Source organism: Leopardus geoffroyi, chromosome D3 (genome assembly GCF_018350155.1).
Source record: "Leopardus geoffroyi isolate Oge1 chromosome D3, O.geoffroyi_Oge1_pat1.0, whole genome shotgun sequence".
NCBI classification, from domain to species: domain Eukaryota; kingdom Metazoa; phylum Chordata; class Mammalia; order Carnivora; family Felidae; genus Leopardus; species Leopardus geoffroyi.
In genome coordinates this window covers 40,315,084-40,564,026 of record NC_059339.1, presented here as the reverse complement: position 1 = coordinate 40,564,026, position 248,943 = coordinate 40,315,084, and the positions used below count along the sequence as shown (strand labels likewise).

Sequence of the window (248,943 nt, the reverse complement as noted above, 5' to 3'; positions counted from 1 at the left end):
GGGAAGGGCAGAAAGATAGGGAGACAGAATCTGAAGCAGACTCTAGGCTCTTGAGCGGTCAGCACAGAACCCCACGCGGGGCTCAAACCCACGAACTGAGATCATGATCTGAGTCAAAGTCGGATGCTAAACTGACTGAGCCACTCAGGTGTCCCTGCCAGGCACAGTTCTAAGTTTTGGGGGTAACTGGTGGGGGAGCAGAACAAAGGTGCTGCCCTCTTGGAGCTCACATTCACTGATGAGAGGCAGGGTCAGTAAGCCATATCACATAAGTGCTGTGGGACAAAGAACAGAGCAAGTGTCGCAGAGGGCCTCTGAGAAGTGACATTAAGCAGAGATCTGCATGACAAGAAAGAGGTTCCCCTCTTACCACTCACAAGACTCCTTTCAGAACATGCTATAGCAAGAGCATTGGGAGAGCACAGAAGGACAAGGGTGGTATTTGCTGTTTAGTCTAAGTGCGGAATCCTAGGGCTTTGGGCAGTGAAGAAATGTGAGATTTTTAAAAACTTAACCTTGCTGCTGTGTATGGAAAGGAGGGGCAAGGAGCGTCTGGGTGGCTCAGTCAGTTAAGGGTCTGACTCTTGCTCTCAGCTCAGGTCATGATCTCAGGGTCTTGAGTCCAAGCCCTGCGTTGGGCTCCGTGCTTGGTGTGAAGCCTACTTAAAAGAAAAGAAAAAAGAGGACAGGGGAGGGGAGGAGAGGAGAGGAAAGGAGACGAAAGGAAAGAAAGGAGGGGCTAGAGTAGAAACAATAAGGCTTCCAGTTAGGAGACTACCGCTGTCATCCAGGTAAGACACAAGGGCGGCTCAGACTCCCGAAATAGTAGAGGAGGTGGTTGTAAAACACCTCTCCTTGTCTATTTCCTCTCCTTCAACCCTGCCTTGTCGCTGTCTCCCTAATATTATTCTAACTGCCATCAAGTTTTTTAAAAATCAGTTGTTCTTAATATCTTATGTTGACCTGCCTATCCCATTCTGTTTCCTATAGTATCTATAAAGAGAGTTGTGGAATCCGGTAATAGAAGGCACCTAGGTTAGGACCTTGTTCTTTTCTGGTCAATAAATAAATGAAAACTCTATACAGTATCGTTCTCTTTTTTGAGAATCACATAGTGATGGTCTCTTAAGTTGACAGTTGATCTTCTGGCTATCACACTGGGGATGTGTGGATGTTTGTGTATAATCATGCAGTTGAAACTGTGCTGAATGTTTACTACGTACTAAGCATGTTACCCTACTGCCCTTTGAGATAGGGACTGTATTTGTATTACTCCTGTTCTAAAAATGAAGCACTGAGGAGCAGAGAAGTACCTTACCAAGGTTACACAGCTGGTGGGCAATGGGGCTGTTATTTGAGTTCTGGCAGTCTAGTTCCAGAACCTTCCCTCCCAGGAAAATGATTATTGGGAATAACACCATTTAGTTTCTTACCATCATTAAAGAAGATTCAAAACTCTAGGAGGTGGATAAGGTAGGCATTGTTAACCAGTTTTACAGGTGAGAATACTGAGTTACAGAAGTTCCCTGACTTGCTCAACTTGATATAACTGGACAGTGTCTGAGCCAAGACTAGCTTCTAAGCTTTTGGAGTGAGATGGAGTGCTTCTCATGAAACCTACCGTTTCCTAATTAAATAATGCCAGTAGCCTGACCAAAGTTTTTTTCTAATTTGTAAATTTATGTGACTATACTATCATATATATGAAAGCCATTAATATTTTAAAAGTTAAATTATATTTATACATTTAGTGGATTATCTTTCCTAATAAAATAATTGTATAAAATAAATTTTAAAGTTCAGCAATACATATATGAATAAATACTTAAATGATGAATTTCCTTGATTGTAAATGGACTTTTTTTTACACTTCAATGCTTTTGAAAACAAGATGTCTTACAATCACTGTACATATTTAATATTGTTCATCCTGAAAAGTAATTGTGTTGGTTGGTATTGCCTCTCAAAACTGATAGGTCTTAAAAGATAAACAGTGTTTGAAAATCTGACAGGAATAGGGTGTGTAAATATGTCATCTGGGAAATATGAATGAGGATGTAAAAGTCTATCACATACTGAAATTTTGAGAAAAGTTTTCTTGGACAGAAAAGTGCTGAGGATCACAGATGGCACACATCACACTCTTGTCATATGCAATTTTAGAGACTTTAACCATAAGTGTCGCTAGATGGCACTATTATTCTTAGGTAGTGTAGTAACTTATTCCTTAATGAACTTGAAAGTGATAAAGCAGGAGTATAAATATGTAGAGTATTAGTCCCAATAATGCTGTAACATTGTCAAAATTGTTTCTTAAAGAGATAGAATAACAAAGTCTATTGCAGTGAAATTCATATTATTTTGTGAACCCCAAAATCCAGGGAGCGATCTCTCGGACTCCTTTTTACAAAGCTGTATCATGCATTCATTCTTTCCATCAATCATTCATCCACTTACAAACATGTATTGAGTGTACAGAAAAATGCCAAGATCTCAGCAATGCTCTGGTTGTTTTCACACTGAAGAAAAAGGACTTTTGCCGAAAGTAAGATTACGGCCTTTGCTCTCATAAAACCTGACTCCTCCACTTACTGGAGGTGTCATCTTGTGCGAGTCAGTATTATTATTATCACTTCTATTTTTTTTTTTTAACGTTTATTTATTTTTGAGACAGAGAGAGAGAGACAGAGCATGAACGGGGGAGGGTCAGAGAGAGGGAGACACAGAATCTGAAACGGGCTCCAGGCTCTGAGCTGTCAGCACAGAGCCCGACGCGGGGCTCGAACTCACGGACTGTGAAATCATGACCTGAGCCGAAGTCGGCCGCTTAACCGACTGAGCCACCCAGGGGCCCCTTATCACTTCTATTTCAGAGCTGAGAAGTCTGAGGCACAGAGCCAGTGGATGGGTATGAAAATACTTTGTAAAATCATGCTCTGTATATGAATACTATTAGTATGTCAAGAATGTTGCCAGCTATTTCTATTAATTCCCTATAAGATGCTCCATTAAGTCACACAATCTAAGCATATAAAGATCAGCCCCTGCACAAATGACCATGAGACAGCTTCTCAGTGCAGCTGCTCCCTGCCTCTACTTACCTCTTGGAAATACTGTCAGACCCAGAAATGAGGTTGAGAGATCTGAAGTGTTCTGGCAGGATACCAGGAGTATGTTGTGGGGTGTGTATGAGTGGGTGTGTTTAGATAGAAAAAGTTGTTTCCACAAGTCTTGTGGGAAGCCAACCGAATCTTTTACTGGTCCCGCTTGTGCTACAGTTGACGTTGCTCCCAGCGTACAACACTGCCTTTCAGACACCCGTTCTGAACGAACATGATGATGAAGCATATTTCCTCACGGACGACGCTAACTAGCACAGCAAAACTGAATGTGAATACTTTATTCACGTTTTGTAATCATCTGAGTGTAGATTGACAATGGCTCATTTTAGGAGGTTGTGCTCATTGTGCTTTTCTCAAGTTATCTTCTTTTTTAAAAAATTTGTTAATGTTTATTTATTTTTGAGAGAGAGAGAGAGTGGGGGAGGGGCAGAGAGAGAGGGAGACAGAATCTGAAGCAGGCTCCAGGCTCTGAGCTGGCAGCACAGGGCCCAATGTGGGGTTTGACCTGAGTTGAAGGCACATGCTTAACCGACTGAGCCACCCAGGTGCCCCTCAAGTTATCTTCTTAGGTGTGATCTATTTATTCAGTTCTTATTTACCCACTTGGATATTACGTCCCAGTGCTGTGGGCGACATAAACATTCTGGCCCTCCTCGGGCCCTCCTAGAAGTGTCAGACCGCCTAGTACTCTGGATGCAGGTAAGAAAGGTTGGTTCTCTCCCTTTAGAGAACCCCAAACACAGCTGTGCTCTGTGGCTGTGCTGAGGCTACAGCTGATGGCCTAACAGCTCACCAAAGAGGAAAAAGGTGGTTTTTACAAAATGCTTGCTGACAGTGATGTTTGTTTTCCCAGCACTACCATTGTTTCCTTCAGACCTGCAAACAACGGTAGCTAAGAACTCAAGTAAACACGTAAAAGAGAAAAACCTCAATTTTATTATTTATTTATTTTTAATGTTTATTTTATTTTTGAGAGAGAGAGAGACAGAGACAGAGACAGAGTGTGAGTAAGGGAGGGGCAGAGAGAGAGGGAGACACAGAATCTGAAGAGGCTCCAGGCTCTGAGCTATTAGCACAGAGCCCGACAAGGGGCTCAAACTCACAAGCCGTGAAATCGTGACCTGAGCCGAAGTCCTCCAGAGGCTTAACCGACTGAGCCACCCAGGCACCCTGAAAAACCTCGATATTAAAAGTTACATTGAAAATATTCAAGGGGTGCCTGGGTGGCTCACTCGGTTAAGCAACCTACTCTTGATTTCAGCTCAGGTCATGATCTCGGGTCGAGAGACTGAGCCCCAGGCTCCACCCCGCTTCCTCTCTCTCTCTCCCTCTTTCTGTCCCTCCCCTGCTCATGCCCTCTGTCTTTCTCTCTCTCCCTCTCTCAAAATAAATAAGTAAAACTTAAAACAATTAAGAATAAAATATTCAAGATTTCCTGCTTATTTTGGAGATAGATAAATTCAGCATATTCTCTAGTTAGGTTCCTACCAGGTTATAAGCAGTTGAGAGGTGGGTCCACTTGCTGAAAGTCACTGAGAGAGAGAGAGAGAGAGAGAGAGAGAGAGAGAGAGAAGAGTCCCCACTTCTCAGGTCAGAAGATTAAGGCCTCTAATCTCTCAAATCTCCCTGGAGGCCATCATAGCCGTTTGTGGCAGAAGGAGTCTCCTACTCCAGGCTCTCTGAAGCTTCCTCCCCCTCACCCAGTTTATCAGGCAGTAAAACTGGCCACTTTACCCCTTTGTTTTCAAATTGCCCTTGAGCTCAACACCCTCCCTCTCACTTTTCCCCACACAGAGTTTTTACACCTTTGGGGCCCAAACCTTGAAAAGTACATACAAAGAGACAAGAATCTGTAAACAGAGAAGCCAAGAGGGAACAATGCCTACATTCATGGGAATAAAGACAGCAATCTCAGAAAACAATCATAATGGCGAATTTTTCATCAGTGATTCTGAGAAACTTCCCCAGAAAAAAGATTTATGTCTCAGTCTCTCTCCTTACCCTCATTTCAGGTGTTTAAGAGAACCAGGGATTTTTTTTTGTAGCACACTTCTTGAACTATGTCACATTCATGTAACATTTCCCCCCCCCCTACTTTGTTTATGAGTCTGCCTATTTCTTTCCCTATTAAAAGACAGAAAGAGTCTATAGCTCCAACCTCTTCCACAACATCAACCCAAGGAGAGCAGGGGCCCCTCTTTATCTAATTGTCTTTCCATGTAGAATGGGAGATCCATGCATAGTAGTTGAGCAGCTGATCTGAAGCAAACCCACCATGTACTCCCCAGAAAGGGGAGGAAGGAAAACACTTCACCCATCCAAGATGGTCATCTTGGAAAGATGTGCAAATCCAGGCTAGCCCTACAAGTTGACAGGACTGACCAAGAACGGAGTGAAAAAAGTGAAATCGAGGGTAAATGGGTGCGATCAAATTATTACAAAGAAGAAACAGACAAAATCATCTTAAAGAGATGAAACGCAAGCATTTGTACTCCCACCACAATTGTGGGGATGGAAGAGGTTAGTATTTTTGCTTTTCAGTACATATCCATCTTTATATGCATATGATTTTTGTTGTGATTTTTTTTCCCCTTTTTCCACCTGTGTTCCAGATGCCTGTCACCTTCACCATTTTGCTACTTTGCTTGAATATTTCAAAACAGACCTCAATATTGAAATTCTTCCATGGCACACTGTTCTTTTATTTGAAAAGATGTGTTTGAGGGGCGCCTGGGTGGCGCAGTCGGTTAAGCGTCTGACTTCAGCCAGGTCACGATCTCGCGGTCCGTGAGTTCGAGCCCCGTGTCAGGCTCTGGGCTGATGGCTCAGAGCCTGGAGCCTGTTTCCGATTCTGTGTCTCCCTCTCTCTCTGCCCCTCCCCCGTTCATGCTCTGTCTCTCTCTGTCCCAAAAATAAAATAAACGTTGAAAAAAAAAAAAAATGAAAAGATGTGTTTGATTCAGAAAATACACAGAGGTTGCCCTGCTTTCTTTGCATCTGGGCTAAATTGGAAGTAGGCAGCAAAACGGGTAACCTCCTGACTAGCGGAAGTGAGGCTGACCAACAGACAGACTACAGCCTGTGGGGAAGTGGTGGCCAGCGGTCAAATGCGTTTCCCCAGCCTTTATGCTACATTGTGTCATAGAGGCCAGGAATGGCAGGCACATATGGAAATCAGTGGCCTCAGTTGAAAGTAGAGTCCAGATAGAGTTCATACCACATTGAGAAATCATATTCGTATTCATGTTTGTCCTACATCTGTGGGCACACCCACGTGCATTCATGCAAACATAAATGGATCAAATGTCTCTGGAAAGACACATATAAGAAGTTGGTTGCTCTTGCAGGGTAAATGAGTAGCCATGGGCCAGGAATGAGAAGAAGACTTAATTTTACCATAAATACTCTCTTTTTAAAAATTTGGAACTTATGCCTGCATTTCCCATTAAAAATTACAACACTTGATAATCATCAAAACCAGAGAACACATTCTACAAGACTGGGTATATCTAATAGTAGTCCCCTAACACAATTTCTCCCTTTGCATAAGAGGAATAAAATCCTGCTCATTAACTCAGATGGAAGAGGGATTAATGGGGCATGTTTATGCACTATAGTTTGACTACAATGGTGGATGAGTGCCAAAGGTATGTTACCATGTAAGCAAATGGCTCTTGAATACCATGGGCTTGGGGGGCTCCTGGTAATAGTGCTATGGAAAGGATGGTGAGGACTTTGGTATGTGTATTGGTTGAGCCTGGATGATACATTTCTGCTCCGGTTACTGAAAGGCCCATATTCTTGGAAGGACCTGAACTAAGGCTAGAGTAGCAAGGATTGAGAAAATGAATGAATTAGAAGGAGGTACTGAAGAAGCAGGTTATGGAGACCTTCTTTTCTCCCCCTCCTCAGGCAGCCAGGCAGCTGCATATAAGATGTATATAACCCTTTGGTTAGGCCATCTTGCTTCCCTCCTTGCTGCCACCACTAGATGGACACTCACCTAATTTTCTGGAACTTGAATCCAAGGCTTTCTCCAATTCCTTCCAGATTCTCCAGCATGATCCCTTCTCCCTCTTTATAGATGGCCCAGAAAAAAGAGACTGGTGAAAGAACAGAATGCAGATGGTGTATGTGTCATATAGTTTACCTTATCAGGTTACTTACTTAGTTATTCATTTAATAAACATGTATGAGAAACCTACTGTAGCCCATAAGCTGTGTTAGGCTGTAGAGATGCAAGACCACAAACAGTTAACAATCTAGTGGGGAAAATACATTTTTAACAACTGTGTACGAGTGGGATCGTCTGATAAGTGTTAACAGAACCTGCGCTAGGGTAACATAGGAGCATCTACCAGGAGCATCCAAACTAAACTAGGGGTATGGTGATCAAAGAGGTGACGAAGTCTAGACTGGAAAGGCATGTGGGGGTCCTCCAGTGGGCAGTGTGGGAGAGTGGGGATGGGTGTGCGTGCTGTCGCTGGTTGGTGGCAGGTGAGTGGGTGTTGAGAAGAGTGTGGGGCACTTAAGAAAGAGTTCATAGTATGTAAAATGAAAAGTGACCATGGCTCATCAAGAACTACAAACTGCCAGCATGTTGGAAACATAAAATCTGATAGGACAGAAGTGTAAAGGGTAGGAGAAAGGCTTTAAATGTCAAACTAATGCATTTGAATAAATCTGAAGCTGGAGGGTGACAGAACGGCCCTGGGGCAGGGGAATGAGGCAGGGTAAAGACTGGGTAATAGGAGTGGGGCAGAGATGGTAAAGATTAGTTGCCAACAGTAATTCTCAAAAGCCAGTCCCAAATCTCAAAAGCATATGGTGGGGGGGAGGGGCTTGTTAAAAATAGTCTCTTGTTCTGACCCCTCCAACCAGAATCTCTGGAAGAAGAGCCCTGGAATATGCTTGATAGGAAACCTCGGGAAATTCTGAGGGAGAGTGAGTGTAGGAACCTCTGAACTACATCCAGTGTCTTCCGTTCACTGCAGACCCTAGTCGCTGTGGGCTTGCCGTGTACTTTCATTCTTGGTGGGCGCTGGTAATCTGAATATGTGTTATTTCATTTAATGGCTGAGACCTTAAAACACGGTGGTTAAGCACTCCAACAAATTTAACCTCTGGGGAGGAGTGTGGTGTTAACACTTCTATACATGGCACCGTTCACAGACCAATTACGTTGGATTTCCAGATTAATGAGATGACCACAGAGTTGCCAGGCTCTGAAGGAACTGGAGCTTAGACAAGAAAAAAGGAAGTAAAATTTGTAAATTATTTACAAGTTCCAGTATTCTGTTTTTAGTTATGAAGCCAGACTTCACCAAAAAGAGGAAAAGGTAAAAAGAGAGTAACACTCAAACAGGTTGGCAAGAGCTTGCTGGGCCATCACGATCCATATGCCCTTGACCTTCCTGTCTCCTTGGCCCGCTTATCTCACACAGTCCTGGTTTGTAGCAGAGTACCGTCTCGGTTGTGAACATTATCTTTATATGGGCTTCGGTCATTCAGAGGACACACACAGGCTTTCAAGGATTTGAGGGAAACTCCTTGTTGAAATGTTTACGTTATTTCCTCTTTACAGCTGCACTGCAAGCGGCACACATTGCTTCATGCTCTGCAGATAATATTCTGGCTCCTCTCTCCTTGGCTTCGGCACTCATCACTTCCCTCCGAGCCTGCCTGTTGTTTCTTCTCTTTTGTCACATCTGGCCCTCACCCAAGTTCAGCCTGCTTTTCAGTGTGTGTTTACTGGCATTCTTAAGCATTTTGAAAAGCCGTGTAGTGTTTTCACCTTAAAACATTTAGGTTACAGGAGGAATTGAATTAAAGATGATTTTTTTTTCGTTACAATTACTCTTCAGTTAGCACGTCCAGTAACACCGAAAAATTCTGAAACCTGAATAAGTTTTATGAAACTTGAATAGTAGTGTGTTCCCTTTGCTCCCAAATGACATGTGGTCACCAACGGAATGCCAACTTCAGTCCATGTTCTAAGCCAGTGGCATTTAGGGAGGTGCCCCTGGTGCCCCTTGCAACTCTTCCTATCTTCTCACCCCTTCTACACTGGGAAGTCCTCGAGTGCATTCCACAGCCCATTTGAAAGGCTTCCTGAATTTTCCACTCCATCCTCTCCTCACTGGGTCAAATGCTGAGAGTCAGAAGGACTCAAATCAGGCTGCATAAGTTCAAATCTGAGAACTTGTTAGCTTAATAGTTGGACCTATTTTGTTTTGGACAAAATTGCTAACCTCTTTAAGCCTAATTTTGTATTATCTGTGAAATGAAGCTAACATTAGCACCCACTTTAGAGGGATGCTGTGAACGTTGATTATGGTAATTCATGGTAAGCACTTAAGATAATGTCTGGCTCATTGTAAGTATTCAAAACACTTTAGTCACTAATATTTCTCCAAGGTTTATTGATAAATACTCTTATTTATAGCACAGTATTATCGAGAATTATGAAAATCTTTTTTTGGTAAAAATTTGTTGTCAAGAATATGATCACTGTGGGGTGCCTGGGTGGCTCAGTCAGTTAAACATCTGACTCTTGATTTCAGCTCAGGTCATGATCTCACGGTTGGCTCCTGAGATCAAGCCCCATGTTAGACTCTGAGCTGACAGTACGTGGAGACTGCTTGGGACTCTCTCTCTCCCTCACTCTGTGCCCCTCCCCTGCATGCATTCTTTCTCTCTCTCAAAACAAATAAATAAACTTAAAAACAAAAGAATATGATCACTGTGATAAGACTAAAAACATAATCAATGAACCAAATTAACTTTTTCATGCCTTGTGATCTTTATCTAGTCCTACATGTTCCTTGTTTATGCTTCTTATAGCATCTTGAACACATGAACTGGCTAGCATTCCAGGTTGATATGTTTTTACTTTGGGAGTTCTTTTTTTTATTATTATATTTTACTTTTTAATTGAGGTACAATTGACATATAACATTATATTAATTTCGTGTACAACATAATGATTGGATATTTGTATATTGTATATCTCATGAAATGATCACTAAGTCTAATTAACATCTGTCACATTACAAAGTTACACTTTTTTTTATTGTAATGAAGACCTTTAAGATCTAGTTTGTTTTTTTTTAAGATGTTAGTTGTTTTTTTTTTTTTAACGTTTTATTTATTTTTGAGAGAGGGAGAGACAGAGCATGAACAGGGGAGGGTCAGAGAGAGGGAGACACAGAATCCGAAACAGGCTCCAGGCTCTGAGCTGTCAGCACAGAGCCTGACGCGGGGCTTGAACTCAACGGACCGCGAGATCATGACCTGAGTCAAAGTCGGCCGCTCAACCGACTAAGCCACCCAGGTGCCCCAAGATCTACTTTCTTAACAACTTTCAATATGCAACACAGTATCATTAACTATAGTCACATGCTATACATTACATGCCCATAATTTATTTTATAACTGGACGTCTGTAACTTTTGTCTCCCTTCACCCCCCACACCCACCCCCAGATTGATTCTGTAGTGTGACAAAAAACAGACTAAGTCATATTAACCTAAGTAAGAGTTGCCACATATTATCATCACAAGGGAATTTCTAATCTTCTAGTTAAAAAGAAAATGCCACAACAGCAAGTATTTGATAGAAAACATCAAACTGTCTGATTCTATGTATCCCAAGTCATTCAGTGAGGAAATGTTCCTTGACTTTGTTTTAAAGTAATAAAATGCACATGATAACAATTCATAGAATAAACAAGGATGGAAAAAGAAAAGTTTCCTACCCCAGCCTCCTCTCCACTCCCCAGAGGAACCCAAGACTGACAATTATTTATCTATCCAAAAGTTTCATAATGCTTATACTGGCATGTATTCTAGAAGCTCTGTACATCAGTTTGGCCTAAGAGTTCTGCCAAATTCTGCGATTTGGTTTCAACTGTGGCCTGTGGAAGACTGAAGAGTTAAATGCCAACTCATAGAGAACCCCGGCATTCTCAGACTTGTACACAACCAATTATCAAATTGGGGAGGGTGAGGTTGGGGAAGGGGGTGGGGAAGGGAGTAGTTGTCTGCAATTTATCAGCCTCAAGCCAAATCTGGTTTTTCTTTTGTTTTGTAAATAAGGTTTATTTTTTTTTTTAATATTTTTTTAAAATATTTATTTTATATATTTTTGAGAGACAGAGCATGAGCAGGGGAGGAACAGAGAGAGAGGGTGGCACAGAATCCTAAGCAGGCTCCAGGCTCTGAGCTGTCAGCACAGAACCAGACGCAGGGCTCAAACCACAGACTGTGAGATCATGACCTGAGCCGAACTTAGCTTAACGGACTGAGCCAACCCAGGCGCCCTGTGTAAATAAAGTTTTATTGAGATCCACCACACCTATACCTTTATATAATTGTCTTTGGCTGCTTTCACGATAGGTGGCAGGCTTGAGTAGTTGCAACAGAAGCTTGCCTACAAAGCCAAAAGTATTTCATTTCCAGCCTTTTATGAAAAAGGTTTGCCATTTCAGATTAGGCTATTATCATGGCTAATCAGCATAAAACACCCATGATCCAAACAAGGCAAGTCAGTGGTTGCTAATATCTGAACAATCACTTTTAAACATAGGAGGCATTCTAGGTATAATTTGGATGGAAATATCTCCCCAAGTGTTTTATGTTGAAATTCTTTCAGTTAAAGTGTGTATTTACCATTGTAATAATAATAATAATAATAATAATAGTGTAATAATTAATGTTGTAAAAGTTAAGTTTGTGAACAAAAGTCATCATTAGGAATTTTCTGTTTTTCTTTTCTTTTTTTCAAATGTTTATTATTTTTGAAAGAGAGACAGAGAGCAAGCAGGGAAGGGGCAGAGTGAGGAGGACAGAGGATCTGAAGTGGGCTCTTTGCTGACAGAAGACAGCCTGATGTGGGCTCGAACTCATGAAGCGGGAGATCATGACCCGAGCCGAAGTCAGACACTTAACTGACTAAGCCACCCAGGTACGCCAAGATTTTTCAACTAATTAAATAAATAAGTCAATAGATTAACAGTCAGTGCAAATAATTAAGGCAGAGTTTGAGAACTTTAGGAAAGGATAGAAAGTAAGTCCTTTTTGGGTCCACAAATGTTTATAAAAAATAAGTATAAATTTTAAGGACAATAATCAAGATTAGAGAGTATCAAAATTCTAGTATCTGCAAACTTGTTTGGTGAAGTGAGTGAATAAGATAACTCTTAAGAATTTTGATTAAGGGGCACCTCGGTGGCTCAGTCTGTTGAGTGCCCGACTCTGGCTCAGGTCATGATCTCACAACTCGTGGGTTTGAGCCCCGCATCAGACTCTGTGCTGACTGCTTGCTCAGAGCCTGGAGCCTGCTTCAGATTCTGTGTCTCCTTCTCTCTCTGCCCCTCCCCTGCTCACACTTTGTCTCTGTTTCTCAAAAATAAATAATTGTAAAAAAAAAAAAAAAAAAACAGGAGAAAGAATTTTGATTATTTATTATTTAATTCCAATTAGGCCATGATTATTACAAGAAAAAATCTATTCGAGAATTCTTCACATCTTGTAAAGATGAATTAAATGCAGAATGGCAGCTTTGTTATCACTTCAGATTTTCCAAAGAAGGAAAACTCCAATATCACGTGTAATAATAACCTGACATATTTAGACATAATAAAGATTATGTAGAGATATAGAGAAAAAGGAGGTACCCCAAACACATTTTGTTCTCACTCTTGTAACTTCAAAAGGGCGGGCACCATGGATGAACTTTGAGGACATGATGCTAAGTGAAATAAGCCAATCACAAAAGGGCAAATACTGTATGATTCTACTTTTATGAAGTATCTAGAGTAGTTAAATTCATAGACATGGAAAGTGGAATGAATGGTGGTCACCAGGGACTGTGGGCAAAGAAGAACGGGAAGTTATTGTTTAATGGGTAGAGAAGTTCAGTTTTGCAAGATGATAAAAATTCTGGAATGGATGGTGGTGGTGGTCGCACAACAATGTGAATATACTCACTATCACTGAACTATACACTTACACATGGTTATACGTAGTAAATTTTATGTCGTGTGTATTTTACCACAATTTAAAAAAAAGGTTTGATGAGAGTACAGTTCTTTATAAGAGACAATTCTTTATAGTTTTGAGTCTATCAAACTCAAAACTTTAAACAGAATGTTGTTGAATTGACCCCTATCGACTGCTAATCATTTTTGTCTCTGGCCATACCACTCTGAACGTGACTGATCTCGTCTGATTTTCAATAATTGAAGTAAAAAGATTCTGGAGAGTTGCCCACTCTATAAATCTTAGGTACAAATTTCCTTCTAGAAAACATGCTACTGAAAAACTACTTCCTAAATTGTATTATGCTACACACACACACACACACACACACACACACACATCAAGATGTTATTAAAGGAGCTGGTTGAAAAAGAACACCTAATTTACCTGTTACAAATGTGCAGTACCATGACCACAGTTGCTGCTGACCCACTGATCAAGAGTCGCATGTTCTTCCCAAGGAGCCAGCCAGGTGCCCCATTATATTTGAATTTTTAAATAAAAATTCAGACTTATTCTTGTAGTAACCCAGACATTCATTCTGTGATGGTATAATCTGTTTCAGTCTTAGTTTTAACTGTATATTGATTTTAACAGCCAGCCATTTGGAATTCAGCCAAACTATGAAGTTGGTGTTGAAGTACCTATAAAAGCATATGTATTTTTTAAATGTACATGAATGAGATCAAAGTATACATGCTATATTTAATGTTTAATGAGTAATATATCTTGGATAACCTTACATATTGGGATATACCACCCACAAGTATTTATCTAAGAGAAATAAAGGCATATGTCCTTACCAGACTTACACACTAATACTCACAGCAAGCAGCTCCAGGTTTAATAGCCTCAAACTGGAAATGACCCAAATGACTATCAACAGGTGAATGGCTAAACAAATCATATCTATAAGTGGAATACTAATCACCAATAAAAGACATCATCTACAAATATACAGTACTATACAATGGAATACTAATCAGCGACTTAAAAAAAGAATGAACTATTGATACATGCAGCAACATAGATAAATCTCAAAATATTTACGCTGAGTTAAAGATGCCAGACAACCAAAGAGTATATACTGTATAATCCCATTTATATAAAATTATAAAACTGCAAACTAATTGATAGGGATGAAAAAACTGCTGGTTGCCTGGGGACTGAGGATTGGGAAGAGAACAAGGGAGAGAGAAATTACAGGGACACAAGAAAACTTTGGAGGTGATAGATACATTATTTTCACGTGGCCATGGTTTATACTCTATCAAAACTGATCAAATTGTTTAAATCTGTTTGCTTTATTGTATGTCATACATACTATATCACACATACATACATACTATATTTCCATAAAGCTATTCAAAACCAAACAGGGCACCTGGGTGGCTCAGTTGTTAAGCATCTGACTTTGGCTCAGATCATCATCTCACCGTTCCTTAGTTCAAGTCCCAAATCAGGTGATCTTGAGCCCTGAATTGGGTGAGCCCCACTTCTCTCTCTCTCTGTCTCTCTGTCTCTCTCTCTCAATACAACAACAAACCCAAAACAAAACAAAAAGGTTTTAGGAGTTGGTAGTGTGTTTACTCACACATTCCACAAATTCGATTTTACCAAACTCTTCTTTAGTAAGAATTTTTAAGTCTATTGATGAAATTAGCCCTTCTCAGGAATATGTATGGCAAATATTTCCCCAATTTTGTTTCTTGTTTTTTAAAAACCGTATTTATGTGATTTTTAGCTAAACTGAAATTTCTTACATTTTTATCAAATTAAATGCATGTCTTTTAGGTTTTTGGCTTGCGGTAGCATAATCTGCTTAGAAAGAAGTTGCTCTTCAAAATTATGTATTTAAAATGTTCCCACATTTTATTTGCTTTATATTTTACATTAAATTCTGCCTTGAATTATTTTTGGAATAAGGCAGGAACTGAAACTTATTTTTCCCCCTAAATGGTTAACCAATTAAACTGACACAATTTATTGAATAATTACTCTTGTTCCATGGATTTTTGTCATCTAAAAATACTTCTGTATCTTTGGTTCTATTTCTGGACTCTTTAATCAACTCCACTGGTCAGTTATTGAAGTTTTATAATAGATGCTCATATCTGGTAGGACTAGTCTCCCTCAATTTTCTTCTTTATTTAGCTTTTTGGGTTTTTTGCATATTTTTTCCTTGTTGTTTCCTTTTTTTATTATTATTTATTTATTTATTTATTTATTTTGAGAGCAAGAGATTTATTTATTTTGAGAGGGAGAGAGAGTGCGAGCCAGGAAGTAGCAGAGAGAGAGAGGGAGAGAGAGAGAATCCCAAGCAGGCTCCACACTGTCAGTGCAGATCCTGACCCTGGGGCTGGAACCCACCTACCGTGAGATCATGACCTGAGTCGAAATCAAGAGTCATCCGGACACCCAACCAACTGAGCCACCCAGGTGTCCCCACTGGCTATTCTTATATATTTATTTTACAAGGATGAATTGGAAATGAGTTTCCAAGAGTTAATGTCTCCTACTAATACTGTCTTTATCTTCATCCTCTTTGCATTTGCATTTTTTCATGTATGTCAATAATATAAAATTTGATCCATAAAGATTAATTAATTGACATTTAATTTTTTTAGCATTTATTTATTTTTGAGAGACAGAGAGAGACAGAGCATGAGCGGGGGAGGGACAGAGAGAGAAGGAGACAGAATCTGAAGCAGGCTCCAGGCTCCGAGCCATTGGCACAGGGCCTGAGTGGGGCTCCAACTCATGAACCTCAAGATCATGACCTGAGTTGAAGTCAGACGTTTAACTGACTGAGCCACCCAGAAGCCCTGATCCATAAAGATTTATGACAGTTATATCTTTATTCTTTTACCATCATAAAATTCCCCTCTTTATCTTTTTTCAAATTTCTTTCGTTAAATTCATCCTTGACTGATTATGATGCCAGCTCTCTTTTTTTGGTTTTCATTTCCCTGGGATGCATTGATCTATCTTTCCCTTTCAATATTTCTGAACAACTTTGTTTCTCTTTTTAAAGTTTATTTATTTTCGAGAGATAGAGAGTGTATGTGGGGAAGGGGCAGATAGAGAGGGGGACAGAGGATCCAAAGCACGTTCTGTGCCTTCAGTGCAGAGCCTGATGCGGGGGCTGCAACTCATGAGACCAGGACCTGAGCTGAAGCCAGATGCTTAACCATCTGAGCTATCCAGTGCCTCTGAACAACTTTGTTTCTAACTCTTTAGCATTTAATTGCTTTTAACTGAATCTGATTCCTTTTTTTCCTAATATGTATTTAATACTTTCATACTTATTCATATGCCATATATTTAATATTAATTGTCATGTACATTTTGTATTTCCAACACACCCTTTATTTTACTTCATGATATCTGTTTCTTTTATTTTTTTTAATCTTTTTTTTTTATTTTTTTTAACATTTATTTATTTTTGAGACAGAGAGAGACAGAGCATGAACGGGGGAGGGGCAGAGAGAGGTAGACACAGAATCCGAAATGGGCTCCAGGCTCTGAGCCGTCAGCACAGAGTCCGACGCGGGGCTCGAACCCACGGACTGTGAGGTCATGACCTGAGCCAAAGTCAGACGCCTAACTGAGCCACCCAGGCGCCCCTTTTCTTTTGTTTTAAAGTGTACTCAACCTTGGTAACTTGAAAGGCTTATTGTCCACTGGTAGGTCTTTTTTTTTAAAGATCTTATTTTTTTAAGTAATCTCTACACCCAACATGGGGCTCAAACTCACAACCCAAGCTCAAGAGTCACATGCTCTACACTGAGTCAGCCAGGCAGTTTTAGGTCTTCTAATAGTTACCTTTTATGAACTTATATAATTGACTAAATCCCTATTTTTTTTTTTATTTTTTTTAACGTTTATTTATTTTTGAGACAGAGAGAGAGAGCGCATGAACAGGGGAGGGGCAGAGAGAGAGGGAGACACAGAATCTGAAACAGGCTCCAGGCTCTGAGCTGGCAGCACAGAGCCCGACGCGGGACTCGAACTCACGGACCGCGAGATCATGACCTGAGCCGAAGTCAGCTGCTTAACCGACTGAGCCACCCAGGCGCCCCTAAATCCCTATTTTTTAGTGATAAAATGGAGACACTATCTATTGACTCTGAAATAGAAAGGATGAAAAATTACCATACTTAGACTTCCTTTCATATCTCCCTTTCTGTTAATTTTTGCTAGTTATATATCACAGAGCCAGATATGGGACTCGATCTCATGATTCTGAGATCATGACCTGAGCCAAAATCAAGAATTGGACACTTAACTGACTGAGCAACCCAGGGTCCCCTGCAGTTGTTTTTTTTTTTTGCTTCATTTTTTTTCTTCTATGGCGTTTGTTTTTTTTTTTTTTTTTTGTCTCCTTTAAAAAAAAATTTTTTTTTGTTTATTTTGAGAGACAGAGAGAGAGAGCAAGCAGGGGAGGGGCAGAGAGAGAGGGAGAGAATGAGTGCTGACAGTGAGGGATTAGAACCCATGATCTGTGAGATCATGACCTGAGCTGAAACCAAGAGTCGGATGCTCAACCGACTGAGCCACCTAGGCGCCCCATCTTCTATGGTATCTTTTAATATGATTTCTATTCCATTTATTGTAGTCTCTGATTATGGATACCAGCCATCCTGTTGTCAGACTATTATTATTTACTCTGTATCTAGCTTCTTCCCTAAGATTGTTAAAATATCTCTTTTTCCCCTGCATTCTCTGTGATTACTGCAGACCTTTCCTTCATGTTATTAATTTAGTTTTCAGCTATGTGTGTTCCATTCCTTGCTGTCTCGAATCAATTTTTTAAGTAATTCATTGTTTTGGAGTTTGTTGTTTATGTATTTATTTGTTTGTGTTTGTGGGTTTTTTTGTTTTTTGTTTGTTTGGGTTTTTGTTTTTGTTTTTGTTTTTTTTTTTACTTAGCATTGTGTATTAGGTATCTCCAGAAAAAGATACCCAGCAGGATATATATATCTAAGCACAAGGTATATCTACATTGATATCTATCTATATCTATATCTATATCTATATCTATATCTATATCTGTCATCTATATCTGTTTCATCTATATCTATCCTATTGGTTAGGAGAGACAGAGAGTTGTAAGGAATTGGCTAAAATGATTATGGAGGCTGAAAAACCCCAAGATTTGCAGGCTGCAATTTGGAGACCCAGGAGATTTGGTGTGTGGTTCTAGTCCAAGTCTGAAGGCCTGAGAACCAGGACAATTGATAGCCTAAGTTCCAGTCAGAAAGCTGGCAGGCTCCAATACCAATGAGAGCCAATGTTTCAGTTTGAGTTGAAAGGCCAGAAAAGAACAATGTGCCAAAAGAAGTCAGGCAGGAAGACTTCCTCTTACTCAGCCTTTTTTGTTCTATTCAGGTGTTCAGTTGATTGGGTGAGGCTTACCCATATCGGAGAGAGCAATCTGCTTTACTCAGTCTATAGATTCAAATTTTGATCTCATTCAGAGACAACTCATAGAAACACTCACTGTAATGTTTGACCAAATGACTGGGCATTTTGGAGCCCTGTGAAGTTGACACCTAAAATTATCACACATTGCAATCTTAGCCTTCTATTGCCTTAGCTCATCTTTGATTTCTTGTTGCATTGAATTTATATATTAATTTTGTTTCATAGAATGCAAAGCATTTGCTGTTTTTCTTTATGTTTTTAGATATGTTTCTTCCCAGATATATTTTACTCATTTGTTCCTGCTCTTTTTCTGTCATAGTGTATTTGCCTTGTCTTCATATAATCCTCCTCTCCATCTTACTATTTAACATGGGGGGACCCTATCCAGATTTCCTATTTTCACAGATAGGGTGTGGATGAATTCTTATTTACAATCTTTTTCACATTGATCTGAGGCCTGTTTGTCTTCCTGTTAGAAATTCTGAGGCTGAGTCTTTTGTGTTTTCTCTCTCATTGTCCGAGGGCAGGTTGAAGGGAACATCTATCAGCTAGCATTAGACTCGTCTGTAGAAGAGAAAATTCAAAGTAACAGTGTCTTCAATCAGAAAGAGGTTTGATCCTCTCTCACTTAGAAGTCTACCAACCGTCACAGTTAATATAATACTCTGCAGTGTTAGGGTCACAAACTCAAGTTCACCATGTGGTCTCAGGTCACTCTAGCTCTACCCATCACATCTGCTTTTTGGCCAGTAAGAGAGAAGAGGAAATGGGAATGCCCACTCCATTTAAGTACCTTCCCATAAGTTGGACACAACGCCTCAAGCTTAACACCTATGAGTGCCTCACTATGGGGTAGCTTAGAAATATCTCTTTTGGGGGACACAAGGGTGGCTCAGTTGGTTAAGCAATCTATTCTTGATTTCAGCTCAGGTCATGATCTCATGGTTTGTGGGATTGAGCCCCAGAGCCCCCTGTTGGACTTTGTGCTGACAGAGCCTGCTTGGGATTCTCTCTCTCTCTCTCTCTCTCTCTCTGCCCCTCACGTGTGTGCTCTTTCTCTCTCTCTCTCAAAATAAATAAACTTAAAAAATATATATATATCTTTTTTTTTTCTGAGTGTCTGTGCTCAGTACAATTGTGGTGTTTTTGTTTGTTTGTTTTTGTTTTTAAGTAAAGAAGAAGGGAAGAAGAGACAGGGTACAACTATTGGTGTCTACAGGGATGGGGATTGGGGCGGGAGGAGAGGAGGAGCTTCAGCTGAGGCCACGGGCTCTCATGTTGGTGGACCTGGTCATTGCTCTTTTTGCTGTATTTGGGTTAAAACTCCTGTCCTACAATTCATCCCACTTTATCGGTAGAGTATATTTACTCTCAGATTCTAGCTGCTCTCCAGTTAAAAGTAGAACAGTGAAGCCTTTGCTTCTGATTAAGGAAAAACGTAGGCATTTATTTCCTCTGCTTCACCTCTGCTTCACCTGCTAATTGCCCCTCCTTGGCAGCCACACCACTCCCCTACCAATGGAGGAAAGAAAAGATAAACGAAGCCTGTGGGGTTTGACAGCGAGCACTAGTGAACAAAGGGTTTCAAATGAAGGTTTCTGTGCATTTCTTTTTTGTTCACTTCATTTAATTTTAGGGGAGACTCTGTGATCTAGCTTCATCAGTCTTCTATCCTAACCTGAAGTCATCTTCAAATATATCTAGATGGAGACAAGACATGTAGTTGTAAATTGGGTGGATGATTTTATCAGAATAAGAAAACTCATCTCTTGAATGGCTCCCATGTCCCCGTAATGGATACTGTAGTAATCCAGGATGACATGCAATGACTCTTACTGACCTGAAGATACACAATTATATTTTTCTTAGAAAACTAATTACCAGATTATTTATAAAAGTAAAATTTTACCAAGAAGTAATAATATTCTTCTTCAGGTGCTATTGGTTATTTTTCAGCTCTCAACTCTGTTGGTTATGGTAACCCAAAAAGGATTTTGATTTATAAAGACATTTTACGACACTTTATTTATTTATCTATTTATTTATTTTATAACACTTTAAAATGGACTTTCAGGGAAGCCTCCAAAACTATCTTACTGATGGATTTTATTTTACCATATACATCTTTTGTATTTTTCTCCTTAGACAGCTGTCTCTTAAAAATTCAGACTGGGCTGTAGGGCACCTGGGTGGCTGAGTCTGTTCAGCGTCAGACTTCAGCTCAGGTCATGAACTCACAGTTCGTGGGTTTGAATCCCACATCAGGCTCTGTGCTGACAGTTCAGAGCCTGGAGCCTGCTTTGGATTCTGTGTCTCCCTCTCTCTCTGCTCCTCCCCAGCTTGTGTTCTCTCTCTCAAAAATAACTAAATAAACTTAAAAAAATAATAATAAATAAAATTCAGATTGGTCTATAATGACAGTCTGGCTCATTTAAAAGGCCTGATTAGAGTGAATAATAATGATAAATATAATAGTTGTAACTAACATTTATTGAGCTCTTACCAATAATATCTTTGCTTAAACATAATTTGGTGCTACTCGGAGTAGAAATACTGTATTTGTTTCCAAATTAGATTCCTACACTTTAGTGGGAAAACTTCCCTCCTTTGCCCTCCTTATTTTAATGGGACACTTACATTGTAAACAGCATCCCACCCCTCATTATAATACTGGCCTACGTGCCCAGAAAGCTGTTATATATTGCTAACTCACTTTTCTGCTCATGTCCCTAAAAGGAAGACAAAATTGCAGCTTTCCTGTTGTGTGCCTCTATTTCTATCACCTCAGCTAACTTTGGGTCACTCAGCTGTACCATAACATGCTTGGTGACTGTGGCAATTTGATTTTTTTTTTTAATTTTTTTAAAAGTTTATTTATTTATTTTGAGAGAGACAGAGACAGCACTAGTCGGGAGGGGCAGAGAGAGAGGGGGACTTTTTTTTTTTTTTTTAGTTTATTTATTTATTTATTTTGAGATAGTGATTTTTTTTTACAAACGCTATACAGTAGCTTTGCTTTTTTAGGGGAGGGTGGGGGGTGCTTTCATTTTATTTCCATCTTGGATAGGCAGAGATTTTTCTTTTCTTTTTTTTCCAGAAAATGGAAATCCCAGGAGAATGTATTGCTGATTCTGGTTTTCATTTGAATGCCCACCCAGGTCATGAGAGATGAATTGTAGTCTTTGTTCTGCCCCAAGCTCAGAAATCCCAACTTACAGGAAATTGGATAGAAACAGAACTGTTTGCAAGAACAGCAGCCATTAACGTGAGCTCTGCAATGATCAAACCTTCATCTGGGGAGACTTCACACCTCTGTGAAAGCAGAAACAAGAATGGAACTAGCTTAGCCTCTCACCTCCTGATTCCCATTTCTAGAGCAGAATATCATATTGTGTCAGTCTGAGGTTTTACTCTTAATCGTTAGGATTCTCTGATTTTCTTTTACCATTCTCAGAATGTGTGTATTTGCTGTTGAACAATATCAAAAAATATTTATAAAGAGTAGTTTAAAGGGTGTGGTGCAGAGGGGAAACCATCGATTTTAAATAAATATCAATTGTCACTTTTTTAATGTTTACTTATTTATTTTGAGAGGCAGAGAGAAAGTATGCACACAAGTCGGGGAGGGGCGGGAGGATGGGAGAGAGAGAATCCCAAGCAGGGTCCATGTTCAGTGTGGAGTCTGATGCGGGGCTCGATCTCACGACTGTGAAATCATGACCTGAGCTGAAATCAAGAGCCAGATGCTTAACGGGCTGAGCCACTCAGGCACCCCTCGATTGTCATTTTTGCTTCACCATTTTGGACTTATACTGAAGACTGATTTTATAGTTATCCACCAGATCAGTGGTAAATTTGATCTTCACCTTTTACTACAACACTACGGGAAGTTTGTGATCAGTTGCTTTCTAAGCTTTTCTGTTCCAATCCTAGCTCTCTGACCCTAAGTATCTGGAGACAGGGTCACTGTCTACAGGAGGCACAGCTGTCTTTGCCACTGCCATCTCCAGCCTCCTGAAAGTTATTTCTTAACTTCCTTCCACACAGTTGAAAGGGTGTTGGAGTTGGAGTTTTCTCAATCCCCGTGTCCCGTATCCCCAGAGGGGATCTGCTCTGGGTAGGTGAGATCATACAAGGTCGGCTGATGGTCAGATACCAAAACTCTGTGCTGTGCTGTATTCATTTGGGCGCTCCCCCACCCCCAACACATTGGTCTCACACCAGACACTCCCTTTGGAGTGGGGCCAATTTCAGCATCCTCTAAGTCAGTGCTTTGGGACTCCAAACTACTCCCAAACTTGAAACAAAATCCATTTAAAGACCTGCTTTCTCTCTAGTCTTTATGCTCAGACTCTACAATTTTACCACAGTTATTCTTTTTTTTTTTTTTAAGTTTATTTATTTATTTTGAGGGAGAGAGAGAGAGAGAGAGCACAAGCAGGGGAAGAACAGAGAGAGGGGGAGAGAGCAAGAACCCCAAGCATGCATTGCACTGTCAGCTCACAGCCTGATGGGGGGCTAGAACTTATAAACTGTGAGATCTTGACCTGAGCCGAAATCCAGAGATGGATGCTTAACCAACTGAGCCACCTAGGCAGCCCTTACCCCAGTTATTCCTTTTTTTTTTTTTTTTTTAATGTTTATTTATGTTTGAGAGACAGAGAAAGACAGAGTTCGAGTGGGTGAAGGCAGAGAGGGAGGGAGACACAGAATCCAAAGCAGTCTCCAGACTCCAAGCTGTCAGCACAGAGCCTGACATGGGGCTCAAACTCACGAACTGTGAGATCATGACCTGAGCCGAAGTCGGACGCTTACCCACTGAGCCACCCAGGCACCCCACCCTAGTTATTCTTAATTGTTAAATAAGGAACAATAATCTTTCAATATACGTATTCTTAGATGTTATACCCACATTTGGGGGAAGGTAGAGGTAGGCATTGATTCTGAGTAAAAGCAGCAAGCCATACAACAGGTATGAAAAATAGAACTTAAGACTAAAAACAAAAAATAAATGTCCCTCTGTAAATTCTTTTCCTCCTTCCGCATTGTTTTCTCTGATCTCTAGAGCGTGTCAAAGTTCAAGCACAAAACGACAACAAAAGAGGCCTAGAAAAATTCTCTTTTTAAAAGAGATGTATTCAGTGTAAGATCTTTCACATAATAATTTTTAAAAAGAACACAGTGAACAAGAAAGATAAATTAAAAGATAATACGATTTTTTAAAAAAACAGAATAGATTAAAGCCCCGTTGGCCCCTCTACATTATCCAGCTCGACATCCCATATCGTCAGCTCTGCTTTTTGTTTTGTTTTGTTTTTAATAATGAAGGCTTACAACTAACCTTTGGTTATAGAGGTCAAAATAGGGGTTACCTTTGGGGGACACTGACAGGAAGGATCCAGGAGAGCTTGCTGGGCACTTGAGTTGGGTGACGGCTACAAGGTGTGTGTGTGAAAATTCATCAAGCTGAGCACTTACAACTTGGGCCCACTAATAAATGTAAGTTACATCTTCCTAACAAAGAACTTAAAAATCTGTGAAGATTTGGGATGCCTTGGTGGCTCAGTTGGTTAAGCATCCGACTTCTGCTCAGGTCACGATCTCAAAGTTCCTGAGTTTGAGTCCCTTGTTGGGCTCTGTGCTGACAGTGCAGATTTGACCTAAACTATGCTTATTAAGAGGCCCAAAGAGCATTTCTTGAGTCACATGCTGTGTTTGGTGGCTACAATGGGGGACTCACATACTGTACTATATGTTGCAAGTATATCCAGGTGCCAGTGAATCAGGTGGGTATCTGCCCTCACGGTTTGGAGGAGATTGTTTATTTCAATGCATTTAGGCTAGCTACTTCAAACGTTAAAAAAAAAAATTTTTTTTAAGTTTATTTATTTTGAGAGAGAGGGAGAGGGAGAATCCCAAGCAGTCTCTGCACTATTAGGGCAGAGCCCGATGTGGAGCTCGAACTCACGGACTGTGAGATCATGACCTGAGCCGAAAACATGAGTCAGATGCTTAACCAACTGAGTCACCGAGGCACCCCTACTTCAAACTTATTAAATGGAAAACATTTAATAATTATGAGGCCTTTGTTTAATACATGTGAAGTACAGTATTTTTCAAGAAATGGTAGTTTAACAATGAGATCTAGGGGCGCCTGGGTGGCTCAGTCAATTAAAATCCAACTGGCTCAGGTCATGATCTCACGGCTCGTGAGTTCGAGCCCCGTGTCAGGCTCTGTTGACAGCTCAGAGCCTGGAGCCTGCTTCAGATTCTGTCTCCATCTCTCTCTGCTCCTCCCCTGCTCATACTCTGTCTCTCCCAAAAATAAACATCAAAAAAATTAAAAAAAACAAAAAAACAATGAGATCTAAATTGATTGAAATTTCAGGTGCATTTGGAGCAGTTTCCCAGAGACTACGCATCAAAGTAGCAAAGTGCAATGATCAGTCACGTGACCAGGGGCCAGCAGACTTGACTTCTCCTCCTGATTTTGTCACCTGAACATCAAGTCACCTGAACATTCTGGGCCTCACTTTTCTTATTTATGAGGTAAGAAGTCACAACTTTAAAATTATGAGACTATAAAAGTTTGAATTTTGTAAATTCTTTGAATGGATGAATTGGGCAGTTGCCTGTCCTTAAAGGAGAGGTGATTTTTTTTTTTTTTAAGTTTATTTATTGGTTTTGAGGGAAAGAGAGCAAACATGAGCAGGGGAGGAGCAGAGAGAGAGGGAGAGAGAAGATCCCAAGTAGGCTCCATGCTGTCTGAGCAGAACCTGATGTGGGGCTTGAACCTACAAACCATGAGATCATGACCTGAGCCAAAATTAGAAGTCTGACACTTAACTGACTGAGCCACCCAGATGCCCCGGGAGAGGTAATTTTTTAATAAAATAAGAAATTACATGGAAACAAATTCAAACAGTATAGAAAGACATAAAATGACCTCTCCCTCTCCACCAAATATAATTAGTGTGAATTACTACTTATCTTTTAAGAAATATTTATGCAAATATGTATGTAGACTTTAAAATGTTTACACAAATGACTTCATAGTAAATACTATCTATAGTTTGCCTTCTTTTCACTAAATAACATACTTTGGAGATCTTTCACATGAAACATGCAAATTTACCTCACTCTTCAACATTGTGCATCATAATTTATTTAATCAGTCTCCTACTAATGGATGTTTGGGTTATTTCCAGAATTTTGTCATTACAATTAATACTGTAATAAAAAGCCCTCTATGTATATGAATAGGCATACTTTTACAAATATATACAAATATATGCTAAAATAATTTCACTAGTAGAATTACTGGGTCAAATGATGAATGCCTTTTTTTTAAGTCCATACCCAACATGGGACTCCAACTCATGACCCCCCGGGATCAATATTCTCAGGCTCTACCGACTGAGGCAGCTAGGGGTCTTGATGAGTGCATTTTAAATTTTGGTAGACTGTGTCAAATTACTTTTCCAAAAGGTTTACCAATTTATCCTCCAACCAACCATATTAGAGTACCTACTTCCTCCCACCCTTGCCAACACTGGGCATTGCCAATCTTTTACTTTTTTGGTTAATTATACATAAAAATATGGTAAGAGTTAGATTTTAAGATCAGAATTAAATGATATAAGATTACCAATCTTAATGCACTTCCTTATATTTAGCTTAACAGAGAGGTCCCTTTCATCTTTTAAGTGTTTGGTGTTTTGCATTTATCAGCCCGTCAATTTATTCTATGATAACTTTGGAGGTTTAACAATTAACCAGATTTGCTTAGGCTGCTAAAGACTATCAAGATACATCTTACATTTGCAGTGCGTTTCAGTCCCTCATTTAGTTTCAGGAAAAAAAAAAAAAAAGTCCTAATGGGCACATCTTCTGCAACTTAACTCATAGAGATGAAAACACAATGTACACTTCACTGGCTACATTGTGCCCTGAGACTTGAACAGTGAGTGATCAGGCAGCTCCCAGAACAATCAGGTTAAAAGGGAAAACAGGTTATGCTTTGCAGAACACACTTGAGTTTTCTCAGGTTAACTCAGGTATGTTTTCTCTCTGATCTCGGAGGGTTCATCCTAACAACTACCTGCTAATCCTTCAAGAAGAGCAAAGTGCAATACCCTATCTTGATATTGCTTCGGGCAGAAATATAATTGTTGGATATCAACCATGTTATTTTGCATCTGGTTTCCCAGACTTCCTTGAACACAGCTGGTAGGAACATGTCTATTTACAGAGAGGAAAAATGACACTCAGTAATAATTAGTGATGGATTCAAAGTCATTAGTTTGGGCACACCTGAAATACAATTTCAGACTTGAAAACCTTCACTGCTTGAAAAATTATCACACACAATTAACTTTCACTACTCCCACAAGAAATCCTAATAATCTCCAGGAGTTTTTATAACTTTCCTTTGAGCTACAAAAATAAGCATCTATCTGCCATGAGCAAATCTCTAGAGTTGACTGATAAATATTATTTGTCATTTAAGCCCCCTAAAAAGTATCTGAGAATATATTTGCCACAGGCCTGGGTTTTTACATAACCACAAAGAAACCTGGGAACAAAGAGAAGAGGTAGAGAAGGAAGGAAGGAGAAGAGAGGAAGACAAGAAAGGAAAAGAAGGAGGTGGTGAGGGTGAAGCTGGAATCCAAGGTCAGCTGGGTCAATGGGGGAGGGGTAGAATTATTTCCCAATTTGTATTGGTCCAGCCTAATTTATTCCATCAGTTACACAAGATGACATGTGTCAGTTTAAAAGGTTCTCTCAGTATAATTAGATCTGCAAAATGGAATTCATATTACCACCAAACATTGGGAGAGAACACTGATAACACATGTTAAAAATATGAGAGAGAGATATTTGTGTCAGGAAACGTAGAGCAGATGTACTTTGCCCATTCTCCCACTAAGTACAACCCCGAGCCCTGGATGTTGTCTATAAAACATATATAAGAAAACTCTCAGAAGTGCAGAGAGGAAGGCAGACCAGTTAGGGACCTCAAGACACAAGGAACAATAGATGGTGAGTTCCCTGGGTTTGCTTTCTTGCCAAGATGTGGAGCTGAGGAGCCACCAACCCAGAAATGCCAACAGGCACAGACAAAACAACAAAAACAACAATAAAAGCAGATTCTCTCCAGTCAGAGGGCCAGGTAAGGAGCCACATAGTCAAACACTATAAAGCATGTACTGTGTTCATGGATTGGATCCTCAACATAGCACAAATGTTAGTTCTTCCCAAACTGGTATATAGGTTTAACACAATTCTTACCAAATAGTAGCACAATTCCTGTAGATATAGACAAGATTAGCCTAAAATTTATAAGACAAGGCAAAGGAACTAGAATTGCTGAAACAAATTTGAAAAAAAAAGAACAAAGCAGAAGGAATCAGTTTACCCAAACTCTATCAAAACTCAAATAGATCAAGAAATAAAGTACACAGGTGCATGGGTGGCTTAGTCATGAGCCTGGTGGCAGCCAGCTCTTGATTTCGGCTCACTCAGTCATGATCTCACAGTTTATGAGATTGAGCCCCACATTGGGCTCTGCGCTGACAGTGTGGAGCCTGCTTGGGATTCTCTCTCTCCCTCTCTTTCTGCCCCTCTCCCACCATACTGTCTCTTTTTTTAACATCTATTTCTTTTTGAGAGACAGAGAAAGACAGAGCACAAGTCGGGGAGGGGCAGAGAGAAAGACACAGAATCAGAAGCAGGCTCCAGGCTCTGTGGCCTCTGAGCTGTCAGCACAGAGCTGGACACAGGGCTCAAAACCCACAAACCATGAGATCATGGGCTGAGCCCAAGTTAGACGCTTAACCAACTGAGTCACACAGGCACCCCATAAACACTTTTATAAAAAAGACATAAAGTACAGCATATTCATACAATAGAATACTATGTAGCAATGAATGAATGAACAACAGATACAGGCATGAAATGAACAAATATATACAACTTTGGGTAAAAGAAGCCAGTCACAAAAGACTATGTGTTTTTAAATTTCATTTATATAAATGTTGAATTTTTAAAAATTTGAATAAATTTGAGTAAATGAATCACTGCTCATATCTTTATAGATAAACATCAATAAATACATTAGGTAATGTAAAGTAAAAATGGGTGTCGCTAATATCTTACTGAATAAGCTAATTTCTTACGAAGATAAATTAGAGAATGGTATATAGTGTGATAAACGTAGAACTGAAAAGAATGTATTCACTCCTCTTTTGAATTTATTCCTTTCTGGATACTAATTCCACAAATTTATCTTCTATCTGGTGTTTAATTAGGAAAGATTTTTCCCAGTAGGTTTATAGATTATGTTTTGAGAATACTCTTCATATGAATTGAATAGTTAGTTAAAAAAAAAAAAAAAAAAAAGGGGCGCCTGGGTGGCTCGGTCGGTTAAGCGTCCGGCTTCAGCTCAGGTCATGATCTCACAGTTCGTGAGTTCGAGTCCCGCGTCGGGCTCTGTGCTGACAGCTCAGAGCCCGGAGCCTGTTTCAGATTCTGTGTCTCCCTCTCTATGCCCTTCCCCACTCACACTCTGTCTCCCTCTGTCTCAAAAATAAATAAACATTAAAAAAAAAAAAAAAAAAAAAGACAAAACAAAAAAACAGAGAATGCTTTGAGATTTTGTTAAATTAAGAATTTCAGATATCTATGGGTTTTTCTTACCCAATAAGGTGTTTTATTTTTTTTTAAAGTAATTTCTATACCCAATGTGGAGCTTGAACTCATGATCCAGAGATCAAGAGTCACATGCTCTACTGACTGACTCAGCCAGGTCCCCCCCCACCCCCGACTGATAAGGGATTTTATTTCATTTTTTTAATGTTTATTTGTTTACTTTGAGAAAGAGAGAGGAAGAGAAAGAATCCCAGGGGCTCCATGCTGACAGCACGAAACCCAACAATGTGGGGCTTGAGCCCTTGGATGGTGAGATCATGACCTAAGCCAAAATCAAGAGCTGGACGCTTAACTGATTGAGCCACCCGGGAGCCACCCCCCTCCAAGGGTTTTAAAATAAATTCATGCTTCAGGCACTTCTCTTATCTAACAGTATTGGCTATTCTCGGAAGTTATTAGGACAACTCTACTCTAAAACTTTTGATTTTTATACTATAGTGTGCAATGTATTTTATTTAACCCAATAAAATATAATTAATTGATTTAGAGTTTAGAAGAGTAAGTATAAGAATTTAAGTCATATACCTATGGGCATATTTTAGTTTTCTGCCCTTCCCATGAGTAAACAACTGCATTTATCCATTCATGGCTGACAAAACCCATTTGTTGGTACTGTACTATCAAAGTTACTTTTGCAAATGCAAAATCTGGCAGCATTTTAATGTCGAATTATCACATGTACTTGAATAAATCTTTAGAGAGAGAATTGCCAATTTTGAAGGGTTACTGAAGGTACTAAAATATTCACCAGACAAGAGGTCTGCCAAGCACTTCAAAAGTCCAACTGCTTCCTCAAATTACACACTAGACGTAGGAGATTTGAGGAATGTTAACAAAATGAAAATATTAGTTGCTCAGATACTTTGAAATATGAACTGCTGAAATTGGAAGTAGCTATAGCTTTGTCCAAGGTCAAAGGTCGATGAGAAAATGTCTTTCTAGACAGAATTAGCAAAATTCTGAAATCTGTTCAACGAATGATCACAATTACTACAAAGCTGGCCAGACTTTTGATTAGGGGATTGGAAAACAGAGAAACAGGTAAAGATTCTTAAGTGGTCTAATTTATGAAGACTGGACTTCTGGATTACTCACTCATTCAAGAAACAAAGCTGAAGAGTCTATTCTAGCTGCTGATCCCACCATCTCCATGAAAGCAGCCCCTCAGCAGATAGTGGTGTTTCATTTGTTATTGTGGTTGTTGTTGTTTAAATCTGGAACAAATCTACCTGCCCAGCATGTTTTCCCACTGTCCATGATGTGACTTCTGCCAGTCTTGCCAACCCAAACTTGCCTCCCCGTGAATGTTCCCCAACCTCACATCATGCCCCACCTTTTTAAAACTCCTTGTCCTAGATCATTCGTTCTCACTCTTGGCTAAAAATTAAAATCATGTGAAAAGTTGTTTAAACATTTACTACCTAGGCACCCCCCTCAGAGATTCAAATTTAACTGCTCTGGGGTAAGGCCCAAGAGCCAGAAGTTTCCCAGGTGATTCTGAAGTGCAGCCAGGGTAGAAAGCCATGGCCTTAGAAGCTCACCTCCTCGGCGGAAGCTTTTCCCCTGCCCCGCCTCCCCCTGCGATCCACCTACCATATTTTTACTCAATATTCCACCAGCAGCACACCATCACTTCACCTCTGAGTCATTTCTCGACTTCCCCAGGAAGAAAATCCTCTCTCTCCTTTGTGCCTCATTATGCACTCTGCAGAGTTCCCTCCCAGCACCTGGTGTGAGTTAATGATCTTTTTCCACTGACTGATCTCTGCTTCCACTGGACTGTGAGTTTATGGGGGTGAGGTTCATCTATGTATCCCTGGTGTCAATAAGCGTTTCCGGGAAAAATGAGGGACAGATAAACAGCTTTAAGAACTCCATCTTCGCTGGTTTTAACCTCCAGAATCCCTTGGGGGAATATTTCCAAAGACCCATAAATTCTCCACATGCTCCATTGCAGACCTGGCAGGAGAGATAGGTGAGAGTGGAGAAGTTGGAGGGAATGTCCATGGCTGTGAAAATCCTTTAGGCCCAACTGTTGGGACACATTCCCTTAGGGTTTTTGCGGTCCACTTTGGTATTCTGAAAGTATCAATAACAGTAATGGCTATGCGCCGGGCATTCTTCTAAGATCTTGTTTTCCCCCAATGTTATTGAGGTATAATTGACAAACAAAAAATTATATATTCTTAACATGTACAATTGTGATAGTTTGATATATGTATATGTGGTGAAGTAATTACCACAATCAAGTCAACTAATATATCTATCACCTTATATAATTACCTTTTTGTTTTGTGGTGAGAACATATAAGATCTACTCTTTTAGCAAATTTCAAGTATATAGTACAGTATTATTAACTAGAGGCATTGAGCTGTACATCAGATCTCCAGAACTTGTTGATCTCGCATACCTGAAACTTTGTGTTCTTTAACCAACATCTCTCAATTTCCTCCCCTCCCCAGCCCCTGGCGACCACCGTTCTCTCTGGTTCCATGAGTTCAACTGTTTTCGATTCCACACATAACAGATCATGCAGTATTTGTCTCTCTGTGTCTGGCTTATTTCACTTAGTGTAAGTTCTTCAGGTTTATCCACGATAACTCAAATGACAGAATTTCCTCTTTTTAAAGGTTGAATAATATTCCTCTGTGTGTGTGGGGGGGGGTGTTTATTCATTTCTCTGTTGATGGAAATTTAGATTGTTCCCACATTTAAGCTCTTGTAAGTAGTTCTGCAATGAATGTGGGAATGCTAATCCTGATTTCCTTTCTTTTGGGTATGTGCCCAGAAATGGGATTGTTGGATGTTATGGTAGTTCTATTTTTAACTTTTTTGTTTGTTTGTTTGTTTTAAGTAATCTCTATACTCAACATGGGGCTCGAACCTGTGACCCTGAGATCAAGAGTTAAACACTTGGGGCGCCTGGGTGGCGCAGTCGGTTGAGCGTCCGACTTCAGCCAGGTCACGATCTCGTGGTCCGTGAGTTCGAGCCCCGCATTGGGCTCTGGGCTGATGGCTCGGAGCGTTTCTGATTCTGTGTCTCCCTGTCTCTCTGCCCCTCCCCCGTTCATGCTCTGTCTCTCTCTGTCCCAAAAATAAATAAACGTTGAAAAAAAAAAATTATAAAGAGTTAAACACTCTTCCAACTGAGCCTACCACACACCTCCTATTTTTAACTTTTTGAGGAATTTTCATACTGTTTTCCAGAGCAAATGTGCCATTTTGTATTCCCACCAACTGCGTACAAGGGTTCCAGTCTCTCCACATCCTCACCAATACTTGTCTTTTGTCAAATAACCATTCTCGCTGGCGTGAGGTGATATCCCATTGTGGTTTTGATTTGCATCTCCCTGATGGTTAGTGATGTCAAGCATTTCTTCATATACTCATCGGCCATTTGTACATCTTCTTTTAAGAAATAGCTATTCAGGTTGGTCATCCATTTTTAAGTTGGGTTGTTGCTAATAATATCTTTATATTACAGTTAAAGAAATTGACACTAAAACCTTACTGATTTTACTTCATATCTGCAACAACCTTCTAAGACAGTGAAGCTCAGAGGCTAAACTTACTCAAGGTCATAAGGTTAGAAAGCGAAATTAAATTCAGTTCTGCTACTTATCTCTTTAGATGGTTGAAAAGCACTGCCCTATGGATTTTAATAACCTCTTATGCCCATTAAATGCAAGTAATAGAAAATCATAATTGAAGCACCTGGGAGGCTCAGTTGGTTAAGCGTCAGACTTTTGATTTCGCTCAGGTCATGGTCTCACAGTTCGTGGGTTTGAACCCCGTGTGGAGCTCTGTATAGAGCCTGCTTGGGATTCTTTCTCTCTGCCCCTCCCCCAGCTCTCTCTCTTTCTTAAAATAAATAAACATTTTAAAAAGTTTTTAAAAATAATAGAAAATCATAAATCAGATCCATTTAAACAATGAGGAAATGTATTATAACAAATCTTTTTTGCCATTTTAAGATTTTATATTATTATTTATTTTTTAAAGTTTATTCATCCATTCTGAGAGAGAGAGTGGGGGAGGGGCAGAAAGCAAGGGAGAGAGAGAAAACCCAAAGCGGGCTCTGCACTATCAGCTCAGAGCCCTATGTGGGGCTCAAACACACGAACCACGAGGTCATGACCTGAGCTGAAATCAAGAGTCAGACACTCAACTAACAGCCACCCAGGTGCCCCTATGACATGAAATCTTGAGGTTGGGTAGCCATAGGTATGATCTTTTTTTTTTAATTTTTAAAAAATGTTTTATTTATTTTTGAGAGAGAGAGTGTGTGTGTGTGAGTAGGGGGGGGTGGCAGACATAGAACCTGAAGCAGGCTCTAGGCTCTGAGCTGTTAGCACAGAGCCCGATGCGGGGCTCGAACCCGTGAACTGTGAGATCATGACCTGAGCTGAAGTCAGACACTCAACTGACTGAGCCACTCAGGCACCACTAGCCATAGGTATTGTCTTAACTGCTGCTCCAGCTTCCTTCTCTTTCTCTGCTCTTTCCTCTACGATGCATGGGCCTCACCCTGAGGTCGGGTACTCTCGCTGGATGGTCACTGAAATCTTGGGACTCACACTAAGACACGCAATAGGCTTTCTCCTAACCAATCATTTCCAAGGGAATGGGATCACCAAGAGCTACTGGAGGAGTAGACTGGGTGGTGGAAAGCCAACAGCTGCCTCCTTCATCCCTTATATTTACAGAGCATGTCTGAGTTTTCAGAATTGTTTCACGGTAGTTATTGCTTTTGATCTTCACAGCAATCTATGTTAAATGTAAGTTGTGGGTTGTCCTCAGGGGTGGTTTTACGCGCAGGAAAGAATTAATATTCAATACGTTAAAATACAAGTCTCATAATCTAATCTTTCCTCGGGCTTTTAAATCTAGCTTACAAATTCTATTTTTACAACTCTAACAAGTTTGGCAATGACTTTAAGAAGGCCTTCGATTAAAGCAGTCTGTTTATTAATTTTTTTTTAGAAAAAGAGAGAGGCATGAGCAAGGGAGAGTGGCAGATGGAGAGAGAGAGAAAGAGAGAGAGAGAGAGAGAGAGAGAGAGAGAGAGAGAATCCTAAGCAGGCTCCATGCTCAGTGCAGAGTCCAAAGTGGGGCTCAATCCCTGGATCCTGGGATCACAATCTGAGCCAAAATCAAGAGTTGCTCAACCAACTGAGCCACTCAGGCGCCCCCAAATTGTCCTAAGAATAAATAGTTCTTATAAATCTGATGTGTTAAATAAAACTTATAACATATTGAATGTGAATTTCTCTTAATTCACTTCTAGAGCTATACTTTATCATATCCAAATCAATTATGTATTTGCACATTTTAAATTGGATTTACAAGGCAGTTATTCTAATACTTCAGCTGTCTTAAAACATGACAAGTATATAAAACACCAAATATGTACACATTCCTTAAAACAAAAATATGAATACATGAATTTGGTTCCCTCAAATCATCTTAGGGATGCAAGCCACTTCCCATACAATCTGCGATTTTCCCATGTAATTATTGCTTGAGGTTTTGCATAATCACCGAATATTTAAGCCAGGATACCGACTAAATTCTTATTTGTGAGGGACTGAATTGTATTTGCAGTTGCTATATCAATTACCCCTTAATTTCAGAAGAGCATGGCTTAAATGGCCCAAAACAAAGACTCTGATTCTTGCCTTGGAGGAGTCTTGCCCCTCCCACACCACTTAATTAGGTTTTGCATTTCTTTGGTTTTTAAGGTATATAACTGTAATGTCCTTGACTCTCTAAAGAACTTTGAAATTGCTTGATTGTTACATTCTTTTTTATTCTCAGGACCTCCTAACTCTTTGGTGGTATTAAAATATCATTCATTTGAATTCTGTATTTGTCTGACTATTGGTTTACAACTTCCAAGGTAATTCAGCTGACCTGTTTTATGCTAGACAAGCACAGGAAATCCTGTGGTTGGGTTCTCAATTTAGGGGGTATTCTTTCTTAAAGCAAGCTTTCTATGGTTTAGGACTCTCTAACCAGGAGATTAGAGAACAGTTATGCCCAACTCACACGGCTAGCCAATGAAGGGATTAGAACCCCACCAAAGTGGAAGGAAAATCACATGAAGGGGCGCCTGGGTGGCTCGGTCGGTTCAGTGTTCGACTCTTGATTTTAGCTTAGGTCATGATCTCACAGTTTGTGGGATGCAGCCTCACCTCAGGCCTCTGTGTGGAGACTGCTTAGGATTCTCTCTCCCTCTCTCTGCCCTTCCACCACCCCTTCTCTTAAAAAAATCACTTTAAACTGAAAACATCTGAACAACCAGCAGCCACAGAAGGAAACAGTATCTAAACTTAACCAAAGCCTCCTGAAACTACAGCTGCCTTTGACACTCTCTGAGGGAGTTTCCTGTTTGGGAGAAGACTGATCTTTAGCACCAGGAAGTGCAAATTCAGCTCCATTAGCATCAAAAAGACTAATAGAATTTTTTATACTTTCCCATTGAAACCAAAATTCACCCCTTTTATGTTAAATTAGGCTATAGACCTTTACCTCTTGGCTATCTGGTACTCATCACGAGCACCCTCATGTGCACATGTAAATAAACCCTGTCTTTTCTCCTGTTAATCTGTCTATTATCAGTTAATTCTCAGGCCCATGACCATTTGAATTTAAGGCAGAGGAAAAGTTTCCTCCCGACGGTTTTGGTAATGAGGATGGGATGGTCGGGACTCCCTGTGTATCTGGGAGACTGCAGCTGAGATCCCAGGACCTCTGACCAAGCTAACCGAGATAACGTTCTTAGCAATCAAACTCCCAGATCTCTGCTCAAGGTACAATTCATCGAGGGTGATAAGAGATTTTCCTTGTGTTTTCTAAAAGGGATTTTCCAAACTTTAGATTTATATGAGAAAAGTTTTTGGTTAGAACAGGCATACCTTGTTTTATTGCCATTGGCTTTATTGGGCTTCACAGATATTATGTGTTTTTTTTTTTTTAAGTCTATTTATTTATTTTGAGAGAGAGAGAGACAGGGAGAGAGAGAGAGAGAGTGCAAGCCTGAGAATGGGGGAGGGGCAAAGAGATGGGGGAGAGAGAGAATCCTAAGCAGGCTCCGACCTCTGTGGTGAGTCCAATGCTGGCCTCAGTCTCACAACTGTGAGATCATGACCTGAGCCAAAATCAAGAGTTGGAATGCTTAACTGATTGAGCCACCCAGATATTGTCACAAGATATTGTTTTTTTAAAAAATAGAAGGTTTGTGGCAACGCTCCATTGTACAAGTCCATTGATGCCATTTATGACTCTGTGTCATATTTTGGTAATTTTTGCAATACTTTAAACTTTTTCATTATTATATTTGGATTGCTGCAATATCATGATAAGACTTTAATAGATGAGGAGTTACCTCTTATAGATGAGCAAAGAAAAGTGGTTTCTTGAGTTGGAATCTACTCCTGGTGAAGATGCTGGGAAGATTGTTAAAATGACAAGAAAGAATTTAGAATATTCCATAACAACTTCGTTGCTAAAGCAGTGGCAAGGGTTTGAGAGAACTAACTCCAATTTTTAAAGCTCTACCACAGGTAAAATGCTGTCAAACAACATTGTGTGCTACAGAGAAATAGCTCATGAAAGGAAGAGTCAATCAATGCAGCAAACTTCACTCTTAAGAAGTTGCCACAGCCACCCCAACCTTCAACAGCCATCACCCTGATCAGTTAGCTGCCACAATATGGAGGCAAGACCTGACACCAGCAAAAAGATCATGACTCGCTGAAAATATATATATTAAATTACATATATATAATGCTATTATATACTTAGTGCAATCAGGGACACCTGAGTGGCTCAGTTGGTTGAGTGTCCAACTCTTGATTTTGGCTCAGGCCACGATCCCAGGGTCATGGGATCAAGCCCTGTGTTGGGCTCCATGCTGAGCGTGGAGCCTGCTTAAGATTCTCTCTATCCCTCTGCCCCTCTCCCATAACTTTTACATGTACTAGGAAGCCAAAAAACTCATTTGACTTACTCTATTTTGATATTCACTTTTATTCTGGTGGTCTGGAACCAAATCTGCAATATCACCAAGGTATGCCTACAGATTTTGGGGTATTTTTGGGTATTTTTTACTCTTATTTTATTTTATTTTATTTTATTTTATTTTTAGTGTTTATTTATTTATTTTGAGAGAGAGTGCAAGCAGGGGAGAGGGAGAGAAAGACAGAGACAGAGACACAGAGACAGAGAGAATCCCAAGCAGGATCTACATTGCCAGTGCACAGCCCAACTAGGGGCTCAGTCTCATGAACTGTGAGATTGTGACTTAAACCAAAATCAAGAATTGAATGCTTAACCAACTGAGCCACTCAGGCACCCTGAGGCTCTTATTTTAGATAGCCATTTGTCCTGTTCCTTTGTCTCTGTCTTTTGTATTGTTGTCTGTCATAAATCAGTGTAGAACACAGGCATATGTCTTATAAGTCTATGGTTTGAGCTTCACAGACCACTTCGTTTACAATTCTCACTAGACTGGTGATAAGCTTTGCTGTGGGTCACCAATAAACCTGGGTGAGGTTCTTCCGATTTGATTTTATGTCCTGAGAGCTTGGCTTGAATCCAGAGAGAGGATTCTCTTTGGTTTTCCACCTGCTGGGCAGCACAGGTATTTGAGTCTGTGCTCAGAGGCAACCAACCATCATGTTAGGGGCTGACATATGAGGTCCACAAGCAACACTTTCCTACCAACTGTTGCCAGCATTCAGGAGGTTTGTTGAAGTTTAAGTCCTACAGGATCCCAGCCCATAAGGACCCTTGTTGTCTCCCCATTGCCTTTGAGTGTTGAGAATTCCCTCTCAGTATCATGGATTAGTGGGTCTGTGACTGGAGGTGTCTCATATTTGTAGGAAGTTGAAGTCACAAATACCTAAACACCATTCTTACTGCTTATGGCAATGAGAATTCTTGCTATTTTTCTCCTTGGTTATCTTTGGATACGCGAGCTGCATATTCTGTGCCTTCTTGGGGCATGTGTCTTATGTCCATATATAAGCCATAAAAACATTGATTTAAGTCATGTTTCAAAGGAGTATACTCTCAGAAGTTGAGTTAGAGTCCCAGGCTTCTTTGCTTAAGATATACTTCTTGGGCTGAAAGTTTTTTCTGACTTTTTTTGGAGACCTCTCCATTCTCCCAACTTGCCTTTCATGAGAATTTCTCAGTTGACTGAAACCCTCCACCTTCTCCAACCCCTTCTCTAATGTGCTCCACTGCTGTGGTGCTGATCATCTTTTTCCTTTCTTATTGGTGTGGTTTTACTAAGGATCATTTGGAACTTCAGTGGCCCCTTTGGGAAACTTAAGATCTCCCTAAATTAGTTCCTCTAAGATCTCTCCCTTTTTATTATCTCCACTCCTTCTTCCTCCTTTTGCTAATATTGATCTTCCCTTCAACCCCTTTGACATGTCCCCCTTCAGACTCTTACCTCCTCTGGTAAGACTTTATTAAAACTGCACGAAATGCTTTAAAATTTTTATCCCAGTGAATAATAGAACTCCTTAATTCTTTCATATGAAAATGTTTTCATCAGTTTTCCCCACACCTGCTGTATTATAGAACTATAGAATAACTGAATGATGATGCATCTGACAACATTAAAAAAAAAGTGTTCTCTGTGTCCTCTTAGGTGTGATTTTCCTTTAGACAGTGTCTTGTCTGCTTGGACTGCCATAACAAAATACCACAGACTAGGTGTCTTAAACAACATCAGTTTAGTTCTCATAACCCTGGAGGATGGAAGTCCAAGAATAAGGCTTGTTTAGTTTCTGGTAAAAGCGCTTTTCTTGGCTTATAGATGGTCTTTTTGCTGTGTCCTCACATGACCTTTCCATAGTGCATGCATGTCATGGGGGGAGTCTCCTTCTCTTTTTATAAAGTCAGTAAGTCACCATGGGCAGCCCACCCTCATGACTTCTTCTACCCCTATGACCTTCTAAAGACCCCACCTCCAAATACTATCACAATTAGGGATTCGGGTGTCAACATATGAATTTTGAGGGGGGACATGAGTATTCAGTCCATAACAAAGAGGCTGCATGACAGAGTGACAGAGTACTGGACAGGGGGTCTAAGATCCAGATTTTTAGAGCTAGATCTGTTACTGAATAACTTTGTCCATGAACAAGTCACAGCTTTTTTGGATCTTAATTTATCCATGAGAAAATGGGGGAATTGAGAAGATCGGTTCCAGAATTTCCTCTAGCTTTGAACTTCTGCCAGTTTTCTTCATTCAGGCCCTTGATAATCACATACATTTAGGTGATATTTTGCCTTATTATCTTCAGATATCTTTTTAGAGAATAAAAAAATCACAGAACTGTTTCAAGAGTGTAGGTGGGTAGTATGCACCATGAGGAGTTGAAAAGTAGAAGAGAAAAACTGGACAGGCAGTGGCTTTGCAAAGGATCCATCTAAGAGATGACATGTCACCAAGTGGGCCAGGCATAATGCCAGGACAGTGGAGCTGGATGAGCACATTGAGAGCTATACCTGGATCAAGAGTGCTGTCACCAGATACACTGGGACTAGAAAAAGGAGAGTCCCAATGGGTACCTTATTTATTTAGTACCTGTGTTATCTCAGCTGTCTTTTTCATTTATTGCTTATTTTCTTTTTAAATCTCTCCCAGAATCCTCCCCCGCACTGTAATCTCTATGAGAAAAATTGTTGGCACAGAACAGGTACCCAATAAATATATATTAAATAAATAAAAGATGTCAGGGTCTCAATAGAAGTGACATTCACACATTTTTTGGAAAGTAATCACTATAAGAGACACATTTTTTCCCACATAGACCCAGTTCTTTGTTTTTCCCTTCCCTTCCTTCCTTCCTTCCTTTTTTTTTTTTTTTTTTTTAAGAGAGAGAGCAAGAGTTGGGGAGAGGCAGAGAGGGGCAGAGGGAGAAGGAGAGAGAATCTCAAGCAGGCTCCACACTCAGCGTGGAGACCGACACAGGACTCGGTCCCTCGACCCTGAGTTCATGACCTGAGCCAAAATCAAGAGTCAACTGTTCAACCGACTAAGCACCCAGGTACCCCGTTTCCTTCCTATTTGTCTAACTAAAGCAAAAATTTCATAAAACAAATCTTGCTTTTGCTAGATACAATTCATTCTGGCATTTTAATCTTCTGTTTCCTTTTTTAAAACCTGGCCCCGACCAACTATACTAATTTAGCCACCTCATAGGGAGGGATGGGGTGGGTCCGCATTGGTGGGTGTGATAGAGTCACCTGAGCTGGGAATGGATGGCCCAGGCTGTGACAGTTCAGTGGCACTAGGTACTTCCCTACCCTCCTTTGTTCTGGTTCTGTGCTCTGCAGGGAGACTTCCTCATAATTTTGTCTTTAGGGAATGAATGTGCCAATCAGCAAACATGAATATCTGTCCTACTGATATTTCTATCAATTAATTGGTATTCTATTTTAATAAATCAATTGATTTAATTGATATTCTGTTTTATACTAGATACTACACTATCTCTTGTGAATTTGATTAGTGTGAATAAGAATCTGAGAAACTGTTCACCTTTGGATGTCTTTGACAATGTCGTAATTCTACAAAGAACGGACCCCAGACCAGACAGAGGCCAGCCAGTTCTGTGATGCTGTAGGGAGACTAGTCCTTTGGGAAAGTCTAATGCTAACAGCAGTTTATAAAGACAACAAAGATCTTTCTGGATGCTAGCACTGTCTGTATTGTGAAATCCTTTGTAAACCTGGTAAGCCTCTCTCTGTTTACCCAAATAAGAATGTTTCATAGAGATGACAGACTTAAAGTTTGTTTTACAAAATTTACTTACAGCACTTGTCTTTTAAGGCTAATAATTGCAGAATCATTTTGAGCTAATTCATATATAGCACACATTTGCATCATATGGTCCTTGCCCTTGGGAACTAAATAATAAATACAACTCAGGGCCAGCTAAATAAACCCAAACAAATATACTCATATACACATGTGCTTATTGAACAATGTGTTGCATTTAGATAGGGCTTTGCATTGTCAGGTATGTGCAGACTCACCTATTCCTTGAGGAAGTTAGGAAAGGTGATGTTATAACTGTGAGACTCTGACAGCTTAGTCTACTCAAAACTTTTGTCCTTGGGTCGGTGACCCTGCTCAGTAATCGGCAGAATAAGGCTTTAATTTCTAGCCTCTTCACCAACAGATCATCTCTCTATGGTTTTCACAGTTGAATATGGTGATCCTCTTTTTGAGGGTCCCCAATCTTTATGATGCCTGGTATGCTCATGAACTTGTCCCAATACCTGCAGACCTGTTCCTTAGCCTCCCCATCCTTCCAACCATGTGCCTCGTGTGGTCCACACGGAAAGAAAGAAATATGGCTAAGTCATCAGAACGTAAGAGGAACTGCTTACACCTCTCAACTCTTGAAACTATCCTCTTGGCTTCCATAGTCAAAGGAAGCTTTCTGATCCAAAGAGTTACCTAGATCAAATATCTAGAGGGAATTTTTTAGAATTTATTATTTTTAAAAGATTTTATTTTTTTTTTTAATTTTTTTAATGTTTATTTATTTTTGAAGAAGGGAGAGACAGAGCATGAGTGGGGGAAGAGCAGAGAGAGAGGGAGACAGAATCGGAAGCAGGGTCCAGGCTCCAAGCTGTCAACAGAGCCCGACACAGGGCTTGAACTCACGAACTGCGAGATCATGACCTGAGGTGAAGTCAGATGTTTAACCGACTGAGCTACCCAGGCACCCCAAAAGACTTTATTTTTAAATGCTTATTTATTTATTTTGAAAGAGAGAGCATGAGCAGGGAGGGGCAGAGAAGGAATCCTAAGCAGATCTGCGCTGACAGTGCAGAACCCAATGTGGGGCTCAAACTCACAAACCATGAGATTATGACCAGAGCCGAAATCAAGAGTTGGATGCTTAACCAACTGAGCCACCCAGCTTCCTCTAAGATTTTATTTTCAAGTAATCTCTAGACCCAACGTGGCGCCCAAACTTACAACACCAAGATCAAGAGTAGCGTGCGCTACCAACTGAGTCAGCCAGCCGCCCTCTAGAGGGAACTTTAAATTGTTTGTTTATTTTGAGAGAGAGAGTCACCATTAGAGAGAGTGCATGAGAGTGGGCCAGGGGCAGAGAGAGAGGGAGATAGAGAATCCCAAGCAGTCTCCATGCTGTCAGCACAGAGCCTGACACAGGGCTTGATCTCATGAACTGTGAGATCATGACGCTTAACCAACTGAGCCACCTAGGCACACCCCCTCTAAAGGGAACTTCAAAATCAGACTTGATAAAGCAACAAAAGGAGTTAATCAGGAATGAATGCACACCAAGGAATAAGTACAATCCACAGCTTATCTTAAACTTAATATAAACATGCAACACACTATAATACAGAGTAAGTTTCTTGTGCCAACTTCCAGTTTGTCTCCACTGAAACTAATTTGGGAGGGTTGTCTTTGTTCTATTACAGTTCAAGTATACTTTTTCCTTTTATTTTTCTTTTGTAGTCAAGGTTCTGTTGACCTATTTCTGTGTGGCTGTCTGGGAAAAACACACTGTATTTTCCTTTACTCTCATATACAATAATTCTGACTTCAGAGGTGTGGGTTTTCCCATACTGACCAATTCTCTGACACCAGCTGGGTGTCCTACAATTCAACTGAATTCAGGCAGTAAATGACTTAGCACAGACTCTAGGGGTTAAGGGCTCAGTCCCACAAAACTGCCCTCAATTCAGACACCAGTTGCTAGTCGTAGGTCTTCAAGTTACTCACAACTTCGATCTGACTTGGCTACAAATTAGAGGTTTTCATGACACCATCCTTGGGTTCAATAATTTGCGTGAATGGCTCAAAGAACACAGGAAAATAGTTTACCTACTACTGTCAATTTATTATAAAGGATATTTTAAAGGATTCAAATGACTAGCCAGATGAAGGGGTATATAGGGCAAGATCTGGAAGGCGACTCTGAGAACAGAAGCTTCTATACCCTTAGAGTTGGGGTGTATCACCCTCCAAGCATATAGATGCATTCACCAACCTGGAAGCTCTCCCACCACCATATTTTTGGTGTTTTCATGGAGGCTTCCTCACATAGGCATGATCTATCATTAACTCAATCTCCAGCCCTACCCCCTCTTCCCAGAGGATGGGGGTGGTGCTAAAAGTTCCAAGCTTCTAATCTTGACTAGGTCTTTCTGGTGACCAGCCCCTTTCCTGAAGCCACCCAGGAGCCCATCAAGAATTGTCTCATTAGAACAAAAGACATTCCCATCACCCAGGAAATTCCAAGGGATTTAGGAGCCAGTGTCAGGAACCAGGGTTAAAGACCAAACACTGGGACAAAAGACGCTCCCAGTGTTCTTATCACATAGGAAATTACCATGGTTTAGGAGCCCTGTGTCAGGAACTGTGTCCTACTGTCCCCTCTTGAAAGATGGTTTCCTATGTCACCAATTCTCCATCTCTGTTTACAATTGCTCAAAGTGTAGATTTTAAGATGGAGTTTCAGAAACTACTCTGGAGATGACTTTGTAGAATGCCTGCCTTCTTTACTATCTGCCCAGGAATAACCTAGTCTCTATTTTCTGCCCAGTTGGCTCTTGGCCTCTCTCTGAGCTCCCTCAGCCACCTCTGAGATCCTTCCCACACTATAACAGGACAGAGGTTTCTAGAGTCTTCTCAATGTGAGAAAGATGTCTATCTAGGGCCCAAGCTGTAAATGGCTTTCTCCGCTATTCAGCCTGAAGCGCCTCATTCTTTCCTTGCACTCACTCCTGGGGCCCTTTTTGCTAAAATAAAGAGAGGGGCATATATACTCTCTGGCCATGAGTCTCATATACATGGCATCCCAATCTTCTTTCTTGGGCCCCTGTCTGGACCAAAAGTGGGCTACAGAGTAGGCAACCCATGCATTTCCTGTCAAGGTCTTACAAGGAATCACTCTGGGCAGGACTCCATTGGTGGATGTTGCATGTGATAACTCACATTTTGCTCGGTGAATTGAGGGTCTCAGGGGAGGTGGTTTTGAGAGGAACTGACAGAGGCTGTGCTCTGTGTGGGAGATGCCCTGCTGCAGTCAGGTCAGCCTGAGGGGATGCTGAGAGATAGTGGCCAGATTCAAAGTGCAATTGGAGGTTGGACAACTATGCAAAGCACAGTGGTAGAGAGGGGCAGAGGGAGAGAGGGAATCTTAAGCAGGCTCCACACTGAGCAGGGCTCGATCCCATGACCCTGGGATCATGACCTAGGCCGAAATCAAGAATCAGACACTCAACCAACTGAACCACCAGGTGCCTCTAAATATTTTTTTTTTTTTTTTTAAAGCCACCTGAGGCACCTAACTGGCCCCACATTGGAAGTGGAGCCAACTTAAAAAAAAAAAAAAAAAAAAAAGCCTCTTAGATCCAACCACATGATTCATTATTTGTGGCCAGAAAATTCCTATTAAGAAAGAAGAATCTTCTGTTTGGAATGATTAAAAAAAAAAAGAAACAGGTTCTGAAATGGATAGTGATGACGGTTGTACAACATCGTGAATGTACCCAATGCCACTGAATTGCATGCTACTGAAATATAGTTAAAGTGGTAGCATTTCATGTGTGTATTTTACAACAGTTGAAACAAATTTTTTTTTAAGGCAGAACCCCAAGACAGGGCAGAGGACTTCGAACTCTCTTTGGTCTCTTTGAGCCCGTAGAAACACTTAGTAGGTATTGGTAACAGTATATATAGTAAGCATCTGGTCTTTGGAGGCACACAGGCCTCGCCTCCAGGAGGTCGTACCCACACTAGCTGTGGGAGGGAGCAACCTCCCTGGGTCTCAATTTCTCATAGTTAAGAAAGATAGAAACTAACAAGTAGAGCTTTTGCTAAGATTAAATAAAATAACATAAGTGTGGGATTTAGAATATACCAACTTAGTTCCACCTAACCCCTAGAGCTATTTATTTATTTATATTTTAAGCAGGCTTCCACACCCAATGTTGGGCTCGAGATCAAGAGTCGCATGCTCTACTGACTGAGCCAGCCAGGCACCCCTAACCCCCAGAGCTTTTTAAAACTGTGTTCAGACTCTACTCCAACTGGACACCCACGACCATTGATAGGGCCTAAAAAATGATGGCCCCTAGTGTTGTAAGCAGACATTCGCATCAATTAATTTAGTGCTTCAGTGTTTTAGATACTTTCTACCATTATCTACATTTCATCTGTCCTGATAAAGAAGCTTGCCCCTCCTATACCTCCACACCTGCTGGCATATGACAACACAATTGATTGTCTTATATTAGTGCTGTGGGTGTTGAATTTTCAGATTTAATTGTTATCTTATCTTTGCCAGTTTGGTGATAATATCCTGGGGGGAAGGAAGGGTAATCAGCTTTGCAGGAGAAGCAGGATAAATTGGGATCTGCCCTGCTTCAGAGTAATCACAGTGGACCACTCACTCAGAGTAGCTCAGCACGTCAATACTTTGGAGTCACCAGTTTCCCTGTGTTACCCGGGAATGCAAAGGGTACTTCCATCTCTCCATATCCTTCTTGTGATTTAAAATTTCTCAGATTTTTAAAAAGGATCCATCCCTGATGATAACAATTTATATTTTCCCCATATAAAATGGCCAAATTCTCTAAACCTGTACTCTTCCAGAGTTATTAACTCATCCCTTTAGGAATCTTGTAGGTTAGGTGGCACAGTTATAACCACTTAACTAATGGCTTCTAGAGAGAACAGGAACTGCCTAGAATAGAAGGTTGATCTACTGATTTGACAGATATATACTGAGCACTGTTCAACATTATCCTCATTTTATAGAGGTGAAAATGAGGTACGGAGAGGTTAAGTCACTGTGTTTGGATGCACAGGTAGCAGGTGGCAGAGCCAACGGGTGCTGGAGGCCATGTGCTTGTTACCACCCAGACTCACTGGGTGCCCAGGTGCTGTGCCCAGCTGGGACTACCAGGAAGACAGCAGAAAAGGCCCTGACTCTAGCTGCAGAAATGCACCGAATCCCCACTGCTATAAGAGAGAGACTGTTCCTCACCTGCTCACATGTCCCAGAAGAAAAACATCAGACAGTTAAGTGTTTTGTTTTGTTTGTTTAATTTTTTTTTTTCAACGTTTATTTATTTTTGGGACAGAGAGAGACAGAGCATGAACGGGGGAGGGTCAGAGAGAGAGGGAGACACAGAATCAGAAACAGGCTCCAGGCTCTGAGCCATCAGCCCAGAGCCCGACGCGGGGCTCGAACTCACGAACCGCGAGATCTTGACCTGGCTGAAGTCGGACGCTTAACCGACTGCGCCACCCGGGCGCCCCAGTTAAGTGTTTAATATAACTGAATAATGGGGCTTTTGACTAAACACCACTCTAAAGAATGATACTCCACTCCAGTAAAGAGTATGCAAAATAGAATTTTAAAATAAGGAGGCAGAGTGGCTATATCCGAATGATCCTGTCCCCAAGACTGAAGCAAGGTGGAGAAAAAGAGACTGTGACTGCTTATTTAATAGTTTCTAGAAAGCAGTATCTGGTTACCACTTCCCCTAGCTGTCTTGGTCGATGGATTCCTGCACAAAGGAGAAAGAGAGAAGGTCATCAAATCCAAATAACTTCAAACCAACTCCCAAAGCAAAGCCTGGCAAATAACCCGCTGCCTGAATCTGAGCGAGCTCTGCGTCAGGGAAAGGAGCTCAGCTGGGCGCCGCCCACCAGCTGCCTGAGATAGCCAATAGAAACGCAGCACGCCCAGTGATATTTGCATTGCGGATAAACAATGAATAATGGAGTTTTTTTTTTTTTTAATGAGTATGTCCGTGTTATCAATTCAAATGTAACTGGGCGTTCTGTATTTTATCTGGCAACCCTACTCCAAAAACTAAAAGAAAAACAAAAAAAAGTGTACATAGTATAGTTTCCCTTAGATGCCTTAGCTTTCCTGCCTCCTTACACCACAGAGCTGAACTTCTTTCTCTAAAGAAAAACATTGTATGTGAAACCATGTAAGGAATTCAATGTGTCTGATAGAATTCAAGGCAGCGTACCAGGGTGTAAAGGGAATTTTATTATTGTTCTTCCCTAGTGAAAGAAACAATTAAAAGTTGTGTAGACTGGGGTGCCTGGGTGGCTCAGTCGGTTAAGCATCCCACATCATCTCAGGTCGTGATCTCATGGTTCTGTGGGTTGGAGCTCCCCATCTGGCTCTGTGCTGACAGCTCAAAGCATAGAGCCTGTTTCGGATTCTGTCTCCCTCTCTCTCTGCCCCTCCCCTGCTTGTTCTCTCTCTCTCTCCCTTAATAATAAACACTAGGGGAGAAAAGTGTTGTGTAAACTACTGGGCTGAGAATGTGGAGAAACGGGTTCTAGCTGCGTACCTAGTCCAGCATCCCCGTTTTGTCCTTCCCTCTCCCCAGCCCCTTTCACCCCTCCTCAAAACTCCGATCCTGGAAAGCACAGAGTTTTCTTCCCTTGGCAGAGGGTGCCCACTTAGTGGTAAAGGCTGGAGGAAGACAGGTGGAGAAGCGAGGATTTGTGTATGTTTGTGTGACTGCAGGCTGAGAACAAACTGTAACTTCGTATTTAAAAGCACACATTTATTGGGGCGCCTGGACCGCTCAGTCAGTTAAGCGGCAGACTCTTGGTTTCAGCTCAGGTCATGGTCTGTGCTGACAGGGCTGAGTGTGCTTGGGATTCTCTCTCTCTCTGCCCTTCCCCCACTCATCTCTGCCTCTCTCAAAATAAATAAATAAACTTAAAAAAAAAAAAGCACACACTTATTTAATTAACATAGTGAGATATTTTAGCTATTATATCCATACTATGTGTGCCTGCTTTTATAGTCAGAAGTGAAAATGATACATATCTGTCCTTCAAGAGAGAGGTAGAAAGAAACGGGTGTTAGCCTAGTTCTGCCATAGTTCCCAGCGGTGGATTGTTTCTGAGGGTCACATTCTTCACGTGTGACAAGGCAGAGCTGGAATGACAGCTCTAAGGTCTCTTCCTGTTCTAGAACTTTTTGACATGACAATTCCTCAATGGGCCTTTGTAGGCTTCAGGAATTTTGTACCTTAGAAAAGGGAATTCATATCCCTGGTAGGCTGGTTTCAGCTGAGAGACAAAATAGCTCCAGCTTTTCTACTGAATACCATCATAAAATGAAAAAGACTGAACTTTAGGCACATACACAAAAATCCATGTGCAATAATAGTGACATTCATTCTCTTGCACCAGTAAAACTTGCCAAAGGAATAGTTGTTCAAAGCCTGTCGCCTCCAGGCCCTAGCGGGCCACCCTCCTTCTAAAAGAAAATTAACCCCTTTGTGTCATGACACAAGCATATTCACACTCCAAGTGGGAAACAATGAGACACTATAATCATAAAATTTCCGTGCCTAACTGTCTAAGCAGGTTCAGAGTGGTATGATATTACTTCTTTTGGGGGCCATTTCCCAGGTGCAAAAAGACTTCCACAGTCATTGTGCTTACTTGTTTATGATTATTAGTAATGACAGCATTCCCCAGGCTTCCATAAAAATAGTACTTAACATCTCCAACCCGAGACTGTCCATTGGGCAGTAGTAATTCTTCCCTTACCCACATTTATATTTTGTATCTTGATTATTTAACTCTAAATATTAACAAGTTCTATTATTAGTAGATGGCTGAAATTGGTAGGAATCCTATAATTCCTGTACTATGTGTAAAGGAAAACAGAATGGCTAGGTATTTAAATATGGCCAGGCATAGACAAATTCAGTTGAATTTATATACAAAGTTTTAGAGAATCTAAACTTAAAACTTCAAAAAAAATTTTTTTAATGTTTATTAATTTTTTTAGGGTATGCATATATTTATTTTGACCAAGTTTTCCAGATTACATTGCATCATGGAGGCACCAGTGTATATTTCTGCTAATTTGTTCATGGGGGTTCCCATATCCTCACTTTTTTGTGAACATTGGTATTTCCTTAATGTTTTTAATTTTAAAAATTTTTTAAAATTTACATCCAAATTAGTTAGCATATAGTGCAACAATGATTTCAGGAGTAGATTCCTTAGTGCCCCTTACCCATTTAGCCCATCCCCCTCCCAAAATCCCTCCAGCAACCCTCAGTTTGTTCTGCGTATTTATGAGTCTCTTATGTTTTGTCCCCCTCTCTGTTTTTATATTATTTTCGTTTCCCTTCCCTTATGTTCATCTGTTTTGTCTTAATATGAGTGAAATCATATGATTTTTGTCTTTCTCTGACTAATTTCAGTTAGCATAATACCCTCCAGTTCCATCCACATAGTTGCAAATGGAAGATTTCATTCTTTTTGATTGCCAAGTAATACTCCATTGTGTGTACATATATCTTCTTTATCCATTCATCCATCGCTGGATATTTGGGCTCTTTCCATACTTTGGCTATTGTTGATAGTGCTGCTATAAACATGGGGGTGCATGTGTCCCTTCGAAACAGCACACCTGTATCCCATGGATAAATGCCTAGTAGTGCAATTGCTGGGTTGTAGGATAGTTCTATTTTTAGTTTTTTGAGGAACCTCCATACTGTTTTCCAGAGTGGCTGCACCAGCTTGCATTCCCATATTAATTATTTTTTGAGAGAGAGAGAGAGACAGAGAGACAGAGAGACAGAGTGCAAGTGGGGGAGGGCAGAGAAAGAGGGGGAGACACAGAATCTGAAGTGGGCTATAGGTTGTGAGCTTTCAGCACAGAGCCTGTGGTGGAACTCATACCCACAAGCCATGAGATCATGACCTGAGCCGAAGTTGCTTAACCGACTGAGTTACCCATATGCCTTTAAAAAAAATTTGTTTAATGTTTATTTATTTTTGAGACAGAGAGAGAAAGAGAATGGGGAGGAGCAAGAGAGGGAGACACAGTATCCAAAGCAGGCTCCAGGCTCTGAGCTGTCAGCACAGAGGCTGTCTCAGGGCTGAGCATGGAGCCTGCTTAAGATTCTCTTTCTGTTTCCCTCTACTCCCTCTCCAACTTGCATGTGCCCTCTTTCTTAAAAAAAAAAAAAAAAAAAAAAAAAAAAAAGGAAAGAAATATAATGTGGGGCATATATATCATTTTAAACTTTCTGGGGCGCCTGGGTGGCGCAGTCGGTTAAGCATCCGACTTCAGCCAGGTCACGATCTCGCGGTCTGGGAGTTCGAGCCCTGCGTCAGGCTCTGGGCTGATGGCTCAGAGCCTGGAGCCTGTTTCCGATTCTGTGTCTCCCTCTCTCTCTGCCCCTCCCCCGTTCATGCTCTGTCTCTCTCTGTCCCAAAAATAAATAAACGTTGAAAAAAAAAATTTTTTTTTTTAAATAAATAAACTTTCTAGTAGCCACATTAAAAAAAGTAAAAAGAAACAGGTGAAATTAATTTTAATAACATATTTTACTTATTCAATATATCCAAATACTATCATTTCAGTATGTAATCAATATAAAAATAGATATTTTACATCCTTTTTTTTCATACTGAGTTTTTGAAATTCTGTGTATATTTTATAGTTACAACATATCCCACTTTGGATGTGCCATATTTCAAGTGCTTAGCAGCATATGTGGTTGCTGGCTGCCATACTGGATGGTGCAGATGTGGAGACTAACTTATCTGCTCCAGTGCTGCTATGGCAGAGATTAATAATCACCTCCTAACACTCATTTTTCCCTTTTAGTTTAATAACAGAACCACAGTTTTTAGGTTCTATATGTTAGCCTTCCCTGCTGTTCAGTGTGCCCATGTAACCAAGAGCTGAGGCCAACCACAGGTAAGCATCAGTATCTAGTACAGCCAAGATGTCTCCTTATCTGAAAAAGGCACATGTTCTTTGTTAATACTACCAGTGCTTAATATCTGGCTTAGGAGAAACATTTTTTTTTTCTTTTAGAGAGAGTAAATAATGTATAGACTCATCAAATCACTGTGTTATACTCATGAAACTAATGTAACACTGTGTATCAACTATACTTCAATTGGAAAAAAAAAAAGGCAGAGTTTGCTCAGTTCTCTCTTCTGGAGCTCTGGGAGTGTTTTCGGCCTTCTCACATCTATTGGAATGAGCCTTGGAATGCCATCATGGAGCTATCATAGCCCTGGGCTGCTGCTGGCTTCTGGACTGCTATGTGAGAGAGAAAAAGACTTCTGCCTTGTTTAAATTATTGATATTTTGAACTTTTTCTGAGCCTAATCTTAACCAATGTACTTCCAGAAGATGGATTTTGCCTATAACAAAATTAGTCACAACCAGTAGCAGGAAGCCTTGGGAAATACTTTGTGGCAAAGTCCTCTCCGACGTCTTATCTTACTCTGGTCAGTCCTCTAGAAATGTTCTAAGTTCTACATGCACAAAGACCCTTTGACTCACCAAATAACCCTGAGAAGGGAGCTCTCTCATAGGTGGTTAACAGCCTCATTGGGAGAGAAACAATCTGACTGGATCTCAGTTGCCCCAAACTACCTACTGCCTCGTGCTCCAAGAGGTGGGAAACTGTCAGTTATACAGACTAGAGGTTCAGACTACATTTCTGCTTTAAGATTTAAAGTTGAAACATAAAAGTATCCTTTCCCAGCTCACAAGGGTCAAGTAGAACACATGATGCACAAGGCTGCATCTGCTATCACATTCATAATGAAAAGGGTTTTATTGAATCCTTCAGAACATGTGTCTTTGAATACAAAAATGCTTGATAGGCAATTCAGACCAAATAAAAAGGGATATGAAGTGCATTGAGCATGGCAGTGTGAATGAGCCTGGAAGAACCCCTGGGATCACCTGAGCCATAAACTTTTGTGACCAGAAACCCTCCTTTTGTGAGAGGTGCTGCACCCAGACTTTATTTCCCAGAGACCAATGGCTTCCTTCCCTGGCCAAGGGCCTAACACCAGGACAAGGCAGGCACTGAATGGCAGGTGGTGACCATTAAGAGACCCACCTTACGGTGTTGGGGGGGGGGGGCCTGGGTGGCTCAGTCAGTTAAGTGTCTGACTTTGGCTCAGGTCATGATCTCGTGGTTCATGAATTCGAGTCTTTGAGCCCTACTTCTGACTCTCTGCTGTCAGCACAGAGCCTGCTTCGGATCCTCTGTCCACCTTGCTTTCTGTCCCTCCCCCACTTGCTCTTTGTGTCTCTCAAAATAAATAAATAAACTTAAAAAAAGGGAGAGAGTGAGAGACCCACCTTACAAAACTGAAGAAAAAATTACTAAAATTTAAAAAATATGGGGCGCCTGGGTGGCTTGGTTAAGCGTCCAACTTCAGCTCAAGTCATGACCTCAGGGTCTGTGAGTTCAAGCCCTGCATTGGGCCCTGTGCTGACGGCTCAGAGCCTAGAGCCTGCTTCAGATTCTGTGTCTCCCTCTCTCTCTGCCCCTCCCCTCCTCACTCTCTCTCTCTCTCTCTCAAAAATAAACATTAAAAAAAAATTTTTTTAAATAAATAATACATTTACCTCAACCACTTTGGGAAAAGCTCTGACAGTTTCTTTATAAACTAAGCATACACCTACCCTATGACCCAGCAATTCCAGTCCCAGGTCCTTGCTCAAGAGAACTGAAAACACATATCCACACAATTGTACAGGAACAGTTATAGCAGCTTTCTTCACAATAACCCCAAACTGAAAATAGCTAGGCATCCATTAACATGGGACTGGCTAAACAAGCTGTAGTCTACTCATGCAATGCAATTCCATTGGGCAATAGAAAGTGATGAATTACTGAAATAGTCAACAGTACGGATGAAACTCAAAACAATTAGGCACAATGAAAGCAGCCTTACACAAGAGTTCATGCTGTATGATTACATTTATATGAAATTGTAGAACAGTCCAAACTAATCTATCGTGGAGAAAAATAGACAATCCAAGAAAAGAAATGAAGGAACCAATTCCATTGACATTAGCATCAAAAAGAATAAAATAGGTATGAATCAACTTAGCCAAGGAGGCAAAAGACCCTGAAAACTACAAAACAGTGCGGAAGGAAATCAAGGGACAAAAAGGTTACTGTTTCCTTGAAGTGTTACAAGTTCTTCTATATGTTAAACCCAAATATACCTTTTGACTATTTCACCCTGCGTTCCCTAGAACAATCCACAGCAAGCTGCTGTCTTCTCCACATTCCAAATATCTGAAAGCAGCTGACAAATATGTGAAAGTGGCTCCTATATATCTCTTTGTATCATTTCCTAAGGACTTGATATTTTCTATAGGACATGGTTTGACAATACCTTGATATCCTGGTTGCACTCCAGTTTACAACAGTTTTGCTGTGCTGTTGTTTTTAATGATGTCTACGAAGGAGCACAAGACCCCAGATAATAGCTAGGATGTGATAAACTAGGATTATTTAGCTTAATCTAGGAATGTCATCAAACATTTAGATCATGCTTTTGAGTCTGCAGTCTGGCCAGTTCTTTTCTCTCCTGTATTCGTGAAATAGACACTGTTTAACCTAAATGCATTGTTTTCTAGTTAAAATTCTTCTTACAGTGTTTTTAATGTTTATTTCAAAAAATTTTTTTAATGTTTATTTATTTTTTGAGAGAGAGACAGAGTGCGAGCAGGGGAGGGGCAGAGAGAGAGGAAGACACAAAATCTAAAGCAGATCCAGGCTCTGAACTGTCAGCACAGAGCCCGATGTGGGGCTTGAACTCACAGACCATGAGATCATGACCTGAGCTGAAGTCGGAGACTTAACTGACTGAGCCACCCAGGCATCCCTCTTCTTATAGTTTTAATTCATGTTCTAGCCCTGAAATCGTGGACCTTGCTGTTATCTGTCATATAAGCTATCCCTCCCAGGTTTTCAACACCAACTTATTAAATAAGCATGCCTGATAGCTCTTTACCAAAGTAAACATTAAAATATAAAACAAGAATCCCCAAGGTATATCATCAGAAACACTTATCTCCAATTTGACACTAATCAGTTAATAATTTCTGGGTGCAGTTGTTTAATCAGCTGAAATAATATAGAAGGTCATTGGCTGAGCATAAATAATCCTGAAAAAAAAAAAAACCCACTTAACACCATTTAAAACAGAAAAAAAATCCATTAAATATTGAAAATAATCTTTTATTGGAATGAATCTTAAAAAAAAAAAAGCAAACGTCTTGCAAATGAATTCATTTTACTTGCAAGTTAACAAAATTTCAGTTATGATGGCAATAGTGCATCAGTTCTGAGAACAAAAAAGAATGGCTCAAGTCTTGTTAAGAGAGGAGGGAGATCTTCTGACAAAACTATGACAGCAAGGTGTGGTCATCTTCATTTCATTTTTGGCATTCAGATTATCATCATAAAGACAGTCATTTCTGCAAAAATATTAGAAGGCTTGATTCATTGTCTTGACATCCTTACTTTTCCTTTTATAGTCAAGTAATTCATTTCTGTGGTCCTTTGAGGGCTTCGTGAATCTTTTCTTCCTCAATTAAGTCTGACTCTTCCAGATCTCTTTTTTTTTTATTTTCTATTTTGGATTTCCTCCAAACAATTCTCTGAAAGACTTCTTGAAGTCCAGCATCTTTTGCAAGATTTATAATTTCACTTCACAATTGATTTGAATCCCTTCAAATAAGATAGCTATTTAAATGGATTCTGGATCCAGCTCATCCAGGTTGAAATCCTACCTGACCAAGAGCCTCAATTCTATAAAATGAATTAATAATATTCACCTTAAGGGGCTTTAATAGTATTAAGTGAGTACATATGGGTAATGCACATAAAACAGTGCCTGGCACATAGTAAGCATTTAATATTATAGTGCCTATTTTTAGTAATGTATTATACAAGAAAATCAGCAAGCCATCAACAGACAAAGGAGTTGGTGATTTGGGTTGGGACAGATGCTAGTATAAAGTGACGTTATGAGCTAAATTATGTCCCCTGGAATTCTTATGTGGAGTCCTAACCTCCAGTACCTTAGATAGTGACTATCTGAAGATAGGGTAATGCCTCCTGCAAGTTTAAAAGAAGCCATCAGAGTGGGCTATGATCCAATATGACTGGTGCCTAATGAGAAGATGAGATTTAAAAAAAATTTTTTAAACGTTTATTTATTTTTGAGACAGAGAGAGACAGAGCATGAACGGGGGAGGGTCAGAGAGAGGGAGACACTGAATCTGAAACAGGCTCCAGGCTCTGAGCTGTCAGCACAGAGCCCAACGCGGGGCTCGAACTCACAGACCGCGAGATCATGACCTGAGCCGAAGTCGGCCGCTTAACTGACTGAGCCACCCAGGCACCCCAGGAAGATGAGATTTTTTAAAAATGTTTATTTATTTATTTTGAGAGAGAGCATGAATAGGAGAGGGGCAGAGACAGAGAGTGAGAAAGAATTCCAAGCAGGCTCCATGCTGTCAGCACAGATCCCAATGAGGGACTTGAACTCACAAACCTTGAGATCATGACCTGTGCCGAAATCCAGAGTCAGATGCTTAACCAACTGAGCTACCCAGGCACCCCAGAAGAGGAGATTAGGGCACAGACACACAGAGGAAAAACCATGGGAAGACACAGGGAGAAGAGGGCCATCTACAAGCCAAGGAAAAGGGCCTCAGGAGAAACCAACGCTGTTGATACCTTGACCTTGGACTTCAGCCTCCAGAGCTGTGAGAAAATAAATTTCTCTTGTTTAAGTCCCCCAGTCTGTGATATTTTGTTATTGCCATCCTAGCAAACTAACCCAAGTGAGGAAAGATATTTGAGTGTGACTATCTCACATCAAAAAGTCATTAGTTTTTTTTTAAAGTTCATTTCTAAGTATTTCTGTTACGATCATTTTATTTCTTTGCACCTTTGAGACTTAAGTCTTATGTAGTGAAAACTGGAACACAGCGGATCCTGGAATCAGCAGTCCACATTTCCTGTACACAAGGATGTCATGAGAGACTCCTGGCAAATGTCTTGCTCAAATAAGTCATTTCTGACTACAGTATTTTCCTGTTCCTCCAGTCAAGTGCTACAAAATGGAAACAAGGTTGGTTGGCCTGAGCTCAGATTTCAGGGAACTCAAGAGAGTGCCTAGCAGTCACCACTTTTCTTTAATAAATACGCACAAAGCCCCTTTAATCATTCATTGGAGTTTCGCTGAAGCTCAGCATTAAACTTCACCAGTGCACAGATCCATAAGTCGCTTTTCCTGTTGGGCTGGAAAATCTGGAACTCATTTGCCCATCTCCGGTCTTTTGCCGGCTCTCTGTTTCCCCGATTCCTCCCGGTCGGATTGCCCTGTGATCACATCTGCAACTTCTTTCAGGACTCTGGGGTGTCATTTATCTAAGCCGACAACCCTGCTCTCATGTTAAGCAGCTAGATGCTCTTTTCTGCATCTGTCTTGGATTGAAGACCATTCTGTCTGGGACAGAAGACAAAAGCTTTATCGTTTGTGTGGTTTCATGACATATATGCATTTTTTTCATTTACATTGATCATCTGTCCTCTTTGTCTTTCCTGGTTCTATCAGTGCAAAATATTATACACTGTCACGAATATCCTTTATGCTGCAAAATTTCATTAAGTAGATATCAGTTGAATGCAAGATATACTATCCAGTGCTGCAGTGATTCCCCGGCTGACTATAAGATCCATTGATATGCTATAATAATTTGTATTATTGTAAGTATACTTAGGAATTTCAAATATAGTCCTATTTTTTTCTCTACTCCTGTGAGTCTTGAACTAATCTTGAATCTTTGGCATATATTACAAACAATGTTCTTAAAAAGATAAGTATCAGAAGTAATAAATGTCATGTGATAAATCAGGGGCCCCTGGGTAGCTCAGTTCATCGAGCATCTGACATAGGCTCAGGTCATGATCTCAGTTTGTGAGTTCGAGCCCCACATCAGGCTTGCCGCTGTCAGCGCAAAGCCTGCTTGGGATCTTCTGTTCCCCTCTCTCTCTTCCCCTCCCCCACTCCCACTCCCACTCTCACTCTCAAAAATAAATAAAAGATTTTTAAAAATTAAAAAAATAAGTGTCATGTGCTAAATCATACCATGCTGTCCTCCATTAAATAGTGCCACTTTAGAGGCCCTTGGGTGGCTCAATCAGTTGAGCATCTGGCTCTTGATATTGTTAGGCTCTGCCCTAACAGCACAGAGCTTGTTTGGGATTCTCTCTCTCCCTCTCTCTCTCTCTCTCTCTCTGTGCTCCTCCCCTGTGTGCACACATTCTCTCTCTCAAAATACATAAAATAAACTTTAAAAAAAAAAAAAGGATTGCATTAAAAAAAAAAAATGGTGCCACTTTAGGAAAGTATATACTTCTTCCCCTCCATGATTTTACTGGTATTATCTAGACCCCATTCAGCGGCTCATGTATCAGATCCCCTAGACACTAGAGAAGGTCCGCAAAACCATCCACATTGGCACCTTCTAGGATGAAGCCAACTGGAAGCCTGTACTGCCCACCTGAGCCCCATTACCTCAGGGGACAGAGTCCTGTCACCAGCACTTACGCTTTCAGCTCTCGTAAGTCGGGCTTTCACTACCGGTCAACACTTATCCTAACATTTCCACTGACGGACGTGGCAGTACTTCCTAAGGGGCCTGCACAGACAACCCAAGAAACCCATCTCCTCCTGAAAGGAAGAAGTTATGCATGCCCTTCAGGAAATTGTCCTTTTGGCTGTGGTGCCTCAAGTCACTGTAGGAAAGCAGGAGTGAGAAAGAAGGCTGATGGGAGAGAGGCCCCATCCTTGCTTAAACTTGAGCGGATTCATTGCTTTTTTAATATATTTGGCTTCCTTCTAAGATTTTGTTTCAAGAAAGCCTTCAAGGTGGTTTGTAGTTCTAAGTATATCTGGAGGCTGCACACATCTACTCCTTACTTAAGGTTGCTAGGTTTAGCAAATAAAAATACATGATACCCAATTAAATTCAAATTTCAGATAAACAACAGAATAGTTTTTGTATAATCATGTCTCACATATTGCATAGGACACACTCATACTGAAGAATGATCAGTTGCTTATCTGAAATTCAAATTTAACTGAGTGCCCTGTATCATACCTGCCAGTTCAGTCCTATTCTTAGTAAACTAACAGTCCTTCCTCTCACTCCAGATGCTGACAATGTGGCAGGCTGACCACCTCAAAGTATGTCTTGTCTAATAGATCCCTTTTGGTGATGCCCCTAAGTCTTTAGCTGCAACCCTTTCCTATTCAGATCTCAGCCTGTTGATCCCTGTCCCTCAGGCCCAGCATACTCCACTCCCAGCTGAACTCTTGAGGACAGTCTGGCTTCAGGCCCCACTGACCCAGCTCACTTTGACATGGATAATCAGAATGACTGACTCCATTTTAGGCCTGCCAGTCAGGGAAGATGTTCACCTGTGTGGATCACTGGAAATGTGTATATATCAACACTTCCATTTCTCAGTTGGGAAACAAACCCCAAAACTTCATAGGTTTCCACCATGAAGTCTTGACTGAGATTGGTGATCTACAGCTGGTTGGTGTTAGGGGTTGGAGGAAACAAGGGGCTGGTAAAACGCTATGTGAGTTGCCTTTGGTTGAGAGAATGGGAAGAAGGGAATGTGTTCTGCCATAGCTGTGAAATGAATGGAAGGATCTAGAATGTGGCTTGAAGAAGAATATTGTCTCAGATACCAAGGACATTTGACAGGGTGCTTAGAATGACAGAAAGAGCAAGGAGAATCAGAGTCAAGAGTCTAAACGTTATTCTAGGATCTGCTTGATGAAATTCTGAGGCAGGTATGTAACCTCTCTGAGCTTTCTCTCACATGTAACAGGATGCTTGTGCCTGTCTTGCTGGGTTTTGTGGGAACTAAATAAAACACCACCTAAAGTTGTCTTCCTTCCCATTTCCTTCTATTCTTTCCTAAATTATTTTCTCTGCTCTAAACAAAACAAAACAAAATAAAAGGATTATGGTTCGGAGAGTATAAAGTGAAGAGGTCAAAAAAGAAAAGAAATATCTAGAAATATTAACATTAAAGAAAATTATACAACTATTTTGGAAAATATTCCAATTAAGCAGGAGAATATGAAGAGATTCTGTTTAAAGATAGAACACACACATTTATAGCTTCTCCTTCCAGAAACACAACTGAAAGTATGGCAAAAGGACAAACAAAAGCCGTAAACGCTCAGAACAAAGAGAATAACAGAGAAGACAATAGCCACAAAATACTGGGAGGCAGAAAGCAGAAGAAAAAGTGAACTGACTTTGCCCTCCATAAGAGGAAGCCTGATTTTCCATGGATAGCACTAGACAATGAGAGAAATGGCCACACCAGTCCAATACAGGAGATAATGAAGACAAGAGGGTCACATCTCAAGCCTCCTCCCCCAAACCTTCAGTGGGATGAATACCCTACCCCACCTTGTCAGAGGACCAAACTTGCTTCCTGAATCCTAGCTGTCAGGCATAAACCTCCCAAGCAGGTAACAATTACAGAGAAAATACCTAAAAAAATTCTGAAGCAAAGGGGCACCTGGGTGGCTCAGTTGGTTGAGCGTCCAACTTCTTCTGCTTAGGTCATGATCTCATGGTTCTTGAGTTCAAGCCCTGTATCGGGCTCTGTGCTGACAGCTCAGAGCCTGGAGCCTGCTTCAGATTCTGTGTCTTCCTCTCTCTCTGCCCCTCCCTAACTTGCTTTCTCTCTGTCTCTCTCTCTCAAAAATAAATAAACATTAAAAAAAAATTTATTTTTAAATTCTGAAGCCAGGAATGATCCTCAGCCAAGAATGAAGCTCAGCCTTTAGGAAAGCCCAAGACTTACTAGTCTACAGAGAGTCCAAACAGCTTATTAGTGCTAAACTTTTGTTATCAGACATTTGAGGGGGAATTACCTATATGAAAAATGTAGTTCTAAACATCAGTGGGGTGGGGGTGGGGAATCAATTCAGAGGAGATCCAGATTATACATATTAATGAAAACTTTAAAAAACAGTCATTAATGCCCTCCCAGAGATGATCAAATATTTTATCCATGAAACAAGAACAGGATGTCACCAAAAATTTCAGAAAAAAACAGCTCTTAGAAATAGAAAATACCCATCTCTAAGATGGCACCAATCATAAGATTATTTTTTTACTACTGTTTAAAAATGCACAATTTTGGGGTGCCTAGGTGGCTCAGTGGGTTGAGCATCCAACTTCAGCTCAGGTCATGATCTCGCGGTCTGTGGGTTCGAGCCCCGCGTCGGGCTCTGTGCTGACAGCTCAGAGCCTGGAGCCTGTTTCAGATTCTGTGTCTCCCTCTTTTTCTGGCCCTCCCCTGTTCATGCTCTCTCTCTCTCTGTCTCAAAAATAAATAAAATGTTAAAAAAAAAATTTTTTTAAATAAAAATAAAATAAAAATGCACAATTATTATTTTTACCTACTGAAAAACTTTTAATATGGCTTAGAGATAGATGTATTATAGCTCATCACCATTGTGTGTGTATGAAAATATAAGAAAAATGCATTACTTCCTAAACATCTTCATATTCAGAATTTGAATCTTCTGAAACCACTTCCCAAGTCAGAATCACTGACATCTTTTCTCCTTTATTGAATTTCTTTCTTCATGCCATTAGAGTACAGAAATGCATCATTTCTTAGCCAATTACTCCACTGGAATTTTAGGGACTTTTTCCCAAGCTACTGATATCTATCTTTCAAATTTTAACTCTAGCACTGTATTTTTTTACTTACATCATAGTTTCATCTTTTCTTGATTGAGCTGTACATTACTGGATGTCATGCACTTCTCTTCAAAGTCAGCAGGAAGCTTCTGACCAGCTGAAGTTCAAGGCTTCAGTGATAATTTTGCACAAGGTACAAGTTGGTCACATGAGCTCCTTGTTGCTTTGATATTTCTTTATTTATTCCAAGGCATTTGGCATTTTCCTTGCCTTCAACTACATTTATTGACATGTGTGGTATCAACAATGCTTATAACTCACGTGAGATGACAAGTTTGTATAAGCAATGACAATGGTGCTATGAATACTGCCTGGACAACAGTCATTGTAATGGGCCATTATTTATGAAAAAAAATCCTGATTTTAGAGGCTTTAAAATCTTGAAAAAATGTACACCTTGGAATCACTGAAGAGCATTAAAAAAAAAATAACACTCGGGCACCTGGGTGGCGCAGTCGGTTAAGTGTCCGACTTCAGCCAGGTCACGATCTCGTGGTCAGTGAGTTCGAGCCCCGCGTCAGGCTCTGGGCGGATGGCTCAGAGCCTGGAGCCTGTTTCCGATTCTGTGTCTCCCTCTCTCTCTGCCCCTCCCCCGTTCATGCTGTGTCTCTCTCTGTCCCAAAAATAAATAAACGTTGAAAAAAAAAATTTTTTTTAATAAAAAAATAAAAAAATAACACTCACTAGAGGAGATAGAAGATTTAAGAAATGTCTCAGAAAGTGGGGGGGGGGGGGAAGGGGAGAGGGGGGAAGACATAGAGAAAGAAAATAAAAAAGGCAAGAAAATTGGGACCGAATACAGAATATCCAGCAAATAAATATAAGGAATTTGAGAAAGAAGGGAGAATAGATCAAATGGAGGGATAAAACAAAGAAATAACTCAAGAACATTTCTCATAACCAACATACAAGAGTTTTCAGATGGAAAGGGCTCACAAGTGCCCAGCACAATAGATGAAAATAGCAATACTCAAAGGCACATCACTGTGAAATGAGGGAGAGAGCATGACCTTGAAAACTTCCAAAAAGGAGGGGCATCTGGGTGACTCAGTCTATTAAGTGTCTGACTCTTGATTTCGGCTCTCATGGTTTGTGGGATTGAGTCCCACATCGGGCTCTGCACAGACGGTGTGGAGCCTGTTTGGGATTCTCCCTCTCCCTCTCCCTCTCTCTCTGCCCCTCCCCCACACATTCTCTCTCTCTCCCTCTTTCCAAATAAATAAATAATAGAAACTTTTTTTAAAAAAAATTTCCAAAAAGGAAAAAAAACCAGATTCCTTATAAATAATCTGGTATTAGAATGACTCTAGATTTCTTAATGGCCACATTGTAAACAAAGAGAATAAAGTAATGTAAAAATTCTCAGGAAAATAATACTTAGATTCAAAATTCTATCTCCAGACAAATTATCAATTAAATATGAGACTAGAATAAAAATGTCTCCACATATGCAAAGTCCCAAAACATTTATCTCCAACTACCCTTGGAAGATATTAGGGGAAGATACCCAAGGAAGTACTCTACCAAAATGAGTGAATAAACCAAGAAAGAATTCAGGGAATCCAACAAAAGAGAGCTGTAAAAAGAAACCCCAGGAAAAAAGTGGAGGAAATCCAAGATGATAGTTTTGTTGTGAGCCTAGATAGTAACCAGCCTAGCAAAGAGGAGGTCAAAACAGTTGGGGAGAGAAAATTCCAAGAAGATGAAACTGATAGAAAATCACTTATATTGACAAGAGATGTAGACGATGGGGAAATATATTGAAATATATTAGATATGAGTAAGTTGCTTAGAAAACTAAGCAAAGAGGAAAAAATCTTGACAATTACTAACTCCAGGGAAAATATAAAGTTGAGGAGTAATCATAGTATACTATGACTTAATCAGCAGTGACTAACATTTATAGTCACAAAAAAGAAATCCCCAAATACCAATATACCCCAGATTGTGATATATCTTGAGTAGGGGGTGGGGTTGGTCACATGTGTATGATATAGGCGCAGTGGAAAAGTTAATGACAGAACACAAAATCCTCACCTTCCAATGTGGGAAATTGGTAGATATAGTGCCCAGAAGTAAAAAAATCAACAAATAGTGGTAGAAGCATGTTATTAGAGATGTGAAGATAAGGACAAAAAGTTGTGGTTAAAAGTGTGAGTGGTTCCTTCTGGGGATTGTTAACCAGAGCGAGGAAGTAAGGGCTGTGTAAGGGACTGTTTGTTTTCACAATAAACCTTATAGAATCATTTGATTCATCAAAATGCTTAATAAAAAAATTAAAACAACAAAATATGTGGAGAGTAGAAAAAATAAAAGAGGCATTAGAATGATGAGATCACCAGAATCTATGCATGGGCCCAACTCTTTTAACCTCTCTGACATTCAGTTTCCTAACCTATAAATTATAAAATTATAGTATGGCTCCTAATGCCCTGCATTGATTGCAAGAGATCAATACAGTAAGATACATGTAAAGGTTTTATAAATCTAAAACTCTATAGAAATGTAAGGACCTGTTTTTATTAACTGCACAAGGCAACACGCAGGCTCTTTGATACTTGTTTCCAGCCCTCAGAAAACTTGAACCCAAAACCACAGCTGTGCAGAGATATTATGGCTAATCCTTACAGAAAAGAATATGTTGCTACCTTCCACAGGGCACTGTGGCTGGTCTTATGAATGTTCATGGAGTTTGAAGTGAAGCTAGTGTTTCATGCTGTGTGCTGGGTACATATCCAGTGTGTATTGTAAGATACCTCCCAAGGTGGCTCCTGAGCCATCTTGTCTAGATAACCACACGCAAAAAAGGCCAAGTTTGTAGTATAGCTAATAACATTGTACAAATTTCAATTTCCTGGTTTTGATAATACTTTATGGTTATGTAAGATGTTATCATTGAGGGAAGCTGGACGAAGAGTACCCAGGAAGTCACTGTACCATTTTTGTAACTTCTTGTAAGTCTAAAATGAATTATAGAACAAAACGTTAAAAAATAAAAGTACCCAGATCTGCTCAATGCCCCAAACGAAAGGAAATTCAAGCTACATCTGGGATGCAAAGAGGCTGTTCTTTCGAGGAAATGCTGCATCAACGCCCTTCTAGGCTGCTCTCTTCTTGCCAGGAAGGAATGGTCTTTTACGAGATCTGTTTTCCTGAACCATTTGCTCAATATCTCTCCTCAAACCACTGTTTTATTTTGGCCATTAAGAACAATTACCAGGTACAGTCATCCACCTTGAAGAAGGAAAAGAGTATAATCATTTTGCTTACTTTCAGATAACAAAGCCGGAAATCAGAAGTCCTTGGGTAACCTGAAAAAATCCCAACTTCGTTTTATTTAAGGATGCCAAGACTCCTTGTGCCACTGGCACTGTAGGAGAAGGGATTTCCTGCATGCTGAATAACTATTGCAAGATGTATTAGCCCACAGCTTCGGAAGTTCCAGATTTCTTGGCACCAAGGGATTATGAATAATCCTCTCCGCTCCCCTTGACTGTTGGAGGACTTTCAAAATGTTTTCTAGGCCTCAACCCTCCTGCCCTTTGATCTTGTCAGGGGGAATGCAAGACATCAAGTTGTTCACATGCTAGACTAGTTGCAGTGTCTTTCCAACTTTAGGGTACACAGGAATCACCTGGAAAAAACACAGATTCTCAGGCCACACCCCCTGAAGCTCTGACTCCATAGATCTGGGCTGGGGCCAATTATCTCCAATATTGACAATTGACAATATTGACCGTAGATCACACGGTGTAAATCACTGGCAGAGGGTACTTGGCTTATAAAAGATCAAGAAAAAGCCTTATTAGACAGAAGGTTTAATTAAAAGGCATATAGAAATCAAAGGGTTTGGGGCGCCTGGGTGGCGCAGTCGGTTAAGCGTCCGACTTCAGCCAGGTCACGATCTCGCAGTCCGTGAGTTCGAGCCCCGCGTCGGGCTCTGGGCTGATGGCTCAGAGCCTGGAGCCTGCTTCTGATTCTGTGTCTCCCTCTCTCTCTGCCCCTCCCCCGTTCATGCTCTGTCTCTCTCTGTCCCCAAAAAAATAAATAAACGTTGAAAAAAAATTAAAAAAAAAAAAAAAAGAAATCAAAGGGTTTGACATGAGAATTGAATTGTTAAGAAATGAAAATGTGGTCATGGTTTATCAGCTCACATTTTAGATTTAATAATCCTTTCAGTAATCATTTAAGAATGAAAATTTAGGGGCATGGGTGGCTCAGTTGGTTAAGCATCTGACTTCAGCTCAGGTCATGATCTCCCGGTGGTGGGATTGAGCCCTGCGCTGGGCTCCGCAGTGACAATGTGGAGCCTCCTTGGCATTCTCTCTCTCACCGTCTCTTTCAAATAAATAAATAAATAAACTTAGAAAAATAAGAATGAAAATTTAGAATTGTCCAGTTATTTTCACTTGTGACATATGGCATCAATGTTGTTATTTTTCAGTCCCTTAACTGAGACAAAACGAAGCAGAATTCTTTAGTGTCCCTCCCCCTCCCCCCAATGTTAAGTACTTGCATCTAAAGTACACAGACTGGAGGAGCCAAGACGGCGGAACAGCATGGAAGCTTTTTATGTGTCTCGCATCCATAAAATACCAACCAGCACTAAACCAGACCAACACTAAACCATCCTGCATACCTAGAAAACTCATCTGAGGATTAACACAACAATCTGCACAACCTGAACCACAGAATTCAGCATGTACGCGGCGCGGAGAGGTGAGCTTGGGGAGCGAGAAGCCGCAGGAAGGGAGGTGATTTTGTGGGCGGAGAGTGAACAGAGATGGGGTGGGGGGAGAATACGGGAAAAGCACCCCTCAAAAAAACAGCTGGAGAGAAAGTGGAAAAGTGGAAACAGCCACAGGGACTGAACTAAAAAGGGAGAAAGGAGAAAGGAGAGGGTTTAAATTCCATTAAGACTCTAAACAGGGGGAGGGCAGAGTCTGAAACTCCACAGCTCCATACCTGGTGAGAAGGGTGAATCCCCAGGAGCAGAGTGGAGTCCGGGGTTCTTCAGGCCACACGGGGAGAGGCGGTTCCCCTGCTAGGAGGACACCTGGTGGAGGCTCTGTGGGTCCCCCAAAGGCAAGGCCCCAGTGGACCTGGGAGAACAGCCACATTTGCTGGTGCTGGAACAAGGTCATTAAAGGTAAAGCCTGGTGCCAGATGCGTGTCGTGATTTTCCATAATCCTTGAAACGCTGCTGCTACACGATTTCACGAAATTTTTCTGGGGCGAGCTGGCACCCGGCTGCAGCCTCTGGGCATCGGCAAAAGCACGGCCCTGCGAACATTCCTGGGTGTGGCTGGCCCACGGCCATTGCTCCGTGAGACCCTCAGCAGAGAAGCAGAGCTTGGACAAAGCCGCAGTCCCTCATAAGTAAGGGGTCGGAAAAAACAGCCGCATCGGAGACAAAACTCAGGAGGGAGGTGCTGCCTGGGGCTTGGTCACGGACTGTGTAAAAGTGGAGAGTGGATGGAAGCCGAAGACAAAGGACAAGTGAGCGATTGCTCATCAGGGAGAACAGAGTTGAGATACTAGAGACTGGGTACCTGGGTGACGCCATTTTCATGGCTCCCGCGCATGCGCATATGCACCTACAAGCACCACGGCAATCCACCCCAGTAAGCGAAGCAGCGCCATCTAGTGAGAACAGAGTCATTACACTAAGTCGCACAGAGCTGAGCTAACCTCGCTCTTCAGGAACACAAGTCTCTCCGCCTGCTTAGTTTATGGACTATAAAGTGCTTCACAGTTTGACTTCTAGGGGAAAATGAAGTAATTTCAGTCACATTTCAGTCTGTTCACTGGTCCATCTATTCAGTTTTCTTTCTTTTTTTTCTTTTTTCTCTTTTTCGTTTCTTTTCTTTTTCTTGAATACAGAAAGAAAAAATTCATTTTTATTTTCAAATTTTATTAATATTTTTCTTTAATTTTTCTCTACTGTATTTTTTACTTCTGTGTAAATTTTTTCAAATTCTATTTTACTTCCATAATTTCATTTTAGTCTATTTCAGTATATTCATTTTTTTAAATTTTCAAACAATTTTCTTTTTTCTTATTTCCCCTTTTATTCTCTAATCTATCAAGCCGCTTTCAACACCCATACCAAAACACACCTAGGATCTAGCTTCATTTATTAGATTTTTTGTGTGTGTGTTTGTTTTCAATTTTTAAATTTTAATTTTTTTAATTTTAATTTTTTCACTTCATTAATTCCTTTTCTCTCTTCAAAACAATGAAACCAAGGAATCCACCCCAAAATAAAGAGCAGGAAGAAACAAAAGCCAGGGACTTAACCAACACAGAGATAAGACGATGTCTGAACCAGAATTTAGAATCACGATGATAAGAATGCTAGCTGGAGTGGAAAATAGATTAGAATCCCTTTCTGCGGAGATAAAAGAGGTAAAGCTAGTTAGGATAAAATAAAAAAATGCTATAACTGAGCTGCAATCTCGAATGGAGGCCATGGAGGCAAGGATGGATGAGGCAGAACAGAAAATCAGTGATATAGAAGACAAACTTATGGGGAATAATGAAGCAGAAAAAAAGAGGGAAACTAAGGCAAAAGAGCACAATTTAAGAATTAGAGAAATCAGTGACTCATTAAAAAGGAACAACATCAGAATCATAGGGTCCCAGAAGAGGAACAGAAAGAAATAGGGGTAGAAGGGGTATGTGAGCAAATTATATTGGAAAACTTTCCTAACCTGGGGAAAGACACAGACATCAAAATCCAGGAAGTACAGAGGACTCCCACTAGATTCAACAAAAACCGACCATTAACTGGGCATATCATAGTCAAATTCACAAAATACTCAGGCAAAGAGAGAATCATGAAAGCAGCAAGGGAAAAAAAATCCTTAACCTACAAGGGAAGACAGATCAGGTTTGCAGCAGACCTATCCACAGAAACTTGACAGACCAGAAAGGAGTGGCAGAATACATTCAATGTGAAACATATGCAGCCAAGAATTCTTTATCCAGCAAGGCTGTCATTCAAAATAGAAGGAGAGATAAAAAGTTTCCCAGGCAAACAAAAATTAAAAGAGTTTGTGACCACTAAACCAGCCCTGCAAGAAATTTTAAGGGGGACTTTCTGAGGGGAGAAAAGATGGGAAAAAAAAAAAAATATATATATATATATATATAAATATATATATATATTTATATATATTTATGTATATAATATATTTATATATATATTATATATTTATATATAATATATTTATATATTATATATAAAAATATATATATATAAAAATATATATATATATATAACAAAAGCAACAAAGACTAGAAAGGATCAGAAAACACCACCAGAAACTCCAACTCTATAAGCATCATAATGGCAATAAATTCATATCTTTCAGTACTCACTGTAAACATCAATGGACTCAATGCTCCAATCAAAAGACACAGGGTAACAGAATGGATAAGAAACCAAGATCCATCTATATACTGTTTACAGAGACCCACTTTAGACCTAAAAACAAACCTTCAGATTGAAAGTAAGGGGATGGAGAACCATCTATCATGCTAATGGTCAACAAAAGAAAGCCGGAGTAGCCATACTTACATCAGACAATCTAGACTTTAAAATAAAGACTGTATCAAGAGATGCAGAAGGGCATTATATCATAATCAAGGGATCTATCCACCAAGAACACCTAACAATTGTAAACATTTATGCGCCAAATGTGGATGCACCCAAATATATAAAGCAATTAATCACAAACATAAAGAAACTCATTGATAGTAATACCATAATAGTAGGGGACTTCAAGACCCCACTCACAACAATAGACAGATCTTCAAATCAAAAAATCAACAAGGAACCAATGGCTTTGAATGACACATTGGACCAGATGGACTTAACAGATATATTCAGAACATTTCATCCTAAAGCAGTGGAATATACATTCTTCTCCAGTGCACACAGAACGTTTTCCAGAATAGACCACATACTGGGACACAAATCAGCCCTCAACAAGTACAAAAAGATCAAGATCATACCGTGCATATTTTCAGACCACAACACTATGAAACTTGAAATCAACCACAAGAAAAAATTTGGAAAGGTAACAAATACTTGGAGACTAAAGAACATCCTACTAAAGAATGAATGACCTAACCAAGAAGTTAAAGAGGAAATTAAAAAGTTCATGGAAGCCAATGAAAATCATAACACCACAACCCAAAATCTCTGGGACGCAGGAAAGGCAGTCATAAGAGGAAAGTATATAGAATCCAGGCCTTCCTAAAGAAGGAAGAAAGACCTCAGATACACAACCTAACCTTACGCCTTGAAGAGCTGGAGAAAGAACAGCAAACAAGACCCCAAACCAGCAGCAGACAGGAAATAATAAAGTTTAGAGCAAAAATTAATGCTATCGAAACAACAACAACAACAACAACAACAACAACAACAAAAATAGTAGAACAGATCAATGGTTCTTTGAAAGCTGGTTCTTTGAAAGAATTAACAAAATTGATAAACCCCTTGCCAGTTTGATCACAAAGAAAAAGGAAAGGACCCAAATAAATAAAATCAAGAATGAAAGAGGAGAGATCACAACCAACACAGCAGAAATAAAAACAATAAAAAGAGAATATTATGAGCAATTATATGCCAATAAAATGGGCAATCTGAAAGAAATGGACAAATTCCTAGAAACATATACACTATCAAAACTGAAACGGGAAAAAATAGAAAATTTGAACAGACCCATAAGCAGTAAAGAAATTGCATTAGTAATCAAAAATCTCTCCAAAACATGAGTCTGGGGCCAGATGGCTTTCCAGAGGAATGCTGCCAAACATTTAAGTTCCTATTCTCTATTGAATACCTATTCTCTTGTAGCTGTTCCAAAAAATAGAAATGGAAGGAAAACTTCCAAACTCTTTCTATGAAGCCAGCATTACCTTGATCCCAAAACCAGAGACCCCACTAAAAAGGAGAACTATAGACCAATTTCCCTGATGAACATGGATGCAAAAATCCTCAACAAGATATTAGCCAACCGGATCCAACAATACATTAAAAAAATTATTCACCGGGGCGCCTGGGTGGCTCAGTCGGTTAAGCGGCCGACTTCAGCTCAGGTCATGATCTCGCGGTCCGTGGGTTCACGCCCCACGTCGGGCTCTGTGCTGACAGCTCAGAGCCTGGAGCCTGTTTCGGATTCTGTGTCTCCCTCTCTCTGACCCTCCCCCATTCATGCTCTGTCTCTCTCTGTCTCACAAATAAATAAACATTGAAAAAAAATTTTTAATAAATAAATATATAAATAAATAAATAAAATTATTCACCAAGACCAAGTGGGATTTATACCTGGGATGCAGGGCTGGTTCAATATCCACAAACCAATCAATGTGATTCATCACATCAATGAAAGAAAGGACAAGAACCATAAGATCCTCTCAATAGATGCAGAGAAAGCATTTGACAAAATACAGCACCCTTTCTTGATAAAAACCCTCAAGAAAGCAGGGATAGAAGGACCATACCTCAAGATCATAAAAGCCATATATGAAAGACCCAATGCTAATATCATCCTCAATGGGGGAAAAACAGAGCTTTCCCCCTAAGGTCAGGAACAAGACAGGGATGTCCACTCTCACCACTGTTATTCAACATAGCTTTGGAAATCTTAGCCTCTGCAATCAGACTACACAAAGAAATAAAAGGCATCCAAATCAGCCAGTAGGAGGTCAAACTTTTGCTCTTCACAGATGACGTGATCTATATGGAAAACCCAAACATTCCACCAAAAAACTGCTAGAACTGATTCATGAATTCAGCAAAGTTGCAGGAAATAAAATCGGTTGCATTCCTATACACCAAGAATGAAGCAACAGAAAGAGAAATCAAGGAATAGATCCCATTTACAATTGCACCAAAAACCATAAAATGCCTCGGAATAAATCTAACCAAAGAGGTGAAAAATCTATACACTGAAAACTATAAAAAGCTTATGAAAGAAATTGAAGAAGACACACACACACACACACACACACACACACACACACACACACACAAAATGGAAAAAGATTCCATGCTCCTGGATAGGAAGAACAAATATTGATAAAATGTCAATACTACCCAAAGTAATCTACATATTCAATACAATCCCTATCAAAATAACACAGCATTCTTCACAGAGCTAGAACAAATAATCCTAAAATTTGTATGGAACCAGAAAAGACCCCGAATATCCAAAGCAATCTTGAAAAGGAAAACCAGAGCAGGAGGCATCACAATCCTGCACTTCAAGCTATATTACAAAGCTATAATCATCAAGACAGTATGGTACTGGCACAAAGACAGGCAGATCAATGGAACAGAATAGAGAAGCCAGAAATGGACCCACAAACATATGGCCAACTAATCTTTGACAAAGGAGGAAAGAATATCCAATGGAATAGACAGTCTCTTCAGCAAGTGGTGCTGGGAAAACTGGACAGCGACATGCAGAAGAATGAACCTGGACCACTTTCTTATACCATACACAAAAACAAACTCAAAATGGATGAAAGACCTAAATATAAGACAGGAAGCCATCAAAATCATCGAGGAGAAAGCATGCAAAAACCTCTTTGATCTCGGCAGTAGCAACTTCTTCCTCAACACATCTTCAGAAGCAAGGGAAACAAAAGCAAAATAAACTATTGGGACCTCATCAAAATAAAAACCTTCTGGGGCGCCTGGGTGGCTCAGTCGGTTGAGTGTCCAGCTTCGGCTCAGGTCATGATCTCACAGTTTGTGAGTTCGAGCCCTGCGTCGGGCTCTGAGCTGACAGCTCAGAGCCTGGAGCCTGTTTCAGATTCTGTGTCTCCCTCTGTCTCTGCTCCTCCCCCACTCGTGCTCTGTCTCTCTCTCTCTCTCTCTCTCTCTAAAATAAAAACATTTAATAAAAAAATAAATAAATAAAAAATAAATAAAAACCTTCTGCACAGTGAAGGAAACAATCAGCAAAACTAAAAGGCAACTGACAGAATGGGAGAAGATATTTGCAAACAACATATCAGATAAAGAGTTACTATCCAAAATCTATAAAGAACTTATCAAACTCAATACCCAAAAAACAAATAATCCAGTGAAGAAATGGGCAAAAGACACGAACAGACACTTCTCCAAAGAAGACATCCAGATGGCCAACTGACACATGAAAAAAATGCTCAACATCATTCATCATCAGGGAAATACAAATCAAAACCATAATGAGATACCACCTCACACCTGTCAGAATGGCTAACATTAACAACTCAAGGCAACAACAGATGTTGGCGAGGATGCGGAGAAAGAGGATCTCTTTTGCACTGCTGTTGGGAATGCAACCTGGTGCAGCCACTCTGGAAAACAGTATGGGAGTTCCTCAAAAAATTAAAAATAGAACTACCCTATGGCCCAGCAATTGCACTACTAGGTATTTATCCAAGGGATACAGGTATGCTATTTCAAAGGGACACATGCACCCCCATGTTTATAGCAGCACTATCAACAATAGCCAAAGTATGCAAAGAGCCTAAATGTCCATCGATGGATGAATGGATAAAGAAGATGTGGTATATATATACAATGGAGTATTACTCGGCAATCAAAAAGAATGAAATCTTGCCATTTGCAACTACGTGAATGGCACTGGAGGGTACTGTGCTAAATGAAATTAGTCAGAGAAAGACAAAAATCATGTAACTTCACTCATATGAGGACTTTAAAGACAAAACAGATGAACACAAAGGGAGGGAAACAAAAATAATATAAAGACAGGGAGGGGGACAAAACAGAAGAGACTCTTAGATATGGAGAACAAACAGGGTTACTGGAGGGGTTGTGGGAGGGGGGATGGGCTAAATGGGTAAGGGGCATTAAGGAATCTATTCCTGAAATCATTGTTGCACTATATGCTAACTAATTTGGATATAAATTTTAAAAATAAATTTAAATAAATAAATAATAAAGTACACAGACTTTGAGCATTCAGTGATGTATAGAAGTGCTGAATCTCTGTGTTGTGCACCTGAAACTCATATAACTTTGTATGTCAACTATACTTTAATAATAAAAATAAACAATATATAAAGTGCACAGACTTCTTAAAGTATCAGCAAGCAGAGGAGCAGAAGAAATGAGTTAACACACAGACTTGCTTAGTTTACCTAGGTTGTGATTATTTAGGAAAGTTCAAGGAGCAAATTGCATTTTAAAGCTGAGCAGGATGGTCTTCAAACAGGCCTTTATTTATTTATTATTATTTGTATTACTCCAATCCAGTTCACATTTCCCTTCCTGAACAGCATTCCTATTTTAGCATCTCCTTTACCTTCCAACTTGGCCATTTATCAGTTTTCCATGCACAAGACTTCTATCCTCAGCAGGACTGGGAGTTCTGGGCAGAGCAAAATCATAACACTCTCCCACATGCTTTGCATACAGTAACTGTTCAATAAATATTTGTTGTATGAATCCGTGAATAAATACATGTAGATGAGCTGTCAGCTAAACCACCAACACCAAATAAAACAGCTCCAGAGGGGAAAGGATTGTAGACCAGAGAGAGCCCTAGATTTAGGGCCTCCAGTCTCTGCTTCCTCAATCTGTAACCTATAAACCAGCAGGATCCAAAAGCAATATAGTGCAAGCTGCTCACACAGGCTACCTATGTAGTTTTTTTTTTTTTTAAGTAATCCTATTTTTAAAAAGCAAAAATAAAAATGAAACTAACATTGCAATGTGTGTTAACTAGCTGGAATTTAAATAAAAAATTGGAGGAAAAAAGTAAAAATAAACAGGTGAAGCTAATTTTAATAACGTATTTTATTTAACCCAATGTGTCTAAAATATTTCATCAGGATATCTGGATGGCTCATTTGGTGGAGCATGTGACTCTTGATCTTGGGGTTGTGAGTTTGAGCCCCAAGTTGGGTATAGAGATTACTTGAAAATGAAAAATCTTAAAAATAAATAAATAAATAATAAAATATTAATTCATCATGTACTCAATATAAACTACTAATGCAATATTTCCCATTCTTTATTCCATACCATTTTTGAATCTGGTATGTATTTCACACTTACATTTTGAATCTGGTTAGTACATCTCAATTTGGACCAGCCACATTTCAAGTACTCAGAAGCTACATGTGGCTGGTGGCTGTCACAGTGGAGAACACAGGTCCAGAGGCATGTTGGCTATGAGTAAGCCTCATTTTCCTTATTTGGAAATTGGAACGGCACCTTCCTCACAGGGCTTCACTGAAGATTCACCAATGGAATGTGAGGATGTGTGATGGCTTATAACACAAAGGCCCATTTCTTGCTTATGCTACACATCTACTGAGCAGAGTAGGGACTCTTAGAGTGTCCATTATACCCTTTTACATTTTAGGAGGGCAAAGTAAGTCATATGGCCACACCTACACTTCAGTGGGAGTGAAGAATTACAATCCTACCATGTATCTGACAGGCAGAAAGCAAGAAGTATTTGAGGTCTAAATCAGAGAGTATTTCAGAACAGTTATTCATTCCAACAATCAATTTTACTAACTTCCTGAAGAACTCATTCTGTAGCCCAAACTACCACCAGAGATCACATTTTAAACATGGGATTTTCTCCCAGCACAGGTTTGCGTTTGGGGCTAAGAACAAGGGAAGTACATCAGACATCTTAAAAGCAGCAAATTCCAAAGGTCTTCATTGTGTTGTGCCTTTGCAAATGCTGATCCTGCCTACAATAGTCCTCACTGGTCAAGAGTCAAGTCAGATACCACATGTTTTGTTCAGTTTTTTGTCAGATCTCTCCCACATGTTGGGCACTGTCTTAGGAGCTGGGGAAACCTCAAGCTCCTAAACAAAACAAACAGATCAAGTCTCTACTTTTACATTTATTTATTTATTTATTTTTGAGAGAGAGAGAGAGAGAGAGAGAGAGAGAGAGAGAGAGAGAATGCACATGTGAGCCAGGCAGGGCCAAAGAGAGAGGAAAAGAGAGAATCCCAAACAGGCTCCATGCTGTCAGCACCGAGTCCAACATGGGGCTTACTCTCACAAACCATGAGATCAAGACCTGAGCTGAAATCAAGTGAGTGGATGCTCAACCAACTGAGCCACCCAGGTGCCCCTCAAGCCTCTACCTTTAATGGAGCGTACTTTCTGATGTCCCATATAGAGCGAGATCTTTCCCCCCCAGGTGGCCCACTTTCCATTACAGCCTACGGCAGAAGAGCCACTTGTTGAGATGTCTTTCTCTCTCACTTCTGGGGAGAAGATTCAGTCTTACTCGTGTTTAGCATCAGCTTCTTGAGAACCACAGAGTGTGAAGACAAGGCTATTAAAGGTCAGCCTCCCGGGCATGTTGATGGCTTAGTGGCTTAAGCATCCAACTCTTGATTCCAGCTCAGGTCATGATCTCATGGTTTGGGGATTTAAGCCCTGCTTTGTGTTGTGCTGACAGTGCAGAGCCCGCTTGGGATTCACTCTCTCCCTCTCTCTCTGCCCTTCCCCCCCCCCACACACACATATTCTCTCTCTCTTTCTCTCAAAATAGATAAATACACATTTAAAAAAAATAAAAATTAGGGGCGTCTGTGTGGCTCAGTTGGTTAAGTGTCTGACTTTGGCTCCTGGCTCTGTGCTGACAGCTCAGAGCCTGGAGCCTGCTTCAGATTCTGTGTCTCCCTCTCTCTCTGCCCCTCTGCCTGCTGGTTCTCTCTCTCTCTCTCTCTCTCTCTCTCTCTCAAAAATAAATAAACATTAACATTAAAAAATAAATAAAAAGTAAAAGGTCAGCCTCTGAAACAAAAATTCAAATGAGTTTGGTACAAATTCAAATTCGATGAGTTTGGTACAGAAGTGACTCCCCCGGGAGAGAACTGCAGACGAGTGTCTTCTGAATCTAGGGACACGTGGCAATTAAATTTTCTTACGGGGCTTTCCTGTTGCTGCCTGTGCTCTCGGTCTGCACGCGGTAAAGACTCACTGCCCAACACCTCAGAACGCTGGGTGCCAGGCATAGAACTCCTGAATCATTGCATCTTCTGCGGTGGGGGGAGTACAGGGTGGACTCAGGGCCACTATGAAGCTGGGGGGAGGGTGCTATGTCCGCGGCGGCCTTGATCGAGAGGTGCGCCTCCTCTGGCTCAGATGTTACCCCGGGCTCCTTCCGCCTGCCTGCTGTGCGGGGTACGTGATTCCCAAGCTACGGGTCCTCGGCAGTGGGCTGTGTTGGACACCAGATATTGATCATAAAATTCACGTTTTAGGATGCCTCCTTATCATATCTGGCCCCCAAATGATTAATATAAAAATTATTTATTCTTCTAATTATAACTCCTCAATGAAGGAGCGGTGGGCATTTTGGGAAGAAGACAGGCATGGAGGCTTCGCTGAGGCTGAGTTCACAAAGGCTGTCAAATTTAAGGATTTATGCATGTTAGAGACATACCCCTTAAAGCGAGTGTAGACTTCTGATCATTCTTTTGCCAGTGAGAAAATCTGGCCCAGAGATTAGAAGGGCCCTGCTCAAGTTCACATGAGTTTACTTACATAAAGTTTGCTTGGAGACTGTCAAGGAAGCTATAACTTTCCTCTGTACAGTATTCCTGCGTTTGAAGGAACCCTCTCTTTTCACTGGGCGTGATCATTCTGAGGGCCCTTCAGTTCCCACACCCAGGTGACCCCAGGAGTGGGGAGGTGCTCCAGTCAGGGTATCCCGCCCATAAAGGGGGACCATGAGGCTGGATCTGCTGATTCTTTGAGATTTAGGTCATGTCACTAAAGTGACATGGGTGGGGGGAGGGGTGTGGTGAAACTTTCTCTATCTTGGTTGTGGTGTTGGTTACCAGCGAATTTGTTTGTCAAAACTCTTAGAACTAAATACCAGAAACGGTGAATATTACTGTCTGTAAATTGTACCTTGATGGGGATCAGAATATGCCACCCCAAAATATGTCACTTTGGCATAAGGATTATTTTTAGCTAAAGGCAGCTGAGAATCAACAGATGCATGAAGGTTTCTTGCCCTCTTCTTATTTGCTTAAAAGCAGGGCATAAATTTCCCATTGTGAAGGTGTCTCCCCTCCCTTTCACCAGAAAGAGTGACTCTTATCACTGTAGATGAGGGGCTGGCACTGAGAGGAGTTTGCATAAACACACCTTACTAAAAATAACCAGTATCTTCCATTATTTGTCCCATATATTTGCTGGTCACTTTCCCATGATTTATCATCCCTTGCAACCTAAAGCCTCTTTCCTTCCTTAAAAGGGAATATAAATCCCGAGTCTAACCAGTTCTTGGAGTTTCACTGCTTTTCTGTGAACTCCCATGCATGTGAATATTAATTAAAATGTATGTCTTTTCCCCGTTAACCTGCCTTTTTTTTGGTTTACTTCACAGGCCTCTAGTACCTGAAGCTAAGAGGGTAGAGGAAAACTTTTCCTTCTTGACAAGCTCAGTTTAAAAAAAAAATTAAAAATAAATCCCTTCCTGAGAAATGTTTATGTGATATTAGTAATTGTGGGTAAAGGAAGAAAGATCACAAAACAGAATGTTTAGTTTGATGTTATAATAAACATCTGTGTTTTGAATTTGAGTTTGAATTTGCCCAAACCTTCCTTTCCTTCTGGGAGCCTACCTCTCCCTGATTCTGGATGGTATGGATGTAACTGTCAAACACAAGGCCCTAGCCCTGTCTGGTCAAAGGAGCAGGTAAAGGGGTACCTGGGTGGTTCAGTTGGTTAAGTGTTTTACTCCTGATTATGACTCAGGTCATGATCTCACGATTCGTGGGATTGAGTCCTGCATTGGGCTCTGTGCTGACAATGCAGAGCCTGCTTGGGATTCCTTCTCTCCCTCTCTCTCTGCCCTCCTCTGCACATGCATGCATGTGTCTCTCTCTCTCTCAAAATAAATGAATAAACATTTTTTAAAAAACAACACAGAAGCAGGTACACGACTCTGCCTGAGCTGATAACAGTAGCCCCGTGTCCTGGGGAACATACCTAAAGAAAGCCTGTGACTGAAGCAGGGCCAAGCAGAGCTCGCCTTTACATTTATAGACAGTCGGTCTTATTACTGTTCTTGGTACTATTTCCTACCATTTGACTTTAAAATGGAAGCACAAAACCTCAGTTTCTGCCATCATTCATGTCACTCTGCTGAGGGAAACCAGCCTGAGCTAAGTTAAGAATCACTGTTCCTGCCATAGGCGATGCCCATCCTCAACCCAGCCCACTCCTACCAAACTCTGGTCTTAAAAAAGCTGGACCCCCATCGAGGGTCGATGAGAGTTCTAGCGGCTCCATACCCTCACTAACACTTGGTATTGTCAGAACCAAAACTTTTGCTAATTCATGAGCATAAACTAGGATCTTGTGGATTTTTAAATTTTTATTATCTTTTCAAAATGTTTATTTATTTTTGAAAGAGAGACAGATTGTGAGTGGCGGGGGGTGGGGGGGGGTGGGGAATGGCAGAGAGAGGGAGACACAGAATCTGAAGCAGGCTCCAGGTTATCAGCACAGAGCCCTACATGGGGCTCGAACTCACGAACTGTGAGATCATGACCTGAGCAGAAGTTGGAGGCTTACCCAACGGAGCCATCCAGGTGCCCAGGGATTTTGTGTTTCAAATTTGCATTTCTCTGATTATCATGAGGGTGAGAATCTTTTCATGTTTATCAGGCATGTGGGTTTCCTCATCTGTGAATTCTTTTGTTTGTTTTAAGTTAATAGTCCTTTTATTGCAGGGGGATCAGAGGGGGAGACTAGAATTTGCAATTTGGAATGGATGTAAATTATAATTTCTTAAACAGCAATGTTGATGGTTGTGCTGATGTCCACAACCCCCAGCCTTCTCTGCTGGCTCCCAGTCATGGTTTAGAAGGTTTTAAAAACAGAGTCAGGGGCACCTGGGTGGGTCAGTCTGTTAAGCATCTGACTTTCCCTCAGGTCATGATTTCAGAGTTCATCGTGAGTTCACACCCTGCACTGAGTGAGGTCGAGCCCCACTTCGAGTGACCTCATGCCCCACTTTGAGATCCACACCTCCATGCTGGCAGTGCAGAGCCTGCATGGGATTCTCTCTCTCTGCCCCTCACTCACTTGCGCCGCCCCCAGGAAAAAAAAAAAAAAGGAAAGAAAGAAAGGATTAAAAAAAGTAAAGGGTCAGAAGATGCTCCTTTGGTAAAGGTTTCTTTTTAAAAATTTTTGTGAACAGTGATAACCTGACACCCATTTCACTCTAGTATAATTCAGACAATGCTAAACCCAACGCATACAGCGTGCCACCAGGGTGTGTCACTGTCACCACGAGTCAGGGCACACAGAAAGGCCAGAGAACCATCCTACTCTGTCTACACAGTTTATCCTGCACCCATTTTTCTGCACAACGTCCTGAGGGAAACTATTTATAAATAAGTGGGTTTTTTGCAGGTAACAAGCTATGACAATTTATAATTTTTTTAATGTTTATTTTGAGAGAGAGAGAGAGAGAGAGAAAGCAGGGGAGGGGCAGAGAGAGAGGGAGAGAATCCCAAGCAGGCTCCACGCTGTCAGCACAGAACCCGACACAGGGCTAGAACCCACGAACCATGAGATCATAAACTGAGCCAACCCCAAGAGTCGGACGCTTAATCAACTGAGCCACCCAGGTGCCCCCAGCTATGACAATTCATAGTAACAAATTAAACTAGATCCCATTTAAATAGGTCTTGAATTTGTTTTTTCATTTTTTAACACAAATGCCTGACTGGGCTCAATTGTCAAGCTACATGCATGAAAAACTGGGCAGCCTAAACAGTGTGTCAGTCCTTGGCCAATGGAACTGCAAGGAGTCCACTAAGTGCTTCCTTATCATTAAGGTAGTACAAGTATTTATACTGTGAAACTGATGTGTAGCTCAATCTCTAGGGAACAAAACCACCAACCAATATATGCAGGTTTTGTGTGTGAAACAGAAGGTACTTTTGACGTGCAGTTTGGTATATAGAAATAGAATGAGTAAATTTTTTTTTTTTTTTTTTTTTTTTGCAAGATGTAAGTAAAAGATTCTATTTGATTCTTCTAGAAAGGGGGAAAAATGGAAAGTCGGGGGTGCCTCGCTGGCTCAGTTGGTAAGGCATGTGACTCTCGATCTCAGGGTTATAAGTTCGAGCCCCACGTTGGGTATAGAGATTACTTAAAAATGAAATCTTAGAAAAAAGTTCAAAGTAGGTCTTCATTCTGCGGTCATCATCTGTATGAATTCTTCATAGTCGGCTTATCCATCTCCATCAGTAGGTGCTTCTTGATCATTTCATCTGCTTCTTCATCTGTTAGTTTTTCTCCCCAGTGTGTCATGACAAAATGTAGTTCTGCACATTGAGGTAACCAGTGCCATCCTTGTCAGACTCAGAATGCCTCACGATTCCTTCTTTATTGTCTGTGTCTTTCATTTTCCTAGCCATCGCAGTCAAAAATTCTGGGAAGTCAATGGTGCCATTATTGTCAACGTCCGCTTTGTTGATCACATCCTGCAATTCAGCTTCTGCTGGGTTCTGACTCAGTGACCTCTTGACTGTTCCAAGTTCCAAGTTCCTTTGTTGCGATGGTGCCATGATCATCTTTGTCAAATTGGGAGAAGGCTTCTTGACGTCAGTAATCTGTTCTTCAGTTAGCTCATCAGCCATTGCACTGGGGCAGCTGTGTCCCCAGCTGGCCACCGTCCATTCCCATCTGCGAATTCTTCATTGATGGCTTTTGTTCAATTTTCTGTTGCATTATTTGTCTTTTTCTGGTTAATTTCTGAGATTTGTTTCTCAATGTATTCTGTGTACTGATTCTTTGTTAGCTAAATATATTGAATTGATCTTATCTCATGTGTGACTCATTTAATTTTTTTACTTTTAAAATATTTATTTTTAGGGGCGCCTGGTTGGCTCAGTTGGTTAAGTGTCTGATTCTTGATTTCGTCTCAGGTCATGATCTCACAGTGTGTTGATTCAAGCCCTGCATCTGGCTCCACACTGACAGTGCAGAGTCTGCTTAGGATTTTCTCTCTCCATCTCTAACCCTCCCTCCCTCTCTCTGTCTCAAAATAAATAAACTTTTAAAAAGTTTTGAAAAAATAAGGGGCATTCACTTTTGAATGTCCTCTCTCTATAAATACTCTAAAAAACTTTTGCCTGCTGCTCAATAAATAAATTAATAAATAATAAGATATATATATATATACCTTTTTGTTGAACAGAATGAAGATTTTTATTTTATTTTATTTTTTAAATTTTTTTAACGTTTATTTATTTTTGAGACAGAGAGAGACAGAGCATGAACGGGGGAGGGGCAGAGAGAGAGGGAGACACAGAATCCGAAGCAGGCTCCAGGCTCTGAGCCATCAGCCCACAGCCCGATGCAGGGCTCGAGCTCACGGACCGCAAGATCATGACCTGAGCTGAAGTCGGATGCTTAACCGACTGAGCCACCCAGGCGCCCCTGGAATGAAGATTTTTAATGTAATTAAATGTATCACTCTTTTCTGAAAGTTTATGATTTTTTATATCTTAAGTAAGAAATTCTTCTCTATTTTTAAGTTCAAAAATTTTTCAGTTTTTCTTTTTGTGATGCCTGGCTGGCTCAGTGGTACAGCATGTGACTCTTGATCTTGGTGTTGTGAGTTCCAGCCCCACATTGGGTGTAGAGATCATTTAAAAATAAAATCTTTTTTTTTTTTCTTTTTAATGTTTATTTATTTTTGAGAGAGAGAGAGAGACAGTGTGAGTTGGGGAGGAGCAGAGAGAGAAAGGGAGACATAGAATCCAAAGTAGGGTCCAGGCTCTGAGCTATCAGCACAGAGCCCAGCACAGGGCTCAAACCCACGAACCATGAGATCATGACCCGAGCCAAAGTCGGACGCTTAACCAACTGAGCCACCCAGGTGCCCAAAAACAAAATCTTAAAATAAATAAATAAATAAAAATGTTTCTTTTTACATTTAGGTTTTTAGTTCACCTGGAATTCACTTTTTGTATATGCTTATGAGGTAAGGCCTTACTTTTGGTTTTTAAAATTTCCATGTGGCTAATCAGTTGTTTTGGCAGGATTTATTAGAAATGCTATTTATTAAAAATCAATATCCTATTGAAGGAACCTTCCTCATACTGATTTGTAATGTCACCTCTATTATTATCAAAGTCCTTTAAGATAGGTTCTTTTTGTTTTTTTAAAGATAGTTTGAATTAATATATGTTTTAATTTTTATTTCTATTTTTTTAAGTTTTTATTTAAGTAATTTCTACACCCAACGTGGGGGTGGAACTCACGACCCCAAGGTCAAGAGTCTCATGTCCTTCCAACTGGGCCCGCCAGGCGCCCCTGTATGTTAACGTACGTTTTTAGTTGAATCCTAATCTATACAGAATTTGGCATTAGGGAATAGAGTGTGTCAGGCAACAGATCTTACATATGGAATTGGGTGGGTTTGGGGGTAGGCTGGGGGGTGCCACTGGTCTCTGCTGGGAAGTTGGGCATCCCTGGCTCACAGTAGGAGAACTATTGGTTAAACCGGGATTTTTGTATACTGGGACTGCAGCATTTGTGACATCGGTAGGAAAAATTCCAGCTGTTAGATACATCTTTAGCCTTTGGAAAGGGGCTACGGTAAGACAGATTTAACTGAAGGAGGGCCATCTGAAAAGAAAGGGGGAAGAAATCATATAGCTTTCCTTACAGATGTCCTTTTTGTTTCCAGGAGGAAATCCAAAATTGTATATTTGGTTGTCTGAAGCCTGCCAGAATTTGAAAAGCCAAATGATCTGTCAAATTAAGGATAGTTATCTTAAAGGAAGGAAACTGGAGGGTTTATCAGAAAATTCAGTTGGAGGCCAGGAGCCCGCCATACCTCCACCCCCCATCTCCCCTCTTCCAAGCCTCTGTTAAAGCTCATGGCTTAGATCAAGGATGATGGCACTGCCTTTGAAAAGGCAGTTGGGGTGCAGCCTAGGAGCACAGAGCAAACTTTAGACGCCTTCTCACCCAAGATTTTTATATTAATTTCTCACTGCTATTGTAACAAATTGTCACAAATTTTGTAGCTTAAAAAAACACAAATGTATTATCTTACAGTTCTGGAGGTCTGAAGTCCAAATCGGTCTCACTGGGCTAAAATCAAAAGGTTGGCAGGGCTACATTCCTTTTTGGAAGCTCTAGGGGACAATCTAATTCCTTGCTTTTTCTAGCTTCTAGAGGCTGCCCACATTCCTTGGGCACATTCCTTGGTTGATGGCCCCTTTTTCCATTTTCAAAGCCAGCTACACGGATCAAATATTTCTCACAACATATCTCTGACACTGACCCTTCTGCCCCCCTCTTCCATTTTTAAGAACTCACGTGATTCCATTAGGCTCATCTGGATAATCTGAAACAATCTCCCGATTTTAAAGTCATCTGATTAGCCACCTTCATTCCCTCTTGTCATGTGTAACCTATCATAGTCAGAGATTCTGGGGATAGGATATGGATGTCTTTGGGGAATCACTATTCTGCCTGCCACAATTATTCTGTTGAATTTTCTTATACTGCATGACACCGCTATAAGTGGCTGCATTATAATTTATTTAAAATTTCCCTGTTGGGGGCGCCTGGGTGGCTCAATTGGTTAGGCATCTGACTTTGGCTCAGGTCCTGATCTCATGGTTTGTGAGTTCAAGCCCCGCATTGGGCTCTGTGCTGACAGCTCAGAGCCTGGACCCTGCTTTGGATTCTGTGTCTCCCCCTCTCTCTCTCTGCCCCTCCCCCACTAGTGCTCTGTCTCTCAAAAATAAATAATCGTAAAAAAAAATTTTTTTTTTAATTTTTTTTTTTTTTTAACGTTTATTTATTTTTGGGACAGAGAGAGACAGAGCATGAACGGGGGAGGGGCAGAGAGAGGGAGACACAGAATCGGAAACAGGCTCCAGGCTCCGAGCCATCAGCCCAGAGCCCGACGCGGGGCTCGAACTTGCGGACCGCGAGATCGTGACCTGGCTGAAGTCGGACGCTTAACCGACTGCGCCACCCAGGCGCCCCAAAAAAATTTTTTTTTTAAATTTCCCTGTTGATAAACTCTCTGGGTTTTTTTTCTTTTCCTTTAATAAATGATACTATAACAAACACCTTTGTAAATATGGTTTTACATTTTGGATTTTTTCTTTGAGGTTCATGGAATAAATGATGCAAATATTTTTATGACTTTAAATACCATTGTCTGGATTTTTTGCTAAAATAACTGTGCTAAGTTCATATTCCTTTATTGTACATGAGAATATTACCTCAGTAAACTCATGTCAATACTGGCTTTTAGCAGTGAACAGTTGTCGTTTTTATTTTTTGAGTATGTTGAGGCTGAACAAGTTTTCCTATTGTAAGTTTTAGGATGGGAAAGATTTGGGGCTTTCCTAGCACCTAGCATGGTGCCTAGCATTGCTTTCAGTAAATATTTGTGCACTGAGCGAGTAGAACAGCATAGTGCATAGTGGAGTGGTTAAGAGCTTTGAAATCAGACAGATCCGGTTCACGTTTTCAAGTGTTTTATAAATAGCGATTTATTTAATCTTCCCAACAATCCTGTAAGGTAGGTACTATGATTGGCACAGTCCCCATTTTTCTAAAAATGAAACTAAGGCACAGAGAGGTGAAGGAACTCTCCCAGGACCACATAGCAAGTAAATAGCAGACCAGAACTGAAGCCCAGGTTATGAATTCTGGTTCCAGTAGCAATGCTCTTAACACCACACAGCTTCTCTGATACACAAGTGTCTACTTCATAGGGTTGTTATGATGATTAAGTAACTTAATAGAAATGAAGTGCTTCTTGGTCGAAACAGTGCTTGACATATAATTAAGTACAAAAGTTGGGTGCCTGGGTAGCTCAGCTGGTTAAGTGTCTGACTGCAGCTCAGGTCATGATCTCACAGTTCTTGAGTTTGAGCCCCACATCGGGCTCTGTGCTGACAGCTCAGAGCCTGGAGCCTGCTTCTGATTCTGTGTCTCCCTGTCTCTCTGCCCCTCCCCCGCTCACGCTCAAAAATAAACAAATGTTAAAAAAAAAAAAAAAACACATGGGGCGCCTGGGTGGCGCAGTCGGTTAAGCGTCCGACTTCAGCCAGGTCACGATCTCGCGGTCCGTGAGTTCGAGCCCCGCGTCGGGCTCTGGGCTGATGGCTCAGAGCCTGGAGCCTGTTTCCGATTCTGTGTCTCCCTCTCTCTCTGCCCCTCCCCCGTTCATGCTCTGTCTCTCTCTGTCCCAAAAATAAATAAAAGTTGAAAAAAAAAATTAAAAAAAAAAAACACACAAAAGTTTTTGCTCTTTTGTTATTCATGTTACTAGGATTACTATTATATTTTATGAATTGTTTATATCATTTATCCATTTATGTATTAGATTCAAAAAGATTTTGTTGTCTATTTCTATGTTGGTTTATATAATTAAAAGTTATTTCTATTTAAAGTTTCCTTATTTTGGGGCGCCTGGGTGGCTCAGTCAGTTAAGCGGCCGACTTCGGCTCAGGTCATGATCTCGCGGTCAGTGAGTTCAAGCCCCGCATCGGGCTCTGTGCTGACAGCTCAGAGCCTGGAGCCTGTTTCAGATTCTGTGTCTCCCTCTCTCTGACCCTCCCCCGTTCATGCTCTGTCTCTCTCTGTCTCAAAAATAAATAAACGTTAAAAAAATTTTAAAAAAATAAATAAATAAATAAAAATAAAGTTTCCTTATTTTATACGTAGTATTTGTTCACATTAAAGTAGTACCTACCAATTAGGATGGGATGCTATGTACCTGGACTCCTGTCTTTGCTGTATGTAAACCATAATAAAGTATGTTCAAGGAGTCTTCCCCCTGTGACTGACAGAATCCGAACAAGCAAAGACCACCACTTCAAGCCACACCTTCTTCTTTGCACCACAGTGTGAATGCCCTTAATGCCACCGAACTGCACAACTAAAAGTGGTTAACATCATAAATTTTATGTTTATTTTACGTAAAACAAACAAAAACATACCCTTTTCAAGTGTAAGTGGATTTTAAAAGAGGGGGATTTTAGATTCATCAGTATCTCTAACAGAGACAAATCTTCTGGAAAGCTTAAAAAGTTTTCAGACTGAAAAGATGCCATATGTGTATCCAGCAATGGTGTCATTAAAGCAGAGTGTTCTCCTAATTCCTCCATGCAGTAAGAAATCAATAGCTTCCCATCCCCCTTCCCCAAGAAAGACAAAAGTAAACTGGGTAAATGGGCAAATGTCTGAAACATTATTGTTAACTACTTAAATATTCAGACTACTAAAATCATGTACAAACAAGAGTTTGTACAGTTGCTCTCATGACTCAGCACTTAGGGATTTCTCATGCATTAGGTACAGCTCAGTCACTGCATTACACAGACAATATCATAATGTAGCAGAAATAATTGTCCTAAGTGTCATAGTCAAAGAATCATTCAATTAAGTGAATGATTACATGACCAATCCCAGTAGGGGTCACTGCCATTCACTGCAAAATCATGTAACATTGACTTAGAAGAACATTTCAAGATTATAAAATAAGATCATTCATTTGGAATACAAATTATTTAAAAAAAAATTTTTAAATGTTTATTTATTTTTGAGGGGCACCTGGGTGGCTCAGTTAAGCCTCCGACTTCAGCTTAGGTCATGATCTCACAGTCCATGAGTTCCAGCCCCACATCGGGCTCTGTGCTGACAGCTCAGAGCCTGTAGCCTACCTCAGATTCTGTGTCTCCCTCGCTCTCAGCCCCTACCCCACTCATGCTCTGTCTCCGTCTCTCAAAAATGAATAAACGTTAAAAAAAAGGTTTTTTTAACGTTTATTCATTTTTGAGAGGGAAAGGGAAGAAGGCAGAAAGAGGGAGATAGAGGATCCAAAGCAGGCTGTGTGCTGACAGCAGAGTCCAATGCGGGACTTGAACTCACAAATCTTGAGATCATGGCCTGCACCAAAGTTGGACACTTAACCAACTGAGCCACTCAAGCACCCCAGAATACAAACTGTTTTTTAAACATGTCCTCTGAATCTCATAACTTTGAATAATCTATATCAAGCCTGTGAGCAAGTATTTTGTAAAAGTTACACAGGCGACGTTAAGGCTGTTAAGAGATAAACTGAAGCATATTAAAAATTTTAAGTTTATTTGAGCAAAAACGGATTTGAATCAGACAGTGCCAAACTGGGAGTTCTTAGGAGTTTTTCACCCACAGGAGCTGGGACAAGACTTTTATAAAGACAGAAGCAAAGTAAGGAAATTATTTGATTGGCTACAGCTTAAAGCCTAGTTGGCTGTTTGTGAATGGTTGTCTTTAAGTTTTTGATGTCTTAACCTTAGGTATTTCAGGTGTTAGTTTTGTTTACTTAAGTAGGCTACTAAGGCATTAAAGCCACCTCAGTCTAATGGCCTCCTTGTTTAATTAATTTAACAGGGCTGACACTAATCTTTTTTAAGACCAATTGTTAGAGATTATTTCCATAATTAGTAACTATAATGTAATTGATACCTGCTGGAGAAAGTAGATCATGAGATAAATCATCACAGTTCTCCAGCCTACCCAGAACTACTTTTTTTTTTTTTTTTTTTTTTTTTTGCAGCATATAAATGCCATACATTAAAACACAGTAATCCAAAATCTGTTCCCTCTGAAAGGGATGGATTCCCTGGTTGACTTCAGGTTTGGAGTAGGAAAAGCAAAAGGTGGGCCTGGATCATTGTCATCTTATTGGAGCAGCAATTAAGAAAGTGTTTTTTAAACACTTTAGTGCGTGTAGAGACGCCAGGTGGCTCAGTTGGTTAAGTGACCAACTCTTGATTTCGGCTCAGGTCACCATCTCCTGGTTAGTGGGATCAAGCCCTACTTCCAGCTATGGGCTCGGAGCTGACAATGAGGAGCCTGCTTGGGATTCTTCCCCACCTTCCACCCCCCCCCCCCCCCCCCCCCCCCCCACCCCCGCCCTCTCTACTCCTTCCCTGCTCATGCTTGTGTGCTCTCTGTCAACATAAATAAATAAACTTAAAAAACAAATAAAGGTGCATGGGAACAAGTCAAAAAAACATAGGAGTCCACTAAAAGATGCTGAACACCCAACACTTCAGTTGAAGCGATTAATCTTAGTTTAATTCTGATGCCTTGTATAAAACAATAGGCCTGAACTCTACATGTTGTATCTTACTTTGGATTCTCTCTCTCCCTCTCGCTTTCTGCCCCTCCCCCACTTGTGTGTGTACCATGTATGCTCTCTCTCAAAACAAATAAATAAACTTAAAAAAAAAAAAAAAAGGAGGGGAAAAGGCAGTACACTGAGATTAAGGGAAACAAAAGCTACATGACCATTAAAAGCAGTACATGATGTTAGATTGGGTCATGGATTAAAAAGAGGAAAAAAAAATCTATAAAGAGTGTTTTTGGAACAATTGGGGAAATAGGATTTTTGGCTGTGACTCTGTCACCCCAATATATGCCTCTGTTGGCATATACCGGGGTGGATCCTTTGAGCTAATAGCAGAGGCAGGAAAAGCTTGAAAAATGAGGCACAAGTTTTCCTTCTGTAAAAGAAATGGAAATTTCCATTTGTAAAGATGCCTCTCCCTTCCCATAGCAGGAAGAGGAAGTCTCTTCCAATTCTTATCCAAGGAGAAAGTGCTGACCTAAATCTGCATCACAAACCTTACTAAACAACCCTAGTTTACCATAGTTTAAGGTCACCTTCTCACAACTTGCCTTCCCTGCCCAAAAGCCAAAGCTACTTTTCCTTTTTTAGCCTAAGATGGTACATGAGCCTGAGTTTTAATCACCCTTCTGGACTACTCATGGTAGGTGCTCCCATGCAGACACGAGCAGCATACATGTTAACAAATTTCTCTTTGTTCTTCTTTTGTTGATCTGTCTTTGGCCAGTCTAATTTACTGGGTCCCAGCTGGGGAACCTAAGATGGGTAGAAGATATTTTCTCCTCCTCTATTGCTGTTATTTTGAATATTCTCATAGTAAATGATTATTAGATAATATTATACCAATGTTAAACTTCTTGTATATGATCATGTATACCACTGCATTAGGAATATAGTGCAGTGATGTCTGCGAGTTACTTTCAAATGATTCAGAGAAATGATCCAGAGAGACAGACGGAGAAAGAGAAAGAGAGAGGAAGCAGTAGTGGCCAAATGTCAGGCATTCGTAAATCAAGGGAATGGGTACCAGGGAGATCTTTGAGCTATCCCTGCAGGTTTTGGATGGGCGCCTGGCTGGCACAGGCCATAGAGCACTCAGATTCTTGATCTTGACTGATGGCATTAAGTTTGAGCCCCACACTGGGTGTAGAAATTACTTAAACACACACACACACACACACACACACACACACACACAGAAATATTCTTCTAACTTCTGTAAGCTTAAAAGTATTCAACATAAAAAGTTTTGGGGAAATTGCATTAAAAGGGTCCTTACCATATGTTTCATTTATTTGTGTTTTTGCTTAAATTGTCTTTGCTGTTACCCAGTCTGGTAAGAGTCTATATTCAGACTCATAACTTATTTTCTAGTACTTCAAACTCTAGGTATTTTTGACTACATGAAATAGAAAAGTAACACCATTAGATTTTCTTCCCAGAGATTATTCTTTTGGTAAAAATACATTGGAAAAGGAATCATTGTAAGTTCCGTGTTTTAAATTTCCTAAGGAAACTGTTTTAAAGTGCAAACATTTGACCTGGGTTACCATTTGGTGTGGTTGGATGGTCAGTGGGAAGATATAACTGGGGTCATGGAATTTTAAGGCCAGAGGGATCTTCAGGATTATGAATACATCATGATTTTTGCTCGTAAGTGCTTAAATATCTGCAGCCACCAGCGAGTTGCTGCCTGGCCATTGGGAAACCCATGCAAGTTGGAAGTACAGAGACGTAGCATGCCACAGGACAACCTTGGACGTTGGGGTGGAGAGCTTATTGATGAATATTCTCTTCTTCTATCCTTCCAGTGAACAATTCTGAGGTGAATTATATATGGCCACTCAAAAACGTTCCAGCAAGATTAAACTCCAATTTCCCAGAACAGTGAAAATGCAATTGTCACCCTATTTCACTCTTTTCAGTGCCTCCCACCACTGGGATCACTTCCCAAGATAAAAGGTGTACATTTCCCTGGCTCTGCGTATGATACCCGTATTCTATAGGACTTTACCTGGTGCCTATGAGTCCTGATCCTCTCAGTTTCTATAGACAGAATCATCTTACTTCTCCTTGACATCTTGCTGTGCCAAAAACTGGGAGCGGACCCAGCTTTTTTGCTAAGGTAGTGAAAACTCCTTTATAAGTTTCCCCCATTGTGAACATTCCTGGATATCTGTTGTCTGGCTCCCATCTTATACCTTTAGTCCTTGCGGGTTACAATCTTTTCCTTCCTGTATTGTTATTTTAGCCAGGGAATGCTGAAATATACAATAACCAAAATGAAAAAAAAAAAAAAAAAAAACTCACAGAAGGGCTCAATAGCAGGATGGAGATGAGCTGAACACTCAGTGAACTTCAAGATAGAACAGGGGGCGCCTGGGTGGCTCAGATGGTTAAGTGGCTGACTTTAGCTCAGACCATGATCTCACAGTTCACAAGTTTGAGCCCTTCATCTGCTGTCAGTGTGGAGCCAGCTTTGGATCCTCTTGTCCCCCTCTGTCTCTGCCCCTCCCCTGCTTGTGCTCTCTCTCTCTCTCTCAAAAATAACATTAAAAAAAAAAAAAAAAAAAAAGACATTACCCAACTGAACAACAGAGAGAAAACAGACTAAAAACAAACAAAAAACAGAGCTTCAGGTGTTAGTGGGACTGTAATACAAGATCAAACATGTGCCCTTTTTTGCATTTTTTGAAATGTTCATACAGTATTTTTCCTCTTTGCATTGTTGTTAATACAGTGAGTTACACTGATTCATATTTTGACTGCTAGGCCACTCTTGCATATCTTTGTGATGATATATTATCCTTTTCTTAAGTGTTGAATTCTCTTTGCTAATATTTTATGAAGAATTTTTGTACCTGTATTCATGGAGCTATTGAAGGAAAAGACACATGATATAAAAATATTTAAGTAACAACCCCCTGGATTATTAGAGTAGTAAAGGTAAGGGAACCCATTGTTTAAGAAATGCAAAAGTCTATACCTTTTATCTTGAATAAAGTTGGAGAGTTAAGGAGGGCTCCATATCTCTTTTGGCTTTGTCATTTACAGAAATGCAGATTTGTTTGAATCGCCTGAAAATAACCAGAAAGATGGCCATATTAGTTATAACAATGAGTATAAATAGGTTAAGCTTCCTATGAAAAGATAAAGATTCCCAGACTGAATCAGAAAACAGCATCCATCTCCAACTCTATAGTATTTCTAGGGACACCCTAAAATTAAGTGACAGAAAAGAGTAAAGGTAACATGATTAAGACAGTGTCTTTCTTTTCCTAGTTTTCTGAATTGTATTGAATGCCCTCTAGCATATACTGCTTTTTATACTGGAGGAGTGCCTTGCTGGCTCCGTGGGTACAGCATGCAACTGCTGACCTGAATATTGTGAGTTCAAGCCCCACATTGGGTGTGGAGCCTACTTAAAAAAAAAAAAAAAAAAAAAAAAAAAAAAAGGTTCTTTTAGAACTATAGGGGTCGTTCTTAAAAAAATAAAGAATAGGGGTGCCTGGGTGGCCCAGTCAGTTAAGCATTCGACTTGGGCACAGGTCATGATCTCACAGTTCGTGGGTTCAGACCCTGCATTGGGCTCTCTGCTGTCAGTGCTGAGCCTGTTCAGTTCCTCTGTCTCCCTCTCTCTCTGCCCCTCCCTGGCTCACTCTCTCAGAAATAAACATTAGGGGCATCTGGGAGGCTCAGTCTATTAAATGTCCCACTTCCGCTCAGGTCATGATCTCGCAGTTTGTGGATTTGAGTCCCAGGTCGCTCTCTGTGCTGACAGCTCTGAGTCTGGATCCTGCTTCAGATTCTGTCTCTGTCTCTGTCTCTGCCCCCTCCCCCACTTACACTCCGTCTCTCTCAAAAATAAATAAATATAAAAGACTTATTTGACTTATTAATATTGTTAAAAGATGACTTGAGGTATATAAAAAAATTTAAGAGTTCATTTGAGCAAAAATCAATTCAAATCTGTCAGTGCCAAACAAGAAGTATTTAGGGACGCTCCATCAGGAAGCTCAGGGAAAGACTTACATACAGTGCAAAGGCAAAGAAAGGAAATCATTGATTGGTTATATCGGAAAGCCTACTTGGCTGTGATTGGCTGTCCTTAGGTTTCAATTTTGTACCTTTAAGTATTTCCAGGATTAGGTTTTGGTTTGCTTGTGCAGGCCACAGGGCTTGAGAGCCACTTCAATCCGACGGCCTCCTTGTTTAACAATATAATGTTATAGTAACAAATTTTCTTTCCTTTTTTTAAAATTTGTTTTTAATGCTTTATTTATTTTTGAGAGAGAGAATATGAGCAGGGGGTGGACAGAAAGAGAGGAGGACAGAAGATCCGAACCAACTAAGTGCTGAGAGCAGCAAGCCTGATGTGGGGCTCGAACTCACCAACTGCGAGAACATGACCTGAGCCAAGGTCAGACTCTCAACAGACTGAGCCACCCAGGGGCCCCTATAGTAACAAATTTTGTAACATTGGATGATCCTATAGTTTCTGATATAAACTGTAAGATGGACAAATATTTATCAGGCAATCCTATGCAAAGAATAAATACATAAAGCAAGAAATATCATACCAATATCATGCAGTGTAGAGGTAAAAGCATAAAGCATTAAGATACAAATGACTGTTTTATTTTACTTTATTTTATATTTTGCTTATTTCTTTATCTTTGAAAAATAGAAACAACATGGGCAGGGTTGGGAAGCAGAGATAATACAGAATATTATAAAGTTAAAAGTGTAGTTCTGCATTTGCTCTGGCCATGGACCCAGTTCTACTCCTGAAAGGAAGCCACTGTCGAATATGTTAATAAAGGTTATACTTCATATTCCTTTGAACTGTGAATAAGATTGTGTCAAAACATATAATAACCAAAACAGAAATTAATAGATATAATATTGACATATAGGATATTTTAAAATATGTTTTTCAGTCTTTCATAAATCACACAGGAAACAAATAAGGTAGATTATGGAGGCTACGATAATAAAATGAACAAAGTACCTTAATAGCTGCATTAAAACAATTTTTTTTAATGTCCATTTATTTTTGAGAGAAAAACAGAGTGCAAGTTGGGGAGGGGCAGGGAGAGAGAGAGAGAGACACAGAATCCGAAGCAGCTCCAGGCTCTGAGCTGTCAGCACAGAGCCCAATGCAGGGCTCAAACCCACAAACCGTGAGATCATGACCTGAGCTGAAGTTGGACGCTTAACAGACTGAGCCACCTGGGCATCCCAATAGCTGCATATTGAATGTTATACCTTTCACATGGATACCTTTCCAGTGTCAGTGGAATTTATTATCAGGCAAGAAAGAAACTATTGAGAAAATTTAAGAGTGGAAAATATATAGAGCACATTTTCAGAGCCCAATACTCTAACATAATTACTAATGAAATTTTAAATAATTTTTTTTTTTAGATTTTATTTTTAAGTAATCTTTACACCCAACATGAGGCTTGAACTCATAACCGTAAGATCAAGAGTTGCATGCTCTATCGACTGAGCCGGGCAGGTGCCCCAAAACTCTAAATTCTAAATAACCAAAATACTTGGAACTTAAACTCGAAATGTATTTGAACATGAAGATCCATAATATGTAGGAACGACTATCCAGATTCTAGAATCAATTTCCCTTACGTGTTTTTTTCTTTCATAGACCTATATACACACACAGAAGATTATGAATTAAACCTTAGTTTTAATAATGATACAAAGAAAACATTGATTTTTATTTTGTGAAGAAAGGCATATAAATGTTGTTGTTGTTAACCCTAATGAAATTATAAAAAGTTGAATGAGCACACTACTTGCGGGAAAAAGTAGCATTTTCTTAGAATGGATTCTTTTTCTTGCTGATTTTTACTACTGTGACCATTGAACTTAATGAAAGAAAACCAAAAGAAATGCACTTTGCTTATGCACATATACCAGATAATTTATCTCCTATAGAGAAATAAAAGTGATGTTCAGGAAAACCTACCAAGATGTGGCTGAATTAAATCATATTTTCCCAACATAAGAATACGATAATGACATCATACTCCAGAATAAAGAAGTAGCACAGTTTTCTGTTTGACTTTGAGCAGATGCCTCTTGTCTACTGCTGATCACATCAATTGTAGCTTCATCCACCATTTCAAATGGTGCCTGAGCGTCTGGTTGATGGACAGCCAATCAGATGAGGATTTCGTCTTTCTCCATAACAAAACCTGTTGCTGGAAGTCAGGTTTTCTTAGTTTACTAACTATTGTGTGTCTCTTAATCTTAAGCACTACCACAGAAACATCCTGCCCCTAGGACTTCATATCAATATGGCTATTGTTTTACTCTCCACTCACTGCTCAGCATTTTCATCTATAAGGGTTAATTCCAGAGTCTCCTGAACTGTAACTCTCACAAATGAAGCACCTGAAGAAATGGAGTCCTTACCATGAGTTACAGACTAGCAGGTGGAATGGTGGGGCCGGTCTGGATTTTCCTCCTTCCTTGTTTTCTGTGTATTTATGCTTTCTCCAATTTTTCCCATGATGGCCTAAGTACATTTATTACACTTCCTGGGGTAGGTTTTGTTTAGTTCTTGTGTTCTAAGAACTGGTTAGTTATGTAACACGTTTTCTAGTTCATTTGCTTCGTTGCTATTCTTTCTTTGGAATATTCTTGTCATTCTTTAAACAACTTTTTTAGTTGTTTACTTATTGAAAAATTCTTCCTTTTCCTTGATAAGGAATGAAGGCATTGGAGGTCATGAAGTTTCCTCTTGGTATATTTTGCCTCATGTGTTTTGATCTGTATTATTACTATTTCCATTATTATCATTATTATTACTACTATTTTATTCTTTTCTACTGATCATCATAAAATTTCCAATCTGTTGAGCTTTGCTTTGCCCAGTCACTTTTATTGCTAATTATCTTTTTTATTACATTTTTAAAATTATATTGCTGTCAGAAGAAAAAGGCAGGCCATACTCTCTTCTTTGGGGATATTTTTGAGGTGTTCTTTGTGCAATATTTACAGTAAACCACAGTAATAATTTCTTAATGTTTTCAAAGAAAATGTGTTTGAAAATGTACCCAGGTTTATAAACTGTTCTAAATTTTCTCTATTTGATGTTTTTCATATTTCAACAATAATGTATAAATGTTTGCTACATGAAGTATGACAATATACTAAAGATGTATAAATGCAAAGTTTATCATCTCCTTGCCCCTTTCCCTAAACTCTTGTTAAGAGCAAGAAAAGTTTCTTCTATTTTTTCATAATCTTTTTTTTAAATGTTTATTTATATATTTTGAGAGAGAGCGCGTGTGCGTGCATGAGTCGGGGAGGGATGGAAAGAGAGGGAGAGAGAGAATCCCAAGTAGGCCACACTGTGTCAGTGCAGATCTCGACACGGGGCTCTTGATGTCACAAACCATGAGACTGTGACCTGAGCTGAAACCAAGAGTCAGACGCTTAACTGACTAAGCCACCCAGGTGCCCCTCGTAGTCTTTAACACATACCTATTTAACCTTTTAGTCATTATTTTATCCTCTTTTATCTTAGTTTTTCTTAATACCATCTGAGAAAAGGGTGTTAATTGTTCAGTTTTTATATTTTTGTTGCTTCTTATTCTACCTCTTGAAGTTTGTGCTTCATATATTTTGATGCTTTATGTGTTGTATAAAGTTCCATGATGTTTACTTATTAATTGTGCATAAATATCTTTAATTATTACTAAGTGAACCTCTTTGTCTTACGTATTTCTTTTTGCCTTAAATTAAACATCTCGCCATTACTTTCTTTTTCTTGAATTGGCTGACTACACTTTTGGTCCTTCTTTCATTTTTAGTCTTTCTGACATCTTTTATTTTCAGTGTACAGGTGGTTGGGTTTTGTATTTTCACCTAATCAGTCTTTATACATATAAATTGATTTTTAAAATATTTTTATATTATACTTATTTATATTTATTATATATGATAATATAAATTGATAAAATTTTTAAAAGGAAGAAACTATTTTGTTCTATTTCTTTCCTTTATTTTTATGCATTAAATATAACTTTCTAACTAGGTTTCTTAAAAATAATAAGGAAGTAGGGGCGCCTGCGTGGCATCCGACTTCAGCTCAGGTCATGATCCCACAGTCTGTGAGTTCAAGCCCCGCTTCAGGCTCTGTGCAGACAGACAGCTCGGAGCCTGGAGCCTGCTTCAGATTCTGTGTCACCCCCTCTCTCTCTCTCTGCCACTCCCCCACTAGTGCTCTGTCTCTCTCAAAAATAAAATAAAGACATTTAAAAAATTAAAAAATAATAATCATAAGGAAGTAGACTTACATGGCAAGAGAAAAAAAAAAAAAGAAAAACAAAGAAGAGTGTATAATAAAAAATATAAACTACTTTCTGAATTTTTCCTACCCGTAGTCCCACTTTCCAGAAATAACTTAAGATTTTCTGGGTTTGTTTTTCTGGTGGTTATAATTAACACTTTAAAGTATATTGCTGTCTTGATTCCTTCCATACCTTTTAAGTCTCCTTCCCTTTTCAGCTCTCAATACGTATTCATTATAGTATTCTCTTTCATTATCAGTATTTTCAACACTTACATACGGTTGTACAATTTCCAGTGATTCTGTGGGTTGACTGGGCTCTGCTGGGTCAGGCTTCTGCTCTGTGAGAGGTGAGCTGACTCGGATTCCTCTGAGCTTTCCCGAGGGCTGTGTCATTCAGATGGCTCACTCTCAGGCGCTTGCTGGGGGCTGGAAGTTTAGCTGGGTCTGTTGACTGTAGCACCTTCAGGTGGCCTTCCCACGTGGCCTGTGCTTTTCACAGAGTGGTTTCTGGGTTCGGAGAGGTAGCTGGGTTCCAAGAGCTCCAAGAGGAAAGGAAATAGAAGCTGCCAGTCCCCTCAAAGGCTAGACCTGGCCTGATGTCACCCCCTCTCCAAGTGTGCTGGATGTTTTTTTAATTAAAACAAATTTTTTAATGTTTATTTTATATTTGAAAGAGAGAGAGACAGAGTGCAAGCAGAGGAGGGGCAAAGAGAGAGGGAGACACAGAATCTGAAGCAGGCTCTATGCTCTGAGCTGTCAGCACAGAGTCCGACACAGGCCCTGAACCCAGGAGCTGTGAGATCACGACCTGAGCCGAAGTCTGACGCTCAACCTAGCCACCCAGGCGCCCCTTTAATTTTTTTTTAATGTTTATTTATTTTAGGGAGAGAGAGAGAGAACAGGGTTGGGGCAGAGAGAGAGGGAGACAGAAGATCTGAAGCAGGCTCTGCACTGTCAGCACAGTCCCCAATGCGGGGCTCAAACCCATGAACCATGAGATTGTGACCTGAGCAGAAGGCGGTTGCTTAATTGACTGGGCCACCCAGGTGTCCCCACTGTGCTAGATTTCTTGTCTCTGAGCGTAGAGCCTCTCCAGATGCTTCCCCGGGGAAAAATCTCTCTTACTTCTGATATTTGGGGTTGTGGTATTACTTACTTTTTTTTTGTCCCTGCAAACTCTTCTGTCTTCCATGAATACTTCCAACTTTGTGGTCTATGCTCTTTCTCCACTTTCCAGCACTCTTGCCATTGAATTGTCTTTCAGCTTCTTTTCCACCTTCTCAGAGGATCCTGGGGAGGAAGGGGAACATGTCTGTTTAGTCTATCACCGTGAACCAGCTACAAATGTTTTGCTTTTAGTTGGCATATTCTGGGATTTTTTTTTATCTCCATCTATTATTGCCAAATTATTCTTATATTTTCATTGTGTAAAATAATAAAAACAGGGGCACCTGACTAATTCCGTCAGAAGAGTGTGCGACTCTTGATCTCGAGGTCATGAATTTGAGCCCCACGTTGGTGTAGAGATTACTTAAATAAATATTTTTAAAAATAATAAAATAAAATAATAAAAACATATTTCTTTCAGAAGCCATAATCACAATATTCAGGAGCAATGGGTACCACAGTTTTAAATTATTTAATTCTGTTTAGTAGACTACAGTATTTATTGCTAATCTATCTCCATTGTAGCTTCTTAACTTATAAATTCTAAATTTGATTATTCTCTCAGATAGCAGGGTTATTTTTAAGTAGATTTTTCAGAAACATTTTATTAATACTAAAATTTACAAAGCTCTTACATATTTAAGATTGTGTTTCTCAAGGCTTTACATTTGGAAGATATCCTGGCTAGGCTAAGAATTCTGTATCATATTTTTTTCTTTGCAACACTGCTCCATTGCCTTGTTTCTAGTGTCTCTGTGGATAGACATCCAAGGCTTGCCTGATATATATTATTTTTCTTTAAAGGTGACAAGTCTTTCCTGGATGCTTGTAACACTTTTTTCATACTTGAAATTCATCAGGATATGTCTTGACCTTGATCACTTTTTGATCTTGTCTTGATCTTATCACTGTTTTCTTGATGTATTCTTTTTTAATGCTTATTTATTTTTGAGAGAGAGGGCGCACACGTGCGCATATGTGGGCAAGCAGGAGAGGGGCAGAGAGAGAAAGACAGAAGATCCAAAGCGGGCTCTGCATCGACAGCAGTGAGCCCAATGTGGGGCTCGAACTCATGGACTTGAGCCGAAGTCCGACACTCAACTGACTGAGCCACTCAGCCACTCCTTGATGTCTTGTTTTAACCTGAAGATTTAGATTTCTTCTTTCAGGAGAATCTTCTTTTATCAACTGTGAATATATATATATATATATATATATTGGCTCTCTTCCCTAGGAACACTTATTATGTGTGTCTTGAATCTTCCTCTTTCTTTTCATATCTATAATTCAGATGTTAGCTAAGGCCTCTTGGCCCTTTGAAGATCTAAATAACTGGTTTAGTCCCCAGTCAACTTCAGGACCTATAAAAATCAAAGACTTCACAATATCAACTAAATCCTGTATCTCTCTGTCTCCATATGTCATAGATACAAAACTATGAGCATACAAAACTACATACCCTTTTTAAAAAAATTAAAAAAAAATTTCTCCCAGAAATGGACTGACATTGATATTTAATGACCTTTCCTTGAATCTGGTTAAAATTTGAAAAGCTGTAAGGAAGGGTTCCTATCACAGGACTGGATCATCTTCTTCTCTCATTATTCTTTTTCCACTTCTGCTCCTCATCCCCTCCTTCCTTGTATTTGTGCACAGTAACTTCCCTCTTTCTTTAATAAGACATTTTTACCAGCTTACCAAGACTGGAGCCAGAAGTGGGTGGAGGTGGGGACGTTAGCACTCATTTTCTACTCTTAGGATCCACTCTCCCAAACAAAGGGTTTAGTCACAGCTGCATTCAGGTGTTTAAATGATGTCATCACGATTATATTTCCCACTTTTCCTCTCAGGTTATGTTTGTCTCTGCTTTTTTTTTTTTTTCTCTGTTCCCCTATGTGACCTAATTCTCTTCTGATACAAATAAATGCATTCTACGTGTAGAAAATATGACTCCTGGTAGTACCAATCATACGTATAACCATATAATTCATGGTATAAAAATGAGAGACTCCCTCTCTTTCCCAATATTTCATATATCAAATCCCTTGAAATAAATAAGATTGGATTTGCTTGGGTCAGTGCCCAATCTCATTGCGTTAACATGGCTGGGGAGTTGTGATTGGATGGAATGCCTACCCCCATCATCATTCCCATGGGAATCCTATGGGCTCTGGGAAGACCAGCTCCCTGGAGTAGCGAGTGTTGTGGCTCTGAGAAGACAAAAACAACAGGTGTTTACAAACCTCACACTCTTTGATATGGAAATGTTCCCTCTCCCTCCCTGGCTCATCCTTCCTTGAGTGAAGGGTTACTTCCAGGACCTTGGGGAAACTTTTCACCTAATATCAATATTGGTATCCTATTAAAGATTTGGGGAACTAGCCTGGCTTGTGTTTTCATCTCTTTTGTGATTGTTTTTTGTCTTCTCAGCAGATTTCGGGGGGAGAAGTTACAGTAGGAAGTTACTTTTATGAAAGGTCTTTTGTTTGTAGCTTGTGAAATATGGTAGAAACTACAGAGCAAATGAGAATGAAAAGGAATAGGGAATAGACTGAAGGAAAAAAAAATGACCTAATAAACCCCAGCCTCTCAGAGTGAAACAAATTGTAGCAGTGATTCCTCATGCAGAGCAGTGAGTTACACTGAGGCAAGTCATGGCAGGGTGATTAAATCAGTAAAAATGCTCAGTCAACTGGGTATCTGAGTGGTACTGGAGTCCAAGAAAAATCTTGCTTTGAAGCTATTTGCTAAAGGCAATACGCGTTCACTGAACACTTAAGATTTGTCAGGCACTGTGCTAAGTACCGACTATAAACATGTCATTAAAACAGGCTATGTTTTAAGAACTTAAAATCTAGCTATTGTGTTGTATAAACTCTTTACTTCCTCCACATAGTTTATTCTTTATTATAAGTGATGATTTTAGAAGATGCTACTGTATTTATTTCCTTTCTAAAAGATACTTTTATGCTTAGTAATAGCTACCATTTGGTGAGGTCCTATCCTGTCATATACCCTCTATACACACTATCTCTAATCCTCCCCCAAAGCCTATGAGCTAAGTGTGATTATCTCCATTTACAGGTGAGAACAGTGAGGTTTGAAGGAGTTAAGTAAATTCCTCAAGGTCAAGAGGCTGAACCAGGTTTGAAACTCAAATCTCCAGGCTCTCTGTCTCCCACTGTGTTTTCTCCCTCATCACTTCTCTCTCTGCATCTTCCCACCTTTACCTCCCTCAGGTAACTGCTTCCTGCTCTCATGACTTCTCAGTTTGACCCAGCTGTCCTCTCCCACTGGCCCATACCATTGCCTCTGGCCTGCACTTGGCTCGATGTCCACCTGGTTCTGTCAGTTGTGACTGGTACAGGGGGGTTCATGGGTTCAGATGAGGACGTTTAAGTTTGGCCCTCAGAGGCAGAAGTCTCCTTAGAAGATGATCCCACACTAGTGAAGATGACTGGCATTAAGCACAGTGAAGTGTAGTAGGACGTGCCCTAAAATGTGCCACTTGGCATAAGGATTATCTTGAGCTGAGCACCACTGAGAACAAAGAGATACAAGAAAAGCTCTCTGCTTTCCCCCCATTTGCCAAAAAGCAAGGCATCAGTTTGTAAAGGTGCTCCCCTCCTTCCCATCTCTAGCAGAGAGGAGAGAAATTAACCCCCAGAGACAACCCTAGGCCCTTATCAGCCTGGAGATGATGCCAGAGGAATCTACATAACAAACTTTATTAACTAGCCTTTATCTTCCTTAGTTTCCCGATTTATTTGCTTTCTTGCAATTTGCCACCACTAGGAGCTCAGAGTCATTTTCTTTTGTCTTGTCACATTTCCACAAAATTATTCTACAGAATTATTATTAAGATGTTACATAAGGGGGCGCCTGGGTGGCTCAGTTGGTTGGGCATCCTACTTTGGCTCAGGTCATGATCTCACAGTTAGTGGGTTCAAGCCCCGCATCGGGCTCTGTGCTGACAACTCGGAGCCTGGAGCCTGTTTCGGATTCTGTGTCTCCCTCTCTCTCTGCTCCTCCCCCACTCGCACCCTGTCTCCCCCTGTCTCCAAAATAAACATTAAAAAAAATTAAAAAAAAAAAGATGCTACATAGGGGCACGTGGGTGGCTCAGCTGGTTAGGCATCAAACTCTTGATTTCAGGGGCGCCTGGGTGGCTCAGTCGGTTAAGCATCCGACTTCAGCTCAGGTCACAATCTCACTGTCGGTGAGTTCGAGCCCCACGTCAGGCTCTGGGCTGATGGCTCGGAGCCTGGAGCCTGCTTCCGATTCTGTGTCTCCCTCTCTCTCTGCCCCTCCCCCGTTCATGCTCTGTCTCTCTCTGTCCCAAAAATAAATAAACGTTAAAAAAAAAAAACTCTTGATTTCAGCTCAGGTCGTGGTCTCATGGTTTGTGGGTTCGAGCCCCATGTCAGGCTCCTTACTGAAAGCGCAGAGCCTGCCTGGGGTTCTCTCTCCCTGCCCCACCCCCATTCTCTCTCAAAAATGAATAAATATTTTTTAAAATGCTAAATAGGGGCACCTGGGTGGCTCAGTCAGTTAAACCTCTGACTTCCGCTCAGGTGATGATCTCACAGTTCGTGGGTTCGAGCCCTGCATCCAGCTCTGTGCTGACAGCTCAGAGCCTGGAGCCTGTTTCAGATTCTGTGTCTCCCTCTCTCTCTGCCCCTCAGCCATTTTCACTCTGTCTCTCTCTGTCTCTTAAAAATAAATAAACATTAAAAAAATTTTTTTTAAATGCTAAATAAATTCTCTTTGAGTTACTCATCACAGAGTACTCCCACGTGTACAATGTACACATTAGTAAACCTCCATTTTTCTCTTGTTAATCAATTTGTCAGTCTGATTTGCAGGGCCCAGCCACTAAAACTAAGATGGATAGGGGAAAAATATTTTTCTTCCCTACAGCAGGCCTACCTGAATGGCACACTTTTATTAATTTATCAATTAATATGACTTTCTAAAATTTTGTGTCATAGTTAGCAGGGGACTTGCCCGGAGTCATCCCACACAGATAAAAGAGCTAGCCAACATCTGAATTAAATGCAATATTGAAAAGTGACAGTCCAAATGTCAAAAAAAAATAACAGTTAAAGAATCATAGTACATAAGTTCTCATATTATATAATCATCAAGAGTTATGTTTCCAAAAAAGTTTAATTTCATGGGGGAAATGCTCAAAATACACTAAGTTTAAAGAAAAGCAGGATAAAATTTCTAAATACACCACATATTGTATGAACATAATGTGCATTTTAAAAAGGGAGCTATAAAGTTAAAACTAAAGACAAGAAGAAAGGAAGGGAGGGGGGGTGTAGTCCTGGAAAATGCCAATCAAAGGAGTTCTAGAAACAGGAAAGGAAGGCAAGGAAGCATATGCTTCTCAGCACCAGTGTAGTGAAACAGGGTTCCAGATGATCCCAGAGCAGACAAACACATCGCAGGTTCTTGCATTCTGTTAAAAATATTGAGTCACAGGTTAGTTCCCTTTGTTGGCATTGCACACGGCTGATTTACGATTCTGAAGCTCACCAGGTACTTTGGCACAGGGAAGGTGATGCTCTCGCGAGTACGTGTGTCTCTTTGAGAACATGCCCCTGGCTCGCTAGAATACTAGACTGGCTGTCTGGGTTACAAAGCAGCCCCTGTTAGGATAAAGTGAGACAGTTACCTCATTCACCTCCAAGTTCACCAGGGAAGCTCTCAAACTCCAGAGCAGGGAAAGCAAAACCCTAAACCATGGTCACCTTGCGGCAGCGAAAAGAAACCAAACAGGTTCAACCTGAAACTGCCTACCAACCTTGCCCATTTCCTCACCCCAGAGAGTCTGGAGGTCATTCAACTAAGGGACCAGCTTTTTGTATTTGTAAATGACATTTGGCCCAGAGTAAATGCTCTTGTCCTGGGATCTCATACGGAGTATAGGTTGGCTCCAAGACACAACGCTCTACTGTTCGTCCCTGACAGGCACACCCACATACATTTTGAGGTTACAGAGGTAGATTTTTGTGGATAAGGAACGAATAAATTCCATAAATACACAAACCGGGAAAGCATTGGTCAGATGGAACCAAGGAAGAAAGTCTACGAAGAAAAGCTGACCACCAGCTGGATATGAGTCAACAAAACAACAGAGAACACACATACATGCGCACACACATACATACACAGCATTTGAGAATATTCAATGAAAGCTTTGTTTCTAAGACAATTCTACTTCTTTCTCAGCCCTGTCTCTGGAGACACAAGCGGAATACTGTTACAAAGAGAGCCACAGTGACAGCATGATATCTGGTGCACAAATGAGGAGAGAGTGAATAAAAACTGAGATGTTTTATAGCTGTCCAACAGTAATCAATAGATGTACAACGGCTTACGCTGAAGGACCTTGCAAGGTAGAATGAGAAGGGAAGGATTATTGGGGTTAGTTCACATCATTCACTAGCAGACACATAAAGTACAATCATAGGGGTGCCAGCCTGGTTCAGTCAGTAGAGCATGTGACTCTTGATCTTGGGGTTGTGAGTTCAAGCCCCGCACTGGGTATTGAGCTTACTTAAAACAACAATAATATATAAATAAAATACAATCATCACACTCAAAGGTTTCAGTTAAGCATTCTGAACTTAAGTAGTAAAGTCTCCTCAGGGGTGCCTGGATGGTTCAGTCAGTTAAGCATCTGACTTCGGCTCAGGTTATGATCTCATGGTTAGCGGGTTGGAGCCCCGCATCGGGCTCTGTGCTGACCGCTCAGAGCCTGGGGCCTGCTTCGGATTCTGTATCTCCCTCTCTCTCCCTTCCCTGCTTGCACTCTGTCTCTCTCTCTCTCTCAAAAATAAGTAAACATTAAAAAACAAAAGAAAAGTCTCAAATCTGGGGCAAACCATCATTAAACTATCCAGATATAACAGTGGTTAACATTTGTTGTGTTATGCCATTTCTCATGTAAACTTCTATAGGCCTTACATGTATTAGCTTAATTAATCCTCACAGAAATACTATGAAATGGGAGCTGTAATGGCACCTTTTTTTTTTTTTTTTTTTTTTACAAATGAGGAAATAGAGGCAAAGAAAATTTCAGTATCTCCGTCGAAGTCTTGCTGATAGTGGAAGGTTTTGCACCCAGGAGACTGGAGCTCCAATTTTTATGCTCGGTGCTCACCTACAGAGCTCACTCCTTGGGCTTCCTTTTGGAGTTTAATTATTATTGTATCTCATTTAAAGAATTGTTTGTTATTTTATTTTTAATACCTCCATACACTGGGACCCTGGCATAATAACTTTGGATATTATATATGACTGTGTTCAAAGGTGTCTCTTTCTTCCTTCCAGCTTCCAACCAGCTTCCAGAAACATCCCAGAATCCATAAAAACTACTTTCCACAGGACAACTGCTCATCCTAAGAATCTCTTAGGATAGATTGAGACTTAGTAATCATAACAGTGTGCATTTGCATACAATTTTATAAGTGCTTACTTTCTTATATTCTCACTTCCTGCAAAACCCTGAAAGCATATCGGAGGCTAGTATTTTCTTCCCCATTCGAAAGGTGGAGATTACAAAAGTTCTGAGAGTTCAGGTGACTTATCCGAGGACACACAGCTAACACAAGACTGAACCAGGACTGGAATCCATTTTCAGTGAGTGGTCCCACTGATGGAAGCTCCGGAGGCCAGGGAAAGTCCCTATTCTTTGGAACCTCTCACGTCACTAACATGGTAGTACCTAACCCATAACAGATCTTCAGTAGGTAGTGTTGACACATACTGGTAGCAGGAAGAATTTTAAAGTGCTGATGTAAAACTGGAGCAGTGTCTGCATTCTGCACAAAAGCTTGAAAGAGACCTTTATTTTGTTCCAGGAGGGACCTTTCATGAGTCCTTTCTGTCCATTGTTCTCAGGGAGAGCTAGCAGTTGAGTAATCCCAATGCTTGTGGTTCAGACTGGGATGGGTTGGTAGGTGCTGTTTGAGAATGTAATGCCGTTATTAATGTGCCTTTCAAGGATGTAAGAGAAGGGCAGGGGGTCTTCATTTGGAGAACAGCTTTTCTTTCTTTTTTTTCTTTCTTTCTTTCTTTTTTTTTTTTTTAATTATTAGATTTTGTTTCCTTTACCTGAAGGTGGTGGAGGTGGGGCAACTGAAAAGGAGGAAGTGGGCTCAGACAACACAGAGGTGGGCTGGGGGTGGGGATCTGGGGGCGGGGGGCAGATAGAGAACAGATGGCCCAAGGAAACCCCAACTGAAGGGTGTGGCCAATGGATGCTACTGACAGTAATAGGTAATCCAGGCTTCAGTTTCCCTTTTCTGTAAAATAGTTCCTTTGTGTTATTTTCAAGCCTTGATAAAGATTGTTTAACATGGCCGCCTTGCTCTACTTTGAGAAATATGAGACAGGGCTCTGCACGTGGTGTAAGAGGGGAAAAGATCAGATCAGAGAGAGGGGCAAGTTGTGGAGAAATGTTTGTGAAATGGCAGAGATGAATGACAAAGAAGCCCAGAGGGTGGTGGGAGGGAGGTGAGAAGTGATGACCAGAGTGGAATGTGGAAAGGATAAGCAACCCTCACCCACCCCAAGGATACTCAGAAATAGCTGGGGAGGAAAGTGGACTTGCCTACAAGCAGGCTAGGAGCTTCAGGCCGAGCATGTACGTTTTAAATAGAAATGTTCGCACTCCTCAGTTGAAAAGCTGGAGGGCCTGGGGAGGAATCGGGTTACTTTTGCTAAACGGATGAACTTCCATATGTCTGGAATCTTAGAAGAACAACTTGGATAACCAGAAAATGATATTGCCTCACATTAAAACTGTCACTCTGGAAGAAGGGGGTTGGTGATCGATAGTAAGTTAAGGGAAATGAAACCACAGAAGTAACAGAACTGCAGCATGAGCAAAATGATTTATGCAAGGCACATGTAAATGTGTGCCCTTTTGCAACTATGACTTTGTCCCTCTTGATAATTTTAGACACCTGAAAGGGGCCCTGTGCTATAGTCTAGAGAGATCATTGTTCCAGCCAGGGGAATTCAAATTCCGTAGACATTCCCTTTTATAAAGAATACAGTAGGTACCTTAATCATCAAAATCATCCTGTATTTATTTGCATTTGTGAAATACCCCTGTCTTAATCTTTGGTATAATCTACTATCTATGCAGGGGCACCTGGGTGGCTCAGTCAGTTGAGCATCCAACTTGGGCTCAGGTCCTGATCTTGCAGTTTCTGAGTTCCAGTCCCACATCGGGTTCGCTGTTGTCAGCACAAAGCCCATGCAAAGCCCACACAAAGCCTGCTTTGGATCCTCTGTCCTCCTCTTTCTGCCCTTCCCCTGCTTGTGCTCCCTCTCTCTCTCAAAAAAAAATCTACTGTTTATTCAAAGAAATAAAACATTAGTACACAGCACGTACATCTGGTGTCAATGAGCAGCTAGAAGTTTCTGGAAGAACCATCAGCAATGAAACAATAAAACTTTAAATATTTAAGTGATAATAATTAGACTTGGCATTGAGATGAGCTCCACACTTATTTTAGTCATGCTTCAGAGTCTACAAAAAGGGCAGTATACTGAAGGTAATCTTTACATTCTAAAAGACCTAGTTGTCATCACAATGCATTGTTTAAATACCCGAAATCACTTTTGGTGAGACTCTTTTGGAGGAATTAATGTAGTTCAATTACTTCTAATGTGATAACAATAACTCCTGGGTATATTTTAATGTGTGAAAAATTTAACACAAATAAAAATTATCCATTGAAATGAAATATTTCAATAATATGATTCTAATACAGATTTAAGACTTACAAACCAGGTTTCTTTCAATAATAATTTTACCATATTTTTAGAATATTGTGTAAGCTAATTTTATGTTAGAATTTTTAGCTAATGTAGGGGAGCAAAATCACCACCCTGAAATATGTCTCTTTGGCAGATGGATTATTTTAGGCTGATATTTAAAAAACCAAACAAAAAAACATAAGGCTCAGTAAGAACCCTTGATCTTCCCCCTAACTGCCTGAAAGAATTTAGTTAGAGGACCTGCTTCTGGAAAGGAGCTATTGTAATGGATAACTACAGTGTATATAAAGTAGGTATGGTAGACAAGAAGAAGCTTAGCAAAGTCTGTTAAAATTCCTTTCTATGTCCAACTATTCCTGTGTGACCCAGCCAACATTTGTTTATCAAATATTTACTCTTTTTTATCTTCCTGTGAATTGTCTTCCCTTTGAGGTCCCACACCCCTACCTTTTTGTCCTTAGCTCTGGAAGTCATAGAAGCCTCCATTGTCTAACTGCTTGTGGGCCTTATATTCTTATAGAGCCTCAGTACATAAGTAATCAAATTTTATTTGCTACTGTTAATCTGTCTCATGTCAACTTAATTTTTAGAGCAGTCAAAAGAACTTTGAAGGGTAATAGAAAACTTTTCCTCCTCAACACTAATACTACCTTTACTCACGAGCAAATGGTTGAAATAGAGCCTTTATAGAGAAGAAAACCCAAATTATATAATGTTATGGGTTGAATTGTGTCACCCCAAAAAGATATGTTGAAATCTTAACTCCCTGGACCTCAGAATGTGACCTTTGGAAATTAAAAATATAATTAGTTGGATTATTACTTGGCAATCAATAAGAATGAAATCTTGCCATCTGCAACAACATGGATGGAACTAGACTATATTCTGCTAAGTGAAATGAGTCAGTCAGAGAAAGACAAATATCATATGATTTCACTCATATATGGAATTTAGGAAACACAACAGATGAACATAGAGGAAAGGAAGGAAAAATAAGATAAAAACAGCAAGAGAGGCAAACCATAAGAGACTCTTAAATACAGAGAACAAACTGAGGGTTGTTGGTGGGGTGTTGGGTTGGGGGATGGACTCAATGGGTGATGGGCATTAAGGAGGGCACTTGTTGGGATAAGCACTGAGTGTCTATGTAAGTGATGAATCACTAAATTCTACTCCTGACACCATGATTACACTATATGTTAACTAACTTGGATTAAAATAAAATAAAATAACATAAAATAAAATAACATAAAATAAAATAAGTAAATTATTAAATAAATAAATACCTAAGATGAGGTCATACTTGAGCTGGGGATCAGGGGGTAGGGGGGAGTACTGGATCAATTCTGACTGACATCCTTATAAGAAGATGACCATTTGAAGACAAACACACACAGGGAGAATGCCATGTGACCACAGAAGAAAAAAAGCAGAGTGATGAGCAGCTCTACACCAGGGAACACCATGGATTGCCTATGACCCCAGAAGCTAAGAGAAAAGCATGGGACGGATTCTCTCCAAGAGCCTTTGAGAGAGCACAACCCTGTCAACACCTTGTATTTCTGAATTCTAGCCTCCAAAACTGTAAGAGAATGACTTTCTGTTGTTTTAAGACACCCATCTGTGGCACTTTGTTACAAAGGTCCTAGGAAATGAATTCAGATTGGAATGGATGCACTCACCTATGTTACAGAATGATGAAGTGCAAAGGGCACACACTTTGGGGTTCAGCAAAAGTGGACATGAACCCTGACCCAACCAATTCTTTCCTGTGTGACTTTATGTAAGGTAATTACTTTAGTCTGTTTCTTTAGCAATAGAAATAAGATCCTCACAAGATTGAGAGCAATTATTATTAAACATATGAAAGTTACAAAGCACATAGTAGGCTCTCAAGAAAGGCTGATTTGCAGCCTTTACATATGAGCTCATTTAAGTGGTCCAATAATATTCATCATTTTGATATTACTGTTTACATGTTCTTTCCATTATATCTGTTGACATGGGCTTTTTCTTACGTTTATTTCACGTGTTTATGAAAGTTAAGAGCTCTTTTCTTTCTTTTCAATGTAATTATTGAAAAAAATACTGAATTTCAATTGAATAGTGAAAAGTTATTTTAACACACACACACACACACACACACACACACACACACACACAAACACATGTTTTAGAACTGTAAATTTCTAGTGACCTGGATGCTCAGTCACACTTTTGGCAGTAATGGTTAAAAAAAATTTTTTTTTCATAACTAATGGAAAATAGGCAGTAGAAACTCTAGGTCCCTGATTGCAATTTGAAGAAAATTCAGGAAAGTGAGTGGGTGAAAATTCCCAGACAAATACAGTTTGTTCATTTAATTTTATCTTGACCGTGCTGAAAAAAGTGTTTTTTTGAGAAATAGTAAGATGATGTTCTTTCACAGAATACTGAAACGTGAATTATCCAATCTAATGACCTGGTTTCAAAGTCTGAATTATTTATTAGTCTTATTAAAAGGGGATAAAACTTCTGCTTCAAGATGGAGGAATGACATATTTATGTGATCTTTTTCTTAAGACCTCATTAAAATGACAATAAAGAAATAAAGAGGTATAATTGAGGAGCAATCAAGAGACGAGGAAAGGGCCATCGGTGATCTAAATCTTTCAATAAATTTCTGGAAGACAAAGAAGAAAGTTGTAACCAGAGAAACACAGTGAAGGTAATTCCAGCCTGAAGGATGCATGGAGAGGCCATACCTGAGAAGGAAGCCAATCTGCCTACCAATCCCAACATGCAAGGACTCAGAAAATTCACTTCCCACATATCTTTTCTTAGGAAGTTACTTGGCAATATGCCTCTGCAAGACACAGGAATAAGCCAAGGAAAAGCACTGGCATGCAGGAAATGGTGGTTTCCAATGAGGAAAGCAATTAAGGGAAGTCTCAGGGTGACAGCTGGGTAGCAGACCTGGCCAGTAAGCAAGAGGCTAGGAGGAAATTATCTGGGGGAAAAAGGGAAGGGGCTGAGTGTCTCATACGAACTTTGTGATTTTAGGCTAATACAAAGATGCCAACAATGCAAAAATAAAAAGAAAGAAAAACAATTAGAAAGCCACATTATTCATGTGGATGGTTTGGCTCCAAACTATAGAAAAACCAATGTGGCTTAAAGAAGAAGGAATTTATTATCTGACATAACAGGGGCACTGTAAGCAGGGAAGTTTCAGGCTGACTGGTTAACCCAGTGGTTCTGGGTCTTCATCAAGCACATATGTTCTTTCCATCTTTCCTTCTGCCAGCTTTACTTTGTAAGCTTTATTCAAAAGCTGGCTCTTCTCTCAGTAGCAAGATGCCCACTGCTCTTTTTTAAGGTTCACACCAACATGATAGAACCCCAGAGAAGATGCCATGTCTCTCCTGGAGAGAGGAAAACTTTCCCAGAAGCCCTCACCTGACATCTTTTCTTGTCTCATTGGCCAAAAGTGTGTCATGTGTACCTTGAAACAATTGCTGGAAAGGAGAATGGAACCACTACTGGAGAGATTAATTGCTACTTGATATTCATTCTCTTCTTCCCTTTCTATAATAGAACTCCCTTGAATTTTATCTGGATACATAATCACCAAAGTAGGAGCCACCTTTCCCAGCCTCCCTTGTTCCTACGTGTAGCCATGTGACTAAGTTCTGGCCAATAGGATGTGATTGGAGATGTGTGGGCAATTTCTAGATTATTCCTTTAAAAAAGAGTTATAATCGGGGGGTGAGGCGTGACTGGCTAGCTCAGTCAGTAGAGGATGTGACTCTAGATCTCAGGGTCATGAGTTCAAGCCCCAAGTTGGGCATGGAGCCTACTTAAAAGAAAAAAAAATAAAATAAAACAAGTTGTATGGGGGTGACTAGCTGGCTCAGTCGGTAGAGCATGCAACTTGATCTCAGGGTTGTGAGTTCAAGCCTCACATTTGGTATGGAGATCACTTAAAAATAAAATCTTAAAAAAAAAAACAAAGTTGTATGCTCTCCACTGCCTCATGCTTTCCCTTTAGCAAGCACAAAGGTTTAGTGGTAGCGAGTCAGCTTCAAACATGAAGATGAGGGCAATTCCTAAGGAGATGACAGCAACAGACAGAAGGAACCTGGAACCAAGGTACTCTCATGAAGCTAAACTTACACTCCTACTAGTTTAGAATTTTATGTGATAAAGAAATGAACTTCTGTCCATTAATTCTGATCACTATTAAACAGCCAGAGCAATATCCTAATTAATGCAATGACCATGCTTCACTTAGACCAGTGAGTCTCAAAGTAAGGTCCCCATACTAGCAGAATTAGCATCACCTAGAACTTTGCTGGAAATTCAAATCCTTGGGCCACACCCCAGATCTACTGAGTCAGAAGAATATCTGTGAATGTAGCTCAGTGTGCTTTACCAAGCCTTCCAGGTTGTTCTGATGCCTATTCAAGTTTGAGAAACACTGAATAGCCCACGTGGCATCCTTTGTTTGGCTGAAAATAGAGCTGACCTCTGCTGGAAATTCTGGCTAAGTGGTTGAGGGCAGACACTTGAAAAACTCAGGGTCCTGTTAGGTTCTGTCAAGTGAGGATGGGATGGATGCCAGGTGGCAAACCAAGTGCATCTGTCGTTGTTATAATATAATAAACATAGTTAACTGATTTTCAACTCTTTGAATTAATCTAAAGATTTACTTACATAGTTGACTCTGGAACAACGTGGGGGTTAGGGGCACCAATCCCCATGCAGTCAAAAACCCTCGTAAAACTTTTTACTCCCCCAGAATTTAACTACTAATAGCCTACTGTTGACAGGAAGCTTTACCAGTAACATAAACAGTGGATTAAAAATGTCTTGTATGTCGTATGTATTATACACTGTATTCTTACAATAAAGTATGCTAGAGAAAAGAAAATGTTGTTAATAAATTAATAAGGAAAAGAAAGACATTTATAATACTGTACTGTATTTATTTTTTCAAAATCTGCATATGAATGGACCTGCATAGCTCAAACCCTTATTGTTCAAGAGTCAACTTTAGTTTCAGAGCAGAATGTAAAGGTCATGGTCATTGACAATATGAAAGTATATATGGCAGACTTGAGTGATGGAAATCAAGAGGAGAGGTGAAAGAAAATGGAGAGAAAAGAGATAATGTCAATAGCTGACATAACAAGAAATGAAGGTGCTCATTTAAAATGATAAATGTAGGGGGTTCCTGGCTGGCTCAGTCAGTGGAACTTTTGACTCTAGATCTCAGGGTTGTGAATTCAGGCCCCATGTTGGGTGTGGATCCAACTTAAAAAAAATTAAAATAGATAATAATAATAACTTAAAAATAAAATTATAAATGTAACTGAGAGGAACTCAAAATAAGAACACAAATTGGAAGCAGTCCGCCTGTCCACTGGCTGATGAATGGATAAAGAAGATCTGGTATAGGGGCACCTGGGTGGCTCAGTTGGTTAAGTGTCCAACTTTGGCTCCAGTCATGATCTCATGGTTCATGGATTCAAGCTCCGCATCAAGCTCTGAGCTGACAGCTCAGACCCTGAAGCCTGCTTCAGATTCTGTGTCTCTCTCTTTCTCTCTGTCCCTCTTCTGCTTGCTCTTTCTCTCTCTCTCTCAAAAATAAATAAATAAAAATTTAAAAAATTAAAAAAAAAAAAAGAGGTGGTATAGATGTACAATGGAATATTATTCAGCATTAAAAAGAATGAAATCAGGGTGCCTGGGTGGCTCACTCGGTTGAGCGTCAGACTTCGGCTCAGGTCACGATCTCGCGGTCCGTGAGTTCCAGCCCCGCGTCAGGCTCTGTGCTGACAGCTCAGAGCCTGGAGCCCGTTTCGGATTCTGTGTCTCCCTCTCTCTCTGACCCTCCCCTGCTCATGCTCTGTCTCTCTCTGTCTCAAAAATAAATAAACGTTAAAAAAAAAAAAAAAAAAAGAATGAAATCTTGCCATTTGCAACAACTTGGGTGGAGCTAGAAAGCATAATACTAAATGAAATAAGTCAATCAGAGAAAGACAAATACCATATGATTTCACTATGTGGACTTTAAGAAACAAAACAGAGAAGCAAAGAAAAAAAGAGAGAGACAAACCCAGAAACAGAATCTTAATTACAGAGAACAAACTGATGGTTATCAGAGAGAAGGAGGGGAGGAGTATGAAATAGGTGATGGAGATTAAGGAGTGCACTTGTTGTGATGAGCACCGGGTCATGCATGATAGTGTTGAATCACTATATTGTACACCTGAAACTAATATTATACTCCATGTTAACTAACTGGAATTAAAATAAAAACTTAAAAAAAAAAAAAAAAAAAAAAAAGAACACAAATCTATTGGGAAAGAGAGCCAAGCTAAATCTTCATCTTTCATGGTAGGAAGTCAACAAATAATTTCAGAAAATACTACATCAAGAAATAGCAATGTTAATATAGTATTTAAAGAAATGAGGCAATCACCATAAGAATAAAAATAGAAGTGACTAGAATAGTTAAAAAGAATTTTCCCTCTTGGAGGGGGGGACTGCTGTTCTTTATTAACCCTTCTCTACAATTCGACTTTTATATTTAAGTTAGGGGATGTATTTTAATAATGAAACATTTTAAAATTATGTTTTCAGAGGTGGTAGGCACAAGGTGGGACAGAGTCCTCCTACAAGGAGTTCCTTTGTGAAATTCTTTGTCCAGGAGTGGGGTCACCAAGAATGTGTGCAGAGCCCCAAGTCTCTCCTTTCTTGTGAAGCAGCTTTACGACTGGTTGGATTGGGACAGAGTTTCTGACAAAAGGCCTTCTCCTCATCGGCATACTCCTTTGGACTACTGTATGGAGTTCATATGTGGCCAGCCTCAATGGGAACCGGGTCAGAGGGATCTGTCGACAGTCTTGCTGCTGTCACCTTTTGTAGAATTTCCTCTCTTGACCACCCCCACTTTCTCATTCAGTTGTAGGGCACACAGCCTTAGTGGGCAACGGATGTTTGCACCAGGAGACTTGTCCTCATTAGTCTCAGTTCTGACCGAGCAGCTGAAGGCTTGCATCATGGACGGTCACGATATTTCAACAATCAATTGCCCCAAGGCACTTGAGCTGACAGCAATGGTGGTATACTATACAAGGGGCAATTTAACCATATCTATGTCTTTAAATTCAGCTGGTCTGTTTCTTCTCACCATACTGTTATTTTTGCGATTTACTCTGTGCCCCAAATTACTCGTCTCACAAGTTGATGCTGGGCTCTGTGTTCTCAACAGAGTATAGTTGGAAATGGGGGAGGCTGAAGTGGTTTGGGAGAAGCATGGTGCAGGGCAGTGGTTTTCAGATTGCTTTCAGTGAAGTCCTGGGGTGCTGCAGGGACACCTCTGTAGAAGCACTCCAGGGAGTGGGAGGGAGTAGGCAGGACCCCGGACTCCACCTCACTCCCATTTGAATCAGAATGGCTGATCCAATCCTGTCTTATGTGTTGAGAGGAAGAAGTTTCCAGAAATAACTTCCTGGAAATCACTGATGCTGAACACTGGACTAGCACGCACAAGGCCCGGGTTTGCACATTATTTCTCTTATTTACATGATGGTTCTACAACCATGAGCAATCCTATGACTTCTTTGATGATTTCCTGATTTGTAAAATGGAGATAATGGTACCTTTCCCCCTATGTCACCAGATTAACTCTATGCATCAGATAGAAAAGGTAAATTCTAGACCATTATAAAAACACAAAGGCTTATTACCTAGAAGAGAGAAGGACACAGTCTCAGAAGAGTTCATTTAATTAGGTTAAATATTGATGGAGGATTACACAGATATATTTTTTATAGATTGACCAGGAAAGCTATGGTCAATTATCATGAGGCAGTAACTTTATTTTTTTCCTTTTGAATAATCTCCCCCCCGCCCCCACCCCACCCCAACATTTGTAATAAATTGCACACACAGAAGAAACCTATAAGTAACCACTGTGGTAACTGCTATTTTGCAGTAATTAATTTCTCTAGAGATAGTGATAATCATCCTGAAATCCATGAGCTGTGTGTATGCTCCTGGCTCCCAAAGGCCCAATGTATTTTAAATGCAACCTTTCAGTTCCTACAACATGGAGGAAACAGAATGCAGCAAGACTGTGAAAGTATACAACTCAGATGTGCAAAAAAAATTTCAAGTTTGTTTTCCTTTTGACTGCTCATTGGCAAGCTGACTTCCCTCTCCCACTCCGCCCTTTTCATTTCTCAGGTATCAAGAGGAAAGCTTGATTTTATTTCTTTACAATATTTCCATTTCTTCCCAATTATGCAGGTTTGTTTCAGTGTAAACAATTGGTCCATTCAAAGTTCAGCTTCCCATTAGGGCTGATAAAAATCTTTATCTGGTTAAGTAAATACTCTCTCTCTCTCTCTCTCTTTTTTAAAGTTTATTTATTTCTTTAGAGAGGGGAGAGGGGCAGAGAGAAAGGAAGAGAGAGAACCTGAAGCAGGCTCCATGCTGTCCCAACCCATGAGCAACGTGAGATCATGACCTGAGGGGAAATCAGGAGTCCCAGGCCTAACGGACTCAGCCACCCAGGCGTCCCTAAAATACTCTTATCTCTTAAATGTAGTCTCATCCACCTTTTCTTCTTCTGGGGAAATCGGCAGGACTTACATATTTTCTTGATGTCTTCCAGATAAAAGGTGCTTGTATGGTGCAGTGTCCAGGCCTCCTCTGACCTCAGAGACAATGTCCCATGCGTGCTCTGTAAAGTCTGCTGCTAGTCAAGTGCCCAGGGGCTCTCTCCCCTACAGTCACATCCTCTGCACCTATACGTAAGCCCCTCCCCAGCGGGTCCTCCCAAGTTTGCCCCCTTGGGACCCGCCTACGGGAGGGTCTGGCCCTGGTGACCCTTCTAGAGAACCAACAGCAGCCTGGGAACCCATATTCCATTCTCCTCTGTCCCCACCACAGACCTCGGCTCAGCCCAGAAAGAAAATCGCAACAAGCCTAAACATGCACTGCAATATGTCCCCCTTCTGCAATGACCCTAGGAAAAAGGGCAGGCTTTGCCCCTCCTCTTCCTGTCTGACAGAACATTCCCCTTCATCACATCCTCTTTCTTCCGGAGGTGACTCTCGCCCTTGCCCCAGGGTGGAAAGGGTTCAGGAAACAGAAACCAGCTTATCGTAAGGAAACAAAGGCCAGGAATCGTTCAAAAACGTTTTATCTGTTACAAGGAGGAAAGAAGTCTCTAGGACAGCAAGGATTTGCCTCAGCAGGGAAAGGCCAGGACCTGGTGGAAGAGACCGCCCTTCACAGAGGGAGCTAGGTGCCCAGGTCGCTTCCCTGGGGGCTCACCCTGCCCTTGTCCACAGGGGTAGGAGGAGCCTGGGTCAAGAAGGACCCAGGTGTGCGAGGTCTGCATCCGCAGTGTCAGGCACGGGGTCTGGCTCATTAGATTCACGGAGAAAGTTATAGTCAATGGAGTGTAGGAATTCTGGCCTTTGCCAGCGACTCACTCTTTGGCATGGTCAAGCTTTATTGGGTGAGTATCTGTTTTTCTGTCTATAAAGTAGAGCTGATAATAAATAAACCCTACCTCACAAGGTTTTTTTCCGGTGTGAAAGAGAAATGGCATTGAATGTCACTTGGTGAGCACAGAAATGGAGGGATAAAAGATTCCTTTTTTTTTTTTTTTTTAATTTTTTTTTTCCAACGTTTATTTATTTTTGGGACAGAGAGAGACAGAGCATGAACAGGGGAGGGGCAGAGAGAGAGGGAGACACAGAATTGGAAACAGGCTCCAGGCTCTGAGCCATCAGCCCAGAGCCTGACGCGGGGCTCGAACTCACGGACCGCGAGATCGTGACCTGGCTGAAGTCGGACGCTTAACCGACTGCGCCACCCAGGCGCCCCAAAAGATTCTTAATTCTTCAATACCCCCAGATAGCAAGAAGGTAGTGGCTAAAAAGAAATATTTATTTTCTCATTGGCATTTTTTAATAGGGTAGGAAGAATAAGAGATTTTTTTTTTCATTGAATCAATATAACTATTTTATGTTGATAGAGAAAAATGTGGGTGTGCCTGGCTGGCTGAGTTCCTAGAGCATTCCACCCCTGATATGGGGTTGTAAGTTCGAGCCCCATGTTGAGTGTAGAGATTACTTAAAAATAAAAATCTTAAAAAAGAGAGAGAGAGGGAGGGAGAAAGAGTATAATGTAGGAAGTGAACATTTTTATCCTTTGCAACCTGGGTCTTAATGCAATCAAGTTTGCTAATTACTGCCCCAGACTCATCTTGTTTGCCACTCATTCCAACAAAGAGATTAGAATCATTAGGGTAAAATTCTGTCCCCAAACTTGAATTGAAAATTTTTAAGTAGGCTCCCTGCCCAGCATGGAGCCCAACATGGGGCTTGAACTCACAACCCTGAGATCAAGAGCTGAGCTGAGATCAACAGTCAGATGCTGCCACCCAGGTGCCCCTTTTAAATTGAGATTTGACTGGGATTTTGTTAAACCCGACATTTTATAATACTGAGCTTTCTCATTTAGGAAGATTGTAGTTTCATTCACTTACTCAGATTATTATTTTGCTCTGAGTACATTTTGGAATTTTCTTCATAGACTCTAGTATGTTTTACATAAAGAATTTTATAAGGTTTTTTTTCATACTATAAAAAGAGACTTTTCTCTCCATCACAGTTTAGCTATTTATAGATGATATACAAGAAAGTTACTATCCTACTAAAAATTTGTCCTTTATAGTTGCCATAATAAAAATAACAATAAGAAGTGATAAAATTATAGTAGTACTGAACAGTTGCCAGATGGCAGGCACTATATTCTGTGTTTACATGTATTTTCCTGCTGAATCTTCACAGTAATCCTCTAGTTATTTATCACTGTTATCCTAATTTATAAATGAAAAAACTGAAGTTCAGTGAGATGAAGTAACATGCCCAAGGTCACACAGTTCATTCCTGAGCACTCACTAATTCCCTTAGGTTTTCTAGATACACAATCATATCGTTTATACAAAATGAGATTTGTCTACTCCTTTCTGAGGGTTATGTCTCCTATGTTTGTTTCATGCTTCACTGAATTGGTCATAATTATATAGTAAAATATTAAATAGTTATCATCTCTTAAATGTTCCTGAACCCTCATACCTTCGGTGGACATGAGTATATGATGCTTAGTCAGTTGCAGTAATGATAACAATAATCCCTAATGCTTATTGTGCAGCTAGACAGTCTGAGTCTAGAATTGATGCTGTCAACCACACTACGAATTCAGGAACTACTCTCACTTGTTCTAGCATGTTCCATGCCACTCTAGCATGATCCTCATGCTTCAAACCTTCTCCTCTCCCCTCTCCCCTAAGTTTCCTGGCTTTGTAGCTAAGCTTCATCTCCAAGTCTAGCCCCAGTTGGACTAGTGATCCTGTTTACCATGGATTTTATTTGGTTCTTCCTCGTGATACTGCTTGTAGTGGTCTCTTGGCTCTATCAATGAAATTAAATAAAGAGGTGGCCCATCTCTGTGTCTTCTTTAGGCCTCAACACCCATTCTATTTAGGCCCACATTTTCCTTCTACCAACATACACCATTGAAGTCTCTCCCAACTTCCCTTTAAAATATCTTTGAAAACAACAACAAAAAAAGAGGAATTGCTAATTAAAAACTCACCATACCTAATGTCAGAAAGGCCAAAGAGAAGTGATACTCTTCTAACTATACTTCCATATTCTTTCTAAAGGGAAATTTGACAGTGCATGTAAAAAAAAAAAAAAAAAAAAAATCATAGAATTTTCCATATTCCTTGACTGAGAAATCTCACTTGTTGGAATTTATCCCAAGTCATCATGGATGAACACAAGTATATTTCTACACAAGTCTTTATTTCAATATTATTTAAGATGGCTAAAAATTTATAGAATCTAGATGTCTAATGATGAATGTTTTGTTAAATAAATTATACTACATCGAGAGGAATATTTCATAACATGGAGAAGTTCATGATATACACTGTTAGGTGCAAAAAAGTATATCACAATTCAACATATGGAGTAAAATCCCATTTTTGTTGTATATAGATATATTCATTTCCCTATAACTATGTGACTATAAATATTGATTGTCTATATATTTATGTATCACTTTAGAAATCACCACAGCAAACAGAAATATACACCCCCAAATATTCAATTTTGTAACAATTGTGTCTGTGTAATTATGAAGAAGTGGAAATGTGTATTTCTTCTTTTCACTCAATGGTTTCTTTTTTTCTTTTTTTTACATTTTAATTTTCAGTATATATTTGTTTACTGGTTTCTGAATTTTCTACAATTGATATACATTACATTTGGAATAGGAAAAAAAGTTATTCTTAAAACCATTTGTTAATTAGGTTATAAGCAAAGAGACACAAACTATAGGGCTCAAAGGAAGAGTTTTTAAATCTCCCCAAACTGTCTCAAGGTGAAAGGTCCAGTGTTATGATGAAGCTGTATTCCACAGTTATTTAGGGAGACAGATTGCTTTCACCTCATGCTGCTATTATCTGGGTTAATATCCTTTCCATTTGGTAGAAGCTGGCTAACCTCCATATCCCTATTCTAGCCCACAGGAGAGTCCAGAACAAGTACATTTGTCTCTAAGGAGATAACCAGGAAGTTGCACACTTCATTTCCATTCTCTATGGGCTTCATCCTGGTCACACACCACACCAGTCTATGATCAAGGCAGGCTGTGATCTGTATCTGCCAGGCATAGATACATGTTTAGCTAAAATTGAGGGTGAAGGAATTATTACTAAAACTCAGAAGGAATCAATTAATAGATGCTCCCTCAGATATTATAAAGCTACAATAGTTGAAATACTGTAATACTGTGGTATAAGAATAATGGAGTAGACTGGGTATACCAAAAGCAGGCTCAAATTCATATAAGATTTCCAAAAGCAGGCTCAAATTCATATAAGATTTAAGCATATAAAAAAAGGTAGCTTTTCAAGTTAGGATGGTTGACAGAATGAATTATTCAGTCAGTGATGTTGAGAACTGGATAACCATTTGGAAAACAACAAAATTAGATTAAATAACAAAATGTATTCCAGATGTCTTAAATACTTAAAGTGCTATAGGGAAATATTGATGAAAATGGTGACCAGATTGTAACTTCTGCTTTAGTTGGTTCCCCATTCCACAGATCTCTGGGCCTTATTGAGCTTAATTATCTCTTCATTGACCTTTGGCAACCAGAACTGCCATATACCAGATGTAGAGGGCCATGGTTGTGTTAGATCAGAAGAGTGCTTTCTATTTTGTTTTTTTTTAAAAAAAAGTTGGTTTGTTTATATCCTTTCTATGATCCTTTTTTCTTTGTGTTGATCTTATGTGTTGCTAAATACAATGCATAAGACTAGTAATCCACCTGAGACTACCCTAAACATGCATCTGATTGTATGTGCTGCATATAAAAAGTAGTTTCCAACTCAACAACAATAAACTTGATTAAAAAATGGGTGAATGACCTGAATAGACATTTCTCTACCGATGATATGCAAATGGCCAACAAACATATGAAAAGATGCTTAATATCACTAATCATTAGAGAGTGCAGGGGGACCTGGCTGGCTCATTCAGTAGAGCATGTGACTCTTAATCTCAGGGACCTGATTTCAAGCCCCACATGGGCATAGAGCCTACCTAAAAAAGAGAAAAAAAATGGAAATCAAAATCACAGTGAGAGATACCACATCATGTCATGTTCTACCCACTGATAGGAGGATGGCTACTATTAAACATTAAAAAAACAGAACATTAAAGTATTGGTAAGGATGTGGAGAGATTGGAACCCTTGTGCACTGTCAGTGGTAATGCAGCTGCTATGGGAAAAAGTGTGGCTGTTACACAAAAAATTAATAAAAGTAGAACTACCATATGATCGAGCAGTCCCACTTCTGGGACACATATGTTTTGATTCCATTTATATGAGGTATCTACAGTAGACAAATTCATAGAAACAGGAAGCAGAATGGTGGTTACCAGGGGTTGGGGGAAGAGGGAAATGGAGAGCTGTTTAATGGGTATAAAGTTTCAGTTTTCCAACATGAAAAGAGGTCTGGAGATTGATGGCCCAACAATGTTAGTGTACAGAACACCACTGAAGTGTACATTTAAAATGGTTAAGACAGTACATTTTGTATTATATGTTTTTGACTATAATTAAATTATAATTAAATTATATGTTTTGGCTATATGTTTTTGACTATAATTTTGACGAAATTAAACATATATTATATGTTTTTGACTATAATATAAAAAAATTAATCTTGGGGCAGGCACCTGGGTGGCTCAGTCAGTTAAGCATCCAACTTCGGCTCAGGTCATGATCTCATGGTTCGGGACTTCAAGCTCCACATTGGGCTCTCTGCCGTCAGCATGGAGCCCACTTCAGATCCTCTATCTCCCTCTTCTCTGCCCCTCTCCCACTCATATTCTGTCTCTGTCTCTCAAAAATAAATAAACATTAAAAACTCTTTAATAAATTAATCTTGGGGTGCCTGGATGGCTCAGTCAGTTAAGCATCTGACTCTTGATTTTGGCTCAGGTCACGATCTCACGATTTGTGAGATGGAGCCCCGTGTTGGGCTTCACCCTGACAGTGTTCTGCACAGCGTGGGATTCTCTTGGGAGCCTGCCTGGGATTCTCTCTGTTCCTCTGTCTCTGCCCCTCCCCCACTCATGCTTGCTCTCTCTCTCTCCCCCCCCAAAATAAGTAAATAAACTTTAAAAAAAAAAATAAAAATTAATCTCATCACAGAGTTTGTGGTTTCAGATTGCAAGAATCAGAAATAGAGATTTCTGGGGCACCTGGGTGGCTCAGTTGGTTAAGCACCTGACTTTGGCTTAGGTCACGATCTCATGGTTCATGAGTTCGAGCCCTGCATTGGGCTCTGTGCTGACAGCCTTAGAGCCTGGAGCCTGGTTCAGATTCTGTGTCTCATACTCTCTCTCTCTGCCCTTTCCCACTCATGCTCTCTGTTTCTCTCTCTCTAAATTAAATAATAATAAAAAAAAAACATTAAAAAAATAAAAAGAAAAGAAAGAAATAGAGATTTCTTATAACCAAGCTGTTCAATATGGTAGCCTCTAGCCACATGTGGCCATGGAGCACTTAAAATGACATTCCTACTTGAGATGTGCTGTAAGTTAATAATATACACTGAAGGGGTCCTAGGCTGGCTTAGTTGGTGGAGCATGTGACTCTTGATCTCAGGGTTGTTAGTTTAAGCCCCATGTTGGGTGTAGAAATTGCTTAAAAATGAAATCTTAAAATCATCATCATCATCACCCATACCGAGGTTCAAAGAACTAGTGAAAAAAAATTAAATAAAATTAAATAATGATTTTTATATTGGTTATATGCTGGATAGTAATGTTTTAGATATATTAGGCTAAGTAAAAATATATTATTAAAATTAATTTTACCTGTTTCTTTTTACTTTTTTTTTTTTTTTTTTTTTTTAATGTAGCTACTAGATTTCACAGAGATTCTGAAATTATCAGACCAGGAATTTAAAATAACTATGAATAATATGTCAAGAGGTCTCATACAGAAGGGAGACAACTTAAGAACAGATAAGAGCAGAGAGATGGAAACTCAAAGAAAGAATCAAAACAAAATATTAGAAATCAAAACCACTGCGGCAGAAATGAAGAATGAAGAATGCCTTTGATGGGCTCATCAGTAGACTACACATGAAAAAAGAAATCAGTGAACTTGAAGATATGTGAATGGAAACTTCCCAGACTGAAAAGCAAAGAGAAGAAAAGAATCAAAAAGATGTAACAGGATATCCAAGTATTATGGGACAATTACAAAAGGTGTCACATATAGTGATTGCAATACCCAAAGAAAGGAAAAAACAGAAGTAAGACTTAAACTATTCAAACTGCAGAAAATTTGAGACAGGGAGCAAATCTTTTTTTATTAAAAAAAAATTTTTTTAATGTTTATTTATTTTTGGGAGAGAGAGACAGAGCATGAGCAGGGGAGGGGCAGAGAGAGAGGGAGACGCAGAATCGGAACCAGGCTCCAGGCTCTGAGCTGTCAGCACAGAGCCTGACGTGGGGCTCCAACTCACGAACTGCGAGATCATGACCTGAAGTCAGACACTCAACTGACTGAGCCACCCAGGCACCCCAACCCCTAAAAAAGTCTTTTTCAGAACTATAATTGATACACTATGAGAGGAGAGAAAAACTGAATCATATAAAATGCTCAATTAAAATCAGAGAAGGCTGTGATGCCTGGCTGGCTCAGTCGGTGGAGCATACTAGACTCTTGATCTCAGGGTTATGAGCTAGAGTCTTACATTGGGTGTAGACACCAAAAAACCAAACCAAAACAAAGAACCAAACCCCACCCCTGCCCCCACATGAAAATAAAGAACAAGAGAACAATGAATAAAAAACAGTTATAAATATGGCATATATTAATTCAACTATATCAATAATCACTTTAGGGGTGCCTGGGTGGCTCAGTTGGTTAAGTGTCTGACTTCAGCTCAGGTCATGATCTCATGGTTCATGAGTTCGAGCCGTGTGTCAGGCTCTGTACTGATAGCTTGGAGCCTGAGCCTGCTTTGGACTCTGTATCTCCCTCTCTCTCTGCCCCTCCCTGCTCACACTCTCTCTCTGTCTCAAAAATAAATAAAACATTAAAAAAAAATAATAATAATCACTTTAAATGTGAATGATCTAAAAATACCAATTAAAAGAGAGACTGTCAGAGTGGATAAAGTAACAAGACCTAGCAATATGTTGTCTATATAAATATAAAGACAGATTAAAAGTGAAGAGATGGAGAAAGATATACCATGTTAAACCCTCCCAAAAGAAAGCGGCAGTAGCTATATTAATTTCAGACAAATTATGTCCTGCAGTATCTTGGAAGGCAGTGCTCATGCCAGTCTGGCTCACAGCTCGAGGAGAAGTGTTTGAGGAAGGTCAGAATGTTTATGTATGTTGACTGCTTTCTCTGTCTTTCGCTAAGTCCTATGAGAGGGATGAGTCCAGGCAAGAGTTAGGTTTGAAAGCAGAGTGAAATGGAATACATTTCTAAGGAGGGAGGTTTGGTGAAACCTTTCTCATGTGCTCTTTACCAGTCAACAGGAGCCAGCCAGATTAATAAAGTTTGGTTGCTTCCCAACCTAAGCCAGTTGCTTCACATAGCATCAGGTTATCCATCATATTTTGAGTGCGGGTGTGAGCCACATGTGTAAAAGAGGAGACTCTTCAGGCTTTCCAGACATGATGTGTGGTTGTGGTTACTTGACCATGGAGTTGAATGGAAGGAAAAATACCAGAAATGTATTAAGAATCCACAAGACTGGCCCTCAAGAACTAGTAATTCTTCGGGGCGCCTGGGTGGAGCAGTCGGTTAAGCGTCCGACTTCAGCTAGGTCACGATCTCGCGGTCCGTGAGTCCGAGCCCCGCGTCAGGCTCTGGGCTGATGGCTCGGAGCCTGGAGCCTGTTTCCGATTCTGTGTCTCCCTCTCTCTCTGCCCCTCCCCTGTTCATGCTCTGTCTCTCTCTGTCCCAAAATAAATAAACGTTGAAAAAAAAAAAAAATTAAAAAAAAAAAAAAAAGAACTAGTAATTCTTCAACCCCTAAAGCAATCCCCAGGGCTCCCACAACTGAACCTACACAAGAGCATTACCCTTCAATACCACTTCAGATGTGGCTATGAAGCATGATTGATGGAAGAACCTTTCAAAGGCAAAGCTGAAGGCCACAGTGGGCAATAAAGAAGGAGATTGTCTGGCAGAGCTCGAGTCTAATGGAGAAACACACTTAATTGCCAGTGCAGAGAGCCTTTCGCCTTAGCAAGCATTACACCATTGCCGTTCAATGATTGCTGTTTCCTTCCCTTTCTTTGTTTTTCCAAAAGAAGATTCTTATGATCCCATTCCTTTTTTTTTTTTTTTTTTTTTTTTTTTCAACGTTTATTTATTTTTGGGACAGAGAGAGACAGAGCATGAACGGGGGAGGGGCAGCGAGAGAGGGAGACACAGAATTGGAAACAGGCTCCAGGCTCTGAGCCATCAGCCCAGAGCCCGACCCGGGGCTCGAACTCCCGGACCGCGAGATCGTGACCTGGCTGAAGTCGGCCGCTTAACCGACTGCGCCACCCAGGCGTCCCCTCTTATGATCCCATTCCTAATTCATCACTCTTTTTGGTGAGTGGAGGTGGGGAGGACACATAATCTGTTTTTCAGAAGATGCTCACATGAAACAGTCCCAGAGAGTCCTGATGGGGGAATGCATGTCACAGAGATCCTAGATTTTGAACTGAATGCAGTGGCCAGATGGAAATTTGGGTTGTTTCACTTGAACAGGGGACAAGTGTGTTTTATATGTAGGAAGAAGGCTGAGTGTGTGTAAATGGGTTATCGTGGGTGGGTTGTGGCTGAGACTGTATGCATTTTCCCCTCTCCCTCTAGCAATAGAATTATCAAATTTTAGATTAGCATATGGTCATTCCGTCAAAGGCTATATTTCTCAACCTCCTTAGCATAGCTGGGTTTGAACATGTAACTTGCGTCTAGTTAATGGGATGTGACAAGAATTCATATATACCATATATTTTTTTTTTCAACGTTTATTTATTTTTGGGACAGAGAGAGACAGAGCATGAACGGGGGAGGGGCAGAGAGAGAGGGAGACACAGAATCGGAAACAGGCTCCAGGCTCTGAGCCATCAGCCCAGAGCCCGACGCGGGGCTCGAACTCACGGACTGCGAGATCGTGACCTGGCTGAAGTCGGACGCTTAACCGACTGCGCCACCCAGGCGCCCCTATACCATATATTTTTAAGCTATTAAAAGAAATAGGCATGGCTCCCTTATTCCTTCCTCTCTTGCCAGTGGCTGAAAAGTAGCAAGAGCTGAAGTAGGCATTGTAGGTTACAAGAGAGCAGCCACGGTGGAATAACAAAATAGAAGGGGTGTGACCCTCAGCACCTCAGAGTTGCCGTATTAGCCCTGGAGTGCTTATGTTCAAACTGATAAAGAGAGAAATGCATCTCTTTCATGTTTATTTGGGTCTTTGTTAGAGCAAATAAAGCTTATAACCTAATTAATGCAAGCTTCAGATCAACTATCGTATCTCATTGCATTGTAACTCTTTTCCTTAATTGTGATTCTTTTTATTATAAGTAGCCAATCAGCAACAATATCAGGGAATAATAATGTGTAGCAAGTCTCTACTATAATCCAATCTCTACTATAATCTACTTGGAATCCAAGTTCAACCAGCCCTTGCAGGATCTAAAATGGGAATTAGAGAAGATATCAGGAAATGAGGTTATTCTTATCTCTGCTTCTACAGACCAGTTTTCTCTGCTTTGGTTGGTGTATGACGCAATGTGATTGAGTTGGCCCCAACTTTACATCATTTCCTAACAGAGACAGAATGGGACCTCTGTTCTAATTCCAGAGTTTCCAGAATAGGGAATCTGGCCCAGCTTTGACTAGGTTCTACTTAATCCAATCATCCCATAGGCTGGTATTTGAAAAGAAATTTCTTAGAAAAGGTTGGTGTCAGCTTCAGAGATAGCCAGTGGGTTTAATATATCATTAATTTATGTGTCTGTCTTCTGCATTATAGTTTGTTGTGAGGTTGGGAAGAAACAGGAACTCCTATTCATTGCTAGTAGAAATGCAAATTGGTATTTGCATTGTGAACTGAAATTTGGCAATATCCAACAAAACAGACACGTATTTATTTTTGACACAGCAATTGCACATCCAAGAAGTTGTCTTCAGCATACATCTTCAGTAACATGAAAACAAATATACATGAGATTGTTCATTGCAAAATTATTTGTAATTATGCCCTAAATGTCCAAACATAAGAAAATAATTGAAGTATGGTACACCTATACAATGGAGTACTCTGGAACTGTTAAAAAAAAAAAATAGTAAGGTTGGTATCTATAAACTGATAGTGAGTGATTTCCAGAACATATTCTTTTTTTTTTTTTTTTTGATGTTTATTTATTTATTTTGAGAGAGAGCTTGTGTGAGCAGGGGAAGGGCAGAGAGAGAGAGAGGGAGAGAGAATCCCAAACAGGCTCCATGCTGTCAGCACAGAGCCTGATGTGGGGATGTAGGGCTCGATCCCACGAACCGTGAGATCATGACCTGAGTGAGTCAGACACCTAACCGACTGAGCCACCCAGGCACCCCTAAAGTGATTATTGATATAGTTGAATTAATATATGCCATATTTATAACTGTTTTTCATTCATCACTATTGTGTTTAGAGTAGTATCAGAGGACATGAACAATATCTGAAAACACTGTTAAAAATACTCTTCCCTTTTCCAACAACAGATCTGTTTGAGGCTAGGTTTTCTTTATATGCTTCTACCTAAACAATATACTGCAAGAGATCACTTAAAGAAGCAGAGAATCCAGCTGTATTCTATTAAGCCAGACATTAAAGAGCTTTGCAAAAAAATATAAAACAATGCCATCTTCTATTTTTTTTTACTTGAGAAAGTGGCATCATTTTTCACAAAAATATGATATATTTACATTTTAGGAGCTTATTACTGTTCATTTTAGTTGAACTAGTAAATGTTTTTACAGTTTCTCAATTTTAACTTCTAATGCAGTAAATATAATGGATATCAGCCATATAAACAAAAGCTCTTTGTTTCTTCAATAATTTTTAATACCGTGAAGAGACCCTGAGACTAAAGTTTGAAAATTGCTGATCTGTAGTGTACTATCTATTGTATAATAAAGAAATATACATATATCTAATTATTTTTTTGCAAAAAGAAACACAGGAAAGACTAGAAACCAATAATCTGGGTTAACCTAGTGGGGTTACCTACATGGTAGGAGGAACCTGCAGGATTGACCCTTCTCTAGGTGAACTTTTCACTTAGTATTGATTTTGGAACCATGCTAATGTTTCATATACAAAAAAAAAAAAAAAATGATGATAAAGTCAAAAGAATGTGGGGCAACCATAAAATAGACTATGAATTTCAAAAATAAACCTAAATGTATTTCAAAAGAATAACAGTCATGTTAAAGAGGGTTGAATAGAGAACTAACTCAAGTAAACTTTCGAATGCAGTATTTTGACCTTATGCCTCAGACTAAAATAGATAAATAAACAAACAAATAAATAAATAAAATTGAATTATAATATTGGGTTTGGGGGTGCCTGGATGGTGTCAGACTCTTGATTTTGGCTCAGGTCATAATCTCAGTTTGTGAGATAGAGCCCTATGTTGGGCTCTGGGCTGACAGAGCCTGCTTGGGATTCTCTCTTTCCCTCTCTCTGTCCCTGCCCTGCTTGTGCTCTCTCTCTCTCTGTCTCCCCCAAAATGGATGAATGAACTTAAAAAAGAAATAATAGTAGGTTTGTTCTTCACAGAGGTGTGGCTGATGTATTCCAGAACTGAACATGTGCTAATTGCCTTGAGAGCAAGGGGACACAGTTTTCTCCCTGTCGGAGAAGAGCATAAAACTGTGAATACCAGGAGGACTGAAATGAGTCCTGTGGTGTTGGATTGAAATTGAAGGTATCAGTATGAATTCATGGTTTTCTGTATGTGGATATGGGTGTGTATATGTATGGGTGTGTGTGTGTGAGTGTGGATGTGTGCATGCACGTCTCTGTGTGCATTCTATCTCTGCCTCCTCTCATAGGTCTTAAAAGTAATGACACTCCAGTAGTTCTAAGCACACTTAGAGCTCAGGTCTTGGTTTCTAAATACTTTCTCTACTGAAAATAACTAGCATTTCTCAGAGAAATGATTGATTCCAGGGCCAGGTCACTGAAAGTCAATATGCGTCCCATACCAGAAAACAAGAAAGTCCTAAAAAAAAGACAGCGTCAAGTCAAAAGGATAAGGGAGTCAGTTTGAGGAGCTCCCACTGGCCATATAGGAGACAATCTGATCATCAAAATAAGTAACAGTGATCAGTTATAACCCACTGAATAGAAGGACTCCACAAATCTATATTGATATAAATAAACAAGCAAGCAAAAAAAAAATGGGGAAAGGGAAAGCTCTTAGTAGAATGCCAACAATAGTAGAATGCCAACAAATAAATGTAAAAGAAATTATGGTGTGAGAATTGATAAATATGACAGTAATATTTGATTCAAGCTAGAATCATAATGGATTAGACACCACCTTAACCAAATAATTAAAGCTAACATTACAAGTCAGCATTGAAATCAAGTGCCACCTAATATGATGTACTGAGCAGGACATAATGTCACTTTTTGTGATACATCTGTCAAAAATGCCCAGGCTCAACTATCCACAATAACCAAAGTATGGAGAGAGTCTAAATGTCCATTGACTGACAAATGGATAAAGAAGATGTGGTAAATATATACAATGGAATATAACTCTGCAATCAAAGAGAATGAAATCTTGCCATTTGTAAACATGGATGGAACTAGAGTGTATTAGGCTAAGTGAAATAAGTCAGTCAGAGAAAGACAGATACACGATTTCACTCGCTTGGAATTTAAGAAATACAACAGATGAACATATGGGAAGAGAAGGACAAATAAGATAAAAAGAGAGAGGCAGACAAACCGTAAGAGACTCTTAAATACAGAGAACAAACTGAGGGGTGTTGGGTGGGGGGATGGGCTAAATGGGTGAGGGGCATTAAGGAAGGCGCTTGTTGGGATGAGCACTGGGTGTTATATGTAAGTGATGAGTCAGTAGATTCTATTACTGAGATCATTAGTACACTATATGTTAACTAACTTGGATTTAAATAAATTTTTTAAAATGCCTCAATTTAATTATGAGGAAGCATGAGAAAATGCCAAATTGAGTGTGCTGCTGGAAAATAAGAGGCTTTTTACTCTTCAAAAATGCCAAGGTCATGAATGACAAAGACAGTCTGTTCCAGATGAATGGAGATTGAAGAGATATACTGACTATATAAAATGTGTGATTCTAGATTGGGTCTTAAGTCTAGAAATTTTTGCTTTCTTATGAAAAACATTTTTTGACAACTAGCAAAATATGAATTTGGTCCATATTTTAGGTAATAGCATTATATCAATGTTAGTTTCCTAATGTTATAACTGTATTCTGTAAGAGGAAGTCCTTGTTCTTAGGAAATACACACTGAAGTATTTTGTGCTCAAGGGGTAACATATCTGCAACCTATTCTCAACTCATTCAAGGAAAATGGATATATATGTGGGAAATGATTGTGTGTGTGTGAACAATGAACCAAATCTAAAGAATCTGGGTGGTGAAGAGTATATGAGAGTGTTTTGTACTATTCTTTTTTAAAAATTAAAAAAAAATTAATGTTTATTTATTTTTGAGAAAGAGAGAGAGAGAGAGAGAGCAGGGAAGGGGCAGAGAGAGAGGGAGACACAGAATCCGAAGCAGGCTCCAGGCTCTGAGCTGTCAGCACAGAGCCCGAAGCAGGGCTCGAACTCAAAAACCATGAGATCATGACCTGAGTTGAAGTCAGATGCTTAACCAACTGAGCCACCCAGGCGCCCCTGCTTTGTACTATTCTTACTACTTTTTTTTTTTTTGATAAGGCTGAAAGTATATTAAAATAAAAAATCACAAAACAAAAGTAAATGAGAAAATAATGAAATTCAGACACATGTTCTAACATGGGTGGACCTTAAAGACATTATACTAAGTGGACTAAGCCAGACTCAAAAGCACAAATACTATATGATTGACTTATACCCTCATATAAGTAGTAAAGTCATACAGATAGAAAGTAGAATAGAGGTTGCTAGGGGCTGGGGAGGGGGCAAATGGGGGTTAGTGTTCAGTGGGTATGGACTTTCAGCTTAGTATCAAGGAAAATGTTCTGTGCTGGTTGCAACACTGTGAATGTACTTAATGCCGCTGAATTGTACACTTAAAAATGCTTAAAATGGTCATTTTTACATTATGTGCATTTTACCACACATACAAAAAAAGGGAATGAGGGTTGACAGCCCCAGATTTATATTTTAACCCCACAACACCAGCGCTCCTTCCCCAGAACTGATTACAAACTGCAGGTTCATTCAACAAAACATTTAAGGAACAGCCTCCTTCCGGACCAGGGATCTTGTAACATCTTGCCAATCACAGTAAGAAACAGCCTATTTAAATAATAGTTACGAGCTGGCTCAGGAAGTAATCTCAGTCACTACAGTAATGAGCCAACAGCCTGCTTACCGCCATCCCAAGGATGGTGACCCTGAGAAATCAAGCATTTTGCAAGCCTTTCCCTGTTGCACCCTTTGACCTCTGCAGTGTGAACAGGAAAATTAAAGCAAAGTAAAATAGCCGACTTAGGCAGTCTGAATTCTGGCACCAGCCTGGCCTGAAGTAGGCTCGTGTTCTCATCTAGGTTACTCATTATTTTTTTATAGTATAAACAATGGTAAAGTGTCTTCTATGCTTTAAGTGTTTATAGTAACACTGTACAGCATCAAATATCAAGGCACAATAAATCTTGTCTTATTTTTTAGAAACTTCAAGTGCCAAGTGAAAAAATCATTTCCCCTTTCACAGCCACAATGAAATGTCAGGCCTTCAATTTTTTAAAAGCCTAATAACCAGACTGTGCCTCTGATTCATTCTGGAGACAACTGTGAACTTCGTCTTCCAGAAGTGTTGCCAAAAGGTCTTCATTTCCTACAGAATGAGGCCCCATACCCCCACCTCAGTCTAGCAGTTTGACCTCAATATACCTTTCAAAGCTTACCTTCCACAAACCTGCTTTCTGTATCTGCCAAATTAGACCACTGAACCTTAGAATAAATCCCCCGAAGAGTGCACCCATTTTTAAGACTTCAGACATACATTGGTGAGCTGTTCTCTCACCAGCTTTGAACAAAAGGCCTCCTTTTCCTCAAATCCTTGCCAATCCTACTTTCTTCCACTTTTGAAATTCACTGCACTACTCCTCTTCTCTCCTCCTTTGAACTCCCAAGCACATTATCTATTGTTCTTCACTTGCTTAGCTTTCATACCAACCAGCTTAACACTTTACACATAGTGAGCAATCAAGAATATTTGCCATTTTTTGCCAATGTTTGCCAAGTGACGAATACCACTATTTCAGTTTCCATGCAGAACCTCTCATTGTACCTAGAACCTGATACCAGGGTCTTTAACTTAAAAAATAACACCTACTGGTTTTTATGATGATAAAAGTAAGTCCAAGCTCACTGCAGTAAACTGCAAGAGAGAGGGCGGCATAATCTCACAGCGTGGGTATAGGCATTATTTACATTTAGGGTGACAAACAGACTTGATATAACAAATGAAGCTGAATCCTAAAAGTACCCAATTTTATTTTTGATTTGTTTCTATGCCATTGGGATAATGTCTGGAGTGGATGGTTAGAGTGTAGCTCTAGAGGCCCCGAGGTAAAAGAAAATAAATCTTCAATTTTATTAATGTGGAAGAGAGAGTACAAACTCCTGAATGTCCCCCAATCCTTCTAGGCTTTGTTTCTCAAGAGCAATCTGTAGCTGGGATGACTGCTCTGTGTGATTGGAGGTGGGGTGGCGGGGGGAGGCTTCTATCCTACAACTCATGGGCTAATACATGAGGAATGAATGTCAACTTCACCTGCCAGGATTATAAATTTTTTTCCTAGCTTAGACCACATGTTACCAGATAAAGATTCCTTAACAATAACTTCGTGAAATCTTCTTTACCCAACTTGAAGTCTAACAAACTAAATTCGCGTGATTTTTTTTTCCTGGATTAGAGGGTGAGTTTTGTTGGTTTTTGGGTTTTTTTTGTGTGTGTGTGTTTTTTTTTTTTTTGCATTTTTCATGCAAGTTACAATTTACAAAATAAGATACGTATTTTGGGAGGTGCAAGAGGGAGAAATGGGAAAAACAAATGTACGTTTAAGTTCTGTCAGAAAGGAAATTTTCCTAAACAATATCATTAGTATGAAAAAACGGGGGCTTTATTTTGTGAATTGGATTTCCAAAGCTACACAGAAGGGCTTGTATCTCAGACCGGGGGTTGGGGGTGGGGGGTGTCTCAAGAATTCTTGGAGGCTCCGCAAAATGTCAACAGAAGGCAAAGCGCACTGGTTACAGAATAATTAATCCATTTGAAAAATGCACTTTGCAATCAGACAAATAAGAAGCGACCAGTGACTGATGAAGTAGAAGTTTGTGTAGGATTTTTCTATACTCTTTCCCATAAAGAAGCTGGTAGATGAACATATGACTTTATTAGATGAAAATAAAGTGAACCTAATTCATGAAATCTGAAACATTTTTTGAAATGGTTGCTTTGTTTAATTTTTAAAACTAAATGGGATTCTTGCAAAGTACAAAATATTTAGAACAAATCACAGATTGCTGGTTTCCAATGAGGGATAATGTGTCCAAGAATAGTGAGAGAGAGAGAGAGACAGGCAGACAGACAGAAACAAAGAGAGATAGAAAGAGAAGGAAGGGAGGGAGGAAGAAAGTAAAAACAGCTCAGCTATCTGAAATACTACTGTTTTCAAATCTAATGGTCAGAATGTTATGTTTCTACATTGTGGAATAAGGCCCATGTGTGTTTTCATGTTACCATCTGGCTGTCCTGGCTGAAAACACCTCCACACTAGATGTATCAAAGCTTTCTAGACTTTACTCCCCCATCTCCCTATTCTTGTCACACACACACACACACACACACACAGTACCCAAAGAGGAAATAATTGGCCCTAAAATCATTTGTAGACATTAATTTTTTAAAGTAATTCATTTCTTTAGGGTCAGTAAATAAAACAGTATTTCTAGAGATCTCAAAGTGAGATACTGATTTGGTGGACATGTTGCCTGAACCAAAAAAAGTCAGGACACACAAATAGGAGAAATGGAAATAAGTATTTGAGGGTAGGACTGTCCAAAAAAGAAAATTTACCTCAGTTATTGGTCTAAAAGAGGCTAGTAGAGCTAAAAGCCTTAAAATACTATCTATGGATAAAACGTAATTGTTCTCCCTGGCAAGAAGAGAACGTTTAACCATAGGAACAGAAATAGCTAGAAAGGAAAATACAATAGGGCATAATTCTGGGACTTCTTAGTCCCATTAGTAAACAAACCATTTAAACTAGGGAATAAGGAGTTGCCAGCCAGAACATTAACCGTAAGAGCTTATCCAGAGATGATATGATGTCTGGTATTTGCTTCAAAATAATACAGGAGAGAAGGGAGTATGTGAGGACACAGATGAAGCAAGAGTGTGGCCTTGGGTTGATAATTGTTGCATCTAGGTGATGGGTATGTGGGGATTCTTTACACTGGGATCTCCATATGAGACATATTTCAATTTTCCATAATAGAAAGTAAAAAAAGCAAAACAAAGACATTCTAGGCATGACAAAGTCTTTGTTTCTGAGGTCACCTGGCTATTTTTCAGGTCTTTTAAAAATTTTTATTCAGGACTAGTAGACACACGTGTGCACTGTTGCCAAACACAAGCAGAAGGGAAGAGAAAAATAGGGACTGATTTATTTTTTTAATGTTTATTTTTGAGAGAGAGAGAGAAAGCATGAGTGGGGAAGGGGCAGAGAGAGACAGACAGACAGACACAATCCAAATCAGGCTCCAGGCTCTGAGCTGTCAGCACAGAGCCCGACACGGGGCTCAAACTCTGACCCACAAGATCATGACCTAAGCCTAAGTTAGAAGCTCAACCGACTGAGCCACCCAGGCGCCCCCAAATAGGGAATGATTTATACATTTCTTTCACCCTGGAAGAGGAGCCCTGCTAATCTACTCTGTAAATGTGTTGCTGAGGACAGCTTCCAAAACGGGTTGGAAAAATAAAATATATCTAAGTTTAAAAAATAAAGTATATCTAAGTAACGTGGACATGAATATATTTTCCTGCCTTTTAAGGTAATATGGAAGAATTGTTTTCGCTTTTTCATGACATCCTGTGGGGGCCTGCTGAAACACTTCAGGAGATAACAGATTGTTCCCTTTTACAAATATGCCAGTAGAAGAGAAAGCCTTTACTTAAACGTTCCATGCCTTTCAGGGGATATGCTGACTCTATTCGTACACCGATAGCATGTATTAATTTGGTTTGTGGAAAAGCATCTTGGCCTGTTTTTACATTTACATTACATGCTGTAATGCTTGGCCAAATTTTCTGTAAAAATTACCTGCATCAGGATTAATCTTTCTAATTTTGCAGATTTGGTCATCCAGTTTAACAATGTAAATGGTTTGACAGCCTTTGTTATTATGTCCTGTAAAAGGCAATGAATAATGAGCTCCCAGGGTGTCACTGGGGGTTATTCACACTTGCTAATGATTAACCACCCATGGCTCCTGGACCAAAGAGCCAGACTTAAAGGCCCCAAATACAACTTCAGTCTCCTATTTTAGATCCCTGCTTATTTCTATACAGGATCTTCAAAAATCCCCTCTACCTCAAACCAGAACAAAACCTAAATGTCCAATATAGGAGGATTGGTACATAAATGATATCTACAGTTACAATGGACTATTATTTAGTCATTAAAAATGATGATGGTAGACCTGCCTTGCAAGAAATGTTAAAAGAAGTTCTTAAGAGAAAAGGAAAGTACAGGTGAGAAATGCAGACATACATAAAGAAAGGAAGAGTGCTGAAGAAAGAGTAAGTGAAGGTAAAATAAAATGATGTAGGCCTTCTGCACCAGTCAATGATTGGATGCTTGCCTCTCTAACTCAATCTTACCTCTCTCTCTCTCTCTCCTCAGGCTTGTACAAAAAAAGCACAAGATGAAAAAAAGTAATAGCCCCCTTATGATGCATAATATTCCCTTCCCTTTCTTCCTCCAAAAGTAGCCGTTGTGAATACTTTCTTAATATTTGAGTTTCATTCCAAAATATATAGGCATGAAATACTTTATACAAAAGGAATAATTGTTTTGTATTGCTAAAAAAAAAAAAACCCTTATCAATATATTTTATTAATCTTTCCATATCAACTCAATCTAATTTACTTCATTATTGTAATGACTTCCACATAAAATTTTCTTCTTTTTTTTTTGGAATACCTTTTTCTGATGAACTGCCTATCTACAGACTTTGCCCAACTTTTTAAAAACAGGGTTCTTGGGGCACCTGGGTGGCTCACTCAGTTAAACGTCTGACTTTGGCTCGGGTCATGATCTCACGGTTCGTGGGGTCAAGCCCCGCATCGGGCTCTGTACTGATAGCTTAGAGCCTGGAGCCCAGAGCGCAGAGCCTGCTTTTGATTCTGTGTCTCCCTCTCTCTCTGCCCCTCCCCTGTTTGCACTGTCTCTCTCAAATAAATAAACGTTAAAAAAATAAAAAATAAAAGAAAAGCAGGGTTCTTTCTTCTTTCCTACAGTTTGTATGAGTTCTTCATAAATTAGGTAAATTGGTCATATGCTTGACATGAGCTGCCAAGCATTGTTTCCCATTTTCTTTGTTTTTGGAAAATGTATGGAATTTTTCCTGAAACTTAAGTTTATTTATGTTTATATCTTTTATTGTTTCTTGATTTTACAGCCTGACTAAAAAGGCCTCTCTCACTCCGAGATCATATTTATATCTTCTTCTAGAACAGGTTGTGTCAACCTGGGCACTGTGGGCAGGGGAGTTTTTGCTGTGGTCTGTCCTAGGCGGGGAGGGTGCCTAGCAGCATCCCTGGCCTCTTTCCACTGGATGCCAGTAGCATCCCCTGCTCTCTGGTTGTGCTCACCAAAAATGTTTCCAGACACTGTCAAATGTCCCCTGGGAGGAAAAATTGCCACCCACACTATGCCTGGAGAACCACTGTTCTAGAACATGTGTAGGTGCCTTTTTAATTACTGTAACATTTTAATCTTTGATTCCGGTGAATTTTATTTTTGTTAAAGAAGGTGAGATGGAAGATTCAACTTTATTTTTTTTTTATTTTTATTTTTTTGATTCAGCTTTATTTTTAACTGACGGTAGTCAATTGCCCTCATTCAATTTATCCCTGATCTGAAAAGACCCCTTTGCCGAAATCTATATCTCCGTATATGTTCTAATCTGTCTCATGATTCTTTCTTTTCTTTTTTTTTTTATTCTCGGTACAAAACTTTTACATTTTAATTATTATGAACTTCTAAACACACTTTAGGGGCGCCTGGGTGGCTCAGTGGGTTAAGCGTCCGACTCCTGGTTTCGGCTGAGGTCAAGATCTCACCGTTTGTGAGTTTGAGCCCCATGTCCGGCTCTGCACTCATGGTGCAGAGCCTGCTTGGGATTCTCTTTCTCTCCCTCTCTCTCTGACCCTCCCCAGCTTGTGCTGTCTCTGTTTCTCTCAAAATAAATAAACTTTAAAAATACATACATACCTACATACATACATACATACATACATACATACATAAAATATTTGGAGGGGCTTCCATCTCTACTTTTCTCTTTCAGCATTTCCCTGGCTATTGTGAGCTGTTTAATTTTGTTTTTTTTTTTATTTTATTAAAAAATTTTTTTAACATTTAGTCTTTTTTTTTTTTTTTTTTTTTCAGCGTTTATTTATTTTTGGGACAGAGAGAGACAGAGCATGAACGGGGGAGGGGCAGAGAGAGAGGGAGACACAGAATCGGAAACAGGCTCCAGGCTCTGAGCCATCAGCCCAGAGCCTGATGCGGGGCTCGAACTCACGGACCACGAGATCGTGACCTGGCTGAAGTCGGACGCTTAACCGACTGCGCCACCCAGGCGCCCCTACATTTAGTCATTTTTTGAGAGACAGAGAGAGACAGAGCATGAGTGGGGCAGGGACAGAGACAGAGGGAGACACAGAATCCGAGGCAGTCTCCAGGCTCTGAGCTGTCAGCACAGAGCCCGACGCGGGCTCGAACTCACGAACTGTGAGATCATGACCTGAGCCGAAGTCGAACCCTTAACCGACTGAGGCACCCAGGCGCCCCATGAGCTATTTTATTTTGATGAACTGTGGCAGTTTTTAAAAATCCTCTTGGTATTTTAATGGAAATTGCTTTAAATTTAAAGATTGATTTGGGGAAAATAAACATCTTTATACCTTCACTATTGAATCTTGCTAGAAAGAATAAATTATATCTTTTATTTTACTGAAGGCTTCCTTTATGTCCCTCAGTAGGGTTTTAAAGTTTCCTTCATAAAACTTGCACATATTTCTTGTTAAATTTATTCCTAGATATTTCATCATTTCATTGCTATTATAAATGGGTCCTCCACAGTGTTGGGAAGAGGTAATGGTGATAAAATGGAAACACGTGAATAGATTAACCCTTTTGACGGAAAGGGGAGAAAGGGAATATGTTAAAAACAGATATGATATTCCTGAACTCCTATTCTTACTGCATAAATATGGTACTTATTCCAAACAACATATATATTTTTTAAAAACAGACATGCTGCCTCCCTTCATTATTGTTTCACCTAACCTTGTTCCCTCAACATTAACTCACTCTTTTTAGATGAGCTTTAAAGCTAACCCCAAAACAGACTGCTTCTTAAAAAAGAAGAAAAAAGAACATAAAAATAACCAATACAATAGAATATTTGACACAAGTCATAAATAGGGAAAAAGAAGACATAAAAATGGCCAATAAGGGGCGCCTGGGTGGCGCAGTCGGTTAAGCGTCCGACTTCAGCCAGGTCAAGATCTCGCGGTCCGTGAGTTCGAGCCCCGCGTCGGGCTCTGGGCTGATGGCTCAGAGCCTGGAGCCTGTTTCCGATTCTGTGTCTCCCTCTCTCTCTGCCCCTCCCCCGTTCATGCTCTGTCTCTCTCTGTCCCAAAAATAAATAAACGTTGAAAAAAAAATTTAAAAAAAAAAAAAAATGGCCAATAAATACACAAAAATGTGCTCACTTTCTCAAAGAAATGTAAACCTTATAAAAATTAGGTGCCATTTATTTGCCTAGGTGATTGACAAATATGAAATTGATTAATAATATGCAGTGTTAGTGAGGGCATAGAGAAAAGTTTTCTCACATCCCTTTGGTGGGATTTTAAATAGGGAAGATGATTTGGAGGGCTAATTTGGCAATATCTATGAAAATTTTGAATGCACATACCTTTGACCCAGCCATACCACCTCCCAGGGACTCCTACAAAGGGACTCAAGCCCCAAAAGATCTGTACACAAGCTGACATTCTGCTGAGACACAGGAGTTTACAATCAGGAAGAGTTCCTTCGAATTGGATGATGCACATGTTCTCTCAATTGCTAAATATTTCAAATATAATTGGACTACCTTTTTATAGCTTTTATATTTCAAATATAATTTGACTAACTAGTCACAAATTAGAAATTATTTAAATACTCATCACTAAACAAATTGTTACATAAATGAAAAAAACATTACAGAATATCATTATTGTTTGGATCAGTGACCGGGGGTCAGAATGACAGGACAAATTATGTCATTTCCCCAGACTCCAACAACTTCCTCTGTCAGATGGGGTAATAACAAGGAATACGTCTTAAGATTGTTTTCAGTAATAAATAAGACTAAATAGGTGAAGTGTTTGCATACTCCCTGGCATGCTATACATAATAAATGATTGTATTCTTTTTATTAATGATTCTTACAGTCTCAATTTTTTTCTTTTTCCTTCCTTCCTTCCTTGAACTCACTACCCTGAGATCAGGAGTCACATGCTCTGCTGACTGAGCCAGCCAGGTGCACCCCCTTAGAGCCTCATTTTCATGCATTATTTTGTTTAATAAATATTTACTGGGTACCTATGATGTGTGAGGCATTGTGCTCAGTGCATGAAGATTTAATAATGAGCATACAGTTTAGTAGGGGAATCAGAGGAAAATAAACAAGTTAATAGTCAAATAAGCAAAATAATTAAAAATTGTGGCTATGCAAGAAACAAAGAAACAGTTGAGCGTAGATCTGTGGTTCTCAACCGGCGGCAATCCCTGCCTCCTCCCTTCCTCCACACCATTTCCATCCCCTCTGGAGGACATCTGGCAATGTCTAGAGATGTTTTTATTTGTCACAACTTGGTGCGGAGGGTGTTACAGGCAAGTGTTGGTTAGCAGCCAGGGATGCTGCTTAACAATGCACAGGACAGCCCCCACAACAAAGAATTATCCAACCCCAAATATTAATAGGGCTGTGGTTGAGAAACCCTGAACTAGATGGTGGGGGTGGGGGGGAACCTAAATTCAGGTCAAGCGGTCACAGAAGACTTCTCTGAGGTGACATTTAAGCCAAATTTTGACTGGTGAAAAACAGCGAGACTTAGAGCAGAGTGGAGTGGGCCCAGCCACAGCGGGGGGGACTTGAAAACAAAAAGTAACAGTGTGCGTACCACACATGTGTGCCTAGGGGAAGTGAAGGGGACAAGTAAGAGAGCTTTCATGTTTCACTTTGTATGGCTTTCTTACTGAATTTTTGAGAATAACTTTTTTTTTTTTAATTTAAAAATGGGGAAAGGGGAAGAAAAGTACAAAAAGCAGGCAGGTTGGAAGACAGCCGCTTGCAAAACTACAGATAGATTTCAGAGAAGAGGGGGATTTTAGAGCCACCCCCCCACCACCATTACCCCCTCCCCACCCCCATTCAGGAGGCCCTGGTGTGTAATCTGTGGTTAGTCAGTCTCTGCTTTTCACCCCTCCAAAGAATGACAGAGATCACCTGATTTAAAGCCAAATAATCTATGTCCAACACTTGGTTTTATACCTTTCAGTTCTGTTATATTTGTTGTTACTTGACTTTAAGGGGTAAAAAATAACCCACTTAGAGTTCATGTATTAAACGAGGTAATTTAAATAAGTGTTCTGGGGTGCCTGGGTGGCTCAGCCAGTTGAGTGTCCCATTCTTGGTTTCGGTTCAGGTCATGATCTAGCAGTTCATGAGTTCGAGCCCCACATCAGGCTCTGTGCCGACAGTGCAGAGCCTGCTTGAGATTCTCTCTCTCCCTCTCTCTCTCTCTCTGTCCCTCCCCGGCTCGCTCTCTCTCTCTCAAAAAAAATAAACCTAAAAAAAATAGCGTTTCATAAACTGGAAAGCACAATACAGATCCATGCTGTTGAGAATAAAGGGGGGGAAAGCTGTGCTCCACAAATAATCTTTTTGCTCTGCCCCCTTGATTCCAAACCCCCTGTAGGTAGTGAGCAATGAGGACTGGACTAGAGAGGGGAAAAGACTGAGAAAGGAAGTGCCCGGGAGAAAAGTGATTACAAACAAAAGTAGTAGCACAGTTTTACATTATTCATGTAACTGAGGCGAGGACAGAAATCCTGACAGATAAAATCACCACAAGATGGTTGTAACCCAGGCCATTGAAAAGACAATGGCCAACTTCTCCCTAAGCAGCCCAAGACCCTCTGACCTGAGATGTGAAAAGATGATTATAGCGTGGTGTTTGGAGCCCTGCAGTGTGCATACTTCATAAAAGTATCTGCTCCCCAGAGACTAGAAGCAAAAGGGGTCCAGCAACTGTGAGACGCCATTCTTGCTGGAGGGAAACTGCTCCATCAATGGCTGTTCAGTAGATGAATGAAGTAAATACTTCTCTGATAGCTTGATAGACCTGGTATAGATATAAAAATTAACTGCACACACTGACACACTTTCCTGGCTTATTTACCTTTCTAAGTTTCTGAGTTTTTGCCTTTGAAGGGTTTGCAGGCTGTGAAGAGTAACTTAACTTACACAACTCTGTGTCTTTTCTTGGCCTTGAGGCAGCTTCAAAAGATGACACCAAATGGAACTATGTGTGCCTGGAGGGAAAAAAATAAATAATGGTGAAAAATGTTTATCGGCAGCCTTCTCCAGCACGAAAGCACTTTCTCACTTTTACTCACATAATTTTCCAATTTAACATGAATATGAATTCAGCAAAAGCGAATCCATATCATTTCTTTTAGCACTGAAAAGAAACTCAAAAGTCATTGGAACAGTTTTATGGAGAGGCCCTGCCTGGGACATAAAGGGACTGACAGAGCCAGAATTGAAACTTGTTTTTCCACCTTGAGAAAAGCAAATAAACAAAAATTATCCTAAGCAATTGCTGGTTTTTCCGAGCCCACTTTTTTGGGCTGTTTTTCTTCCCTGTGTTATGCAGACTCCAGGCACTTTCTTCCCAGAATGCAACAACAATCCAAAGCCCCAAACAAGTTTGAGACAGGCCATGGGGGTGGGGTTGGGGGTGGGGATGGAGGTCGGAGAATCCACTGGAGAGCCCTCACACGGAATGGTGCCCGTGTTCCTCTTGGGAGCATCTCTCCAGATTTAGTAACAGTTTTGATAGGATTCGTTCGAGCAAAGGTGAGCATTGGCCGGATCAAGCCGGACCTCCAGCAAGAGAGTTTAAAGTTCGGCTTTTTTTTCCTCTTCGCAATTTGAAAGAGGCTTTTAATTCTCCCCGCCCCTCCCCCTCCCCCTATAAAGTCTGCTTTCTACCTATAAAGTCGCTTCAACTCTCGGTTTCCATCCCGGTTGCCTGAGAATCGCAGTAATTAGCCAAGTTCACTTCGACGAGGAAAAAGATACCTTTGTGTACCTAATGAGAGCCACCGCGTGGCCAAGGATAAGCACGCAGACGGAAACATTTTTGTGCCGGGCTTCTGTAAGCGGGCAGGGGGAGGGTTAAGCCGACCCGAAGGCGTGTTTTGTTGAGTGGCTTCGAAAGCCGCCGAGGCAGCCGAAGCAGCTTTCGAAGTTAGCAAACAAAGCGTCTCCCCAGTAACCGCCCGCTTCCAGACGAGGCTCCTGCCACTCAGACCGCGGAGTCGCAGCGTCGGCCGGCCCCCGACTCCTCCTCCCTGCGTCTCTCCTCCCTCCTCTCCAGTTCACCAACGGATCCGAGCCACCAATCCCAGCAACAAACAATCCTTCAAATGCTAGGACGCCGCGGCCCTCTAACGGGCGGCCTCCCGCTCGCTCCCCGCCCCACATCTGTCCCGCACTCGGGCGCAGCAGCTGATTCATCTCCAGCCAGGCCCAGGGAAGGAACTGCGCTCCAGCAAGTTGCAGACTAGCTTCCAGGCTGGTGGTTTCCCCTAGGACCATGTTTCCCCCCCTCTGCCGTTTTAGATGTGTGTTCTCATAGGTGCCGAGCAGTCGGCAAACCACAGAAGAAAAAAAAAAAAAGTCATAAGGTTGCTGCCTTCTTAGAATGACGCTTTTTTCCTTGTTTATTCATTTTAAGTCCTGTAATTGGTAAAACCACCCAAGCTTTGTAAACTCTGGCCTTAATTCACTCTCGAGGCGGGGGTGTCTTTTTTTTGGGAGGGCGAGTGGGTGGGAGGCTGGCTTTAATTTTCAGTGTGATCCTGAAACAGAGGCTCCAAAGTCTAGTTAGTCATCGTTTGGCCGCCTCAGCCCTTCTCGGGTTTAACCTTATTTCCACGGAGCTTTTCCTGCCGGCTTCTCCATCGAGGTTACAAAACAAAAACAGCACAGAGCCGAAACTGGAGGCAGACTCAGGCGCTGACGTCTCTACTAGGTTTATTTACGGTTTGGGTGTTTTTTTTCTTTTTTCTTTTTTTTTTTTTTTTTTTAAGTGATGGGGAAAGTCTTAGAGAGGCATGCGACAGTTCGTTTACTTCAAAACAACCGGACACACACGCGAAAACTAGACCCAGTGGAGAGGGCGGGGAGGGGGCAGGCGTTTCTTGAAATCAGCCAAACAGCATCTGGTCTTTTAAAAGGGTAATCTCATCAAGGAACTCCTGTTGGAGTCCTAACTCTCAACCAAAATAAACTAACAGGAACATGTGTTTGCTCAATGGCTAGTTTCTGTTTGAAATTACCCGAGGGGAGAAAGGGTCCCCTAACAGGGTTTAAGTCCTAAAAGTAGACTGTGTACCGAAACATATGAGCAGCCCCAGTGTGGTCGCCCCCTTCCCTTAAAGGCGGCACTGCCGGGGTCGGAGGGTGGGGGTTTCAGGCCGATTTGCAGCCAGGCGGGCGCGCGCCCGGGCAGTCCCCAGGCTGAGACTTTTAAAGAGCATGTGAGCATGACAAGTGTCTGTCCGCAACGTGTTAGATTTTGAAACTGCCTTGCAATCCATTCCGGAACTCGCAGCTTTAGCCCGGGGTAACAGACATTCGCCTGGGGTGTCTGTGTCTCACTCTCCTCCCCCACCCCGCCGTCGCTGTTGGAGGAAGAGCCCCGGGAGGAGCAGGGTGCGACGCGCCGCGCCCGCGTGTCAATGGCAGCCGCGCATTCTGGAAGAAGTTGGTTCTTGTCCTGAATACTTTTCCTACGGTGCCCCGCCCCTTGAATCAGAAGCAGCTGTCTTCTCCTTGCGGCTAGAGAGGGACGGTGGAGTTTGGGGCAGCTGTCAAAAACGAGAGGGAAGCCTTTTCTTCCCTGGGGTGGAGGAGGGGGCAGCATTTTTCCATCTGTTGAAATTTCCTAACCAAACGCACCCTCGCCAGCCCAAGGAAGAAAGGCCCAAAGGAGAAACCCGGGCATTAGCCTGGTGCAGCCGCCGCCGCCGAGCGAGGGATGCGGGCGGCGTGCGCGCGGCAGGGAGGAAGGATCGGGTTTCTGGGCTCAGCAGCCCCCACGAGGGACGGGTGACAGCGGCTAGCCAGGCGCGGAGTGAGGCAGCGCGGCCGGGGCGCTCGGTGCCGGCCTCCCTGCCTGGAAGGTGCGGGGGAGGGGCGGAGGAGCAGCGGGGCGGGCGGGGGACGGGGCGGGCGGCTGGGGGCGGAGGCAGGACCTCCTGTACCTTCCCTCTTTGCCTCTCTCACTCTGACAGCGCCGAGGTACGCCGAGCAGGAGCGGGGAACAAAGGAGACGAGTGGGGAGGGGAGCGAGTTGGGCGAAGGAGAGCCCCCGGACGACTGCCAGAAGATCCCGGCAGGAGGAAGCCCAAGTGTCACTTGAATTCCACCCAAGGAGCGAGCGCCTGGGATCCGAGCGCCTTGATTAGCAATAACGGCTGAGCGCGTCCTATAAGTTAGGGGAGAGTCTGCGGGGAAGGAGGACAATCGCTTGCCCCCTCCACCCCCCGCTCTTGGCCCCTCGAGACCCCAGCATCGCCTAGCGCTGGAAGGGAAGCTCCAGAATGAAAAGCAAGAAAGGTAAGACTCCACGGTCTGTGCGCGCCACGGGCGCGGGTCCGGGGAAACGTGCTCGCGGGGCCCCGCCAGGCTTGGGGCGAGAGTGACTTGGTGGACTTTTCAGCCCGGGGCTCTCAGGCAGAAACCGCGGCCGTTCTCTTTGTTGAGGCTGCGTCTGAAATGGCAGTTGCTGTTTTCCTTCTAGACACAACACGAGGGGCTGTTGTGGGGAGACGGGCCTCTCCACGCTGCTGGCACGTTGTCAAGAAACACGCTCAGCGCCTTGTTTGTGCGCCTCCAAGTTTCATTGTCTCAGCCGCCACCCCACGCTCCGCGGAGCAGCCGCGTGGCTCCTCGCTGGCTCTTGCGAGCGGGGGTGTGGGCCCAGGTCGGGGGGACCCCCGCCCCGATTCTCCCGGGCTGGACCCGGGGCGGTCGGGACCACCGAGCGGCGGCGCCTTTGTCTGAAAGTTGGGCTCCCGGGCCCCCACTCCCTCCCAGCTGGGCCCCGGCACGATCTTCGCTGGGGATGGGGTGTTTTCACAATCGAAAGAATGCGCCTCTGGCCCCCAAACCGCCCTCGGGTATCGGTAGCTTTGGAAAGCTAGACTTGTAAAAACTCCCAGCCTCTAAAAGTTTTCCCACGATGAATTTGGGGCGAGATGAAGAGTTAGGACTGAGGGCAAACAGCTTAAAGCGGCGTGTGGTCAGAACGAGTCCAAGTGTGACAAGCAGGCTTGGTTGTAAGTGCACAGAGTGAGTCTGTCATTGTTTCCACGAAGCGTCCTGGAAGCGTTACAACTAAAACTTGCCGTCAGTCTGGTTTAAAAACAAAATACACAGAAAGAAAGAAAAAAAACAACCCACCGCCCCGAAAGGTCAAAGAATGTTAACTCCCCTTTGAAGTTAACTTTTGGGTCCCTGGCTGGGAGGTACCCCGAACGTTCCGTGGTGAGCCAGAGTTGGCTTTTCTGTTGTGATTTATGTGGAGTGGTTCAAAACAGAAGTTAATCGCTCAGGGAAGCCAGCGCGGGGGTGGGTTGGGGGGGGGGGGCGCTGCTGCGCATGCCCAGGAGCGTCCCCGAGTTTTTGTAACTCCACATTCTTTCAGACCAGTCCAGCGGATATAGTGAAAACCCAGTATTGTTGATGGGGCGGCCTTCAACCCGGGAGGGTGCCCTCGGCCACGTTTTCATCTTGGTGTTGTGTACCTTTCATGCTGGGCCGGTGGCTTCCCAACGCGCGGAGCTTCCCAACCCGTGCCTTCCCAGCGAGAGTAAAAGCGAAGGTCAAAACCCAGGGCAGTCAGTATTTGGGGGTAGGACTCTCCGGGGGACAGTGAGAACGTGGGGGCTTAGAGGCTCGGACGTTTAACCGGGCTCGGTGAGAAACGCGTGCGGGGAGCGCCCAAAGTGGTGTCTGGAAGGCTGTGTCACCTCAACAAGGACTGACGGGTCTAGATCCCTATTGGAAGGCGTTCTCCCTCTCCCAGTGGAACTGACGGGAGTCACTTGGGGGTTTTGTTTTGGAAAAGTCGTTCTTGTGAGCCGAAAGCAAAACTGGGCTTCCGCCGGGGGCGGGCTCCCCCCATTGTTCGGGCTCGGGTGGGGAAGGTGTTCAGCAGCCTGGCGGGTCCTCCCCGGGGCGCCCCCTCGGGTACTCTGCCCCGGCGCTCCTCGTTCCCCCACTCCCGGAGCCCCCTTCGGATGCCTCCGGGTCTTCCCCCCCTCCCCCCGCCCCCCAGCAGAGAAACGAGGCTGGGACTCTCCGGCCGCGGGCTGGGAATATTAGGGGTCAACGGTCCCGGGGGCGCACGGTCCTGCTCCTGAGCGCCGGCTCACGGAAACAATGAAAGGTGACGTGTTGGAGGGGAAACTTTGCGACTGGTTCCGAGCTCGTGCGGGGGAGCCGAGACTGCTGAGATTGCCCGGTTTCTTTCCCTTTTTAGGTTTTCCCGGCAAACCCTAGGGGGGGCGGGCAGACCCCTCAGAATGTTGGGGTTCACGGCCGCGCTTCTAAGTTTCTTCTTGTAATCTGAAACTCCTGAAGCCCTCAGGTTGTACAGTTGGAGGGGCCGATTTCAGCTGGGGCTGCGGAACTCGCAAGAACAAAAGCTCCCTGGCTATCCTCCCTCCCGGGCTCCTCCCTCTCCTCTGGTCCTCCTCCGTCCTGCCTCCCCGCCCCCTTCCTAAAACCACCTCGGAGGGGGCCCGCGTTCCCGGTCTGCTCAGCCAGGACCCGGGAAGAAATCTGCCCCGCCCGGCTCGTGGAGTTGGACTGCAGTCTCTTAGAAAAGTCTGTGAAAATCTTTTCAAGTTTTCTTAAAAACAAAAGCACCTTAAACTCCATCGCAGAGCCGGGGATTTCGTCCTGGTTGGTGATAATAGTATCTCGTCTTTAGAAAGCTGAGGGTGCCAGAAAGATCTTCTCACCCAGCAAATAGCTTTAGAACAAGCAAAGGCGATTCCGTGAGGAAAATCCCCGACGTCTTTTTGCACCTAGTTCCTGACAATTTGGAATTCTTGCTTTAGAATTGCTTACTGCTGGCTGGGTCCAGCCCAGCGCACCTTGGAGTCTGTGCCTGGGGTGTTAACCACGATTCCTGCGGCATCTCCTGAGATACTCTGATCAGGAAACTTGTTAGGTTAGGTTTCCTTTTTCTGATTGTACGCTTGAACTTTTCCTTCGGTTATTCCTATTTGTAGATTCTTCTCTAGCCTCTTCTAGATATTTTTAAAAGTCCAACTTCACAACCACGGTGTCTCTGGCCTTCCCTCGCCACCCCCCACCCCCAGTTCCTAATAAGAAAAGATTGATTTTTAGAGCTGTGGGATCCATAGGCCATCTTGTGGCTTTCTAAACATTTCCTTGTATGTGGATGGAGTAAAAGAGGCTTGTGATCTCCCTCCCCCACCACCACATTTTTTAAAGTGTAAGCAGAGCAGGACCTTTGGAAACAGGCGGTAACCGGGAAACTTTTCAAAAGCTCTGTTACAATAGGAAATGAGTAACGTGGAAAAGTCTTTTTGTTTTTCCAAGCTGAGCCACAATCCGGAGGGAGAGTTTTAATGAAAACAGTCCTGACAGCAGCAAACGTGGTTTGTTGCCGTGAAATATCAGCTGGTGTGGCCAAGGAGCTGAAGTCTTAACTTCCTGTTACTTCAGCTTTTGTGCACATATTGGAAATATTTGTTAAGAGGTCCAGAGGCCTGGCATTCATTTATTTAAATGAACTGAGAACAGAGTAAAGTCGCACTGCTGTTTAGCGTTGCTTAACTGAAACCTGCTTTTGTGTGTCACTAACCTATTCTGAAAGATCAGGCTTCTTGTCAAACTAAACAAGCAGATCAAAGGGCAGGCTTCAGGGTTTTTTTTTGTTTGTTTGTCTCAAACTCTTTGTTATTACCAACTTACAGTTGGGAATTCACCACTGTTCAATGAGCAAATTTTCACACTTTTTCTAGTTTAAAAGCGGGGGAGGGGGATTATAGCCTCCAGAATAATGTCTGGCTTTTCAGACGTTGAAGAGTTTAAACAAATTGCTTTATTTAAATTTGCCTTAGTCATTCAATTACTTGACACATTTTTAAAAAGTTAGATTGCTTTATTTATCAAAGTAAATGTAAAACAGGAACTCATTTATAATTTCTTAAGGTTTTTTTTTTTTTTTTTATTAATAGCTCTTTACCCAAATTTCAATAAAGGGTTTAAAAGTCTCTCATCTTCACGGTGAAAGCAGTTTCAGTTTTAAATGTGCCTCTTTTTTTTGTAAACTTTTTTTTTTTTTTTAAGCAGTTTCTTCTTCTGGGAAGGGGAACATCAAATAATACCCTGCGGTTAAAATTTAGGATTCTCGTGTGTTTTATTGATAGCCGTTTGTTAAGCCTTGAGCTAAAGTGAATTTGCAAGATCATTCTACTCTTTTGTTAGAACTTGCTTTACTTTGTCTTTGGAAGGTTCCTGCGTTTTCTGTGGATACTCCCTCCAGTACTGTCTGCCCCCTGCAGTCCAAAACTAAAAATGTGTCACCAAGTCAGACTCAATTAACTGTGTGCCAGCTCATAAACAAATCTTTGAATGAGTAGCTTTTTGAGTGTTCAAATGCTTTAAAAGAAAGGATGGGTTAAAAAAAATTTTTTTAATGCATCAAATGGGTTATCACTATGGGGAACATTGTTTTTAGTTTTTATCAGGGCAAACCACTCTTGAGTTGCCTCTACAAAGTCAAGAATGCGTACCTTTCCATTTCGTGTTATTTTAATTTTCTTTATATAGAAATACTGGTATTTCCAAGCATGGTATGCTTTTACATTTTAAAAATTCTAGATTGTTTTCAAAACAGAGTTCTCAGTCATTCAGAATTGCCAGTTGTGGTTTTGAAGTTCAAAATTATGTTTAAATGTTAAGGGCCAGATCTGAATTTTTGTTGACCCCAGTCTATCATATGTGATGCAAATATTCTCTATGGCTTGTGAATTCTTAAAATTTCTGGTAGGATTAAAGTACTTACAAAGGGAGTTTCCTCTGGGGATTACGTATTCCATTTTCTTTGTCATGTAATAATTTAAGACTGAACTCTACTTATTGGTATCTAGTATTCTAGATTCCGATTAAACTGCCAGTTGAAATTTATAGGAATTTAAAAATGTAATCAGTCTGAGGTATCTTTTGACCTCTTACTCAAGTACTAGTAGTAGAAAAATATTTTTGTGTAACGAAACTGAAAACTTCAGTGATTGGTTGTATTTAGTAAAAGGTTGACCAATGCTGTCCATGAAAACTAGGTGCCTAAGTTTTGAAGAAATGTAGGTAGCAATGAAAAAGAAATGACCATGGAGTTTGCAGAAAATGTTAAATGTATTTTGCCTTTAGAATACCAACTGGGTTGTGTGTGTGTGTGTGTGTGTTTTTTTTTTTCCCTCCTAGGCATGGAAAAAATGCATGACTCTGCCTTTTTATTTCAAATCTTCAATGGACGAAGGAGGAAGAATAGCATTTAAAATGTACATTAGGACACTTGGATTGTTTTTCCTAAGTTAGCAATGACCTCAGAGAAGGGGGCTAGACACATTCCATCTGCTCTAACACCTTTCCTGTTTCGTGTGTGACAGACTATTCACTTTGAGCGCAGCTCTGTCTCTGCTGCAGTAGACTTTTCTGAGCATCATTCCAAAGGAATGTAAAAAGTTAAATTCTACAGGAAAGTGCGTATGAAAGGGCATCTAACAATTGGTGGAGAATCTGTAATGTGCCACTAGTCAAATTACGCTTGAGGCTTTGCCATGTGCTCAGAAATTTCCAGACGGAAGACACTGGTCCTGTACTTGGCTCTTGGCAGCTGAGAAAACATGGTTACACACTCAATGGTCAAGAGATAAGCTTTTGCTGTAGGTGCTCCCCCGAGAAAAGCGGTTGATGGCTGACCTTTGTCCTTTACCAGGTGTTGTGGTAGCGTCCGGCAGTGAGACGGAGGATGATGACAACATGGACATCCCCCTGGACCTTTCTTCTTCTGCTGGTGCAGGCAAGAGAAGGCGCAGAGGCAACCTGCCCAAAGAGTCTGTTCAGATTCTCCGTGATTGGCTGTATGAGCACCGATACAACGCCTATCCCTCGGAGCAAGAAAAAGCATTACTGTCCCAACAAACACACCTGTCTACACTACAGGTAAGGAAAAAAGAACAGGAAGTGTATGCACATGCGTTGTCTCTTTTCCTTTCCAAAGGCATTTTATAGCATTCCTGTATATCAAATCATGAAATGCCTCCCCACTGAAAAAGAAAAAAAAAAAAAGGAAGGAATATCTTTTTCTTATAAACTTTATAGTGCTGAAAGCTAATAACTGGCTATTTAGAGAAACAGAAACCACTTGACAGTCATCTGTCAAACAACATTTCCTTTAATGCCTAAAAGAGCCTTCTTTTATGCAGCAAACATAAAGAGGAGGTTAAATCTGCCTCTATTGCCCAGGAAACTGGTTTGATATTTAAACAAGGACAGACTTCAGTGAGGTAATTCATGTTATGCCTGTTGACACAGTCATTTGAACTGGGAAAAATCAGTAACTGGGAGGAGTGGCTCTTTTCATACAGGAAAAGTTTTCCTGTAGTTGATTAACTTAAATGCTGGGGCAGTAGGTAATAGGTTAGTTCTGGGGGAGCGTTAAAGGGTAAACTTCTCTCCCTAAAATCATTTTCAGACATTTGAGAATTTTTATCCTTTTCTTCCTCCTGAAAAGGCTTAAGGATGATGAGATGAAAAAGGGAATTTGTATTAGAAAAGGAAGAGGTTTATGGCAGGAAGCAGCTCTCTTTCTTGGCTGAGCTCAAATACCTTGAAGTAACTTTGGAAGTTCCCATTTAAGCCTTTTCACGCCTTCTTTAATGCAAAGAGAGAGATCAATTAGGCATCCCGCAGAAGGTTCTCAGAACACCGTTTGCTGAGTGTTAAAGCGTACCTGTATGATTTCAGGTCTGTAACTGGTTCATCAACGCCCGCCGCAGGCTCCTCCCAGACATGCTGAGGAAAGATGGCAAAGATCCAAATCAGTTCACAATTTCCCGCCGTGGGGCCAAGATTTCTGAAGCGAGCTCTGTGGAGTCAGCAATGGGCATCAAAAACTTCATACCAGCTCTAGAGGAGAGCCCGTTTCATTCCTGTTCAGCTGGACCAAACCCAGCCCTGGGGAGACCACTGTCCCCCAAGTCATCATCCCCAGGATCAATATTGGCTCGCCCATCAGTGATTTGTCATACCACTGTGACTGCATTGAAGGACGTGCCTTTCTCTCTCTGCCAGCCAGTTGGTGTGGGACAAAACACAGATATACAGCAGATAGCAGCCAGCAGCTTTACAGACACCTCCCTCATGTACCCAGAGGACACGTGTAAATCTGGACCAAGTACAAATACACAGAGTGGTCTTTTCAACACTCCTCCCCCTACTCCACCGGACCTCAACCAGGATTTTAGTGGATTTCAGCTTCTAGTGGATGTTGCACTCAAACGGGCTGCAGAGATGGAGCTTCAGGCTAAACTTACAGCTTAACCCTTTTTCAAGCAAAACAATTTTCACAAATGTTATGATTGTCGGGGTGATGGCAAGAGATGAACTGCATTATTTTATATATTTTTTTATTAATATTTGCACATGGGATTGCTAAAGTGAAGCTTCCTGTTACTGAGATGTCTTCAATGGAATACAGTCATTCCAAGAACTATAAACTCAAAGCTACTGTAGAAACAAAGGGTTTTCTTTTTTAAATGTTTCTTGGTAGATTATTCATAATGTGAGATGGTTCCCAAGATCATGTGATTTTTCCCTCTCTCTCTCTCTCTCTCTCTCTTTCCCCCCTTCCCTTTTTTTGTTGGTTTTTTTTTTTTCCCCAGACTGTGCAATAATACTTAGAGAACCTATAGCATCTTCTCATTCCCACGAGGAACAGGATGCCCACATACTGTCTAATTAATAAATCTTCAGTTTTTTTCAAACAAGTATGAATCTAGTTGATTGACACCTTTTTTTCATGACATAATAAAATATTTTCTTTAAAATTTACTGTAATGCAGAGTATTTTATTGAGGAGGCACTTAAAAAGGAATAGGAATGTAGCACCCAATGAGCAGGAAGTTGGGGGTAGGGTGGAGTGTGACTTAGGGGGTGTCACCAGCTCTTTGAAGAACCGTGGACAACAAGCCAGTATGTATAAACAGGATGTGTGATATTTACTTTTGATAGGAGCTATAAGCAGGCCCTTAAATCTTTACTTAAAACTGAATGACAAATTGAAATGAATCATTCCATCGGTGCTTAGCTAACCACTAAATCCCTTGGTGATCTGTCCTGCATATTTTAGGACATGGCCAGTGTTGAAACAAGGTCTCGAAGCACCTGATTATGGCTTAAGTTTTCAGAAGCAAACAACCCAAGCAGTCCCTCAGCATCCCCCTCTTTCACATTACCCTTTAAATTAATCTTTATTAACTGGTGCGGGTAGGTTAGTCTCTCCTAACCTCTCCATTAGGTTCAAATATAGCCTTCCATTCAAATATAGCCTTATCTCTCCATTCAAATATAGCCTTAATTTGTACTGAAATCACCTTTGAAAACCTAAAGCATTTTCTTAAGTGATTAAAACAGTGGGGTTCTGTCTTCCACGGGATTGTTAGTGTATGAGGTTTGTTTTGTAAGGTCACAGTTGGTGAAAACTGGTGCCATACACAAGTGGAGTTTGTTGGGATAGACAATTACTTACGAGGCCAGGATAGCCAGAAGGGAATTGGTGGTGTTCCTTTCACTTACATGGTTGACCAGAGTTGTCACATGCCACAAAACCATTCTTTGGAGTCATGCTTAGTATGAGGTTTCTTTGTTATTATAGTCATGTACTTTCCAGCCCTGCTCCAGCTATGAATTGTCTAACTTTGAGAGAACGTCACAGCCTCTGTACTGTTGAAAGAAAGTGGAAAAACTTCCAAATTTAAGTTTGTCTAATTTTGTAAACCTATTAAGGAAGTCCCTACTGTAGAAAGAGCTAAACTCAAAGGCTTGTAAGTAGGAAAGAAACACGAATCAGGAAAACTAAGAGGTGTAAAAAAATAAGCTGAAGGTGTGGTGATGTAGCCTGTGCTGAGCCATCAGTGGGCTGGTGCCAGCTACCTCAGGGTCACAGAAATAGATATAAACCAAAAAAAAAAAAAAAAAAAAAAAAAAGAAAAGAAAGAAAGGAAGGAAGAATAGTAAAGTAAATAAAAGGAAGGTATAAAATAAAAATGAAATGAACAAAGAGAACTAAGACTCATTACCTGCTCTAACAGCTAGATCAAAGGCTGAAATTCTTTGAGTACAGATAAGGGAGACCAGCAAATCCTGAAAGACTTCCCTGGTTAAGATGTTTCATTAATCATACTAGCAGGGGGAGAGAAGGAACCCTGGGAGTGATTTAAAAGAAAAATGTCAAGGGTCAGATGAAGCCCAAAGGTTTACAAAAAAAAAAAAAAAAGGTCCTCCCAAACTGCCTGTTTTATTTGAGTTTTTTTTTCCCTCTTGAGGTTGATATATATCCTGGTTGATAATAACTGGTGTGTAATAAATGTAAACCATTAAAAAAAACCAAAACAGATAAATGTAACTGGAATGCCAAGTGTAAAAGGCCACATAACTGTTGAAGCCAAATAGAAATGAATTTTGTGCTTAGTATTTACATGATCTTTTTTCATTTACTTACTTTTAAGCTATTTGTGTTTTGTGTTTAAAGTGCATCCCTTTTAGATAGGATACTGTTGAGTTTTGCTTTTTTTAAATCTAGCTAACAATCTCTGCCTTTTACTTGGTGTGTATACTTGATTTATTTTTAATTTTTTGTTTCCTTTATAAGTTTTCATTTTAATTCCAGTTAGGTAACATACAGTGTTACATATATTTAATATAATTTTTGATATGTTTGGATTTACTTTCCATTTAGGTTTTTTTCTCCCTCTGTTTCTCTTTTCCTGCCTTCTTTCAGGTTAATTGAATATTTCTAGTATTTCCTTTTAATTTTTCTATTGGCTTATAAACTATACTCTTTTTTTAATGGTTGTTCTGGGGATTACAATATACATCTTTAAATTATCACAATCTATTTAGGGCTTATATACCCTCATATAAAATATAGCACTTACAACAGTATAATTCATTCAGTCCTTTTGTTTTATCTGTATATTATAGCTAGATACATAATCTGACAGTAAAATGGTCTAATTTTTGTTTTAAACAAGCCCACGTTTCTTTGAAAATTAAAGGAAAAGGGAATGTGTATAGATTTTTATATTTGTTAAATATTGATCATTTCTGGTGCTCTTCCTGTGAATCCAAAAGACATGTTATCATTTCTCTTCAGCTTAAAGAATTTCCTTGAGAACTGTGCAGGCCTGCTCGTGACAAATTGTCTGTTTTTGTTCATTGAAAATGACTTTTATTTTACTTTCATCTTTGAAGGACAGTTGCACTAAAGATAGAATTCTGGGTTGATGGTTTTTGCTTTTTGTTTTGTTTTTTTTCCATCACTTTAAAGGCGTTTGTTTTCTGGCTTCCATTGTTTGGGATGATACATCAATTTGTCACTTGTATCATTTTCTTGTATGTAATGTCTTTCTCTGGCTCTTTTTGTATTTTAGCAGTTTGATTATGATGTGCTTAGGTATGGTTTTGTTTGTGCTGCTTGGGGTTTGTTGAACTTATTGAAACTGTGGGTTGATGCTTTGTTTTATTTTGTTTTTTACCAAATTTGAGAAATTTTGGCCATTATTTAATTTTTTTTTCTGCTTTCTTCTCGCTAGAGCTTTAGTAGATTTATATTAATCACTTAACATTGTCCTACATGTCTCCAGGCTGTTTTTCTTCATTCTTTTATTTCTTTATTTTTCAAATTGAATAATTTGTATTAAGTTTTTAAAAAAATGTTATTTATTAGGAGAGAGAGAGAGAGAGAGAGAGAGAGAGAGGGAGAGAGCGAGTATAAGTGAGGGAGGGGCAGAGAGAGGGAGAGAGAATTCCAAGCAAGCTCTACCCTGTAAACACAGAGCCTGATGCAGGGACTCTACCTCAGGAACCTTGAAGTCATGTCCTGAGCTGAAATCAAGAGTGGGATGCTTAACCAACTGAGTCACGCAGGCGCCCCATGTATGAAGGTATTTTTAATTCACTAATTACTGTCTCCCGTGAATTTTCATTCAGTTACTATATTTTTTGCATATATAATTTTCATTTGGTTCTTTTTTATTCTATTTCTCTGTTGAGATTTCCCCATCAGTTTATTAATTACAAGTATATTTTCTTATGAGCTATTTATAATAGGGGCTTTAAGTATTTGTTAATTAACATGTCATAATCAGAGTCGCTGACTGCCCTTTGCTTCAGGAAAGGTCACATTATTTTTTTGCTAGTCTGGTGATTTTTTACTATATGTTGGACATTATAGATGATACATTAATAAGGATTCTGGATTCTGCTACATTCCTCTAAAGAATGTTATTTTTGTTCTGGCAGGCCGTTCATTTGGCTGGGCTGAAACTTCAAAATCTGTTTTTCCTGTAGTAAATAGTAAGTAGCTCAAATGTCTGATCAGTTCTTTCAGCTTCCAGCTGTTGCCTTTCAAGTGCGTGCACTGGGATCTCCCTGCACAAGCCGACCGAGGGTTTGGACAGTTTAGATTCAGAGTTTGAGATTTATTCCTTCTTTTCCCTCCTTTCCAGGATTCCTCTCCTAACTTTCCATCTGCTCTGCCAACTCCAACTCTGCCCTTAATATCTCAGGCCACCGAGGCTGCAGTTTTCTGCCACCTTCTAACCTTTTGAAGGAGGAGGAGAGCCCTCAGGCAGCAAGCCACAGCTTGCATGTCTTATCCTCTGAAGTTCCCTTCTTGTAAGGGTAGACAACCCTCTAGTTTCTACCTGCTTTAGGTCACTCTCCAGGCCTCCAATAGCTTTCTGTTTAATTTTTTGTTCACGTTTTGCTATCATTGCCTATAGGGAAGTTAGTCTGAAAAGAAAAGAAATGGCTCCACCATTACTAGAAACTAGAATTTTACTATAGTTACTTTAAAGAGTTCTCAAATTTATCTGCACATTGGAATCACCTGGAAAGCTTAAAAACCAAACAAATAAACGAAAACTTGTGGCTTGGTTTATTAGCCACTGTATCTCTACATAAGTAGAACACTAGGAGTTGACAATTCATTCTCTATCCATACTTTAAGAAAATTACTTTTTTTCTTTTTGCTGAAATATTAGACAATTTTTGTAAAAAAAATGTAATTTGATGAAGAATTATCATTTAGGTCAAGTTGGCCAATTAGAGTTTAACGTAATTTGGTATTTGACACTGGATTCATGCTATAGTATAATAAATACAGTCCATGCAACATGTAAAACTAAGCCACTAACAAATAGTCCTAATACTGCAGGAAGATGAACATGCATTTGTATCAAATGAAAAAATAAAGTTTATCTCTGGAAAATTGGCCAGAGTAAAAAGCAATGTTCCGAAATCAGGTTTAGGTCTCATTAAACTCATTCAGAGAAGGATATGTCGAATCTTGACCCCTAACAAAAATGGACTGCCATCTGAGATGAGTTTTATGATTCAGAGACTGAAAAAATACTCAACAGATACTTTGTGGCTGAGGAAATAGTGGCAATTTATGGTTGATGGTCACAAAAGAACAGCTAATAAATAAGGAAAGCATGATAAAGTGATGAATACAGCAATAGGTACTACAAGGATTTCATCAAATGTGAAGGAAACAGTTTTTGAGTGAAATGTTTTATGACATTAATAGAACATGCCAGCTTTGAAGCACTGTATGGTTGACTTGCAAATGAAACCAAATCCCATGGTGGGAACGTATTTGTAAATTCATTAAAAAAAATTTTTTTTCTTTTTTTTTTTTTTTTTTAAATTTTTTTCAACGTTTATTCATTTTTGGGACAGAGAGACAGAGCATGAACGGGGGAGGGGCAGAGAGAGAGGGAGACACAGAATCGGAAACAGGCTCCAGGCTCTGAGCCATCAGCCCAGAGCCTGACGCGGGGCTCGAACTCACGGACCGCAAGATCGTGACCTGGCTGAAGTCAGACGCCTAACTGACTGCGCCACCCAGGCGCCCCAAAAAAAAAAAAAATTTTTTTTTCAATGTAATTCATTTGTGAGAGACAGCGAGTAAGTGGGGGAGGAGCACAGAGAGAGGGAAACACGGAATCTGAAGCAGGCTCCAAGCTGTCAGCACAGAGCCCAACGCGGGGCTCAAACTCACGAACCACAAGATCATGACCTGAGCTGAAGTCAGACGCTTAACTGACTGAGCCACCTAGGCGCCCTGAGCACTGGGAACGTATTTATAGACAGACATTTAACTAATAGCATACAGGTAAGGAAAATGAAACCGTAGAGGGGTTTCAGAGGAAAACTGTTGCCTTAGGAAGCTTTGCCAGCTTGGGTTTGTTGTTGTTTTCTAATATCTCAAAATATTTTTTTTATAAATAAAATTACTGCATCTTGAATCTATTCACATTTGATTGGATCAGTCTATTTTATGATCTAAGGACAAATTCAGCTCTTGGAAGAGCTGCATTATTTCAAATTATTGCATATATTTTTAATATAGTTTTACAAACTATATTATAAATTAATTCTATAATTTTAATGTGAGGATAGGGCTTTCACAGACTATCAATAGATAAGCGAAAGATAGTCATTTAACTTGTCGCATATTTTTTTTTCAAAAAAAAACCTGTCTTGCTACCTTTTGACTTGTTACTCTATCTGATGATTAATGTTTCGTTGCTTAAAGTTCTTGCCAATGATTTTTGTTTTGAAATTTGATTTACTCAAATGATTCTGTGAAAAGCCAATGTGTATTACATTAGTTAACATTTCCCCCCAGCTTATGTGTATAGTAAATCTCCACAGTCTAGAACATTACTTATCAACAGTCCTTTCAGTTGTAATGTTTTCTATAAATATATCATCTGTAAACCCAATATTACAATGAAAAATGTGAGATTAATGAGGAAAGAAAAAGAACAGTATTTACTGAACACTTTATATTATTTGATTTATTAGTATTGTAATACTTATCGGACAGTTTATATGCATATCTCATTTAGTCCTTACAACCCTGATGGGAGAGGTTATTTCCATGATGCAGCTAAGGAAACTGGGACTCACCCAAATTCAACTTGTCTGTGGTTACTGGCTAATAGAGCCTGCATTCACTAGGTGATTCTGCAAAGCTCTCCCTCCTTCCACACACTATGCCTAAAACGAAAGAACTTGGAACTGTCCCATTTTTATCAATAATTTTATCTTCAATAAAGATTTGATGGCTGCTTTGGCAGATGATCACATGCAGGTCTTATTTTCTAAGTACCTCAATTTATTTTTCTGCTGTCTTATCAAACTCCCTGCCGACACCCATTGCTTTACCCTTTGGCCATCTCTGCTTCTCAGGGAGACTTGCCGGAATTGACACATCCTCTTGATTTCCTAAATCCTAAGACTAGCCGGAGCCTGAAATAATGAACTCTCCAATGCCAAGAAATCGGTCTTATAGCTTCTCTGTGTAAGTCTTAACACCTAATCTCTGATTCAGTGCATTTCATTTCCCTTTCTAAGTATCAGCTTTCTGAGCCTGCAACCTCGGGGCTACTACTTTTTTTTAAGTACGTGTTTGTTTGGGGTGATTTTTTGTTTTTTGTTTTGTTTTGTTTTGTTTTTTGACTCAGAAACTTTAGACTTATCCTAGTGTCTATAGTTACTCTGTGCTGCTCCTTTCAATTTCCTCTGTACAAAAATTAAGTCTTTTAAGACTTCTCTGGGATGAAGGCATAGCTTCAAGAAGTAACAAACACTCCTTTTAAAAGGAAAGTGAAGATTTATGACAGTGCCTTTCCACTCTTCTCTCCTCCAACCCAAAAACAGCACCTTTTTTGAAACAAGGCCGTGTAAGCTGATTAGAGCCAGAGGTCTTAAGTGGTACACACCAGGGGGCAAAGATCAGCTTTAAAATAAATACCTCCAAGCAAAGAAAACAAAGCAGAACATTATTTCCCTTTCAGAGAACCTAAGATATAGCAGGAAAAAACTTTGTGCAAGTTTTCTAGTGGACTGCCACCTCGAAGCTTGACTAAAAAGTTGACTTTATTTGGTGAAACGTGTTGCTATTCACAAGCAGGTGCGCTCTGATTCACCGACTCCGTGTTAACTTGAACCTGCAGAGGTACCTTTGATCAGCTCCCCGAGAGCCTCTCTGGCTTCCCGACTTGGCTCCGCAAACTTCAAAAGAACTGTAAAGCAGACTCTAATCTCAGCCTTCCTGTTTCTACGTCTGCCCACTGGGTTCACATAACAGCATGTTTTCCTTGAAGGGCGTTTTCCACGATTATACTGACTGTCATACTGTTAAACCTGCATCCAGGTACTGGGATTCCTCCTTTTTGTAACTCAATCTCTGCAAATGGTTTCTTGGGCTCATTTGCAGTGACATTTATGTGATTATGCAAATCAATGCCTGCTGGCCTGATGCTGGAAGTAATACTTCAGTTTAGGGGAACTCTGTTATCAGTAAAGCAGCTAGTAAATGCGACAGATTCTGTCCATGAAGATGACACACAGACAACAGATGTGGATATTAGTTGGGACTCTGACAGTGGATTGGGAGTGTTGAGTTACAAACATAACAATGTCCCTTACCAGGGGATCCCAAGACATATTTATATTTCAAGAGCATCTCACCACCTCAAGCATGAATGGTCAGATAACATCCAGTCTTTTTAAATTTTTATTTATTATTATTTTTTTAAAGTTTTTATTTAATTATTTTGAGAGAGACGAAGACAGCATGAGTGGGGAAGAGCAGAGAGAGGGAGAGAGAGAATCCCAAGCAGGCTCTGCACAGCCAGCACAGAGCCCAACACGGGGCTCAAATCCATGAACCCACAAGATCATGACCTAAGCCGAAATCAAGAATCGTATGGTTAACTGACTGAGCCACCCAGGCATTCCTGGTCTTTTTTTTTTTTTTAAGCTGATCTCTCAGCCTTTTGACACTCAGCTACAAGATAAGACTTACCCTTGGGCTTCATTGCCCTTTCAAAGCCCATACAGTTTTGGCCTCCAAGATTTTGTGCCCCTTCCTTTGGATTTTTAAAAAATGCTCTATTTTTGACATGGCATTGGGAGGTATTTTAGAACAAGTGGGGGTGTAGGTGAAAGAGAAATCGAACTTGTGGAGTCTCAAGCAAGTTACTTGGCATCGCGCAAAGCCTGGGTTTCGCCTCTACGTCCGGTCAAAATAAATACCTAAAGTGGAAACCCTTAAAAGTTTTAGAGCAAAGCAGATTGACCTACAAATACATGTTGTCAGTGCATGTTAGATAGAAGGAATCTACCTCTCCACACCCACCATTACCTGGGCCGGGTTCAGAGTCCCGGCTTCCCCATTGCCTCCTGGCAGGTGAAGGCTCCCATTCCAGCTGCAGCCTTTGATCTGGTCCGGCCAACTCCACCCTTCCTGTTCTTCCCACCTCCTGGCTGCCTTTCTTACAATAGCTGCCGTTCAATTTCCTTCCCCCACTCGTAGTGCCGTCTTCCTTTCTTCTCTCTTGTTATTCAGGAAAAGTGGCGTGAAAGCTTCAGAAACAGGTTGTAGGCTAGAGAGAGTGGTGGCCCTGCTGAAGAAGGTATTCATCCTCTGTCTCTCAGACAAAGCGGTTTGAGTTTCTACCTCGGGCACCATTCCTGCGAAGTTCAAAATAACACCAGTTCTTCCTTACTAAGGGGCTGACCATCCAGAGAGATTTGCTTTCTCTTTCCTGTGGGTTCGCTTAAGAGAAATACTCTGAAGAGATCTCATTTTGCCTTTTGTGATTTTTGTTGCTCTTGTTCTGGTGAACAAAACTAAATGTATGATGACAGTGACAGAAACAGAGGCCTAATTTTCATTGTTTTCTTGGAGGTAGAAGGACTTTTCGGGGTCATTGAGATGAAAGGAGAAAACTGGGGTCGTCTGTTAGTTAACCTTTTCAAGTTATGTGACTTCTCCAAAACTGACTCCCCTCATCTCCTTGTTTATCCTCCAGAGAATATTTTTAATATACCACAGTTGGTCTTTTACTAGAAGCAATAACTAGTCAAATAGAACCTCATTTGTCTATTCTTGAATGTCTTGCTTTCGCTTCATTCCCTAGTTACTTGAGGACAGTGTCTCTCCTTCAACTCTTCTTTCCTTGCTCTTTGTTCTCCTTTTCTCTTTCTTTATCCCCCTGTTTAAATTTGTTTGCCAGCTTATTATAAAAAATTTTTTTTAATGTGTATGTATTTTGGAGAAAGACAGAAAGAGACACAGAGAGGCAGAGAGTGAGCGGGGGAAGGTCAGAGAGAGAGGGAAACACAGAATTTGAAGCAGGCTCCAGGTTCTGAGCTGTCAGCACAGAGCCCAACGTGGGGTTTGAACTCATGAACTGTGAGATAATAACCTGAGCTGAAGTTACATGCTTAACCAACTGAGCTACTAGGCGCCCTTTGTCAGCTTGTTATAAAGGACAATATAAAGGATACAGATGAACAGCTAAATGAAGGGGTACGTTGGGTGAGGTCCAGAAGAATCTGGAGCCGGGAGCTTCCATCCCCTTGGACCCGCCAGGCGCCACCCCACTGGGTGCCAGTGCCTTTACCAACCCACAGGCTTCTTGCCTTTTGTGACTTTGATACACAACTGAAGCTGCCCCCTGATACAGGTGGAAGAGCACTGAGCCGGACTTCAGAGGAACTAAGTGTGGTTCTAGGCCAGCATAACACTAGCTTCTCGAAGCTGGTTTTCTCACCGGTAAAGCAGAGGGTAGGTTATATAGAGGATCTGCTCAGCCTCTGAAAGCACGAACCTTCTAAGGACATAAACAATAATACATATAGATCTGAAAACATTGTAGTTGATTTGAAATCAGTAAAAGGTCTGCAAGATATTGATCACAAGTAAAGGATTTACTGTGTGACGGAATACAAATAAAACGTTTACTATTGGGGGGGGGGCACCTGGGTGACTCGGTTGGTTAAGCATCCGGCTTCGGCTCAGGTCATGATCTCATGGGTTCGTGAGTTCGAGGCCCGCATTGGGTGAGTCAATGCCCCACTTCTCTCCCTCTCTCTCTCTCTCTGTCTCTCTCTCTGTCTGCCCCTGGTGGGATTCTGTCTCCCTCTTTCTCTGCCCATTGTTCACTCACACTCTTTCTGTCTCATAAATAAATAAATAAATAAATATTTACCATTGGGGTCTCAACATGATGAAACGTTGCCTTTCTTTGGACAAAACTATCAAGAAGGGGATTGTAACCTACAGGGATGATGTTTCCATATAGGAAGGAGAAAATCTATGTGAAACTATTAAATTGGAGAGGCCAAGTGTTTTGTTTTGGCATAAGTGATGTAGCAGGGTGGGGAGGGGAGGTGGGGATAGGAGGGGGGGTGCCCTGAGAGGGAGGTGGAGGTGAGAAGAGGGGTGCAGAGCACCAGGCCTGCCCTGCCAGAGACCAATGGTCATGTTTGCTCTTCACTGGAGACAGAGCCTGGAGGGTCTTAAGGATTTTCTGAGGATGACAGAGCTCCAGGAAAACCTACAGTTGATTAAGAAAATGACTGTAATTATAAACTTAGCGAGAATCCAGGGGGGGCATTTGGAAACCAGATAGGAAAGAACCTTAAGACTCCAGGGAATAAAAATGTGGAGCCTCGCAAATTAGGATGTAGGGCTTTTATTTTATTTTTATTTAAAAAAATGTTTATTTATTCTTGAGAGAGAGGTAGAGAATGAGCAGGGGAGGGGCAGAGAGAGAGGGAGACAGAATCCCAAGCAGGTTCTGTGCTGTCAGCATAAAGCCCCACACGGGGCTCGAACTCACAAACTGCGAGATCATAACCTGATCTGAAACCAAGAGTTGGACACTTAAGTGACCGAGCCACCCAGGCACCCCAGGATGTAGGGCTTTTAAAACAGCTGTCCTGGGGCGCCTGGGTGGCTCAGTCGGTTAAGTGTCCGACTTCAGCTCAGGTCACGATCTCGCGGTCCGTGAGTTCGAGCCCCGAGTCGGGCTCTGGGCTGATGGCTCAGAGCCTGGGGCCAGCTTCCGATTCTGTGTCTCCCTCTCTCTCTGCCCCTCCCCCATTCGTGCTCTGTCTCTGTCTCAAAAATAAATAAACGTTAAAACAGTTGTCCTTTCAGAATAGCTGGGCAAACTGTATACTTTCACGTTAAGGATGTTTGAAGCACAGTGTGAGTGTCACTTGAGAGAAAGGGAGTCTCAGCTATGCAGGTCAGACAACTTGTGTGCACAAAGAACGTTTATTTTGTGTTCAGGACTCTATGAGGCAAAGGTGGCAGGGGGTTGGGGGGGGGGGTGGGGCGGGCTGGCAAGAATAGAGACCTGGGAAGCCGGGGAAAAGGACACCAGTTTCTATACTCTGGCTGTGCATCGGGATCTCCTGGTGGGAGGCCTTCAAGTACAGCTATCTGGGCTCCAGCCAGGACCGGCTCCGTAACTCATAAGGCCGAGTGCAAAGTACACACGTGGGGCCCTTTCAAAGAACAATTAAAAAATGCCATTAAAACTACTTGAAATCTAACGTGTTTTCCTTTCTGTTGTCCTGTCACGGTGTTTTCCATTTGCCATTTAATGTTATTTTAAGCAAAGAAAAACTACAATTTTAAGTTATTAGCATGAATTTTTACTGTTCATCGTTATATGGTGCAATGCCCGTTTTAAATGGAAACAGAAGAGCATAAAACATATACAGGATCACCCAGATGGCACCGTTTCTGTTTTGTAGCTTGTCACATGCACATATATCCTGTTGTAACTGGAAGAGTGGAAATGCTGTGTAAAAGTAGCTAATCTGGTTTTTTTTTTTTTTTTTTTTTCCACTTCTTAATGTGCCCACATCCTACCAACATTCTCTACCTTTGGCCTACTGAACAAGAAAGGCCTGAAAGGAGAAGGAACTCTGGGTCATCCTTCCTTTCCCTTTCCTTTAATGTCACTATCTTCAAAGTAAGTGGTTGGCTAAGACAGGGAAGTAACAAGAGCAGAAAAGTACCTGATAGGGTTCCTTATTCATTCATGACTCTTCAAATACCACTGCTTTCTTTCTGGCTCGAATGGAAAACACGGCTTCTTGGGGCTGTGAGCCCTTCCTGCTACTTGGTTGTAAACCTAGTGCCTTAACTGGCACCCACTTTGGGTCTCGCTGATCTCCTGCTATCTCCAGTAGGGATCTTCGGTGAGTCCACTGGCATCCCGTGCTCCTGGGGCAGGGGACTGCTGACTACATGAGAAAGGGCCGGCAAGGACACATGCGACCCGTAACTCCTCTGCTCATTGACATCCACTGCTGTCTCATTGGACTTACAAAACACAAATTCAAAGGCATACAATCATTAAGAATTTTAAGATGATTAAAGTAATTTTTTTAAGTTTATTTATTTATTTAGAGAGAGTGAGCACGCGAGTAGGGGAGGGGCAGAGAGAGAGGGAGAGAGAGAGTATCCCAAGCAGGCTCCCTACTCTCAGCGAGGAGCCTCATTCAGGGCTCGAATCCATGAACCGTGAGATCATGATCTGAGTCGAAATCAAAAGTTGTACGCTTGACCGACTGACTGAGCCACCCGGGCACCCCTAATTTTAAGGTGGTTATAAAGAGCGTTAAACCAAGCGCACGGCTGTCCTGAGTACGGAGCCCTGTGCAACTGCATACGCATGTCCATGAATAGCCCCGGCTCGACTTCCGTATTTCCTACCCTAGACTTTATTTCTAACTGGAAAGTCACCTGGATTCTATGGCCAGGGCTTCTGGAACGAAGGAAAGGTGAGGGAAGTGAGGAAGAGCCAGGTTCCATCAATGCTGCTAAAGGTCTGGGTGAAACCACAGAAGGAAAGGAACTCCGGGTTACCCTTTCTTTCCCTTTCCTTCTATGTCTCAAGGTCAGTGTATGTTGAAGGTTCACCACAAGTAAGCCACAGGCCAGCACGGGCGAGAGGGAGCCAGAGGATCCCACGCAGGTTCTGTGTTGACAGTTTAGAGCCTGATGTATGTTTCACACGAGATCATGACCTGAGCTGAAGCCGGACAGTCAACGAACTGAGCCACCCAGGGGCTCCTACTTCACCCTGTATTCAGACCCAAATCTAGATTAGGTGGTATCCAAACTAGTTTTTGCACAACCTTTTCTGGAAATGAAAATTGAAGATAGGATTGTGGTTCGCAAAAAGAGTACTTTCAGGAGAAGCTTGCTTAAATCTATTAACGCGGTTGATAAATTGCTTTTACGGATTGAGAACCATCAAAACGAGTTGGTAGTCCAGTGTTTCTCAATCCTTTCTTATCATGGCAGACATAGAAAGCGGTCACGTTGTGTAGCATATACTGCTATGCTCAGCTCAAGGCTGGAGAGCCTTCCTGGGAACCCCAGCTGCCCCTAACCTTGCCTGGGGCTCTAAGGCCTGCTGAGCACTCAGTGTACCTTACTCGGTCACTCTCCGGGCCAAAACACACTGCCTGGGAAGTTTTGCTGTGGTAGATACTTGTTGGTTCCTCCCTGGGAGCCATTTCCCCTTTCTCCTTTCTAATGGCATAAATTTTTCATTTCCATACGATGAAGGGAAAAGTGACTATTCCCAGCCTGTAGAGGCAAGCACAGGACTTGAGCTAAATCTCTTGGTGAACGTTTTGCTCTGACCTCAATGACTGGCTGAGGCATGGCACTTTACTGGTTTGATCAGAATGAAAGTCATGCATGGCATGCTGGGACAAAGCCAGTTTCTCCTCTTGGACACCGCATGTGTGGAAATGAGACCACGGCTGTGTCCACTGAGCCATTGTGACAGGCAGAGGAGGCCAATGCTTGAAAGAGGGCCCACGCAAGTGAATGGAATCCAGGAGCCCTGATTCTACCAGAAACCTGTAGAGAATTCTAAACCTGGGGCTTGTATGGTTTTTAAACTTGGCACTTACGGGAGCCTATGAAATTATTTTATTGTTTAAACCAGGTCTAGTTACCTTGCCTCTTAATTATAACTGGCTGCATTGTCCCAGGCTCAGATTCTCTTGCACATCTAACACTCACATATCTCCAGCAAGCGCTTGGAGTTTCCCAGTAGCAGTAAGGGAATGTCTATCCAAACTTTTCATCCATATAGAATTGTTGCTAAGAGTATCCACTTGAGGGGTGCCTGGGTGGCTCAGTCCATTAAGCATCTGACTTTGGGTCAGGTCATGATCTCACGGTTCATGAGTTCGAGCCCCACATCAGGTGAGCTCACGTCCCATTTCAGGGGAGCTCCAGTCCCGCTTCGGCCTCTGTGCTGACGGTGTGGAGCCTGCATGGGATTCTCTCTCTCTTCCTCTCACTGACTTGCACTCTCTCTCTCTCTCTCTCTCTCTCTCTCAAAAATAAAGAAATTTAAAAAAAAAAGAAAGAAAGAAAAAGAGTCTGTTTCTTGTAGTGAGAAAAAAAAAGTATCCTGTTGGCCAGAGTTAGACCCACTGTCTCTGACCATAAGGTGCAGTAAAGTGAACTGGGCTATACAGAAAAACAAACCTGTGACACTGGCCAGTTGGTGAGGCTTATGAACCGAGTTAAAACCACCTGTCCTGTGACACACCATAAGCCCCTGGAGATGTAGGGGTGGTTTACCATTAGGATTCTAGGAGCAGCCACGTGCTTCTAAGAGTGGATTGGCTCCCGTTTTAGAGACAGAACACTCATTGCTGACTCTGTGGTTTCCTAGCTCCATGACCTTCTCTGAGTGTCAATTTCTTCTAAGATGAGAATAACACATTCCTCCTCTGCCTCACAGAGATTTTGTAAGGGTCAATGAGGTAGTAGATGCTGATGTGCTTCCTAAACCATAAACATCGTACAAACACAGTAGATTATGGGTAGAGCATTTTTTAAAGACCTGTAGACATTCACCAAAGAGTAATTCTTTCTTAGAGCACTTAGTTATTATGTGATAATATTTCATTCTTTTGGGAATAGTTGTAGAATACATATAACATAAAATTTACCGTCTTAACCACTTTTACATGTACAGTTCTGTGGCAATAAACACGCTCATGTTGTTGCTCAATCATCACCATCATCCATCTCCAGAACTCATCTTGCAAAACTGACACTCTGTCCCTGTTAAGCAATAGCTTCCCATTCCCCCTGCCTCTAGCCCTTTTTAACCAGCATTTCTACTTTCTGTCTCCATGAATTTGACTAAAGTCTCTCATTTAAGCGGGATCATACAGTATTTGGCCTGATTGTGACTGGCCTATTTCACTTAGCATAATGGCTTCAAGGCCATTATGTCAGAATTTATGTCAGAATAGCCTGTGTCAGAATTTCCTTCCTTTTTTTAAAAGGTTGAATGATATTCCATTGTATGTATCTACCACATTTTGTTTATTTGTTTGTGTGTCGATGGACATGGGGTTGCTTCTATCTGTTCGTTATTTTGAATAATGCTTCTTTGAACAGGGCTGTACAAATATCTCCTTGAGACACCGTTTTCCATTCTCTGTGTATTCTTTCTGGGTATTTCCCAGAAGAGAAATTGCTGTATCATATGGTAATTCTATTTTTAACTTTTTGAAGGTCTACCATACTGTTTTCCATAGTGGCTACAGCATTCCACATTCTCATCTGTAATGCACAAGAGTTTCAGTTTCTTCTCCATCCTTAGCAACATTTGTTAATTTCTGTTTTCTGATAGTAGCCACTCTAATGGGCACAAGTGGTGTCTTTGTGGTTTTGACTTGCATTTTCTAATGATTAGTGATGATGAGTGCCATTTAATGTGCTTATTGGCCATTTGCATATCTTTGGGGAAATGTTTATTCAAGGCCTTTGCTCATTTTTAAATTAGGTTATTCATTTTTGGTTGTGGCTAAGTTGTGGGAGTTCTTTATATATACTGGATATTAACCTCTTATTAGATACATGATTTGAAATACATGGCATTTTTCATTTATAATTTTTTAAAACTTATCATCTTTATCTAATGTATTTTCAACCAAGTTTACATTAGTTTTTTCTGCGAGGCACTAATTTACAGCCAATGGAAAGATGAACCAATCGTTTCCTATATTTACAATACATTGGTTTTAGCTCAGGCTGCTATAACAAAATAGCATAGACAGTGTCTTAAATAAAAGAAATTTAGCTCTTACAGTTCTGGAGGCTGAGGGGTCCAAAATCAGGATGCCACTGTAGTCAGGTTCTGGTGAGACCTCTCTTCCCAGCTTGCGGATGGCCACCTTATTACTGTGTCTTCCCATGGGAGAGAGAACAAACATGGCCTCTGGTGTCTCTTCTTATAAGGGCACTCATCCAATCATGACCTCTTCTAATCCCAGTTACCTCCCAAAGGCCCCATGTTCAAATACCATCACACTGGAGGTAAGGAGTTCAACATACACATTTTTGGGGAGACACAATTCAGTCCATGACTCCACCTAGAAGTATCCAAGCTGGACTTCAAACAGTCAAATGATGCAATTAAAACAAATATGAAATAACACTACACACCTATTAAAACGGCAAAAATCTGGAACAGTGATATCACCGAGTGCTGCAAGGATGTGGAGCAATAGAACTCTTATCATTGTTGGTGGCAAATGCCATATGGTACAGCCACTTTGGAAGCTCCTCAAAGTGCCTTCGTATGTAAATGGAGACAACAACATTTATCTGTGTAAAAAAAAAAAAAAAAAAAAAAAAAGAATAAGACTCTATGTGTTTTTCTCCTTCACACTTTTTGTGTGGCTTCTTCTGGGTTTAGCCTGAAGCATCCACAGGGCTTGAGAACCATGAGGCGTGGCATGGCAGAAGTGCAAAGAAACACAAGTACATTTTGTTCATTGGTTTTACCGTCAAGGTACACTTTTGAGAATCAAAAGAGAGAGAGGAACAGGGAGGCTTGGGTTTATGCCCTAACAGTAGCTGAAAGCAGAAGAGTCTGGCGGGTGGGGTAAGATGAGGCAGTGAGGTGAAGTGCCATCATAGCTGCCATGGGGAGGGGAAGACACGGTGGCCTGGGGGATGGGGAGGTTGGAGGGAGCTGGTGGTGAGAGGTGTTAACAAGGAGGTAGAAGAGAAAGGGTCAGGCAGTTGGAAATCTCCAAGCCAAGGCCAATGGCAAGTTACCATTTACACCTGATCTTGGGCTTTATTGTGGAGAAAATCACCCTCCCGTGCTACTGAGGCCATTCCCTTCAGCTGCCAGTACACACTGCCCATGGCTCACCCTGCATACAACACTCCAAACAGGGGCGCCTGTGTGGCTTGGTCAGTTAAGTGTCCGACTTCAGCTCAGGTCATGATCTCACAGTTTGTGGGTTCGAGCCCCGCATCGGGCTCTGTGCTGACAGCTCACAGCCTGGAGGATGCTTCAGATTCTGCGTCTCCTTCTCTTTCTTCCCCTCCCCCACTCATGCTCTGTCTCTCTCAAAAAAATGAACGAACTTTTTAAAAAAAAATTAAAAAATAAAATAAAATAAAAATACAACTCCAAACAAACTGGGCCCTGCGTGGACATCCCAACTCGTGCAGTCCCAAACAAGGCAGGTTCAGTGGTGGTGGAGAGGCAAATCCCCCGGCTCCTGAACTAGGGCTGGACTGATGAACGGTGAAACCGATGTTTGTGACGTACCTTATAAATGCCTGGCTCACTCTGATCTTGTGAGTTTGAGCTTCATGTTACATAAAAATGAAATCTCAAAAAATAAGATCAGTGTGTGGGGGAAATGCTCTATAATTTCTAAGGTGTTGACAAATATAATTTAATAGGCTTTTCCTGGATTATAAAACTTTCACACAAATTCAATTTTATGCAAATTTCTCCTTGGAGCACATAGTAACATTTCAGATTCGTGGGAAAGTTTGCTTTCAGGCTTGTGATGTTTCTATTATCCTGTGAATTTTCAGTACTCTGGGTATTGGAGTGTGTCCCCCTTTTTGCACAACCTCAAATTGCAAGCTGTCCTGCCTCCTGTGTTTAGTCACTCTTTTTTCAAAAAAGCTTTTTAAAAGTACTATAGCCCCTGCCTGGCTGGCTCAGTCAGTAGGACATGCGACTCTTGATCTCAGGGTCATGAGTTCAAGCCCCACGCTGTGCATGGAGCCTACTTAAAATAAAAATTAAAACAAATAAATAAAAAAGTACTATAACCCCATCTCATCTGATGGGGTTATTCATACTTGCTCTAACCAATATTTCTCAGGATTTCAGGAAAGAGGAGCCAGGGGCTTACATACTCGTTGCCACGTTTTCTCTGAGTTACTAATTTTGCCAAAATGCCACCTGCCTCTTATAATAAGTGCCCTCTCCCCATCCCGGGTCCATGCCCTTGGGATTTCATTCCTCTTTATCTAAACTAGCAGGAAAACACAATGCAATAGCAACTGACAACAGCAACAACTTTTTACAGAAACGATGAGAATAATGTATAATAAATATTACAGAAAAATGTATTACAGATTATTACAGAATAGGCAAGAAATAGCTTCAAATGCCACCCATTCCACTAATATTTATTGAGTGCCTTCTATATGACAGGCATTGTTTGACTGCTTGGAAATATAGAAAGGAATAAAACAGACAAAAAAGTCCCTCTTGTCCTGGGGTTTACATTCTACTTGGGACAAAGAAAGAAGACATATTTTATTTATGCATCTTGTTGATTGTCTATTGTAGGATAGATAGTGAGAAGGGATATAGGGGGTGCCAGGAAGCTGGTCCACAGGCTTCCATGGAAGTGAGATTTCTGAAGGATGCTTTGAGAATCCTGCTATACTTTAAGAACCATTTTATGCCCTCCACTTTTTGGTGCTTTTGACACTCACTTTTGCCTCCTCACGGCCCACATCCTGAATTCATAAAGCCTTTTTTTTTTTTTTTTCTTTTTTTTTAATTTTTTTTTCCACGTTTTTATTTATTTTTGGCACACAGAGAGACAGAGCATGAACGGGGGAGGGGCAGAGAGAGAGGGAGACACAGAATCGGAAGCAGGCTCCAGGCTCTGAGCCATCAGCCCAGAGCCCGAAGCGGGGCTCGAACTCACGGACCGCGAGATCGTGACCTGGCTGAAATCGGACGCTTAACCGACTGCGCCACCCAGGCGCCCTCATAAAGCCTTTTGGATTGTGGGTGTGTGTATGGGTATGGAAAAGGAAAAAGGGACTGACTTTGAGGCTGATTCAATATAGTTCTGAATGTAAGCATTGTATCTGTAAGCAGGAACCCAAAGGCTAAAAAGGCCACAGACTTTCAACCCTTTCTTTAGAATTAATAGACATCTAGGGCCATTACTTTGGACTTTCACAGGTAGGGGATTGGGGTGGGGAGGAGGTGGATAGCTCAAAATAATTTCTGGGGCCATGGAAAGCCGATATAATCACTGATATTTATATATGCACAATTCCACATGTACATTCCTAAATGACCAACAGGCCTCCTAGAGCTCTTTTAAAAGCCAGGAGGGACAGAGAGGATGACTCTGGAGGCCGATTAGATTTGAAAATTATAATCCATAGAAACATCTGCACAGATTTCTGGATGAGGGAGGAATAACAATGATTTGATGAAGGCAAGAACAGTGTTTTTCTGAACCATATTAAGGCCCTTGGTCTGACGAAGGACTTTTTTCTCCCCCTGATCTGTATATACATCAATGTCAACACCTATAGACAAAATCTATAACATCTAAATTGTCCTGGGAAGTTCAGGATCTGTGGTTTCCTTCCTTATACAGTTGGCTTTTGAACAACGTGAGGGTTGGGGTGCCAACCCTCCATACAATTGAAAATCCACATAGAACTTTTGACTCCTCAAAACTTAGCTACAAATAGTCTACAGTTCACCTGAAGCCTTAGTGATAACATAATCCATTAACTCATATTTTACATGTCCTATGTATCGTATACAGTGTCTCTACGATAAAGTTAACTAGAGAAAAGAAAATATTATTAAGAAAATCATAAGGAAAATACATGTATAGTACTGTATTTATCAAAATAACTCTATGTACAAGTGGACCCGTGCAGTTCAAACCTGTGTGGTTCAAGGGGCAACCATAGTTCAAATTTCATTCTTCTATGAGATATCCAGAGAGAAATGTCAAATAATGTCAAATAATTTCCTGACTGTCCAGGAAATTCATTGTTGCAAAGGTTGATTGAAATAGGGAGTTTATTCATAAACCAGAGCTTGAGGATATTTTTATGACACAAATTGTCACTTTTTTTTGTTGTGTAGGATTTGACTTCTCAGACTTTAAGCCTCTATAGGAGAAGAGCAATGATTACTATGTAAATGATTGAGTATACATGGCCAATATTCTCTAGATTCTGGGGCTATGCAACAGCGGGAAGCTGGTTGCTAGAGACTCAATGTTTGTGTCATCCACCAGCTCCTGCCAAATTCATACATTGAAACCTAATCCCCAAAGCCATGGTATTTAGAAGTGGGCCATTTGGGAGGTGATCAGGTTCTAAGGGTGGAGCCCTCATGAATGGGATTAGTCCCCTTAAGAAACAGATCCCAGGGGCGCCTGGGTGGCTCAGTTGGTTGAGTGTCTGACTTCAGCTCACGTCATGATCTCATGGTTCCTGAGTTTGAGCCCCACTCACTGACAGTGTGGAGCCTGCTTGGGATTCTCTCTCTCCCTCTCTCCCTCTCACCCCCTCTCTCTGCCCCTTCTCCACTCATGCTTTCTCTCTTTCTTTCAAAAATAAATAAATTGTTAAAAAGAGAAAAAAAAGTGTTTCAAAAATAAATAAATAAATACAACAGACCCCAGAGAGCTCCTTCACATCTTCTGCCTTGTAAAGAAACACTGAACTTTGACCAGACACTGAACTTACTGGCCTTGATCTGGACCTTCTCACCCTCCAGAACTGTAAGCAATGTTTGTTGTTTGACCCAAACTGTAACGTGGATACTCTATGGTATTTTGTTCTAGAAGCACAGATAGGCTAAGGCAATGGTAGATGAGAAAACTATCCTTCTAGGCAATTTTGTTTTTTTTTTTTTGTTTGTTTGTTTTTAGATAAAAAAACTTTTTTTCAATAATCTCTACACTCAACATGGGGCTCAAATGTACAACCCCAATATCAAGAGTTGTGTGCTCTACCAACTAAGCCATCAGGAGCCCCTTGGTGACTCTTTCTTAGACTGATTCTGCTACATGATTATGCAAAAAAGTCTCAGGTGTGCAGTAATTGCTTCACATTTTATTGTAAAGTATGTTTTTGAAAATAAACTGATGCGGGGCGCCTGGGTGGCGCAGTCGGTTGAGCGTCCGACTTCAGCCAGGTCACGATCTCGCGGTCCGTGAGTTCGAGCCCTGCGTCAGGCTCTGGGCTGATGGCTCAGAGCCTGGAGCCTGTTTCCGATTCTGTGTCTCCCTCTCTCTCTGCCCCTCCCCCGTTCATGCTCTGTCTCTCTCTGTCCCAAAAATAAATAAATGTTGAAAAAAAAAATTAAAAAAAAAAAAAAAAGAAAAAAGAAAATAAACTGATGCAAGCTAGTCAATTCACGGGAGTATGCTGTATGATGTTGAACTTCCTGCCTTCTGTGTTCTAATTCTCAGAATGAGTGCTGAAAAGCCAGACTGGCAAAGATACTTAACCTCAGTGGAAAACCTCGCACTTGACTGATATCCTTATGCTCCAGAAAAACGCTCCATAGATACAAATGGAGACATTGTGTTCCACTAGTAAGCAGGTCATAAAATTCCTGGTAATGCTTCCGGTAAGGACAGATTTTTTTTTTTTTTCCCCTTGTGCAAAGTACACTAGTTCTTGTTTGTCCTTGCCCTGGCAAATGAGTTAAAATCCAGTCCCCACTATACACCTGTCATTCTAGCCATACCTAATTACCTGCGATTGATTCCTTAGACATCCACTGCTCTGACCCTCCTCCATGCCTTTGCTCAACCCGTTCTTTTTGCTTAAAATGCCTCTGCAGTAAGGGTTCTCAACCTTGGCTTTACCCAGATGTGCATGCTTTGGTCCTTCCCTGCCCGCCCCCACCCCCCCATCCCATTCTGATGTAAGTGATCTCCTGTGAAGATTTCTTAAAGCTTCCCAGGTTGAAGACCGTAGTTGGACAACAGTTTCTCCGAGGGGGGCTCATGAACTCTGGCATTAGACTCACAGGGTGACTTTGTTAGAAATGCAGAATTGGCTCTCAAAGCAGACCTCCAGCGTTAGGATCTGCTTTGAGGGTTGGGGTAGCTAAGTGATCCCTAAGTGATTCTTAGGCACATTGAAGTTTGAGAACTATTGTCCTGGGGGCTGTTAAAAGCCTGCAAGTCAAGCCCCACCTTCCGTAAATCTTTGCCTCCTTCCCTGCAGTTAATCAATCACTTGATGCATTTTGTAAAAGGCAGAATGCTTTGGTCTATCTTCAGGTTACTGTTAGGTTTTCTTCTTCTGCATCTGCAGTATGTGTCTTCTTCTCTTCCCTTCTCCCTCCATCCCCAAATGATAGAATGTGGCTGAGTGGAGGGACAGCTCAGCCCAGTGTTTTACACTTAATGAAGAAGTGGTTGTTTAAATTCAGTGTCAAAGCATAATCTTCCCAGGACTGGGCCTGAAATATTAACCGGACCTTAGAACCCTAGCTGCTGTGTGAAGTCCTCTGTGGCTTTCCCACACTGATGAAGAGTCCTCTGTTCTAATGTGTGTTAAAAGGCACAGAGCTGTTTGCCTAAATGCAGCTGAAAGTGCCCTCCGGGTCACAGCGTGAACACCGGTGTTAGGTGGTGACAGCCCCGAGGGACAGCAGCGACTTCCGCCCGGCAAGAGCGCAAGAGCGGCCAAGCCTGCTGGGAAGAAAGGGTTGCAACCTTTAGTGAGACAAAGGGATGCTTTTGGGAAATGAAGAGTTCCTGCTCATGGATAAATAGGTCTTGAAAGTCACACGCCCTGATATGGGCCCGTCTGAACAGGAAAAGGAGGACTTCTTATTTGTCAGGAGGTCTGCTTGAAAAGAAAAGAAAAGAAAAAAAAAAAAAAAAAAGCACCCACTGAAATATTGCTTACTTCCTAGAGGGAAGGACATATTCTTGGACTGAACTCCAAAGGATGTCGGTCTCAACAAGGATGTCAGAACTGACTCTGTCTTATGGGACGATTTGTTTGCCAAGAACCAGAAGTCACTCAAACCAATTAAGTCACAGAGGGCTGATTTTAAAGACGCAGTGGTTGTACTTCCTTCTATGTGGCTATTTGTCGGTGCTGTGATTAGCAAGGCAGTTGTATTGACACACTATGTTGCAACAGATGCAAAATCATTTTGGTAGTTCTTTGAGGACAGAAGAAACTTTTAAAGTTGTGGAGTCCCCAGACTGAATGAAGACGAACTTTAAAATGCTGACCACTTTGCCGCGGCTAGCAGGAAGCCCGGAAAGAAATTTAGTATTCGTTTGAGGCCACCCAGGACCCTGGGGACCTGAGAGCTTGGTGAAGTCATCCGCCAACTTTTCCTGTCTTCCTTTCATTGTTTGGAGTTTTAAGTTTTGTCTCTGTAAATCATCTTAAAGCCTTTATTTTTTTTTTAATTTTTTTTTTATTTATTTTTGGGACAGAGAGAGACAGAGCATGAACGGGGGAGGGGCAGAGAGAGAGGGAGACACAGAATCGGAAACAGGCTCCAGGCTCTGAGCCATCAGCCCAGAGCCTGACGCGGGGCTCGAACTCCCGGACCGCGAGATCGTGACCTGGCTGAAGTCGGACGCTTAACCGACTGCGCCACCCAGGCGCCCCCTTAAAGCCTTTTTAAAGAAGAGGAGTTTCACTTTTAAAAAAACTAAAGAGGAAAGAAACTTCATGGGTAGTAGATGATATCCCGTGGTATAAACCTACTAATCATCCAAGTTCTCTGCTCCAATGCAGACATAGACCCCTAGTGAGCTTAGATCCTGCTGCCAGAGGCTGTTAGGTTCTTAGGCAGTCTAAGGTGTATGCAAATAGACCCAGTTCCCAGATGAGTTCACACCCCAGGGCTGACACCGTGATTACTTTTTCCCTCAGTTCTGGCACGTTTGTTCTGGGAGTTATATGAAAGATTACATTGGAACCACCTCCACATTTCCAGACTTTTTTCCCTTCCTTGTTGAAAGCCCATTGGAAATTCCTGGGTTTGTTGTTGTTGTTATTTTAAGCATTTCTCTGAATTTACGTTTTGAATGATTTGTTTCCTTGTTTGCAAAGGTAGGTGCTACAACTCACACGTGTTTGGTGAACTGAAAATCAAGGTAGCCTTTTTGGAAAGTCAATTAGCAATATTTAAAAACAAAATGCGTGGGGGCGCCTGGGTGACTCAGTCGGTTAAGGGTCCAACTTTGGCTCAGGTCATGATCTTGCGGTTCATGAGTTCAGGTCCTGCATTGGGCTCTGTGCTGACAGCTCAGAGCCTGGAGCCTGTTTCAGATTCTGTCTCCCTCTTTCTCTGACCCTCCCCCATTCATGCTCTGTCTCTCTCTGTCTCAAAAATAAATAAACGTTAAAAAAAAAAAAAACCAAAATGCATGTCCAGTTTTCTAGGAATATGACCTGTAGATACACCTCCACATGTATGGAAGATGCACTGTGAAACGATTTTCACTGCAGATTTTGTTTGTCATAACCAGCTGTGGAAATGGCCTAAATGTCCATCACCTGGGGGACTGCAGAGTGTAATGTGGTTCGCCCATGAAATAGAATGCTACGGAGCCATTAAAGAGAATGGGTGGATCATAATGTTCTGAAACGAAGCAAGGGGCGCCTGGGTGGCTCAGACGGTTAAGTGAAATGAGGCAACACATCACTAGGTGGAAAAAAGTGAACAATAAAGGAATGTGTACCTTATGCTTCATGTTTGTGGGAAAATTAAAAATCTATATGCTCGAGTATGTGTAGATAGATTTTAAAAGGGTACACAAAAAAACGGCTCAAGGATGTTGAATGTGGCAGGAAAGAACTGGAACAAAAAGTAGGCTTATTTTCGATGTATACCCCTTCGCTCTTTGTTGAAATTGTTGTATGTGTACCTTTTCCACCAGTGAAACACTGAAAGATAAATGCCTTTGCTTGCACGAAGAATCTAGACTTAGATTGGATTGAGACATGAGCTCTGTTACTCACCAGGGACCTTGGGATGCTCCCTGATCTAACTTACTTGTCGTGACTATCTCTCACAAGGTTACTATTAAGATTAAGTTCGGAATTGCATAGAAAACAGTACAACCTGGACACAAGGCACTTCCCTAGTAAATGTAAGTGTGTCATAATGATGGTGATGATGGGGCGCCTGGGTGGCTCAGTCAGTTAAGTGTCTGACTTGGGTTCAGGTCATGATCTCACGGACCGTGAGTTTGAGCCCCACATCGGGCTCTGAGCTCTCAGGGCAGAGCCCACTTGGGATCCTCTGTCTCCCCCTCCCCTGCTTGCTCTCTCTCTAAAAAATAAATAGACATTAAAAAAATAATAATGGTGATGTTGATGATAATGAGAGTGAACATTTACTGAGTGCTTACCATTTGCCAAGCACTGTATTAAGAGCTTTCCATGTGTTGATTTATTTAATCCTTAGAACAATCTTATGAGGTAGGTACTGGTTTTATTCTGATTGTACAGATGGGAAAACTGAGGTACAGAGAGATTACGTAACTTGCCCCAAAAGACTCAGCTAGTAAATAGTAGAGTTAGGGATTCAAACACAGGTGATCTGGCCATAACCTGAGCTCTTTCCCATTTGCAGGATGGCCCTATGCCTGCTGGACAAACTGGCCACTCTTGGCACAATGTTGAAGCTAATGAGTCAGTCCAGTTTCTAAGAGAAATGCTGGAAATATTTGTAAGCATATGACCGTGCTTTCCTACCCAACCCCAAGTCAGAATATTACAATCAAAATGGCACATGGGTCTTTCCCCTGGAGTGTGTGGGGACCCCAAGTGGATCCTCTCTGTTTGCGAATCTGGAGTCACTGACAGAAACCCTGCTCAGAAATTATTACTTTCGGCTGAAGCCAACAGGGATTATGGGGTGTGGCGAGGGTGAGAGACCTCTCTTCTCCGCATTTATTATCTAATAAATCTAAGTACTTAGAACCACGGGGGCACTTGTCCTGTTTCATGAGGATCACTAAGGTAACGCCATTGGCAGAATGACTTCTCTCAGGAAGATACACCCCATTTCTCAGGGTAGTTAAGACCTCGTACTTCTTCAGGGAGGCATTTCCTTCATACTTAACCCAAGTTCTCTCAGTTAAATAGTTAGCCCAGTTCTAGTGTGTTGCCTTTGCTGGAAGAATGGCTAGTCTTTGGCCTTCTTTTAACCCATCTTAAAATGAAGTGCCCTTGAGAACAATTACATGATGAATTCAGCCACTGACAGATCCTTAATATTCTAACACTGAAACATCTCAGGCTCACACTGGTAGGGTGCTTTGTTTTCTTTCCTTGTCTCTGGAATTACTCACAATTATCTGAATAACTATTCCTCACTTCACCTCTATTTACAAAGCTCTTTAACACTCACGCACGCTCAGTTGACAAACTCCCATTTTCCGGTGCCAGAATCTCTCCCCTGTTCTAATTTTCCAAACTATTGATCAGTTTTTTTCTTCTCTGTAAGATTTCATTTTGAACAGTCTGCTAGCCAAGGGATCCTTGGTGTATCAACTCAAGACTAGATGCAAAGACACCAGCTCTTTTGAAAGGGTCCTCCTTTGGGGCGCCTGGGTGGCGCAGTCGGTTAAGCGTCCGACTTCAGCCAGGTCACGATCTCACGGTCCGTGAGTTCGAGCCCCGCATCAGGCTCTGGGCTGATGGCTCAGAGCCTGGAGCCTGTTTCCGATTCTGTGTCTCCCTCTCTCTCTGCCCCTCCCCCGTTCATGCTCTGTCTCTCTCTGTCCCAAAAATAAATAAACGTTGAAAAAAAAAAATTTTTTTTGAAAGGGTCCTCCTTTAATCATTCTCTGGAATGATTGCCTTGCTTGATTAACTTGAGAAACAATTCAGGAGCCCCTGAGTTGCTCTGTCATGTTTGACAAGCTCAACCCTGGAAGTGCTAGGCTTACTAAGACCTCCCAGGTGTTACTCTGGCCAGGCGCCATGCTGTAGAGGAGAGAAAATCCCTTCATTGAACGTGCTGGGGAGAGGGGAGGCTCTTGATCAATGTGTTAAATTAAACCAAACTGGAAAGGATTCTAAGAGTAAACTATTTAACCTCTCTCCTGCTTATCTTTGTTTACGTTCTGACTTTAAGGTCTGCTTCTTCTCACACTTGGGAGTTACAAACAGACATTGTATTGGCCAAGGTTGCAAAGTACACTAGGACTTACTCTAGAAAGGAAATGATGGGATGAAGCTGTTATTTAAAAAAATGTAATTCACAGGGCACCTGGCTGGCTCAGATGGAGAGGGATGAGACTGTTGATCTTGGGGTCGTGAGTTTCAGTCCCATGTTGGGTGTAGAGATTACTTAAAAAAAATTTTTTTTTTTTTTAATTTACAGGAGTAAACATTATTGGTAGCAAGAGGTTATTGCTTAGGACCCCAAATCCTTTCAAATGGAGCCTCTTTTAAAGTTAGTAAAATGTTTATATCTTAACCTGGAGAGATGTTTCTTCCAATATACTTTATGGGGCCATCCATATAGTATTATCTAACTTCCTAGATGTTTCTCCTCATTTTTTGTAATAGAAAATGCTTGCAGGCATTGGACTTGAAATGCCTCCCAAGAAGAAGGAAGGATTCATCAACTGATGGTTATGTGGGTAAATCTCAGAAGGCTAGCTACACAGGAGCATTGACCTTCAGAAGCAGCAAACGCACAAGGCTTTAGACTACAAAACCTGTAATTGTTGTCTGTCACCTTCTTTAGTGTCAATAGGGAGAGTGCATCTTCCCCTTTGTAACAGAAGAGAAAACTAAGACAATTTGCTTCCCTTTCCCTCTTTCCAAAGTGAAAAGGTGAATTTTTCTATGGAAAAATCTCCTTGTTGTGATCTCTATGGAAGCTCCCCATGACAATGACTTACTTAGCAAGTAATCTTCCTCCTCCCAGAAGGAAAACTAGAAGCGTGAAGAGGAAAGAACAGCAATCTTCAAAAGCACTAGTGAAAACGTTTGGTGCCAGGAACAGCAAAACAGTTCCATCAGCTACATGGCAGGGCTTGACCTTTGGTGTTTATCAGAACGCTTTCCTGATTTCAGCCATTTGCTATAAATTTAGGCTCGTGCTCATTTACATAGAAATGCACTGAAATCATCCACTGGCAGGCTAAATAGACACTCAGGAATCAGGAATCACCGGTCCTGGGGTTTCGCACATTCCTGTGCTTGGCGATGCCTCCCTAGGCCCGCAGTAAGCCCACAGGGAAGCATATAGACCAGGAACAGCACACTATTTCCTCTCCCTGCTTTAGGGGAGATAATGAGTGACTTACAGAGCAATTTGAGACCTAGTCTGTGAACTTACAGTAAATGAGTTAGGACCCAGAGAGGGTTTTCAGACAGGGTCACCAGTTACTGTTTGCAAAAGGAGTTGATCTGATCTTGGTTTAGTGGCTAAAAGTCAAAGAGCCTATTGAGCAAACTTGAGGTAAATTTCAGACCCTTTAGTATCACTGGCATTTGAGAATGAACACATTCAGACACTATGATTTTTAAAGGCCATTTATTTAAACCAAAGGCGATTTGTATTTTCAAGGGGTGGCTTTCAAAGATATAAAAAAAAAAAAAAAAAAAAACTCACGTTCAGAGCAAACAATTTTGTTCAATTTCCATAAGAAACAAAATTACATTTTTGGGAGGGAGTGGACCCTGTAACATGGGCAATTGAAATTTGCTTCACTGAAATTCAAATTTTTACATGCAAAAACAAACTCACTTTGCTTTGGGATTGGCCGAAATGTTTAAGAAGCCCCAGTGAAATATAAGGATTAATTTGGTAAAAGGCAAGAAGTATAACTGCAGTTCACACTACAGGAATAGTCAGGGCACGAACCCAGGTAATGAGATCTTTGCAGCCTTACAAGCGATGAGCCACTTGATCAATCCTCTTTTCAAACAGTGTCAGAAGTATATCATGTTATTTTGGTAATTGGTAAAGGTCTTGCTTACGTTCAAAAATCAGAAAAAGAGGCTTAGCTGCTTAATTTCCATGTTTGTTACATATGGATGGATGGGTTTGCCCAAGTACTTGTGGGGAGAAAATACTGTGTAGACTTTGGCATTTTCAGAGAAGTTCAAGTCCACTTCACAAAACGTTCTAATTTACCTTTATGGGGGCGGGAGGTAAATCTGTATTTTTGTGTATAAAGTAGGGTTTATGGGGTGCCTGGGTGGCTCAGTCAGTTAAGCATCGGACTTCAGCTCAGGTCATGATCTCAGGGCTCGTGAGTTCAAGCCCTGCGACGGCTCTGTGCTGACAGCTCAGAGCATAGAGCCTGCTTCAGATTCTGTGTCTTCTCTGCCCCTTCCCCACTCACGCTCTGTCTCTCCCTGTCAAAATTAAATTAAAAAAATTTTTTTCAAGTAAGGTTTATGAATATGACTGAGATGAAAATCAGCGGAAACAGACAGTGGCAAATAATTATCCATTTTAAATGTGGGAAGAATGATAGAGACCCTACTGAAGAGGAAGCTGAACAAAGTTTCAGATTTTTGGATTCAAATCTGTCACTTAATAGTAGTGTCCCATTGGGCAAGTCACTAAGCCTCAGTGACCACAGTTTTTCATTACTTCGGGGATGAAATTAAAACCACAAAGCATTATTCTGATTTCCCCTATCTCCTCCAGGGTAGGAACCGTGTAGGCAACAAAACTGATGAAATGTTTGCAAAGATATCCAGGTGGGTAAAATCTGTACAGGTTTGCACGTTTGAGAGGCCGATAATTTCTTTCACAAATATACAGCTCTCATCTGAAACTTTCATATATGCGTGATCGTGTATGGTAAAAGGCCATGGTAAAAAGCCTTTTGGTTTTCAGTATTTTGATCCTTTACATAGGACACAAAGTCTACCCATCTGCTCACCAGCGGCTAACCTAAATGTGTATTTTATTGTATTCTAACAATAAAAGTTAGAATGATATACTTCTTCATTGGTTAATTATTCCCTCCAAAGACAATTACTTGTATTTTGGAAGAAGCAGGACTTTGTAGTGAAAACACACAGACCTGAAAGCAGTGCATTAATTATTTTATTAATTTCTTCTTTTTACATTATGGGAAACATTCATCTATTTACAGTTTTGTTTTTTTGTTTTTTTTTTTGTCCACACACAATCTAGGTAAATAAGCCTATGAAATTCCACTTCATAAAGCCATAAAAATGTTCCCCACCCCTCCATCTGAAGGCTTTCAAATGAATCTTTTTTTTCCAAACCAAAATAATTTTTAAAAATTACATTGGGAATTCAGATATGCTAGTGATTTACATTCCAGTTATTTAAAATATGCATCTAGACATGTTTTAAAAAAGAAATGGTAAATTCACAAGGATAAGGCTTAAATTAAAGTGGTAATGCACAGTAAAACATTAAGGAAACATCTATAAATAACAGAAATATATTACAAATAAATTAGTTCTATTTACCATTTCAAATATTAAAAATCTTTAATCCATTTCTTCATCTCTCTTTACAAAAAGGTTATGTGAATTGTATGGAAACATCTGCAAAAAATATAATAAATACTTAATTTCTTTGAACGTTTTTTGATGTGGGAGACAAACTTCTTTTGTAGTTCCCCCCCTCCCCAAGAAAATGCCCAAACAGCTTTATACCAAAGTTAAACAAAATAAGTAATTTTTCAGGGTACATACATTTTCCATTATGAACTAAAAAACATATCTACAAATTACATCAAAAAGAACAATGTGACAAAGGTTATGCTCATGGATGTCAGCTTAAGGGGGCAAGTGGTTAACAAGCAGCTTTATGTGGGGTCGTGTTTTAAGATCAATAATTAGCTTTTTATAAAGTGTTTGTACAATTTGTGTTTTAAGGAAGGCAAGGGTCATGATGCCTGTAGGCATTCGGCTAAAAGATTTAAAATCCTTACCAAAAATAGCTTATGAATATACAAATACCATTCACATAGACAAGATAAATAGGCCTTCTCTTGTCTCTCTTTAAAATATCCTGGGCTAAACCAGTTTCCAAAGAAAATACTGTAGGATGATCTTGAGTCGTATTAGAAATCGATTTCTTAATCCCAATCTTCTCTCTACCTCAGGGCACGGAGCTGTAGTTGGGAACATGGGTCTTCCGATGGATGTCGCTTCCTTCACGTCAATCTATGAGTTCCAAGTCATTTTCAGGATTGAATGGGACTATAGGCTACCCAAGGTGGCAGATGGCCTTACTGGCTGCAAACTTTGTGTGACCTTCTGTTGCTGCTACAAACTGAAGAAAAGGTGTATTCTTTTTAAAACAAGCGAACCCTTGAAGTTCAAAATCTCTGTCAGCTCCAATTTTGCAAAGCACTCAAGGTGCTTTGTCCACCCTAGTTAAAAGTTGGTTGGTTGGTTTTTAAATAGGTTAGTAGCCCTTTTCTTGTAAACCACAGCAGTAAACATTTGTGCCCTGTTTATAAAGATAGCTCAAAGCATCAGTGGCTCTGAGAGGTAGCGAATTCCCTAGTGGTTTTAGAATGTGACCATGAAAATAGTTGTTGCCAGAACCCATCACTTTTCTTAATTTCATAAATAAATTAGCACCTGGCTACGAGAGTATATTTTTTAAAAAAAGTTCTGGTGCAAGCTTATTTGATGTGTGTTTTTAGTCTGTCATTTTTCAAGGGTAATTTCTAATGCTTTAGAGTGGGAGCTGGACATAAAATGTCAGTGATACTTTAAGATCACCACATCCTAAATGTTTAAACTGCTACGAGTAAGGGCGTTTAAAGATAACTTCAGCTAGATGCTTAGCGCACACTGCCCATCCGTCAGGACTAAAAGTGTAAATTCACATTCTCTGCCAAAAGCCTGGGTTTCTTTCAGTGCTTATGAATCACGACTTTCCCCCCTTCCTCGTGACTGCTGAACTGCTGAGGTCAAATTTCTTCTCTCACCACCTGGGACCTCAAGATGAGAGGCAGCTCTTTGGAACGAGGCCGCGTGTCTACTTGGGTAGAGAATTTATTTTATCGGTTTGACATAGGACGAAATCCTTATGCTGGAGACTGGTAGGACTCTGGCTAGGAGTGAGAGAAGACCAAAGGCGAAAATATGTCTGCATTACAAACTACCGGGTTACAACAGATGGATGTGTAGCATTCAAAGGGATGACAGGAAAACCCAAACTTCTCTCCGAAAACACCCTCGCTGCCACTTACAGCACTTCTTGACCAGGTGTGTACTTATATGCTAGTAGGTAGGCCCCCCAGGATGGACACTAACACGTTAAGAGGACCAACGCTTTCCCCTTTAAAGACCCCCCACCATCACAACAATATAATACACATAGTACAGTAAAAGTTGATAAAACATTTCAGGTCTAAAGTTTCTTAATAATAGGACAAAAAAAAAATCCCTTATGTAGTATATCTTAAACTAGCAGTGCTTCCTTGCCTTTCTTCATTTTATTGCCTTTCAGAATAGATTAATTTCCCTGAAAGATCGAATTTACAATCTTCTGCTGATGGAAACATTTGAAGCAGTGATGGATGGAGTAACAGTGAGGCAGTTTGTGCAGCTGTGAGTGAAGCAGGTAAGCCCCAGCACCTGCAGAGTTTGCTCCTCCCTTCCCCACTACATATCCAGCCCCACTTCGTCCCCTCTAGGATTGTCACTCATCGATTCCGGTGAGATGGCGTGATTTCTGAGGTTGGAAATAAAGTGCTCCATCTGCTTGACAAAATAATAACCGTTTAGGGGAAATAAAGGGAATCGGAGCCCTAGTTTCCTTCACGTGGAAGACGGTTAAGTCCCAAAGGCTCACCCTGTGCTACTGGATTTCTGAAATACCCTATGGTTTTATATTGCTGAGCTCTAGGGACAGACTAGCTTGGGAGAACTGAGGATGGTGGGCGACCTAAAGGGGCCATTTCTACACAGGTGGGTTTGGTTCTGCCGAGAAAAGAAAGGCCGGCTCTCCGGATGAGGCAGGTGGGTGACGCGTCCGTACGGGTGGCGAAGCTCGGTGGAGAACGTGGGCAAACCGGTCCGGGCGGCTGGGGCTACTGGGGGGAGGGGGGCGGCTCCTGCAAGACCGACAACTACACCGCGACAGTGGAAGTCACTGAGCTCCGGGACGGACGGGCTCGGAGGGCGGGGAGGGGGCGGAGGGAGGACGGAGCGCGGAGGCGGCGCGGCGGGGCGCGCGGGGCGCTCAGAGCCGGGTCTGCGCCTCGGGGATGTAGATCTCGATGCTCTCGGCGCTCTCGGTGGCCGAGTTCTGGCGGACGGACGCGGCGCGCTTGGCGGCCATCAGGCGCTTGCGGGCCTCCTGGCGCTGCGAGCTCTCCAGCGAGCGCTCCCGGATCAGCGGCGCGGGGCCCTTCGCCGGCTTCTTTGGCACTGGAGGAGGGGCCCTTCTCTCCTGATCAAAGCAGAAGGTTCAGGACATTACACAGCTTCTCAGGACAAGCTTGGGAAAAACTGGGATAGGTCAGTAGTTAGAACACGCACACTTGTTTTGATTTTGGTTTTGGGTTTTTTTGTTTGTTTTTTAAACCTAAAGGTGGTTAGTTCTGATCTGCACTCTGTATATATATATATATATATATATACACACACATATATATATTTTTTATATGTACATATAAAAAATGTACATATATATATTTCTTTATTATTCTGGCTTGGGTATTCAAAAGATGCAGGGGGGAAAAAAAAGGATACCGGTAAGCTTAAGGCCAAGGGTAAGGCCGAATTGCAGAACTAGTCTCTCCAAGGGAAGGATGTGGGTATTTAAAATGCCCTCTGCTGAAAGGCTGCGGCTCCCGGCATATTTAGTGTGGTTCTCTCTGGAGGCTCCAGACTCTTCCGGGTGCCAGGGATGGGTTAGGGTGGCTGCGGCAGCAGCAGCCTCTGGGGACCCTGCGTCCCCTGTAAGGAGGCGAGGCTGCGGGTGCAAGCTCGGCTCAGAGTTTAAAAACATCCCCGTCCTCTCTCCCCGGGCCCACCCATCCAAACCTAAAAGGCCAAATGAGGAAGAAGAGATGATAAGACTGTGTTCTTTAGCTTTGTCGATGCCACTGTGAGTTATACCCGTCTGCACATCACACACAAACACACAGCAATAGACTTTCCGGGGTCACCCTGGAGGGAGGACACTGATGGTTCCTCCACTCGGTGGGGGAGGGGGGTCGGGGGGGGGGGTGGAATCCGTTCCCAGATAGGCTCCTAAAACATCCCGCTGGGATGTCACTCCTTAGGGGCCTCAGGACGGTTGTGGTGGCCCAGAAGGCAATTCGCATCACAGGAACAGACATTGTGCTTTGAAAATTTAACCCAGGACTGAAAGAGGTCTTCCTCCTCTCAGCATCAGCAAACTATGAAATGGTTGGATATTTTAAAGTGCCACTGCAAAAATAAAGGCCATTCAACACTTGGGTCACAGAAAAAAAGAAAATGCAGTGGGCAAGCTGCGAATCTAAACCACGAAGGAATTTAAAGAAAAGGATAATGAGTTTTCAGACTCTCCAAAAAGGTCCATATGAATCTGCTGTTTTCATTTTTAGTAAGATACCTTCAATTCTCATGACACGGATGTGACAGTTATCTTAAAATAGGGATTTTAGGATTCTCCAAAGGCGTATACTCTTTGTATCTTCATACTTAAACTCATTGCAGCAAATCCTCCTTGCTTGCCTGGGTGAAGTGCCTAGATAAATTTATTACATTGGAATTGCCCGCAGGCTGATTAAGGTGGAGTCTGTGTGGACAGAAAAGGGAAGTCCAGAGGGCAAACAGCATTTGGCCCACTCTGATTGTGCTCATTTGTTTCTTCCCCTCAAGTTCATGGGGTGCTGAAAAGCTCTGGTCATAGACAAAGTGTATAAAAATTTAGAAATCAAGTTCACTAATGACTCACTGTGTACGTGTCGACAGGTTACATATGTCAATTCTTAGCATCACAAATTTTGGACATTTTAAATCTTCACTGTTGGGTAACTTGGTGATATTTGGAAAAGTATGAATATTGGAAACTTTTTAGCCATATCTTCCTTTCCTTGTACTTAAAAAAAATAATATTTAAAAAAACCAATGAGTGAGAATTAGATGGATCAGCTCTAAAAACTAAATTACCAGTATGTGTGTACATCTGTCGTGTTTTCTTAAAATAAGAACAATTTAAAAGCTTATTTAGTACATAGTTTTAAACACAGATTAAAGAAAACTAGATTGAGTGCGGATGTTTGGCTTCCCACATAAGAGGCCACACATATATCAATGGTACTTTGATGCTTAACACTAAAACCCCTGGTCAATGGTGATAGAATTGGAGATGAGGGACAATGACACTGACCCTCTCGCTGATTATGAATCGGCCCTTGGAACTGGCTTTCTTCTGGGAGTCCACTGAATGTATGAACCCGGATACCATGATGGAGAGCAGCAAAATGGACTGGATTACTGTTCGCTCTCTGACAGGCAAGAAGATCTGAAAAGGGCAGGCTACCGGAGCTTCATTGGGAACACACAAGCCTCATGTTTAGAGGCTGAATCTCTTGGAACTATTCAACCTCAGGCCATTGGAAAGCAGAGTTAAGAAAGTCATGCATGACAGGCCAACCTAGGGAGGTGGGTATTGGATACCTGTGTGAGTCTGGTGGAACCACCATAATCAAATGTGAAAACTGCAGTTTATTAATTAAAGTAAAATAACTTGAACCTTTATTTCTAAACTGTTGAATGAGAAACCCAGTGAGCAATATTCCCCAAGTCAAGTCAACCAAAAGTAAAACTCTTTAAAAAAAAAAAAATCCCAACATTTATGATTACTGTGAACCTTTATGGTGTATATTTTTAACCTTGAACAACAGCGGTTTCTTTATTACTATATTTATGAAATGATTATCAAAGTCGGTTAGTTTTCAGGGCTTCCTATTTTTCTCAGAAACACATCCTAGGGTGTAAGGAAGTTGAACTCTTGCTCTATATAATCATGCACTGAAGATGTCATTTATTTTAGTTTAAAAAGCAAAATGGAGGCAGTTCCTTCCAGTGACTAAAATGGTTTAACTTAAAGTTTAATTAACAAAAAAGCCACATTCCCATTTTCCAATTCACAAAGACAGGTTTTTCTTTAAAAATATGCCTGAAACATATTACAGATAATATCCCAAATGATTACTATGTAAACATTGTCATTACAATGAGATTAATATGATATCAGCTCCATTTCACATTGTAAACAGCAAGACTGAATGCAGAAGCCTATTTAGACTGTCCAGTGTTTGTGCAGGTTTTTAAATGAACCATACAAAATCTACATTGTTCTACCTTCTTGTCAAGAGGATCCATCTGTTTCCAATTATTGGCCTTTAACTGATGAAGTTCATCAAATTTCATACTAATATTTTCTATGGACAACTGCAGCATGTCCCAGAACCCCGCCAGATCCTGGGAAGTGGGCCTTGGATGAGCATTGGGATTCTGCACAAGAGAAAGAAAAACATTCGTGCTTTAGAGGCAATCGATGACAACAAGCACAGGACCAAAGGGGCATTTTCAAATATTTCAAATAACATAAGGGGGATGAGTTCCTTTTGGCTTTCAAATAGGAGATAAAAGTGAGGCTACAAATGGTAATTCTTCCTTTTTCTTCTTTTCTTTCTTTCTTTTCTTTCTTTCTTTCTCTCTTTATCATCTATTATCTATTATCTATCTATCTATCTATCTATCTATCTATCATGTCTATCTATCATCTATCTATCTATAAAAATTTATTACGGAATAATTGAAACATACAATTGTTAGATATTTAAAGTGTACAATACGAAGATTTGATATATGTACACATTGTATACAGACTCCTCCCATAAAATTAATAAACACATCCATCACATCACATACTTATCTTTGTGTGTGTGTGTGAGAACATTTAAGTTCTACTCTTAGCAAATTTCAGTTATACAATACACTGTTATCAGGTATAGTCACCATGTTGTACATTAAATTCTCAGACCTTATTCATCTTATAACCAAAAGTTGGTACCCTTTCAACCAATGTCTTCCCTTTCCCCCACCCCCCAAGCCCCTGGCAACCACTTTTCTCCTCTTTCTTTCTATGGGTTTGACTCTTCTTAAAAGATTTCATTTCAAATGGTAATTTTATACACTCATCTGAGTCAGTGATTCTCAAATGTCAAGGTTGTAAAACTCTTCTTTTGTAATACAACATCTATCAATGTGGTATGAGGAGAGAATCCAAACTTTTCAAAAAACTATGACAAGATGCATTAAAACATATTTAAATGAGGGGCGCCTGGGTGGCGCAGTCGGTTAAGCGTCCGACTTCAGCCAGGTCACGATCTCGCAGTCCGTGAGTTCGAGCCCCGCGTCGGGCTCTGGGCTGATGGCTCAGAGCCTGGAGCCTGTTTCCGATTCTGTGTCTCCCTCTCTCTCTGCCCCTCCCCCGTTCATGCTGTGTCTCTCTCTGTCCCAAAAATAAATAAAACGTTGGGAAAAAAACATTAAAAAACATATTTAAATGAAGACACCATCTTCGGCGGGGGTGGGGGGTGGGGGCTGGGGGGTGGAGGGTGGGGAGGATAGTGGAGCTGGAACCTGACTTCATGTCATCCAACTTATTCAGAGAACAGATAAGAAATCTAAAATAAGACTTGTTTTAACAGTCATGTTGAGGGAAACAATAGGGTAAACAAATGATGAGTAAGAAAATAATTGCATTTTTAATATTTTGTAATGTTTATTTTATTTTTGAGAGCGAGTGCAAGTGGGGGAGGGGCATAGAGAGAGGGGGACAGAGGATCTGAAGCAACTCTGTGCTGACAGCAAAGAGCCTGATGCAGGGCTTGAACTCACAAGCCTCGAGATCTTGACCTGAGCTGAAGTTGAATGCTTAACCTACTGAGCCACCTAGGTGCCCCCCAAATAACTGCACTTTTAATGTACCATGTGTTTAACAATTAAGATGTTACTAATATAGGAAGTCATTTTATCATACAAGGACTTTTTTTTTTTTTTTTAATGTTTATTTAGTTTTGAGACAATGCGAGAGACAGAATGCAAGCAGCAGAGGGGCAGACAGAGGGAGACACAGAATCTGAAGCCAGCTCCAGGCTCTGGGCTGTCAGCCCAGAGCCGGATGTGGGGCTCGAACTCACAAACCGTGAGATCATGACCTGAGCTGAAGTCGGATGCCTAACTGACTGAGCCACTCAGGCGCTCACAAGGACTTTTACTAAATCGTTGGGAAATGAATTGGTTTTAAATCAACCATAACATAAAATAGCAAATGCGAGAACACATATCTATACATTACACATAGATGTCTGTAATGACCCACTTTCTAGATAATATTAAACAGTCTTCAGTGTTTAAGGATTGACATTTTTTTTTTGCCCCATCCCTATATCTCTGACAGGTACTAGAAAGTATGAACCATGAATTTATATGATGTAAAACAGAAAAAACATAACTCGGAGACTGAAGGTGTCATGCCCAATATTAATCACTACTGCCAATGGTAGCTAAAGGGATTCATGGTTATGGGGGTGGGAGCTTCCAGATGTCAGAGGCTTACATCTGGGTCAGTTTGGGTTACCTGTGGGTATTAAAGCCAATTGGATATACTGTGAAACCTCATGCCACATAATAACCTGAGGCCATTTTGTACTTTTTTTTTTAATGTTTTATGTACTTTTTGAGAGAGTGCGAGTGGGGGAGGGGCACAGAGAGGGGGACAGAGAGGATCCAAAGTGGTCTCTGGGCTGACAGCAGAGAGCTGGATATGGGGCTCAAACTCACGAATTGTGAGATCATGACTTGAGCCGAAGTCAGAAACTCAACCGGGTGAGCCGTCCAGGTGCCCCCATTTTGTACTTTAAAAACCAACTTTCAGGGGCGCCTGGGTGGCGCAGTCGGTTAAGCGTCCGACTTTAGCCAGGTCACGATCTCGCGGTCCGTGAGTTCGAGCCCCACGTCGGGCTCTGGGCTGATGGCTCAGAGCCTGGAGCCTGTTTCCGATTCTGTGTTTCCCTCTCTCTCTGCCCCTCCCCCGTTCATGCTGTGTCTCTCTCTGTCCCAAAAATAAATAAACGTTGAAAAAAAAAAATTTAAAAACCAACTTTCAGGGGCGCCTGGTGGGTCAGTCGGTTGAGCATCTGACTTTGGCTCAGGTCATGATCTCACAGTTCATGAGCTCAAGTCCCACATCAGGCTCTGTGCTGATAGCTCAGAGCCTGGAGCCTGCTTCAGATTCTGTCCTCTTTCTCTGCACCTCCCCTGCTTGTGTTCTCTCTCAAATATAAATAAATAAACTTAGAAAAAAAAACTTCCAGGAAGTGCAAGGTCAGTGCTCATCAAAGTTAATAGGTTGGAAAAGTTAATAGGTTGGAAAGAACTTTTTAGCCCTTTGACGGACTAGCATTATTGGTCTGCCTTCAAAATAAATACAAGTTAAAATGTATTTATAAACTTATACTTCTAAAACTGTCCATAGTTCTAGAATTCACTGAAGACGTAAATTCTAAAGTTTGTTAGTATTTGGTTCAGTATTAAACCCTAGCCTAGTGACACCTGAATTAAAGAGTTTCTCTGCAGCATTTTCATTTAGTAAGTTAAAAAATTTTCTTAAGGGGCGCCTGGGTGGCTCAGTCAATTGAGCGGCCGACTTCAGCTCAGGTCATGATCTTGCGGTCCGTGGGTTCGAGCCCCGCGTCGGGCTCTGTGCTGACAGCTCAGAGCCTGGAGCCTGTTTCGGATTCTGTGTCTCCCTCTCTCTCTCTCTGACCCTCCCCCGTTCATGCTCTGTCTCTCTCCGTCTCAAAAATAAATAAATGTTAAAAAAAAAATAAAAAAAAATTTTTTTTTCTTAACATCTAGGTTTAGAACAGATAATAGCTTTAACAAAGTACATTGCAAATGGAGTTTTATGGTCTTCCTCATCTCACTGGTAACTAAGAACCAAATTGCTCATATTTTGGAGTTGACTACAGTCTCTTAGGTCACAAGCCTATCGGCTAAATTGGTTCAGTGCAGCAGTGATGAAATGATTGTTTGGTAGGCCCAAAGAGTTTGTTTAATTCTGTATGATGGGCGATTTGGTCCCTCCTCACCAAGAATCACTGCCCCTGTGTCATCAAGGGGACAGATGGGGAAGCAGACAGAAAGAGAAACTGTGGGTCATGTGACATCCCATGCGTAGAGAGTTGCAGCCCTCGCCTTAGTCTGAACCAGGCCACTTGGAGGTTAGAGGTGATGGAGGGTGTGGAGGGATGAGGGGGGGCTGGGTTCCTGAGTTTAGTTTTGTTGGAAAAAGTAATGCTCATCCATTTATTCTATGCCTGAAAGTCAAGTCTGGGATAATATTCAGGTGTTTTCAAGTGTTCTCCTCCTCAGAGTAAGAACTCAAGAAAGGAGAGCTGGGTCTGGTTGTGCCCAATCTTAGGGACGCTTTTGTGCAGCTTTATAGACCTAAGAAATGCCACCACCAGGCCACCACGCTTCCTGCTGCAGAGAAGGTGGGGCTGACTGATCTGCCCATGTCCCTCTAGGAGGGCGTGGGCTAGAACTCAAATCTTTGGGGGCTGGTGGTGGGGATGTCAAACAGGCACTGAGGTCAGATAGACTGGGATTTGAATCTTGGGCTCTGCCTCTTACCAGCTGACCCTGGCCAAGTTACTGATTGATTGATTTTTAGTTTTTGTTTTTCATTCCTGACCAAGTTATTTAGCTTTTCCATGCCCATTTTCCTCAACTGTAAAGTTGTCATAAAAATAATGTCACTATCTGCTCCATAGGGTCACTCTGAGGATTTAACCAGATCATATATCCTAAAGCTCTTGCCATGGCTTCTGGCACATACTGGGCTTTGAACCTTCCCTTCTGAGGCACGATTTGACCAGCCATCCATGGCCCTCCACCCGAGGCGCAGTCCCACTTCCTGCCTCTAACATGCTGCCCACATTTCCAACTAAGTTCCTCTCGCTGCTCAGGCACGTGAGCCTATCAGGAACCAGGAAACGTCAAAAGCTGGCTTTAACAAACCTTTCCTAGAAGTCTGCGAAATTTTCAAAATGTTTTGTCTGCAATTTCATCATCAAAACTTTGCACAGTGTTTGTGTTCTACTTCATAACATACCTGCTTATTATATAATTCTGTGAAAAAGTGTGCTGTTTGCCCTATAGGGCGTACATATTGGCTTCCATGTATCTTTTAGGCAGTTTGAGAAATACAGCTTTCTATGAACTTTCATACATTTGAAGAGCACAGAACCATGTTAATGAGGATCTGTGACACATTAGCAAGTTTACAAATTAGCAGGAATTCTGTGCGTGGCACTGAGTGAAGCTCAGTAAAATATTTGTTGAATTCACTTATCAATACATTTACTAACCTATGTTATCCCATAATCCAGAACAGAATTTCTGGGAAGGTGGAAGGATTTTTGCTGAGGGAGAGGAAAACAAACTACAGATGTGGGGGGTGGGTGTGAGGAGGAGGTGAAGGACAGCCCCAAAGGGGAGTTTCAGAAAGAAAAGTCTGGTGAAGAGGGACCGAGAACACCAACTTTTGCAGGCTTTCCACTTTCTCTTGATTGAACCCTGTCTTGATAAATCCCCTCCAGTCTATATTTGTCCTTGTTAACAAGATGTGGTTAAAACTCTAAAATCCTAGTCAATGAGATTGCAAATAATCATGTTTTTACTTTCCACAAGATGAACAAGTGGCTTTTCATTTTATTTTAGAGGAAGCATGACCAACAACTGACCAATAAAAGCTATTGTGGAAGGACACTTGCAGAGAATAGTAGCAGTTTCTTTGAAAAGACATACGTGAGGAAGCTCTTGCCCTTGTCTTTTGTAGTCCCTTTAAAAAAAATGTTGTTGATGCTAGTGGTGTTTCTGTCTCTTCATTTTACTTTATTTGGTTTTTGTACGTCCAACAAGGATGAATTACTCATTTGTCTCAAGGAGATCAAATCTACACTTTGTGATGCCGTCCACCTCTGGCCTTAAATTAAAATCAAGAACCCTAATGATGAGGTAGGCACTGATGGCTATTTCAGAAGGAACATCATTATCCAAAATGGTTTTCGGTAATATCATTTTTGAAATATCAGGCTGCTCCATACTTTGGTAAGAATACTGAAATCAGGGCTGCCCTGGGAAAGCCAGGAAATTGGAAACATTTCAGTTACCAAAAAAAAAAAAAAAAAGGCAGGAAATGGAGTTTTAACTTGATTGGATTTTTTCTTTTAAGATTATTTAAGTATAAAATAAATATTTCTAATTTTTTTAATTAAAAAAAATTTTTTAACACTTATTTGTTGTTGAGAGACAGAGAGTGAGTGGGGGAGGGGTGGAGAGAGAAGGAAACACAGAATTTGAAGCAGGCTCCAGGCTCTGAACCATCAGCACAGAGCCCAATGTGGGGCTCGAACCCACAAACCATGAGATCATGACCTGAGCTGAAGTAAGATGCTCAACCGACTGAGCCACCCAGGCGCCCCTAAATACTTGTAATTTTAAGAAAAGCAGGAAATTAGATTCCTCAGAAAATTCTATTTCAGGTGAGAGAGGGTTCCAAATTAGTTGTGGCAGCCTTGACAACATGATCTTCTCCTGACTAGCTGGGAAGTGGTAGTGATGGGGAATGTTACCTACCAGGTTTTCTTCACACAGTTCTCTGAACTGGTAGAATTTCTGGGCCATGAGAAGTTGGGCACTGCCCACTGCAGTTCGGATTTTCCCTAGAACTGAAAAAAGCAAACATACAAGAAGTTTACACATTATGTCTCACTGTGGCGATTTAGTCTGGTAAAGCAAAGAGGAAGTTATGCTGCAATAATTAGGAAAAACTGCACACATACAGCACGTGAACACACACACACACACACACACACACACACACACTCAGCCCAGCTGCTGTTGGGCTGCTAGTCCATGGAACAGAGGCTAGGTGAAAGTATAAATCGACTTGGACAAAAACACATGCTCATCACACATATTTCTTAGAAATAACGGAGTTTTCCATCACAGCACTGGAGCTTACCAAGAGGCAAATAGGTTTTTCTTCCCTCCCGCCTTTTATTGCAAGGATAAGTTTCAAGTGTTTTTCAGTATAGTTATGGATTTATTTGTGTCAGCAATCATGGTCTGCGAGCTCGTTTTTCTAATCCAACTCCAAACACAAGAAAAGCAATCCTGACTTGAAGGGGCGCTCTCTTGGCACTCACCATCTCCTATCCATAACCTTCATTATTTTTCCGGAGCTCAGCCACGGGGACTGTCAGGAAAGCGCCATGGCCAGTTGAAAGATTTTCTAAGGAATGAACATTTTCAGCCTGTTGCCTAGGGAACGCCAGCACCGTTCCAGCTTTTCCACTCCACAGACCAATTTTATTGTTAATATAGGTTTAATTCCCTATGCACTGTGCTGAAAATCTCCTTTGCAAGCTACTTCTTGTCTTCCGTGCAGACTAAGGCGAGAACCTTTCAACTGAGGGCATGCTGAGACGGGCAGAACCGCTCTGCACAGAGCTGTCCTGAGGTCTGCATTGTCCCAAGGCCCTCCCTCCACCCGGTGGGGACCGGGGGGCACAGCTGCACTGCTGGAGCTCTGCCACCAGGCAGTTCTCAACATGCCCTCCCTGTCGGGGAGGAAGGGGAGAAGGCGCCCTGCTCCCCCTTCCTGGCCCCCGCATAGACAGGGAGACTCCTCAGAAGGGCACTTGCTCCGTGGTGAAATCTGCATCTCTGCGGGGAGGTGGAGTAAAGGATCGAAGCAGTGTGAGTGCCGCGGTTTTGCTGTGGATTTACAAAGCCTGAGACCCAGGGTGGAATGAGGTCTCTCTTTCTTGACCTCAGTCCCCACAAGGTCTGAGAAGAAGACAAAAGAAAAAAAAAAAACTTTATTGTGACAGGGTTTTCTAGTAACTTTCTTCTCTGTTTAAATCTTCCAGGCTAGGGGCACCTGGGTGGGTCAGTCGGTTGAGCACGTGACTTCCACAAGGTCATGATCTCAAGGTTCCTGAATTTGAGCCCTGCATCAGATTCTGTGGCGACTGTATTGAGACTGCTTGGGATTCTCTCTTCTCCTCTCTGCCCCTCCCCTGTTTGCACTCTCTCTCAAAATATTAAAACCAAACCAAATCAAACAAAAACCTGCCAGGCTAGACCATGGTTTATGATGCACACTATACTTAAGTATTATTCAAATATTCTGGCATTCCCACACACGGAACTCAGGGCATTTATGAACTCTCTGTCACCAGTCCCACCGAACAGCCCAGGTGCAGAAATCGCCTCCTCAGTGACAGCCAGGGGCTCCCCTTGATGGCCATAAGGTAGCAATTCCTCAGGCCTGTTTACTCTTTTCCAGTCTTGCTTATGTGAGGCCCTTCTCCTTTTCTCCACACCCCTGAAGCAGAAAGGAAGAAGCATGTGGAGACACAGAGCATCACAGTTGCTAAGGGTCCGGCCCTGAGCTGACTGAGGGTTTTGGCCCCAATACTTACCAACCCCTACCCTGGACAGGTCATTCAATCTCTGTTCTCTCCTATGTAAAGTAAGGTTAATGGTATCTATTTGTAGGGTTGTTGTGAAGGTTAAAAGCAATAATACACAGGAAACGCTTGGGACAGTGTCTGATATGTAGCAAACATATCAGCAAACAAACAAGTGTTTGTTATCACCTAGGGCCAGGATACTACCATTCCTCTCTGGTTATGCCACCTGTGGGCCCCACACTTGCTCTGCCCAGAAGAGAAGAGGAAAAAAACAAAGTCTGGATTATTCAAAGGAAATCAGACATCCTTGGTTGCCTGGGACAGGTATGTGCTTTGGATCACCTGTCCCAGATCTGAGACAGTTCTGAGGAGGCATTTCCTAAGTGAACATGTGGCTTAGGCAAACTCTAAGGTCCCTGGAAACATCTCTGAATTATGTTGCTGATGGGTACGGCTGTGACACCAGCAAATCCTTAGAATGAATCCTGGAAGCTTAGAACTTGTACTGAGGGGTCTCCAATTTGTTGGCTTGTATGGCAGAGCCCCTGGGAACCGTCATAGAACCCCCAGCTATTCTGATATGCCTCAAAACTTTGAGCTAATGTTTCTCCATTACACCTGAAAACCTGAGTGTATAATAGATTACTATAGTGAGAGCAGCTGAGTAAGACAGTGATTCTCAGATGAGAAGAAAGCACGGCTCCAAACAATCTTTCAGGCAACACCCACCCACGTAGGAGCCAATCAGATGGCTGTCTTCTTGAAAACAGAACAAGGGACATCCTCAGCATGGTCTGGCAAGAGCTGTAGATTTGGAGCAAAAGTTGGATTGTAGATTTGGGATGAAGTTGTGGCCCTTCTGTTTTCCAGCTTTTTGCCATCATGTTCCTTGAGTGGAAATTCCCTACTGGCTCCAGGATTGTTTGCATTTCCAGTGTCTGAGTGATAATCTTTCCTGGGCCCAGGAAAAGGAGGTGCTGATGTGGGCTTTGGGAGAAGCCATTCAACAGGAGGGCTTGGGTCAAGCAGATGAAATTCCTACTTCCTTGCCCTCCACGCTTTTGTTTCTAGAGAACTAAAAACTCACTTTAATTTCTTTTTTTTTTTAAGTTTAATTACTTTGAGAGAGAGAGAGAGTGACTGGGGAGGGGCAGAGAGAGAGAGAGAGAGAGAGAGAGAGAATCCCAAGCAGGCTCCACACTGCCACCATGGAGCCCAAAGTGCAGCTCGAACTCACAAACCGCATGATCATGACCTGAGCTGAAATCCACATTGAGACGCTCAGCTGACTAAGTCACCCAGGCATCCCAAAACTCACTTTAATTTTGAAGAAAAAAGCTCTAACGGAGTTTGTTCTGTTTTTCCATTAGACATTCACTCAGTGTGGCGATAACTCTCTTCTCCTAAAGGTAAATTTCATATTTGTTCTGTAGTCTTTGAGGAAGAAAAAAGCTAATGAAGCAGATGTGCTCCTGGGATTGCATTTAGTTGGCTCCCTTCACACTCTGGCCCATACACCTTTTCCAGATTGTTCAACACAGATGTAGTCAATAGTTTTTATTACCCATCACCCTTCATTGAATGCATCTTCCAGAATAATGCGTCTCTACTGTATTCCTGCTGGCATGCCACTTAATGAAGATTTATACCATCTATTTGTATTCTGTGTATATATATACATACATATACATATATTTAATGTTTATTTATTTTTGAGAGAGAGAGAGAGCAAGCAGGGAGGGGAGAGAGAGAGAGGGAGACACAATCCGAAGCAGGCTGCAGGCTCTGAGTTTTCCACGCAGAGCCTGATGCAGGGCTCAAACTCACAAACCATGAGATCATGACCTGAGCCGAAGTTGGATGTTTAACCGACTAAGCTACCCAGGTGTCCCTGTGTAATATTTAATCATATTATGGGCCCTGTTTTGCGGTGCTACTCTTTGTATGTGGGTAAGTCTGGTCTCCCTAGGTGTCTTATAAAACCCCTGGTAATTAGTTTTTAAGATTCCTTTCTCCTTTTCCTTTCCTCCCCAGCTGGTAGTCTGTTCCTCAGTGGAAGTACAAAATAACAACCCAAGACACTGGTGAACTAAATTCCTTCCATTTCAGAGGTGGGCACCTCCATACTAACTCCCCCACTCATAATCTAGAAACTTCTCATCCTGCAGTAGATGGCTATGGGGAATCATAACAGAGAGCACAGGCCTGGGTTAGTTCATCACATAAAGCCAGGAAGATCTTTTGGTAAGTTATCACTGTTTGGTTTTTGCACAGATCTGTTTATTTATATTATTATCTTGTATTTATCTCTTTTTAAAGTTTATTTATTTATTTTGAGAAAGAGAGAAAGCACTAGCAGGGAAGGGACAGACAGAGAGGGGGAGAGAGAAAATCCTAACCATGCTTCATGCTCAGCGCAGAGCCCAATGTGGGGCTTGAACCCACGACAGCAAGATCACAACCTGAGCCGCTATCAAGAGTCAGAAACTTAACCAAATGAACCACCCAGGCGTCCCAATTACCTTGTATTTCAAAGCACTTTCACACGTGCATCAAACCGGATCCTTTCAGGACCCTGTGAGACAGGGCAGATATCATCATTTCATTTGAGAAAATTTGGGCTCAAATTATGAAGAGCCTTCCCCGGCGGCCCTATAGTGCCTGGGACTCTGTCTTCTCCCTCCCCATCCCTTGTGCTGTGTTGAAAACTGGGTCTGAATCTACTTAAATGAAGCCATGTGAGGGTGATTTCTTTCCTTTATCAACACTTCCTAGCTAGGACCACTGGACTGGGGGGGGGGGTGCTGTAGTTAGCTGATAGAAGAATCTGAGGCAGTTCGGCAAACTCCATCCCTGCCCACACTGAGATGGGAGAGCAAAGCACATGCACACGAATTGTTGCACAAAGACATTTCAGCTGTGAAAAGAATGGAGGAACTGGGATCACTTGAAAGGGATGCTAGTGGGCGTAAGGTTGAAGTCTGGGTTTTCCTTTTAAAGATGATACATCAGAATAAGAAGCAGAGAAAGACTATTTTGGGTGTGAGATGGGTCTCTTATGAGAACTCTAATTTTAAATCTAGCTATATGCAAACAAAAGCCCAGACGTTAGGGAAGAGCACACCTCCTTCCTCCCACTGACCCCCATGGGGGATGATTTTTATTTGGGAATAAGGAGGTGATATACAAGGCACAGGGCTGAAGAGGATGACAATTTACTTTTTTAATTTAATTTTTAAAGTAATCTCTACACCCAACGCAGGGCTCGAACTCACAACCCCGAGATCCAGAGTCATGTGCTCTGCCGACTGAGCCAGCCAGGCTCCCTAAGAATAATTTCTTTCAATCTTGCAAGTGGGTCCATGGTAAAGCTGCAAGCGTGCTGACCACAGTGTAAAACAAAGACCCTTTCCCTTGGGGCTATGCGGGACTTTTACCTGAGTCGGGATCAGTATCTCATATCCATAAGCATGGCTGTCTCTCCCTTTTTCTGCCATTGTGGGGCGTGCGGTTGACTGCTCCTCCCCACGTCTTCTCCCAAGACTTTCAGGGTCCAGCAATTCCCGGGCCAAGAAAGAAAAGTGGAACCATCCCAGTCCCTCAGTGGATTCGGACAAAAACTGGTCATAAAATCAGATACAACTGCAACAGGAGACACTGGAGAAGAATCAAGCCGGGTCTATCAGGATTCACACATGAGACAGTACCCATACTTAAGCTGCATCGAGGTCACCAGCATCACCACTATCTGGACAGTTGGACATGCATTAAGGGGAAAGTGATTTTCTATGTTTCTACACTAGTAGGTGGCCTCAGTAAGATGAGAGACCTTCCATTTGAAAAAAGAAGTCCTTAAGCATAATTAACATATATATCTTTTAATATTCCAAGAAGAACTAAGTCTCTAGAATGGAATAGGCAGAGGCAGTGGTTTCCCTGTTTCTGATTCTTACCTACTACGCCCAACTCCACAATCGTCAGGTGCCCACATCAGGCATCAGAAACAGAGAGGGATAGACATATTTCTATACCCTCAATGGATGGTGAAGCTTGCTACTCCCATCCAGTGGACATGCTGGGTCAAACGCTCCCCCAGCCCTGCCACCTACACCGTAATTCACCTAATATACTCCTTTTCCAGTCTAACTTTTCTCTCTGCATAAGATACTGGAAAGAGCATAGGTGTGGAATTCAGGAATGCCACTTGCCAGTGGTTGATGTTGGGAGACTTTATTGTACTCTCAGACTCTGTTTTCTTTATCTGCCAAATAATCATTATACTATCTTCACGGGATTGCTGATTATTTAATGAAATAACAGACAAAAATGGTTAGAAGGTAGTAGACATTCTTTAGTTTCTGGGCATTTACCTGGGAAACTAAAAGGTGTCATGCGCCAAAACAGGGAATTACTTCTCCTGCTAATCTTCATACTCCAACCTTTCTTGAATGTCTTTATTTATTTATTTGTTTATTTATTTATTTGTTTATTTGGTGGATTTCATTCAGGCAGATTTAGGCAGGGGTCAATAATTTCTTTGGTCTCTATGTATAAGGAAGTCATAACAATTATTCAGGGGCCCAGGTTTTCTGGCAGAGTCTGGCAGAGTTCTCCCACCTCTAAGAGCTGGAACAGTGGCCAACTGGTTGCTGGGAGACAGAGATACAGAGAGGAGACAGAACCCTAGCCAGTGCTGGACACCCACACCACCCAGCTGGAGCCTTGTGCAGGAAGCAAACTCATGGCAAAATGAAGGGTCAGAGCCCTCCTCATGAGAAGCAGCTTCTCTTGCAAAACAAGGTCCATTTTCAGGTGCAGAGCAGGCCAGGTAAGTCCTGCTAGCCTGGAGAGCTATATTCCCATCTTGTGTTCCAGTGTTTAGTCCTGTGGCTCGGTGCCACTATGAACCCACAATTTTCAAACTCAGCTGATTTCATTGCTGTTCCTTAGTCCTCTGAGATGATCTCTGCTCCCTCCCTCTCCGACTCTCCCTTTCTGACTCTTGCTCACTTGCAACTCAACCCTGCCTCCTCGTCTTCAGCGATAACTGTGCCTCCTATGAGATGAAGAAAGCTGAATCACGCAGGAATATTCTTCACGTTCTGCCTCTCCTAATACTGGTCTAGTCCCCTAAACCTCTAAAGAGTGTGAGGGTTCTACATGATGGGCAAGCAGCAGACCTTTCTGGCTAGTTGGATAACAAAAGAGATGCCAGGTGCCAGGAGAAAATTACTTACATTCATTCCTAACGTCCCCTCTCCATGACTGTTAGCCGCTCCCACCAAAAAGACTTTCCTACATTCACTCCTCCCATCTGATTTGCCTGATTCCCTTCTGGCTGCTCTGAGAACGTGCTCCATAAGTCTGTCCCAGTCTCTGTGACCTATGCCTCTCTGTGCTATAGCACAACCAGGGATGCCCGTGAGTGTCCTCCAGTCTCTCCCCCCCTAAGGGGGGAAACTCCTCCCCAATCTCACGATCCCCTCCAGCTAATATAAAATTCCTCTTCTTCCTTGTCCTGGACTGCATTGTGTGCTCCCAACATTCAAATGTTGAAGTCCTAACTCCTTATTCTTCTGGGTATCTCTTCATTTGGCCCAAAGGCTCCCACATGCAGTCTTTGGCTCTGACGCTGCATTCCTTGTTCCTTAGGGCTCTCCCTCTTTACCTTGTAGATGCTGAACACAAAATTCAGTCCTGAGCCCTCTTCCCTGATCCCCCTTGAATGGGCTCATCATTCTCATGGTTTCAGCTATTTTGGAAATTTGTTTATGTGTCCCAAATTTATAACTCCAGTGTATATCAGCCCCCCATATCTAAGTATCCACTCAATGCCTCTTGTCTCCCCAAATCCATGTTTCCCTCAGGGTTCCCTAGTTGATTATCATCAGGGCTACAAGGCCATCCACAGTGTGGATGCCAGTCTTGGAGGTCTGGTTTCATTAGGGGAACTAGAGGGGCTTTTCCATGGCTCCCTATCATCCATGGGGTAAGCAGGTAACTTTCTTCAGTGGGCTTGCAGGCATGGCCCACCTGTTCAGCCTTACCTCTGCCCACCCTTTCAGTGCTCTGGGTCACCAACTGCCCAAATTCAAAAGCTGTCTCTCTTCTCGAAGCCCTTGCTCAAGCTAAACACCAAGCTGAGGATGCCTTCTATGCTAGCCCTTCCCCCCCAACCTCCACCCTGCTCAGGTGTACCTCCTCCAGAAAGCCCTATCTCCTTTCCCCTCTCGCTCCCCACTGCTCCTCAGATTCCCATGCAGAGAGCTGTCTCTGCCCTTCCCACATTCTTTCCAGCATGATCTATTTATATGTCTGACTCTCTAACCAGACCTCAAGCCTTTCTTTTTTTCTTTAAATGTTTTATTTATTTTTGAGAGAGCACAAGTGGGTGAGGGGCAGAGAGAGACGGGGACAGAGGATCTGACAGCAGCATGTTCAACTGACTGAGCCACCCAGGCACCCCCAGACCTCAAGCCCTTCAAATGGCACGGACTGTGCCCATGTAATTCTTGGTGTCCTGTTCAAGGAATAAGTTTTGAAACTAATAGACTCGTCTACAAAGTCTTTGTTAACTAGAAAAACAAATTAGCTGCAACATTCCAGACCTTACACATTCTGATTCTTTAAGGTTTTGACCATGTCTGGCATCACTTGTTAAGTTACAGTCCTGACTAATTAATTAGCTAATATAGTCTTAGCTGGGCTATTATTCCTTTTGGGTTTCTGTTTACAACACTATTTGGGCCGATTTAGGCTGGAAGAGCCAAGCCATCTGGAATAAGATGAATGTGTCTGTGGATGAATTAAACTCCTTATCCTCAACTTCTGACTTCTTTTCACTCACCTGGCTTCTCCCCCACCCCCAACGTTGTAGATTTTAGGGATGAAGAGGGAAAAGGAATTTGTAAAAAGTGGATCCACCCACTTACTTGAAATTTATGTGGCTTTGTCACACCAAATCTGTGTGATTTCAAGTTGGGATTATTCATGTAGAGACATTCTTATTTACAAATGTGTCCTCCCTGAAAAGAATTTCTCCAACCAATTGCCCAGCTGCTTCTCAAACACATTTGTGATCCAGACCTGCTGTCAACAAAAGGTCTCCATAGAAAACATGGATCTGTTTCATTCCTGGCTGACAGTGCTTGCTCGGCATTTTACAAGAATGCTTCTTTTTTTTTTTTTTTTAAAGGAGCCAAAACTCAGGGAATAATGAATAGAGAATTCTCAAGTAGAAATAGTCTCATAAGGGGCGCCTGGGTGGTGCAGTCGGTTAAGCGTCCGACTTCAGCCAGGTCACGATCTCGCGGTCCGTGAGTTCGAGCCCCGCGTCGGGCTCTGGGCTGATGGCTCAGAGCCTGGAGCCTGTTTCCGATTCTGTGTCTCCCTCTCTCTCTGCCCCTCCCCCGTTCATGCTCTGTCTCTCTCTGTCCCCCCAAAAAATAAATAAACGTTGAAAAAAAAAAAAAAAAGAAATAGTCTCATAAGCTAAAAGCTTCCAAAGGGTTAAAACATGGAAGAAAATATTGCTTTGTTTGTACAGAGCAAGTTTTCAAAAGCTCAGCTAACTTTATTTTTTTTCTCCCAGTTCATAATCCAAGAGTCTTACTCGTAAACGATGGTTATACTTCAACCCATATCTCGATTTACAACAGCCATGAAATAATAGCAGTATACACATCCCACAGAAAAATATAGTTCTTGAGCCTTTGAAAACGGAATAGAATGAAATTATAAAACGTTTCTCTTGGTAACACAGAAGAAAAGAACTGAATGCTGTGTTTGAAGTCCATTGCAATTATATCCCACATGAATAGTTGTTGTTAGAGAAAACCATCAGAGATCTTGCCTCAGTCCCTCTCTGGAATCCCTGCTTCTCTGCAGCACAGAGGCAGTCTGGAATGATGGAATCCCACTGGCCTAGAGAACAGAAGATCATTGCAGGTCACACACTCCACCTCTCCATGCCTCAGCACCCTCCTCAGCCCTGAGACCACTCCCAGTGCAACACACCCACAAAAGGATGCTCTGTAATGTCCTTCTGGCACCCAAACCTTCTTCTTTGTGCCCAGTGCTGTGCAGAGCAAACTGAACTGAGCATTCCAGAAGGTTAAACATAAGGCACATTATACACGATTTCCTTTTCATTACTGCCACTTCCTCTGCGGTCACTAATTTCAGGGTGGCCAGACCTTAAAAAAGAGACTATGCAGGGTGTGTGTGTGTGTGTGTGTGTGTGTGTGTGCACATATGTGCTCGCACATGCATATATGTGTATGGGTGTGTGGGGGGGATCCTGGGGCAAGGGGGGAATTTTTGAAGGTCACTTCAAAAGTAAGATGAGAATAAAATAGAAAGGAGCTAGAATACACCCACCTCATCCTGCTTAGAAATACATAAGGCTTGAGGCAGATGAGTTGCAGAAATCAGAGAGAGAGCTTCTCTGTTTGCCACCCACAGGCTGCCGGGACACAACACAGGCACCTGGGCAGAGTAACCCTGGTGATGGCACCGATAGACGGTCACAACGATGACTGTGCACAGCTTCCGTAACTCAACCTGAAACCAGGCAAACCCCTTTTCAGGTTTCATTTCCAGCCCCGCATTTGCTGCCAAGGCTCACAAGCCTTCTGGGGGACCCAAGGCCAAGTTTCACTAACTTGGATGCTGTTACCAGGCAAAATTAAAGTGGAATTAATCTGCCTCCTGCACACGCTCTAGGTTTATCAGTTTATTTCAGATAAAGCCTGAAAATTCCACATATAAGTTGTCCACAATTCAGGAGGCAAAGATAGATTTCCAAGTACAATCAACCAGTATTTCATCGTAGGGCCGCTGAAACCCGAGCCTCTGTTTTTAACCCACATTGCTAGACTGCATTCCTAGTCGGGAGCGTTTGGTTCCATCTGGCCATTTCATTCCCGGTCAGATAATACCAGACGTATCTATGTAACATACAAGCCACTGTCAAATAGCACTGAGCCATCTCCCCGAGACAGCTGTTCCACACAAGGGCTTCATTGTCTGAGAAAAGCTTGTATCATTTTACTTCAAGAGCTGGGGGAACAAGCATTCTGTCAGCTGCCAGGGCTTGGAGGAAACCTCACTCACTGCAGATTTTCATTACTTTGTTACCAAGCCCCAAACCCCACAATCGGCTGTTAGGGATGAACATTGGAAACAGGAATGAAAGTCCTCACTCTGCTTTCATTTTATCAGGGAACATAATAGCTCCACACACCCAGAGAATTTATAGTTATGCTTTTCAAAGATAACAGGACACTACCAGGCAACCACAAATGCCTTTTCTCATGCCGTCCTTAGTCGTGCGCGTTTAACCGCTTCAGGTAAACCAGGAAAGTGCTTTCCAGTCCTGGAATGCCAAAAACAACGTCCCTAGGAAGCAGCTGTCAGACTCAGGATAATGGCATCATAAAATAATTGAGAACTGAAAAAGTATTTAAAATCGGATGGTTCCTTTCTTTTTTTAACTCTCTAATCAAGAAACATTACTGCAACTATGCCACCCTGCATCTATACCTCCCGTTCCCATTGAGTGAGAAGGTTCTGTTTCCAACTTCTTTTTTATCCCCCAGGAACGCCGTGTATTTTACATTTAAACAAAATGTAACAAAAATACCTTGTATTCTTATGAGCCTGATGACTGTGCATGTGATGATAGGTAGCTTATTCCAGTACCTTCAGCTGCTGTAGGCTTTTTTTGGAAGGGAGGGTGGGATTTTTTGTGTGTGATAAAAGATACATCAGACCTACCATTTCAACCATTCTCTCCCTCCCACTTTCTCCCTTCCTTCCTTCCTTCCTTCCTTCTTTCCTCCTCCCCTTCCTCTCCTTCCTTCCTTCCTTCTTTCCTTCCTTCCTTCCTTCTTTCCTTCCTTCCTTCCTTCCTTCCTTCCACACACAAGCAAGGGAGGAGCAGAGAGATAGAGGGAGAAAGAGAATCCCAAGCAGGCTCCACGCCCAGCGCCAAGCCCCATGCAGGGCCCGGAGCCATGACCATGAGATCATGACCTAAATCGAGAGTCAGATGCTCAACTGACTGAGCCACCCAGGCGCCCCTGAACCATTTTTAAGTGTACAGTTCAGAGGCATTAAGTATATTCACCAAACATTTTTGAGTATTTAAGAATTGGGATCATTCCAGTGCCTCAGAAAATAAATTAAGCAAGTATGGTCCGAATCTTCCTTTCTCTCACTCTATCCTACTTACACTTCCATGATGATTTTGAAGACTACATATCCTGGAAGGGATTTGTCAGAGAGCCACCTTCGTCATGTACCCTGAATGTACCGCCTTGTACGGGACCCAAAGAACACATAAGGTGGCTTGGCCAAGCGACAGATATATCTGGGCTTGACTCATTTGTCAAAGCTATTTTTCTGGGTGTACACAGATTTTTTTTTAAAGCTGGTTACTCAGAAATTGGCTGTGCCTACCAGACAGGCTTGGCCTCTCTTCCTCACCGAGCCTCTTATAAAAAAAGAAAAGGTTAAATTAGAGAATGAGTAAAACAAAGGCTCTCCGCAGCTCCAGTCCCAGTTATCAGAACAGAATTGTGGTTGCCAAGGAGCGAGGGACAGATATGTATGGAGAGCTTTAGAGGACAGCACTGAGTGACACACAAGAGTATCATTATCTTGTCAAATGTTATTCATGTTGTATCTGTTCCATCAGACACTTCTGTGTTCTGTGACCTTGGACAAGATACTGCCAGAGAGCTGTTTTGAGGGCAAATAAAACACCTGTCAGTGTCCAGCCCATTGCCCCGGGTATTGTAAGGACAAGATGAATATTCTTTCATGTGCTTCTGTTCTCCCTTCTTCCCATGGTGGGTGGCTATGGCTGTCTGGTCAGACCCTCACTGATTTGGATTTGCCTCCTTTGGAATTGGCGACTCTTTGACCTGGGCATGTGGAGTTACCTCTGCACTATTCAGAATTCTGGAATGCTGGTGAATTGAAGCTCCTGGGCCTGAAAGATAAAGCTTGCAAGTGCTTGTCGAATGGAATCACATCCCAAGAACTGGACAGGACATACAGGATTCCTCCAGATCATTCTGCTGACCGACACAGAATGGTGTCTACCATTTCTTTCTTTTTTTTTGTTTTTTTTAACGTTTATTTATTTTTGAGACAGAGAGAGATCGAGCATAAACGGGGGAGGGGCGGAGAGAGAGGGAGACACAGAATCGGAAGCAGGCTCCAGGCTCCAAGCCATCAGCCCAGAGCTTGACGCGGGGCTCGAACTCACGGACTGTGAGATGGTGACCTGAGTTGAAGTCGGACGCTCAACTGACTGAGCCACCCAGGCACCCCGGGTTCTACCATTTCTATGCCAGGTGTTCCTCTCCCTCTGCCAAACCGTTGTTCTGATCGGCAGGGCTCTTTATCTCACCAAGGATCCCCCCCCCCGCCCCCTTCCTACTTTTGGCAACAACGACTTCTAATTACTCATTGAAAATTCTGTAACTACTGAAGAAAAAACATTTTGCAAGGTAAAATACTTTTGTAACACAGAATTTCCAAAATATTTCCCAGACTCAAATACATATTCACTGATCCCCTCCTATGTACCAGGAACCATCAGAAGGGCAGTGTCTATAAAGATGAATGAGATAAGAATAATTTCTGTCCTCAGAGAGCTCATTTTTCAGTGGAGGAGAGAGACACATAGACTACTGTAAAATAATGTTGGAAAGAACTGATAGACAGATATACAGGCTATTATGGAATCACGAGGGAGACACACCCAACTCAGCCTGAGGGGAGGCATTCCGCAAAGACTTCCAGAAGGTGAGGCCCAAGCTGAGACTTGAAGGGAGAGCCATATTTTGTAGGCGAGATGGGCTTATATGAATAGATGTTATGGATTTGAATCAGTTTTGTACATTTACAAAAGCATGCATAAAGGCATTTTCATCTAAACTTTGTGTTAGTTGTTTGATCTAAAGTTATAAAGTTATATTAAAAAAACTAATAATTTGGACTCTTCACTACAGACCATTGGCTTTCAAACTGTATTCTAGAAATCCTAGGATTTTTTTGAGATCGGGGGTTGTCAGGGACCTTGGTCCAAGGGACAGTGGACGCTGAGCAGACAGAACTCAGACCGTCACCTCCACTGTTCCGTTATATTTATTGCTGCTGAGTGTAACTATTTTTAATTAGAGAAGGGGTTTCTGATATTAACATATGTTTCAAACGAGGAAGGAAGACCAACTCCCCAGTGAAGCAGGTTTCACGCATACTTGCCATCTAAGACTAATTTATCCAGCTGAGTACTTTTAAAACAAAGTACCAAGAAATACTCCCACCCCTAGTTATCTTTGTCTGTTCTGCAGCCATGACCCTCACACCTCCCCCTAGGCAGCAACCTTGCAAAATAAAGTGGAGATTTGATAAAATGTATCTCTACTGCGAAGAAAATGTCCATAAGGAGTATAGCTTATTAATGGTGGATCTTCAGGGACAAAGACAGCAGTTTTTATTCTTTAGAAGAAATCTCATTATAGCAAAATACCTTCCTATGGAATGGATTTGCTAAGTTCTATTTATAAATCAGTGCTTTAAGTAACATGTGAAGTAAAATTCTGTAACAGTGAATAAATGGGTTGCTCCTTCATGTTCATTACTTTGGGACTTTTCCAAGAGTGCACATTTCAAAATACAAAATGCTTCTCTCTGATCCTGAACACACAATGAGAACCTGGTTTTCTGACAAGATTGTCACCTTTCAAATACATGTGTTTGTATCAAAACGTGGTAACTTGTTGTCAGGGCTCCTTTAGTGTTGCAGAAGATTTTCCTAAATCGTTATACCATGACTGTCCTTGTGCATCACTATAAAGCTGGGTTGAGAGAAGTAGATCTGGTCTTAGATGGGAAGAAAACACATGAGTGACTTTCCTGGGTCCTATAGGAAGTCAGCCAGGAAGCTAGAATGAGTCCTGAACTAATGAGGTGAATGCACCGAAATCTGAAAAATAGCTTGTTCTGTTGAGCAATAAATACATCAGAGGCTGTTGCTCCTTAGACACCAGCATTTTTCCTAGGAAAATCGAATCAACTCTGGGTATAGCCACCAAGGGAAAAGAAGGGAGGAAGATGTTACTGCTAAGACTTCCTTACTGAAACCCACCCCATCCATTGCTGCTGGGTGGTGCCTCCCTCTCCTGTCACCAGGGCAAAAAGCTAATTCTGCTTGTGGATCAACATTCAGGTGAGCCTGGAGTGACATCAACGGTTAGGGGCAACTGTCAAGGAGATTACTCTTCCACTGCTAAGTTGTTTGCACTTATAACATGAGGAACGTTTCAGAAACCTACTTACGGGTTTTCTAACCTGCTCATCAAGGCAACAAATAAGCTAGTCAGCCAGTTGATACCGTTCAGGCAAGAGGAATGAGTGCAGAGAAGAGCTGAGAGCAAGACACAGGGAGGAAATCCCACAGTCTGCTAATTATTCTTTTCCAGACTCAGTTTTCATAAAAAATACTTCCTTGATGGAAAACTCACTGCCTCGTGGCACAATTAGTTTGGTTCATTTAGTAAGTCTATTTACCACAATTAGACATAGGCTCGAGGTCTAATTATAAAGAAATTATTGATATTGTGATTAGGGATGATAATGTATGATTATGTAAAAAAAATCCTTATCAGTGGGTACATAGTAATGTGCCACAATGCTTTGGACTTTAAGATAATCCAGCAAAAATGACTAATGGGGGAAGATAAGAAAGTGAGGCTGGCCAGTGGTGTTGGGTGATAGGTACATTGTACTAAACTCTCTACTTTTGTGCATGTTTTATATTTTTTATGAGAAAAAGTTAAATGATTTAAAAAATAGGTCTAAAAAGTCACATCATAACAATACTCTTCTAGGTAGTTCCCACGCAAAAATGAAGATAGGCTTAAATGCTTACCCCTAAATGCCTAAATTTCTTTGATTCAAAAATATCATCAGTTGGAGGATCCACCATTCATTTGATAATTGTTTTTCAGAAGAAAATAAACACACAACACTGAAATACACGCTGATTATAAACTATATCTCAATTTCAGAGTTGTTAAAAATGTGGAAAACATGCCTCAGAATTGAGGTAACCTGGTCATTTTGTTGTCAATTGTGTGTGTGTGTGTGTGTGTGTGTGTGTGTGTGTGTGTGTAACGTAAGCTCTATGCCCAATGAGGGGCTTGGATTCAAGACACTGAGATCAACAGTCCCATGCTCTATGGACTCAGCCAGTCAGGCGCCCCTTGTTGTCATTTGTTAATAGGAATTATTGTGTTAAAAAGCCAAGTTTGAGAATAACAGTGTGCACGGCCCCCATCATTTATTTATTCATCATTTACTTTAACCCGTTACGTTGAAATTTGTGTTAACTTAGTGGCTGAGGGTTTGCCTTCCTAAAACCAACGAAAGTGCGTGCTAAACGGGCTTATGAATCTGAATAAGCCTGGTTCCTACTGGCCTATGCATTATCGGCCTTGTTTTCATATCGCACGTTACGGAAAGTAATAAAACTGTGAGATTATAAATGCCCAGTGCACCTGCACCGGTGACCCTGGACACTCGTCAGAATTACTGTTAATCCCTTAAGAATCAGCACCCATTTCAGGATCCTCTTGGGAAAGAGGAGCAGTTGTAGGAACTCGAGCTGCCCCCCCCCCCCCCCCCCCCCCCACGTTGAGCTTGGTACTTTTCAGCGAAGAGATCTAGAGCTAGAGGGCATGGGGCTGGAGCTAGCGAAGGTGTTACACCCGCCCAGCCGGTTTCTTTTTATCTTGCAGCGCGGGGCATCTGGACGCTCAGCCGGAATGGCCCAGCGGTCCCACGCAGTCCGGCGGCGGGGTGCGGAGCAGCAGGGCCGGACACCTGAACCGGTAAGGAAGGGAGCGCCAAGCCTAAAGACGCCGCTCAGCCCGCGCGCGAGCGCCGGAAGTGCGGAGTGCGCAGCGGGCGTTACTTACTGTCTTCCGGCAGGTTGTTTTCCCGCTCTTCTCGCTCCATCTGCTGGCACCACCCTTCCATGCGGTCCCGCTCTGCTTGGAGGAGCTTCAGAAACCAGTGGCCGTCCCGGTGGCACACCGACCTTTGGACGGCCTCCAGGGGGTCTTCGGTGATCGAGTCAATCCAGGGATCCGGGGGAGGCAGAATCGAAGGGTCAAAATCCGCATCGAAGTCGTCGTCGGCTGCGCAGGCGTGGTAGTGGTTTCCTGAGCCCTGGATGCTGACGGTGGAGGTGCTCGCGTCCCGGGAGAACTGTCTGGCCATTGGGCCGGGGCACGAATTGTCCTCTATAGACTCCAGAGAGTTTTCCAGATTATCGTGGAAGTCCAGGTCGGCCTGTACGGCTGTCGTCACGCTGTTGGATCGAGTGAACCTGCGGAAGCTTGGAGGAATGGAGAAAGGAAGATTGAGTTCAAGGCTATTTCTCGAAGCGAGAGCATTTCTACTTTTCTTCATGGGTATGGCAGCAGGGGATCCTACCCTCTCAGTCTGGGGTGGGGGGGGGGGGTGTAGGCCCTTGACACAAGCATATCGGTTGCGATAGCTCTTATATACGTATCATGGCTCTCTCATTTTTGTTCAATACAATATTAAAGCATCTCTAGAGAAATGTTAGAAGCAATGTGTGTAGCTGTGAAAGCCAGCAAAATGTCCAGAGTCCAACTTCCTCCACAAAGCTGGGATGGCTCGAATTCTGATATTCAGGTTGCTGAGGGGTAAGGAAAGAATTCTGCATAATTTGCTTAAAAATCCAGGAAACAAAAGCAACCCAACCTGGTCCAAACCTATTGTGAATCCTGCATAACCACATTTTTTTCTAGGGACAGCGTTTACGAAGTAAGACTTTCTGAAAGCAAACCAAAATGTCATTAGGTTCCTCTTAAAATTAAAACTCCTTCCCCTGGTGAGGATTCATTCACCTGTCTCTTGATCGAAAGGTCATTATTACCATTTGACACAAAGCCTTTGGGGCAAAATCAGCTCACAGTTCTAGAGTTCTCTGGTACCATTCTCCTCTGCACCTTTAATTTCCCTTCCCACAGTCCTTGTACCAAGAGGATACAAGACAACGTGTTCGCAGATTCAGTCTGAGCATTTTATAAGGATATTCATGTAATCGGTGTTTTTCAACCAGATGGCTCTGACATCTCTAGTTGACCCTGACAATGAAGGTGAGGGCATATGGAAGGTGGGAGGGGTGGAGAAGAACAGAGGACCAGTGAATTCTTTCTCAGACAAGGGGCAAGGGGAGGTGTGGGCCTGAAGTAATTTAAAACACTTACAAAAAACTTCATTAGCTCGTAGAGCAGGCAGGCAACAATGGCAGAGAATATAAGTCTACTGAAGACAGCATCATGTGCCTGTTGCCTACTCTGTACTTTTTTTTTTTTATTGTTTGTTTATTTTTGAGAGAGAGAGAGCAGGGGAGGGGCAGAGAGAGGGAGACAGAGGATCCAAGAGGGTTCAGACACTGACAGCAAAGAGCCTAATGTGAGCTCGAACTCAGAAACTGTGAGATCATGACCTGAGCGGAAGTCAGATGCTTAACCAATTGAGCCACTCAGGTGCCCCAGTACTCTTTTATTACGGTGACCTCTTGATCTAATATTTTTATTTACTTTTTATTGTGAAAAAATATGCATAACATAAAATTTACTACTTAAACCATTTTTAAGTGTGTGGTCCAGTGGCATTAAGTACATTCACATTGTTGTACAACCATTACCATCATGCGTCTCCAGAATGTTTTCAGCTTTCTCAGTTGAGACTGTACCCATAAACAGCTCCCCTCGGCCCCTTCCTCCCAGCCTATGTCAACCACCATTCTACTTTCTGTCTCTATGGAATTTGACTTCTCTAGCTGTCTCCTATAAGTGGAACCATACTGTATTTGTCCTTTTAGGACTGGATTATTTCACCTAGCATGATGCCTTTTTTTACAGTTTAGTTTTGATAGAGAGAGAGGGGGGGAAGGGAGGGAGAGAGGGGGAGAGAGAGAATTCCAGGCAGCTGTCAGCATAGAGCCTGAGGTGGGGCTCGAAATCACAAACTGTGAGATCATGACCTGAGCCTAAACCAACATTTGGACGCTAAACTGACTGAGCCACAGACACCCCTCATGTAGCAAAATGTCTTTAAGCTTCTTCCATGCTATAACATATGTCAGAATTTCCTTCCTTTTTAAGGCTGAATGATACTCCGTTTTCTGTATATACCACATTTTGTTTATCCATTCATTTGTAGATGGACACTTGGGTTGCTTCCACCTTTTGGCTATTTTGAATAATGCTTCTTTGGACATGAGTGTACAAATATCTCTTTGAGACTGAGTTTTCCATTGTTTTGCATATAAACCCAGAAGAGAAATTACTGTATCATACAGTAATTCTATTTTTAATTTTTTGAGGATCTACCATACTGTTTTGCATCACAACAAATCCATTGTTTTCCCCTAGAAAATAAAGCTTTAGAAAAAAAGGTGGCTGCACTATTGATCTGTGTTAGTTGTTAGGATGATCAGCGTAATCAAATATGGTGTGATTCTGGCCACTCGTTTTATGAAGGTAGACCAGTCAAAAAAAAGCTGGCCCATCTCATTGTTTGCTGTTTTCAGGAAATTACTTCTGTTGAAGGTATTTTAGCTGGTCATTTGATAAGATCCTTAACTCTCAAATGGGCCAAAAAAAGAATCACATAGTGTGAAAGTCTGAAAGCCATGGTACAGATGTCTTGTACTGGAGCGAAAGGAAGAACAGTTTTGCTCACGTGATTCTTCCAATAGCCACTTACGTCTTGGCTGCAGTCGGCCTTTTCTGCATTCTTCTTATTCATCCCCCTGAATGTTAAATGTCATCTCCTGAAGCTCAGCTTTCTTTGCAGACGCAGGTGTGTGAATTGGATGCCTCTCCTAGCAACAGTTGACATTGCAAGTCAACTTGCAGTCTGGCTGTTCTACTAACACCAAATCTCAACTATGAGAACACTGGGCTTCACTCTCCAAGATCATGTATTGCCAGAGGCACTGCATTTTCCAGACTTAAAGAAGTGCCTTATTTTTTTCCCAATCGCAGCAAACTTGCCAGAGACAGAGTCTGTCCCACACACAAAACAGAGTGACCTCTCCTGTGCCTCTGTTTTTACCTACACAAAACCATACCACCAGCATTCCTGATAGAGGGCTCCTGGCTCTGAATCCTGTAAAGTATCCACCTTCTTAAGAAAAATTACTTGGCAGTAGATGAGTAGAAGTTTGCAGTTTAGTCACCCAGAAAGAAATAAAAGTTAAGGAAAATTAAAAAGGTTTGGGATTAAAAGCGGTGCCTTTGAACTCAGGCAGCCCTGTCCCGGCTGCCCTGTTTCTCTCAATTAAGTTCCTTAAGCAAGTGCTTTCTTCCACCCAGAGCTTTCAAAGAATGTTCTGCTCTGCAAAACGTTTCATGTCTTTCAAGTGCAAAGTTCCTTCTGAGGGAAGAGCACAATGAAGTTGTTATGGCTGTTTTCGAATTTTGATAGGAACACAAAAGGAGTCGATGGGTGAATTTCTGTGTTTTTAAAAACACAGTGGCTCACTGGTTTGAGCGTCCAACGCTCTTTCCACTCAGGTCAGGATCTTGCGGTTTGTGGGTCTGAGCCCGAGTTGGGCTCTGCACTGACAGCGTGGAACCTGCTTGGGATTCTCTCTTTTCTCTCTCTGCCCCTCCTCTGCTTGCTCTCTGTCTATCCCTTTCAAAAATAAATAAATAAACATTAAAAAAAAAAAAAAAAAAAAAAGAAGAGATCGGTTGCTGAGAGGTGGTATAAACCCATAAGCTGACCCCAGGGGCTTGCCATTTCCAAACCTACAATGCCAGTCGTAAAGCTTCTTAGTACTTCATGCCCTGAAGGCACAATGTGTAATCATGACAACTTCTGTAAAGGACCGGCCAATATTCTGACCTAAGGAGCAGGAAACCATGAAACCAAAGACTGGATCAACCAGTATGGGACACAATACCCTGTCTGTTTGGGACAGCAAGGGGAAAGTCACTTGGTCACATTCACTCTGCTGTTACTTTGTGCACTTTCCCTGAAACACATTTATACGTGTAATAGGAGGATTTTCTGCTGCCCATCCCCTCACAGTGACTTTTCTGCACATAGAAATCAATACAAAGATGGTACATGATGGGACTGCATTTAAATAAAGTTAAGTCACGAGCAAAACAAACAAACAAACCAAAACAAAACCTAAGCACAGTCAGTGTCTTTAGGACTTGCAAGGTGTTCAACTGTGTGAGACCCAAGCCATAAACTTATCTGGAGGAGACGAACTCAGTCATTCTGTTACTGAATCCTCTAGCCTCTGGTTATCTTCTTCATCCCTCTCATTCACATAATGGTTGCTTTCCAGGGCTAACTCTAGTTTCAAAGGGAGAAACACTAGTTCTGTGCTGTTTGTTCTTTCTTTGTGGGAGGCTTTAGACATTCTTCACTAAGCCTGCTGTCAAGGCTGAATAGATGTGGGATCTGAAAATGCTACTCTTCAAAAGTGCAACCATCTGGGTATTTTGTGAAATGGCACCCTTTAACTGATGTAAAAACCCAAGACGTCTCCTTATATAAAAGATAGATCAAAAGAAAGGTGTGGGGGTGAGAGGAGATTGAGATCAAGAATTAAAACCTGCTAAAAAAGAGATTCTCTCTCATCAGATCAGCTTCCCAGTTAGAACAGCTCATGGAGGAACCTAGGCGGAATACAACCCTGTCGCGGATTCAGTGGGAAGGGACCCTCCTGCTCCCCGTTTGAGATGGTTAGCACTGTCTTATTGACAGATTTTAAAGCTACCTCAAGGGGCACCTGGATAGGCTCAGTTGGTTAAGCATCTGACTGTGGCTCAGATCATGATCTCATGGTTCAAGAGTTCAAGCCCTGTATCAGACTCTGTGCTGACAGCTCGGAGCCTGGAGCCTGCTTTGGATTCTGTGCCTCCCTCTCACTCTGCCCCTCCCCTGCTCTGTCTCTCTCTCAAAGATAAATAAGCATTAATAAAAAAAAAATAAATATCTTTAAAAATTCATTAAAAAAATAAAACTACCTCAAAACAAGCATCCATTCATTATTCAAAATCCATTATGTCCATTCTTTTACCTGAAGATCTCTTTCAGCAAAGGAAAACAGAGTAAGTTTTCTACGTAAAAACTCCCTCTTTTGTAATGCATTTACCAATTAAAGAAAGGGAAGAAACGGACAGTATTGACAGTGGGCTTGTGATCATCAGCTAGCTTCTGAGAGGGCCTGGCATGTTGCCAGCCCCCTTTCAGTACCAGCTGGGCAGGTGCTAGTATCCTTGATGGGCTGTCACTATAGGAACCTTGGTTAGGAGTCTCAACAAAACATCCTCGAACTGACTGCGCCCCAGCAACCAGAGCAGTAGGTCACTCCTTGACTGTTGACCCCAGGTAACTAACAAAAGCCTGAGAGGTCTCACTCATTATTCGTCTTACTGTCTTATTTTGGTGTCAAACGGAGGCCATAGGCTTGTGAGTTGGAGGATCATTTTTCTTTTGCAAACTACATTATCTGTAAAAACATGTGAAAAGGAAGAAAGAAAAACAAAGAGAGGGAGAGAGAGAAGACAGAAAGAAGAAGGGAAGGAAGGGAGGAAGGAAAGAGGGAGGGAGAAAGATGGAGGTGGGGGAGAGAGAAGAAAAAAGGAAGGAAGGAAGGAATGGAGGAGAAAACGTATGAGGCTTATCAGGAATTATGCCAAGAGTCAGGCTTTTAAAATTTGAAATGCATGAATGCCACACCTTTCAAACTCTGGTGTATTGTAAGTGCTATTTGGCTAAGTCATGGTATTGTTAACTTGGCAAGGAAAAGAAGTGATTTGCCAAATGTAATATCAAGGGTGGGTCCTAGGCTATGTAGTACTCCAAAGAAGCTGTGAACAGTGGGAATTGGTCCAAGCTTCCAGGTTGGCAAAGGAGGGCTGTCTTTGACCGCCAACAGTCTAAGTTTGTGGTCCCAAACTGGGTGTCAGAAGATGTCTCAATGTTGGCTTCTTGTTTTAACATCTTGCTTAGTTGAGGGGCACCTGGGTGGCTCAGTTGTTAAAGCATCTGACTTCAGCTCAGGTCATGATCTCATGGTTTGTGAGTTGAGTTCTGCCTTGGGCTCTGTGCTGATAGTTCAGAGCCTGCTTGGGATTCTCTCTCTTTCCCTCTCTCTCTGTCCCTCCTGTAATCATGCGCACTCTCTCTCTCAAGATAATTAAATAAACTATAAAAAAAATCCTGCTTAGTTGAAAAGTCACAACTCACTACAAACCCCACTGTTTATGTATTTAAGTCATTTACAGTCAAAAGCATCTTTTATAGTCGTTGACTTTATGCTGAAAGAGAAAACAACACTACCTTTGCACATGCTTGTTACATCCAGTTATGAAGCCATGAGCTTTAATGTGTGAAGCAAGGAAAATTTTTAAAACTTAGAATATTTTGGAAATAGAGGTAATTTTGGTGAAAAAACAAGGCTCGAATTATTCCTATTCACAGAGACATTTGTTTTGAGAAATGGGGATCAGCTTTCATAATAGCTTGAAGGCAATTTCCTTCAACGCCTATGACCCTATCTGTGCATTCACCGACCTGCCGAAATGGCAGGTGTCATTCACGACCACATTTCGACGCATTTTTTCCCCTTAGCATTAAATGTGTCCCCGGGGGTCTGAGTATTATTTCATAATGTACAAAAGGTATACTAGGAGAGAAGGAGATGGTTCCACCAAATGGAGATAAGAAAGACAAGAGACTTTATGCAAATCATCCAAGTATCCATCTGCTCCCATTCCCATACCATAAATGAAGTATAAATGGAAAGATCTTGGCTTTCCCTTTGCATACATGCACCTCCAGACACACAGATCCTGCTCAAGACATTCACTGTTACCCAACTTCATCGATTTAATAAAGGAATGGCAGGCAGCCATGGGGAGTTGATGAGGGAAGGAAAGAGGTCACAAAGTGATTTCCTACCCACTTATTCTAGGAAAAGCTTTCTCCTTTAATCCCCTGGATACTGAAGACAAATAGCCCTTGCAATAACACTGACTCTCACTTGGATGATTTCTAGATACAGATCCCAGCCAGTTAAGAAGTAGTTTACAAAGACACAGATAAAGATATTAAGGGGCACCTGGTTGGCTCAGTCAGTGAAGCATGTGACTCTTGATCTTGGGGTTGTAAGTTCGAGCCCCACATTCGGCATGGAGATTACTTAAAAATAAAATCTTAAAAAGAATTTAAATATATACACACCAGAAAAATAACAGTTTGGAATTTTCTTTCCAGAAAAGTGCTGTGAGACCAGGAGCTTCTCTCTGTGCACTAAAGACAGATGTCAATTTGTCAATTTGACACTGTTAATAAATAAGAGTATATAATATCAAAGCCTCTACCGCTCCTTAACATTTTCAGTTTTAGAGACCAAAGATGATCGCTTTATAATTGTTCCAAGATATATCATAAATATTTACCCCCATAAAAGGTAGCTGGGTTGCAACAGGGGCAGGTAGCCAGAACCTGTATCACACACTTACCCACACTTCTCTTATTTCTGAACTAGAGATTATGACGGCAACACAGCTACCTGGGAAATATGACGATAAGCAGGAAGGCAAGATCTAGGAGATTAAACCTAGACCTCAACAAAGAGTCTCCATCTATGTATGATGCTACTCTAAATTTGAGGAAACACTGCTGGAATGTTGAATCTGAGAACTTACACATAAAAAGAGGTTATTGATGTTAATTATATTCAACTCCCACAGTTTATTTATTTTACTTTTTAAGTATTTATTTATTTTTGAGAGCAAGAGAGAGAGCACAAGCGGGGGAGGGACAGAGAGAGAAAGGGAGACACAGACTCTGAAGCAAGCTCCAGGCTCTGAGCTGTCAGCACAGAGCCCAGCATGGAGCTTAAACCCACAAATTGTGAGATCATGACCTGAGCTGAAGTCAGACGCTCAATCCACTGAGCCACCCAGGCGCTCCCTCCAACACCCACATTTTAAAGACAGATAGGTAGTTACTTTCAGACTGGATCTCTTGACTGGAATATTTTTCCCCCAGAGCTTCAGTACATTCCCATACATTCCAGGACCTTTCAAGCCCCAGAGTAGTGCTCAATAACAGGGCTTACCCCACTTTAGGCTAAATAAAACATATATGGACGATTTCTGCTTTTGGCCAAGATGGGGTAAGAATGACTGAATTTATTCTTCTATCTGAAACAACTAAAAAAAAAAAAAAAAGGAAAAATATATGAAACAAGTGTTTTCAAGATACTTGATGTCAGACAATGAAGAGCAGTGATCATGAGATGTGGGAAACAAACAAGTTCAGTGATTACCTGTGTTGACTGATCAGAGAAAATGTCCAGGCCGCAGCACAGGGAGGGGTCTCTGTGTGGTGCTAGCAGTCTCCCTGACTTGATGAGACATAGCTGGGAGTCCCAGGAGGGGACTTGCAGTGGGAGTTTGCAAGGCAGAGTGTGGCAGAAGAGAGAACTGCACAGAGAGAACCCAGCGATCCTCGCAGGGTCTCAATAGAGTATTTATCCACAGTGAATGCATGGGGTAAGAAACCTAACCACAGCTGGAGTATATTTGGCCCTCTTTGGAAAAAACAAACAAACAAACAAACAAAAACAAAACAAAACAAAATGCATCTTTTAATTAATTAATTTACTTTTTAAGTTTTTAGAAAATTTTTATTTATTTTTGAGAGAGAGAGGCAGAGTGTGAGTGGGGGAAGGGCAGAGAGAGAGGGAGACACAGACTCTGAAGCAGGCTCCAGGCTCTGAGCTGTCAGCACAGAGCCTGGTATGGGGCTCAAACTCATGAAACATGAGATAATGACCTGAGCTGAAGTCAGATGCTTAACTGACTGAGCCACCCAGGTGCCCTCAAAAAGCATCTTTTTAAAATGACAAAATAATGACTCTTGATATACACAAGCTGTAAGTTGTCATCATGAGCACACATGCACTATAAGACAGGTTAAAAGAAGTCTTTTAAGGGTAAGGAAAATGATGCTAGATGGAAATTTGGATCTACACAAAGGAATGAAGAACACTGGAAATCATAACTTTGTGAACAAATAGGATTTTTTCCCCTTTTATTTAAATTGTGTTAAAGATAACTGTTTAAAGCAAAAATAATAATATATTATGGATTTTTAATACATGTAGAAGTAAAATGTTTGATAACGATAGCACTACTGTGGGTAGTAGAGGAATGGAAACATATTATTTTAAGATTCTTTTATACAAAATGATCTAATTTCCATTGAAGGTATATTGTAATAAATTAAAGATATACATGATAATCTCTATAGCGACCCCTAAAAAATACAATAGAAAGTTATAGCTAATAAGAAAACAAAGGGAATAAAATGGAATCATAAAAAGACAATCCAATGGAAAGCAGAAAAAAGTGAAATATAGGACAAAGAAGAGATAATAAATAACAAATACAAGCTGATAGAATTAAACCCAAACACATCAACAATTACATTAAATGTAAGTGGTCTAAGTATTCCAATGAAAAGGAAGAGGTTGTGAGATTTGATTAAAAAGCAAAACCTAACTATATGCTGCCCATAAAAACCACTTTTTAAAAAAAGTTTATTTATTTTTTAAAAAGAGAGTACAAGTGAAGGAAGGGTGGAGAGAGAAGGAGAGAGGATTGCAAGCAGGTTCCACACTCCAGTGCAGAGCCCAATGTGGGGCTTAAACTCATGAATGGTAAGACCATGACCTGAGCAGAAATCAAGAGTTGGACACTTAACTGAATCACCCACGTCCCATTAAAAATTTCTTAAAAAAAAAGTTTACTTATTTTTGAGAGAGAGAGAGAGAGGGAGAGAGTGAGCAGTGGAGGGGCAGAAAGAGAGGGAGAACGAATCTCAAGCAGGCTTTGCACTAACAGCATAGAGCCCAACATGGGGCTCAAACTCACGAATGGTGAGATCATGACCTGAGCCGAAATCAAGAATTGGACGCTTAATTGACTGAGTCACCCAGGTGCCCCCCAAACCACTTTAATTATAAAGACATGAATAATTTAAAAGTGAAAGAATGAAAATGATACATCATGCTAACACTAATGAAAAGAAAATTCTCAGTTGGTAGAGCATGTGACTCTTGATCTTGGGGTCATGAGTTTGAATCCCATGTTGGGTGTAGAGCTTAAGAAAAAAAAAGAAAGAAAGAAAAAAAGAAAGTTCAATTGCTATCTTAATATCAGACAAGGTAGATTTCATAACAAAAAAATATTGCCAGGGAGAAAGAGGGATGTTTCCTAATGATAAAGGAGCCAATTCATCAAGAAGATATAATAATCCTAAATGTTTATGTACCTAATAAGAGATCTTCAAAATACATGAAGCAAAAATTGATAGAACAATAAGGAGAAATAGATAAATTCACAATTACAGTCAGAGGTTTCAACATTTCTTTCTCAATAATTGATAGAATGTATAGACAGAAAATCAGAAATTTATAGAGAAATTTAAAAAACTAACCTGACCTAATTGGCATTTACAGAATACTCCACTTAAAAATAGCACAATAACATTTTATTTCAAGTACACACAGATTATTTAGCAAGATAGACAGTATTTTGGGCCACAACACAAATCTCAATGAATTTTAAAGGATTCAAGACATAAAGTATAGAGTCTGGTCACAATAGAATTAAATAGAAAGCAATAACTAAATGATATTTACCAAGTCTCAAAATATTTGTGAGCTAGATAACACAAAGACTATGAACACAAAGAAGGAGATTAGGAAACATTTTGGACTGAATGAAAATGAAAATACAATAATCAGAATTTGTGGGATGTAGTTAAAACAGTACTTAAGGGGACATTTATAGCATTGACATCAATAATACAAAAAAATGAAGGTCTCAAGGTTCTGCTACTTTAAGAAATTAAAAAATAGAAGAGCAAATGGATTCTATGGTAAACAGAATAAAGGAAATGAAAAAGACAAAAGCAACAATCAATCAAATAGAAAACAGAAAAATAATGGAGAAATATCAGTAAAGTCAAAGCTTTTTTCTTTTAAAAATTGATAAAATTAATAATCTTCTAGCCAGACTGATGAGGAAAAAAAAGAAAAGACACACATTACCAGTATCAGAAAGGAGAGAGGTGTCATCACTACAGATTCTATAGCTATTAAAATTATATTAAATGAATATCACGAACAACTTTATACCAACAAATTGGATAATGCAGATGAAGTAGACAAATTCCTTGAAAGACAAACTATCAAGGATCAAGTAAGAAGAAATCAATGATGTAAATAGCCCTATATCTATTAAAGAAATTGAATTTGTAGTTAAAAATTTTTTGCACAAAGCAAACTCCACATCCAGGCAGTTTCACTGGTTAACTCAGTTAAATATCTAATTAAAAAAATTATAACAATTTTACACAAACATTTTTAGAAAATTGAGGAGGAAAAAATACCTCCTAAGTCTTTCTATGAGGATATTATTATTCTAAGACCAAAGACAGCAAAGACAATACAAGAAAACTACAGAACAATATTTCTCATGAACACAGATGCAAATATTCTTAACCAAATATTAGCAAATTAAATCCAATGACATATAAAAAGGATTATACATGATGACAAATTGGGGTTATCCCAGAATGTAAAGTTGGGTTAACATTAAAAAATCAGTCAAAGACAACTGAATAGCCACATGTAAAATAATGAAATTGGATCCTTACCTCACACCACATAGAAAAGTTTGCTCAAAATAGGTCAAAAGCCTGAATTTAAGAGTTAAAACTCTGAAATTCTTTGAGGAAAACATAGGGGCAAATCTTCATTATTTTGGATTTGGCAATTGTTTCTTAAATATGACATTGAAAACACAAGTGATGAGAAAAATTGGACATCATCGAAATTAAAAACTTTTGTGCATTCAAAGGCACTATCAATAGAGTAAAAAGACAACCCAAAGAGGAAGAGAAGATATTTGTAAGTCATATATCTGATGAGGGTCTGGTATCCAGAATATATAAGGAACTCTTACACTACTTAACAATAAAAACAAGTAACCTAATTTTTTTAAGATTTAAAAAAAATATTTTTTAATGTTTATTTTGAGAGAGAGAGAGAGAGAGCGTCAATGCAGGAGGGGCAGAGAGAGAGACACACACAGAATCTGAAGCAGGCTCCAGGCTCTGAGCTGTCAGCACAGAGACTGATGCGGGGTTTGAACTCGTGAATCGAGAGATCATGCATGACCTGAGCCGAAGATGGACGCTCAAGCAACTGAGCCACCCAGGTGCCCCAAACAACCTAATTTTAAAAATGGGCAAAAGCTGGGCACCTGGGTGACTCGGTCAGTTAAGTGACTGACTTCAGCTCAGGCCATGATCTCAGCAGTTTGTGGGTTTGAGCCCGCAGAGGGCTCTGTGCTGACAGCTTGGAACCTGCTTCAGATTCTGTCTCCCTCTCTCTCTACCCCTTCCCCACTTGTGTTCTCTCTCTCTCTCTCTCTTTCTCTCTCTCTCTCTCTCTCAAAAATAAATAAACATTAAAAAATGTTTTTAAATAAAAAAATGGGAAAAGGACTTAAATAGATATATCTCCAAAGAGATAAACAACTGGCCAGTGAACACATGAAAAGATAATCAACATCAGTAGTCATTAAGAAAATGCAAATTTAAGCCACAATGAGATACCACTTCATATCTACTAGGATAGTCATAATTTTTAAAAATGGAAAATAACAGGTGTTGGCAAAAAAAAAAAATGGAGAAATTGGAACACTCATACACTGTTGGTGGGAATGTAAAATGGTATAGTTGCTGTGGAATATAATTTGGTGCTTCCTCAAAAAGGAATCCTAAACATAGAATTAGCATATGACCCAGCAATTGTACTCCTAGGTAAATACCAAAAAGAATTAAAGACAGATGTTCAAACAAAAACTTGTACACGAATGTTTGTAGTAGCTGTATTCATAATAGCCAAAAGATAAAACATCCCAAATGTCCATGAATGGATGAATGAATAAATAATGTAGTATAACCATATTATGGTTATTCAGCCATAAAAGGGAATGAAATACTGTTTCAGGCTACAACATGGGTGAACCTCAAACCTGAAACAAAAGGCCACATATTGTATGATTCCATTTATAAGAAATATCCAGAATATGGGGTGCCTGGTTGGCTCAGTCAGTTAAGTTTCTGACTCTTGGTTTTGGCTCAGGTCATGATCTCACATTTTCTGAGTTCCAGCCATGCATTGGACTCTGTGCTGACAGTGTGGAGCCTGCTTGGGATTCTCTCTCTCTCCCTCGCCCTCTGTCTCTCTCGTCTCCCTCCCTCTCTCTTTGCCCCTCCCCTGCTCACACACATACTTTTTCTCCCAAAATAAATAAACTTTAAGAAAAAAAAAATATCCAGAATAGGCAAATCCATAAAGACAGAAAACAGATTAGCAGTTTCAAAAGGCTCGAAGGGTGAATAGGCAGCGACTATTTAATGGTTATAGGATTTTTGTTCAAAGTGATGAAAATATTTTGGAACTAGATAGTGGCAGTGGTTGTGCAATACTGTGAATGTACTTAATGCCATTGAATTGTACAGCAAAAATGGTCAAGGTGGTAATTAAAAAAAAGGTTTTTAAGTTTATTCATTTATTTTTAGAGAGAGAGAGAGAGAGAGCAAGAGAGAGCATGATTGGGGAGGGGCAGAGAGAGAGGGAGAACGAAAGAATCCCAAGCAGGTTCTGCATTGTCAGCACAGAGCCCAATGGGGGGGTGGGGGTCTCAAACTCACAAACTGTGAAGTCATGACCTGAGCTGAAATCAAGAGTTGGATGATCAACTGACTGAGCCAGGCAGACACCCTGGTAAATTTTATTTTATATGTATTTTACCATAATTAAAACAAAAATCAATCAGTGCAGTTCATCGTATTAAATAGTTTAAATGAAAAACCTTGTGATATCTTTTTTTTATTAAAAAAAATTTTTTTTAACGTTTATTTATTTTTGAGACAGAGAGAGAGCATGAACGGGGGAGGGGCAGAGAGAGAGAGGGAGACACAGAATCTGAAACAGGCTCCAGGCTCCGAGCTGTCAGCACAGAGCCTGACGCGGGGCTTGAACTCACGAACCGCGAGATCATGACCGGAGCCAAAGTTGGACGCTTAACCGACTGAGCCACCCAGGCACCCCAGATATCTCTTTAGATAAAAAAAAAAAAAAAAGCATTTGACAAAATCCCATATCCATTTCTGATTACAATTCTCAACACACTAGAAATAGACAGAAACTTCCTCAATTCAGTAAAAGGCATTTACCAAAAACCTAAAGCTCACATAATATTTAACGGTGAAAGACTGCATATTTTTACGGGAGATCAGGAAGAAGGCAAGGGTGTCCACACTGCATCCAGATGAAAAGAAGAAATAAATCTGTCCTTTTTTTTTTTTTGTAGGTAACACCATAGTCTAGAAAATCGTATATAGACTCTACAAAAGTCACTAAAACTAATAGGCGAGTTTAGTGACATTACGGGATAGAAGATCAACACACAAAAATCAATGGTATTTGTCTGACCTAACAAAAGACAGTTGGTAAGTGAAGTAAGAATAAATATCCTTTATAATATCAGGAAAAAAAAAAGAAATATCTATGGACAAATCTGACAAAGTATGTGCAAGATGTTTACACTGTGAATTGCATAATATTGCTAAAGAAAAAAAGAGAGATTGTTAAGATGTCAAATCTCCAGTGATGTATAGAGTCAGTGCAGTCTCAATCAAAATCCAGTAGGTCTAACAGAAATGGACAAACTCTTTCTAAAACTCATTATGGAAAGGCAAAGGACCAGGGCACCTGGGTGGCTTAGTTGGTTAAGTGTCAGACTCTTGGTTTCAGCTCAGGTCATGATCTCATGGTTCGTGAGTTCAAGCCCCTCATTGAGCTCTACATTGACAGTGAGGAACCTACTTGAGATTCTCTCTCTCCCTCACTCTCTGCCCCTCCCCCACTTGTGCTCGTGCTCCCTGTCTCAAAATAAATAAATAAACAAACTTAAAAAAAAAGGCAAAGGACCTAGAGTGGCAAAAAGAAAAAAAAAAAACTTTGAAAAAAGGAAGTTGGAGGACATATACTAACTGCGAAACTTACTATAAAGCTACAATAGTTAAAACAGTGTGGTATTGGCATGAAGATAGGCAATTAGATCAATGGAACAGCACAGAGAATGCAAAAATAGATCCATACATATATATCAATAAATATTTTAAAAGGTTATCTTATTTAAATAAAATTCTAGAAAATGCAAACAAGTGGGAACAAGTAAGGCAAGGGGTAGGGGAGGAGAGGTGGGTGGGCAGGAGGGGCTGACTATAAAGGGGTAAGTGGAGACTTTTGGAGGTGATGGATGTGTTCTCTATTTTGATGGTGGTGATAGTTCCATTATGTATACACTTATGATAAATATATGCAAAAATTGAACAAATTATACACTTCATATGTACAGTTAATTGTATGTCCATTTCAATAAAGCCACTAAAACAATGATGGGATTTGAAGAGGTCAGATATTTGCACCCTCAAGTGCCTACCTCTGAGTGTAAAGTGGTGCAGATTTTTTCAGGAGCTCTTTGAAAATGGGCATCAAGAACATTAAAAAATGTTTGAAATCTTTAGACCCAGAAATTTGAAATTAGACCCAGAAAAGGAATAATCTGAAGTAGCAAAAATACTTGTTGCACAAAGGTAATCATCATAGTACTATACCTTACTATTTTGATCAGTCACTTTTGATTTTTATCAAAGTTATACCTGCACACAGTTTTAAAATATCAAGTAGTTCTGCAAGGCTGGCTAGGAAAAATGGGAATCCCTGGTCCAGTGATGCAATGATTTTCTGTTCCACAGGCAGCTACTTTTAAATACTACCTCTAAATAACAAATATTGTTATTTGTTTATTATTTAGTTTTTGTCTTTAGGAAAGGTGAACCTTTAGATTTTCCCACCTCATCTTCATTCCCTCTTCCTCCTCATTCTCTTTCTGTCTCTGTCTCCATCCCTGTCTCTGTTTCTGTCTGTCTGTCTGTCTGTCTCTCCCACACACACACACACACACACACACACTTCTGGTCTGTTTCATTATTTTTTCCATTCTCCTGATATAGTTACATTGTAAATTTGATTAAATTTTCAGAACTCGCTTTTTGTGACTACATTATTATGACCAGGAAATAGCATTCACAGCTGATTGTGTGTTACGGCCTCAGTTGTGCGCTTCTCCCCCAGCAAATTCCTGTATGACAGTCCTAACCCCCAGTACCTCAGAATGTGACTGGTTTCGGAGACAGGGTCTTTAAAGAGTTAATTAAAGTAAAATGAAGTCATATGAGTGGGCCCTAATCCAACGTGATTGATATCTTTAAAAGAAGAGGGACATAGACAGACACAGAGGGAAAAACATCTGAAGACACAGGGGGAAGACAGCCATCCACAAACCAAGGGCCACAGAAGAAACCCTATCAACCCTATCAACACCTTGATCTTGGACTTGTAGCTTTTGAAACTGTGAGGAAATAAATTTCTACTGTTTAAGTCACCCTGTCTGTGGTGCTTTGCTCTAGCAGCCCTAACAAATCACTATGCCATATTATACTCTCCTTCCTGCACACTTTTTTTCCTTTTTAAAAGTTTGCTTAATTTTTATGTACCTAGCACTTACTCAATCCTCAAAATACCCTCAGATGTGTAGTTTCCTCTGCACGCATTGGAACAAACACATCAGGTATTCTACAAGTCTTCTTGAATTCATCTTTCACAGAGCTTCTGACCTGCTCCATCATGCCCAGTCACTCCCTAAACCTGCTGCATAACTGTTGTCTGGAGACTTCTCTTCTCCATCATCCTGAGGCCTCTCTTTCCCCCCTTTCTTGGGTTGAATTACTCTACTCGTTTCCTTGATTACTTCTTTGCTTTTCCTCTTTTGTGCTTTTTTTTGGAAATCTCTTCAATTTACCTTCCAACTCTGCTCTGGGGATTTCCAGTTGTGCTATTAAATTTTTAATTTCTAAGAGCACTTTTCTTTCTCTTCCCACCTCAATGCCCCTTTCCCCCGCCTGCCTCGTAGCCCAGGAGGGTAAGCTGCTCTGTCAGAGACCATGTCAATATTCACTTCTGTCATGAAGTATTCCTTGCCCACCTTTCCCTTCTTTTCTCTCAGAAATAACTTTCTAATTTTCTGAATGTTCCTTAAAGCTTTTGGTTCTTTTTTTATGACTCTGCTCTGAGTTTGCTGATTGTTAGCCAGTCTGCTCATGCTTGAAAGGCACAGTAAAAGCCTCCTGAGAAGTCTGTGCTTTAGGGAGGGACGTATCCACTGTGACCCTCAGTGTAGGGTGATCTCAGTGGGCTCTCACCTTGCAAAATGCCTGATGTCAATGTGTCTTTGGGTCCTTGGGCTCGGACTGTCCCGTTTCCCCACGATAGATTATTCCATAGTTCTGCTTTGAAGGAATCAGACTGGCCGCCAGGATTCTGGGAGCAGTGTGAACATAAGATTTACGGCAGGGTGCCTCAGCATTGTTTATAAATTTTCACTTATCTTCCTATTTTCAGGATAGTAGCGGTACCCTCAACTGTGCTGCTGTCCTCCAGACCTGAGACTCTTTGTTTTAGCCTCTGAAGAAGAGAAACCTCCAGTCTTTTGCCAGAAAGTCTTTTGCCAGAAAGGCTGTCACCCTGACTCTGCGGGTACAGTTTTTAGGTCCTTCATCCCTACTTTTCTGAGCGCCAGTGCTGTTAGGCCCTGTGCCTTTTGTGAGTTCTGAAATGTTAAGTTGAATTGTATCTTGGGTGTCTGTGTCACTGGCTTCAGATTCTGCTCTCCCTGGTCAGCTAAAGTCAGTTATCACCTCTCTGTCTGCCTCCCAGCTTCCAAAATATCGCTGTTCTTTTCTCTTCCCTCGTTCTCTTTATCCTTTGGACAGTTTATGCCCAAACAAGCAAAACATCCTTAAACTGCCATTTAGTTTCAGAAGGGCTCAAAGATGATGTGTGTATTTTTTCCACTATCTTTAACCAGAAGTCAATCTAGAAATAATGTAGATATTCACCAGTGCGAGAGAGGGGAAGCAAATTATGATTCATACCTATTCTTGAATAGTGTGTAACCAAAAGAAATATTTGTTGTGAATTGTTAATGAGAAAGCTTTTGTTATAACATTAATTCATTTTATTTTATTTTATTTTATTTTATTTTTAAGTTTATTATTTTTTTAGTAATCTCTACATCCAACGTAGGGCTTGAACTCATGACCCTGAAATCAAGAATCCATGCTCTTCTGACTGAGCCAGTCAGCCACTCCTAGTTGATTTTAAAATATCACTAAATTTTATTTTATTTTTAAGTTTTTTTATTTAAGTAATCTCTACACCCAACATTGGGCTCAAACTCATGACTCTGAGATCAAGAGTCCCGCGTGCTCTTCCGACTGAGCCAGCCAGGAGCCCCAAAATATTACTAAATTTTATGCATAGAATGATTTTAATAACTTTCAAAATGTTTGTGTAAAAAGTATGGGTAAAAAATACACCCCTTTATTCATGGTTAATGAAGAAAATTATGGGGAATTTCATTCCTGTAATTTATACATTTTCATAATGTATAAATAGTATCTTACTTATCATTAATTAGACTCAATAACGCACAATGATTATAGAAAAGATAGATAAGGCTTAACACACACACACACACACACACACACACACACACAGACACAGATACACAGTTTTTTCAACGTTCCAAGGCCTGTCAGAGAGGTATAAACTGTCAGCGTGCTGCTCTGTTTCTTCCTCCAGGTGAATTTACATACCGCTTTTAAAATGAAAATAAATATATTCTTCTTTTTTTGTGTGTCCGCCGTGACAGTGTTAAAAGTCACTAGCGGGGTAAGAAAGTCTTAGGCGAAAGAAGAAAGGAAGTATTGTATGAACCACGGTTAATACACAATTGTTCCTTGGAACGAAAAGGGAGATCCCTGGGAGCCTCTTCTCTTTTCCACCTTAGTAAATAGGAAGGATTGGTTTACTGGATGTGCTAATTATCAGCTTGAAAGACAAGAAGACTTCATGCAAACTCCTGGGGAGCAGTCAAAAGGATGGGAGAGAATGGGAACAGGATGCTAGGAGACACTGGGATCCAGAGCAGCGGGTGGAATGGAGGTGTTGGGAGGATTTGCTGGCTTTGCTTGGGATCGGTCCTGCGTGTCAACAACTACTGTATGCGGTGTGGATCCTATTGGACGGTGTCGCTGGCCCGCCTGGGGAAACGGGAATTGGAGAGAGACAGCTAATGTTTGACCGAGATGCGAAATTGCTTCGTTGGCTTAAGGGAAGCAATCTTGTTTCAAAACCACATGCATTCGTTATCCCTGGTTGGGCGCTGCCACAGCATTTAAACCAGTGACCTTTAGACGGCATTCCTCAACGCACGGTCCCCACCATGAGGTAGCCCTGGAGAGTGGATGTGGCACATCTACTATGGATAGCATTCTGAGGATGTCATGGCTGTCTGCAAATACACCGGCAAGACATGGAGGTTCCTCTTTTCGGAGCAGATGCGTTACTTAGCGCATTTTACTCTTTACTGAGTTATTAACTTACTCCTTTTGTTTGAATGTGCAGCAGTGAAGAACACCTGGATTGAAAAGTCTAACCCTTCAGAGACCAATCAGGCGGATTTTGCTTTGTTAGTTTTGGTTCCTAAATTGTGATGGATTCAAAAGGTGATAATGAGTTGCTTGGCCTCTTACAAAGCCTTTTAATCTTCCTCTCTTTGTACGATCTCTTTCTTTTTCTGGCTCTATTTTCTTTCTCTAGCTTTTTTGTTAGGTTACTGTTGTTTATCAGTCTGTCTATTTGGGGAAGGAAGAGATGGATTGTACTGGCCATTCGACGGGAAAACAACAGTCTCATCCTTATCACTAGATAATTGAAAAAAATTCCCTTACTTGTCATTAGGTAATCTCTAATGCCCAATTTTGCTTTTTTAAGATCCTATCTAAATGAATTCTACCGGCAAAATTGCAAACAAGGAATCCTAATTAGAGACAGAATTTATAAGTAATCCCTGTTTGACAATGGATTTCTTTTAGAGAGGTTGAAAACAATCATTAACATCAATTTAAATGCTTATTTACTTTACAGTGGTTAACTATAAAGTGACCTTTGAAGAAGGGTATATTTTGAAAAATTAAGCAGGAAGGTTGGGGCTGCCAGACCTTTTGGGGATGAATTTGAAATAAACCACTCAGTGTACTGAGACTGACCATCCTACAAACTTCGGTAACCCATTAAATATTCAACTTTTTCAAAACATGATGAAAGTGACTCATTTGAAATTTTTGGGTTGCTGTTAGGTATGTTCAAATAATATAGTATTTAGCATTCCTGTAGATGGGCAAGTGTTAGGGTGTTTATTTGATAAAACAGAATAGTTGGCTGCAGGAGAAATGTTTCAAGTAAAATTTTTAAATTGAGACGATTTTCTCTTATTTTTTAAGGAAAGGTGGTAAAATTGTTTTCTTGAGACTTCAGTCTTCAGAGAGATTCTACCTGGGTACATAATAGAATAGGAAACACTTATATGGTACTTTCTATGTATCAGGTATTTTTCTAAAAGTTTTATATGTATTAAACCACATACCCCAGGATAACCCTCCGAGGTTAACACTATTGTCTACCACTCCTTTGTTCTTAATTAATAAGCTTTGTTTTTTAGAGCAGTTTTAGATTCACAGCAAAACGGAACAGAATGTACAATGATTTCTTATATACCCTCTGCCTCTGCCCCTTCCCCCCCCCCCAGACTCCCCCCCCGCCCCACCCCTCCCGCCTTTGTCAACATCCCCTGCCAGAGTGGTATGTTTGTTATAGTGGTGAACCTATGTTGACACATCAGTACCACCCCAAATTCATAGTTTAGTTGAGAATTCATTCTTGGTGTGGTACATTCTTTGGGTTTCGACAGATGTATAATGACATGTATCCACCATTGTAGTTCTGCTGGCCTAAAAATCCTCTGTGCTCTGCCTATTCATCCCTCCCTCTCTCTTAATCATTGTTACTATCTCAGTAATTTTGCCCTTTCCAGAATGTCTTGTAGTTGGAATCATACAACTGTCTTTAAAAAACAAAACAAAACAAAACTTTTTTAACGTTTATTTATTTTTGAGACACAGAGAGAGAGTGTGTGAGTGGGGAAGGGACACAGAAAGAGGGAGACACAGAATCTGAAGCATTCTCTAGGCTCCAAGCTATAACTACAGAGCCCGACGTGGGGCTTGAACCCACGAACTGTGAGATCATGACCTGAGCCGAAGTCGACTCTTAACCGACTGAGCCACTCAGGCCCCCCAGCTCATTTCTTTTTCAATGCCGAATAAAATTCCATTGTCTGGTTGTACTACAGTCTATTTACTCATTCACTTATTAAAGGACGTCTTGGTTGCTTCCAAATTTTGCAATTATGAATAAAGCTGCTATCAGTATAGTGAGGGTTTTGTGTGAACACAAGTTTTCAACTCCTTTGGGTAAATACCAAGGGATTGTGGGATTGTATGGTAAGAGTATGTTTAGTTTTATAAGAAACTGCCAAACTATTTTCCAAAGTGGTTCTATCATTTTGCATTCCTACCAGCAATGAATGAGACTTAATGTTCCCTTACCAACATTTGGTGTTACCAGTGTTTGGGATTTTGGCCATTTTGATACATGAGTAGTGGTATTTCATTGTTGTTTTAATTTTCAATTCCCTAATGACATATGATGTTGAGCATCTTTTTATATGCTTGCCACTTATGTGTCTTCTTTGGGGAGGTGCCTGTTAAGGTCATCTGCCCATTTGAAAAAAACTGTTTTTTATATTTACTTATTTTTGAGAAAGAGATAGAGCACGAGCTGGGGAGGGACAGAGAGAAGGAGAGAGAGAATCCCAAGCAGGCTCTGCACCACCAGCCCAGAGCCAGACATGGGGCTCCATCTCACTAACTGTGAGATCACGACCCAAGCTGAACTCAGGAGTTAGATGCTTAACTGACTGAACCACCCCGGCGCCCTGGTCTTTTGCCCATTTTTTAAATCAGGTTGTTTGTCTTATTATTGAGTTTTAAGGGTTCTTTGTATATTTTGGATAACAGCTTTCTATTAGATGTGTCTTTTGCAAATATTTTCTCCCAGTTTGTGGCTTGTCTTCTCATTCTCTCAACAGTGTGTGTCAAAGAGCAGAAGCTTCAAATTTGAATGAAGTCTAGAGTTTGCCAATTACTTTTTTTCATGGATTATGTCTATATTTTATATGTTAAACATATTATATACTGTATTCTTACAATAAAGTAAGCTAGAGTGGTGACTGAGTGGTTCAGTCAAACGTACGACTCTTGATTTTGGCTCAGGTCATGATCTCACAGTTTGTGAGTTGGAGCCCCACATGATTCTCTCTCTCTGCCCCTCCTGTGCTCTCTCTCTCTCAAAATAAGTAAAATAAACTTAAAAAAAAAAAAAAAAAAAAGAGTTGTGTGCTCCCAAGTGAGCCAGCCAGGCCCTCCCAAAGAACTTTTTAACTTTCCTCACAAGGCTGGTCTACTGACAACAAATTTTTTCAACTTTTGTCTGAGAAAGCCTTTATTTCTCCTTCACTTTTGAAGGATAATTTTGCAGAGTACAGAATTCTAGGCTGATGGGTTTTTTTTTTCCTTCAAATATTTGATATTCCACTCCATTCTCTTCTTACTTGAATGGTTTCTGAGGAAAAGTTGCATGTCATTGTTATCTTTGTACCCCAATAGGAAATGTGGTAATTTTTTGTTTGTTTGTTTGTTTTGTTTGTTTGTTTTTGTTTCTTTTTGCTTCTTTCAGGACTTTTTCTTCTTTGAATATGATATCTCTAGGTGTAGTGTATTGGGCATGTATCCTACTTGGGCTTTTCTGAGACCTGGATCTAGGTTGGATGTCTGACATTAATTTGGGGAAATTCTCAGTTACTGTTTGTTTAAATGTTGCTTCTTTTCCTTTCTTTCTTTTCCTTCTGGTATTCCCATCATGCATATGTTACCTCTTCTATAATTGTCTCATAGGTTTTAGAAATCCTAATTGTTTTTTTTTGTGTGTGTTATTTTTTTCCAGTTTGCCTCTTTTTGCTTTTCAGTTTGGAAGTTTCTCTTATTATACCCTCAAGCTCAGAGACTCTGCTCAGCTGTGTCTAGTCTATTAATGAGTCCATTAAAGGCAGTCTTCCTGTTACAGTGCTTTTAATCTCTAGCAAATCTTTTTTATTCTTCCTTAGATTTTCCATCTCTTCACTTACATTATCCATCTGTTCTTACATGCTGTCTACTTTTTCCATTAAACCACTTAGCATGTTAATCATAGTTTTAAAAAATTCCTGATCTGATAATTTCAATATATCTGCTGTATTCTGACTCTGGTTCTGATGCTTGTTCAGTCACTCCAAACTGTGCTTGTCACTTTTTAGCATGCCTTGGAAATTATTGTTGAAAAGTAGGCATGGTGTCCGGGGTAAAAGGAACTGTGGTGAAAAGCCCTTTAGCAATGTGATGGTAAGGGGTGGGGGAGGGGAAGCATTCTGACTGACTAGGTCTCAGTCTTTTGGTAAGCCTGCCCCCCTGGGCTGTGGACTTCAACAGTACTTTTCTTCAGTTTCTCTCCACCTTATGTAAGGGAGAATGGCTAGAGGAGTTGGGTACTTCCCTTCCCCCAGGTGGGTTAGACTCTGCGAAGACTTCAGCAGGTTAGGCTCTGGTGAAATAGTTTCTCCTGAGGGCAGATCTCGTTAAGAATAGAATGCTCCGGCATCTTCAAAATGGCTTCTGTTCTTTCTGCCAGAGGAAGCCCCAGGTGATTTTTCTTTGATATTCACTGTGACAACTTGGTAGAGCTCTTGGAGGTAACTTACAAAACTGTGGAGTACCCCCCTTTGCCCCCCATTACTTGTCCCCCTGAAATATTTCACTCCAGACTTGTCCTCACTGAACCTCTAGCAATTTGTCAATACATTTTAGGTGTTCCTACGCTGGCACTGCTTCCCAAGAGGTTTGAGCTTGTGGGTTTCTACTCCAGTATTTTCTATATCTGTATGTCTATGTCTCCAATTTGAGGGGCAGTGGTTTCATCTGTGACCTCACTTCCCTGACTGATTTAAAAAGAACCGTGGCTTTTTCAGTTTGTTCGGCTTTTTACTTATTAGGACAGAGAGATAACTTGTAAATTCCTTGCATGCTGGGCCAGAAACCACGTATAAGGAAACCAAGGCACAAAGCTATTTATATATTTGATTAAGGCCCCCAGCTGATATGTGGTACAGCCAGGATTTGAATCTAGGTAATCTGGCTCAAGAGTCTGTGCTCTTAACCACCATACCATTGAGGAAAACAAGCAAGTTGGGCAAGTGGGCAAAGGATGAATATGTTTTCTTACCATGAGATTGATTGTTCACGTCTCTTAAGCTACATTTTCAAAAAATTTTCCTTAAAGGAAACAAGTGTCAGAGGGTTGACTTGTAGTAGATACAATCAGTAAATATTTTAGAGTGAAAACAAAAAAATCACTGCTAAACTGACCACCTTTGCAGATTACGGTTCAGTCTGCGTCCATCTTTAGGGACAATACACAAATATTACGTATTTAACTTTTTCACTTAGCATTATATCATGGGGATTTCCCCATATTTCGGTATCTTTTTTACAAAGTACATTTAATAGCTGAATGTTCTATGTTGGTGATGTACTAACACTTACAAAAATAATATTCTCTTATTGTATGGCATTTGATAATTATGGTTTTTCTCTTACAATGGTAGATAATGTTCAGCAATTGTTTCCCTTCCTTTGAGTAATTTCATTCAAGATAGCTCCATGAATGTGTTTATTGGGTCAATGGGTACAGATACGTGTATAACTATTGCTGACTTTTGTCATATTGGTTTCTAGAATGGTTGTACCAACTTTCTGGGCTTCCAAAATGGTATAGTGATATAAAATGTTATATATACATATGTTGAAAACCTCTTACATGCAAGGGCAGTGTCAATACAAGAAGGCTCTAAAATGGCACCACTTCCATAAACGGATGCATGACCTTTCTCCAGATACTCAGTTTATATTGCATCTAGCCTGGCATGTAGGAGGCATTTCACAGATAGTTATTGGATGGGTAGATGGATGGATGGATGGATGGATGGAAGACATCCAATTGATTCCTTCCAATCAACATACAGAAAGTTAGTGGCAAAATTGAGATGATACTCTGATTTATAAAGTAGAGCTCTTTCTCCTGCTATTCCTGTGGTTTTACTGCATTCACCAATATATTTTGTATGCTTAGTATGTGCAAAATGCTGTTCTAGAAGCTGGGGTCCTAGTATCAATAAAACATAGCTCCACCCATCGCTTACCTCACAGTTTGATCGAGAAACTCACAGACTTCTCTGGATCAAATTCTCGTTCATAAAATTAATGTAGTGACCTCAGAAGTCCCTTCTAGTTTCTGAAACTCCAAATTTCCCAATTCTAGATATTAAGACTCTAGAGTAAGATTATTTCAAAGAATAATCTAAAAGAACTGGTGGTTCAAGATAATGATAGGTCTTCTCTATTTTCTCTTTCCTTCCTCCTTTCCTAACCTCCTGCCTTCTTGCCTTCCTTCCAACCTTACTTTTTCATCATACAATGCATACTAAACAGCAGATAAAATTGTGAGGAATAACAATTAGGAATGTTAGGAATAAGATAAGTCCTCTTCTCTTAAAAAGTCTACAGTCCAAAGTGGGAAGGTTTTTTGAAGAAGAATAGTTTAGCAACACAACAGTACTACACACAGTGTTCATGTGTATGCGAATGTGATGTGCTTACTCTAATATTCTACCTAAAACTTAAATTGAGTGGTCTCCAGTATTAAAGCAGAGGAGGGAATCTGCTAAATGCTTCCAAAAGTTCATGGAAAATACCACTGAGTCTTGAAGGTTTATCTTGGGGGAAAATACTGGTACCGTACTTGCCAATATCAAGACGAAAGAGAACAAAGGCAAATGGACTCACCACTTCTCTTCTTCTACTTGCACTCCTACGGACTGGAACTTACTGGGTGCTTTATTCTCCCCGGTTTTCTCAGGCTCTTCAGCATCATCCACCTGAAGAAATAATCACATAAGTAGAGGTGCCCCATTTTAGTCATCTTGCTTGAGAAACAAATGTCACATTTTGTCAGAAACATCTGCAGTACTGCTGGAATGTTTTGTGATTTGTAGCCTTTTTATTCAACATTTATATGTTTGATGAGGGCCATCACTACGCTGTTGGCATGTGCTTTGACTCTGCTGATCTTAGTAAAATGAAATTTTGTGTACTCCCCCGATAAATGTCTATGATGGCTCCTAAGATTTGTAAGTGGTGCTTACCCATGAACACTATACTAGAAAGGAATACTTACTTCCTAGAAGCATGTTCTTGGAAGTTTTGAATTTGCAGATAACAAAATACAAAAGAAGAAAGAAATTTCATTTATTGTAGTTAGAATTGTTGATATTGAGAGATTTAGGTATCAACTTTTTAAGATAAACTGTATAGTATCTTCATTTTTTCCCCCTTAAACTAAGAAATTGACTTTCAATAACAAGCCATGATTCCTAAGTAGCTATGTATAGACTACAGCTCACATAGAAAATGTATCTTTATTCATTTATTTATTTGTTTATTTATTTATATGTTTATTTATTTATTTTGACAGAGAGAGAAAGAGAGCATGCTTGAATAAGGGAGGGGAAGAGAGAGAGAGAGAGAGAGAAAGAGAGAGAGAGAGAATCTGAAGCAGGATCCGCCCTGTTGGCACAGAGCCAGATGCAGGGCTGAATCTCATGAACCTTGAGACCATGACTGAAATCGGGAAACCTTAGCTGAAATCAAGACTTGGACACTTAACCAACTGAGCCACCCAGGTGTCTTGAAAATGTGTCTGTATTTAAATGAGAAGCTACATGACAAACCTAAATTTGAAATAAATGTTAGGACTATTCAGAGCAATTAGATTCTTTTCTTCTTTTTTTTCTGTGTATTTAATAGATTTCTTTTTCTAAATATAAAAGTAACTTAATGTAAGTTACATGAAATTAAAATATGTAAATATATAACATAGAAAGGTAAAGCCCCCCAAGAATCACTTTCAAGCCTTTGAAGCATTTTTGTCCATCTATTAATATATGTAATATATATGTAATTGATTACTAATACTAAATATATACAGATGAAGTTACACTATATATATTTTTTCTGCAATTTGCTTTATTCATTAATACTGCTATCCTTTGGGTATTAGATCACGGCAGTAGATACAGCTCTATCTCAAGCCTTTTGTTTGCTACATAAATATTCCCTTTAATGACTACATAAGCAACATGGGCAACATGGGTAATTTTCTCCTTGTTGCTATTATCTAGTATTACAATTAATATTGTACATGTATCAGAACAATTAGAACAATTGTGCAAATGTTTGGGAAAAATCCTTAGAAGTTGAAATGTTAAATAGAAAGGTGGGGAGCATGTTCAACAGTAAGGGATATTAATTGCCAAATTGCTTTTCAAAGCATTTATCATCTTGCCATAATTGGTGTATGGGAATATCCATTTTCCTATACATTCACTAACACTAAATATGGCAAACTTTAAAATTTTTGCTAATATCACAGGTGAAAAATATTTTTTGGCCTCTTGTGCTTCTATCTGTAAATTGCTTATTCATATCCTTTGCTAGTTTTTGTGTCTTTATCCTACTGAGTTCTTTTTTATTTTCTTCAAAAGAATTTTTTTAAATGTTTATTTATTTTTGAGGGAGAGACACATACAAAGTGTGAGCAGAAGGGCAGAGAGACAAGGAGACAGAATCTGAAATGGGCTCCAGGTTCTAAGCTGTCAGCATGGAGCCCGACATGGGGCTTGAACCCACCAAGGGTGAGATCACGGCCTGAGCTGAAGTCCGACGCCGAACCCACTGAGCCACCCAGGGATCCCATTATTTTTAATTTTCTTATTTGTAGAGCCTGTATCTTATGACCATTCATCACTCTTTCTTGGTTATACATACTTTAAATATTTTCTCCCAGTTTATCATTTGTCTTTTATTTGTTTATTTTTAAGATTTTATTTTTAGGTAATGTCTGTATCCAACATAAACTTGAACTCACAACCCAGAGATCAAGAGTCCCATGCTTTACCACTTGAGCCAGCCAGGTACCCCTATTATTTGTCTTTTAAACTTTGCTGTTAATTGTACAGAATCTTAAAATTACTATGTAGTGAGGGGTGACTGGGTGGCTCAGTTGGTTAAGTGTCCGACTTTGGTTCAGGTCAGGATCTCAGAATTTGTGAGTTCACTACTATGTAGTGAAACCTTTTATGGCTTGGAAAAGCCTTCTTTACCCCTGAGCATATTTTTTGTTTTTTAAATTTATTAAAAACATATTTTATTTATTTATTTTTCAGAGAGAGAGAGAGAGAGAGAGAAGAAGAAGGGGCAGAGAGAGGGAGATAGAGAATCTCAAGCACAGTGCTGAGCCCCAATGCTGAGACAAATTCATGAACCGTGAGATCATGACCTGAGCCAAAATAAAGAGGTGGCCATTTAACTGACTGAGCCACCTAGGTGCCCCAAAGAGCACCCCTTTTTAAAATTTATTTATTTATTTTGAGAGAGAGAGAAAGAGAGAGAATGTATGCATGCATGCTCATGAGGGAGAGGCAGAGAGAGATGGTACCCTGAGTGTATTTTTTAAAGTTCTCTTGTATTTACTTTTATGCTTTTATTTTTCCTTTTCATAATTAGTTCTAAAATCCATTTTCCGGAAATGTCCATGTGTAAGAAACAAAGTAGAAATTAAACATTTTCCCCCTATATGGATCATCAATTGATCTGGCTCCTTTTATTTACTAATTCATCTTTCTGATCTGAGATGCCAACTTTATGTTCTACCAAACTTCACCCATATGTTCGCATGTATATAGCCCTGTTTTAGGTCAATTTTATAATAAATCTTGATATTTTCTATGGCATAACTCTTCCTGTAATTCTTTTTTTTAATGTAATTTAAAAAAATTTCTAGGTTATTTTGGGGTATTAACTTTTAAATACATTTAACATCAAATTGTCAAATCCCTTCTCCCAGCTTCTACCCAGTGATAAAAATCACATTGGAGTTTCTTTAAATTTTTGTATACCTTTTTGTTTTGTTTTGTTTTTGGTATGCTTCCTGTCCAGCACAGAGCCCAACATGAGGCTTGAACTCATGACCTGAGATCAAGAGTTGGACACTTAACCAACTGAGCCACCCAGGTACCCCTTTTTTGTATAACTTTTGGGGGAATTGCTGTCTTTACACTATGGGGTATTCTCATGCAGGAATATTGCATAGTTTTCCAATCATTCAGATCTCTTATGTATTATATAAGGGAAGGTTTTAGATTGTTTTCAGGTAAGTGTTATACATTCTTTGTGAAGCTCAATCCTGTTACAGTTTTTGGTACTAATGTGGATGGGCTCATTTTCTGTTTATCAGTGATATATAGAAAATTTACTGATTTCTCTGTATTTATATTGTATTCTTTCACTCTACTGAATTCTACTGATTTTTCCAGTGATTTCCATTAGATTTTCTAAGGGGACATGCATATTATCTGCAAATAAAAGCACTTTTACTCTTTCTTTGGAATGTTTACACCTCATTTCACATTCTTGCTTTGTGTATTGGCTAATAAAGGCAAACAGTGCTGAATAAATACATGAAAACAGGAATCTAGATCTAGTTTCTGAATCTAATTGAAATGTCTTTACCATTTCACCTTTATTTTATTTTTTTAATGTTTTAAAAATTTTTTTGTAATGTTTATTTATATTTGAGAGAGAGAGACAGAGCATGACCAGGGGAGGTGCAGAGAGAGAGGGAGACACAGAATCTGAAGCAGGCTCCAGGCTCCATGCTGAAGCATAGAGCCTGACACGACGCTCGAACCCATGAACGCGAGATCATGATCTGAGCCAAAGTGGTATGCTTAACCAACTAAGCCATCCTGGCACCCCTATTTTTTTTTTAATTTTTAAGTTTATGTATTTATTTTGAGAGAGAGAGAGAGCAAGCAGGGGAGGGGCAGAGAGAGAGAGAGGAAGAGAGAGAGAATCCCAAGCTGTGCGGGGCTGGCAGCACAGAGCCTGACTCTCACAAAACCACAAGATCATGACCTGAGCCAAACTGAGCCACCCAGGCACCCCCAGAATTATGTTTATTTGATAAAATATATCAAGAATCTTGATATTTTTTCTTGTATTATTAAATACTTTATTTTTTAAAAAGTTTGTTTTGAGATAGAGAGAGAGAGAGCATGGGGGAAGGGCAGAGAGGAAGGGAGAGAGATTGAGAATCCTAAGCAGGCCCAGTGCTGTCGGCACAAAGCCCCAGTAGGGGCTCAAAATCCCAAACCGTGAGATCATGACCTGAGCTGAAATCAAGACAGACACTTAACCTAGTGAGATACCCCGGCGCCTCTATTATTAAATACTTTAAATGAAACAAGAATTATTTGCTTCTTGAAGGTTGGGAATTTTCTGTGAATTTATCCTGGTGTGTACCATTTCAGGGAAGTATATTTTTTACTTTATTTGGCAATGTATTCTATGGTTATTTGATTTATTCTTGCTGGTTTTATACTTCCTCTTACATTAGTAATACTAATTTACATGTACGTCTATTTTATTTAGACCTTAAAATTTACCACCCTAAAATTGCCACAAGAATTTTTTTTAATGTTTATTTATTTTTGAGAGAGAGACAGAGAGAGAGAGAGAGCAAGTGAGGAAGGAGCAGAGAGAGAGGGAGACACAGAATCTGAAGCAGGCTTCAGGTTCTTGAGCACAGAGCCCAACACGGGGCTCAAACCTATAAACCGCGAGATTATGACCTGAGCTGAAGTCAGATACTTAACCGACTGAGCCACCCAGGTGCCCCACAAGAATTTTTTATAATTTTTTAAGAACCTTTCTTTTCTTTAAAATAAAAATTTGTTTTTAATGCTTATTTTTGAGAGCGAGAGACACAGAGTGTGAGTGAGGGAGGGACAGAGAGAGAGGGAGACACAGAATCTGAAGCAGGTGCCAGGCTCCTAGCTGTCAGCACAAAGCTGGACGCAGGGCTTGAACCCATGAACCGCAACACTATGACCTGAAACAAAGTTGGACACTTAACCGACTGAGCCACCCAGACACCCCCATAAAAGCTTTCTCATTTCTGGGGCATCTGGATTCTCTCTCTCTCCCTCTCTCTCTGCCCCTCCTCTGCTCATGGGTGTGCTCTTTCTGTCTCCCCAAAATAAATAAACATTATTTATTTATTTAAATTTTTTTGATTATTTATTTATTTTTGAGAGAGAGAAAGACAGAGCGTGAGTAGGGGAGGGGTAGAGGGAAAGAGAGACCCAGAATCTGAAGCAGACTCCAGGCTCTGAGCTGTCAGCACAGAGCCCGACGTGGGGCTCAAACTCATGAACTGCAAGATCATGACCTGAGCAGTGCGTGGAAGTCTGGCACTTAACAGACTGAGCCACCCACATGCCCCTAAATAAACAGTTTTTTAAAAATGGCTTTCTTATTTCTAATATTGTTGAATTTTGTTTTCCCTGTCAGTCAGACTTATTTTTTTTCTCCAAAGAACCGATTTTGTATCAATCTGACTTTAGCTGTTTTGCTGTTGCTCTGTTTTATCTTCCAATGCATTTATCTCTACTTTCATCATTAATAATTCCTTCTAATTTATTGTTCTTTTCTAGTTTTGTGAATTGAATGTTTTGTTTATGTGGCAGTATTGCCTAACTATGAAAGAACTTAGGGCTATGGATTCTGAGATCATAGGTATGGTCACAACCCACGGTGATGATTTATAGGACTCTCATCATTTATTTCACAACAATCTTGAATTTCCTCCTTCATCCAAATGTTATTTAGAATATTTTGTAATAGTTTCAAGTGGTTAGCTTTTGTTATCTTAGTGTTAATTTCTAGTTTTAATACATAACAGTTGGGAACCATGACTGTAATATCTCTTCTATGTGGAATCCATTAAAATTATCTCTGGAATTTTGATTTGAGATACGTCTCCCTAAAAATCTCTTCCTGAATATGCATTCATTCTGATTTCAAGGACTTCAAAATAAAGTTTACAAAGTCTGAATATACTGAGTACATTTAAAGAAAAAACTGGGGCGCCTGGGTGGCTCAGTCGGTTAAGCGTCCGACTTCAGCTCAGGTCACGATCTCACGGTCCGTGAGTTCGAGCCCCATGTCGGGCTCTGGGCTGATGGCTCAGAGCCTGGAGCCTGCTTCCGATTCTGTGTCTCCCTCTCTCTCTGCCCCTCCCCGTTCATGCTCTGTCTCTCTCTGTCTCAAAAATAAATAAAAACGTTAAAAAAAATTAAAAAAATAAATAAGTAAAGAAAGAAAAAACTATTCATGACATTGTTAAAGAATGGCAAGGTACACTTTCTTCAGGGGGACTATTGTGATCGGCTGAGGGACCGCAGCAGGATTTGAAGTGTGGGAGAGAGATAGAGCTTAACTCCAAATGCAACACGAAAAAGTGGGAATCTATAGCAAAGAAGCAGGGTCGGGGGTTCAGTGGTGGAAAATTACAGAGAGAAAACCTCAGGGATGAGAGAAAGCCTCACAGGGACCTTGATAAAGGCAGGCCGGGTTGATCAGACATCACTGGGGGATGACAGAGGATGAAGAACATGATCAGATATCCAGGGGATTCTGGCTAAACCGATTTAGCAGGATTCTCACTGAAACGGGGTGAGAAGATGCAAAGATGGACACAGAAGTACAAAAGTCGAGGCCTAGTCAGGAGAATTCAGAGCAGCCTGACCACAGTCTGGTCAAGGACAGGCTCATTATCCATACTATCTGCACAGCTTTCCTTCATTGGTTTAAGTCCAGTGATTACAAATCAGAAATGATGTGACCTCTTTATTTCTCAAGGCCCTCTTTTAATTAATAGTAACAACTCACTTGGTTTGTATCATTCCGAAGAACTCGGCTTGGCAGTCGGACTCATCTTTTTACATGGGCCATAACACATATCTCTGTATATTTGGACAGGCATTACAGGAAATAAGTAAGTAAATCTTAGGAGCGCCATCTCAGATAACTAAATTTTCATTTATTTTTAACTCAGAAAATGAGAAAACAATCACGTGTTCTGCAATGTGAAGATTAAGCTTCAAGCTCTTTTAGGTTGTTTTACAACGTAAGTTAAATGATCATGGAGGGAAGTCACAACCTAACATCTGGAGGTGGAGGGGTCAAGGTCTAAAGCTACTATGTGAAACTCATCTGGAGCTGAAGATTACTCTCGAGAGACTAAAAGATAGTGTAACCTCCCACTGCTACTGGCTGCCTTTGGGGAAGGGAGTAGGAATCAGAAGTAGAAAGAAGTAGAAAGAAGTACATGGGATGCCTGGGCGGCTCAGTCAGTTAGGCGTCCGACTTCAGCTCAAGTCATGATCTTGCAGTTCGTGGCTTCAGGCCCCACGTCGGGCTCTGTGCTGACAGCTCAGAGCCTGGAGCCTCTTCAGATTCTGTGTCTGATTCTGTCTCTCTGCTTCCCCTGCTTGTGTTCTGTCTCTCTGTCTCTCAACAATAAATAAATGTTAAAAAAATTTTTTTAAAAACAAAAAAAGTACAGAATATTTTGTTCTGTATACTTTCATACTTAATGAATCCCTTTTACAACAACAACACCATATGCATATATTACTTATTTTGTAATTTGAAGGAAAAAAAATTACCCTTAATGTTACCCTTGACTTTTTAGAAGACATACAACTTTGTTCTAAACCTGAAGCAACCAGTTACCCTCTTCCCATCCGCCCACCACTAGACCACCAGAAAAAGCACCGGATAAAGTAGTTGACTTGAGTTTTGGAGCCGTATTATAAAAAAATACATACTTCAAGATATTCTAGAATCATATTTCGTTCCATGAGATGTTCCCACTAGAACAGCATGGGAACCAAGACTACAAATTCACCCTACCCATCTTAAGCTTTTTAATACACTTGCTTATGGTTTATTTATTTATTTATTGGACAAAGTGCCTTTTTCTGGTAACTTACTTATTGTCCAGCAGCTCCAGGCCCATATTCTGTATCCCTCTGCTTTGTGGCACGGGGGCCAGGAATCGGCAACTACATTTCCCAGGCTTCGGTGCTGGCCAGCTTCGAGTTATATTCTAACAATGGAAGGTGGGAGGAGAGAAGGGACTTTCTTCCTATTTCCACCTCCTGTGGGCAGTGCTGCAGCCCGAGTGCACAGCTTTCAGCCACTTTGGCTCACGCACCAGATGCACTGCTCCCTGGCACGTCCCAGCACCAGCTGACCACACCTGCCTCGGTGGTCCGAGGCTGGCTACAGTGGGGACTCTCCCCTGAGCTCCTAAATTCTGGGAACCCCACCTTTCCCTTTTTGCTCCCTGAGTTCTGGTTGGCACTGGTAATTGCTTAGTCCATCCCAGTATTGCTCTTTCAGCCTTTCCAACATTATGTATCAAACTGCCTCTGTTTGATAACTGAGCATGGTTTCTATTTTCCCGAGTGGGATTCTAATGGGTTCCACGTGGCTACGCTCACGTCAATGAAAAATGCTTAGAGTGTCAGCCAAAGTAGGATGCTGCAGCTTTACTGTATGGGGTAATAGCAAAATTACCCAATGGAACTCTTCCTGAAGATGCATGGTAGCTATTTCCCATAAGAACCGTGATCCTCAAGGCAGAAAGAAAGCGAGAAAGAAAGGAGTCAGGGGTCTCAAGGATGGGAATGGAGGGCATGTACGCTGTGCTCCAGCCCCACGCCACCTATCTAAACCCACAGTTGATTTGTATCAAAGTGTTGTCATCTTCCAAGGTTCAGTCACTGTATGTACATTCATCTTTGTGACCTTGACGCCCTTAGATCCCCAAATGGACAAATGTCACCACTCTTACATAGTACCTAGGGTAATCCACTTAAATTTATGAAGCGACTCTCAAAATGTTTAAAGAAATTGCAAAGTAATTACACCTCCATCCTGAAAAAATTAAGGAAGCCCTTGGCAGATGATAACATTTCAGCATATTTGGCTACTTATGGTTTGAAGGGAAGGTAAGGCTAATAATAACAACTGAATCTCATATTTGTTGGGCCCACTACACTTCGAGCCTTACGTATATTATATCAGTCCATTTTTACTATATCCTATAAGGTACCCTGTGGAATAGTGACCGTTACTGCCAATTTCCAGATGAGGAAACTGGAAATATTACGTATTTGGCCTAAACTCACACAGGTTGCAAAGGACATGATTTTAGTATTAACTATTTGTCATGGATTAAATTCAAAATGTTGGGAAAGGTTTGGAAATTCTGACCCTAAAGAAGTAAATGGTGGGAAAGAGTCCAAGATCCTGGTGTTCTACGTTTTGGGGATTAAGATTTAACTTAGAGAAAAGTGTAATGAAATTTGGTGACTATTTTACGCCTTGAATTTGTACTTATTTATTATTCTCCATCAAAGAAGTGGTGTAGCATGGTCACATTAAACATCAAGGTCCAATCTAGGCTCTGTCAACATAGGATGTGTGGCCTTGGGCAAGTCACTCAACCTCTCTGTGTCCTCATGTATACTGTAGAGATGGTAATCCCACTTATGCCCCAGGGTTGTTGTAAGGGTAGATGAGACCACCACGTCAAGTACTTAGTACTTCCATATAATGTCTACAGTAGTGAACAGTGTGAATGGAGGAAAAGGTAGAGCCATTTTTTCACTCACTAGAATATTCAAACATTTAAGAAGCGCGATGGTCTCTAAAACAAAACTCTTCTCCCCAACACTATATGTGGATTTCAGCGTAGTTCTATCTTACTGGGTGAAACTAACAACACAGTATTTGGTGGATTTCATGTGTATGCATGCTTTATTCTGAGTAAGAATTATTTGGAGAAAAGCCTCTTGACCAACGGGCAGACCTGGGAGGTGATTAAGATAGATAG

The 248,943-nt window shown here is 40.9% G+C and overlaps 2 protein-coding genes, 2 long non-coding RNA genes and 1 pseudogene across 19 annotated transcripts in view; 1 reads left to right on the top strand and 4 right to left on the bottom strand.

Moving 5' to 3' along the window:
• Positions 1–6,080: 6,080 nt before the first annotated feature.
• Positions 6,081–97,103, bottom strand: LOC123587336. 2 transcript variants are annotated; one of them, XR_006707250.1, is made up of 3 exons: positions 96,761–97,103; positions 91,151–91,241; positions 6,081–7,225 (listed from the first exon to the last, which is right to left on the bottom strand). It is a non-coding gene; the product is annotated as an uncharacterized LOC123587336 (long non-coding RNA). The 2 variants fall into 2 exon arrangements; XR_006707251.1 differs by lacking the exon at positions 6,081–7,225 and adding an exon at positions 55,882–56,669.
• Positions 80,194–80,644, bottom strand: LOC123587335 (annotated as a pseudogene).
• A 395-nt stretch (positions 97,104–97,498) lies between the features above and the next one.
• LOC123587334 lies at positions 97,499–143,765 on the bottom strand. 2 transcript variants are annotated; one of them, XR_006707248.1, is made up of 3 exons: positions 142,893–143,765; positions 142,078–142,210; positions 97,499–97,777 (listed from the first exon to the last, which is right to left on the bottom strand). It is a non-coding gene; the product is annotated as an uncharacterized LOC123587334 (long non-coding RNA). The 2 variants fall into 2 exon arrangements; XR_006707247.1 differs by having other exon boundaries at positions 142,143–142,210.
• A 73-nt stretch (positions 143,766–143,838) lies between these two features.
• On the top strand, positions 143,839–153,062 carry TGIF1 (TGFB induced factor homeobox 1). 3 transcript variants are annotated; one of them, XM_045457019.1, is made up of 4 exons: positions 143,839–143,937; positions 145,202–145,526; positions 150,946–151,172; positions 151,977–153,062. In XM_045457019.1, exons 2-4 carry the CDS (start codon positions 145,511–145,513, stop codon positions 152,550–152,552), a joined length of 819 nt encoding a protein of 272 aa, XP_045312975.1. In that variant the 5' UTR covers positions 143,839–143,937; positions 145,202–145,510; the 3' UTR covers positions 152,553–153,062. The 3 variants fall into 3 exon arrangements, with proteins under 3 accessions (XP_045312975.1, XP_045312974.1, XP_045312973.1); XM_045457018.1 differs by lacking the exon at positions 143,839–143,937 and adding an exon at positions 144,509–144,671; XM_045457017.1 differs by lacking the exon at positions 143,839–143,937 and adding an exon at positions 144,727–145,090.
• A 30,197-nt stretch (positions 153,063–183,259) lies between these two features.
• DLGAP1 (DLG associated protein 1) overlaps positions 183,260–248,943 on the bottom strand; it is a 902,804-nt gene continuing 837,120 nt past the window's right edge. For 7 of the 12 annotated variants that reach the window (XM_045459780.1, XM_045459784.1, XM_045459782.1 and 4 more), the window contains 5 exons: positions 238,923–239,014; positions 212,717–213,138; positions 195,880–195,971; positions 189,529–189,681; positions 183,260–186,619 (listed from right to left, as the gene is read on the bottom strand). In XM_045459780.1, the coding sequence (XP_045315736.1) occupies positions 186,410–186,619; positions 189,529–189,681; positions 195,880–195,971; positions 212,717–213,138; positions 238,923–239,014 (969 nt within the window). In that variant the 3' untranslated portion in view covers positions 183,260–186,409. Of the gene's footprint in view, positions 186,620–189,528; positions 189,682–195,879; positions 195,972–212,716; positions 213,139–220,052; positions 220,122–238,922; positions 239,015–248,943 lie in introns of all 12 variants that reach the window. The other 5 variants (XM_045459777.1, XM_045459781.1, XM_045459779.1 and 2 more) reach the window with 1 other exon arrangement.

Excerpts from the sequence above, each read along its gene's own strand:
- TGIF1 (XM_045457019.1), top strand. Across the intron at positions 151,173-151,976 it reads CACACCTGTCTACACTACAG|GTCTGTAACTGGTTCATCAA; the intron begins GTAAGGAAAAAA and ends GTATGATTTCAG.